The sequence below is a fragment of the Ostrea edulis genome, chromosome 1 (assembly GCF_947568905.1).
Source record: "Ostrea edulis chromosome 1, xbOstEdul1.1, whole genome shotgun sequence".
NCBI lineage: Eukaryota > Metazoa > Mollusca > Bivalvia > Ostreida > Ostreidae > Ostrea > Ostrea edulis.
In genome coordinates this window covers 34,593,634-34,839,662 of record NC_079164.1, presented here as the reverse complement: position 1 = coordinate 34,839,662, position 246,029 = coordinate 34,593,634, and the positions used below count along the sequence as shown (strand labels likewise).

General features: G+C 36.2%; 11 protein-coding genes and 1 long non-coding RNA gene across 27 annotated transcripts in view; 4 read left to right on the top strand and 8 right to left on the bottom strand.

Moving 5' to 3' along the window:
* Positions 1-4,427: 4,427 nt before the first annotated feature.
* Positions 4,428-29,960, bottom strand: LOC125658532 (DNA replication factor Cdt1-like). Its single transcript, XM_048889813.2, has 10 exons — positions 23,852-29,960; positions 22,833-23,006; positions 21,847-22,076; positions 16,637-16,834; positions 15,804-15,943; positions 15,400-15,518; positions 12,165-12,353; positions 10,059-10,184; positions 7,494-7,695; positions 4,428-5,019 (listed from the first exon to the last, which is right to left on the bottom strand). The coding sequence occupies exons 1-10, from the start codon at positions 24,629-24,631 to the stop codon at positions 4,868-4,870; spliced, it is 2,310 nt and encodes a 769-aa protein (XP_048745770.2). The 5' UTR covers positions 24,632-29,960; the 3' UTR covers positions 4,428-4,867.
* A 2,167-nt stretch (positions 29,961-32,127) lies between these two features.
* On the bottom strand, positions 32,128-39,644 carry LOC125658540 (uncharacterized). 2 transcript variants are annotated; one of them, XM_048889823.2, is made up of 4 exons: positions 39,458-39,644; positions 33,949-34,735; positions 33,091-33,814; positions 32,128-33,007 (listed from the first exon to the last, which is right to left on the bottom strand). In XM_048889823.2, the coding sequence occupies exons 2-4, from the start codon at positions 34,718-34,720 to the stop codon at positions 32,290-32,292; spliced, it is 2,214 nt and encodes a 737-aa protein (XP_048745780.2). In that variant the 5' UTR covers positions 34,721-34,735; positions 39,458-39,644; the 3' UTR covers positions 32,128-32,289. The 2 variants fall into 2 exon arrangements, with proteins under 2 accessions (XP_048745780.2, XP_056002801.1); XM_056146826.1 differs by having other exon boundaries at positions 39,350-39,468.
* Positions 39,645-40,047: 403 nt separating this feature from the next.
* On the top strand, positions 40,048-43,873 carry LOC125658712 (uncharacterized). 2 transcript variants are annotated; one of them, XM_048890109.2, is made up of 5 exons: positions 40,131-40,309; positions 40,770-40,859; positions 41,324-42,109; positions 42,218-42,947; positions 43,061-43,873. In XM_048890109.2, exons 3-5 carry the CDS (start codon positions 41,335-41,337, stop codon positions 43,758-43,760), a joined length of 2,205 nt encoding a protein of 734 aa, XP_048746066.1. In that variant the 5' UTR covers positions 40,131-40,309; positions 40,770-40,859; positions 41,324-41,334; the 3' UTR covers positions 43,761-43,873. The 2 variants fall into 2 exon arrangements, with proteins under 2 accessions (XP_048746060.1, XP_048746066.1); XM_048890103.2 differs by lacking the exon at positions 40,770-40,859 and having other exon boundaries at positions 40,048-40,309.
* A 2,192-nt stretch (positions 43,874-46,065) lies between these two features.
* On the bottom strand, positions 46,066-110,648 carry LOC125658551 (uncharacterized). Of its 7 annotated transcripts, XM_056146788.1 has the most exons (31): positions 110,543-110,632; positions 105,110-105,236; positions 100,044-100,234; positions 94,434-94,543; positions 93,943-93,987; positions 93,701-93,814; positions 92,893-93,015; positions 89,526-92,301; positions 87,157-87,711; positions 80,977-85,125; positions 78,971-79,036; positions 77,253-78,786; positions 74,361-74,444; positions 73,532-73,757; positions 72,996-73,208; positions 72,711-72,905; positions 71,931-72,112; positions 70,025-70,229; positions 63,298-63,522; positions 62,727-62,903; positions 59,231-59,392; positions 58,692-58,892; positions 58,301-58,470; positions 56,260-56,419; positions 55,994-56,077; positions 54,109-54,267; positions 53,073-53,196; positions 51,780-51,922; positions 50,797-50,950; positions 48,700-49,575; positions 46,066-47,149 (listed from the first exon to the last, which is right to left on the bottom strand). In XM_056146788.1, coding segments are annotated over exons 1-31 (13,602 nt in total). In that variant the 5' UTR covers positions 110,613-110,632; the 3' UTR covers positions 46,066-47,147. The 7 variants fall into 7 exon arrangements, with proteins under 7 accessions (XP_056002763.1, XP_048745791.2, XP_048745853.2 ...); XM_048889834.2 differs by having other exon boundaries at positions 89,526-93,015; positions 110,543-110,648; XM_048889896.2 differs by having other exon boundaries at positions 89,526-93,015; positions 110,551-110,620.
* On the top strand, positions 65,019-67,627 carry LOC125677540 (uncharacterized). The gene is made up of 4 exons (XM_048915652.2): positions 65,019-66,492; positions 66,586-66,702; positions 66,810-66,912; positions 67,006-67,627. The coding sequence occupies exons 1-4, from the start codon at positions 65,451-65,453 to the stop codon at positions 67,451-67,453; spliced, it is 1,710 nt and encodes a 569-aa protein (XP_048771609.1). The 5' UTR covers positions 65,019-65,450; the 3' UTR covers positions 67,454-67,627.
* Positions 110,602-112,357, top strand: LOC125658728 (non-homologous end-joining factor 1-like). Its single transcript, XM_048890121.2, has one exon. The coding sequence runs from the start codon at positions 110,888-110,890 to the stop codon at positions 111,866-111,868; it is 981 nt and encodes a 326-aa protein (XP_048746078.1). The 5' UTR covers positions 110,602-110,887; the 3' UTR covers positions 111,869-112,357.
* A 5,257-nt stretch (positions 112,358-117,614) lies between these two features.
* Positions 117,615-132,401, bottom strand: LOC130049344 (uncharacterized). Its single transcript, XM_056146777.1, has 5 exons — positions 132,136-132,401; positions 130,319-130,377; positions 119,880-120,020; positions 119,683-119,748; positions 117,615-119,571 (listed from the first exon to the last, which is right to left on the bottom strand). Exons 1-5 carry the CDS (start codon positions 132,231-132,233, stop codon positions 119,450-119,452), a joined length of 486 nt encoding a protein of 161 aa, XP_056002752.1. The 5' UTR covers positions 132,234-132,401; the 3' UTR covers positions 117,615-119,449.
* An 11,148-nt stretch (positions 132,402-143,549) lies between these two features.
* Positions 143,550-149,514, bottom strand: LOC125658776 (uncharacterized). Of its 2 annotated transcripts, XM_056146773.1 has the most exons (5): positions 149,393-149,514; positions 146,560-146,618; positions 144,521-144,661; positions 144,255-144,320; positions 143,550-144,146 (listed from the first exon to the last, which is right to left on the bottom strand). In XM_056146773.1, exons 1-5 carry the CDS (start codon positions 149,485-149,487, stop codon positions 144,076-144,078), a joined length of 432 nt encoding a protein of 143 aa, XP_056002748.1. In that variant the 5' UTR covers positions 149,488-149,514; the 3' UTR covers positions 143,550-144,075. The 2 variants fall into 2 exon arrangements, with proteins under 2 accessions (XP_056002748.1, XP_056002747.1); XM_056146772.1 differs by having other exon boundaries at positions 143,550-144,320.
* A 3,953-nt stretch (positions 149,515-153,467) lies between these two features.
* LOC125658781 (uncharacterized) lies at positions 153,468-175,186 on the bottom strand. Of its 2 annotated transcripts, XM_056146766.1 has the most exons (7): positions 175,083-175,179; positions 167,501-167,559; positions 159,097-159,237; positions 158,901-158,966; positions 158,756-158,806; positions 156,316-156,389; positions 153,468-154,488 (listed from the first exon to the last, which is right to left on the bottom strand). In XM_056146766.1, the coding sequence occupies exons 1-6, from the start codon at positions 175,142-175,144 to the stop codon at positions 156,355-156,357; spliced, it is 414 nt and encodes a 137-aa protein (XP_056002741.1). In that variant the 5' UTR covers positions 175,145-175,179; the 3' UTR covers positions 153,468-154,488; positions 156,316-156,354. The 2 variants fall into 2 exon arrangements, with proteins under 2 accessions (XP_056002741.1, XP_056002732.1); XM_056146757.1 differs by lacking the exons at positions 153,468-154,488; positions 156,316-156,389 and having other exon boundaries at positions 156,933-158,806; positions 175,083-175,186.
* Positions 170,092-174,598, bottom strand: LOC130049331 (uncharacterized). The gene is made up of 3 exons (XR_008797827.1): positions 173,664-174,598; positions 172,731-172,797; positions 170,092-170,461 (listed from the first exon to the last, which is right to left on the bottom strand). It is a non-coding gene; the product is annotated as an uncharacterized LOC130049331 (long non-coding RNA).
* A 10,000-nt stretch (positions 175,187-185,186) lies between the features above and the next one.
* Positions 185,187-221,577, top strand: LOC125658806 (serine/arginine repetitive matrix protein 1-like). Of its 6 annotated transcripts, XM_056146712.1 has the most exons (15): positions 185,187-185,548; positions 196,479-196,534; positions 203,311-203,520; positions 208,801-208,992; positions 209,791-209,949; positions 210,229-210,315; positions 212,606-212,720; positions 212,960-213,066; positions 213,422-213,518; positions 213,934-216,017; positions 216,767-216,811; positions 218,117-218,251; positions 218,429-218,530; positions 219,289-219,389; positions 219,616-221,577. In XM_056146712.1, the coding sequence occupies exons 1-15, from the start codon at positions 185,284-185,286 to the stop codon at positions 219,953-219,955; spliced, it is 4,095 nt and encodes a 1,364-aa protein (XP_056002687.1). In that variant the 5' UTR covers positions 185,187-185,283; the 3' UTR covers positions 219,956-221,577. The 6 variants fall into 6 exon arrangements, with proteins under 6 accessions (XP_056002687.1, XP_056002702.1, XP_056002706.1 ...); XM_056146727.1 differs by lacking the exon at positions 210,229-210,315; XM_056146731.1 differs by lacking the exon at positions 216,767-216,811 and having other exon boundaries at positions 213,934-215,939.
* Positions 221,578-223,281: 1,704 nt separating this feature from the next.
* LOC125658797 (protein VAC14 homolog) overlaps positions 223,282-246,029 on the bottom strand; it is a 23,248-nt gene continuing 500 nt past the window's right edge. The window contains exons 2-16 of the mRNA XM_048890221.2: positions 242,202-242,352; positions 240,029-240,196; positions 238,781-238,843; positions 236,129-236,236; positions 235,862-235,971; positions 235,485-235,591; positions 233,685-233,823; positions 233,318-233,455; positions 232,442-232,634; positions 228,997-229,253; positions 228,532-228,706; positions 226,943-227,061; positions 226,224-226,303; positions 225,762-225,918; positions 223,282-224,449 (exon numbers count right to left, since the gene is read on the bottom strand). Of these exons, the coding sequence (XP_048746178.1) occupies positions 224,314-224,449; positions 225,762-225,918; positions 226,224-226,303; positions 226,943-227,061; positions 228,532-228,706; positions 228,997-229,253; positions 232,442-232,634; positions 233,318-233,455; positions 233,685-233,823; positions 235,485-235,591; positions 235,862-235,971; positions 236,129-236,236; positions 238,781-238,843; positions 240,029-240,196; positions 242,202-242,352 (2,101 nt within the window). The 3' untranslated portion in view covers positions 223,282-224,313. The remainder of the gene's footprint in view (positions 224,450-225,761; positions 225,919-226,223; positions 226,304-226,942; positions 227,062-228,531; positions 228,707-228,996; positions 229,254-232,441; positions 232,635-233,317; positions 233,456-233,684; positions 233,824-235,484; positions 235,592-235,861; positions 235,972-236,128; positions 236,237-238,780; positions 238,844-240,028; positions 240,197-242,201; positions 242,353-246,029) is intronic.

The window sequence follows — 246,029 nt, the reverse complement described above, 5'->3', positions numbered from 1 at the left end:
GAAGGTGTAGCTCTCATGTTAACATCAGAAGCATATAAAGCAATGGTGGAATGGAATGCGATGAATGAAAGAATACTAAAAGCAAGATTCTTCTAAAAATTCATGAATATCTCTATCGTCCAATTATATGCTCCCACCAACTAAATAACAGAAGAAATAAGAGGTCCAGGGGCCACATCGCTCACCTGAGTTACCTTGGCCCATATTACTTCCGGGGGCCATGATTTTTACAAATTAGAATTTGCACACTTGTTAGGAACCTTTCATGTAAATGAGAAGATTTGTAAAGATTTTCCCTATATAATTGCATGTAAAACTTTGATCCCCTATTGTGGACCTATCCTACTCTCGGGGGCCATAACTCTAACAAACTTGAATCTGCACTATGCCAGGAACTTTCATGTAAATATGTACTTTCCTGGCCTAGTGGTTCTTCAAAAGAATATTTTCAAAGATTTTACCAATATATTCGCATGTAAAACTTTGATCCTCTTTTGTGGCATTAACTTACCCCCAGGGATCATGATTTTACCAAATTTGAATCTGCATCATGTGAAAAAGCGTTCATGTTAATTTCAGCTCTTCTGGTCCATTTCAGTGGTTCTCGAAAAGAAGATTTTTAAATGGCTCCATCCTATTTTTGCGATTATCTTCTATTTGTAGGGGGCATGGCCGGGCCCGGATTTCATTTGAACAAACTTGAATCCTTTTCACCGAACGATGTTTTGTGCCAAGTTTGGTTGAAATTCGCAATGTGGTTCTGAAGAAGATTTTTAAAGAAGTTGTTAATGTATTTCACTATTTTGATAGTATCTCCCATTGGACAATCTCATATAAGCAATACAAAATATAGAGTTGGGCAAACACGGACCCCTGGATATACCAGAGGTGAGATCAGGTGCCTAAGATGAGTAAGCATCCCCTGTCGACCGGTCACACACGCAGTGAGCCCTACCTTTTGATCAGGTAAACGGAGTCATCCGTAGTTCAAATTAGTTTGCCAAGAATGGTCTAACAATTGGTATGAAACATGATAGGTTGCATTGGCAAACTAGATCGTTATAACGACCATAGATTTGCGAAATGCTGACTTTAAATGAGGCTGTTTGAACCCCTGTACCACCAACTTATTTTTTATCAGTAGTAGCTTGCTTCGATTTAAAATGTGATGAAACTTTTTCCAAATATTCAAAGAAGAGACAGTCATGGACATCGTTCATATAAAAGACAAAGTATAAATGATGTCACGTTTGATTCACCTCTGGTGTGACCAGGGGTCCGTGTTTGCCCAACTATCTATTTTGTATTGCTTATATGATTTATGAAATTGATCTTCACCTTTCATTCACGTTTAACTTGCGTCAAAGACAATTAGGTCCAAGTCATATTCCCAAACAAAATTTACTCTGTTCCATTGAGTTTTACATTTTATTTGAAGAAGCCACATTTAGTATTATACTTATATTTTTCAACATCTGAATATAGACTGAACTCTATGATTATGGATGTTTCCCCATCACAGATCATGGATGATATTCCTTCCAAATCATGCCGCCAGTTCCTTAAGCTCAAATTTAAAAACAAAAGAACATTCTTAGTCATAAAAGAGTTTGGCAGTCTTATAAGTCTACATCCTATATTTCCTACAAATATACTTCTACTATTGCTTTCAAACTTTTTAATCATAAACAAACTTTGTAGTGCTTAGATATAGACCATCTTATACGTAATCCACCAACGTGTTCTTGTTCTTCTTTCTACTATAGTCCAGCTGGGCATGTCAATACTGGTGATGTTGATATAGTTGAAAATGAGGACCTCAAATCACTTATTCTAAAAGGTCCTAAATACGGAGAACCTCGGTCTTTCAATTGGCGACTGAACATCTCTATTATGAATTCTGTCAAATATTACGTCAGACGATGGGCTAAATATGAAAAAGAACTTGATACATGGTCAGAATGGACTAAAAGTGTAAGAGGAATATTTGAATCCCACATACATGTAAGACACATCAAAACAAAAGTACGTACCATCTATCCTTCTGTGTTCAGTAAACCGGAAGTGATAAAAGAATTAGATAAGTTACATGAGGAAGATGTCTTGGTTCCAGCTAACAAATCTTGTAACAACATTGTCTTTATTTGTAAGGCTCATTATTACAACTGTATTTTAAAATAACTTGGCATTAATTCCACTTTTGGTTATCATACTTACACTCCAACTGCCCTTTCAAAAGATGGAATTCTTCAAAACTATGCTTCAGTCTATATAGACATATTCAATATCGCAGTCAATGGGTCCGGTGAATATGAGATACCGTACCTATACTGGATTTCTAAACTTTATTAAAAAACCTACAAAGATACATTGCTGGATCCAGTAAATGTTCTACCAAGCCCCTATCTTTCCTCCTCACAAAACTATTAACAGCTGTGATAGAGAAACTTCAAACGTAATGTGCTACTACATATGCCAGAAGTGGTGTAAATCAAATGTGGATTGTAAACAATTCTTAAGAGCTTTTAGTAAATTTGAAATCGCAAAGCTTTTATCAAATCGACATCAAAACGTATGGCATTTCAACACTCTACACGACCATTCCTCACGATAAATTAAAGACTAGACTTTTTGACAGTTGCTTCTTCAACAAAAATAGAAAAGGAAATATTCATAGCCAGTAATCAGTCATCTAAAAAATTACTTTGTTGAACTGAATTCCATGCACAGGCATTCTGAAGTTGAAATTAAAAATATGCTGGAGTCCCTCATTGACAATATCTCCGTGGTCTTCCAACAACCTATTGGAATTCCCATGGGCACGAATTGTGCTCTTTTGTTAGCTGGCCTGTTTAAATATTCTTATGAAGCAGAATTTATTCAAAAGCTTCTGCGTGAGAAGAAAAAATCTCTTGCTGTGGCCTTCAATGCGCGATTTAGATATATCGCTGACATTTTATCTACATGTATTAACTACAATAACTTTCGATATACAGATGTATCCCTGTGAACTCGAAATAAGACACTGTCCTCAGTCATCCACTTCTGCTTCATACTAAAATTCTTTATTGAAAATAGATATTAACGGCAAACTAACAACTTAACTTTATGATAAATGGGATTTCAGCCTCTCCATCGCCAACTTCCCATAATCACTTGCATATGGTGTTTATATCTCTCAACTGATTTGATACACAAGAGCTTGTTCTGCGTATGATCAGTTTTTAAATAGAGTCAGGCTACTGACAAACAAGTTGATAGTGCAGTCTCGTTTATAGTCAGCATTCCACAAATTCGTGTTATTCATCTTTTGAAAATTATCATCCAGTCAAAGTTTCGTTCTCGATTCACTTCCACTTATATCAATACGATAGTATGGTGCAACAATATGGCATTTGATACAGTGTTCAATATACTTTACATCTTGTACAGAATTTAGAAGGGTCACTTGGACGTCTAGTTTCACCAATACCCTTGACATCACAGATAAACCATAGAAATCAAGGCTAATCGTATTTGTCACCCTCTGGTGGACAATTTCCCACCTGGCCAGTCGGTTACTTTTAACACCTGGTCGACCTTGATCAACCCTCTGAGATAAAGGAAAATCATACAGGTTTTTCAACAAATGTTCTATAATAAGTGGCCAATGACCAGTTGTCTGAAAATTTCTTTGTAAGGAAATGTTAAGATTTCTGCCAGGACTTTAAAAATCAGCCGATATTCAGGGAGGATCAGTTTTCTGAGGGGCCGATTGGGAGAAGTTTTCACTGCATATCATGCAAAATACATACTAGTATCATATCACAGGCAGGGGTGTAATTTAAATGATGTATTAATTACCCAAACATGTTGGTATCTTTATCAAAATGACTTTAAAAATGACCTTGACCTAGTTTTGGAATACTTTAACCTTCGCCTTTACCTTTGAACAGTTAGTGTTTCAAGATTTATCTTTCTTCGCAAGTTTTCAACCTCGTTTGACTTACTTTTGAAAACCTTGGTCATTATCAACTTTGCTGTCATAAGGGGGCATCAGCGTTTCACATCGTTTTGTTTTCCCCCTTAAGTCAACATTCCCTCTTTTTACCAAAGGCAGAAAAATCAAAAATTTGTAAGGACTGCAAGGAGAGCCAAACAAAAATGCTAACAGACTGGCACATAAAAAAGAAATGCTGTTGAGGTCGATCAACTTCTGCATAACATCACATAGAATCATATCGATATCACATGCTAAACGATATAATCCCAATGTCAGTACTGCAATAAATTATAATATTGATCATCAATCATAGAATAGTCATGGAGGCTTTCATATAAGTAATTGCCCCACTCAGTTCTAAAATGGCTTGCTTCATTATCAGAAGCTTCTACAAAATGCTGTAGTTCATGTCAAACACAAATCAGTTATGCACAGAACACAATGAAAGAATTCAAATTGCAATATTTATTTAATATCAGTTAGATCTTCCAACAAAAATCCCAACCAACATACCTTGAGGTGCACAAAAAATAAATCTAAGCCATTATTCACTAGCAATACAAAAATCATCACCACGTATGATAATATTTGCTTTCACAATCAGAACCATCATTGTCAAGTTAATTAAAAATCAAGAATAAAACTTCGTATATAACCATGCAAATCATAAACCACAATCTCAAATCAAAACTATCAATTAAATACATGATATATAATTAAAAATTCCCTAAAATTCACTTCGATAAAACATATATTGAGGGTGAAAATAAGACACATGGTTAAAAAATCCTAAACATTAGAAACCTCCCTGTACAATAATAAAAAAAAAATATAAACTCATGATAAAGCTTAAATCATGCAATGCCCATGTACAAGAAAATGAGGTTAGGACTTAACCATGTTCAAAACTTTGGCCTGAAGCACTGCCATCTCTATGTTCCTGTCCATCTTCAGATATTTCCCCTTCTTAATCTCCACCACTGTTAGCCATTCTGGGACGAGATCTATTAGGAGTTTAACATGGACCTCCACATCATCTGAAACAGGGGAAATTTTATTATATATATATATATACACATTATATCTATATCTGAAACAAAAGAAATATATATCTAGCTACTGTACATGTATCTGAAACAGGAGAAGTTTTAATGTGCGAGTATACATACACACACATACATGTATGTTTATATCTATTTTTATGAAGTGGGGTTAAACACATGATAAATGGCATTCCTTCCAGGTTTACTTAATCCCACCTTAGCTAAAGGTTATGTGGAAATACTTTCGACTTGGTGTAATATAACTAAACAAGAGTACCGCAAACGGTACATAATACGCCCATGAAATGCTTACATGGGTGTTTTTCTTGTGCTATAATTTGTATAACTTTGCTTCAGGTATTATCAGCCATCATGAGGCTGTGACAAACTCTCATATGAACAAAGGGTCTTAGCTTAAAAATAGAGATTTCCTCAAAATGGACAAATTTTAACAACCTGTAATATTTTCAAAAATGGAAGAAAATCAAAATCCTTTCCAAATGCACATCTTTAATACCCATACAAACACTCCACATAATAAGATGGTCCTCACTTGAAAACTGTGGGAGGAGTTGGGCGGACAAATTATGTACCCTCCATAGAATATTAATTTCCAAATAGTTCAACAACCTGTAATTTTCTCAAAAATTGTAGAAAATCAAAATCCATCCTACATGCACATCTTCAATACCCATACAAACACTCCACAAAACAAGAGATGTTTGTAAAACACATATGCCCCCCATAGTGCAAAATTGAAAAGGGTTATACACACACATCATTTAATTGATAGTAGTATCATCAATTCAAAATATTGAGCAGACAATATCTTCCTATGTCAAGAGTGAAATGACCATGTGACCTAAAAATCAATAGGGGTCATCTACTCCTTATGCTGTATCAGTGTACCAAGTTTGGTGTCAATCAAGCAAATGATTCTTAAATTATAGGAGACAATATATTACTATGTCCAGTTCAACAATTGACTTTTGACCTCAAAATCAATATGGGTCATCTTCTCCTGAAGATGTACCAGTGTACTAAGTTTGATGTCTGTTAAGCAAAAGGGTTATCAAGATATTGAGTGGACAGTATATTACTATGTCCAGTTTGACCTTTGACCATGTGATCTCAAAATCAATAGGAGTCATCTCCTCCTGAATATACACCACTGTACTAAGTTTGATGTCTGTCTAGCAAAGGGTTCTCAAGATATTGAGCAGACAGTATATTTCCATGTCCAGTTTGACCCTTGACCTTTAAACATGTGACCTCAAAATCAATAGGGGTCATTTTCTCCTGAAGATGTACCAGTGTACCAAGATTGATGTCTGTCAAGAAAAGGGTTCTCAAGATAATGAGCAGACAGTATATTTCCATGTCTAGTTTGACCCTTGACCTTTGATCATGTGACCTCAAAATCAATAGGGGTCATCTCCTGAAGATGTACCCGTGTACTAAGTTTGATGTCTGTCAAGCAAAGGGTTCTCAAGATATTGAACGGACAGTATATTCTAATGTCCTGTTTGACCCTTGACCTTTGACCTCAAAATCAATAGGGGTCATCTTCTCCTGAAGATGTACCCGTGTACCAAGTTTCATGTCTATTAAGCAAAGGGTTCTCAAGATATTGAACGGACAGTATATTCCTGTCCAGTTTGACCCTTGACCTTGTGACCTCAAAATCAATAGGGGTCATCTTCTTCCGAAGATGTACTGGTGTACCAAGTTTGATGTCTGTCAAGCAAAGGGTTCTCTAGACATTGAATGGTCAGTATATTCCTATGCCCAGTTTGACCCTTACCTTTGACCATATGACCTCAAAATCAATAGGGGTCATCTACTCCTCAGGATGTACCAGTGTGCTAAGTTTGATGTTTTTCAAGCAAAGGGTTCTCAAGATATTGAGCGGACATATTCCTATGTCCAGAGTAGATTGATCCTTGACCTTTGACCCGAAAAACAATAGGGGTCCTCTTCTACTCATAACCAACCCACATATGAAATATCATTATCATCAAGTGAATGGTTCTCAAGATATTGAGCGGACATGTGGTCTACCGACTGACCGACAGGTGCAAACCAATATGCCCCTCTTCTTTGAAGGGGGGCATAATAAGAAGGCTCTCACTTGAAAACTGTGGGAGGAGTAGGGCAGACAAATTATGTACCCTCCATATAATAATTATTTCCAAATAAAGGCGCAAAACTCCTGGAAAAAAGGTCGAAATGGATCAAAATTGCAGTGTGATCTAGAGTGACCCACAAAGAAGCTACACAGCAAGTTTCAGCATGATATGTGAAAGGGAAATGAAATTATAAAGAGAAAACCCCGAACGGACGGACGTACAGACGTCGCTGTACCATAATATACAAAAATATATTATAAAAATACAAGGAGAGTTGATATTTCCCACTTTGTAATTTGTAGCAGATTGACTTCCACTATATCAAGACAAATAACTCACCAGATCGTATAGTAGTTTTATAGCTATCAGTCAGTTTGCGTACAACATTTTCCATTAGAAGGGCAGGTTTCTTTTCTGTCACAAAATGAGTACGGAGTATTCTCATCATTTCTGGAAGACGATGAATCATAAGTGACCTCTTATCTTCCACAGGGTCACGCATCATGGCCAGTTCCTGCTTCTGTGCTTCTTTAGCTCGAATCTAAAAGTCATTTGATTATTATAATTACATTTCTCTACATCATAACATGTACTGTAAATATACATTTACTGTACCAACTTGTACAGGAAGGTCTCAGTGACACAAGAGAGACATTCAATTGCCATTCAAACCCTTATTTGTCCTAATGTGACAAATATACTGTACTCAGTTCATCTTCATTGACAGCAAAGTATATGGACCCCATTTCCATTTTAAAACCATTAAACTTACTAAAACTTATTTTAAGTTAATGTCTCGTTACAACTATCTGTGTAATCATCCATAATTACAGTGAAACATACACTGTAGCTATAGTTAATTTAGTTTTCATAAAAACAGAGTTTGATGTGCATATGTAGGTGACTTTTAATGGTTTGAACTTCGATCTTTCAAAGTGAGGTCTTAGTCCAGATCTTTACCTCTACATGTACAAGTATCTACTCACATTTACTCTTTATCTCTTAAACTTTTGGTCTTTTGGGGACCTTAAAAAATCGAACTAACTTGCATGTGCAGCGAGTATTGTTAATTGGGTGTTTATACATGATTTATGCATCTGTGATATCCAACCTGGTTACTGATTATGTAAGGGTATGGATGTTAATTTGGAGGCTATAACTTAAAGTAGGGGTCTAGTAGCGTGAAATCACAAGTAGGTCCAGGACTAGGAACCTACCCTAAAGACGGGAAAGACAGGTGATAATTAAGAGGGTTAATTTCAGCCTTCATAAAATATGAATGGAATCTGGTCTTGTCACAAGAACCTGAGTAGCTACATTGAATAATCCATTAGTACCAAATTTCCAGAATTAGCCAACTCTTTATAAACTCGAATTCTTGAAATCAATAAGGGCTATTCCAGCAAAAAAAATATGGGGAGGGGGAGGCACTTTATTTTTAAGACAGCCACCCATACAATTAAATTTTCCTCTGCTACCACCACCCATACAAATAGATTCTCCCCTGCCACCACCACCCATACAAATAGAATTAATAATTCAATACTGAAATCACCTGTATATTAAGATTTTCCTTTAAAAGTAGAGTTCAGTTTCAACAAGTTCATATTGGTCTTAATCATATGTGCATGCAACTATTTTTTAGATAAGCCAAACGTTGATATTGTAATTTGTGATCCATTCTCTAGCCAAACTCAAGTCGTAATGTCATCCTAAGCATGTTGAATTTAATAGTTAACAGAGAAGGTTCACTCATACCAAAATTATTACACTATATAAACGTAGTGGCCTAATGTGTAGCATTTGGTCTTCTAGCAGTGTTGTAGGTTCGAACCTTACCCTTGACATTGACCTATGTGTTAAAACAACAGCTTGTACATGTTGGTGTTTTAGACACATGTGGCATATCACAAAGTTCTGAGAAAATTCGGGCATTCTAAATTTTTTTTACATGAATGCGGGTACAATTATTACCTTGAAAGACCTGACAATAACTGCCTAAGCCATTGGATGATAAAAATGTGGAATCACGTTTCAGTGGGCTTATGGCTGCAACTTCTTTGTTAACTCGTGCATAATTTTCTTCTCGTTCCCTTCTGAGTTCGCTAAACATATCCCTTAACAGATCATATCTGGAGAAAGTGTTACTTCTAATCATGTCACTCCAACAGAAAACATTTCATTTTCATTTATTATTGTTGTCATTTCTACACAAACTGAAACATTTACTTTGAATAGAGTTATCTGCCCTTTTATCAATCTTTTTTGTACATAATTGTAGGATGGCTCTGCTTTTCTTCTTCCTCTTCTTTTATAATAAAAGAAATTTCGGAACATGATGCAGGTTCTGTAATGTCTTCATTTTTATCATAATTCACTAGCACCCCCCCCCCCTTTTTTTTTAAACCTAGAAGACAACCACCACTACAAATACATTTTCCCAACTCACCACTACAAATACATTTTCCCAAATCACCCCCACCCATCCAAAAAAATATCAACTGCGCCCCCCCCCCCCCCCCCCCTGCTGGAATAGCCTTAAGTTTTTCTGCAGTCACATGGGCTTATCAAGTGTTATCTGTATTCGACCATTCTCCTATATTCTAATTTCCGGGCTCATCAAGTGTCATCTGTATTCGACCATCCTTCTATATTCTAATTTCCAAGTTGGATGAAAATCATCTGGAATTCATTTTGTGCATGTGTGTACTATGTAGATAAGAAGTTTATGACTTAACATACATGAGTACAAACTCCTTTGTTTTGTTCTGTGCTATGCAGACAACAAGTTGACACTGAAAATACATACAGTATGTACAAGAGTATCTTACATATGCCTGTCTAAGGATAAAACTCCATTGTTTCCTTCATTGCAGGAAATTCTGGTAGTCCTCCATTACTCACTTTTTCTAACAAGGACTTGGGCACCCCTTGCAACTGTGCAGAAGTCTTGGATGTTGACGACTCTACATGGCTGGGGGATTCCTTTTTGGCGTTTTCCATAGCTACTGAGTGAAGTGCTTTTTTCAACTACAAAACAAAACATGAAATTAATACTGATGATGCTTATAACACTGTTAAAATGTGTGTTCTACTAACACACACATTGCCAATATCAACTACAACTTTCACATAATCACAAGCCTGATTTTTAAAAGCAATCTTAAATTCATGGGTACCCAAATTATCTAACAGAAAGTTAAGTTTTATCTTCACCTTCATCAGTATGAAAATATCTACTGGAAGGCAATTTCAAATCAACTGACTTCTGCTCCACGCCAACACATTGTTCTTAGAGAATATTTATTAAAAATGGATTTTTCTCCAACATTTTTTATATGATGTACTTTTATAAATGTCCAGTATTGTAAATTGTAGTTCTCCTTTTTTGATGTTTTATGATCTGCATTACTGGTGGCAGAAAATTTATCAGACTCATTAGAACATGCACATTTTAACAATGTAGTTAAACAAGATTGCTGAGCATAGCTGTATGTCCCTGCTGCCGCAATAAAAAAAAGTTGAAGCAAATAAGTCCCATAACTCCTGTAAAATTTGTAGAATCATTGTGGTGGAATATGATCAACTACATATTGTGACTAATAATCCTGCCAAATTTGAACCAAATCTGTATTGTGGTATCTGAGGAGTTGCATCCACAAAATGTTCCTATTGTGTAGCATGTACAAATTCAACAAAGTCCCATAACTCCTGTAAAAATTGTTGAATCAAAATGGCATAATCGGAATGTGATCAACTACATATGGTGATTGACAATCCTACAAATACTGAACAAAATCCATTAAGCAGTTTCTGAGGAGTTGCGTCCACAAGTTTTCCTATAGTGTAGCATGTACAAATTCAACAAAGTCTCATAAATCTTGTAAAATTTGTCGAATCAAAATGGCGGCGCAATATGATCAACTGCATATGGTGACTAACAATACCACAATATTTAAACAAGAGGCCCATGGGCCACATCGCTCACCTGAGTCACTTTGGCTCATGTTTAAAAATATTCGCATGTAAAACTTTTATCCCTATTGTGGCCCCATCCAACCCCCGGGGGCCATGATTTTAACAAACTTGAATCTGCATTATGTCAGGAAGCTTTCATGTAAATTTCAACTTTCCTGGCCCAGTAGTTTTTGAGAAGAAGACTTTTAAAGATTTTCCCTATATATTTCTATGTAAAACTTTGATCCCCTCTTGTGGCCCCATCCAGCCCACTGGGGGCCATGATTTGAACAAACTTGAATCTGCACTATGTTAGGAAGCTTTCATGTAAATTTCCACTTTCCTGGCCTGGTAGTTTTTGAGAAGAAGACTTTTAAAGATTTTCCCTATATATTTGTATGCAAAACTTTGATCCCCTATTGTGGTCCCATCCAACCCTTCGGGGCCATGATTTTAACAAACTTGGATCTGCACTATGTCAGGAAGCTTTCATATAAATCTCAGCTTTTCTGGCTCAGTGGTTCTTGAGAAGAAGATTTTTAAATGACCCCACCCTATTTTTGCATTTTTGTAATTATCTCCCCTTTGAAAGGGACATGGCCCTTCATTAGAACAAAGTTGAAAGCCCTTCACCCAAGGATGCTTTTGGCCAAGTTTGATTGAAATTGGCCCAGCGGTTCTGGAGAAGAAGTCGAAAATGTAAAAAGTTTACAAACAGACGGACAACAGGCGATCAGAAAAGCTCACTTGTGCTTTCAGCTCAGGTGGGCTAAAAATAATATGATGAGTGGTTTCGAAGGAGTTTCATCCACAGTCAAATGGGTCAGACAGATTATGTCTCCTACTTTTCTCAATAAACAGAAAAAGTTTGAAAGGTACAAAAAGACAATTTTTATAGATGGCTTTATTTTTCATACTACTACAGATTTTCCTAATTATGAACCATCTTTCCTATAAAACTCATATTTCTGGCTGTATCATTCGAAATCCAGATTAACATCATAGGATAGCCATATTTTCTACAATAGATTTCCTAAATTGTTTCCCTCTTACCCTCTCTGGAAGCTTAGATTTATTGTCTTCTAGTACGTCTCTAGCTGACTGATACTTCTTTACAAACGGTGCCTCGGGGAGACAGTCTACCGAGATGTCTGGGACCTCATCAAGAGAAAATCTGGGATGCCACCTGGTAATTTTATCATCGGGAACAGAGAGAGGCCGAGATAGAGATGACAGGAATTTCTGTAAATGATACACAACTAAACTATAAAACACAAGTTGTCAGAAGACACCATAGCTTGCCAGGAAGCATGACTCTACTTAACCTATTCCCTTTAGTTCAAAAGGTTAAAGTTTTAAAAAAAAATTCAAAGTCCAAGGTTACTAGGTCAAAAGTTTTGATACCACATCAAAGGCTTATGAAACATTGTCCTTTGTATCAAGTTCACTGTACAAGCCTCTAAGCAAGACCTAAAAATACTTAATCACTTGGTTCTCACACTTGCCCACATCTGTTCAAACAATGCATATTAACCATTTTTATACTTGAATGAATAAAACAAGCCTCAAAATAGCAACTAAAATGGTTGAAATTTCGACTTCAGTTATCTCTGGCGACCAAAATAAAGGGACGATTGCCATTTGGAGACCTGGATTTTTCTCTTTCAATTCATGTAAATGAACGAATTCTTTGAAGTATGAGCTAATACTTGTACAGTCGGAATCGTGAGAGAGTTTGACAAAAGTATTTGGTTATAACATCTTATTCGGTTTACTTGAAGTGCTTAAATGATTCAGATTAAATAGATTTACGATGGCCGTGAAAAAAAAAAACTTCTTTGGTAAACCAAGGGCTACTGACGAATTGGAAAGGGAATATGATGATTCCGAAACACAGCATGAGGAATTGGTGAAGGAACACGAAGAACATGCATTCAAAGATTCGTGGTTGAAATTAAATTCATGGCTTTGATTTGAAAAGGAAACGATGTATGCATTATAAGGCATATCATATGATTGCAGGCAGGATGGAATTGAAATTGGGGTCCAGAAATAATAAAAACTATGAGATACTCTCGTCAAAAAAACAACTGACAAAATCTGGGTGTTCCCGACATTTGTGTTTCAATAACAGTTTCAATTTCTGCATTTGGCCAGTGAGGTTATTAGATCCAAACACGTTTTCATCAAGATTGATACAATAAAAGTACCTCCCGTGGGGATCAGGGTTAGAATAGGTTCTCAGTACCCCTTGCTTGTCGTAAGAGGCGACAAAATGGGGCGGTCCTTCAGATGAGACTGCAAAAGCCAAAGACACACATCACAGAAAGTGTGGCACGATATAATGTTGGATTTAGATATTCTAAACGTCTTATTTGCTTAAATTTACCATCAAAATAAAAAAAATAGCACATAAAGTAAGTGTTTGGACATCGTGGTTTGTTTATTTCGTAAAAAACGATAACTATAATTGTAATTGTCAAGATAACTTGTACGTTGATCGCGTGAATATTAAATGAACTTGTTGAAACAACAAAAATAGCCGCGTTCTGTATCGCACCGCACACCGAAAATTGCTGCTTTATTGCATGGTCCAATTATAATGAACTTCGTCAATTGCAGTTATCTCTGATTTTATGCAATTTCTATAGTTTGTAGAATTAATCAATCGTTTACATTTCATGTTGGTAGAGAAGGCTACTTCCTAAGGTGCACTCGGGCTGTTTGTGAAAAATACGTGAATTTGTAGTCTCTTGTTGTTTGCGGGCGAAGAGAGAGAAAATACCGTGTACGATGTTGTTTTTCTGTTATCGACAGAAAGGATGTCTTAGGGTGGATATGAATACGAGTAATAACCATAGTTCCAGTAAATTAATTGTACAATTTGACAATGCATTCCATAATGTATGTGATAAACATATGAAAATTTAGGGGGCCAGTAAATTTCACTGTGGGCCAGTAAATTCAGACAGTTCACTGGTCCGACTGGCCAGCAAGTTTTTAATGTTTTCGTGAAGACTGATACATGTACAGATACAAAAAGGCACAATGGTGATTCTGTTGTACACTGTGGGAAGTTTTCCAGTACAGTTGCACACTGTGGGAAGTTTTGTGCTGGAAATATCTGTTTATCTATTAGGGCTGTTCCAGAAATGATCAAATGGGGGGGTCGGGCGGCAAATGATATTTTTTTGTGTGGGTGGTCGTATTTTTTCATATTTTAATTGGTCCGTGGTTGGACTGTTAAAAAAATATTTATTATGGGTAGTGGGTAGTTTCTATTGTTTTATTTTGTACCACGTGGGTGTTGAGTTTTCAGAATATTTTTATTGTCGCTCTTGTCGTGTTGGTTACAAAACGTCGGAGGGAAAATTGAAAACGTGCTTTCGAAATGTTGCTTTCGAAATCGGAAGTAACATAGAACTATTCGAGTTGTCGCTCTTTGCAGCGCATAACTTTCCATTACGGCACTCTTCAAATTAGAGGCGCGTTTAGTAGGGTCCCTTTGGACGTGATGGCGGCGAACTCTGTTCTGTAGATTATTACAGTTTACAGTGCATCGATTTTGGGAATATTTTGAAACCAATAGGTATTCCGTTTTCTAATAAAAATAGGCAAACCTTAGTTGATTTATACGAGGGTACCGATGCGTTATATTTATCAGTCAGTGTGATGGTGATATAGAGGCCTCTGGGCACGGGCTCCATTAGAAGACAAACGATTCGTGGAAAAACATATCCATACCCATTTCATGATAATAGCATCGTTTGGACTCCCAATCTTTCCAACATTCCCGCCATAGATGCCTTTGATTGTTGATGTGACATCGTTTCTTCAGAACTACTGTGATACAATGTCGCACAGGCATTACCGCGTCATTGACTAGAATGTTTGTCCCGAAAACCTCGCGAGATTTGTACCGTTTTCATTTTTAAAAATATTTTTGTGGTGGGTCTGGTTAGTTTTTTTTTTTTATTAGATGGGTCATTGTAAAATGAGTTTATTAATTTGATGGGTCATGGGGTAATTTTTTTTTTTTTTTTTATGGGTGCTTGGTATATACAAAAGGTGCCTCCCGACCCCCCCATGTATTTATTTCTGGAATAGCCCTTAGATAAAAAGCCTCCCTCCATATCTATTTTTGACAAAATTAGACTGAGAACTATATAATTGAGTTTTTTGGCCTCAAGTGTACATATTTCATTCAATTTCCATAAAGACAAATGGGTTATCACAAAGCATACTAGCATGACAATTTCAATCATTTTAAATCTTACAACAAATTTACCTTGTGATGATTTTTCACAATAGAAATCAACTTGCTGTGAAAAGTAGTTTTCCTCTGAAGGACATCTTTCACTGTAAAACACCTCCTTCCTGCCTTGGTGGTTACCTCATTCTCAGATTCTGTAGTAACACCAGATACTGAGTGATTCATATTGCTATTGATATACATGTAATCATGTGATAACAAAACACTAATTCTTTGGAATTTTTCTTAAAAAGTTATAAATATCAATCCATCTGTATTAACTCTTAGGAAATGTAAATAGCTCGCACATCTCAGTAAATGATATTTCTTTACCATATAGTAAGTGAAAGTAATTGTTACAAATAGGCATTCTGACTTTTTCTCTTTGAGCAAATGATCCTGTATAGTGGTGCATGTCAAGACTGAGATAAAGTATGTACCGTCACCAAGCTTAGGTTCTACAGTCAGCTGATAGTTATGTAACTTCTGTCCAAAAGCAGGGAGGCCTTTCTCCTGTCTGAAGGTGTACGCCTCTGGATACACAGTCTTAATCTGGCCTACATTCTTTTGCTCAAAGTTCCTGTAAATCACTCAAACTTATTCATCAAAATATCAACAAAAGTTCATCTTAATGACAACACAGCTATTCCTGAAATACCAACTATTGCATATCACCGAGTTCCTGATATACAATGTACATGAGTATAGATATATAGATAGATAAATATATGGAGAGAGAGAGAGAGAGAGAGAGAGAGAGAGAGAGAGAGAGAGAGAGAGATTCCACTGACTGTAGATCGAACTGTATTGCACTTTACACGTGTGCATCTGTCTCAAAAAAGTTACCATAAAATTCTCCAATTACCTAAACAGACATGTATTGATAGCCAGCTGCTAAAAACTGTTTATTCATTTATATAGCCTGGTTACCAAACATTCCTGTTTCATTCTTGATTGTTTAAAGGAATTTTTGTAACATCGAGACTTACAATTTATTTACTATACATGTATTTAACTGTACACAATAAATTTAAGATTAGAACAAAATAGGTTTGAAAGTTCTGTAATATTTAAATGGTTACAGTTTTCTGAACATTGGGCATTTGGAGAACTTCAAGATTTGTATCTGCAGATCATATTTGTGCAAAACTTCTCTCAAAAACTGTGCATTGTTTAAACAATCCCCAAGCCCCTTCCTGGAGTATGTTCAAATAATACCCTTCCCTTGAGTATCTTTACAGTCTCTCCATCCCTCACATCCTCCCAGGAGTACCTTTTTGTCATTTCCTGGACAGCTGACTTAAGTTTGGAGAAGGTGCAGATTTCTGATCGGTTGTGCAACATGCTGACTACTGTATCCATGCCCCTGAACATGTCCTCCAGTAACTTATACTTGTAGGGGAGGGATAGTGAAGGAGGGGCAGGCGTGGCCAAGTGATGGAACCTCTCAAAAGCAGGAACTTTCTTGTCACTGGAAATATAAATTACAAAATCTCAAAGAACTTACAATCTGGCATCATAAATACTAGAATTAAGTGAAACTAATAGTTAGTGAAAATACAGTATGCATACATAAATTGATTTATATCTTTAAATACCTTTGCTTTCACATTGTGGGGTGAAATGTTCGTGTAAATACATGCATGGAACAATGTTATTGTTTTTGTTTGTTTGTTTTACGTTCCGTCAAGAATTTTTCACTCATATTGTGACCTCACCACCTGTAGGTAATTACCACAAATTTATTATTGGGGGGGGGGGGGGGGGGGGGGGGGCATGATTTTTACCAATTTGAATTTGCAGTATGTCAGAAAGCTTTCATGTAAATGTAAATTTTTCTGGCTAAGTGGTTCTTGAGAAGATTTTTAAAGATTTTCACCATATATTTCTATGTAAAACTCTGATCCCCTATTGTGGTACCTCCCTACGCCTGGGGGCAATGATTTTTACAAACTTAAATCTGTACTTTGTCAGGAAGTTTTCATGTACATAATATGTAAATATAAACTTTTCTTATCCAGTGGTTCTTGAGAAGAAGATTTTTAAAGATTTTCCCTATATAAAGTATGTAAAACTTTGATCCCCTATAGTGGCCCCACTCTACAGTAGGGGGCAATGGTTTTAACAAACTTGAATCTGCATTATATCAGGAAGTTTTCATGTAAATGTAAACTTTTCTGACCCATTAGTTCTTGAGAAGATTTTTCATGATTTTCCTTATATATTCCCATGTAAAAAAAATTTCATCTGCACTATGTCAGGAAGCTTTCATGTAAATATAAACTTTTCTGGCCCAGTGGTTCTTGAGAACATTTTAAAAGATTTTCCCTATATATTCATATTTAAAACTTTAATCCCCTATTGTGGCCCCATACTAGTCCCCGAGGCCATGATTTTAACAAACTTGAATCTGCAATATGTCTGAAAGCTTTTATGTAAATTTCTAATTTCTTGACCCAGTGGTTCTTGAGAAGATTGCATAAGATTTTCCCCCAATATATTTGCTTGTAAATCTTTGATCCCCTATTGTGGCCCAATCCTACCCCCGGGGATTATGGTTTTAACAAAGTTGAATCTGCAGTATGTCAGGAAGCTTTCATATGAATTTCAGCTTTTCTGGTTGAGTGGTTCTTAAGAAGATTTATAAATGACCCCACCTTATTTTTGCATTTATGTGATTATCTCCCCTTCGAAGGAGACAAAGTCCTTCATTTGAACAATCTTGAATCCCCTTCACCCAAGGATGCTTTGTGTCAAGTTTGGTTAAAATTGGCCAATTGGTTCTGGACAAGAAGATGAAAATGTGAAAAAATTACAATGATGTCGACGAACAAATTTCGATCAGAAAGGCTCACTTGAGTCTTCGTCTCAGGTGAACTAATGAGTCCCTTGTGTTCAATATGCAATGTAAATGCAAGGAGATTGTGATGAGATTGTTTCTTTTTTGGAGTAAAATTTGAACAAGAGGCCAATGGGCCACATCGCTCACCTGAGTCACCTTGGTCCATATCAGAAGATTTTCCATATCTATTTGCATGTAAAACCGTAGTCCCAATTATGGCCCCAAACCTTCCCCTGGAGGCCATGGTTTTTGCAAATTTGAATCTACACTATGTCAGAAAGCTTTCATGTAAATGTGAACTTCTTTGGCCCAATGGTTCTTGAGAAGAAGATTTTTAAAGATTTTCCCTATATATTTGTATGTAAAACTTTGATCCCCTATTGTGGCCCCATCCTACCCCAGGGGGGCATGATTTTAACAAACCTGAATCTGCACTATATCAGAAAGCTTTCATATAAATCTCAGCTTTTCTGGCTTAGTGGTTCTGGGAAGAAGATTTTTAAAGATTTTTCCTATATATTTGTATCAGTGCTCCCACTGGACCAGAATTCCCTTTCGCCACTTTTTCGGGGAGTGGCGCGACACAAATAATCACATGCTTTACAATTATTTCCATCATATTATTTATTATTTTATTCATTACACTTATTTTAGCATTTTGAATCAGTTACATTACTTAATCATATCCAGCTACCATACCTAAACATTTCTTTCAGAAATGATAAGTTGATTTGTTTGATAAATTCTATTATGGAAATCAAAATTCAGATAATAAATCATATAAATATAAACTTCATGATGCTACACCCCTCAGTGAAAAAATTGTGTACATTGCCCGAAATGCAGATGTCACAAAACATCAAGCCCAATTTAGAGTCTTTTCTCAACCATTCCCTATTAAATTTCCGTTTTTGTATGGAAGATTTTGTAATTTGGACACAATCAGATGTTTGAGCAGGTGGGGTTGACTGTAAAACCAATCAGATATTTTTTTTAATTTTAGACTGACTAGGGTCAGAAGCTACAAGTTTAGTGTCAAAATAGAATGGGGTGCATAGTCTTATGAGATTAGCATTTTTATACTGTTGCGCACCGAACTTTAATGAAAATTATTTATTAAAACTGCTATGTCCATATCAATGGTGACCGACCGCATTGTTTATGAAATATTCGAACTAAAATCAAACACATAAAAATCAAAATCTTGTAATCAACGAGCTTGGCCGCAAAAACAAACAATTGATGTATTCATATATACATTATACACAATAATACGGCTAATTTAATTAGCGGTCGGTTCTCTGGTTAAGAATTGACATTAATGTGGAGATGATAACACAATAATGAATAAGACTTTAAATGTTAAACAATTGACCACAGCGGGGTAAACAGCTGTCCGATGTACTTTATTACATAATCACCCACTTTTTTGCAGCCATAAATTACCTGAGGCTGTGACCAGCTCTGTGTGCACTGGAGCGACGCGAGATTTCCGGTCGCACGCGTTGACTGAAGAAACAGATTTTGACTGCATAAACAAACAGGCGATAATGTGTCACTGACAAAGGATTAAAAATACAATTTATTGCAAAAGGGGATTTTCGCCACTTTCAATTTTTTTTCGCCATTGTTGAAAAAAATTCGCCATTGGCGAAAATGGCGAAGCCCAGCTCGAGCACTGATTTGTATGTAAAACTTTGATCCCCTATTGTGGCCCCATCCTACCCCAGGGGGGCATGATTTCAACAAACCTGAATCTGCACTATATCAGAAAGCTTTCATATAAATCTCAGCTTTTGTGGCTCAGTGGTTCTTGAGAAGAAGATTTTTCAAGATTTTTCCTATATATTTGTATGTAAAACTTTGATCCCCTATTGTGGCCCCATCCGACCCCCGGGGGCCATGATTTTAACAATTTAGAATCTGCATTATATAAGGAAGCTTTCATATAAATTTCATCTTTTCTCGCCCAGTGGTTCTTGAGAAGAAGATTTTTTAATGACCCTACCCTATTTTTACCTTTTCATGATTATCTCCCCTTGGAAGGTGGCCTGGCCCTTTATTTTAACAATTTAGAATTCCCTTTACCTAAGGATGTTTTGTGCCAACTTTGGTTGAAATTGGCCCAGTGGTTGTTGAGAAGAAGTTGAAAATGTGAAAAGTTTACAGACGGACGCCGGAATACGGGTGATCAGAAAAGCTCACTTGAGCTTTCAGCTCAGGTGAGCTAAAAAACAAATCGATCGAATTCATAACTATCTATCTTGGATATTAGTGTAAACACAATAATCATCATTTTTGGCCTTAAAGAATTACTAAATATTTTGAATTATTTTGTCTTGTCCAAGTTACTTTGTTTCCTAAAGAGAAAGTCTTTTGGTTTGTTTCTTTCTTTTATCCCTTTGACAATTTTTCAAGCATACTGAAATGTCACCAGCTAGCTAGCAGTAGGTGAAGTACCACAATATAGAACTATGATCAGGGTCATAGCAGTGAGGATTCTGTATTATGTCAGTGCCTACCACTAAATGGTACTTCAGTTTCCAATATCATCTCTGAAAGAACCTGAACTTTCTCACTTCTAAATGTTGAGTGTTTGGCAAAGAAGCAATCATAACCTATATGTTTACATCTTAGGTTTGACGTTTTCCCTGTACATCGAAGTAATGTGTCATTAATTAACGATGATCCAGCATAATCAAAATTCAGCAAAGAAAAATTTGGAAAGAAATCCATTCTAATAGAAAAAATAAAAACGAATCTATTGTCACCTACTGGAAATATGATATGGATGTGCAGAGTATATGTAACATTGGCCTTTGAAAGTGGTTTTTGTAGAGAGATCTACATAATTCACACATGGCTTTGCTGGTATCAAGATTGATGGATGGTCTTTCGTGCATATGTCTGAATCCAAAGTATGTCTATCCGACCATGAGAACATGGTTTATTCCACAGGCATGGATATAGATCTCTGTCTTTAGCTTTCATGTGCGCCACCATTACCATAAACAAAACTTTTAGGTTATTAGATAGGTCACAACTGGAATATTCTTCAAGAACTACAGAAAATCTAAAACCAATTAATTGGAATAAAATTTTCATAATCGAGCACTTAGAATCTGCTGACAATCAACTTATTTTTTATTGTAATCGATGAGTGGAACACCACTACAAGCAAGACTAAAACGTACAACCTCTCAGTTACGAAGCGAATGCTCTACCCACTAAAGAACCATGACCAGTAAATCCTGTAGCAAACATTCCCTCTATGTAACAGTGTTCAAAATTAACCATACACGGAGTCTATGTCAAATGACGTCGGTCTATGCCAATTGTAATTGGGATAGACCAAATTGTCTATGCCGATTTTCTAGGTTTAAAGTCATAGAGTTATCCCAAAAGTCAACGTCTGATAAACTTTATGAGGAAAGGGAGACATCGTTATGGAAATGGACAGAAAATATGCTTTCTATGTACATTAGAAGTAAATAACAATGTTTTAAATTAGTGTTTTTTTTTTTCAATGTTGTGGTCTATGCCTATAACAAATATTCCTTCCATTTCTTGTTCTTTGGTTTGGACAGAAAGTTGTGCATACATGAAGCTCTTTTTAAAACTTTACAATAATGGTGACATACCCGACAGGTTCCGATTTCTCTGGAACTTCTACCTTCACTTCTATTGCCTCAAATTTATCAAGTTCAGGGGCCTTTTGTTGGGTGTCCGGAATTTCTACTTTGGGTCTCCTCTTTGACTCTCTAATTTTCTTCATCTCCTTCTTTGCCTCATTTAACTGCAAAAGCTGGGCTTTCAAATCCTCTAGTTTTCCACATTTTTTCAGCTTTTCTTCCACATCAACTTTAGAAACCTAAACAAAATCAAATTGCAATTCAAACTTTCAGTAATTAATCAACTTTCTGCCAATTAGCTTTAGACATCATAAAATTAATAGAAGAAATCCATTCAGAAACTCTGTATCAACTGATAAATTTACAACACAAGCACTGATTTTTTCATGATTTACTTCAGTGCCCAGTGAGTATGTTTTTGAACTGCAGGTATCATTGTCACTGCAAAAAGATCAGTATTAAATGCAGATCATTGTTGATGTTTTGATCTATTAAAAGAAAAAAATGCAAATAATGCTGTTTAATATTTTTTGATGATTTTAATAATCCTATTCTGCAATTTCCAATACCCTACAGATATTCCTCATTTTCTTTTAAATCACATCTACATCTTAATTCTTTGATATAGGCTTTATCAGGCACACATGTATGGGGGTTGGAGAGTCTGAATCCACTACCCATGGGCTAAGTAATAAATATCTTTGACTATTTGTACGCACTTCAGCTATAAAATGTGACATAGTCCATAATTCCAATTGGACCCCTAAAAAATGCATGGAGTCACGAGTGGAATCCACTTGCACAGAGAAAATTTCTGGATCTACTCATATACATGTGCCTGCACTTGCTCTAATGGTAACTGTCAACATATCAAGTTTCTTACTTATCAAACATCCAACAGAACGTCATTCAAATTGAACATTTAAGAAGTATACTAAATGAAAAACATCGAATTCTGAAAATAATTTAGTAGGAAGATAGGTGATCTCTATTGCCTTTTCCAAAGTACAGCCGTCCTTGTTAAGCTCTTTCAGTTTCTCCATTGCTGACTGAACTTTAGAGGATGTTGGGACATGGGGACCTTTTTTCATTTGCTGCCTCACAACCTCAGGAGTGTCTGGGAGTGGCGAGATAGGGAGAGGTGTAGTAGGAGGAAGATCTAGAGCTTCCTGTAAAATATGAACATGATATCATATCAACATGATCAAAGTAATCAATTCTGTTGATCTCACATTACATAATAGAAAACTGATTCACCAATCAATCAGTGTATCTTATGATCCATATCAAAAAATATTTTTTTAACCTCACCCATCCACCCCCCAAAGTATTGTAATACATGGTGTGAACACGTTACCAATTATCTTAATGTAATTCAATAAAAATATACATTACGACCTTTCATAAGATGTATAAATACCTTAAAGGGACTGGTTCACGATTTTTGATAAAAATATTTTTCATTTTTGATGTTAAACATTACAAATATAGCTCATTTAATGTTGACAGCCAAAATTTTTACCTTCTGAATGCAAGAATAAAAGTAATATTTTAGCCTTAAATATGTGTTATGTAAACAAAGACTCGAGTCTTTTTATGTAAACAAACACACAAGTGAACTATTGATTTTGTAATATAATGCATCTTAATTTTGCATAGTCACAAATTTTAACTTTTAGATGACACATTTCACCCCAAAAATGCTTGAAATGTGAAAGACATAATAATACTTAGAACGATATCCATTTCTTTTGAAAATTTCGTAAGCAATAGCATACTGCAATCTTTGTTTACAAAACAAATAATAAACTCTCTAAAATGAGCTTCTGTGATGATATATCACCTTAATTTTCATGTGAAATCTTTCAAACACATTAGACAGTAGATTTTGATCATTAAAAGTGAAAAACAAAATTTTGGTTAAAATCGTGAATCAGTCCCTTTAAATAAAAACTTTATACAAATACATTTATCATCATATGTTGTCCCAAACACACAATTCTAAATATTTCACCTCATTTTCTGAGCTTTCACTTGATGCAATAACATTGGCACGCAGCTGCAACTTCTTCCTAGACCTTGGTGCCCGAACTGTTTCCTCATTTCTTGTTTTCTGGGGCGTCTTCTCGCCATCTTTAAATTCGCAGCGTCTACTGCGCTTTCTAGATGCTTTATTATTTTCATTTGTGTCGTTGTTCTGTTTAGTTTTCTTTGATGGCGTTAATGGACCGTCGTGTTCATCCCAGGCAAATGTAACCTCCTCCTCACTGGCTGAGCTTTCAGTTATTGAAGGTGACGCTGATCGTGCCACTAACACGTCAGAAATTGTTTGTTGCCCTTTAATTTGTTTGATTTTTCTTATTCTCTGTTTTGAATCTTTAGCTGTGGTTGACTTGGTGCCTGTACCTGAATGAGGGAATGTAAACAAAACATTTTCTAGCTCCGAGTTTACAGTTGTGGGAATACTCTTTTCTGTCTTAGACGATTGCATCAATCTTGTATTTAAACGACTGTCCTGGATAGCTTCTGAAACATCTGAAGAAGTTTGCAGCTTTCGTCGTTTAGATGGCTGTGTATCACCTTTTCTTTTCTTCGTTGTATAAAACTCTGTCACTCGTGCTTGCGCCATTGTTGTTGTTTTTCCCGCTTGTGCGTAAGTCATGTGATCAACTATAGATGCTAGAGAAACACAGTCAACATCATGAATTCCGGATTGAGGATGAGAATTTCTTGTCTGTTCGACCCTTCCATGACGCCCAGTTGGGACATTCGGATCTTCTGACAGTTCCTTCATTAACTAGATCTAGTTCAGACGCAAGCTCCGGTCAGCTCAGTATATTCCGTTTCGCGACAACTCCAATATCATTATTCTCGTAGGGGAAATTGACACTGTACGGAGTTTGGTTTAGACGAAGAATTCGTTTTTCCTCTGGATCCATATTCCAATCATTATACGCAAGAAACTCATCTAGAACCAATAAGTTGAGAGTCAGGCCTTCTCGAGGGGAAATAACGCTTACAAAAACTGAGTGTAAACAAGATTTCAATGACGTGTTTACTTATAATTAATTTTTACTTCATAAACATTAGGGATATATATAATATTACACGTTTCCATCGAGGGTCGGTATTCTCTGTTATACGCCTATATGAAGCAAAATCAATGCCCGAGTAAATTCCTTTTCTTAAGCATATATAACCTTCTATAATCTATTATAATAATTAATTGATGTAATTGCAAAATTTACATCTATTATTGTGTCTCCACATGAAAAAGCCAAACTTTTCCTATCAAAACCTAGGTTTCTGGATTACGCGGAAAACTTTGCATCAAAAGACTGCACGAGGTATACAAGAGGACTAGTGACTAAATATCAATCAATTTCTAGTATCCAATTTGAAGCTTAATTTCACCCGATTGACAAGAGTTAACAGGCTTGGCAGATTTGGAGGCGGTGCTTATTTTCTTGGTCTTTAAGGAAGTAGTTAAAATCCACAAAAAGCAAAGGAAAGTTATTTCTTTTCAATTTGACTCTGACACTTAATGTATTTAGTTGTTTGCGTTTGAGACCGGCTCAAATTCAATCAATTTGTACTTGCAGTATGGAGGATATTTAGTTTATGTTGAAGTTCTGATTCGGAAATGGATAACAAAGCAAGATCATTTGCATACATTAGACATGAAATATTTTGACCATCTTAAGTGACCGAGGCAGAGTTTGTTTATTTCTACTTCCTCTAGAATATTTGAGGGGTCATTGATAAAAAGTTTACATAAACTTGGACTAAGGACGTCACCTTTTCTAACTCCTCCAGGTTTGAAAAAAATCTGCCATTTTCTCGTTTACGTTCACATTTAATGTATCATTTTTATACATAGATTTTAAAATTCTAGATCTGTAAAAATACCCATTGATATCATATACATGTAGTTGTAATTTATACATAATGCCAGCATGTGAATTACTTATCCAAATGTCGTGCGAAAAAAATAACAAAAAAAACAACACAAAAAACTTTAGATATATTTGTAGATTTAAAAATTTCAGTCCAAACATATGATCTGAAGTAGGAGATTTCTTGGAATTTGTGAATGACGTTAGTTTGAAGCAGAGATTTGTCAAGTATGTTATACAATATTAGGTTTAAATAATTTTCCAATACTAAATTCATTATTAGTTATTCCTCTACAGTTCTCGGACTTATCTGGATCCTCCGATTTAGATAGAAGGCAAATAAAGCTTTCTGTCCATTTTTGCCCTGTTGTTCGGACCCTTTCGTGGGTCAGTCTTTCACTGCCAAGACTTTGCATACAAAGATGTGTTGATCGAGTGAAGATGGGCTTTCAGTGATAATGGGGCCTTCTCCTTATTCAGTATATACCATTCTCGTTCTTCAAGAAGCCACATGCCGCCGAAAAGCGTGCAACATCATTTATTTTATTTTCGGCAATTTATAATTGGGTACCAAGATGAGCTTCTCGTGAATAGATTAATACCAAATTTGTCAGGCGCGTAGCTGCCTTAGCCTGGTTCCCGAGGCTTTCCGATGTGCAAGCTTGCAAGACTTAGTAGCTGCCTATACGCAAGTACGAAACTGAGTACACATCATTTGAGAGGGGGGTGGGGGTGCCAGTAAAACGTGTAAAGTGAGGACAAATTTCAACCAATGGAGAGAAGTTGTGAGGACAAAATTGCACTTTGAGGACACAAAAAAGGTCCTCACAATTACGTCCTCATAAATGTGACCTACAGCATGTGGAAGATGTAGATACAAAATATAAGCTTAGTGAGGACAAGTGATGTGGGGACATGTCCTTACTATCAATATTCTCTCTCAAAAACCTTTTTTTCATAATTCGAAAAAGAATATTAGATATTTTTATAGGTATCCATATAGCTATACCTAACATAGTACTTTTTTGCCTTTAGAATGTTATGTTTGTGTATATTCTCTTCAGTCTACACATTGTGAGGACGTCCTCACTTAGTAGGTTTGGTCGGCTAGAGAGAGAGAGAGAGAGAGAGAGAGAGAGAGAGAGAGAGAGAGAGAGAGAGAATTAGAGAATTTCCACAAGGGTAATCTCAACCAAACTTGGTACAAAGCATCATTAGGGGAAGGGCTTTCAAGTTTATTCAAATGATGGGTCATGTCCCTTTCAAAGGGGAGATAATAAAAAAAATAGGATGGGGTCATTTAAAAATCTTCTTAAGAACACTGGGCCAAAAAAGCTGAGATTTACATGAAAGCTTCTTGACATAGTGTAGATTCAAGTTTGTTAAAATCATAGCCCCCGGTGGTAGGCTGGGGCCACAATAGGGTATCAAAGTTTTACATGCAAATATATAGGGAACATCTTTAAAGATCTTCTTATCAAGAACCACTGGGCCAGGAAAGTACAAATTTACACGAAAGCTTCCTGACATAGTGCAGATTCAAGTTTTTGTTTAAATCATGGCCCCTGGGGTAGGACGGATCAATAGGGGATCAAAGTTTTACATACAAATATATAGGGAAAATCTTTTAAAATCTTCTTAAGAACCACTGGGCTAGGAAAGTACAAATTCACACGAAAGCTTCCAAACATAGTGCAGACTCAGGTTTGTTAAAGTCATGACCCCCCTGGGATAGAATGGGACCACAGTAGGGGATCAAAGTTTTACATATAAATATATAGGGAAAATCTTTTTCTCAAGAACCATTGGGCAAAAGAAGTTCACATTTACAAATTCAAGTTTGTAACAAGAGTAACGCTAACGGTACAATATTCGCCCGTTGGACAGTGAAATCTAACCTGGAAGCATATTGTGTATTCTGAATTGATACAACACACATTCTGAATAGAAAAGCCTTAAAGTGAGTCATGGTGTACCAATCCATCTGACATGTGACCTGATTATGTATTTCTCCGAGAGTGAGTTTGTGACAAAATGTCGATGCAATATCTATCTTTGATGATAAAAAGTCCAGGAAACCATTTGATTTACGTTTAGCCCTGCAGTAAGTCATGGTGTACCAATTAAGTTGAAATGTTTGAAAGGTGAACTGATTATGTATTTCTCTCAAAGGGAGGTTGTGACTAAATTTCAGAGCAATACCTGTGACCATACCAAAACAAATCTGGAAAACTGCATGTTTTACCTACTTCTACCCCTAAAGTGCTGTAGGTCATAGTGTGCCAATCCAGCTGAAATGTTAACTGCACTTGTCTTCCTCTGATATGAAGCCTTTGACTAAATATCAGGGGGATATCTGTATCCGTGATGGAAAAAAAGCCCGGAAAACTGTTTGACCTACTTCTAGTCCTAATGTAGGTCACAGACGGACGGACCAATCCAGCTGAAATGCAAACTGAACTTGTATTTCTCTGAAAGGAAGCTTATGTGTAAATTTCAGGGCAATATCTGTATCTGTAATGAAAAGGGTCCGGAAAACTGTTTGACCTACATATCGCCCTAAAGTAGGTTAAGGATAGACCAATCCAGCTAAAATGCAAACTCGCTCTTACAATTCTTGAGGGAGATATTGTGACCAAATTTCAAAGTTGTACATGCATCCGTTAAAAAGGGTCCGAAAAACATGACCCAGGACAAACGGACAGCAGGTGTAAAGGCAAATTTTGACCCCCATAGAATAATGACCGGGGGTCATTTTTCGACATCGAAAAGTGACCCCCTAGCCGTAGAAAAATTTGATAATTTTGTAGAAAGAAGACCCAGGAGTCATTATTTTGCGTGTCATACCTGAAAAATAATGACCCCCGTAGAAAAATGACCCCCCTCCCTTTCTTAGCAGATTGAATGATTGATTTTAAAGGAGTTGATACGGATTTTCAGGTCATTATTTATCCAGAGTTATCGTTCCTGCTGCTCCTCTTATCAAATTTATTCCATGTGTAAATTTTTTTTTCACGGTTAATAAAATAAAAGTAAGAACTAGTTCATTAAATTTGAGGAAAACCCACTGTAGGTTCCATGACCAATTACAACTGGAAAAAACCCCGCATATTTCGGGGACGGATCCAGGGAATTTTCAAAAAGGGGTTCTACCATAAATTTTAGTTCTCAAAAGGGGAGTTCCATTCTCAAAATGTGTTCTATTTACATGTATAGATCTTGTGTAATCAAACACACACACATAAAAGAGCTGCGTCTAAATACAATACTTCTTGTGTCACAGAGAGGCGTGGAATCTTCTTAAAACCGACGAATTTACATACATTTTTTGCAACTGAAGTCAATAGCTTATTTCATTTACACATCATTATCGTTTTTCAAGAATTTTGAAAAATGAGTAAGTGTTGATAGAGGTATTATTGAGTATGCGAACGATAACTTTGGGAAGACTATAGCATTTCACTGGATACTTTATGCCTATCAAGGGTGTAGGACAAGGGGACGGGCACAAGTGGGTTTGTGCCCCCTCACCTTTTTAACACAAAATTAACATAGATTGATCAGATGAGAATATGCCACGGTTAAAAAAAATACTCAATTCTAATATGCAGGTTCTCAGCACTCAAAGCATTATTTCTCGCATGTACATAACCTATTCTCTCTGTACTACATTTTTTTTGGACCGAGTTACGTTTTAAACCGTCATAAAATTGTTAGTTACAAGAAAAATGTTCTCACGGTGAAAATAGTTATATCTCATTTATATTAGAAGAGGATCACCCCATTGCAATGTTCATAAGTGCAGTATGTCGTACACAGTACAGGGGATTAGGGGAAGATACAGCCGGGGCACATGTCCCCACACTTTTCAAAGGGGTAAGAAGTATGGTTGTGCCCCCCCCCCCCTTAAGTTAGGCTTTTTTTACAATCTGACTAGAATAAGATCCCCGATCCGCTCCTTTGTTTTCATATTGTCTCTACACTATAAATACAAAGGAGCAGATGGAGGATCTCATTTTTATCAGATTGGGATTGTTAGTTAGTACTCACAAATAAAACAATTTTGAGTCATTACAGTCGGAAGACCCTCCAGAGGCCATGAATCTTAAATTCTTCAAAATTTTCTTCGGGAGACACGAAAATACATGAAACTTAATTAATGAAGTCAGTAGGAAATGGCATACAAGCAAAGTATCTAAAGTGTAAAAAAAAAAAAAAAAAAAGTGAGAAGGGAAGTGTAAAGTCGCCTCCCCCCCCCCCCCCCCCCACGCCCATGAAATAGGATTTTGGAGTGTCAGAAGGATATCCTACGTGGGTTTTTTTATTGATTTTTTTTTCTTTGCTTGTCAAGTCAAAATGTGTTTAAGGTGGATTTCTTTGGTGTCCCTAATTATTTTTAGCCCAGCTACGCCACTGCCTATTGTGTTAAATTATCAAAACACCCTAAATAAAACGCCGCACTGTCATATCACAGTAAATGCAGTACACCTGCTATCACCGTGTAGAAACGCACTAGAGTAAAGTGTATCACCTACTCTCTCTCTCTCTCTGTGTGTGTGTGTGTATGTGTGTGACGAATGTAGAGGAAGCAAATTTACAAAAAGATGTGATTAATTAAGATTAATTCCAGGTTTAGCACCCTATAAAAATGGCTGATGGGGGGGGGGGGGGCAATTTGTCTCCCCCCTTTCGAAATTCCTTGGATATCCGTATGAGTACACAATTCCCGCCGCTGATCAGAATTAGAGGACTTCCAAGACATAGTAACCCCCCAGCATGTCCATCCAGGTCTGCAGAGGTTGGGCTTATCGACAGAAAAATTACGAGTCACTCTTTTGTTAAAACAAGTAAATTCTTATTTTTGAAACAAAATTACAATTCCTAATATGTTTTAATCTGGTTACGTTTCATATGAATGATAGATTTACTTATAATATGACAATGTTGGACTGCCTCCCTTAGGCATTACCAGAGAAATAATCCTTAATAAAATTTACAAGGGGGTCATTTATTCTACGGGGGTCATTTTTCTAAACGTGAAATGGACTGATTTTTTGAAAAAGACATTTTTTCTACGGGCAAAAGGGGTAATTATTCTACGTCGAATAATGACCCCTGGTCATTATTCTATGTGAGTCAAAATTTGCCTTTACACCGGCCGGCCGGACGCACCATAACATAATATGTCCCGTCTAATGACGGGCGTATAAAAATCATGCCCCCGGGGGTAGGTTGGGATCAAAGTTTTACAGGCAAATATGTATGAAAAATCTTTAGATATGGACCAATGACTCAGGTGAGTGATGTCGCCCTTGGGCCTCTTCTTTCACTATCATATGGTTTGATGTTAATTTTATTTATCATTATACGATTTTAATTTAATTTTTTCATTATCATAAGGTTTGAAGTTAATCTTATTTATCGTTGTACGACTTGAAGTTGATTCTGTTTATCATTACACGGTTTGAAGTTGATTTTATTTATCATTATACGGTTTGAAGTTTGTTTTTTCATTTTACGGTTTGACCCCCCCCCCCCCCATTATTATACGGTTTGAAGTTTTTTCTTCTTCATTTTTTTCCCTTCATTTTACGGTTCGATGCCCCCCCCCCCCCCCATTATTATACGGTTTGAAGTAGATTTTCTTATCATTATACGGTTTGAAGTTTATTTGTTTTTTTTTTCATTTTACGATTTGATGTTTTTCCCCATTATTATACAGCTTGAGGTTGATTTTCTTATCATTACGCGATCTGAAGTTGATTTTTATATCATTATACGGTTTGAAGTTGACTGTTTATCATTATACGGTTTGAAGTTGTTTTTTTTATGTCATTATACGGGTTGAAGTTGATTTTTTATACCATAATAAAGTTTGAAATTTATTTTTAAAATCATTATTGAAGTTTATTTTTATCATTATACAGTTTGAAGTTGATATTTTCTAAAACAAGGATCTACAAGGATTTAATCAAAGACGCATCTAACAATATCTCCCGCGTGCGAGTCCGAGAGTACATTCATCTGCTTGTGTGCTCAGAGAAATCATTAGTTTTGTACCTGCCATTTATTGCGAGATATGTTTTTCTCCACCCAAAGAAGCCACTGTTTATGACTATAAGAAATGTTATGATCACTGTTCGTTATCTTTGCCTTTCATGAATGTTATTAATTTCTTTGAAATATATCATGAATATGGTGTTAAATTAGCATTTGTACAATTGAGTGTGTGTATATATATATATATATAGATAGATAGATAGATAGATAGATAGATAGATAGATAGATAGATATATTCTAACTCCGTGAAATACACCACAAGTATGGTGTAAACTTAGCGTTGCCTCAAGTTTACGACAGAAAGTGAGGTATCCCTGTTACATCCACATTACGTTTGTTATGATATTTACATTATTTATTGATTCAGTATTTCCCCAACAGAGCAAGTAATTTAACGTTTTTGTAATATAAATAATTATTAAGTAGTGTATCTCATATCGACTTGAAGAAGATTCTAGTCATGTATTCTGAAAGGACAGGTCCATTGCAAACTGTTTATTCCACCGATTCCTGGTTAGTAGTGATTGATTTTAAGTGCGTTTTTCTGCAGATCTTTTTATGTCCCCTACGCCATGCCGACTTCTGGCAGGGGACGGAGCAATACCAAGCCCTGTGACACTGACCACAGGCGGGAAATGGCGTTCTGTTGTCTGCCCTTTTTTTGCACTCCGTGCATGATTCTGGCCCATCTCCTTCAAATTCGCAACGCTTACAGTGGCACCAAAAGTTAAATGACCGGAAAAGCCACGCCCGTCGCAATCTCCTCGGCATGGTGGTATCAATGTATGTCGTAAAAAGTTCATCCCCTTCCTTGACATCAGTTTTAGCAATCACCTTGACCCCACCGTAACCTTCAATCTCAGCATCTCTAACTTCTACGTTGTTGTGACAGGAGTGGTTGAGGCAGGACTGCAGTTGAAACAAGCCACAGTAAGTGTTAAGATGTGGCGCCACCTGCAGGTATTTCAACATTCGTAACCCTCTCGTGTCCTCCGCGTTTAGTTTAGCCACCTGTGTCATGAAGCGGTGGTATGGCGTAATGGGTGAAGAGAATGTCTGGAGGTTACACACAGCTTGGTAGTATCGGCCATTGAATTCGTTGTCGGTGATCTTGTACTGAACGCCGTTACCACAATCTTTGAAGACCTCACGCATGAGGTTCAAAATGGTCGGCATACTCTCAGCCGCGGAAGAGTTACCAAAGGCCATGAATCTAAAGACAAGAAGAAGTCCGATTAATTGTGAAAATCTATTATGTGGGGATTGACTCTGGGAAAAAAGAAGAGGGACACTTACTTTCTGAACGGTCCCCTGGCTTTTGCCCAATGTTCTGCTGTTGGTGTTGTATCGCCATTTTCCTCCATCATGTGTTTTGCTGCCAATATAATGCTGGACCATATTCTTGCAAGAAACAAAGGACTGAAATGAGCATCCCACAAGTTTTTCTTAACGCCATCTTGAGCGAGGCCGTGTCCTAGATTCTGCGATATTTCGTGAAGTGTTTTCGTGGCTTCATTTCTAGAAGGACAAATGAGCTCGTGGTGACTGACCCATGCTTGCTTTCGGCATTCTTCACTGCAATATTTGACTTTCTGACACTTATCACAAGTGACAGATGGAATATCAGGCCAACACTCATTAATCAATTCCTTCAAGTCAAGCTCTAAACTTTCTAAGTTGCTTCCAAAATAGTCGTCTGCTGTGAGGATTGAGGCAGCACAATTGTCACACGACAACATAAAATCATTGCTCTTGTCCATTACCTGACCCATAATCAGCGGCTTTTCCGTGAACAGCTCATCACCTTCTTTGATGGGTTTTACCGTCACGACACACTTCCCAAAGTCTGAAAACTCCACACCGACAGACAGTTCCCTACAGATTGGAGCATATAACCTCTGGACACGTGTTCGCTGGAACAGGACTCTGACACCCTCGTCTTTACTACTCGTAAGTCTTGTAGCTGTCTTGAACCAAAGTTCAGCATGTATTGGCAAGTTTAGATCCTGCATGATTTGGCCTGTAAAATATAAAAGTTGAGGAATCGAAAATTTTCGTTTACACAGATTTGTATCAAATAAAGCCAACTGTATTAAATGATGGAACAAAATATTATTTTCGAAAAAGATAAAGATAGATGATCGCAGAACTTACCACCTAGTCGCCATACTTCCAACCGCCTTTGATTTTTGGGGATTACCCACAAGTCCCTAAGAGCATTGATTTTGTCATCCATAAGGTAGTAGGCCTCAGATCTCAGACGTCTCAATATGGCGTTGCATGGTTCCGTCTCTATGGCGAAGGTAAACTTCTGCGCGGCCTCTTCCAGTTTTCCAGCTACCATCAGATTGTGTGCCTCTATGGCGGCCTCCGCGGCCTGGTCCTTGAATTCGCCGCCATCCTCGTAATCCTTCCACGGAATGGTGTCCTGGATGCTGTACTTGATGTCTAGAATTCCCTGCTCTATCTGTATCAGCTTGTCGTCTCCTGGATACGGATCCTGGGAGCAGAAGTCCACGGCGGAGTAACCCTTGTCCTCATCTTCCCCGCCCTCCAGTTCGTACTCGTCCAGTATGGCACTTTGGAGGTTCCTCAGCCCCTCTATCAAATGCTGGTCAGTGTTGTCCAACTCTACACCGATTTTGTAAAATGCGTATGCGTCGTCAAACATCTGGAGTTGGGTGGCGGCCTTTCCCCCCAGCATGGCGAGCTCCATGCTCCTCTCCTCCATCGATAGAACCTGTTTTGCATCTTGTAGCGCCTCTTCAAACTTTTTACTGTTGAGGTAACATTGCCCTCTTTTAAGGTAGTATTTGGAACACTCGGAATCCCCGGCGATCAGAGATGAATACTTCTCTAAAGCATTGGTGTATTTTCTCGCTTCAAATTCCGAGTTCGCCGATTGCTCTAAGGAATCTTCCGTCATTTTTGCGGAAATTCTCTAAAATAGATAAGATTATTATAATAAGTAAATTTTGAAAATTCACTAACGCTAATCTAAACAAATATGATATAAATTAAAAAAACAAGAGGCACAAGGGCCTAGAATCGCTCTTCTGATAAATTGTACAACCCCACCATTTCTATTCTTAGCCTCTTAGTATTCTAAATCTTTAGTTGAATCCTAAGAATTCAAAAAAAGTAGGTCAATGTGACCTACTTTTTGGTTTACACATTTTGAGAACCCAAGAAATATCAACTGACAAAGTTTGATGATTTTAAGCCAATTAGTATCTGAATATTGAAATATAGCTGTCAAATTCCAATCGTAGGTCATGGCGACCTACTTTTTGGTCAGCGAACTCCGAACATGCAAGACCCATCAACTGACAAAGTTTGATGACTGTAGGTAAAATAGTATCTGAAATATATAAATATAGCCGTCCAATTCCAAAAGTAGGTCAAGTTGACCTACTTTTTGGTCGAAACCCTTCGAACATGCAAGACCCAACAACTGACAAAGTTTGATGACTGTAGGTCAAATAGTATCTGAAATATAGAAATATAGCCGTCAAATTCCAAAAGTAGGTCAAGGTGACCTACTTTTTGGTCGACACACTCCGTAGATTCAAGATGCATCAACTGTCAAAGTTTGATGATTGTAGGTCAATTAGTGACTGAAATATATAAATATAACTGTCAAATGCCAAAAGTAGGTCACAGTGACCTACTTTTTGGTCGATACACTCTGAAGACTCAAGATGCATCAACTGACAAAGTTTGATGATTGTAGGTCAAATAGTGTCTGAAATATAGTAATTTAGCTGTCAAATACCAAAAGTAGGTCACGGTGACCTACTTTTTGGTCGACACAAACCGAAGACTGAAGACGCATCAACTGACAAAGTTTGATGATCCTAGGTTTTACAGTGCCCAAAATATGCATCTAAAATTAAAAATGTGAAATTTGAATATCTGCAAAATTCAAAAAGTAGGTCACTGTGACCTACTTTTTTTTATAAATATGTTTCAAGGCCTCATGATGCATCAACTTACAAGATTTGATGATTCTAAACCTCTCGGTATTTGAAATAACAACTTAAAATATATCTATAAATGATAAGCATAAAATTCAGAAAGTAGGTCACGGTGACCTATTTTTCAGTTGACGCATTTCAAGGTCCCATGATCCACCAACTGACAAGTTTTGATGATCATAGGCTTCAAAGTGTCCAAGATATGCATCAAAATTAATTTTAAAATAAATACCTGCAAAATTCAAAAAGTAGGTCACCGTGACCTACTTTTGAGACATCTTGACACAAGGTCCTAAGATGCATCAACTGTCAAAATTTGATGATCCTAGTCCTTATAATGACTAAAATATCAAAGATTTAAGGAAATATCAATTTAGGTCAACTTTGAAGTGACCTTGAGACCACGCCCTTTGCCCCAGGGTAATGCCTTGAACAATTTTTAATCTACAACATATCCTCATCCTTATGTGTAAGTTTGGTGATAATCTGCCCTGTGGTTCTTGAGAAGAAGATTTTTTTAGCAACCACTACTTTTGTTTGTATTTTCCTGATTATCTCCCCTTGTTAAAGGGTCACATCCCTCTATTCAGTATGTATGAAAGCCCTTGGGCCAATGATACCCTGTAACAAATTTGAAAAAAATTGGCCAAGGGGTTCTTGAGTTATAGCCCTTTTTCTAAAAAGTTTACGCACACCGCACAAATGGCCATAGCATTAGCTCTTTGAGCCTTCGGCTCAGAAGAGCTAAAAACCCACCTAAACATGGCAAGAAAACAAAAAGGTGTGAACGAGACACAAAAAGAATAGATGTGTTACATATAGTAATGATTGATTGACTGATGTTTTCCGCCACACTCAACAATTTTTCAGTTACCTGGTGGCGCTCAGTTTTTATTGGTGGAAGAGAGAACCCAGATACAATGTACCTGGTCTCCACCGATCTTCCGAAAGTAAACTGGGAAACTTTCTCACTTACCGGCGCGAGCGGGATTCGTAGGGTACCTGTAAAGTGCGAAACGAAACGAAATCTACCGAAACGAAACGAAATCTACTGAAACGAAACGAAACCTACCGAAACGAAACAGATTGTATAATCGAACTCTTTAATTATAATAATTAAAAATGGTATCTTAGGCCCCTGTGAAATTTACCACATATAAATAAAATTCGCCTCCTCTTTGATGTAGGCTTTTGGCTTGACTGATACAAAGTTTTAAAAGTTGGAAAGGGGGGAGTGGGGGTAGTAGGCACAAAGTACAATTCCCAAGGAGGCCACCTCAGTGTAGTCATGCTCTGTAATAAATGGTCCAGTATCTTGGAAATTATTGACATGTCCAATCTTATAACATGATGAGTTTAATGGTATATCACAATAAGGGGAAAAAGACGCCCCCAGTTCATCAGCCCTTTCATAAATTATCAGATAGTTGGTGAATTGTTGAAAATCACTCGTGTGAGCATTATATCCTTTGGACCTCTTCTTACAATAGAAATAAAAGCAATCCAAGTAAAACTTTATCAAGTTTGCTGTAAAACTATTTCATATCTAGTTTCTTCGTTACTTACAGTCGTTGTATGGCGAAGAGACATCAAAACCTTTACTAACCATCGTACTAACGGTCAAACAAGAGGCCAATGGGCCACATCGCTCACCTGAGTCACCTTGGTCCATATCAGAAGACTTTCCATATATATTTGCATGTAAAACCGTAGTCCCTATTATGACCCCAAACCTACCCCTGGAGACCATGGTTTTTTGCAAACTTGAATCTACACTATGTCAGAAAGCTTTCATGTAAATGTGAACTTCTTTGGCCTAATGGTTCTTGAGAAGAAGATTTTAAAGATTTTCCCTAAAAATTTGTGTGTAAAACTTTGATCCCCTATTGTGGCCCCATCCTACCCCAGGGGCCATGATTTTAACAAACCTGAATCTGCACTATATCAGAAAGCTTTCATAAAAATCTCACCTTTTCTGGCTCAGTGGTTCTTGGGAAGAAGATTTTTAAAGATTTTTCCTATATATTTGTATGTAAAACTTTGATCCCCTATTGTGGCCCCATCCGACCCCCGGGGGCCATGCTTTTAACAATTTATAATCTGCACTATATCAGGAAGCTTTCATATAAATCTCAATTTTTCTGGCTCAGTGGTTCTTGAGAAGATTTTTAAAGATTTTTCCTATATATTTGTATGTAAAACTATGATCCCCTATTGTGGCCCCATTCAACCCCTGGGGGTCATGATTTTAACAATTTAGAATCTGTACTACCTAATAAAGCTTATCTATAAATTTCATCTTTTCTGGCCCAGAGGTTCTTGAGAAGATTTTTTAATGACCCTACTCTATTTTTACCTTTTCTTGATTATCTCCCCTTGGAAGGTGGCCTGGGCCTTTATTTTAACAATTTAGAATTCCCTTTACCTAAGGATGTTTTGTGCCAACTTTAGTTGAAATTGGCCCATTGGTTTTTGAGAAGTCAAAAATGTTAAAAGTTTACAGACGGACGGACGCCGGAATACGGGTGATCAGAATAGCTCACTTGAGCTTTTAGCTCAGTCAGGTGAGCTAAAAACTATTGTAGAAAATGTTAACTTCCTGTGAGCTAAATCTGGCACTCTAATTTCACAAAGTTAACCATCATTTTTCAGTGAAATATATACAATATGTACATGTAGTTTTTATGATATATTCTGCATGTGTACTTATTTTTGCGTATCTAACATTCAGCACAACCGAAGTTGATGTGTCTACATGTATTTGGCGTTATCATGATTACGCACTTCTACCATGAATGATAATGAGAATTTTCACATTTTGACGCAAGTATGAATTAACACTCTGGTTTCACAATTACAGGCGCTAGAATACGACCCCTACTAAAATAAGTACATATATTTGTCTCAAGATCACAGGTGTTTGAGGACAGGACACAGCACCTCCCCCCCTCCCCCTCCCCCCCCCCCCCCCCCCGAGAATGTTGACCCTGAGCCTCTTGTGACTTTTTTTTTAGTCAATCCTTCGTTTATGACATTTTTTGGTTCAGGGGACAACATTCTCGGGGGGTTAGAGGTACGTGTCAAGCACCTGTGCTCAAGGTAGATAAAAATGTTCCTAACAATCCAAAACTATAATTCACTAGCAATGTGTTGTATAAAATCAACAAAAGTTAGCACTACCGTTATTCTGTCTGTGACTAAAGAGTATATCTCTCGTCTTCATTGACCATAAACTCAGGTGTTAAATATAATTTCACAGAAGAAAGCTTCGTAAACCGTAGTTTACAATTACGAATCTATAGTTTATGAAATGCAAAAATTTGATACCATAACAAATTGCACTTTACTTCAATGAGTGGTGTACGCTTGAGATACTGCCTAAGATAAGCGCCATCTTATTTCTTCAACAAGATAGAAAATTCTGAAAGTGTACGCCCCAAAAGCAAGAAATTCTTACTTTGTGAGGAGTAATCTGTCTACTGTAAACACTAAACTCTCCATAGTCACCATTTTTGTATCATAAATGAATGCACATGTTAAGGAAAACAGGTTAAAACATTAGATAAGTTATATCTTACTGTCGAAAACTGAATTCCTAGGAAACTAGATTCAAGTTGCCTGGTCTATTCACATAATTTTAATTTACTAGTACTCATTTTGTGAACAAAATACAAGTCTATAAATACCTGAAAAACACGTTCTGTTTCCTCCAGTTCAGAAATTACGGAGCAATAACCCCTTGCCTAGATATTCTGATACTATTTATGGCTTGTACGGCCGTAGATGCTCGTCACGCAGCTGCCGAAACATCTGGTAATGGGTACGCTAACTCGCGCGTGCTCCCTCCGCGCGCCAGACAGATGGTCGCATGCCGTGGCCAGAGTATATCGCACAGCAGATACAGTCTGTGATTAATTACGACATTGTAGAAATTCCTTTGACTGACCATTTTAGAAGTAACGTCTGAGTGACCATTGTTTTCACTTGATCACGCTTGTTAATTCTTGAAGTGGAAGACTATATTTAAATACCTGATAGTTAATCATGGCAAATATATACACACACACACACACACACACACACACACACACACACACATATATATATATATATATATATATATATATATATGCTCATTGCTCGGTCTTTACACATCGAAATTTAAAATAAAAGGTTTTTTTAAAAAAGGGCAACATGAAAGTAAAATTTGCGACCTATTTTTAAGTGTTGTAGTTTTTCCGTTTAATTGAATAGTAGTTGCGATTTTTGCATCCCTACTACTAAAGCCGAAGCGACATTCTGGTGATGCGTTATGTTTTCTAGCGGCAGGGGGTGGGGTGGGTGCCATTGATCAGACAGAAGAGTAATTAAACACATGCCGTGGATTATAGTATACGCTAAGACGGAGAGTTTCTCTGTTCCAAAATTAGACATCCACAGCTCAGGCACTCAGCTTACGCTCTCGCACGTGCATCGATAACCCGCGCTCACTGACCAGGAATAGATGTCCAAGGATTCTGTCTAATACCAAAATTCAGGTAATTTAAATTTTTTTTCATTATTAATTATAGGTTTGTTTTTGAAAATTCAAGACAGAAAACTTGTACTAAAGTCTTTTCTTTCGTCCTCTACGCAAACTGTTCTCATTTCCACGACCTTCAGGTGATAAATGAATAAATTACACGGAGTTTCCGTTTACAGAATAACTACCACATTTACAATATATAATTGTTAGCGAAATTTATAATATGTTTGTTTTTGTTTTTGTTTTTTTATAAAATATATGTAGCAATTACCATAAAGATGTGTTCTAGGAAATATTACATTGTAACATACAATGTAGATATGTTTTGTATATATTTTATCATCATGTAGTTTTTGTCGCCGTAAAAAAAAAAAAACATCCAAAAACAATTTAAACAAAACGAAAGGATTGTTTTTTGACGTCAAATATTGCAAGGGTAAACAATGTTATTAGATATAGCTATTTTTATATAGAGTCTGTGTGAAGAACTCCCGTGGAAAGATTCCGACACACGTGTGAATCACAGTGCAGCAGCGCACACGCTACACCATGTAGAATATCTGGTACTAAAGGAATCCAAAGTATCGCTATACATTATTTATGACATCAATTGAGTAACATCCTTAGTGCAAGAGTATGCGACGTTACACTTTTACAAAATACACGTATCATTATGAAATACACGCATGCATGTACAATTACACGAATTTCGTATAGTGCATATAAATGGAATGGAAACGGTCTATCAAGTATCTACATTGAATTATAACGATATCTATATATATATATATATAGAGAGAGAGAGAGAGAGAGAGAGAGAGAGAGAGCACTAAAAACTAACAACACTCAAAGTGACATCCTGAATAAAGGTTAAGTAGATAAGGCTCGTCCCAAAAATTTGACAATTTCATATTGTACGTGTTGTTGGTCATTTTAGTGATCTCTCTCTCTTTCTCTCTCTTTGTACATGTATATATCCAATAATAAAATTCAAGAAACACAAATCTACGAAAACACCTTTATTTAGACTTCAGGTATATGATGGAGTCCACGGACGATGCACACATTGCTTTCCAGAAGTTCTCGTCCGGAGACTACGAGAGCGCTGAATCTGTGTACGCTAAACTGCTGGAAGCGGACAGTCAAAACACGGAATACCTCGCACACAGAGCAGAATGCAATTTCAAACTTTCAAATTTTCAAAATTGTCTAGATGACGTTAAATGTTTGATGTCACTGGATCCAACCAATCATCTGAACATATTCATAACAGGCGGGAGAGCGGCAACAAAACTAGGAAAATATGAAGAGGCGTATCACTGCTACAAGGCTGGGCTGAAAATCGACTCTAAAAACTCGGAAATCACGGAGGACCTCAAAGAACTGCAGAAAATAATAATCAAAGATGTAGAGAAAAAGGCAGCCTCATACGAGGAGAAGGGTTACAAAGCCGTGGACTTTTGTGCACAAGACCCATATCCCGGTGATGTGGACTTATTCAAAATGGAGGTGGAAATTTTGGAAAAGAAGTTTAAAATCAAAAGTGAAGCATTCCCCCAGAAACCATTTAATGATCTCATTCAACAAAAGGTGGCAAGCGCTGCAATGGCGGGGCACAACTGTATGTTGGATCAGAAATGGAAAGAGGCACAGAAATGCTTTACTGTGGCCCTGGAATTGGACCCTAGCAATCACGTGATTCGGCGACTCCGCGCAGAAGCGAGTAACAACCGGGAGGAACTGGCGGCTACACTCCAGGATCTCTGGCTGATTCCGAAAATAAAACGAACACCGGACACATGGAAACTCGGAGGTAGAGATAAACTTTTAGTTCTGTTTTCGTACATAAAATTACTTTGAATTCGGGTGTATATAGATTACACGAGAATAACGATCAGTAACGTATTAACATATATTTCAGGTAAAATTCTGATGAAGTTAGATTTGATAGTTCTTGCTGAATTCTGGTTCCGAAAAGCAACACAAGCAACATCGGGAAAGGACGAAGAGACGAAAATTCTGTTCCAAAAATGTCGAGTCAAGCGATTGTACGGTCCACTGGCAGCTGACTTCCCCATTAAAGTGGACTTTACCGAGTATGGACGGGCGATATACGCCACGGAAGACATCTCGGCGGGCGACATCGTCTTTACTGACGCGCCAATCGTCTTGGGCCAGGTATTCGACACCGTGCATTACAAAACCAGTATTCAGTCATGTGATCACTGCGCCCAGTCACTGCTTTCACCGCAAGAGTATTTCAAGGAGACCTTTTCTACCATGGACACCGAATTGCGAGACATTGTATTCAAATATTGGCCGAACACAACTCCAATTTACTGCAAAAAGTGCAAAGCGGTAAAATACTGCAGCAAGGAATGTAAAGAACAGGCGTGGAATACATACCACGAAATCATATGTCCCTCCAGGTCAAACGCTACAGCGAGACTGCTCAAGATATCACAAAACCTCGGCAAAGAAACAGACGAACACGGCGACACTGTTGAGGTCTGGGATGGGCACTTCAGCCCATTGATCCTTGCTCGGATATGGGCGAGTATTGCTACAGCAGCGAAGTCCATGGCTCGGGAAAGCGGAAATATCATCCCAACCAAAGAACAGTGGGCTGTTGCAAAGAGTCCCTACAGAAAGTAAGGCGACAAATAATGACCAAGTTCATTAATTTTGATATTTGTTTAAAACATTATTTTGTTTAAAGGAATTGTATTGAGGGGGAAATAATTGCGAGAAATTATCGTTTCAGATTTATCGCCTATGGGAATATTTCTGTAGAAAAGGAGCAGAAAGTCATGAAATCTTTATTCAAAGAAATCTTCGCTGATTGTGGAGATGGAGTCAGCTATGAAATTACTGATTCTGAATTCAATGGACGTTATTATCAAGCCGTCTGCAACCTGCAGGTCTTCTCATCACCGTGGACACCATACCATAAATTCCTCGAGGAGCTAGGCTCAACCGAGCAGGAGGAAGACCGCACGCTTAGACTTTTAAAATACTTGAAAGACAAGCCACTTCCATCCAATGTTTGTGGGATGTTTCCTTTACACGCATGCCTGAACCATTCCTGTCTCAACAATGTTGAGGTATCCGACGGTTTGGTTCACGGAAAAGGGGGCGTAACTGTTAGAGCGAAGAGGGATATCCAAAAAGGAGAAGAGATATTCACTACCTACATTGACACGGCCATGCCGCGAAAACTCCGGAGAGCGTGGCTTTACAAGTCCTTCAATTTCTGGTGCAGATGTCTCCGATGTCACGTGGAAGGGGATGACCCAGAAGTCTGTACAAAATGCGGCAAGAAGGCACCAGAAGGAAAGAAGTTCCCCGGATGTGGAAAGTGCATGAAGGCGTGGTACTGCTCCGTGGCTTGTCAGAAGAGTGCGTGGAAATTAGGTCACAAGACGGCATGTACAACAGAACACTCTAAAACCTCATACGGGTGAAATTCAATTTCGTGTACCAGATTGGAAAAAAGATATTATTTTCGATTGATTTTGTTTTTAAAAACTGCTACAGAAATGCGCTGGCAAAAATAAAAGGATATATATAATTCCAACCCAACATTAATGCTCTCCCTCCCCTTAAAACCTTGAAACTAAATAAATACCCTCGAGTTGCTTCGGTATTCCTGCACAAAAACACACACTAGATTTTCGAACAAATGCATATTTTTATGGGAAGTTACAGCCCTCCTCATACATGGTCTCTGATCGATAAGATTTGATTTACATGTACATTAAAAAGGTAAATGGAAGAAATCACATTATATATACGACAAAGAGGTGAATCCCATAGCTATGCATCTTCCCCAACAGCTACAAACAGTACACCAGAATCATATCCTTCAGTCTGGGAATAAAACGCCTTAGTACGAGACATCCATCAGTCATGGTGGCTCAGTGGTAGAGCGTACTTTCCATTATCGGGAGGTCGAGGGTTCCGATTCCACCTCGTACTTGTCCGTGGCAAACCCACTCCGCTTTAGAAGAGACTAGGTTGCTGCGTCAGGGCGGGCGTGACACGATAAAGAACCGTCACTGCTATACAGAACGTCACGCTTAGGTATAAATGTGGCACTCCATTTACATTTGGTGACATCTCAAAATGAGTGAAAAATTGTCGGAGAGAGGTAAAACGTACAAAAACCAAAATTCAACACCAAAATCGAATTGAGCCGAATTCAACATTGAAGTGGGTGCATAGTTTTAACCAAAGAGCAGCCTGGTTACTGTAGAAAGAGGCACAAGTTTTATAAAGTTTATCCTGTTACTATTTATAGGATATCTGATGAATTTAAATATATACAAAAAATTGTACATATATTTCCCCAATAACTATTATTTGGGAAATATCAAAATTCGATGGATTGGCCCCTTCATTTATCTGCATGTAGATCTCACTACTTTAGACACAGACTGATCTTGTCACACATGTTCAATGGCAAGCTAGTGATAAAGAGCTCACTCCCTACACTAGTGTGTACATGGAAGTGTCACAGTATAGACTGGATCAAGTATTAGATCCCCCCCCCCCCAAAAAAAAAAGCACTGCCCTTTCAAAGTTTTAGTTCTCAGTGATTTGAGCCTTTTGCATGACTAACTAATCACGGCAGCTTTGGGACATAGAAGTTTCCCCGACTGTCTATAGAATGTGAAGGAAGTCATCATTATGACAGCAGTCCAAACTGACCAATGCCATCTCCAGCTTTCAGGGATTATTGAATTGAATATTGTTTAACGTCCCTCTCGAGAATATTTCACTCATATGGAGACGTCACCACTGCCTGTGAAGGGCTGCAAAATTTAGGCCTATGCTCGGCGCTTATGGCCTTTGAGCAGGAAGGGGTCTTTATCGTGCCACACCTGCTGTGACACGGGACCTCAGTTTTTGCGGTCTCATCTGAAGGACCGTCCCATTTAGTCGCCTCTTACGACAAGCAAGGGGATACCGAGGACCTATTCTAACCCGGATCCCCACGGGGATGAAAAAGTTCTCGACTGACCGATACCATCTCCAAGCTTTCAGGGATGAAAAAGTCCTCAACTGACGAATGCAATCTCCCAAGCTTTCAGGGATGACTAAGTCCTCAACACAAATGTTTTATATTCAATGGTTTATTGAGTAACTTTAAAAAATATAAAAGCTTTAGGAAATTAGAAATTGCAAAACACACACACAGAGAGAGAGAGAGAGAGAGAGAGAGAGAGAGAGAGAACTAAGTACAAAACATAAATATACAACTTTGTATCAGAACAATGACTAGATAATCTGTAAGAATATACTAATGCTTAAAGTTAACAACTGCTAAAAACCTCAGATTGTTCTCAAATCTGGCAGTGATCATTCTATCTTATCAAATGTAACATCACATGCACTGCAATCACAACCTTTACCATATACATGTATGAACATCATAAGAAATGCAGCAGTTGTTTTTTTGTCACCAGTAATTTGATTTTCTAACAAATACATGTAATTACATCATTTGTTTGAGAGGAATTATTTTTTTTTTAAAAAGTAAAAATTCATAAAAAAAACAAACCAATAAACTATCTAAAACAAGAGGTACTGTGAGCAATGCTCACTAAGAATACCCCCCCCCCCCCCCCCCCCCCCCGCTTACCCCAATCTCCCAAAGGGTGTAGGTAATAGGTAAAACTTCAGTATTATGATCCAAAAGGTATCTAGGAAAACAGCATCTCCATGCGATGAAAAAAGCCATTAAAGAATTTAAATGGAAACCATATTGCTACTTCGATGTCCAGTGCGCATGACCTTTGGACCCCAAAATTGATAGGGAACATCTTCATCCCATGGGTAGTCCATATGTATGATATGGTGACTGTAGGTGGAAAGGATAACGCTTTAGACCCCGGAAACCATATTGCTACTTCGATGTCCAGTGCGCTTGACCTTTGGACCCCAAAATCAATAGGGAACATCTTCATCCCATGGGTAGTCCATATGTATGATATGGTGACTGTAGGTGGAAAGGATAACGCTTTAGAGCCCGGAAACCATATTGCTACTTCGATGTCCAGTGCGATTGACCTTTGACCTTTTGACCCCAAAATCGATAGGGAACATCTTCATCCCATGGGTAGTCCATATGTATGATATGGTTAATGTAGGTGGAAAGGATAACCCTTTAGAGCCCGGAAACCATATTACTACTTCGATGTCCAGTGCGCTTGACCTTTGACCTTTTGACCCCAAAATCAATAGGGAACATCTTCATCCCATGGGTAGTCCATATATATGATATGGTGACGGTAGGTGGAAAGGATAATGCTTTAGAGTCCGGAAACCATTGCGTCTACAGATGGACGGACGGACGGACAGACAGACGGACAACCCGATTCCAGTATACCCCCCCCCACAACTTGTTGCGGGGGGTATAATAATATTTGTTACCCAACATCGGATCTTGGATGTTCTAGCTAATATACCAAAATCAGAATATCAAATGCCAAAAAACTAAAAAACCATAAAAACATTCAGCCATTAAATTCGGGATAATGCTAGTTAGCTGATTCTTTAGTTAAATATACATTTCTTAGTCGGTGGTAAATCTAATTCCTTTCACTTCTCAATCATGATTAGTAATTTAAAAAAAAGCACAAGGAGTCCTCCATAAAACACCCCTTAATCACTTGCTATTACCAGTACTCTAATATCCTTTTCTGTGCTGTTACATGTAGCACAAACTACACTACAAATATACATCTGAAGAAGTTTCATCCTATCCCATCATACTGGTTCCAACCAGTATCTGCTGGTTTTAGTGAACACCGGTATTCCCTTTTGGATTTTTCCTCTATATCCGTAAATCCTACAAAACAAGAGATGTGATGCATCAGTGCCTCTACATGCATGAAGTACCAGAATCATACACCTTTAGGTTACTGTAAATGTGCATTTTTACATGCTGTACTTATTTCTGAAAAGTCTACAGTCACATAAAACTTGTGTATTTTCATACCAGCAAACTTTATCTATGTAAGCTATTTTCATGAAAGTTATTTGCAACCCAGTGGAATTTCAAACCCGCAGAGAAAAACAAATATGGTAAACCGCGAACTTATGACTCTGTGGAATTAAATAAGTCTACAGTAATTGTTGTCTTACAGAGTACATACATGTAAACAATGTAACAGGTCACATGACCCTCAATGGTCACCTGACTACCACACAACAAGTTAAGCATAAAACAGTTCTCTGTTCAACTGTTGCTTGTTGCCTAGTGATCCACATAGTCTTACCCCAGGGCTTGAACCCCCACCCTGGGGCTTGAATCCCTGTCCCAGGACCAATGAATTAACAATTTTGGTTGACTTCTCCATGCTCATTACAAATAAGTATCCAATTCATGTTTGAGAAGTTCAGGAGTAAAGAGGATTTCTTAAAATTGCAGTGGATTAGATTCTTTGGAGGTTTCAGCCCCACATACAAAACCTTGAAGAAACAGGGACCTTGAAATTCTCATTCTGTGTCACCCTATAGAAAAAGATGCTATTAAAATAAAATTAGTTCAGGAGTTGCGGAGAATAAGAAAATGTTTAAAAGCTGATGTGTTGATGTAGACAAGAAAGAGGGATATTAAATAGGCCACCTGATTGACTTGTACGACCTTATATAAGTGAATATCGGTATCTCAAACACCCCTCTTACATATGTATGTGAAAGTCAATGACCATCAGGCTGCATTCTCTATACATGATTTAAAGTACTCCTGATATTTTGAATACTGTAATCTCGAATATTATACCCTGCTTAGGTCAAAGTGTCTGCAATGTTCCAACACATATCCTCACACACGGCCATTCACAACTACTGTCAATTAACCCTCATCTTATCTGATGTATCCAAGTCGGAAAAATACATGGTGCGAAAAGAAAACCTGTACGCATTTTTCCGTATAAGGTCACTAACTGTGTAACTAAAAATATGGCTTACATAAAATTAGCTTACATAGTTTAGGTCTGCTACTATGAAATTACACAAAATTCCTATGACAGTGCACTTAGCATGAACATTAAAGTACTGTGCATAAAAAAGTATGTTTACTGTAGACTGTAGTGAAAATCGGTGATAAGGAAACTTTTCATGGTCCATGGACTTTCACTTCACAATGTACCATATATTAAGTGGAATTTACAACAAGACACAAATTTAGCGATTTTCCCATAAAAATAGGTATATCTATTTAGCGAGGGTGAATTTTAGCTACTTTATAATTCCAGAAAAGATAACTATTACCTCCGATAAGTAATAAATTCTTAGAGATATTCAATTTTAGCGATCTTAACAACCTCGCTAATAATGCCGAAGTTAAATTCTTGCTTTAAATTCTGCTTATACAGTATTGAGGTAAGCACTCACATTTTTTAGGCTTTTTGTCTGCAGTTTTAAGGACACCCTTTCTCCCTGCTGTAAGCTGGCTGCTACTGTAGGGTGTGCTATTCTGCCCCCTGAACTGTGGGGTAAGGTTGTACAGTGTGTTACCCTGCCTCCTGGCTTGTGGGGCAAGGCTGTTTTGTTGGGGCGTCTGCCCTCTGGAATGAGGATTTGTGCTGCTGCAGTGAGGAACTGGCTGAGAGGCAGACAACTGACGTTCAGGCGAACTCACTTTATCAGCTAAACTCTTTAACTTTTTCATGAATGCAGAGTGCTTCATGCTTTTTGCTGAAGCAGTTTGCTGGCTGTGAGACGATCCACTTGAAAATTGACAAGCATTTGGTGGAAGTATGGAAGATGACCCTGTGCGAGCTGTTCCATTTGGTGGAAGTATGGAAGATGACTCTGTGCAAGCTGTTCTATTTGGTGGAAGTATGGAAGATGACTCTGTGCGAGCTGTTCTATTTGGTGGAAGTATAGAAGATGACTCTGTGTGAGCTGTTCTATTTGGTGGAGGTATGAAAGATGATGCTGTGAAAGCTGTTTTATTTGGTGGAAGTGTGGAAGATAACATTGTGAGAGCTATTCTATTTGGTTGACATGTGGAAGATGCAATGGTGCATGCTGTTCCAGTACCGACTATGATGAACTTCTTGGGGGCAATTGGTAGACGTGTGGGGGATGCAGCACTATGAGGTGAACCACCATTATTGTCAGAGATGGCCTGAGGAGATAGATTTGATGGCAATATGGAAACAAGCCCTCTATGAGTTGATCCATAAATGCCTGCGGAAGTCAACTGCTCTAAACTTGATGGATGTGTGGTGCTGGGCATCAATCTTTGAATGGCTATCCTTGGAGCTGAATCAAAAAGAAATTATGTTAATAGAGCATTTGTATACAACTGGTAGCTTTTGACAGCCAAGAACTCTAAAATGGAAAGAAGGCAAATGACAATTTCACTCAATACATAGGAATTTAAGGCCACATCAAATCGATTCTCAGACACACCCCCCCCTCCCCCCAAATCGGCCGCTGACACGAGTTTATTACCGCGCTGGAAAAAAATAGCCGCCGCCCATATTTGATCCGTCAAAATAAAATTAGTGTTTTGGCGCCAAAATCATAAAGTGCCTTGCTGAATAAGACGTGCTGCTTAGTTGATGTAAACAATATGGCGACAGAAACAGTTCTTGTCAGCATCGAGATTATTTTTAACTCAAAACAGATTGTTCCATGGACAATTATACCGGTAGACTCGTCCTTGACAGTTGATACACTTTGCAAGAAACTTCTGGGCGGTGAATTTACAGAAATTGAAACCGTGAAGGAACAAATTGATAAAAGCAAGGCCGAGTTGAAGTACGACATTTTCGTAGGTCGAAACAAAACAGCTGACAGCGATAAGGTTTTTTCAGCAGTTTATACATTTTATTTACAAATGACCATGCCAAACATTTACAGGAAGTAGTTTTTGGTATACTTGAATAAAATGATAAAAAACATACTATTTTGTATTCACTTTATTTGCATAAGATCTACAATATAAAAGCATGACATACATATAAAACAAGACAAGAAACAGAATGAGAAGAAGCTATACGGTGTTGAATACCATTTGTAAAACTCTAACTTTATTCACAACACAAAAAAACCACAGACAAAAAATCCCTACACCTTTGTGACATGGAGATAAACTGAAAAACTAAACCCCCTACCTACCTATTTTTTGAAAAACAATTGTCTGAGAACCAGAGAATTGATTTGATGTGGCCTAATCATACCCTTCTGAAATCTGGGTTTGTAAACATACATACATAAATACCAAGGATAACCCAAGAAAGCTCGAAAGCTTATTTCCAATGGGGTCCTTTGATGCACCGATGTTGGCGCTAAGGGGTCAGTTATGTGGGAGGAAACTGGAGTACCCAGAGGAAACCCATGTCCGAGCGGGCGACCGCCATACCCTCTCACATACAACCACTGCCGATCACGGGGATCGAATTCGGGTCACAGCGGTGAGATGCAAGAGCGCTACCTCTGCGCTACTCGGACACCATTTTAATGATTCATGTTATTTACCTGTCCTTTCTTGCTTGACCGCTGGCACAGTAAATGGCTGCCCCACACTTGGCTCTGACTTAATGCTGGACAGTAAATCGGAGACCTGAGGTAAACCCACTTCCTCCAGAACAAAATTTTGTGGTAATGCTGATGAGCCAATTCTCTGGGTGACCTATTAAAGGAAATGCTTTAAAAACCTTTACACCATAGAGAATATCAGAAAAACTACAATTGTAGCATTCTATTTTCAAATATTTTCCTGTTTTGGAAACACTTCAATAAAACAAACCCCAACATCATATTCAAGAATTTACTTATCACTAACAGAGACCAAGGAAAATTTTTCACTTTACTTCAAAAGCTGAAATTCAATACAACTGGAAATAATTGGGATTATCTTTATGGTTGAAAGATTTTCTCTATTTCCTGGGGATGTACACTTACACACAGATCAGTGATTCTAAATCTCAAACTACGACTAGATGATTTTCTATCAGGGTTATCATACAGATCAGTGATTCTAAATCTCAAACTACGACTAGATGATTTTCTATCATACAGATCAATGATTCTAAATCTCAAACTACGGCTAGATGATTTTCTATCATACAGATCAGTGATTCTAAATCTCAAACTACGGCTAGATGATCTTCTATCAGGGTTATCAATTTGTGGGATCATTTTATTCCTAAAATCCACAATATTGGATCCAAAGAGAAAAATAAGAATTTCACATTTTATTCGTGAGAACCTCAAATTCACGAGAATGTATTGACGTGACAGTCTAAATTAATAAAATATAAATATATTTTTATAATAATTAAAAAATTTTTTTGGCATTATAAGCAAGGGTGTTGAGATCGCTAAAATTGAATATTGCCCACAATTTATTTTGTATTGAAGTAACAGTTATCTTTCTTGGAATCATAACTTGTGCTTGAAATAAAGTTGTTTTACAGTGCTGGTAGAGAGGTTTACAATACTAGTATAAGAGTCTGAACCTGTTGCCCTTGGCCCTGCGTTGTGTTGCTGGAAGGTTGGTCTGTACCACTGGCACTAGACGTGGCCGGAATCTCGGTAACAGGTGCCCTCACATTGGCCTCCTCCAGTATGGTACTCACTTCCTGTGACAGCTCTCTAACGCCTACAACAAAATATCCATTTCTGAGTGGCTTCTGAATGAGATGTGTTTGTGTGACGTAATGTCCCAAAGTTGTTGCCACATTTTCTGACATCGGAACATGATATTGACTTTTTATCATAATCTTTGTAACCTTTGACCTTGACTTTTAAAATAATCTTTGTAACCTTTGACCCTGTCTTTTCAGTTCACAAAACATGAGGTAAACTGAACAAGAGTTGTAGGAAGACAATATCAGCAAGTGTAATTCTACTTTTTCTAATCCCCTTGGTTAAAAAATTATAGCCAAGGAGAAGTTTTTTTAAAACTAGGTCAAAGTCCCAAGATCATTAGGTCAAAAGTCTTGGTGCCAAATGAAAGGCCTGGTCATGAGGAATCTATATGTGAAATATTACCAGTAAAGCCCTACCCCTTTGGTTCAAAACATGTAGTCAAGTATACATTTTTAAAATTTACATCAGTCCAAGGTCAAGATCACTTAGCCAAGAGTCTTGGTACCAAAAGTGAGAAATCTATATCTATATACTGCAGATTGATGAGTTTATTAATAATCCAAATGCTGCAACCTTTTCTGTTTCTTTCTCTCCCCCCTTTCTCTCTCTCTCTCTTCTATCCTTTGAAGAGATACCCCTTCTATGTTCAAAACACACAGCCAAGGTTTTAAGTTTTTAAAAAATAGGTCAAAGTCCAAGGTCACTATGTCACAAGTCTTGGCATCAAATGAAAAGCCTGGTCTTGAGGCATATATGTAAATTATAAAAGTCCTGTCCCCCTTGGTTGAAAAAATAAACCAAGATTAAAAGTTTTTGAAAACTAGGTCAAAGTCCAAGGTCAATACATAAAAACTCTTGGTACCAAATAAAAGGCCTGGTCATGAAGCATCTATATATGAAATATCAAAGCCCTACCCTTCTTGATTGATAAGATATTGTCAAGGTTAATTTTTTCCCTTTTAAAGCGTGACACTGACGGTGCCAACACCAGGGTTGTGATATCAGCTCTCCAGACAGTTGTCCCGGTGAGCCAATAAAAACAAAGTGTTCACAATCATCAGGACATAGCATTCAAGATGGAGAATTATCATACAGGTGTTGGATAAAAGTAACAGAGTGTGAATGTATATACAGATAATGGTAATGCCAAGACCACTTACAAGGCAGGAGCTGATCTCTGAGCTGAAGACATGTTCCAGGGGCTTCCCACAGGGGCTCAAACGCCAACTGCACAGTACTGCTTAGACTGTAGCACACTCGCTGTACAACTGTCATCACATCCACCTACATATACAACACAGTACTGCTTAGACTGTAGCTCACTCGCTGTACAACTGTCATTACATCCACCTACATATACAACACAGTACTGCTTAGACTGTAGCTCACTCGCTGTACAACTGTCATTACATCCACCTACATATACAACACAGTACTACTTTGACTGTAGCACACTCGCTGTACATCTGTCATCACATCCACCTACATATACAACATAGTTTTATATCTGTGGGGAGCTTAAAAAAGATTGATTGAATATTGTTTAACCACACGCAATCGACATATCAAGCAGAGGTGCTTCTAAATGGTAGGGGTCTAATTATCATATCAAACTTTTTGCCGAAAATTGCAAGCTGGTAAAAAAAAAAACCCTGATGGCGGCATGATATATCTTGTGAATAATTTGTTTCTAGGAAGACAATTTTTCTATTATAGGTATTCAAAACGTAAAGTGCCTATGTGTTTAACATCCCGCTCGAGAATATTTCACCCGTATTATTCACTGCTGGTGAAGGGCTGTACAATTTAGGCCTATGCTCGGCGCTTATGGCCTTTGAGCAGGGAGGGATCTTTATCGTGCCACACCTGCTGTGACACGGGACCTCGGTTTTTGCGGTCTCATCCGAAAGACCGCCCCATTTAGTCTCTTCTTATGACAAGCAAGGGGTACTGAGGACCTACTCTTACCCAGATCCTCATGGGATGAAAAAATAGACTGTTTTCCAGTAAATAACTAATGTGACAAAGAATATGACCAAGCATGCAAAATCATCTGCATTAACTATCATAATATAACTTTACAGAGGCATAAATCAAGTGAAAAATACCAGATAAATCTTCAGTTAAAGTCTGCTCCAACACCGATAAAAATAAGTTGAAATACATATTTTACATAAAGTTCAGTATACAGCATACTTTGATTTGCTCCAATGCCTGTAATAGTGCGCGTGAGGCATCATCAAACATGTAAAATCTTCCCGTGTCAATGCCAGCAGCTAATCCTGTCTTCATTCGATCGTACATCCCTGGCCCTGTTTCAGCAGCACAAGCGTTGTAGGTTGGAGCAAGATTTTCCTGAAATAAAACACACAGTACAAGTTTATCGTGTATATATATTATAAATGCTGGGGTACTATTTACACACAGTACAAGTTTATCGTGTATATAGATTATGAATGCTGTGGTACTATTTACATGCAGTACAAATTTATTGTGTATATAGATTATGAATGATGGGGTACTATTTACACACAGTACAAGTTTATCGTGTATATAGATTATGAGTGCTGGGGTACTATTTACATGCAGTACAAATTTATCGTGTATATAGATTATGAATGCTGGGGTACTATTTACATACAGTACAAATTTATCGTGTATATAGATTATGAATGCTGGGGTACTATTTACATACAGTACAAATTTATCGTGTATATAGATTATGAATGCTGTGGTACTATTTACAAATTGAGTATTGCATAAATATCAATAGTAGTTGATGATCCCCCATTCTATCATTACTAGGGATGTTGATGAGTACCTTTTATGAACTTATAATGCTGTGGAATCATCATTATGGGGCTTGGAGTCAATGTTTGAGGGTAAACAAAGTTTTTTACTGGTTTGTGGGGACATGATTTTGTGGGAAACCAAAGTTTTACTTTGTGAGGGATGTAATTTTGTGCGTAACCAAAGTTTTACTGGTTTGCAGGAACATAACTTTGGACATAATGGGGACAGAATTTTAACTTCAACTTGAAAACGAATCTATGCAAACTGGTCATTTGACACTTAGAGGGAAATTGCCGAGAAATCTTTTGCAGTTAAAGCGCTCTTTGTCATGCTGGACTGAAGCTTGATAATAGTTGTAACTGTGCAATTATGATGTTACACTGCATATATTATATTGTATATATGTTATAATAATAATCAATAACAAGGAATTAATCACCCCCCTCCAAATAATAGTGTGACCAAAAAAATAGCATTGTCTACACAGATACACTGCACCTAATGTGATGGGGATGAACATTTTTCAAGCTTTGAATAAGGAACTTTACATTGTGTCAATAGATGTAAATTTGTGGGTAAGGGCTACCCAGAAAATCCACTGACCAACCCCCCACAAACACTGATAATTCAACAGTATCCAAAGTTTATTTAGTCCCTAGACAAAATATGTTATTTTACTGATTTAGTAACTTATATGTAATATACAATAATTATTAATGTTCTCATCACAGTGCCTGGTATTTGATTACACAATACGACAGTAAGGAGATTACGGCCTCTAATCTCTAAATACTTTACATTGTAGTAACGTAATTATGACATTCAATCTCATTGTTATTAGTCATATGCAGAAGCGAAATTAGATAGTGGAAGTAGATGATAGGGAAGCATGAAAGTCACTCATCTTTGTTTACCTGTACTATAACAGACTTCAGAACTCTGTTGGCAGTGTACCTGTATTACAGATGTCAGAACTCTGTGGGAAGTTTACCTGTATTACAGGTGTCAGAACTCTGTGGGCAGTTTAAATGTATTACAGGTGTCAGAACTCTGTTGGCAGTTTACCTGGACTATAAGTGTCAAAATTCTGTGGGCAGTTTACCTGTATTACAGACGTCAGAACTCTGTTGGCAGTTTACCTGTATTACAGACGTCAGAACTCTGTGGGCAGTTTACCGGTACTACAGATGTCAGAACTCTGTTGGCAGTTTACCTGGACTATAGGTGTCAGAACTCTGTTGGCAGTTTACCTGGACTATAGGTGTCAGAACTCTGTGGGCAGTTTTACCTGGACTATAGGTGTTAGAACTCGATTGGCATCCCTCTGTCTCTCTGTAACAAATTCCTTCAGTCCAGCCACCATTTCTGACAACTAAAATAAAAATCAGGAAATGCTAATTTAGTTAATGTTTAAGGTGTCCATTTCAATTTGTTGCAACTTCAGCGATGGACAGAATTAATTAAAATGTCCAATCAAAGTGAAACATATCTTATTCTTGAGCAAAATATGTTCAGCATAAATCTGGCTGTTATTGTAAAGTGTTGGCTGTTAACCTGGTGAGCAGCATTGTCCAGTATGTAGGTGAGAAGTCTCTGGGTGCTGCTGGGCTGGATTCCGTGGACGTGGAGCTCCTGACTAAGGTCAAGGACAAACTGCTTCAGCACACTAAGCACTGCTGCCTTAAACTTATCAAAGTATGCCCAGAGAAGTCCACTAAAACATAACCATATATCATTTAATCTCATATAAATAGTCCACTAAAACATAACCACATATCATTTAATCTCATATAAACAGTCCACTAAAACATAACCACATATCATTTAATCTCATATAAATAGTCCACATAACCACATATCATTTAATCTCATATAAATAGTCCACTAAAACATAACCACATATCATTTAATCTCATATACATAGTCCACTAAAACATAACCACATATCATTTAATCTCATATACATAGTCCACTAAAACATAACCACATATCATTTAATCTCATATACATAGTCCACTAAAACATAACCTAATATCATTTAATCTCATATAAATAGTCCACTAAAACATAACCACATATCATTTAATCTCATATACATAGTCCACTAAAACATAACCTAATATCATTTAATCTCATATACATAGTCCACTAAAACATAACCTAATATCATTTAATCTCATATACATAGTCCACTAAAACATAACCACATATCATTTAATCTCATATAAATAGTCCACTAAAACATAACCTAATATCATTTAATCTCATATAAATAGTCCACTAAAACATAACCACATATCATTTAATCTCATATACATAGTCCACTAAAACATAACCATATATCATTTAATCTCATATACATAGTCCACTAAAACATAACCACATATCATTTAATCTCATATACATAGTCCACTAAAACATAACCACATATCATTTAATCTCATATAAATAGTCCACTAAAACATAACCACATATCATTTAATCTCATATAAATGTACATTTATGTAGGTCAGGAAGTTCTAGAAAATTACAAAAGATAGGTATTCCTTGAGGAGTCACATTTGTGAGACAGAAGACTTTGCCATTCAGAGTTTAAATCGCTTTGTTTAAAATTTATTACATCCAATGAAGTCACTGCATTTGTGTCATCAGGTGAAAAGTGGTGTAGATTCATTTTTTATACGAGTATGGCAATATGACTCGTGTACGTCAAATTGTGTGAACATGAATTTGTGTGTGGTCTGTTAATCAAGAGTTCTTACATGTATTTTAACAACAGAACAAGAGGTACTGTGAGCAATGCTCACTAAGAATACCCCCACTTACCCTAATCTCCCAAAGGGTGTTGTTAATAGGTATAAATTACCTCTTTCCCGAGTGTAAAGATATGGCATGCCTTTGTAGAAGAAAGTGGAAGATATAGTCCAAACACAAATCCATGGCATAAACCTATAATTTTGACTTTGAGATCAAAGGTCATGAATGTACATGACACATAGTCTCATGGTGATACACCCATGTCTTATGGTATGACTATGTCAAAACCTATAATAAATTTTGACCTTGAGGTAGTCGACACATCGTCTCATGGTGATACACTCATGTGTCAAATATGATATGCCTATGTCAAAGAACAAAGAAGTCATGGCCCTGACACGAATCCATTGTAAAAACCTGTAATTTTGACCTTGAGGTCAAGTTCATATGGAGGTCATGAAGGTACATGACACATCGTCTCATAGTGATACACTCATGTGTCAAATATGGTAGGCCTATGTCAAAGAACAAAGAAGTTATGGCCCGGACACAAATCCATTGTAAAAAACCTTTAATTTTGACCTTGAGGTCAAGGTCATATAGAGGTCATGAAGGTACTTGACAACATTGTCTCATGGTGATCTACCTGTGTGCCAAATATGGTATGCCTAAGTCAAAGAACAAAGAAGTTATGGCCAGGACACAAATCTGCACAGACAGATGGACGGACGGACAGACAGACGGACAGACAGAGTGATTTCTATATACCCCCCCCCCCCCCCCCCCAGAACTTCGTTCGGAGGGTATAACTAGTTAAATGAATAACATCTTTCCTTACCTGAAGACTTTGTCCCAGACGATGCTAATGCTGGTGTACATTGGTTCCGTCAGGTCCTGGTTGAAATTGACATTTCCATATGATGGCGACGTGAACACCCCCTGTCTCCGTACAGTGGCACGGTATGTACACCAGTGCAAGCCTCCAGCCTGCTTGTTTTCTTTATTCACCTGAATCATTTTTGTGAATTTTTTTCTCTCTTACAAATCATTGTACAAGTTTCAAATATCATGAAATCTGCCAAGAATAATACCATGTACAAAAGTTTTTGATTTTTCCTTACATAAAATCCCTTCAATTCTGTGATTATCAAGCATATTTTCAAGATAATTCACAATCTCTCAAATAAGTAGACATGCAATATTTCTTCAAATGTTAAATGACTCGTTACCGAAGCACTCCATTTGGCTGCCTGTTCGTTGGCTCTTGCTGTTGCTGTGGTGATGCCCTCTCCTAGTTTAGGCCTGATTTGATTGGATAATGCACTTTCCATATCTGACATCAATCGTTCAATCATTGAATCAAACTTTTGCAGCAGTGATTGCAATCTTTGCTTTATGGCACTTCGAGACTTGATTTGGTCACCCTTTGTCTAATGTTAAACAGGCAACAAGATTCAGATCTAAATACTGTAGTTTGTAATTTTCATCAACATAATTCGTAATATCCAATCATTTTTGGTTTATTTTGTGAAATGTACATGATCATCATTGATGTGTTGACTGTAACAATATTTTATTCACTGTTCATATATATATAGTGTGTATCTTTTTATTTCAGGTATTTTCTTCTTTTTCCTTTGTTTTATCAATGATATTTTTAAAAAAAACAGTGTGTCACTTCAAAAAAAAAAAAAAAAAGAAAGAAAAAAAAAGAAAAAAGAAAAAAAGTGAAATAAATATGGCCAAAAGCTTTTTTGGGTTTGCTGACCTGGACAGTTTCATCCTCTGTCAGATAATTCTGTATGTCGAATACAAACTGTGCCACCCTCTGTAGAATTCTTTCTAGGCTTTTCTGGTGTCGGACACTGGTCATCTGGTGGATGTATGACCTCAGGGCTGGGATCTGTGTATCCTCCTCTGTACCAAACACCTGAAATGTACAGGAACAGTGAAAACTGACTAACCCAACACCTGTACCGAACACCTGACATGTACATGTGAAAACTGACTAACCCAACACCTGTACCGAACACCTGACATGTACATGTGAAAACTGCCTAACCCAACATCTGTACTGAACACCTGACATGTACAGTGAAAACTGACTAACCCAACACCTGTACCGAACACCTGACATGTACAGTGAAAACTGACTAACCCAAAACCTGTGCAATCCATGTCCCATGGCAATTTTTTTCACACTTTCATTGTTTTTTTTTTTACACTGTTTCTTCTGACCCAGAGCATGTCACATTAGGCAGGTTGCACTGTACATGCATTTCATAATTCACAGTTTCTATAAGCACCATTTTATATACAGTGGAGCCTCGGTAATCCGGACGCCATTAATCTGGACACTTCACCTTCCGGACGATTTTTCTTGGGAACGGAATTTTTATACGTTATTTTGCATCATTAATCTGGAAATTCGCGTTCTGGATCCGGACGGTCATTTTTTACTACAAAACATTAATATGCATTGAAAATTGTACCGTTAATGCGGACGGTAATTTTTTTTTTAGGTAAGGTCTGTGTTGGACATTTTTAGCAAGGCGTAAATTGTAAAGAAAACGAGACAAACTGTCTAATTGAAGCAATTACCCGTACTCGGTCAACACCTCCATTTAATTAGGTGGTGTGTAATATGTCAGTTAGATAGCTAGCAAGTGCCGATCGAAACATGGCATTGCCAATTTTTGCACATAAGAAATGTATTGTTTGTAGTGTTGAATTTTGTAAATAAACCTGTAGTTTATAATCTTGATCAATAGCCTAATAGTATTAATAAATTAAACATCATGCCACAATGACATTTTTTATTGAACTGCTAAACATATCAGTTGTACTGATTCGTAAATTGATATCGGCTTATTCAAATTTAAAGACTGTAGATCGTACTTCTAGATTCTGGATTTTATACTGTAGATTGGCATGAAATATACATGTTTGTTCATGCACATGTACATGTAGTAAGTTTTTAATGTTTAGAATGTCATGCATGTAGAATGTACCTGTCTACGATTGATTTTTGTTACGATGTTGTAGAGCTTTATTACTTTCGAATTTTTAAACTTTCGGTAGAAGTGAGAAAATTACCATTTTCAGGAAAATGACAATTAAATTTTGTATATACCGGTAATGTTGGTTTCACCCGTGTTTTGTTCCGTTATTATCGCATCATGAAAATAATAGGTGCGCGTGGCTAGATCAAAGCAGTAGTAGGTCTTAATATTACGATTTTGTTCTCCCGATATTGGCTTGGATAATTATAGAACAAGAAATATAAACTCTGGCAGATGGAATTCTGGTTAAAGAATGTTGTCAATTGACATGATAACCACGAAATTCTTAAATCAACTTTGTACGATGAAGATTGTTTTAATAGACCACCGAACTCGTGAATCGTGACAGATGGAAATGACCGCCTTCCTTACGAAGTAAAAGTGTGATGAAAAGTTTGAATTGTAAAAGATTATGTTAGTTACTACACTGTAATTATTTATTTATTTATAGTTACATATATAATAGTGCTGCATTCGTATATTTCAATTTTAGTGCTTTGAAATGCATGTAAATGTTAACATTATCATAATTTATTTACTAATGCAAATGGTCAAATCCAATGATAGAATGTGGTTAATTCACTACGTATCAATAAAGTAAGCATATTGGTCACTTATGTAAAGATAGAAATATGCGATTCAGTTATCCAGACGTTTCTTTTATCCGGACGATTTTGCTGGGAACCAAAGTGTCCGGATTAACGAGGCTCCACTGTAGCTTACTAACACCTACCCTACATCTCATTTTGATGAGGTATATAGAGGATAATCAATGCTTTGTAGTTGGATTTAGAACTTCTTTTACGAGTAATGCAGAATTTAAAAAAATATATTTAATATATTTTCACAAGTGCAAAGCACGAGTGAAAATATAACAAGAGGTCCTTGGGCCACACTGCTCACCTGAGTCACTTTGCCTCATATTTAAACATTTTCTCTGTATATTGGCATGTAAAACTTTGATCCCTATTGTGGCCCCATCCTACCCTTTGGGGCCATGAATTTTACAAACTTGAATCTGAACCATGTCAGGAAGCTTTCGTGTAAATGTAAACTTTTCTGGCCCAGTAGTTCTTGAGAAGATGATTTTTACAGATTTTCTTTATATATTAGTATGTAAAACTTTGATCCCATTTTGTGGGCCCATCCTACTCCCGGGGGTCATGGTTTTAACAAACTTTAATCTTCACTATGTCAGGAGCTTTCATGTACATTTCAGCTCTTCTGGCCCAGTGGTTCTTCAGAGGATTTTAAAATGACCCCACTCTACTTCGGCATTTTTGTGATTATCTCCCCTCTGAAGGGGGTGTGGCCCTTCCTTTGAACAAACTTGAAAGCCCTTTACCCAAAGATGCTTTTGGCCAAGTTTAGTTTAAATTGGCCTGGTGGTTCTGGAGAAGAAGTTGAAAATGTAAAAAGTTTACAGATGGACATACAGCTAGACGGACAGATGACGAACAGGTGATCAGAAAAGCTCACTTGAGCTTTCAGCTCATGAGTGAAATAAATTCCATATCCAACTACACAGCATTAAATTTTCTGTTTATATTTCCTTTAGTGTTAGAACATGCTTATTTCAAATCTTAAAGGTTGTATAGTAATACACAAACGTCACAATCCGTTGTTATATTCACATAGTGAAAATCATTTTAATTCAATGGATAAATCATAGTATTTCACTGTTGAAAATGTAATAACAACATCTTATAGCTTACTAACACCGAGGTATAAACATCCTGTTTAATACTGCATGTTTATTGTCAGGAGGTGACTTTTTCACAGCTTACCATGGAAAGTCCGTCATTAATGAATGACGACACAGTTCCTCATTCTTCGGTAATCATGAAGTTGTGCTGCTTACATTATCTTATTCGGTAATCATGAAGTCGTGCTGATTACATTATCCTACTGTAGAATCATTTAAATTCATGGGGGTCAATGTTCGTGGATTGCTGAATTTTTACGGGTTCGTGGGGACGTAATTTTGTGGATTTATATATTTGTAAGAAAGATGACTGGAATGTCTTTATTCGTTGAGGATGTAAATTCGTGGGTGAGGGGTACCCACGTATTCCACGAAAATTGAGCCACCACGAATTCTAATGATTCCACAGTATTTAGGAACTGTGAAGTCGTGTTGATTACATTATCTTATTTGGTAATTGTCAATTCATGCTGATTACATTATCCTATATTACATACTGTGGGAGGTCCATCGTCGATGATGATGTTCCTCATTTTCTGGTACTCCGTTGCACTGACACAGAACACTCTCAGATTCTCAGCAGAGTTTCCGATGTCATCGTCGTCGTTATCACTGTCGTACAAATCATCGTCCATCTCTTCCACATCACACATTCCAGCCTTCTTCTTCATTTCCTGACAAGTTAGAAAAAGCAGCATTATAGAATCTCAAAATATATGCAAATTTGATTAAGGACTAAGGTTCCATTTTGGAGTATGAAAACCCACACCATGAAAATTTTGATATTGGTATATTAATCTCTGTGAAGTACAAATATGCGTACGTCATTGCTTTTTCCCCCTTTCTCTTCCTATGTTTTATAATACCTTAAAAGTGTCTGAAGTCTCTTTTCAAATACAAATTAACTACAAAATTTCTTTGATTTTTAACAGAATCCCTTTTGTTTTGAAAAATCAAGACATGTTTAGCACAAAACCTGTACTTCATATATCAAACCAATCTTTCTTTTGAATACAACAATATAATTCATTATACATGGACACATGTTAGTATGTATGAGCACCATACCCTTAGCCCAGCCTTGAAATCCCTTTTAATTTCTTTTTTGGAGTAGTCATTTCTGGCTTTGGCACATAGACTGGACAGCTCTTTCCTCTTCTTACCGATGGTCACCTCGTGCTGCAGACAGGTGTTTTCAGCCTCTCTGACTGCCTTACGGTAGGCCTCAATCTGCTCGCTATTCTTTTTTAATGCATCTTGTTTCTCTTGGAGTACATCCTTAATTTCTTGAAGCTGGAATAAACAAAAAGTTACCTCTGCTGTTTATATATGATTGCGCCCATGACAAAAGGTCCTTATGGCATATTCAGTAGAACAGAGAAATAACGTCACAAAGATTTGACGTTACGTAGCGCCGTGCCGTAAAGATTCGTGCACCAATAATTCAGAGATCCACGTGTTAAATTTATTAATGTATGTATGCATATGATATAGAGCTCTACACTTTAAACCAAAACGAGAAAGACAATTTGAAAACAATATGTTTGAATGAAACATTTATATATCCAATGATTTTCATGATAAACATATTCTTTCTTTTTTAAAAAAAAAAAAAAGTCGGAATGTTCCGCGTCGGTTTTTTTTTCTACATATGCAGCGGACCGAAATAAACTTTTAGCAAATAGGGCCTAGATATAACAACTCCACGAAGATTCATCAAAGATTATGTCATTTCATTGAACAACTAATCATGGATGAGTTTGAGGTAAAAACAATTCATAATTATCAATACAAAAGTTGAACCCACTTTCAAAATAAGCAAGATCCGCCTCGTTATTTGCAATGTTTACAGTTGTCAACGGGATCGACGCAATGTCAAACAGACGATTGTTGTACGCCACTATATATAAAGCTATATATTATTAAAATTCATTATATAGTCAATATAAAATTTACAACGTAGTCATGAAAAAATTCGATAAATTTGGGGATAGTACTTAGACATCTACACTTTGTATGAAAAGTCTGTGCGTCTGGTAGTCCTATTTATAAATCCAAGAGAGATAACTCTTTGACATTAACTTAATTGTTGGGGTACCCCAAAGGAAAATCTTATGTGTGAATTTAACAAAATTACGATTTCATGCATAGTCGATAGATGTTAATATACTGGTATTGATAAACCGGTGAAACTTTAAAATTTTTAAATATCTTCATGAAAAAAGAAGAATTATTTAATAAAACTTTATCGTCCTCATTAAAAAAAACATATAGTCTATAGGCTAAATGATGTAGAACAATATTTTGACATCCGTAACTTATATATATATATATATATATATATATAGAGAGAGAGAGAGAGAGAGAGAGAGAGAGAGCATGATTAACATATAGATGTTTTTAGAATGAACCTGGTTATACGAAAAGAATATTGTCAGTCGAAAGTGAATAGAGGGAAAATTCTCCCGGGAAATAACTTATAACTTGGTTAGTATACATGCAAGTGCAGGGACGTAGCTTGGGGAAGATAAATATGGAAGCAGAAAGGGCAGGGGGTTTGGGGGCTGCCCTATGGCCCCAAATGGGTCCAGGGCAAAGGCCTGGTTGGGCCTAGGAGGCGAAGCCCCCGAAAGCTGGTGCATTTTAGACAATTAAAAAAGGTATTTTCAAAGTCTCCAATACACATATTCTTTAATTTTACACACAGGCACATAGGGTAAGGACATCGTAACTTCCTTCAATTAAAAAAAAAAAAGATTATCCATTCATTTTAACTTGACTAAATTACTTCATTTTTTACGCAACAATGTGGAAGCACATACTTCCGTGTTTCATAGGAAGCTACGCCCCTGAAGTGGTCTACCTTCTGCAATCTACATGTATTTTGTGACTTTCCATTTATGAAGCCCGACTCTGAGATGCCTTTACTGTCCTGTTTCATTTCTACAGTGTATTGAAATAAGATATGCTAAATTAATTGAATAGATATTGTTAAATTGAGGGGGGTGGGGGTTAAAGTTTTTATTACTAGTAATATCCTTGTGATGTTTAAATCGTTTTTTCTCTTCTCATGTTTCATTAAAATACAAGACATCAATTTTATTTAGGAACTTGATGACCTGTTTCGGGAACATTTTGGGCTCCATCAGGGTGAACGTGATAGCTATACATGTAGTGAGGATGAAGGTTCAGCAAATGAATGCGATCAGCAGGAGCTAATTATGTCTAGAATTTCACAGTATTCAGAGATTGAGAATAGTGTTGTACATGACAGTAATGACGAAAATACTGAAGTGGAAGATGAATTTGTGTGCAATTGTTCTAGTAACTGCTTGGATAATTTTTTGAAATCAGAAATTACAGACCACATTTACAGACTGAGGGAAATGACAAAAGAGGAAAAAGAAATGTATATAATGGGTTCGATAAAAAAGGTTGGGAACAAGAAAGTAACATCCAAACGAAAGGAACGCAAACGTGCGAGATATGAGTATAGTTTTGAAAGTCAGGCAATCTGTAGAAAAGCATTTCTCATCGTATATGATACAACAGAAAAAGTTTTCAAAAATATTGCAAAACATCTTGATGATCATGGAGCTGTTCCACGAGAGCACGGAAATAAAGGAAAAAAACCGGTTCATGCTCTACAATTCGAGGAAATACAACGTGCCATACTGTTCATAACTAATTATGCTGCTGAAGTGGGGATGCCACAACCAGAAGCCCCCAGAGGAAGTGACGGTATTCCTCCTATTTATCTACCCTCTTCTGACACCAAAAAAGCAATTCACCAGCGATACAACACTTCATGTCAAGAGACAGGAGTTCGTGCTCTGCGAATATCATCTTTTGAGGATGCATGGTTGAAATGTGTTCCACACATAAAGATCAGCAAACCCAGGGATGACGTTTGCCAGAGATGTGAGTGTTTGCGCAAACAAATTATTGATGCCGTAACTGAAGAAGAGAAGCTAGCAGCTGTTGAAAATTTTCAAAAACATATAGCAGACGCAAAGAAGGAAAGATTGCATTATAGGAGCTGCATAGAAACTGCAACAAATGAGATGGCGAGGTGGGAGGGAGGAGAACTAAATAATGTGCACTACACATTCGACTTCGCTCAGCACTTCCAATTACCACATCACTCTCGCCAGATGGGTCCTACTTACTTTGCACAGCTCCGCCGGGTCCAAGTATTTGGTGTGAGAGTCGATAGTGTGTCAAAACAGTTGAACTACATCATAGATGAAGATCAAACAATAGGTACATTCTATATTCATTAATAGATGTATGAAATGGTATGATGTATATTGTTACAAATATAATGATTTTTCAATATCCACTTTTATTTTAAAGGAGCGGATGGAACACTGACAAATGGGCCAAATGCAGTGATCAGCATGTTAGACCACGCCCTTAGTGAGCATGGATTTGGAGAGATGACCTGTTCACTTCACGCAGACAACTGTTCTGGTGAGATGTTTGTAAATTACGAAAGATAAATATACTTGGAAGCTCTGTTCAAGATTTTGATTCTAGTAATGATAGTAAGAACAGTAAATATATACTTATTCCAACAGGACAAAACAAAAACCAGTACGTACTAGGTTATTTATGTTGGCGAGTTATGACTGGTCGTCACAGTGACATCAATTACAGTATGCAGATTCCAGGACACACCCGGTAAACAAATGGGAGTTTCAAAAATAATTTGTGAAAAGAATAAATAATGAAAATGTATGTTAATAGTAAAAGATTGTCGTTTTTGTATTACAGGTGTCTTGTAGACAGTGGTTTTGCCCACATTCGTAAGCTCTTCCGAAGGTCAGACGTTGATTCCCTAGGCCAGTTCCAGACGCTAGTCAATAAATCTTCAGTTTCCAATGAAGCAGTGCCTTATGGAGATGCATGGAATTGGAGAGACTGGAAAACCTTTCTCTCCACTTATTACCGAGCGGTTAAAGGCATAAGGAAATACCACCATTTCCGTTTTACATCAGAGGAACCATGGAATGTTTACGTCAAGGAGCGTGTCGACTCTGACGAGAAAATGGTTTTCTTGAAAAAGAATGGATCACCTTCATTTGATGCCGCAGCACTACCAGAAATTCTTCTTCCTGTCGGATTGACGAGGGAAAGGCAGCAGTATTTATACAGAAATGTACGGCCTTATGTACGACCTGCACACCAAGATAGTCTGTGCCCTACACCGTCGGAAGAATAGTCACTTGAAACATGCTCTGTATCAATCGGCAGTCATTTTGTATTTTTATTTGAAATTTTGATTAATCAAGTGTATGTGTGTGCGTGCGTGTGTGTGGTGCGTGCGTGTGCTAGTAAACTCGTACAGTGTATTTTAATTCGGAATTTTTATGAATTAAAATGCAATTTTCATGTTTTCATCAAATTGACTGTCTTATGTTCGACTAAAAATGTGAAAATCTAATGTTCCTTTAATTTAAGCCATGAATATCAAATTTAAGTGATTTGATTTATTTGTATTGGAAAAAAAATTTAAGTGCCTAAAATTTGAGTGTCTTTTTTCTCTATCAAATAATACACACACACAAGCATTTAAAGAATTGAAATTAAACTTAAAAGATATATCCAGCACCTTTTCTCTTTCAGATTAAATAAATTGTTGTTCTCCGTAATGACGCCAATAACGTCATGACGTTGCGCTGATGTTATAGAATATATCAGTGCATCAAACGCAAAAAATTACGTCTTAGAAGTGAAGGAAGACCATAAAATTACATATTTTTAATCCTCTACCTATTATCTATCTAAATCTGCTAAAAAGTGGAAATGGGTAAAAATTGCCATAAGGGCCCTTTTGTCATGGGCGCAATCATATATGTATCTAGCCTTGGTTATCAACTTTATCAAAAACTCGATTTAAAAAAAAAAAGGGAAAGAAAAAACAAAACAAAAAACAAACCACATGCATTTGTAAAAATTTAGCAGGATTTGTAACATCAACTATGTTACTTTTATATTTTCATATAGTGCAATGAATACATTTCCTAAATTCACACATCTTTTTAAATGAATTGAAACTTTGATTTTTAAACATTGTTCTAATTGTAACTGTAAACACAGGGTTTGACACTAAGGCACGTCTGACCGACCGAGTCTACTAAATGATAGGTTCGGTCGGGTAAAATGTCGATTTACTAGTCCGACTGGTCGTGTTAACTAATAAACAAGAAACTACCAATCTTGAACCGTGTGGTGGAATAATCTCTATTTTTAGTTCTAATAAATAAGTCGCGGTCGGTAGTGATGTTTTACGACATCTACTCGATGTTAATTTTAAACAGTTTATTTGAATTGACTATAATAAAGTGATTATCAAGTTAATAAAGTACGTCGTAAAAGTTTGTCATTTACATGAAGTATTTAAATATGGAGAAACTATCAGAGTTTTTTTCTGGAAAGTTGGTCAGGGCTACTGGATATAAAGTCAGGTCTAGTAAAAATCATTTGAAGTAGCCCGACTGGTCTAGTGCTCAAAAAAGTAAATGTCAAACCCTGAAACAATTTTCCAATTTTTTTTAGTGTGTATTCTAAGAAACAACAGCATTTTTATTTTTGACTTGAAAAAATTTGTTTTCAACACAAGGGTACCCCAGATAGGGATTGCAAAGAATATAAAAGTACACATCACACATATGTAATACAAGAAACACATCAGGTCTTCAAGTACACATCACACATATGTAATACAAGAAACACATCAGGTCTTCAAGTACACATCACACATATGTAATACAAGAAACACATCAGGTCTTCAAGTACACATCACACGTATGTAATACAAGAAACACATCAGGTCTTCAAGTACACATCACACATATGTAATACAAGAAACACATCAGGTCTTCAAGTACACATCACACATATGTAATACAAGAAACACATCAGGTCTTCAAGTACACATCACACATATGTAATACAAGAAACACATCAGGTCTTCAAGTACACATCTCACATATGTAATACAAGAAACACATCAGGTCTTCAAGTACACATCACACATATGTAATACAAGAAACACATCAGGTCTTCAAGTACACATCACACATATGTAATACAAGAAACACATCAGGTCTTCAAGTACACATCACACATATGTAATACAAGAAACACATCAGGTCTTCAAGTACACATCACACATATGTAATACAAGAAACACATCAGGTCTTCCATGTTTTGTGTGATTATCTGTAGCTCTTGTTTTATCTTAGATGTTGTGTGTTTTATATCTCAATGCCTTGTCAAGATAAGATGTGATAAGGATGAAAATCGCATCCAACCACAAATGCATGGGGGATTCTATTAATCACATGGTTTTATTCTTGTTATCCGGTTTTCTATACCCATTCCGTTTCCTTTACCCTATATTACAATATGTAAAAACTACCAAAATTTTATATAGAACAAGATGTGTTTGTGAACACTATACCCAAAAGCACAGCTCACACATTCAGTTGTGGCTCATTGCAGCCATGATGAATGGCCCTGACCAAGTTTTATGGCCAAAGTTAAAGTTTTTCAAAAGTAGGTCAAATCTGGAGGTCAAGGTCACAAGGTTGAATATTTAAGTACCAAAAGAAAGGTTCTTCTCACAAGAAATACACTATGCAGGCCCTAGCTCTAAGCATTCAAAAGTTTAGGCCAAGGTTAAAACAGACCAAAAACTATATGCCTCCAAAATTTCCAATTATTGGGGCATAAGAAAATTGCTCCAGTCAAATAAAATCCAGCACTTTCTACCAATAATAATCCTCACCTCCTCTGATTCTGCCTCCTGGTCCTCCATCCTCAGACACTCCTCAATCTCCTCAATGTTCTTCTTCAGCTCACGGTTCGTCCTCTTCATCTGTACTATACAGCCAGCGTTGTCCCTTTTGCTGATCTCCAGCTCGCTCTTCTCCATCTCCAGACGATTTATTTCATTCTCCAGAGGTTGAACTTTCTCCTCAAGGTGTAATCCTCTGTAAATTAACATACTACTAGATACTATCCTCTGTAAAATTAACATACTACTAGATACTATCCTCAGTAAATTAACATACTACTAGATACTATCCTCAGTAAATTAACATACTACTAGATACTATCCTCTGTAAAATTAACATACATACTAGATACTATCCTCTGTAAATTAACATACTATTAGATACTATCCTCTGTAAAATTAACATACTACTAGATACTATCCTCTGTAAATTAACATACATACTAGATACTATCCTCTGTAAATTAACATACTATTAGATTCTATCCTCTGTAAAATTAACATACTACTAGATACTATCCTCTGTAAAATTAACATACATACTAGATACTATCCTCTGTAAATTAACATACTACTAGATACTATCCTCTGTAAATTAACATACTATTAGATACTATCCTCTGTAAAATTAACATACTACTAGATACTATCCTCTGTAAATTAACATACTATTAGATACTATCCTCTGTAAAATTAACATACATACTAGATACTATCCTCTGTAAATTAACATACTATTAGATACTATCCTCTGTAAAATTAACATACTACTAGATACTATCCTCTGTAAATTAACATACTATTAGATACTATCCTCTGTAAAATTAACATACATACTAGATACTATCCTCTGTAAAAATTAACATACTACTAGATACTATCCTCTGTAAATTAACATACTATTAGATACTATCCTCTGTAAAATTAACATACATACTAGATACTATCCTCTGTAAATTAACATACTATTAGATACTATCCTCTGTAAAATTAACATACATACTAGATACTATCCTCTGTAAATTAACATACTATTAGATACTATCCTCTGTAAAATTAACATACTACTAGATACTATCCTCTGTAAATTAACATACATACTAGATACTATCCTCTGTAAATTAACATACTATTAGATACTATCCTCTGTAAAATTAACATACATACTAGATACTATCCTCTGTAAATTAACATACTATTAGATACTATCCTCTGTAAAATTAACATACTACTAGATACTATCCTCTGTAAATTAACATACATACTAGATACTATACTTTCAACTTCATCTCTTCTTTTTTCTTTAAAAGTTTGCGGGCATATATCACATGATATATGCCCGGAAACATTCCGGCCCGCAAACATTACATCACAATCAAATTTCTACGCTGCTAATTTTCAAATTTTTCGTGTTTTTCATCTTATACTCAGTTAAACTGATAAAGTTATTGTTAGTTTCTAAATGAAATTGAAAGTATATAATAAAAAGGTTATAGACTTTGTATGGGAAATATGACGACCTCGTTTTTTGTCGCGGACGGACCTCGCAAGCTCGGTCCGTCTACGCGCCAAAAAAACTTGGTCATCATATTTTCCCATACAAAGTCTATAACCTATAAATATTACAGTAATGAACTCCCTAACAATACAATGTAATATTGCAGTAATGAACTCCCTAACAATACAATGTAATATTACAGTAATGAACTCCCTAACAATACAATGTAATATTACAGTAATGAACTCCCTAACAATACAATGTAATATTATGGTAATGAACTCCCTAACAATACAATGTAATATTACGGTAATGAACTCCCTAACAATACAATGTAATATTACAGTAATGAACTCCCTAACAATACAATGTGATACAAAGATGAATAGTAGCACAGACCTGATGATTTCCGAGTTTTTTATGTCATCAGTCTTTGTACAGATAAATGCGATGTTTCCATATTGGCCATCCATCAACAGCTGTCTTCGGAAGTTCTCCCCTAATAGATCTTTGGCTGTTTTGTCATCAATAGCACGATGAATGGAGGAAATGACCCACACTGCTGTACAATTCTTAAGATGCTGAAAAATACCCCCAACAAAAGCATATAAACACAGTCAAGGATAGTTATAACCAACGTCTAGGGCCATATTATAATCAAACTTTGTTATATCCAACAAAATTTTCGTTATTTTCCAATCATAGTGGAATAAATATCACTTCACAATAAGCATGAATTCATAATAAGTTTGAATTGTTATAAGCAGGTATTCATTGTAAGCATTCATTATATATAAGGATGTTTAAGTGTATTTATAGTATGACATAACATTGTCTAAAGAGTTTCCTCTACATGAGAAACTTCTCATTTCAAAACAAGAGAACCATAGGCCATTTCTCTCACCTGAGCACAAGAGGTCTTAAGTGAACAAATGCCAGGCTAGGCTTCATGAGATGCATATCAATTTAACATTTTTAAGTATATTTGTATATGTTAATAAAATTTTAATTTAAAAATATATAACAGATGTTTTAAACTTTAAACCCATTGAGGCTCTCCCTTTCCCCAAGGGGGTCACAACAGGAACAAATCTTATCTTAGTCTTTCAAAATCTTACAAATTTATTGACTAAATACCTCAAACAATACAGCTTTGTGTGCTGGCTATGAATAACTTACATCTCGGGCTATTTTGTCTCGGGCAGCGTTTGAGTCTCTGACTCCTGGCAAATCCACAAGCACAGCCCCACTACTGCAGGCATCACAGTGAGGCAGACGAATCGTGACCTTTTTTACGATTGGCCAGAATTGACCACCAATTCCAGGGTCAGCTGTTTCTATGTATTTATCAATGGCATTCCGGAAGTGTGCAGGCTGGAAATATACATTTAAAACCACTTTTATTCATTTTCAACATAACTTCAATGTAATGTTGACTTGATAGGACAGTTGTTCCATCCGTACCTCTGAGTGACTAATGGTTTTGACCCTGTCCAGCCACTTGGTAACATTGGTGTGGTGTCTAAGTACCTCAAACTTATCAATCTTTCCATACACAGCCTTAATTTTAAGGAAAGCCACACCAGCCTCCGATTTTGGATCTGGAGCGCCCTTCTTGAGCTTTCCATTCACATCAGTAAGATCTCTCAACAGCAGACGTAACTCCTCATGCCAGTCCTACAGAATCAGAAAAACAATGACCAAATACACAGAATATTCAGCAACTGACAACACAGCATGTTTCCTGAAGAATTTGAAAGCGAAGTATTTCTTTGTATTACTATCAAGAATAACATAAAAAATTCTGATCCTTTTTCTCTAAAATTTCATGACAACATTACAACCCATTTCAGCGTTATATCAAATTAAACCTTCCTTTATGTTACTAGTGGGTTTTTTAACCTAAACATATATACACAAGAGATACGGTGTATCGTATAACACATGAGGAAAATGGTGCACGAAAATGTCTTTATTGGACAGTTACAAAAACCAGATACCTCTTTAGACAGGAAGGTAATGTCGGCCTCATACTTGTGGTTGTCCATGTTACTGACCACTTCCACCACCACAGCGGTGCAGGCCCGTAGTCCGGACGTGGGCAGGATGTCCAGCTGGTCCAGTAATGCGTTCATCAGTGAGGACTTTCCCGCCCCTGTGTCACCGACCACGGCGATCACCGTCTTAGACAGGGCAAACTTGGTTTCTAGCTCCTCCAGATCCTTCCTGTGATGTACCAAAGTTTAACATATGTACTGCGTTGTAGAGCTTGTAATTCCCCGAGACTTTATATTTGCAAATTCAGCAATGTAAATTTAAGGAGGAATAATACATTGTCTTCCTTTTGAAAAATATCAGTAATACATGTATATTCCTTTTATATCTAGTCGCTTAGTTGTGTAGCTCAGTCATTTATCCTGTCGACTGCTGATCTGTTAGACTGTAGATCATGGGTTTGAGTCTAGCTGGGTTTTAAATTTTTTTTGATTACTTTCTACTAAAACTGCATTTATCAAAAACTAGATATTAAAGGTAAATTTGAAACTTTTCAATTTAGAAATATCATTGTACATATCCTTCACTTTTCATTCATATCAGATTCCTCTGGTGTGTTATTCCTCCTTAAATTTTTTGCAATTGATATTGTACTAATATATGCAATAATTACAAAAACATACTTTTGCAAACTTTTAAATGGCTCATAAATAAAACAGGATCAAATTTACTTATTTCTGATGTTTTAAATATGTATGGCATCAGTAACAATTACAAAATACAGATTGCTATTAGCAAGTTTCTTATGAAGTGATTTCAATGAGAGTCACTAACTGCCACTGTGATATTCTAGGATTTCCTCTCAAACTCGCAGACTGAGTGAATTCCGCCTTCAGTTTCTGCAGCAGGTCTTTACATCTAGAAGTACATCATGTATGAAATATATGAATAGAAGACATTATCATTAAAAAAATAGCTGTGGTTTCATTAATTTGTTGAATGCCAACTTCTGGTAGTGCCAGAGAACGGCATTTAATGATGACAGAGGTATAACTTAAATATAGAGGATCTGTCCATTGTCAGACTTCATATCTAACCTATTTCAGTTTATTTCACTTAGGCTCTCGTAAGTTTCATTGTACAAGAAAATCGTAGCAGAGACTATGATATATTATTAGTGTTGAATAATCGGGAAAAAAAATAAATATCAATAATTGGACATAATCGCAAGAATTGTATCAATCAAAGATCGATATAATCGGTATTTACATTTTGGGGTTATTTCTCTTTAGTTTCATGCTCATATATATATATATATATTATATATATGCAACATTATATTGAACATACACATGTTATATCATATTAGCCTATTCCGTCTAACGAGGAATGAAATGTGTTTTCTCTAGCCACAAATCAAGATTTGCTATACTTTTAAGGGGAAAAAATCCAGATGTCTGACTTGGGTTTCCCTGGGTTAGGATATATATATATATATATATCATATATATATATATATGAAAGTAAACCCGCGAGATAAAGCTATAAAAGGTAGGCACAGCAACGACAATAGCTGGTGTCACTGAATTCCCACTTTTCAAAGAAGTCCACTCTGACTCGGCCCCGCACATTTCACCATGTAAAATCGGGGTTGAAAGTCAGATGAATCTCGGATTAGTTATCAACTAGTGTACAGGCGACAAGCGATTATGAAAAATAAAATTGATAATCGGAATCAAAGAGCCAAAAACGATTGACAATCAATTGTCGGCGACAATCGTTTCATCACTACTGGGTATACTGCGGAATCATTAGAATTCGTGGTGGCTCAATTTTCGGGGACTTCGTGGGTACCCCTCACCCACGAATTTACATCCTCAACGAATAAAGACAACTAGTATACAAGAATCTTACAAATATATAAATCCACGAAATTACGCCCCCACAAACCCTTAAAAATTTATCAATCCACGAAAATTGACCCCCACGAATTTAAATGATTCTGCAGTACACTAAGATAGATGCATTTGATGTGGTAGTATTATGAAGATTTAACTTCTTCACAAACCTAAGAGATGGCCTCAAGACCATAATCTGAGAATAGACTTACGTCTAACTTTCGATATCCAACTAACTTTTGAAATAATTCTAATAAAAAAATAAAATTTTCAGAATTAGGCCAATTCAACTTAATTGATAGATTATCATCCCCGCCCGCCCCTCAAAAATCGCCCCGCCTGGAATTTTTTTTATTTTGCTGAACTTGTGATTTCCGGAAAAATTTTCCATGTCCGACTCCGGTATTTACACATCTTGTTTACATTTCCAGTATAGCAATGTGAAAAGCCCCGTATAGAAAATATATCATATAGTTTACTTAATTTCTTACGGGCGTAAATTAAAGGAAAGGATTAATGTTCTTAATATCTTGAAGAAGTTTGGTATCTTTCTGTGTTTGAAATTAACGTTTAACCTGGAATTCATCTGTGAAATAAGCATAGATTGACATCTGTCTGGCATTAAATGATGCACTTCTTTGACAAAAAATCATTTGTCATTATTATTTTTCTCAGGATCCTCCCACCCACCCTATACTTTCTGGTGACCCTGGATGATAATCTACTAATAAAGTTGAATTGGCCTTCGTGTTTAAATTTTTTTTTTTTATAAACAAGCTTTTTTAAAACATTTGTGCTATATAAATTTTATATAGTAGTAATAAAACTCTTGTCCTAAGCCTCTCAGTTTATGGTCTTGGAATTAAGCAGATTAGATATATTTGTTGGGATCATTTCCCATAGGCGCCTGAAAAAATGTATAAAGAGACACCATAGATCAGAGAGAAATATTTATTCGTGGTTCGAATTTCCTCCATTGTTTACATATAGGTCATAGTGCAATATCCTTGACCCAGGCGCCTATGTCATTTCCATTTAGACTACAAAAAGGATTGTTTCACTTTTCAAAATGTAATTTTTAAACATACTTCTCCATTGCAAAAGTAGTATTTACGGAAGGTAAATCAATCTTTAACAAGATGTACTGTGAGCAATGCTCACTTAGAATACCCCCCGCTTACCCCAATCTTCCAAAGGGTGTTGTTAATAGGTATAAATTACCTCTTTCCTGAGTGTAAAAATATGGTATGCCTTTGTAGAAGAAAATGGAAGATATAGTCCGAACACAAATCCATGGCATAAACCTATAATTTTGACCTTGAGATCAAAGGTCAAGGTCATAAAGAGGTAATGAATGTACATAACACATATTCTCATGGTGATACATCCATGTCTTATGGTATGACTGTCAAACCCTATAATCAATTTTGACCATGAGGTCAAAGTTCAAGGTCATATTGAGGTCATGAAGGTACTCGACACATCGTCTCATGGTGATACACTCATGTGTCAGATATGATATGCCTATGTCAAAGAACAAAGAAGTTATGGCCCGGACACGAATCCATTGTAAAAACTTTTAATTTGGACCTTGAGATCAAGGGTCAAGGTCATATAGAGGTCATGAAGGTACTTGACACATCTTCTCATGGTGATCTACTTGTGTGCCAAATATGGTATGCCTAAGTCAAAGAACAAAGAAGTTATGGCCCGGACATGAATCTGCACAGACAGACGGATGGACCGACAGACAGTGATTCCTATATACCCCCCCCCCCCCCCCCCCCCCCCGAACTTCGGGGGGTATAATAAAAATATAATCACTGACCTCTGTATGTGTGCTTTGGCACTTTGGTACATATTGAGAGCTGGTAGAAGCCTCCTCTGGACTCGACTGGTGCTCGGGACGTCCCCAGGCGTATCCTGACTGTCCGTCAGTGTGGAACTTGTCAGATTCGGGCTCTCCTCCATTGACTTCCCCGCTGATTTCTTCCCTTTTAATTTCTGCATCAGTTGTCTCACTTTTGACATCTTGGGTGAATGTTCTTCTTTATCTTCTATTTCACTCTGTGTGCTACAACAGTCTGAAGTAGCTTGTGTACAAATCTTCATTTCTTCAGTTTCTTTATCAACAATCTTATCCTCCTTCATTCTTGGTCTTTTTGATTCACCATTTTTCTCTTGTGATTTCCTCTTCCTGCTAAGGCTAGGTAAAACATCATCCATCACATGGTCCTCTGATTCATTCACTCCATCTCCTCCAAATCCCTCTGTATTAGTTTTATCCTTGGAATCAGTGCATGTCCTTTGATCCTCTTCCATTTCAAAAACATTTCCATCTTCACCCACATTTTCATCAATATCATTCTTATTCCTAATGTTTGCTTCCGGTGAATTCAGTACCTCAAAATTAAACTCTGGTCCAGAAAATTCACTGTCACTATCAAATTCCATTGTAAGAGAGGGTTTCTTGTGTGTCTTTTCATTTTTTTCTGTTGAGCTGGATTTGCTGGTACCCTCCCCAAGTTCTGTGCTGGTCTCTGGCCCTACATTTTCTGACCCTGCCTCTGGTATGAGAGGAGACAGTGCCTGGGAGCAGTCTGGGGATAGAGGAGGTACAGTTCTCCATGTCTCCTCCCATTCATTATCCTCTGGAGAAGTGCTGGCTACAAAATCATCATTTGCCAGATCAAAATCACAGCAGCCATCTCTAACCTCCATCATTTTTATCTGAACATCTGGATGCACATCTTCATGATATACTAGTTCTTGATTAAGTTCACCATTTGCTGTTTGAACATTTCCTTTCTTTTCATCTGCAGTTTCTCTCTGATGTCTGTGACCTGTTCCTTTCTTTTCTGGAAATCCACCTTCCTCAACACATGTTCCAGTGAACTCCTCTTGGGTACCTGTTGTGCTGGACCTTTCAGGGGTACCTGTTGTGCTGGACCTTTCAGGGATACCTGTTGTGCTGGACCTTTCAGGGGTACCTGTTGTGCTGGACCTTTCAGGGGTACCTGTTGTGCTGGACCTTTCAGGGACACCTGTTGTGCTCGGCCTTTCAGGGGTACATGTTGTGCTCGACCGTTCAGGGGTACCTGTTGTGTTGGATCTTTCAGGGATACCTGACACATTCTCAGATTCTTCTTCCTTCATTTCATTGTCTTTAGTCTCTGTTGTGTTGTGTGGAGCCTCTGTTGTAGAGAGTGGAACCTCTGTTGTGTTGTGTGGAGCCTTTGTTGTGGAGAGTGGAGCCTCTGTTGTGTTGTGTGGAGCCTTTGTTGTAGAGAGTGGAGCCTCTGTTGTGTTGTGTGGAGCTTCTGTTGTGTTGTGTGGAGCCTCTGTTGTGTTGTGTGGAGCCTCTGTTGTGGAGATTGGAATGACAGAAAATGTTAAACAACCATATGGCAAAATTGAATTTATGGCAAAAATTAATCAAACTTCCTTGCAATAAGTGCACAGCAAAAAAGATGTTGATTCAACTACACAACTGCTTTAATACATCAATCAATCAGTGTAGAGGATTTTAAAACAGATGGTCCATACCGGATTCGATAAGTTCATTGTCTTTGGATTCCTCAGATTGGAAGATGTCTGACAGAGATCCAGCTTCTACAATTAGAATTTGAGGTTGTGTTAATTTGAAAAGTATGTGTATTGATTTCAGGCATTCTGTGAACTGTGAAGGCATAAACACAATTTCTCTGTCATAGTAAGTAAAATGACATAATTGATTTTCATTTGTTTACAGAAGTTTTGGTCTGGTCTCCTTCTACCCTCAACTTGTGCTTGGTAGAAAATATTTCCATTTGTTATGCATTTCCAGTTGTACAAGATGTGTTTGAGAAACACAAATGCCCCCAATAATGGCCAATTGCAAAGATGGCCAAGGTCACATGGACAAATGTCTTGGTACCAGTAGAAAGATCTTGTCACAAGAAATGTTCATGAGCAATATGAAAGCTCTAATATTTACCATTTAGAAGATATGACCAGTCTTGTCACAAGGATTACTCATGTGAAATATCAAAGCTCTAGTACTTACTGTTTAAAAGTTATTAGCAAGGTTTAAGTTTTTAAAAAGTAGGTCAAACTCCAAGGTCAAGGTCACAAATGTTGGTATCCACGGAAGGATCTTATTACAAGGAATACTCATGTGAAATATCAAAGCTCTAGCACTTGCTCATGAGTTATTAGCAAGGTTAAAGTTTCAGACAGAAATACAAAATGACAAGACAGGACAAAAACAATATCATAGTATTGGTTGTGAAATATAAGTTTTAGTCCCTAGTATTGGTTGCCACAAAAATAATTACACATGACTTTTTTCTTTTAATTTCAAAGCAAGTATTTTGTATTTACTAGAAACAAGTTCTTGTTTTATATTTGCTTTATCAAATTGAGTCTGTTCATCCTTTTGTATGTAAGATAATCAATACAGTAAACCATGCTTATAATGAACACACTTATAATGAATTCACACTTATTGTAAAGTGAAATCTATTCCCCTGAGAGAGAAAAATAATGAATTGGATATAATGAAATTTAGTTATAGCAAGCTGATTTTTGTTGGTCGAAGAGGTTTGCTATAACCATGTTTTACTGTATTTAGTTTTAATCCCACTGCATCATTAGATTTGCTCACATCTGGAAGTTATTTATTTTAATTTCACATATCTTGTTCTCTTTCATATCTATTTATATTGTCAGAACATCTGAACAATTAAAGTATCACAGGGAGCAGCAAGTCAATACTTGTTTTAACAACTTAACTTAGAGACCTGAGGCCTGTTCAGCAGAGAGGGTGCTCACAACTTAACATAGAGATGTGAGGCCTGCTCAGCAGAGAGGGCGCTCACAACTTAACATAGAGACCTGAGGCCTGTTCAGCAGAGAGGGCACTCACGAGTGCTCGCCTCTAGCACCAAAGGATTACATAGGGAATGTTAACGGGCACCCGTTCTGCTGAACAGGCCTCTGAGCAAGTCTAATGGAGCAATTAGCAATGAAACTTCACATGACCTCTTGTTAAGATTAAGAGGTGAAGGTCAACAGGTAACAAAATGGTGTCTGAATGATATCTCTAATATTGTGATTGCAATGAAAGTTTGCAAGGTGAGTCTTCAAAAATGTTTGCCCATTTTAATATATCAATAAATTCTGTTTTGGCTTATTCAACATTCAGGGATGTGACTGAATTCCTCATAAATCGGAGGAAAACTGGTCAAAAAGGGAGGAAAACACCTCACCCTACCTGGAAAAATATCATTTTCTGCCACTTTAGATCAATTCCAGAGTGTTTCATTTTTTCGAAAATTGAGCAAATCAGAGGATTTCCTCTGAAAAGAGGAAAAATTCACACCCCTGAACACTACACTAGTGTAGTTCCAGATCAAAGAAAATCTAAATGCAGACTCAGGAAAACCAAAAGAAACAAAAACAAACTGAGAAAGAAAAAAAATCATTTCCTTTCATTAGCCAGCAAGAAAATTACTAACATCTACATGTAATCCTTATACCTGATCCCAATGAAAGAAAGAAAAAATGAATACCTTGACTCTCTCCCGAGGACTGCTCTAGTAATGGGAATACTCTCTTTATCTCACCCTCTCTCTGGCTGCTCAACCCGTCCTTTTGGTCAGACTTTGGGATACTGTTTTCTCCACATCCAGGTAAGTTTCCTCTGATATTCATCCTTCTAACATCATCATGATCGCTATCATTTCCACTAAAAGCTTCCTGTTTTACTTGCTTTAACCTTGAAGGAGTAAAGTCCTCTTCACTGTCTGATCCAGAAATAATCTCTATATCACTGTCATTGCACACTCTCTTTGACGTCTGCTTCAGAGTCGCCTTCTTCCTTGGACTTCGTAGATTTTTCCGTTGTGGTGGTGGACTTGTTTTGCTTTCTCTCTGCTTCTTTGCTGGTGTCCTCTTCAAAGACAGTCGCTTTCTAAGCACTTTCCTTGGAGCCGATTCCTCTGGGAGTTTGATTGGTGTCTTCTCCAACGTCTGAAGAGCTTTACGTACAAAAGGAGTTTTAATAGGGGTGGGGGTCTCCTCCTTGATTGTCAGAAATCCATTGTAAGACACAGATCTATTAGGGTCTGCCTTCTCCTCTCTCAGAAATTGGACTTCGGGTAACTCGTCACTGCTGGATTCAGAAAGGGTAATGTGGATATCCTCAAAAGACTTCACAGGAAAGGAAGTTTTCACCCCTGTGATTTCCACATCACTGTCACTTTCAAACTTAGGCAGGCGACTTCTAATGTACATGTTACTATCTGAGCTCTCTTCTTTGATAACATCATTAATAGGTGTAATGAAGAAATTTTCTTTCCCTCCTTCAACATTTGATCTGTCTTGTTCAAATGAAGTGTGCACCCTAGTATCTGTGCTAGAGTCTTCCCTGATCACTTCAACATTTGATCTGTCTTGCTGTTTTAACATCTCCTGATACATTTGGCTGATTTCCAACTTTGGGACCTTTACAATGACATCTTTTAACATCACAGGATCCTTTTTACTTTGTGTTGTGTCATTATGATCTAAGTTTGAAAAACTGCTCTTTGATTTGCTAAGCTGATCAGGAGATTGCCCATAGAGCAGTTCTAACTCACTTTCACTCGTGGACTTTGTGCTGAGAATTTCTATAGCCTCCGAGTCAAACTCGCTGCTCTGGGACAACTGTCCGGTAACACTCTCAGAATTGGTTTCACTCATTTCAACACTATCTTCAAACTTCTGCCCCTCTCCATTTACCTCATTCTTATTCTTGTTTTCACTCTGAACTTTCCGATTCTGATTTTCTGTAACGTCCTCTACAGATCCTATTTCATCGTCTATCACAGTTTCTTCTGTGTCAGCTTGTTTCTCGGTGTCTTCACAGTCATGATTTAGTACGTCATTCGATGAATCCACAACTCCAGCAGAATAATCAATACTACTAGTGGACTGTAGACTACGCGGAGAACCTTCAGTGTTGACTGCTTCAAACCCTTCCTCTACTGGCGCCACATTGTCCTGTTGGAAATTTTCCTTTCCAAGAAAGAAATTCTTCCCATTGTCAGTTTCCATTTCCGAGAGGGTTTCGTCTCGTGAGCTATCACAACTTTCCTCATCATCTACTCCTACATCTGGAAAAGACACTTTCTCCAAAAGTAATTCACTCTTCTCACTAGCATCGGACTCTGTTGAGTCTGATCTTCCTCTGTCAATTTTGTTGTCCATGCATGCCTCCAGTGGATCATTATGATTATTGTTTTCATTCATGCACACTTGACTTAAGTCTCCATTTTCTTGTTCCAGAGATAGGTCATCTAATAAGTGACCCTGACCCCCCACATTGGTAGTTTCAAGGTCAATTTCCAGACTATTTGCCTGAGTCTGTGCATCACAACCTGTTGTGCTAGGCTGAGATTCACTTTTCTCAGCAGCTGGTTTGGGTTTGTTAATTTCCACTGCTATACCACAACCTGGGTCAATAGATGCTTGATAAATGGGAAAGGTTTCAGATTGATAACTGGTTAATGTTGCAGTAGATTCCTGTGACAGACCCAACATTTCCACAATTTCTTCTGAAGCCTCGCTCTTACCACTCTGCCTACTCTCATTATTAGTGCTACAGTCTCTATCATCAACTACACAAATAGTGTCAGCAACATCAATTTCTCCAAACTCAACATCTTTAATAGATGTGGAGTAACTCTTCTCTGCTTTAATTTGCTTCTTTGAGTCTTGAGACTGCTGTGTCAGAAAGAAATGTTTGACAAGATTCCCCACTAAATTTTTTCGTCTGACTTTCTTTTCAGTATCCTTCTCCTTTTCCCAGTATTCTTGAATTCTGAAGTAGTTGGATATGATTGTCTTTACTGGTTTTAGCTCTTCATCTGAGAGTCTCCTTTTTTTCCCTGGAACACTCTCTCCATGTGAAGGGAAGTTGCCTTCTCCCATCTTTCTTTTCCGTCTGCTTGTTTTTTCCAAATTCTGCTGCAGTTCCTCAGCAGAATATTCCAGCAATTCAACTGACACACCTGAGTGAACTGTTTCTGGAGTAGTATTGATTTGATTTTTACTCTCAGCCAAGTTGAATGCTTCTGCTTCTTCTGTCTGAGAAAAATAGAGATCCTCACCACTACAAGCTAACTCATCTTCAAACATGTCAGAGACAGTAGCTTTCCCATCAGAGTTGTGTTTCACATTTAAGTTCCTTTCAGGAGGTATAACTTCAGTTGTTTCTTCAGAAACTTGTTTCTCTTCTGACTTCAAACACACTTGGTGAGGAATATCACTGAACTCCTGATCGTTCTGGTCTACCCCGGTATCACATGTCTGCACATCGTTATCTTCACGTTCAGGTTTCGTGTTGACCTCATCTAAACTATCCTCACTGACATTATTGAGATTACCTAAAGCATGTGAATCCAATGACTTCTCCAAACTGTTGCCTGCTGAACCAGGTTCCTCAGTGGAAAAGCTCAACTGATCTGGATCGATGTCAAAGGTATATACAAGATCACTCTGAGAAAAGCTGGACATTGAAGACAGTGTCGAGATTGGACATGATTCGGTCACTGCATTCTCCTTACTGGATGCTTCGTCCTCCAATACCTCCGTGTTCAATTCCATCACTCCTTTTTCCGTGTCATTTTTCGTGGGTGGTACAATATTTCCCATCCCTTGGACAGGTTTGTTACTTTTTTCACTATGTACTTCATCTTTCTGTGTATCCATTAAATGTACCACATCTGCTTTCCTCTCCTCAACTTGTTCTACTTGTATATCTTTCTGTATAATCTGACTTTCATCATCATTATTTTGTAAATCTATATCTTGGATATTTATAATCTGAACTCCATTTTTCTGTGCATCCATAAATTTGTCCATTGGTATATCCCGATTTTGTTCATCTTCCTGTATATCAGAAATTTGTCCTTCATTTCTCTGTATATCAGAAATTTGTTCTTCATCTTTCTGTATATCAGAAATTTGTCCTTCATTTTTCTGTTTATCAGGAATTTGTTCATCTTTCTGTATATGAGGAATTTGTCCTTCATCTTTCTGTATATGAGGAATTTGTCCTTCATCTGTCTGTATATCAGAAAGTTGTCCCCCCTCTTTAGATACATCCAAGACTTGGATATTCATAATTTCTATTTCATTTTTCTGCATATCCACGACTTCTTCCTTATTTTCAAATATATCCATTACGAGCACTTTTTCTTTCGCTATATCCTGCAGTCCATCTTTCTGTATAAGTGTATCATCAAAAACATTGCTTTCCTTCTCTTCCAATCTTTCATTCATGACCATATCTTCAGATTCAGATCCCTGACATAGAAAAATGGACTGATTCTCAGCAGGCAGTGTTTCATTAATATCCACATTCAAATTTCCCTCTACTGGCTCACTCTGGTTTTGGTTACGAAACTTCTGGTCTTCTGCTTGAAATTCCAGTTTCTTCATTGGTTTCCTATTAATATCTTCAACACCTTTCTCCTTCGCTTGATCCTCATCTTCATTAACCACACCATTACTCGATCCCACTTTGGAAAAAGAAACTTCCTGTGTGCCAAAGTCTGGAATCTGAGAAGGTTTTTCACAGCTGTCTTGTTGTGAATGTGGAGATGAGGACTGTAGCCTGAATTCAGCCTTCTCCTCCACAGCCTCTTCTACATCCCTATCTTCACAGCTCACATTTCCTTAAAGAAAACCATCGATTCCATGAAGTCCATTATCTTACAGCTTTCAAAAACTTTTGTTGCCAGTCAAATTTTGCTATCAAGGAATAATGCAAATAAGGAAAGTAACTATGTACTACCATAAAAAAAGGGGGGAAAAAACCCCAGAGCAAGACATGAGAAAATGTATCAAAGTAAGACATGAGAGCAAGCTAAACTAGAAGGATTGCACTTACATTCATGCAATAATTGCATCTTTCAAAGTCTGCAAAACAGATCACCTTAGTTTTTTTTTGGTCTTGATAATCAGTTGTGATGAGGATTATAAGACTCTCTTATGAGTAGCCATAAAATATAAGGTGTTTCCACCTGAGGGTTCCCAAAAAGCTGTGAAACCCGAGGCTTTGCCAAGGGTTTTACCGCTTTTTTGCAAACCCGAGGGTGGAATCACCATAATATTTCATGGCAACTCATAAGAGAGTATTTTTCTCTCATATTTCTAAAGTTTTTCGTTTTCCTTGTGCCTAGCAACGCCATTTTGAGAATTTTCCAATTAATTAATTTTTCGCTGTACATTAAAAATAACACTAGAATCGAATTCTACGACCTTCATTTTGGCAACTATGTTGCCGACAAAAAATCGGCCGACGAGTGTATAAGTGAATTGTATTAGAGTTATTCCTCTTTGAATAAATCAATAATCAGGGTGATGCGTGACGTAACTCGAGTCATCAGCGCGAAACATTTTGACAGACCTAATCAGAATATGAATCCACAACTGCACGTTTTTTTTCTTAGAGGAGCATTGATATTGATATTAATTGAGCAGTTATTTAACGACGAGTGTGTGAAGAGGAATTCCAAGTGGTTTTTGTTGGTGAATATGGGCATGGCTAGACTTTCGTTTTTCAAGCGTACAAGGACTCGAGTCTCATGGACATTGAAGGTACTTATTTCACCTGAGAAACGGACAGTAGACATTGACAGAGTGAATGTGGAGTGAATGTGGAGGTAGGCCTAGAAGTAATAGACCGTGTGGGCTGGGTTTCTGTGAACTGGCATAATGCACCGGATGACATAGGTGTATGAGGAATTTGTGACTGTTGTTGAGTGTGCAGTAATTGTTCAAGGAATGTGTATTTTTGTGTCCGGTCACATACACCTGGAGATTATCAGGGACATTACAATCTGTCATTTTTTGTACAAGAGCTTTGCAGACGCTAGTGTTCGTCAATCGAAGCGAGGTAAGTTGCAAGCTAGTTGTGTATTGATTATGACGTCACGGGATATGTAAGATAAATGTCACGTGATATGAAAGATAGAAATATCTTACATACCTTTCTTTCATAGAATATCTGTATCTTACATACGTAGATATGAGAGAAAAAGATTTGTTTCTCTGTTACAAACTAATGGTACTGTCAACAAATTATGTACCCTCCATATAATAATTATTTCTAAATAAAGGGGCAAAACTCCAGGAAAAAAGGTTGAAATGGATCAAAATTGCAGTATGATCTAGAGTGATCCACAAAGAAGCTACACAGCAAGTTTCAGCATGATATGTGAAAGGGAAATGAAATTATAAAGAGAAAACCCCGAACGGACGGACGGACAAAAATTGGCCAGAGAACCAGATAATCAATTTTCTCTAGTCTTATTTGTTTTCGTCTTGGTGTGCTAGTGAAAGTGCACATGGTGGGGAAGTGAGGGGTTGGCACAAAATAATATAAACTTGTAAGTTAATTAGAAATAACCTGTTTGAGTTATCAATGAGGAAACGAGTAATATTGGTGAAGGACAGGGGGTGAGGGGCTTTACTTGCATGCAGTACTTTTATAATGTGTTTGCACTATGCCCCTGACAATTGACAATGCAAATATCTAAGCAAATGCGAGTGCAATAATTATACAATGCTACATTATTGCAGTTATTAAAGCCTACTGGCGTTTTAACTATTACTTAAGTATGTAGAAAACATGCATCATATATTAGAGATTATTGATAACACACGTCTTGTTTATTCCCTGTCTGTCATTAAGAACATTTTACCTGCACCAGCATTCCGTGACAAATCATCAGTGTCCTTGGTTTGTGGGGTCTCATCATTTATCATCTCCTCTGCTATGCTGCTTTCTTCGGTATTGTTCTCTTTCTCTCCTCGAGTCTCTTCAACAGTCATTTTGTCTCCACCTCTCTCACTTTCTATTTCTTCACTCTGTCTACATTCCTTGTCATTCATCACTTCATCATTCATGTCCTCTATTTGATTTCCACTGAGAATTGTTATATCTTCATCAGCTTTATTTTCCTTCTTCACGTTTTCATCATCCACTTCTTCAGCAACCAAAACTCCACAATCCTGATCTAGGTCATTTCTACATTTCCCACTTCGCTCTTCTTCTTCACCTCCACACTCTTCCTTTGCCTCATCAGTTTGTTCACTTCCCTGCACATTTAAATCTTCCTCATCCTCTTCCCATTCATCCATGGTGTAGTCTACTGAGTCTGTCAATCTAAAGGTGGACCTTGTCACTTTCCTTGGAGATACTGTTGTAACTAGTCCACTCTCAGACTTTCTGCTGTCAGGCTGTTCTTCAGCTGCTTCTGAAGTAGTAAAGCAATGTAAAATTATCACACTCTTTATGTGTAGACAAAATTTTCAAAAATAAGATCGGGCAGTTAATATGCTTCATTGAACACTGGTTTGTGGTTCTCATTCTTTTTCATAGAATACAAACTTTTGTTGTTATTGTGGATGTGCCACACAATCAGTCTATTGTATCAGAAAAATGATGGTTTGATGTCAACAAAATTATGTTTTAGGGGTCATCCATTATTGTCAACCATTTTCCAAAGTGTGCAAAAAGCACACTTTTTGAGACCCCCCACCCCCCCTCAAAAAGTGTACATCAACCATTTTTAAATTCCCAACAAGAAGGTCGACAATCGAGTTTATGAGCAATTTAGTTCAAACAATGAGTTCTTTAATATTGGTACCCCCTATTTCTTGTTATATATGAATGATATGTTTTATAAATGTGCAAATCTTGTGTACATAATAGATTTTTATAGAAAAAAATGAAGATGTTTCTGTCTTATCTTGTCGTCTTTTTTATAGGCATTACACTTTTGTAACATGACTAATACTTTTATGAAATAAATCCGGAAGAGAAAAAAAGAGCGTACGGTAAAATTGTCGATTTTTTACCCCCTCCCCCCGAGCGTGCCTTTTGCACGCTTTGGAAAATGGTTGACAATTATGGATGACCCCTTATGACTTTTTGAAGAAAACCTTGAAATTTGATGCCCAAGAAAATTAATGAACCCACAGAATTTAATATCACAGGAACATGAGTTTGTAATCCACATTACATTTACCTGTAGTATTACCTAAGGGCTGTTCCAGAAATGATCAAATGGGGGGGTCGGGTGGCAAACGATATTTTTTTGTGTGGGTGGTCGTATTTTTTCATAATTTATTTGGTCCGTGGTTGGACTGTTCAAATTTTTTTCATTATGGGTAGTGGGTAGTTTCTATTGTTTTTTAATTTTGTGTCACGTGGGTGTTAAGTTTTCAGAATATTTTTATTGTTGCTCTTGTCGTGTTGGTTACAAAACGTCAGAGGGAAAATTGAAAACGTGTTTTTGAAATGCTGCTTTCGAAATCAGAAATCGGAAGTAACATAGAATTATTCGAGTTGTCGCTCTTTGTAGCGCATAACTTTCTATTTCCATTACAGCACTCTTCAAATTAGAGGCGCGTTTAGTAGGGTCCCTTGGGACGTGATGGCAGCGAACTTTGTAGATTATTACAGTTTACATTGCATCGATCTTGGGGATATTTTGAAATCAATAGGTATTCCGTTTTCTAATAAAAATAGGCAAACCTTGGTTGATTTATGCGAGGGTACCGATGCGTTATATTTATCAGTCAGTGTGATGGTGATATAGAGGCCTCCATTAGAAGATGAACGATTCGTGGAAAAACATATCCATACCCATTTCATGATAATAGCATCGCTTGGACTCCCAATCTTTCCAACATTCCCGCCATAGATGCCTTTGATTGTTGATGTGACATCGTTTCTTCAGAACTACTGTGATACAATGTCGCACAGGCATTACCGCGTCATTCACTACTAGAATGTTTGTCCCGAAAACCTCGCGAGATTTGTACCGTTTTCATTTTTAAAAATATTTTTGTGGTGGGTCTGGTTAGGTTTTTTTTTAATTAGATGGGTCATTGTAAAATGAGTTTTATCAATTTGATGGGTCATGGGGCAATTTTTTTTTTTTTTATATGGGTGCTTGGTATATACAAAAGGTGCCTCCTGACCCCCCCCCCCCCCCCCCCCCCCCCCCCCCATGTATTTATGTCTGGAATAGCCCTAAGAGTTTGTCATACACATTTAACTTACCTGTTTTATCACCTACAAGAGTGTCATGCTTTCCAGGTAAAAGTGCCTTCTGTTCATACTCTTCTTCAGTTTTATCCTCCTGATACAAAGTCAGCTTCTGTGGAGGATTACATAAAACAACCTCCGTCACAGATTTCTCTGATGTTTGGGAATCTTCCACTAAACTGTCTGTCACAGATTTCTCCTGTGTTTGGATGACATCTTCTGTCAACTTGTCTGTCACAGATTTCTCTGATGTTTGGACAACTTCCACTAAACTGTCTGTCACAGATTTCTCCTGTGTTTGGATGACATCTTCCAATCTGTCTGTCACAGATTTCTCAGATGGTTGGATATCTTCCGTCAACTTGACTGTAACAGATTTCTCTGATGTTTGGATATCTTCCACCAACCTTTCAGTCACATGTCTCTCTGACGTTTGGATATCTTCCATCATCCTGTCTGTCACAGATTTCCCTGATGCTTGGACATCTTCCACTAAACTGTCTGTCACTGAATTCTCAGATGTTTGGATGACATTTTCCTCCAACCTGTCCGTCACAGATTTCTCTGATGTTTGGACGTCTTCCACTAACCTGTCTGTCACGGATTTCTCCGATAGTTGGACATCTTCCATCAACTTGTCTGTGACAGATTTCTCTGATGTTTGAATATCTTCCATCAACCTTTCAGTCACAGATTTCCCTGATGTTTGATCAATATCTTCCTCGAACCTGGCCGTCATAGATTTCTCAGTTGTTTGGACATCTTCCACCAATCTGTGTGTCTTAGATTTCTCCGTTGTTTGGACGACATCTTCCACCAACCTGTTTGTCTTAGAATTCTCCAATGGTTGGGCATCTTCCATCAACTTGTCTGTTAGATCTCTATCAGATGTTTGGATGTCTTCCACTAAACTGTCTGCCACAGATTTCTCTGATGTTTGGATGACATCCTCCAACCTGTCTGTCACAGATTTCTCTGATGTTTGGATGACATCCTCCAACCTGTCTGTCACAGATTTCTCTGATGTTTGGATGACATCCTCCTCCAACCTGTCTGTCACAGATTTCTCTGATGTTTGGATGACATCCTCCAACCTGTCTGTCACAGATTTCTCTGATGTTTGGATGACATCCTCCTCCAACCTGTCTGTCACAGATTTCTCTGATGTTTGGACGACATCTTCCTCCAACCTGTCTGTCACAGATTTCTCTGATATTTGGATGACATCTTCCTCCAACCTGTCTGTCACAGATTTCTCTGATGTTTGGATGACATCTTCCTCCAACCTGTCTGTCACAGATGTCTCTGATGTTTGGATGACATCTTCCTCCAACCTGTCTGTCACAGATTTCTCTGATGTTTGGATGACATCTTCCTCCAACCTGTCTGTCACAGATTTCTCTGATATTTGGATGACATCTTCCTCCAACCTGTCTGTCACAGATTTCTCTGATGTTTGGACGACATCTTCCTCCAACCTGTCTGTCACAGATTTCTCTGATGTTTGGATGACATCTTCCTCCAACCTGTCTGTCACAGATTTCTCTGATGTTTGGACGACATCTTCCACCAACCTGTCACACATACTTCTCTCCAATTCCACAGCATCCTCACTTTCCTTATAATTTCCATCTTCAACAACAACCTCCTGATCTTCCATTTCAGTACTTTCATCATCATAATCACCATCATGAAATAAAGCCTCATTGTTAGTCTCCTGTATATCATATGAATAATTTATGGAATCTGACAAAATGAATCTGGACCTTTCTGAACTATTTTCAGAAGAGGGAGTCGCACCCTCACCCCATGATGAAGTTGTGATTTTTGTATTGTTCTCTTCACCACTGTATTCAGAAACCACCACTTGAATGTCTGAATTGTTTTCCAGACTGCCTTCACTAGCCGATTGACATAGTGGCTGTGTATGGTTCATCACTGATCCCCTACTGTCTCCTGAAACATCACAACTTCTAATTCTCTCTCTCACTTCATTCTCAGGAGAATCTGAACAACACTTGGACAAAGTTTCTATAGAAATCATTCCACTCACACCTTCCAATTTGTCTGTTTGACTGTCGGTTGCAGACTCAGTTTGGGAACAGATTTGTGCCACATTCAAGTTCTCCTGGTCCTCAGTCTGAAGATTACAAAAGTTCTCCGGTACATTGCTCAATTCAGCATGTGTTGATGCGACGTGTTGATTTGTATTTACACTGCTTGTACGATGTGCAGCAAAAGATTCAGCTGAAATTTTGTTCTTAGGTTTCAGAAAAATCTCAGTAATCAATGATTCTGCTCTTGCTACAGACTGAAAACTCTCCAGACAAGAAACATTAGGCAATTCCAAATCTCTGTCAGGTGATGTTTCCACATTAGGACTCAATGGAACTGATTGTCTGTCAACAGGATGTGGTTCTCCATTAGACGGTGAGGTTTCACCTTCACAATTAGATGGAACAAGTTGTTTGTAATTGGGCTGCTGGTCTGCGTTACATAATGTGGTTTCTACACTGTTACTCGACAAAGTGAGCTCTCCGTCGTTTGTTTGAGGCCCTGCGGTAGATATTACTGCTTCTTCTCCTGTAGCAGATGCTTCATGGTGAGTTTTATCCTCACTTCTTACACTCGAGCTCTGATGACATGCTTTCTCTTCCACTGGCTGCTCTATGCCAGACACCTCCCTTCTTACACTCTGATGACATGCTTTCTCTTCCACTGGCTGCTCTATGCCGGACACCTCCCTTCTTACACTCTGATGACATGCTTTCTCTTCCACTGGCCGCTCCACCTCCCTTCTTACACTCTGATGACATGCTTTCTCTTCCACTGGCTGCTTCACGCTGGACATCTCCATTCTTACACTCTGATCACATGCTTTCTCTTCCACTGGCCGCTCCACGCCGGACACCTCCATTCTTACACTCTGATGACATGCTTTCTCTTCCACTGGCCACTCCACACTGGAGACCTCCATTCTTACACTCTGATGACATGCTTTCTCTTCCACTGGCCACTCCACACTGGAGACCTCCATTCTTACACTCTGATGACATGCTTTCTCTTCCACTGGCCGCTCCACGCCAGACACCTCCATTATTACACTCTGATGACATGTTTTCTCTTCCACTGGCCACTCCACGCCGGACACCTCCATTCTTACACTCTGATGACATGCTTTCTCTTCCACTGGCCGCTCCACGCCAGACACCTCCATTCTTACACTCTGATGACATGCTTTCTCTTCCACTGGCCACTCCACACTGGACACCTCCATTCTTACACTCTGATGACATGCTTTCTCTTCCACTGGCCGCTCCACGCCAGACACCTCCATTATTACACTCTGATGACATGCTTTCTCTTCCACTGGCTGCTCCACGCCGGACACCTCCATTCTCCTGGAGGTTGTAGCTTTGTAAGTTTCTGTGTCTTCTGTCTTTGTTGATGTCAGAGAATTGTCTTCTTCAGGTCCTGCTGCAGCCATGGCTTCACTTTCTTTCTTCTGAAAAAAAAACCACACAAATTTTCCAAAATTTTGAGCCCTTTACAATGAGCTAGTCTATCACATAGTTCCCACGCCAGAACGATGCATGCAATACAAAGACAAACAGAAATCAGAGAAATTTTTTGAAAGGAATCAGTCTAAACAACTAAACTGTAATGTTTAAATAGAAATTGGCTGAAAAACAATATTCAATAGAATGGAATCGAAAAGCACATCAACTCCATTTTAGATTAAAATCAGATGATCAAGAAGCAATAAAATACACAATTTTTGTACGATTTTGTTAACTGAAAATTTGACACATAATTAACATTACGTCAACTATGAATTTTTTGGAAAGTATTTATGAAATGGTGTGGACTTAAAGTCATGGAGAGGGTTAATAGAGACTGTTTGTTATTGAACCATTTTCTTTTGAATAAAATATCATTTCCGAATTTGGATTCACTCCATATATGATTGGCTATGGATCCTAATTTTCAAAGCTTTTACTTTGCTTTAAAATTACATTTTAGCAATTCGTCTTTTTCTTCTTCTAAAAGCAAAAATTAGAACTAAAATTTTCAGATTTCATTTGCAAATAACATTGTTTCTGATAATTGTTGAAAAACATGCCAATGAATTGATTTTCAAGTATAATCCATGATTAAAAGGTCACTAGCACTATCCACAATTCACTTACCAGAGTTTGAACATCAGCTTTAGTAAAGGTCCTGGTTTGATTTCTCTCTCTCTTGTTTGCCAGCTTCCTGAAATTGGGTTTCTTTGGAACAGCAAACTGACCTTTCCTTGGACTCTGTGAGAAAATATTGTTCCTTTAATTTCCAATTTTGTTCACTCCAACTGCAAGATTTTCTACTTTTCACATACTAGCCATTAAGATAAATACACTTTAAAGCTGACTGCACAACTTGATAAACTCACTTTCTTTTTACTGGTATACTTTGGTCCACAACAGCACTTCTCAAACTGAAAATAGGTCTTAAATACATATCATACTGGTATAAAATATCTCTATTTCATTTTCAAAGACTATCTAAATATCTGTATGGAGTTATGTGAGAGGTTTTCAACTAACTGTTGTCAATCTTACTCCCACTCCAGTTGGTATTCTATCCATAACATGACAATATGTAACTTTTACTCAGTGCAGCTTAAAATTGCTTGAACTGAACCTTGAATGAATGAAACTAATAATAATACAGTAAAACACACTTCTAACGAACACATTTAGAACAAATTCATACTGGTTGCGAAGTGATATTCAATCCCCTGTGAAAAGAAAATAACAAAAAATGTTCTTAGATAAAAATGAAGTTTGGCTATAACGAACTATTTTTTGCTGGCCATGGACGGTTCGCTGAACCGTGTTTTACTGTATATCAGCATGTTGATCACTTCCTGTTGTAACTTACGATAAACTGGTGATGGTTGTTGACCTGTCTCTCCATCGTCCCATATGGAATGTCCCTCCCCACAGGGTGACCAAATGTTACTCTGTCCCCCTCACATAACGTGATATTGCCTACAACAAAATTCTAAAATATACCTCTCTTTACATTTGTCTACATTGTTTTTGAAACACAAACAATTTTACGTACCTTCCTTTTTCCAATAATATGCATTTGCCCATATAATTAGTGATACAAAACGAAGATCTTCTAAATGTTAAATTCTAGTCTGCTTATTTCATTTTACAGTCAAATAGTGATTTTATGGTATAGTACATTCAAACATCCAATAATGCACACTGAAAATTGATACTTTAAGCAGCCTGTGGAAATGCACACTGGTAAGAAATGTTTTTAAAACATAATGCCCCCAGCCTCCTTCTGATGCTATATTGAAAACAATCAACTTTACATTTAAAATATCTGTAGTGATAGTGAAAAATATGGATATTCGCTAGTCAGGAGCAACCATTATGATATAATGTAATAAATTCTTGTGAATAAATTTTTAAAAGGAGTTTGGAAATGGGGATCCTTCATTGTTGTATATTACCTCTTCTAATACTCCTATATGAATGCCAGTTACGTCATCAATGAATTTTAAAAACAGGTACAGTCAAAACTGCCATAGCGACCCACTGTATTAAGCGACTCACTGTCGTATGTGACCATAAAAAGTTCCCCCCAAGACTTTACTCTATATATTGTACCTGTATTAAACGACCACCTGTCTGACGCGACCAACGACCATGATTTTTACAACCTTTTCGTGTATTTTCACGAAATTTTACCTCTATTTAACGACTGTTCATTTTTCAATTACACCGTGATTACTACTTTCGATTTTGGTTGAGCCGAATATTCTGGGAATTATTGCCCCTAACATTTTCGTTTTCAAATGCACGGCTATTCTGGGAATTATCGCCCCTAACCACTTTCGTTTTATAACGCATAGTTTGGCGGTGATCTTGTTTAGTAGGCCCTCTGAATTAATTATTATACCTAATCTGTCAACATGCAGGGTCGTGTGTGGTTAATTAATAAAACCAAGTTGTTGTTTATTTAACAAAATCATGGATCAGGGAATCAAGGCCGGTGTATTTGAAGGCCTGAATTTCGACAAACTTTAAGAAGTGCCGGGTACGCTAGATCGGAAATGAAAATCTACCACTTGTTATACCATAATGTGAAAAAATTGCCCGATTGCGATATAAATCAAGTAAATATTGTGCTTAAGGACTGAAATTTTAAACGGATTATTCGCAGTTTTCCTGCATGAGATACTCGAGGTTTCCAGAATAATGACCGGAACTAGCAGCTCACTTCGACATGTCCCGAGTATTTGACACGTCCGAGTTCAAGAAAGTTGTCTGCATTAGTTCAAAGCTTAAAAGATTTGCTGTGCATGTATAAGGGATATTGTGATTTATTTAATGTTTCTCAAATTGAATAACATATTTCCAGCATGTATTGTACAAAAGGAGACACAACACTTCATCATTTGCTTTCTTACCAAAGCTTTGCATTTTTTAGTTACACTGTACAAGTAGGCTATACATAAATACTCTTTACAACAAAGTGTTTATAAGTTTTAGAAAATTTACATGCAGTTCATCAATGAGATTTAAATCTCATGTAAATGTGTAATATGAAATGCATGTTTATCATTCTTAAACAGATTAAATGTATTTTTTTTTATGAATAATAAATTATGATACAACACAGCCTAGATTTTTAACTACAGTGTATTTTTAATTTTATTTTACAACTATTTAAACCGTACTTGATATTCTTAATGATAAATTCCAAATACATGTAGTAATTTTCTCCATTCTACAAATTATTTGCGAAATGTTATCAATTAACTGCGGAAATTAGGCAACCTGTATTAAGAGACCACCTGTCTTATGTGACCTTTTTTCCATTCTCCGTTGGACGGTCTCTTAATACAGGTTTGACTGTAAATGAATTGGTGTTGTATCTCCTGGAGTTTAAAATCCTCTTGATTTGAAAACAATAGGAACTGTTTCAGAGGAAAAATTTATAACTGCTAATTAAAGCTGAGAACTCATACACATTGATTAGAATACAATAGGAATTGTTTGAAGTTCTATTTATGAATACAAATTTTCAGTTTTAATCAGTGGTGTTGGAATTTCCTTTGAAGCAGTTCCTATTTATTTGGTTATCAAGAGGATTTAAATCTCCTGGAAAGTCAACATCAAATCATTTACCTGTTCACAAAATTCATTGATGAGTTGGCATTCATATTATGAAAATAGAAAAGATAATGCACAATAATGATTTCCTGATTTTATTTCATTTATTTCCTATAATGAAACAGCGAAGTGATTTTTGTATTGTAGTACAGTAAAACTCTGATATAGCGAATTTCTGTGGACACTTTATAAAAATTCGCTATAAGCGTAATTCGCTATACGTTTATAGCGAATTCATAATTCAGATATAACGAATTTGTTATAAAACTTATTTATTCTATATGTATATCAGTTATAATAGAAAGCAACAATTGATATACTTGCGTTTGCATTGTCTCTAAGAGAAACTAAGCCTAGATATTTCCAAGAAGGAATATTTTTAAAAGAGATATGTACACACTGATTTATATATGATAATTTATATTGATGGATTATTTAATCACACAAGCACATGTTAAAAGAAAAATGTCAACAAAATTATGTGTAATACATACAAACAGTCTATGTCTTTTTAAAGTACCGGTCAATTGTTGACTGTGTTGTGTTTTTTCTTCTTGTTTTTTTCCCCTTTTTGTTAATAAATTTCTAAATAAACATATTTGTAAGCATTGTTATGTGTTAACATCCCCTTTTGAAAAAATACAACAGAAATTTTGTAATAAGTGTGGATCCTTTATGTCAAGCATCATGTCAAGATTGTTAAAAATCACACCGAGGTTCAAACGAAAAATTCGTTATAAAAGGTGATTTTTACGTTCATTTTTAATTCAAGGGGAATAGGCCAATCCGAAAACATGAGTTATCTTTCCTTGATCCGGAACGTAGTGCGCTTGCGTAACAGTAGGTTAAGACTTCCGGGTAGTATATTCGAGAAGCGTCATTATCAACAGTGCAGAAGGCTACGAATATATTGCTGTATAATTTTACAGTAATCACGCCAACAAATATGTTAACGTTAATAAAAAATCTCAATGCATAGGTTTACTTCATACACGTGAAAATAACCAACTTTGCATGTAAAAATAATAGAAAATTAATGTTGTATAAGTAGAGGAGGACACCCCCCTCCCCGATAGGATGTTCTATCGTTAAACTGAGGTAATTTCCTACGACAGGCCTGTCCCGAGACCGAGACGCAGTTAGATTATTCTAACTACACCCCTCCCCATTTTCCAGGATTTCACGTGTTTTATAACTGAAATTAGTATATATCATATTTTGCTTACATTTTCTCAGGATCTTTAGCCCGTGTTTTAATACAGTTAGATTTATAATTAAATATCAGAAGTTCAATATCAATGTAGTACATTCAGCGATGAAAGTTCTGCCACGATGTACGTCTAGGTATGTCGGACTGACATCTCTAGATTCTGAAAATGTCCATCTCCTTCGATTGATGAGTAAAATTTAAAAAAAAAAGGGGGGGGGGGGGGTGTGTGTTATGCAAGATCTTTGCACCACACGCACTCGACGTTTTAAATATCTATAATAATAAAAAATTGCCTACAAAATAATTATGTCAGTCGTTATTGGAGACATATGTAAACAAATGAATGTCTGGGTGATTTCCAATTTAATTTTTAAAATCCCCCTCCCCCGAAAATCACATCTGACTCGATCAAGAAATTCTTTTTTTGTTTTTTTTTGTTTCCATTAACATTTTCTTACTCTCTCGTACAAATTATTTCAACTGTTCTCGATTTTGAACAGCGCCCATACTTTAACTATATATATAATATATGCACAGTCTGACTGTGTTACTACCCGGAAGTTGTCATATTCACACTAAATGTAAGAATACAAAGAGAGATAACTCACGTTTTCGGAAAGGCCTATAGAAATTTACTTCGTTATATCCGTAAATTCGCTATATCCTTGTTCGTTATAGACGCAGAATTTTTATATAGAATATATAGAGAATTTGCCGGGGAAATCAATTTCACTTCGCTATAGCCTAATTTCGCTATATCCGTGTTCGCTATATTCGAGTTTTACTGTAGTTGAATTGCTATACCTCAGGAGATAGTAATAGTAGAGAGGGGGAAGTCAAGTTGTAAACACATAAAGGAAGAGAAAAAAAAATTCTGTCAAATAATAATTAGCTAGGTTTTATTGTGCATGTTTCAATGAAAGGAAATTGTGCAAAGCATGCAAAGAATTGCTACAGTAAATAAAATTACCTGATTTATAAATGTCCATCATTATATATATGTACATAACACTTCTTTCTAAATTGGGTAGATTCCTTCACAAAAGTAATAGACTGGATTTAATCCATTATGTCATCCAAATTCTGAAGTAACATACTAGTACACAATTTCTTTTTCTTTTATTCTCGGTTGACATTTCGGCTGATTTCCCGAAAATCAATAGTCTTCCTTACCTAGTATCAACAATCTAGTTTGACCTTTTATCTATTTTCTCCAAAATCTATAGTGGCCTTCCTTACCTGATACCTTACCCACCCAACAATACCTCTAAATTTCAATTGATTCGGATTTAAACTTTTAGAGTTATCATGCAGATTCAGATATTTCTAAAGTTTTTAATCTTTTTCCAGGACTGTGACCTTGACCTTTTTCTCCAAAATCAATAGGGGGTCTTCCTAACCTGCTATCCAACAATATAACCAAGTTTCATTTGATTCAGTTTTAAACTTTTCGAGTTACTGTCCAAAAACCATATTTGTCTGAAGTTTTCAATCTATTTTCGGTCACTGTGACCTTGACCTTTTACCCTTTTCTCTCCAAAATCAATAGGGCCTTGCTTTGCTGGTATCCAGCAATATATCCAAGTTTCATTTGATTCAAATTAAAATTTTTCGAGTTATCATCCAGAAACCAATTTTTTTTTTTAAATTTTAAATCTTTTTTCGGTCACTGACCTTGACCTATTTTCTCCAAAATCAATAGGGGTCTTCCTTACCTGGTATATAACAATATCTTTAAGTATCATTTGATTCGGATTTAAACTTTCTGAGTTATCATCCGGAAAACAAATTTTTCTGAAATTTTCATTCTATTTTCGGTCACTGTGACCTTGACCTTTGACCATTTTTCTCCAAAATTAATAGGTGTCTTCCTTACCTGGTACCCAACAATATATCAAAGTTTCATTTGATTATATTGTAAACTTTTCGAGTTATCATCCGGAAACCAATTGTTGACGCCCAACCGCCCACCCACATCACCAAACCAATAGCCGAGTTCAACTTCGTTGCAACTCGGCTAAAAATTATTACCTTAATCAGCCTGAAAATTGATAATTTAATCAACCTTTAGATAAAAACACTGTTACAACAATTAGCCAGTGTGTAAAACACTGCAGATTGTGATGACAAAGGATATGGCAATACCTCGAATTTTAATATGGTTCACAAAGATTCCATTCAAGCTATCATCAAACATTTTGTGGTCATTGTTTGGCTGCCGAACAACTCGAGCGTGACATCGTGAGATCATCTGAGACTGTATTTTGTCATCCGAGTCTATGTAAAAATCCACTTGGAGGCCATTTCGTCCAATCATACTGGTAACCTTATAAAAACTGCAAACAGAAATATTTCCATATCATTCAAAATCTTTAAGAGCAAAACACTTGGTCATGAATCTTCTATCCAATTATGAATCATATAGAGTCAATTGTTTCTACTGAGTTTGATTGATTGTATATTGTGTAACGTCCCTCTTGAGAACTTTCAACTCTAAGGAGACATCGCCATTGCTGGTGAAGGGCTGCAAAACATAGGCCTATGCTCGGTGCATAGGGCCTTTGAGCAGGGAGGGATCTTTAACATGCCACACCTGTTGTGACTCTGGGCCTCGGTTTTGCGGTCTCATCAGAACGCCCCATTTAGTTGCCTCCTATGACAAGCAAGGGGTACTGAGGACTACAGGTGCACCGTGATTCATACCACTCCACTCGATGCACCAATTACAAATTCCAGATTTTGGTTGGGTTTAGATTTTATATACACCAAAAACAAGAAATATAGCATCCGAGTGATGTGAAGAACATGTGGATTTTTATGCAACACAATTTAATACGCAATTTCCAAGTTGCCCAATAGTTCTTTCCCTTTGTGGAACTCTTACGCACAGCGAGACGCAAAACATACTATCGTCCACACGCGGTGGGTACAAATGCTTATCGCTGCCTTCATATATTGCCTAAAGGATGATTATTAGACATCATGCAACCACCCAAACTGGTGGGGCACACAATTTTAGTAAGTTTGATTATTTGATAATAAGATAGCTCAAACAATAATCGATAATCACCATCTTCCTAGATCAAAGTATCACTCGTGCAGAAGAGGAAATAAAAAAAAATTGAATATTTAATTTAATGGCCTAATTCAAACAAATATTATTCTTCATAAGGTCAGTTTAATGTATACCAATGGCCGATATAACAAAATTTACGCTTTCAGAACTTTTATTCTTTAATATTTACACAGCTAGTCTATAATATATATATACATCTTGTACCCACAATCTGAATTCCTCGTATGTCTTGTACACGCGACATAGATCTTGGATGTAATACGATGGCATCCAAGAGTAAATTTAACGTACTGCTAGCTATGACATACCTAACATAGTGCAGTAGGGTGTGACATCATAGTTGACGTACCTAACATAGTGCAGTAGGGTGTGGCGTCATAGTTGACGTACCTAACAGTGCAGTAGGGTGTGACGTCATAGTTGGCGATGCATCAAATTCACTCATGGATGCCACCATATTACATCCGAGATCTATGTTGAGTGCACGAGACATTCGAGGAGTTCCAAATGCTTGTACCCTACCAAGCATTTAACAGTATACTGAACGTACCTCACAGAAGAGCTGATATCTCAGACCTTGCATATAAAAATTAGATGTTAGATCCGCTAACATACTCGTTACACAAACATCTCTTTGTGTAGCAAAGATGTGGGCCGATCTAACATCTAATTTTAATTAGACTGTATGCAACAGAGATCCAAATCGTCAATGTGTTGAGATTTAGCATTTTCACCACTCAGATACCATCAGAATGTGGTCTGTAAGATCACTGCAGTTTATCTTTACAAGCTGTTAGTGCTGGAGTGAAACCAACATCGTAGATAATGACACAGATTAAATATATTGACAGTTAACATGGTTAATATAAGAGAGAAGTAAATCAATAAAAGAGAGATTTTCAAAGACTCTCAATTGATAATTTTTTTGAATTTTGACATGTATAGATGAAAACAAAATCATATAAATTTTTAATTGACGATAGATTTGTTTAAAAATCCAAAAATTATGCTGAACATTAATATAACAAATTTTAATAGACTGTCAATGTTTTCTTTTTTCTAACAAAGTTATAATATGCAGTTATAGATATACAGTACACGACACAAGTTTTATACACCCCACCGTGGAAAGACCAAGGTGGAAAATCCACGGAGATACATCATGTTCTCTGTGTTCCAGGGTGTGTGTTATTTGTGAATACACACAGCTTCTAGGAGCTTTGTTCTGGCCACGGGGCGCCTTACAGGAGATGTGAAAATGTGCCGCAGGCTAAATAATCAAGATATTTTTTAAGAAAAGAAAAAAATGTCAATACCCCCCACCCTCCTGATACTTATATTGTTTTCCAGCATTTTGAGCCAATTCCAATGATACCAAACACTATATATCATGTTTTTGAGAAAACCTGGTTTTGAAATCTTTCTTTTAATCTTCTTTCTTCATTAAAATATTCTTAAATTCTATGTTTAAATAATGCGTACTTGCAAACAATTCCTGTTTTGAATGCGAATTAGAAAAGCATACATGTACAACATGTAATAGGGATATTCAATAATTACGATATGCTCTCTTTCTCTCTCTCTCTGACCAATGTGCTGTTACGGTTAGTTAGTTTGGGTTTTGACTTATTATGAAAAGTGTGAAATATATTGGGTCAGGCGTGATATCAGATCTAGTCTAAGATTACAGGTATCCTGCACGGACCCAATATATTTCACACTAGTTCATGAAAAAAAGACTAATATCAATATAAACAGAAATGACTTAACGATTTTTGCTTTTATCCATATACGCTATCGATTATTAAAATCTTTAATTGCTATATGAAATCATTTTAAAATTTAGATGCATTAGATAATGAAAGCAACAGAGAGAGAGAGAGACAGACACACACACAGAGAGAGAGAGAGAGAGAGAGAGAGAGAGCATTGGTAAACATATAATATTCATGAATGTATGCAGATACGGGAAGTTTAATTATCCATCCCCTTTCATTTTGATATTTTTTTATTGCTTAGCTGTCTATCTCCCTCTCAGTCAAAAATAAACTAAATACAAGCTATACTACAACATCATTGGATTTACTGGATAATTCTTCGATTTAACCTTCATAATACATGTTTATGCAAGCGGACTATCTTTTTCCATTTTCACTAGCCAAAATTATTCGTCCACGAAGGCACAGTTGACCCAAAACCCATTGCTAGCAGAGATGAGATGAATTTTACCCCCGTATTATGTTATAACTGACCAAAACCTAGTACGTTTGTTTTACAACTTTCATTAAGAAGACGCGCAAGTTTGTGAGTCACTGAATAAATGAAAAAACGTCTGCATTTTTATTTCAATCGTTGTCAACTGAATACTTTGTGATATATTTCAAGACTACATGTACTCAATTCAATTTATTGGATCTCATCACCATTATGCAATGGTATAGAAAGATATTTATCAAGTTAGAGAAAAGCCGTGTTATTATTAATGTAAAGTATGGGCATTCTAGGTAGGGGAGCACATTTTATTTTATTATTTTCTTAATGAAAGTACAGAGTTTTCTAAAGGTTTGTTTAAAAGTAAAGATATCTTTAATTTTTATTTGTTTAGGTGATAAAAATTGGATTCTTTGCTCACATTGCATCACAGTTGAATACATAATGAAATTCATCTCCAATGTAAACATGTATATAGCAGACCTTAATCACCTATTCCTAATTACAATGGAAACCTTACGTTAAAAATAAACCACTGTTTATGGTACACATTTCTTTGAGCTGCTATTTATCAAATTGAAATTACTGGCATGTGATTGTCATTGTTCATAGCCCTTCTTTTATTTGGTGAAAATGTGCTGCACGTGCCGTGAAACAATGTACCGATGAGTGGTGGGAATAACGCAGGTGTTTATATACAGGATGTCGAGAATTTGGACGTTTCATAAAAAGGTGTGAAGGTCTGCAGGGCAATCTACATACGGATATATACTGAAAACACCAACGTATCATTAAACAACAATTACAAGAATTGAATGATTTAAAGCTAATTTCTAAATAATGAATGGGGTAGGGGCATGCATGCTGGCCAAGCGAAAATGTTTTTTTGGGTGAATCATTTCGGAAATTATTTCTTTGTTTTATCACATGGAGGTACAAGGTGGCATCTACGGAGGTACAGGTGACATCCACCGAGATCCTCCGTGGACAACAATGTCTAGCTTGCGCGGAAAAAGTAGGACTTCAACAGTGCCGACAATTTCAAAGGTCCACTGTGTTTGAGGCAAATTTGTTCCACCGTGTTGCGTGGAACACGCATAAAACTTGTGTTGTGTACTGTAATGTGCCAGACAGTAAAATGTTTACAAATGACGACATAGTTATACAAAACTTGAATAAAATTAAATAAGTATGCTACTCATTAAAATTGTTAATTTTTTGGTGCTGACTGTCATTTAGATCAAATGAATTGGACCTAACATGAACCGAATAAAAAATAACCCAGAATCATGCTGTTCTGAATCGAAACTGAACCGAACTAACCCCGAATCGTCCCAGCCCTACTGAGGGCCTATTCTAACCAGGACCCCCACGGGAGTCTATCGAGTCCCAGCCCTACTGAGGATCTGTTCTAACCCAGACCCCCATGGGAATCTATTGAGTTTGAATAACTTAGGGGTTTCTTGGAATTATTTCACAAAGCTGCTTTCTCCACCAGCTCTCTGTATAGTAGTCCTGGTCAGCTAAAATTTTCTTTGATTGAAATGCATATGGGAAAAAATGCTAAAAGTCTTCGAGATTGACATATGTAATGTAATTATACATGTCTTAAAATGGGATTAATGGTGAAGCATTGAAAAATTTACAGAACCTTGACGTATGACAGAAAATCCTTTTGCATAGTATCATCCCCTAATTGGCAACTCCTTCAAAGGTCTTAAATGGTACTCTTAATATGAAGTCCAAAACAATTCTGGATGAACATATGCAAACTAACAGATACGTGTAGGAAGAGCTAGGTTACTATTACTGTGAGATATATACACTTTTAGCTCAGTCTGTTGAGAATTCAAATTTGTGTTAGAAATCCATTGCCTTATCAGAGTTTGATCTAGATTTCTAATCAGTAATAAGAATTACTTACTCCATGATGTTAACCACCCTGGGTCTGTTGGGGGTGGGACCAATCCTCTTCAAATGAAACTGAGGCTGGTCTGAGCAGTTCCACATCTCCATGGTGACTGGTCTGAGGTCAGCTGAGCAGCAAATATCTAAGATAAGATTAAGGCGTTAATAAAAATTGTCACATGCTGAAAATGATTATTGACTACAGGTGTTTAAACTTTACATGTGCCCACTTACAAATCATTAAGCAGTTTCAAAAGTACTCTTTTAAATTTGGATGGACAGGAATGCCCCCACCAGTAACCCAGTAAATACAAAGCTATTAGTCCATTACAATCACGGTAGGTCAGTGGTGTGTTCACTTCATAATCTTGAAGTCGTGAGTTCGAGCCCCACTAGTGCCATGGCCAAGTCAAATTATGAAATCTACGACATGAACACAGGTAGGGATTGCTCCTTTGCCAAACGTTTGGCATTTAGATGTGAGAATCACTGGTCTTTTGATTATATGACATTACAAATGAAGGTCCCAAGTCGCAGCAGGTGTTGGCATATTAAAGAACCCTCACTGCTATGGCCCTGAGCACTAAGCATAACATTTGTGGTACTTCAACTACAACTAGTGATGTCTCCATATCAGACGTATAACAAACAACCAATCATTACAATATTTAGTATATTTAGAAATGCCGTATCCTTGATAAAAAGTGTTAAGGTAATTCCACCCCTCTAGAATTATAGGTTCAATCTTATATTTGATTCTTGATCATGTTGATTCTTCAAATTAATAATATATCTTTGTAACAAATAAAAATTATAAAATAAGTATGCTGCGGTATTCATAAATTTGATATCAATTAGCACACATATACCTGTTATCAATGTCAGAAATTGCAATTTTCCATAAATATGATAAACAGCATTATCAAAATTTGATAAAAAAAAAAAAATGGTTAAAACAATATAATAGTATTCATAACAATTTTATGAAACTCTGTCTCTTGAAAAAATATATGAAATGTTTGTGAAAAATAAAGGAAGTCTATTGCATAATGGAATTGATGAATAATTTAATGAAAATAGGGTTGTTGCCCTTGGATTCAATATTTTGAAACATATAATTGATTATTTATCTATATTATAACTCTGACTTTTAAAATATTTTATGGTTAACAAGATTTTTTACAATAACTGTTGAAAAAGACCCCAACAAAATTCATGATCCTGTCATGCATAAATCTTATCAAATCATTAACTTTGTGAAATCTTATGATGTCACAGGAGGGTGGTACTACATTAAGGTTGGTAATTAAATGTTGGAAAATAAAGTCCAGTTCCATATTTTTAGTTATCTTTAAAGAATCCACGACTTTATATTCCCCTTTATACCAGATCGTAACTTAAATATCAGTAAGCCGTCCGTTCCTAAATAACAAATATCCAATGGACAACCTAATTTAGTCAGGATTGTGAGAAAATGGCAGCTTTATAACTGTCTCTCGAAGTAACATTCAGAAAGACAATGATTTCAAAAAGAAAGGCAATGTGGAGAATAAATATTAATTTCAATTAAAAACAAAATGTGAGTTTTCGGCAGCGTGACAATCCTAATTTACGGGTTTAATTGGTGCTGACAGCAGAATGGTATTTACCTCATGTCAGAAATTCAGTGCTATCACCAGTACTTTGTATTTCCTTATCCATAATACAATTCACAGTATTGATAGCATCTATGCAATTTTTTTTTATTGACTAAAATCTAATTTGTTACACTTTTGAAACGTTTTATTTTTAATCATTAGGGCTGTGCGGTGCACCGAAAATTTCGGTGCACCGCGATTCATACCATTCGATTCGATGCACCGATTACAAATTCCGGATTTCGGTTCGGTTTAGATTTTACTTACACCAAAACAACAAATATGGCGTCCGAGTGATGTTGAAAACATGTGGTTTTTTATGCAACGGAGATTTAAATCACTACTGTGTTAAGAGTTAGCATTTTCACCACTCAGATACCAACAGAATATGGTCCGTAAGATCATTGCAGTTTATCTTTACATAACATATAGCATTTCTGTCAGTGGTGGAGTGAAATCAACATCGTAAGTAATGACACAGATTTGACAGTTAACATGAGAGAAGTAAATCAATAAAGGAGAGATTTTCAAAGACTCTCAATTGATAGAATTGTTGAATTTTTGCATATCAATGAAAACAATATCATATACATTTTAGATTCACTATAGATTTGTTTAATAATCCAAAACTTATGCAGCACATTAATATAACAAATTTTGATAGACTGTCAGTGTTTTCTTTTTTCTATCAAAGTTATAAAATGCCATTATGAATAGATATGATATTTACAAATGACAACATATAGTTATATAACTTGAATTAAATCAAATCAAATATGCTACTCATTAAAATTGTTAATTTTTGTGGTGTCATTAGATAAATTGGATCTAACATGAACCGAATCGAAAATAACCGAACCGTGCTGTTCTGAATCGAAACCGAACCGAATCGAGCTAACCCTGAATCGTCCCAGCCCTATTAATCATATACACTTATATTGCACATCATACCGATATACCTTTCTTGCCACACTGATTAGGAATACGGATTACTCTGTTTACCTGATCAAGATATAGGGCTCACAGTGGGTGTGACCGGTCAACAAGATGTTTACTCCAATGATTTTTCAACACTTTTCAAAAGGGTCCTGTGGCTTTCGAATTGGGAAAAATTGTCAACATTTTGATCAAATTGGGAAAACTTGGACATTATTGTAAACATGCTATATCATATCAAACAAGAAATCAAACACAAATTGATGTCATTCTTCTTTTATTTTACATATTTAACTTTCTTTTCTTTAAGCTTTTAAAGTTTTCGACTATTCAATCTAAGTCATCTAGAATTGATGCGTCATTGTCATGTCGTACATAAACTATTCACATTAGTGATGGGCAATCGGACCTAATACCACAATCGATTATCGGCAATAATCGGACACATGTAATCGATTAATAATCGATTATAATCGGAATTGGCATTTAAGTGTTTCCCCCTCAAATTAGATGTAACAGAACCATTAAATGTATGGAAACAACATTTGAATTCTTCTTTGTTTCATTTATTCACTGGTATATAAATCAAAATTCCAATATATCAAGTAATGGAATTTATCTATAATCTCGATGTATCAAAGATATCAGAGATAGGCTCCTTTATTTGACTGTTGAATGTCATTGTTGTTACCGTCCTTCATATCTCCCGCCATTTTCTTTGCTTATTTTTTATCGGGTTTGACATACAGAAAATAAAATTTGAACAAAGTTGAAGTGATTTCCGGATTTGATTTGGTCAACGATGTCGGCGACTTTTATTTTGTAATCGATTAGTAGCATCGTAGGTCTCTGAACGACCGACAATCGATCATCGGCGACAATTGTTTCATCACTAATTCACATTGAACTTATTTTTTAATAAATATGGATTTCGCCACGCAGTATTGATTATTGGGAAAAATGCAAGTTATATTGGGAAAAAATTGGAAATTTTTGAGAGGGGAAAGGGCTGATATTCGGACCTAAAATGGGTCTTTGAAAATCACTGTACTCCTCTTTTGCACCTGATCCAACCTCTGGTATATCCAAGGGTCTGTTTTTGCCCAACTCTCTATTTTGTATTCTTCATAGGAGTTATGAGATTGATCACTGTTTGTTATCTTCACCTTTCACCTATGAATAATTATCTCCACAAGTTTATGCCCCTTGTCCGCTTTTTTGCAATGAAGAATTTTAATTCCCTACCTTTGCCTTTGTAATTTTCTTATCTATAACTTTGACATTTGGTGGGTTTTTCTGTTGTTGTTGTTTTGTTTTTTATTATTATTCCCATCAATAGCATTCAACTATAACAATAATGCCCAATTAGGGTTAGGGTAATCTCGGTTGAGATTCAGCTCGGCTGAATATTTGGACTGACGCCTTCACCGAATCTCGGAGCAGTCCTTCATAATTCATGTCTGAAAATTTACTTTCAGCTTTGACCAGTTCTAGCAATTAATGTGCACTTAGGTGACACTGCTGTTCGCTTCAAATCAGTTGGTTGACTATCAAACCAAATCTGTATCACTATTAATGCTGTATTACTTACCGTCTAAGTATGTAAATTCCATAAAATAAACCATCACTTATTTTCCCGTTCAAATGAAGACTTCTATGGCACAAAATTTTATCTCCCAAAATTTTAAAGTTCCTATAGTTTGTTTTTTAAATTAGCGAAATGCAAGTAGGTATGTAGAGAAACAATGAATCAGTAACTAGATAAAGCAGATTGTAGGAACTCTTCAATTCCAAGAGATCAAATATTGTGCCATGGAAGTCTCAGTGTTAAATCTAAAGCAAACTAGCATGGCGCCGCACCATGCCCTTTTTAATTGCACCATGCCCTTTTTTCTCTTTAGAATTTAAAAAAAAAAATTAAATAATTGTTCTTTACTTCACAAGGTTGATTGAAAAGTTTAAAATCAAGGCAGCAGGTATTAACTTCTAAAGAGGCTAAATGATTATTCTATTACTATCATAGTATGATACAATGAAAGTGCCACGAAATTGTCTTGCTGCGACGAAAAGTGCCCTTATGAACATTTGACATGTGTGCCCTCTTTAGATCCTATATAATATTTAACACTAAGTCTTCATTTAAACGGAAAATTTAGTGCCTATTTTCATTTTGGGATTTTTATACATATACAGTTAGCAATACAAAATTAATAGTGATAGAGAGTTAGTTTGATAGTCAAATCACTTATCTGAAGCGAACAGCAGTGTCAAATAAGTGCACATGAATTGCTAGAACTGGCCGAAGCTGAGAGTAAATTTCCAGACATGAATTATGAAGGACTGCTCCGAGATTCGGTGAAGGCGTCGGTCCAAATATTCAGTCGAGCCAAATCTCAACCGAGATTAGTTTTATAGGCAACAAATAAACTTGTATGAAATCATTATCAAATGGCTATGTATAATTCACAGTTGTAACCTAGCTCTTACATTTGGTAACACAAAGAGCGAAAAGAGTAGATCTATTAGAATAAAAATATTTCGGACAACAAAGTTTCTCATTCCGACAAGTGAAAGTTTTGAGTTTACTTGCCCGAGGGCAAGTTCAAGATAAAATGTTAATGTCCATTCCTGCAACTAAATAAATTTATACCTGATTTAGACAATTCATAACACCAAGTACCAGTATTGAACAAATCTAAAGAGTCGTTACATTGTTATCTTAACAATATACACTTACTCCATATTTCCCCCCCCAACTTTCTACTTTCGCTTTTAATTCTTATTCCTCGAAACCAGTCCTGAAAACCAAACATGACTCACATGATAATGTTTGCTTGGTGTTTTGTATTAAATGACATATGTATATAATGACCTACTTTTATACCTGTCAAAGTAATCTATATACAGCACATCACTCTTGCCTTCAGGCGCTTTTCCATCTTTCATTCTCTCCCGCCATTATGCAAAATTTTAGCTATGACTAATGTCAGTATTGTAAAACATTATATGGAAAAAATGTTTTGAAATATTTTACTTAAATATCATCTAATAATATTTTATGCCTGTATTTCACTGAATGTATATTGAGTAATGCTTTTGGAATACAATTATCTAATAAATAAATGAAGTATTTTGTTCATTCCGGAAAATAGGCCACCCTTATTTACGAGACTATCGATGCTAGCTTTATATAATAGTTAAACGAAAGTAAATTTGCAAAGATGTCAGAAGTGGAGTGGAGAAGAAAATGGAAACCAGATTTAAAAGCATGTCCGTGGCAACCTATTACCATTGTCCATCAACTGTACTTATTCAAATGCAAATATACACACTCATCTTATGAACTGCTGATCACAGACAACGTGAACTTTTGGTTTGAGCAACTTGAGGGAGAGGATTTGGAAGAAAGAACTGTAGCTCTTAATCCTAGTGTAAAGGCAACACCAACGAGAATATTGGATGAAATACAAATCTGTCTGGAGAATCAATCAAATAAAACAAGGCTATCGGTGTCGCCGAAAAAAAGTAAGCTTGTTATAAACGTCGATTCAGAAATGGCTGGGATGGCTTTTGTCTGGCAGTTTCAATGCGAGACAGCTGATCATGAAATGATTTCCGATAACTTCAATGTACCATTGTTGGGTATGGTAGGAGAATTAACTCGTCGAAATAAAGAATTGGTAAAAGTTATTGAAGCAAAAGATAAAGAAATTGATGACTACAAATCGCAGGGGGCTAAAACATCTCGAAAGCATATTGAAACTGCCGTGTTTGTGAGCACTGCCTTCGAGAACAACATGATTATGTCAAAAGAATTTGAACAGGAAGTAAAGCAGCTCGGATCATCGGGGTTTTCTGAAGATAATCAGGATCTGTACAGACAAATAATGACTCGCTACGCATATTTAATGAGACCGGAGGCAGCAGATAGCACAGAAGAGTCCATGGAGGATAAAAAGACCACACCCTCTGTAAACTCGTGGGAAACCAACAGATTCCCAGCATCACTCACGGGTAGAAGTCCTGTTAAATCAGCAAACAATTCTCCACAGAAAAGTCCCACTAAAGGCAGCAGCTCCACTGAATCTTCTCCAGCCAAGGACTCAGAACTACTAAGAAGACAGGCACTGGAAAGAAAACTAGAGGATGAAGAAAGAAAGAAGAGTGAACCAAAGAAAAAGAAGAAAAAATTGGCATTTTAAAAAACACACTAAGTATACACAGTGCTATGGACATTTTCAAAAAAGATTTGAAGTGTTACTCATTAAAGTGTATGTACAATGGATTTATGAAGTGACTGGGATTCAAATATGTTGTATATACATGTACATATGTTTTTATACTTCTAGATTTGAAATCATAATAGAACAAGTAAACATTTTGTATCAAGTTTGAATATAGAAAATATCATTTTAATGGAACAGAGTAAAATTTAGTCATACATTTGGAGATTGTTCAAACAAAATACATCATGTGCATATTTTGATGCCATACAGTGTTTTACATTAGAATAGCCTAGATATTCTTGAAGGGTTGTGTGATGAGCAACAGAGTGGATTGAACATGTTGCACACTGATATATTATTACCATGTATAAACACTGATACAGTAATTTAATGTGCTATTTTATAGGTAGTGTAGTCTTATTTTGTAATTTTATGATGCAATTATAATTTATGAGAAAATGATAATAGTGTGAGTCTTCTATTCCACAGTATCAGAGTGTGTATGACTTGACCAAACCACACTGTTAACAGGTTTTAAGGCCAGTTAAGGAGGAATATCGCACCCAAAAAAATTATATCTGGGCAATAAGATTTAAAAGGAATAGACAAATATTGCTGATATTTATATTTTCATTCATACATGTATTTTAAAAGGAAGTCAGCCATTATGATGATGAAGTATACCTCTTTAATATACTGGTACTACTTACTATGGAAATTTGATTGTATGTTTAGTATGTGAAATCAATGCCTTCAAACTGACAGATGTTGTTAGGTCTTATTTCCTCCACCTGTCAGTAAATGAGCACACAATATATGGTCCACTTACAGCAAGTCTTGACTTATTCACATGAACTCAAATCTGTGAATATATATTAAAACTGTTACATCTTATATATAAGAAGGTTTTTATCTTTCTTTTGGATTCCACTGCAGATTTTGTAGATTTCCTGTAATGAACTTCATTAATCTTTGATTACAGATCATTAAGTGAACTGGGAGTATCAATCTTGACAAAATCCATTTAGTATTTTTCAGTATTATGCCTGATAACATGTCTTTCAGTCACTTGGAGTATTAATCTCTGACAATGGGTCATTTACTAAATTGGAGTAGTAACCCCTGACAATTGATCATTTAGTGAATTAGGATATTGATTTATGAAACAATAACTCGGAATTTTATTCTCTGGGAAAAGGTCATTTAATAAATCAAAGTAGTAATATAGCAATAAAATATTACTGTTTTTCGTGGGCTTAGAGTATAAAGAAATATGTTTGAGGAAGAATAATTGTCTTGCAAGACAATAATTATTTAATCACCAAAATTACACATTCATGTACCTGCTTTGAGGTTAAAAGTGTTTGAAATAATTAAATACTGGTATTATTACTGAAATATATAATATAGAGCAATTTCATTGAATTCAATTTTTGGTGACAAAATGATAGCAGATGCCACTTTAAATAGCTTAAATTCACTGCATTCAGAGATTATTTTTATCTCAAATGTATATCTCCTTTCTAAGACCACAACTAGAATATGCAGTTTGGATGCATGAAGTCCAATACTGAAAAAAATAGAAAAGGTTCAGTTATATGCAGCGAGGCCTTTCAATAGCTTCCAGACACTCATTACACAGTATAACTGTAAACAGGATGGGATTTCCTTTGGAATGACGAAGAGTCCACTCTAAGTTTTTAACAATGTACAAAGCTTATAATTATCTTGTTCCATCCTATCTCAAAGGTCCCCATGGGGATCAGGATTAGGATAGGTCCTCAGTACCCCTTGCTTGTCGTAAGAGGCAACTAAATGGGGTGGTCCTTTGGATGAGACCGCAAAAACCAATGTGCTTGTCACAGCAGGTGTGGCACGTTAAAGATATCTCCCTGCTCAAAGGCTGTAAGCGTAGAATTTAGGTCTAAATTTTGCAGCCCTTCACTGGCAATGTTGACGTCTCTATATGAGTGAAAAATTCTTGAGAGGGGCATAAAACAATATTCAATCAATCAATTAATCCTATCTTGAAGACATAGTTTCATGCATCAGAAATACTGTTTCAAATTATAACAATCAAAATTGCTCACACTTCTCTCTGCCAACATGTAGATTTGAAGTTTTTAACAAATCAATCATTCCAGATTCCGTGTATATAAATCATATAATTATCCCAGTGGTCATATATGTAGCGGTCAGCCGGGTTAGATCACTGGTTGCCAGATAGCTCAGTTACTAGAGCACCTGACTAGAGAATTCAGAAAACCTGGTTTGGTTCGTTGCATTTCCTCCCTACCTGTAACATTTGGTGCCGTGACCAGGATTTTCATTAAAATCTATCTTTCCTGTTTTATTTGGTGCCGTAGACCAGCCCCTGGAACTGACAGGTGAAAAGGCCTGCCAGAGGATTAAAATCCTGGATGATGTCTTTAAGGTGTGAAGACATTTAAGGAGAGAGGAGTGTAGCGATCAGCCGGATTTGATCGCCTGTGACCAGGTAGCTCAGATGGTAGAGCATCTGACTTGATAATTCAGGGGGCCCGGGTTCGAATCCCGATGTGGTCCGTTGCATTTTCTCCCTTCCTGTTACACATATAAGGGAGGCAACCGCTAAGTGATTTAAAACAGACTCTCTTCAGAGTGATGTTAAACTAGTTTTCAGAGTGATGTTAAGGTCGATCGATCCTCATGTGACTTATCAATAATAATGGTTAAAAGTGCAAAAACTCTATTAATTTCCATTCAATATAGTTAAATTTAAACAATAACCATAGAAAATGTGTATGTTGCCACATTTTTAAAGATGTCAGACATAAAAAAAAAACCGGAAGTATATGTTAACATCAGAAAATCACACATTTTCGTTGTACAGAATAATTAAAATAGATAAAATCTTGTTGAAATGAAAAATTTTAAATGTCAAAAGTTTAAGAAAACTGTTAATTCATAAATATGTATAAATTAATTGTGTATATTAGGGAAATCATGCATAATAGACATGCAGTAGAAGAAATATCAGCATAGGATTTATTGCCCTTGACAACATTTTTTTTAATTATAAAGAATTGATTATCTATAGAAAATATACACTTTTCAATATCAATAGTTTACCAAATTTTTTATTTTATGTAAATAAAATTCCTCTGAAGATATATATTTCTTTCATGCGCAAAGTTTAATTTGATAAAGATTTTTGCAAAAACCTATGACATCACACGAGGATCGATCAACCTTAAAGTAGAGATCATCAAATCATTTAATACCGAGCTACAAATTAAATTTTGCGAGTAATGATTCCACTATATTGATGTGCGAATCAATTTAATTCCTGAGAACTATAATTGGATTTATGCATGTTGCTCTCATGAATTGAATATGAAGCTGGTGTATTCATCGTGATCGGTATGGAGTTGATCACCTTTCAGAAGATATTAAATTTTGATAAGCATTTAAACATCTTGTAGTAAGCATTACAAAGTTGAAGAAAATTCACGCATTTGCTTTATTTTGTTGATATTTTCGAGAACATTTACAATTAAATGAGACAAGACAAATACCGCTCTTTCCTCGAAACGAATTCTGTAATGAATTTTATCTCGTCAGTGTATAATTGATCTTTAGATTTTTTTTTCAATTTTTAAATTTCATATTTTGTTATTTGTTCATTTTGCAAATAAATGCATGCAAGCCGAAACATTATACGCCCTTGACATTGCTTTTAATTATTAACTGTAGAACAGCAAATTTAAAACATAAAACAGACTCTGCTTACTCAAATATTGTCAAATTTTAAGCACTGCCCATAAAGATAAAATCCACACTGAAAAAAATCGAATTGTCATATAAATTTGAATTATCTGGATCTAAGTTTCTTTGAGTTATATAATGCTACAATGGAAAACATGTTATCTTATGATGAGAGAGAGAGAGAGAGAGAGAGAGAGAGAGAGATGTAAAACTGGAATTTTCCATAACCAGAGTACGCAGGCGTATAACTTTTATGGTTGGGAGATGAGATTTTCAAAAGCAATTTATCATAGGTAGATGTATACTAATTATACCGGTATATGAAACGGAGGACCCTTTTCTGCAGGTTTTCAATTTTCATAGTATTCTTTTCAGAGCAAATTCGCCAGGTAAGAGGACAATAACTAAACGTTTATAAAACGAAGCAATCGGCTAAATCCGTGTCCTATTCTTTTTGAAACATTCAGTTGCTTACAAATTTCAGCGATGTAGGAATTAAAGAAAAAGATTATTGAAAGTCAATAGTTACCCCTAACAATCTAAGTTCAGATTCACTACTTTATGAAAAGTTAAGTCTAGATCTTTATTTTTCTGTCCTCCTGAAACTGCCTGAAACGTGGTAGGATTTGCCTTCATTCTGTTGAGATGGAACCAATTTAAAACGGATAGGCTTTCATTTTCGAAGAAAAGAGGACTTTTAAAAAATCATATACATTATCATTGGAATAAGAAATAGTGTTGTCGTTGGCACAATCACAGATGGAAGGGTTAGAAACAAAGACATAAATATCATTTAAACATATCATTCAACAAAAACGGAAAACGGAAATATCCATATCTAGTGATCAGTCATTCAAAAACTTACTTTGTTAAACACCACGCTGATTCCACGCACAAGTACTCTGAAGTTGAAATAAAAAATATGCTAGAGTTCCTCATTGACAATATCTTCGTGGTCTTTGGTGTTGGAATTCCCATGGGCACGAATTGTGCTCCTTTGTTAGCTGACCTGTTTTTATATTCATATGAAGAAAAATTTATTCAAAAACTTCTACGTGAGAAGAAAAAATCTCTCGCTGTGACCTTCAATTCGACTTTTAGATATATCGATGACGTTTTGTTTATTAACAATGATATCTTTCATTCATATGTCGATTTGATATATCCCTGTGAGCTCGAAATAAAGGACACCACAGAGTCGTCCACTTCTGCTTCATACTTAGATATTTTATTGAAAGTAGACATTAACGGCAAACTGACAACTCAACTGTATGACAAACGGGATGATTTCAGCTTCTCCATCGTCAACTTCCCATATTTGTGTAGCAATATTCCATTATCACCTGCATATGGCGTTTATATATCTCAACTGATTCGATATGCAAGAGCTTGTTCTGGGTATAGTCAGTTTTTAAATCGAGGTAAGCTACTGACAAACAAGTTGATGGTACAGGGATTTCAACAGTCTCGATTGAAGTCAGCATTTCGCAAATTCTATGGTCGTTATAACGATCTAGTTCGTCAATACAACCTCGCATTTGGTCAAATGCTGTCTGACGTGTTTCATACCGGTTGTTAAGCCGTTCTTGGCACACTGATTTTGACTGCGGATAACTCCGTTTACCTGATCAGGATATAGGGCTCACGGCGGGTGTGACCGGTCAACAGGGGATGCTTACTCCTCCTAGGCACCTGATCCCACCTCTGCTGTGTCCGGGGGTCCGTGTTTGCCCAACTATCTATTTTGTATTGCTTGTGGGAGTTATGAGATTGATCACTGTTCGTTATCTTCACCTTGCATAGTATCGGTCCAAGTATCGATCCCTGGGGGACACCTTAAAATAGGTTGAAAGGAGTAGGAAAACTTCCCAACTTTCACACATTGAGATCTATCACTAGAATAACTATCCAGAACCATATTTATTTTAAAGCTTTAAAAAAGCTAATCATGGATGAGATAGCAATAGACCTTGTTGAGATCCATAAGGATGATCCCTACATACTTGTTCCAATCTAATGTCCTCTTCCAATTTTCCTAAGCAAGATGGATTCCATACCCATATCTGCAATCTAAAATGAAAGTGTGTAGAATGAATTTGAAATATTCAAAAAGTTGTATGTGAATGGCTCGTTAAAAAGTTTAGAGATTACTGGCAAAACACCGACAAGTCTATTTGATATATACACTTTCTATTATCTTCAAGATTATTTTCACCATCGAAATAGTGATCAGTACAATCTCTCATTTATTTTACATAATTTTTTGTGGGTTTTTTGTTGTTGTTTTTCAATAATAAAATACTGTTTTTCGTTTGATAATAAGAGATTTTAGAGGAATAATTATGAGAACAAAGTCAATGAATGTTGATAGTATACAACTTACCTACATGCTGGTCAACACCAGCATAGAAGAAAGTACAGCACAACATGGAACCATCAAATCTTGAAATGGCGGGCTGTTAATGTGATGGTAGTCCCCCTATCCGAATTCTCACATTCATGGTGTAGACAGAATGATCCAGAGAATTGTAATATAGTAGCTACTTACCTCCATTTTTAATTTTGAAATGTATGCCCCGATATGCTGTTTACGTGATGCATGCCATTAACGCGCTCGCGAATTCTTCAAATGTAAATAATTTTCTTTATTATCTAAAATGATTTCTGATAATCCAGAAAACAGTATACACTTAGGGAAATAAATACTTTGATATATAGATAATTCTACAGGGGTAAAATTGTTGTCTGGATATTCATCAAAGTCTTCCCTACTGGCATATGCCGTATACGTGTATCTACGTTTTGGGAATATAAAAATATTTCATTGATATATCTGACCGAGTCTTAGATATATTAGTAAAACAACGCAAGTAGTGATCGTTTTCCATAACAAAGGGTTCGATGCGAGTGTGACCCATCAACAGGGATATTTACTCCTCCCAGGCACCTGATCCTACCTCTGGTGTGTCCAGGGGTCCGTGTTTGCCCATCTCTCTATTTTGTATTCTTTATAGGATTTCTGAGATGGATTACTGTTCGTTATCATTACTTTTGTTTTATCCATAACAATATTGTATATTCGACACAGTTTAAAAATAGGAGCCGAAATTACAATATCTATTTTGCTGTGTCCTCTCCTTGAAATCTCACGACTGTAGGAACTCAATTTTGCCAATGTAGATAAAATCACCAACAGTATATGGGCGTTAAGCCAATATATCATATACGCCAGCCAGATATAAGATCTGTCCTTCCTCTCTGCGTATTGTAGCTGAGGAATTTGGTCCAAAGCATGTCTGATGTATTATAACATTAAATGTGGTTTTGAAAGGAACTGAGTTGAAATTTTGAATCAGGAATAACAACTCAGTGGTATCTAAATCAATACACACTTGATATAGGATTTAATATATTGACACATGTATTGATAGAATAAGAATAATCATGTGCCTGTGGATTTTCAGATATGGCCAAATGATCCATATATTTGGTAGCAGCCATTTTCATTTTCGCTCTAAATGGAAGTCTATTAAATCTAGTTCTACATGCCTGATTTGGCGTTCTGCAAATGACGTCGACGCTACACATTCATTCGATAAAATTGTATGCCTAATGCATGATTCATACGAATAAAAAATCTCTTAAACTTAACGTTGGCCCCAATTCCAAAAACAAACAATGTGGTAAAATATGTGATTTAAATAACTTTTCCAGATTTTGACGAGAGTTAATATCAATAATCATAAGATGGATCATTAACGTTTAAAGATATCATAATGAAAAACCACATAGACAATCATCCTAGATTGATTATATCAACCCTTCATTTGTGTCAAAGAGAGAAGAATAGACTATGGAACATTTATACATCGGGTACTTACATGTACTACAGAGCGTGGCTTCTATTGTAGTTACTAGACTCGCTGTGGTACCTTTAGATAGAATATTGTGTAAAAAGCCTTATATTCAAGCAATGGCATGTTTACATACAAATCATCATCATCACCAAAAAGGAATATGAAAATAGCAAGATACACATTCACCTGAAATAGTTCCAATTGCACTGAAGAGCGTGGTTTCTGTTGTAGTTACAAGACTCGCTGTGGTACCTTTAGGTAGAATATGAAAATATACAAATACCGGTATACATTTTAATATGGAATTATCAAGCACCGATAATGATATCCATAAGTATAGGTGTACGGTAAATATAACTCAGATTTATTTGCTTCTGTATTACCTAACACAGAGCACCCGTTGACGTGATGACAATTTTCTTGAGAACAATTACAAGTACTTTGACAGTAGGCACCATAATCAGGAAAATCACAAGGCTCCGTACAGGTGTTTCTTTTATCTGTTTTATACCCCGCTAGGCACTCTGTTCAACATAAAATTATAGCATATGGGTGTCAACATATGAACACGAGTGTATTGTTATAGATACATTAATGTCCAGGACATAAATAAAATAGAAATAACTAGACTTTGAATCATTTAAAGAGACACTGCAGCTCATTTTCCACATCTTAATCAAGTGGTTTTTAAAACACGCATTGATAAAGTGATAAAAATCATATAGATACTGACAATTTTGAACAATTTGACTGCATCAATGTGCCCTCAACTGTGTTTTGAAGATCATCCAGAATTCAAAGGTATCCTCATATTGACTCGAACTTTTAAAAGCATACCTGCATCACGTGATTTTGAATGACAGCAAAGGTGTTGTGTAGAAAATTGTTTAAATACTCCTTAGGGGGTCTACACCCACCTTTCAAGTATGAGATTATTCCCTGCTTCTTATAATCAATTAATCATAAATCATTATTTCAACAGAAACCCTTCCATGTTCTTATTGACCAATGTTTTTGAACTAACACCAGACGTGTTTAGATAAAAGTAGCACTTACTTTTAAAGCAGTGGGTATCTTTGCTAATCCCAATGGCAGATTTAGAGGAGGCACAATTTGCGATGTAAAACTTAAGATTTTTTGAAACCCAAAATCGCTGAGTACTTGGAAATCCTCGATCCGCCACTGATTCCTGCGTGCGTTTCTTCTAGCTCTTGGTTTTCCAACAGTCATACTGATCACAAAGTAAGTTTTGGTTTACGTATGAGTTTTATCTCATTCTATCTTTACCCCTTTTCTCGTCAAAATTCTAGGTCTATCCACTACACTTTCTCTCACTGGACGTGCTGAAACTCCAGTTAGGCCTAAACCCAAATAAGGCGACTGGTCCTAATGAGATCGCTACAAAGTTCATGAAAGAGATGGCTCACTGAGTTACACCAGCACTCACTAAGATCTTCCAGGCATTCATCAACGAAGGTCAAACCTCAGAGGACTGGAAGTCAGCAAATGTCTCACCGATATTCATGAAGGGTAACAAGAGCAAGCATTCAAGTTATCGACCTGTGTCCTTGACATCTGTGTTCTGTAAGGTGGTAGAGCACATCATCCAAAGCCACCTTATGAACTTCTTTGAACAGTACAACATTCTAACCGACTTTCAACATGGATTTAGGAAGAAGCGATCCTGTGAGTCACATCTGATAACAAAAATCCAGGACCTTGCAATGGACATCGAAAACAACACCCAGATCGATGCAATGCTGTTAGATTTCTCGAAAGCATTTGACAAGTTCCCACACGAGAGGTTTCTCACCAAACTAGACCAACGGTGTACGAGGATGCCTCCTCAAATGGATCCGGAGTTTCTTGTCTGGCCGAATGCAACGAGTACATTGGTGGAAGGCCATTTCTCATCAGTAGCACCTGTTACATCTAGAGTGCCTCAAGGAACGGACCTTGGCCCACTACTATTATTGGCATACATTAATGACCTACCTTTCAAAGTGAGCTCCAAGGCCAGATTATTTGCGGACGACTGCCTCCTGTACAGGACCATCAGTTCAGAGGCCGACACCAGACAATTCCAAAGGGATTTAGAAAACTTCCAGAGATTTATCACCCCATACTACATCCATATGTCAGAAGGAGCTGACTGTTACCACCAAGGCCAGGTACCTAGGGGTCAACATCTCCAACAAATCACATTGATAGTGTTTTTAAGAAAACAAACAACACCACTGCCTTCTTACAGAGAAATCTCTCATCTTGTCCAACGAACATCAAGGACAAATTTTACAAGACGCTGGTCAAACCCTAGTTGGAATATGCATTCACTATTTGGGACCCTCACACAAGAACATCGAGAAAATAGAGGCGGTGCAAAGAAGGGCAGCTAGTTTCGTCAAAAACAACTACAAACAACTACAACAACACCAGTATTGTCACAGTGATGATTGACGGGCTAGAGTGGAAGAGCTTACACCAACGAAGAGTCTGAGCAAAGGCCACCATGGCCTAACGGGTTGTCCATTCCCTTGTTGCCATGAAACCACCTCCCCAATTCAGCCAAACAGGAGCAGCCACAGGCGACACCAACACCGATACAGGATCCCATTCTGCCGTACTAACATTTTCAAGGAATCATTCTATCTTACTACCATCAGGATATGGAACCAGTTGTCACACGTACCGTCATGGCCACGACCCTACAGTCCTTTAATACCAGGATTCAGGGATTAGAAACAACATAAGTAGCAGTGCATGATTTTACCAGATTTTGAATTTGTAAATAGTGGCATAGACTCCCTCTAGCGCACATGATTTTTAACTAAAGTGAGACAATACCGTAGTAGCGGCCTTCACTTCAGAAGAAGGAGAAATGACGTTTCACTGTTTACCGTCTATGCGCATGCGTCTGAAGACCGAAAGGAAGAAGCGCAATGATTTTTGTATAGGCCATCAAAAAGTATAAATTTTTGCGTTAAAACGAGGATGTTCAACTTTAGATAGATGTTATTTTCGCAAAGTTCATACATTAAACTATGCAACAAAATTTGAGAAAGCTCTGTGAAAATTGTCATTGCGCAAAATAAGCTGTAGTGTCTCTTTGAATCATGAGTTGTTTTGTCTGTAACGTGTAACCATAACGAAAGATGATATTGATATTTTATCATATTTGAAGACTTTACGCGTGTTTTATGTGCACCATACTTGCAAATTTGTATCATTGTCAATTTGATGTCATTTGGAATTGTATATTGTTCAAAAATAATTGACATAACATCTAACAAGGTTTACGGGTAGCGTAAACGTAACGCTCTTCATTCTCGCCGCTGCAACCCGAATTAGATGCACGTGATCGACAGTGGTTGATTGCGACAGGGTATAGTTGTCGCCCACTCGGACACGTGGTTTTCTCCGCGTACTCCGGTTTCCTCCCCCTAGCGCCAACATCCGTGCATCAAAGGACCCCATTGAAAATAAGCTCTCCAGTTCTCATAGGTTATTATTGGTATGTACATATATCTGTATGCATATACAGGGAATTACTGCATGTCCTCTCTTCCCGTCATCTTTCCTATAAGACCCGTGGCAGGTTGTACAGTACATATGTGCTTAGCGCGATGCTGTATGTAAGTGAGACGTGGTCCTTGCCAAAACCAGACCTCCTTCGCCTACGACGAAATGAGAGCCATGGTAAGACAGTTTTGCAGGGTAAAGCCAGAAGACATGGCTAGTGTCAGATCAAGCGAGCTACTGGTACGACTTGGGATCGATGACCTCGACGCTATTCTGCGGGAGAAGAGTCTACGCTGGTTTGGGCATGTTGCTAGATCCAGTGGGGCAATCTATAATGTCGTTAATATGAAAAAAGAGGGAGGACGACAACCAGGGAGACCAAAGATGACCTGGAAAGCACAGTTAGAAAAAGACCAATGTGTGTGGGGACTTTGTGATGTCAACTCATTGGACAGAGATGCCTGGAAGTCAAATGTTAGGTCTGCCATGTGTGCAGCAAGCCAATTACTTGGAAGGGAGTCCACTGCTGTGGAAGATGCACCTAATCCTGCACGTTAATCAAAATGCCGATGATGATGATGATACTGAATAAACATTTCTTTTTTTCTAATTTTTATTTTGAAGCACTTTGGATTGAGTGTAGCCTTATGTGTCTGATGTATCCTTATACGAGTATTTATCACCGATGCAGAGTAACTAGAAAAAGTCTACTGTCACAGATATACTTTAATCACTCAGGTCAATATCAAAATGATAATTTTTATTCGCAGGTATAATCTGTGCAATAGTATACTTACATGTATTAAGAATAGACCATGCTTTCAAAACTTAACTTGGTCATTCAACCAAGGTATGCAAGTCACCCTCTTACGCACATTTTGTGTTAGACGATCTAAAATGCATAACTCTTCAAGAACAGATTGTTATTTATAGGTTATTGACTGAATACCAAAAAATAGACCCACCTGGGGTTTGGCACAGTAAACGAGACTGAGTTTGCAAGTTCCGTTTCCGTGCACTGTTTGAGAACGGACATGAAAGGTGAAGATAACGAACAGTGATCAATCTCATAACTCCTATAAGCAATACAAATTAGAGAGTTGGGCAAACACTGGATACAACAGAGGTAGGATTAGGTGCCTAGGAGGAAGAAGCATCCCCTGTCGACCGGTCACACCAGCCGTGAACCCGATATCTTGATCAAGTAAACGGAGTAATCCGTAGTCAAAATCAATGTGCCAAGAACGGCCTAACAATCGGTATGAAACAAGTCAGACAGCATTTGACCCAATGATAGGTTGTATTCGTAAACTAGATTGTTATAGCGACCATAGAATTTGCGAAATACTTACTTTAAACGAGACTGTTGAAACACCTGCACCATCAATTTGTTTGTCAGTAGCTTGCCTCAATTTAAAAACTGATCATACTCAGAACAAGCTCTTGCGTATTGAATCGGTTGAGAGAACAAACACAATATCCAGGTGATAGTGGAATATTGCTACATAGATATGGGAAGTTGACGATTGAGAAGCTGAAATCATCCCGTTTATTATAAAGTTGAGTTGTTAGTTTGCCGTGAATATATATTTTCAATAAAATATCTAAGTATGAGGCAGAGTTGGACGACTCTGTGGTGTCTTTTTGTTAATAGATATAACGTCGTCGATATTATACAGTTATTGACTGGGTTCGAGGACAACAGGTGTTTTGTTTGACCCGAGGACGGATCTGTTGCCCGAAGCCGTAAGCTTAGATTGTTTTTACTAACACATGCTTTGTGGATTATGTACGTTTACCAGCGTATCTACTGGTTTAAAAGAAAACATGCCAAATATCATTACCGAAGTATAGTTTTAACGTGAATAAAAATTACAGAAGCTGATTCTATTCTGGGGGTTGAAATTTCAGGGTGTGTTTGTAATCATTAGTTATTGAACTTTTAGGTTTTTCCCACCACAATCATTAATAACAACTGAATAGTTATTAAAACTGTATTTTGGACAAACATTTTTTTTCGAAACACACGTCGTGATTTGGTTACTGACGGCGCTAGGCTCAGGAATGGTAGACTGTGCAGCGGTTGAATTCTGTTCAAGCACAGAGATCATCATATTGTTTAATTCCTGACTATCTATTTTTAGAAAGTCAACATTTTCTAAATTCACATTATCAGAGCTTGTGGCAGTGATCACTTCTGGAGCTGGTGCTGTCTGTGGGATTACTTGTTCTGCCAATGCATTAGACATTTCGCGTTTCTTTTTCTCCCGTGCTTTTGAGACGTAATGTTTTAAACTTGTTTCCGATTTATGTTTTGAGGCAGTCATAATATGTCTCCCTCCATAGCCACTTTCATCCAGAAGAGTTATGAAGGTTGCCCGAATGCAGTAATCACTGTACACGTAAAGGACACATCTCATGTTTTCAAAGTTTACAACATTACATGCATTTCGTCTTCTTTATGCTTATAGTAATTAATTCTAATAGTTCGTTCGTCGAAATTTTGCGATAATTAACCACAATACAGACTTAAATCTAAGCCCCGATTTCAAAAAGTCTAGTTAATTAGGTAGGTAGTCACGTGGTACAGTGACATCACATGAGCCCTTCGGATTGTGAAAGTAGTGCGAGATATTATTAAAAACTCAAATTTTAGGGGCCTAATTTATTTACCATGGGCAACATTTAAATCGATGTTGACAAATTTTCCGAGTTTTATATGTGTTCGCCACCAGCGTACACATAAAACGATGTAAATACCCAAATGTAGCGAGTAAAGCGTGTATGAAATGGGCAATATTGTGAGTAAATAATGTTTATATGGGTCGCTGTCTACAAACTGTTTGGTGATGTTATTCCTTTATTCATCTGTAATTGGCGCTGTTTTTCTAAAATAAACAGTGCAATCATTATTTATTTTTGGATTAGACAAATTATGATACATCAAATTGTTGACAACTAGGCCCTATGTCAAGCTATTGTCACGAGTGCATTTCGGAAAGAAAGAAAAAGACAACACACACACACACACACACACAAATCAATGAAAATGTTCAAATTTAAAGTGGTAATCACATTATTTTATTTTGATAAAGCAATCTTATTACTATTTTTTGAATTGTGATCTGCACGTCTTTAGGAAGTACGAAGTGGGAGCACAGCGTTATAGCCTACTGACGCACTCAAGATGCTACGAGTTCAATAAGGAAATAATTTTATAATTTAATTTAAAGTTACGAAATACAATATTCTATTATTTGTATAATTAAAAGTTCAATTATTTTATATCTTTAATTTTGTTGTTGTAAATCTACCAGTTGGTAGACGTTACATTGTATCGTCAATATATGTTGCTACAAGGTGAAGGTCAGTTGATCCGAGTGTGTATTGAATTTGAAGACCAAAACAGAATGTATGCTATAGGCCTACCAGTGCTTATAGCTTCGATATATCTATTTTCTCGCAATTTATCAGGGTCTCTGTCCAAACGGTTTTGGAAAAGGTGACTGGGTGTGTTTTTTTAGGTAAAGTTCTTGCTCCAACAAAAAAATTATCCACGTCTTTTTTTCTCGTACCTTCCTTCGAAAAATTGAAAAATACTCAGTCTAATTCCTTTCTACCAACAACTAGTACACCCGAGCACGGCACAAAACATCTTAATGTATCATTATTTACAAGCCGTTAACGTGAAAATTGGTTTTTTGTCGATTAAATCTAATCTGTTTTCAAACCCGAGGGCGCTTATGACGTCACACATAATGGCGCGTAAACTAGCAAAAGAAAATATGCATATCGCTAGTCTGGCGCATGCCTGACCCAATTTCCGCTACACTACCTAATGTAGCGTAGCAGAAATTGGGTCAGGCATGCGCCAGACTAGCATATCGCAAGATTTCAAACTCGAAAACTACCCAAAATATTTCATTTAAAACACATTCAAAGTAGTTTTAGGAATAAAAAGAGTTAAATTTTGCTGTAAAAATGATTTTTTTTTTTAGAAACATGCGTTGTGTCCTTTAAGAAAGACTTGCTTGTTTACTTATATTCTGCATCATTTGGCCGAGGGAGTTCTTGCCCAGAACCTTGTTGTCAAAGCAAATCGATGGATCCTCACTTTCAGCTTTAAAACTCTTGAGCCGTTGCCATAAGAAATTACAACCTGGATTTAATTTCGTCAGGTATTTCTCGAAGCTTAGAACAGGGCAGCGTGGGTTTCCTGGAATCAAATTGATATTGGTTTCAAGTGTAAAATATACATGCCGCAATATATAATCTGGAAAATGTTGTTAATTTCTATTTTATGGCTGACAGTAGAATAGGTATGCCAACATCAAATCCCTGTGAAACGTGTTAAAATGACATTGATTCATATCAATTTTTATTAGTTTCTTACCTTGTTTTTCGTACATCCTACCGCCACCATTATCCACATCATCTGTTCCACCCTGGTGATTTTAGTGAGGCTTGGTTTTACGTTTACTACATGTCTCCTCTCACTAGCATCTGTGTTGTTTTTTTAAATACTACAAAATTTTCTTTGGTCATATTGCAAAGGTTTTCTCTTCCGCGGGTATACAAAAACATCATCAGTTCAAATCCACCTTAAATTGCAGAGCTTTAGGGTCTTTAGTCGGTAAAGTATCGGTTGAATACGATTTTTTATATCTTCCTCGGAAATAATTTCCTGATGTTTGTTTTCGCCACCACCCTCCATTTTCGTTTTCTTCGCATAAGTCTCTCCATTGTGATGTCTGACGGTGCAATAAAAAAATTTCAGAACTTGGATCTATGTCTTGTATATCATTGTAATTGCGTCGAAGTATTTTGTTAATATATTGTTCGAAAATATTCCTCGCAACGTTGATAACATTTTTCGTATTCCTGCTTCCCGTTTGATCTAGGGATGCTTACTCCTCCTAGGCACCTGATCCCATCTCTGGTGTGTCCAGGGGTCCGTGTTTGCCCAACTATCTATTTTGTATTGCTTGTAGGAGTTATGAGATTGATCACTGTTCGTTATCTTCACCTTGCATCTAATGGAGTCTGTATTTCATCATCACTAAAATTTGTAAACCTCGCCATTATGTAAAAGCAGCAGATCGAGAATCACGTGACTTGCGTAGCCAATAGAAATAGAGCAGAATATTCCCCGGTCAACAGTCAATGAGTATAACAAATCTAACTGATGCATTGAAGTCCACAGCAAGAGATTTTTCTTCTCGCGTAGAAGTTTTTGAATAAATTCTGCTTCATGTGAATATAGAAACAGCTCAGCTAGCAAAAGAACATAATTCGTGTCCATGGAAATTCACACAGACTGTTGGAAGACCTGATTACCAAAGACTACGAAGAAATTGTCAATGAGGAACTCAAGCATATTTTTAATTTCAACTTTATAGTACTTGTGCGTGGAATCAGAGTGGTGTTTAACAAAGTAATTTTTTGGATGACTTGATTTTCAACTATATCAACACCAGTAATGAAATGTCCAGCTAGACTATAGTTGAAAGAAGACGAAGAACACGATCACATAGATGGATTAATTAAGTATAAGGTGGTCTATATCTAGGCACTGCAAAGTTTGGATGCAATAGTAGAAGTATATTTATAGGAAATACAGGATGTAGATTTGAACTTGAAATAAGTTAGAATGCAAGATTGAACTCTTTTATGACGAAGAATGTTGCTTATGATAACGGTATCTTTTCCTTTGTTTGTAAATTTGAGCTTAATCTACTGGCGGCATGATTCGGAAGGAAATCATCCATGATCCGCAGTGCTTTAAAGAGCCTGTGTTTGGCAACATCCATAATCATGGAGTTCAGTCTATACTTTGGTGTTGAAAAATCCAGGCTAGCTGTGGCTTCTTCAAAAACTCTTAAAGGAACAGAGTAAAGTTTAGTGCGAATATGATGTGGACGTATGATGTGTCTGTTGACGTAAGGTAAAAGTGAATCAAACGTGACATCATTTATACTTAGTCTTTTATATGAACGATGTCCATGACTCCGTCTTTGAGTATTTGGAAAAGACTACCATCGCATTCACATTATTTCCTTGTGGACTACTTCTCGATTTTCAGTCAACAACTTTTTTTCATTTTATATTTTTAATATTCTATGCGCTTGTAATTGACTTTCAAGGTTAAACTGTTTAAACCTTATGGGATAGAAGAGTGTGATTGACCTTTCACCTTGACCCAATTTTAAGGTCACCGAGTCTGAGGAAAGTGTCATATTGTCCACAATCAACGATGTAAAAGTTATAAGACTGAACAAAGAATACTTTTAGGAGCAATAACTGCTCTAAGGAGACCTTGAATCCAATCGATTAAGATTTACCTTACGCAAGTTCATGATGAAAGGTTTCTTGCTTCCATGACTCACGGCTTAGTGACAGTTTCGATAACAAGGTGTTTATGCAAGAAGGGCCAGAGTCGTATAGTGATGCATAGAAACTATTTAGAAAGTCAATACATGTGCATATCTTATGGGTATTTTATACAGTAAAGAGAGTGTAAAAATACTCGACCTTAACTTAATTTGAAAGGTCAAAGGTGAACTATTCTAATCCGCTTGATCCCGGTTTTTCTGCGAATAAGAGGTCTAAAGTTTTGATGTTTTAAGGAAAAGTTCTAAACTTTCATTCACTCTCATCAAGGACTTTTCGAGATTAATGCTTTCTCTATAAAACTCATTATGCGTCATATTTTAGTAAATGTTTCGAGTCACTCGCGTTTACGGTTTACGAGGAATATTGATAACTTAATTCTTAATTGCTTTCTATCCAATAACTTCGAAGAAATAAAGGTTCAAGTACAAATGGTAATATCATGTCATATAAAATATGATGGACCTAATTGGTGTTTTTAATAAGTTGTGCAGCGTACTTTTTTCTTGGGGGTGGAAAAAAGGAAACAATGAAGAGAGCAATATCAAAAGGTCTCGCACAAGAAGGTGGAAAGCCCTGAATATCGAGATAGATAATAATTGGGAATGAACCTAATATTTAACTTTGTTGCTCATTCAGAAAATGTAGTTGATTTCAGCATCCGGATTCTTACCGCACCTCTCCATGCAAAACACAGACATTCCAGCACAAAGTTAGAACTCTTAATCACACCTTTAGAAAGAGTTCCAATTACAGACATTATTAGGAAATTACCTTACACCCTTATTGTCCCATAATTCAGCCATTCTGTCCACACTTATCAGTTAGAAAGATAAAATCTGCTGGACACTACCGTGTGTTTGTCGATAATTAAGGGAACACAGTCAATGAATGTTGATAGTAAACATCTTACCTACACACTGGTCACCATCAATATAGAAGAAAGGACAGCAGAACGGTGATCCGTCAAATCTTCAAAACACGTGCAAAAACATGATAAAACAATTTACTTTCAAACAGATAATTTTAATTGATATATGAAAATAACTTTCTGCGCATAAAAAAGCATGCCAGCGTTGATGTTCATAACCCATGTATTTTTCAAAAATGTAATTTATTTCTTATATTTCCGTTATATTTTCTTTCCGGTAGGAGAATTTCCAGCCGTAAAATAGTCGTGCTATAGTTTTCAAGATTCTAACGCACATTGTTTACATTCATGAGGAAAATTGGTAAAGATATCAAAGGCAAAAACATTGGAAATGTATGTTTTTATATAACCACTGGCCCCCTATTTATTTGAGGGTTGTCATTATATGCAAACAATGTATACTTGGACGAGTGGGAGGATATTTAAAAGTCGAGTGGGAGGATATTTTTTTAATACCATGAAATACGAGCACAATTTCTAATTCAATCTATCCTAAATGGATACAGCAAGTCTGATGGACTCATAGATCTCACACAATACAAATTGCAGAGAACTCGATAAAGTATAATAATATTAAATTCAGTCAACCATGATATTAAGTGTTACAATTCTTGTTAGAATAATGATAGTGAAAATAATGTGCATCTACTATTTAAATAATCACATAAAAATAACAAACAAGAAATCCATTTGAGACAATCGTCAAAGTTACCAGGCCGCAGAAAGTGAAAGAAATCTTTTTTTTTCACAAAGCCCCCCCCCCCCCCCCCCCCCCCAACTTTCATAAAAATCACTCATCTGTGACGAGAATAAAAATTGATCTGTAAACATATAGTGTAGTAAAACATATAATAAATTTCAGCTTCCTCAATTAAAGCATGATCAAAATTTGCATTCTATCAAACTACGATAAATGACTTCTATTTTGCAAGGTCTTAATTTCGCGAAGATATAATGCTATATTAATTCATGATGTAAGACTTTCGCGACTCGTTACGTTTTTATTTGCGAGAACTAAATTTTCGCGAATGACTAGTCACGCAAAATTAATGAAACATAAATTTCTCACGAATAAAATGTCATTTACAGAATAAAGAACAAAGATGGAATGCAGTATTCACCACTGTGTGTAGTGAATTTTCACTCCCGCTATGTATTGACGGGTTCTACAAAACGGAGAACCACAGAGAACACTAAAGAACCATGGAAATGTTTGATTATTAAATGTAAAAGTATGTAAATTCTTTGACTACATTGATGATAGTGCATATATCTTAAAAATCAAACTAACAAACTTTCATCCATCTATAACCCGTTTTGTTCATTTTATTCAAGAATACTTAATCATCTCCCTATAAATATACTGCCTATGTTATAACAATATCAGAAGACCATATGAATTACCAAGTCATTTTAAAGAAAGTTTGGCGTATTTTCTAGCACAATCAAAGACGATATATACTATGCATTCATGCAGTCATTAGGTTAATACGGAAATCAAATAGCAAGTGTCAATAGGAGTATATATCAATAGGACTATATAAAAAGAAATCAAATGATATCATGTTGTTGACGAGATAACCCCCCCCCCCCCCAAAAAAAACTATTAAGAAAGAAGAAAAAGAAGTAACAACAAACAAAATATCGACGTCTAAGAAGATATCAACATTAGTGGAGAGAATCATCGCCAGTGCTGAAATCCTGGGTTGTTTTTTTTTAATGAAATACAGATCATGCAACATAAAGGTATAAAATATGTGTTTCAAAATGTTGGTAAATGTGATACAATTATATCTTACCGTGGTGGCCCACACATTCCTCTGTTGGTTTTACAGTTACTTTGGAAAAAGAGTGCAAGCATTCCAAACACCAACAAGTTTACATCTAACCCAGCCATCACTTTGTACTCAACAAACAGGAAGTTTTACGTTTATATATAACCATGTAATGGATTCCGTTACAATGATATTTAAAAATCAAATTTCATTTTAAAAATACATGAAGGTGTGACCCGCGACGCGTCACATCAGATTAATTCATGAAAAGTATGCCAGTGTAACATCACATAGTGACACTGTTAAAAAACGACCCCAGAGGTCATTTTTTAACGTTAAAAGTTGACCCCGATAAAAATTTAACGTTAAATGGGATCACTTTTAACAGCTGCTTAGTTGTTAGTAACATAATATAAAGAAACATTTTGTACAGAAAAGCTTCTGTACATTAGGAACTTTTTCAATGTTGAAATATGACTACCTGACTGAGATATGGATTGCACAGAAACAATTTGTAAATTTGGGGTCATTTTTCAATGTTAAAATTTGGCCCCATTAGAAATTATCTCTAAATGTAATTTTTCAGAAGGGACAAACTTTCAAGCTTGGGAGGGTTAACTTTCAACGTTAAAAATTGATCAAACATCCGTTCAAAAAATGACCCCGGAGTCGTTTCTCAACCAGGTCACTATTTAATGTTACACCGGCGTGACGCGTTGTAGTTGATACCCTCATGTATTTTTACTTTCATTTCTGTCGGAATTTCCAGCCGTTAGAATAGACGGACTTCATACGCGTCTTATTTACAGTTGCAATGCATTCATAAGGAAACAGTGTAACACTAGATAGGCACCTCAGGGATCGTAGATTAACGTTAAAAGTTGACCCTGAGAGGCGCGGGGGATCATTATTACCCAGGCAAACAAATTCTACTCCATAAAAAGAATATACTCTGCCTTTCCCTTCGTCTCTCTTCATTTGGAGTGTAATCCCCTCTGGGCTATACATTTGTCAAAGGGCATTACACTGTCAATGTTAAGAAAATCAAATTCATAGGTACATGTGTACATGTATGAAATGGTAAAACATCTTTGCTCAAAGGAGAAACGGGAATATTCAAAAGAGGTGGAGAGGTTGCGATTTAAGCAAATATAATTGCTCTCAAACGTGGTTATAATAGAAGTTATCTTCTAAAGGTTGACACCACAGTTGTCACCCTGCACATGAGGGAGACATCACGAATCGTCTCCCTTCACGTGACCAGCCCTCGACCGATGAAATTAACTGTATTATTGTGAAGGATAATAATCGACATTAATTTTGATAATCATTTATATATTAAGGATCAATATTCATCTCGTAAATCACTTAATACATTATGTACAAGCAGAATGAGGAACTACAGGAAATTATAATTTTGTTTCATGAATTTTAGCGTTTAAATTCATTTATTTACTAATATTAGCCAAAATATTGGATATTGGCAGCCCCCCCCCTCCCCTAGCTCCTTCACCCATAATCTTCCTTGAAATGTTGCCCTTAACATGTTAAAATGAATCCCACGTAAACAAAGATTTTGTTAATTTTCTTTATAATACGAATAGTGATCACGATTTAATCTTAAGGTAGGTAAATACTATTAGAAATTTCTGTTAATCAAATGTTTTTTTCATTTAAATAACTTTAACAACTCATAAACTAACTAAAATACCCATATTAGACATACCTTTGCGGGTTTATTTTTATACTATGTGCTACAGAGTACATATACCCCCAAATGCAAAAGCCAAATTTTAACACAAGAATGCATAATCTCATGTTTTATTAAAAATATGCACCAAAGCACATCATATTATGCTATAATATATAAAAACCAATAGCTATTCATTTACTGAGAGAATTTTTAAACATATTCAATTGAAAACATACACAATTGCTGTTTAATCTGCTCACATCCTTCAGAAAAAAATCACAGAATATCGCAATTTTGAAAAATTCTCAAAATCTAAATTGTTTACATGCCAGTTTTTCTTTAAAAATATTTAGAATTATATCTAAGGTTAACAAAAAAACAACAACATATTTTACCATAGCTGACCAGAGGTATTTTGCAAAATGGTCTCTTGAATACGTAAACCCCCATTTTTAAATTTAAGTTTTACAATTATTCTTTGCACACTTTGAAAATAGTATATTGTAACAGCAAATACAGTCTTAAAATCAAGATTAACAGCATATGACAATATATATATATATATGTAAAACATACTGAAAATTTTGTCCTATCAGACAATTAGAACACAAGGAATGGGGGGGGGGGGGGGGGGGGGCACCCCCACCCTTTCCTTTTTCTCACAATTTCTTTTGGTGTGTGTGTTATTCTTTTTTTGTTCGGCTATCAATCATATCATACATAACAATACCTACATGCTATCTCATACTTATAGAAAAAATAAATATAGTGTAACATGTACAGCTCATGTACAAGTAATTTTGTTTCTTGAAAATACTTGTGAAGAAGAGTTCAAATATTCAACAACTTTACTGATGATTTTCTGAGGATTTATAATTCTGGGTTTCTTTGAACCAAACACAAACTCACTAAAAACAGTTTGAATTCCACTGTGAGGGTCACGCCTATGTATGATTTTTAACTTGTTCAGGCTTAGATTGCAATCTATGAGCCTTTTAGAGATCAGTGTAGATATTACATTGCTTTGTACCATTGGAGCTAGTGAGGACTTGACACTATAATAATTCATAGTAAATATATCTAAGATTCACATCTGAATGCTAAATTTGACTCGTACAGTTCTCGTAAACTACAAACATCAGACAAAGAAGTTATAACTGGAACTTTCTAGTCGGTGTTTAAAATTTAAAACCGGATACGTAAAAGCACGGACTTTCCTTAAACAGACCGGATATCTGGATTTTTACGAATGTTGAATTTTAATTTTATGTTGTTTTCATTGACAATTTTTTCAAAAGTTACCCACCATCGGACGTAAAACAAAATATTTCTGATTTACTATGGCCTTATAGTCTCACCCCTCTCTTCTATGAATGGCATATCAAAGATGCTGCGAAGAGAACTTTCGATGTGACGGTTTTCTTTTACTGAAAAGGGCGCAAAAAACTCCTCATTTTCAGTTTGGGGATCATACATTAAGCACCATCGAAGAAATAAAACAGTATATAAGCACCAGAAAATATCCAAGTCGTATAAGCAGTGTATATCAGAAAAGAAACTCCAGGAGGCAATGCAAAGGATTTGCGGTTGACGAGTCAAGCGTTTTGTTAAAAAACGGCAAGCTGGTGTTGGGCGATTCAGAGCTAGTAGAAGTACTGAACAGCATACACAATTAGTCGTATCGTGGGTACTTGGGAGTAGACAAAACTTAATTAAGTGGGAAAGAAAAAAGAAGAGAGGGTACAAATAACATTAGTTTTAAAAGGGAAGTTTGTAGTGGACACACTCTAAGTTGTACTTGGTTGTGTTTTACTTAAAGAGTTCCTAAGAGGAAGGCGATTTGATTTTGGAGGGGGGGGGGAGGGGGGAGGCGGAATTTGGAAATTCCTTGTTGTGGTATGATATTCAAAATATCAAAATCCTCCGAAAGTGTCTTATCGTTGCATCATTTTTAACGTCATTTCTCAATAATTTCTTGTGGGAAGGACCCCATGGCCCCGGCAACTTATTACTTTAGACTGTAATAAAATACTGTATGTAAATCCCCCCTCCAGACTCCCCATTCTAATTCTTGATTTGCTTCCAACAGAGTCTTCTAATAATTATACAATACAATGCGTGAAAATCAAAGGATATTCATAATCCACATCCCCTTACTATTTCTTTATTTTACTTGATAACGTTAATAGCTAAGCCGCTGTTTAAAATGGAAAATTAGTCTGACCTAGACCATGCTGAAAATGAATAATTCGTCCCGTCAAAATTCACCCCCCTCCCCGGGATCAAAGATGCATTGTGTATATGTTTGGGGTCATTTTTCAATGCTGAAATATAACCTACCACTTGTCTGAGATATTGACTGTACAGAAAACATTTGTACACTTTAGGGTCATATTTCAGTGTTGAAATTTCACCCCGTCAGAAACGTTCTCTAAGGGTCATTTTTAACAATGGTCAAAATTTCACGTTTGGGGGGGGGTAGTTAATTAACGGTCTGGATCAATTTTGAACGTTGAAAATTGTTCAAACCTCTGTTGTAAAATGACCCCTAGGGTCGTTTTTCAACGAGGTCACTATTTAATGTTACAACAGCAAAAGGCAAAGGCATTGGAAAAATGTATATATCAAAAATACGAAAAATTGAAAATGAATGCAACACATGAACAACCCTCGCCTAGTGAACATATACGAGGGCGAGTCAATAAGTAACCAGCCTATCCCAATTCCGATTTGGCCGAGACGGTAATGATTTTCATGCCTTGTTTCAATACATGTTTTATACCTGGGTACAAAATTGTACGCGTATCGAGGCACTTCTTTAATGATATATTGAATGTCAAACATGGCTGGTAATGCAATGGTATGCTTTTCATTTAAAGTTGAGTACCGTGCTATAATTTGGTATTTGTATTTAAAAGGTAAAACAGGCAAGGAAATACACGGCAAGTTAGCCGATGTTTATGGGTCATCTGCACCATCTTATGCTCAGGTTAAATTCTGAGTAGGGGAATTCAATCGCGGTAGAACGTTTTTAGAAGATGAAGCCAGGTGTGGACGCCCACTGGATGCCACCGACGAAGAAATGTGTAAGAAAGTTCAGGATCTGGTATACTCTGAGAGGCTGATTCAGTTGAAAGAGATAGCGCAGGCATTAGGCATTTCACATGGTAGTGTTTCAACAATCTTACATGATTGTTTAGGTATGCGTAAGCTAACAGCCCGTTGGGTCCCCAAATCCCTTAGCGATGAGCAAATGGCAACCAGAGCATCAGTATACAGCGCCTCGTTGAAGCGTTGTAGATCAAAAGATTATTTTCTTTTGCGTCTGGTGACTGTAGTTGAGACTTGGATTCATTATTATGAGCCAGAGAATAAAGCTCAGAGTCGTCAGTGGGTAGGGCCTGGGTCCCCGAGGCTAAATAAGTTCAAGACACAACTATCTGCTGGCAAGGTGATGGCCACAGTATTTTGGGACGCAAAAGGCGTTATTATGTTGGACTTTTTACCCAAGAGAAGTACAATAACTGGAGTGTACTATGCAAACTTGCTAGACCAGCTGAGAACCGCCATCCGTGAAAAACGCCAAGGTAAACTCTCTAACGGGGTTTTGCTGCAACAGGACAACGCGAGAGTCCACACTTGCAAAGCTGCAATGGATGCTGTAGAGCGAAACGGGTATGAATTAAAACCACACTCTGCCTATTCGCCTGACCTACCTCCTAGCGATTTCTTCCTGTTTCCAAACTTGAAAAAGGATATTCGTGGACTTCATTTCCGGTCTGACGAAGAAGTCGTGACGGCAGTTGAGGAGTGGGTCAATGGAAAGGACCCTGATTTTTTCAGTTCTGGGCTCATGGCACTTGAACACCGTTGGTCTATGTGCAACCACACTAGAGGGCAATTACATCGAAAAAGAAGAGGTGGATCTCAACCGGAAATAAGTCAGGCTGGTTACTTATTGAATCGCCCTCGTATTGTAAGAGTCCCCATTCCCACACATCCCCTACACACCCATATATTTACTACGTTAAATGAAAGATATTATACACCATCTTAATTTGTGATAAGAGGAAGAATTTAAAACCCTCTTTAGCCACAGTATGAAATCTTTTTAATTCTAAGGAGAAATACTACACCTGAAATTTGAAGTTGATGTTTCCCATAAATCATTTTTCCTTCAAAATGTTTCGAGATTACCGGTGTTGTAGAGTGATCCTTCGCCCATAATGAGACTTCCTCCCGGAAGCCTGGCTCTAGAGTGAGCCTTCCCCCGGAAGCCTGGCTCTAGAGTGAGCCTTCCCCCGGAAGCCTGGCTCTAGAGCGAGCCTTCCCCCTGGGGGAAGGCTCACTCTATAGCAGGAGAACCCCCGGAGAAGTCTCACTCTAGAGCCAGACGTCCCCGTGGAAAGACCTACTCCATCACTAGTTGTAGAGTCAGACTTCCCCCATAGCAGGACTTCCCCCTTCATTTAATCCTGGTAAACTACTATCACTTTATGGAGATTGTTTAGATGCTAAGACCTTTTTCAGCAGGGCATTCAATGATTTTGCTTAAGTCGTTCATTAAACTCACTAGAAGAAAACGGTGAATAAAACACATTGGAATTAATAAGTCATTTTGTTTGACCCATAGACCTTGAACTTTGTCCCACACAATACCTATGCCTTGGTTAGTTTTAGAAGATTGAAGAATGAAATGAGGAAAATTCGAATTTATGTTTTCTTCTCATCTGCGTACAAATATCGGTTATGCTTTTAAACTTGCACAACTTCAGATAGGTAGGTAAGTAGAGAGGTAGGTAGGTAATTAGGTAGGTATAGATAGGTAGGTAGAAAGGTAGGTAGGTAGATAGGTATAGGTAGTTAGGTATAGGTAGGTAGGTTTGTAGGTAGGTAGGTAGAGAGGTAGATAGGTAGGTAAGTAGGTAGGTAGGTAGGTAGAGAGAGAGATAAATGTAGGTAGGTAGAGAGAAAGGTAGGTAGGTAAATAGGAAAGTAGGTAGGTATAGGTAGGTAGGTAAGTAATTCCCTATCCGATAAACTATAAAATTTATTTCATAGTTTGCGCAGGAGGGGATGAAAGCGGTGGTGTGCCTCTAGAGCGAGACTTCAAGAGGGTTTTATGGGTCTAGAATGAGTCTTCCCCCTGGGGGTAAGGTTTATTCTAGAGTAAGTCTGCTGGGGGAAGGCTCACTCTAGAGCAAAACTACCGGGGGAAGGCTCACTCTAGAGCCAGACATCCGCGGGGGGAAGGCTGGCTCAAGAGTGAGCCTTCCCCCTGGGGGAAGTCTCACTATGGGGGAAGTCTGGCTCTATAACACCGGCATGTCTATTAATATGATTTCTATTATCTAGAATATTGTTTTGACAATCGAAATAATGATATAAACTAAATTATTTTATGTTAATATTTTGTAGGTTTTTTGCTTTTGTTTCATGAAAATAGTAAAAGTGGTGTTTGTTTGAGTAATAATCATGGGAAGGAAGTCAATCACTGTTGCTAGTATACAACTTACCGACACGCTGGTCAACATCAGCAGAGAAGAAAGCACAGGGGAATGTGAAACCGCCAGATCTTGAAATGTTGGCCTGTTGGTGTGATGGTAATTTTTTCCGGAATTCTGACGCTCATGGTGTAGAGGGAATGATCCAGATAATTGTGATATAATAGTTCACTACTTCCATTATTAGTTTGAAATGTATGTCCGAATACTTCAGTATGCTGTTTTACGAATATCAGCGTGATGCATGCCATTAACGATTAATGCTCTCGCGAATCCTTCAGATGAAAGGTGAAGAAAACGAACAGTGATCAATCTCATATCACAGATGTAAATGATTGTTTATTTTATTTATTTGGCGTTCATACCTGGGGAATTCTACCCCCAAGTCTATGTTTGATTTTGCTTATTATTACGGCATATACTACAGTTTTATCATCATATATAACTTACTGTACATTGGTAGTTTGTTAATTTTTTAATAGATTTTGACCACTATATAGTGTTTTCTTAGACTAACAGAAGTTTTATGCCTGCTGGGATCAGTCCCAAGAATACGTTATTGCTCCTGAGTTCAGCTCAGAGTACTCGTTCCGTTTCGATGCCTACTGGGATCAGCCCCGGGCATGGTCCACTCGTTCTTTGATGCCTGCTGGGATCAGCCCCGGGCATGGTTCACTTGTTTTGTGATGCCTACTGGGATCAGTCCCGGGCATACTCCTGGGATCATCCCAGAGTGCAGTCTGTGTATATATTGACCCTAGGCAGGGTAGTTTACTCTTTTACTTGGGACAGTTTTGATGATAGGATCAAGCTAGATATTGTTAATAGTAAGGAGATTGTTAAGAAAGGAATGAGTAGCCCACAAGTCGTCATTTCATTGAAGATAACGAAGAGTGGTCAATCTCATAAATATTACAAGGAATACAAAATTAAGAGTTACGCAAACACGATCCCTCGATATATCCAGAGATGGGAAAAGCTGCCTAGGAGGCATGGAAAACCCCTGCTGACCGGTCACATCCGCCGTGAACCCCCTGTCTCGATTAGGTACACAGAGTAATCTGTAGTCAAAATCAGAGTAAAAAGAAAGGCCTAACAATTGGTATAAACATGCTAGACAGTATTTGACTCAATACCAGGTTGTTTGCCAAACTACATCGTTATAACGACCATAGAATTTGGGAAATGCTGACTTTAAGCAAGACTGTTGAAACCCCTGTAACATCAACTTGTTTGTCAGTAGCATGCCTCGATTTAAAAACTGATCATACACAGAGTAATCTCTCGCGTATCGAATCAGTTGAGAGACATAGACACCATACATAGGTAATAATCGCATAATCACATAAATATGTGAAATTAGCGATGGAAAAGCTGAAGTAATCACGTTTGTGATAAAGTTGAATTGTTAGTTTGTCGTTAAAATAGATGTTCTATAAAATATCTCAGTACGAAGCAGATGTGGATGACTGAGATGTGTCTTTTATTTCGAGGTCAGTTCGATATATCGAATTATTCAAAATGATTTCTGATACAACAATACATACTCAGGGAAATGAATACTTTAATAATATAGACACGTCTACAAAGGTACAATTATCTTTCAGATAATCATCAAGGTTTTTTCTAGTAATATATTTACATTTTGGAAGTATAAGAATATTTCATTGATATATTTGACTGAATCATAGAAATGCATGTATTAATTTTGTAAAACAACTTATTATATCGTTTCAAGAAATAGATATAAAATAGTAATCGCTTTGCATAATATAGGGCCATTATCGCAAACCACGGGTTATTGTTTCATTCTATTTCACACAAAAATGAAACAATAACCTGTGATTTACGACGATGAATATAGGGCGCACGGCAGGTGTGACCGGTCAACAGGAATTCTTACCCCTCCTAGGTACCTAATCCCACCTCTAGTATGCCCAAGAGTCCGTGTTTGCCCTTCTATAAATTTTGTATTCTTTATTGAATTAATATGCGAATGATCACTGTTCGCTATCTTCACTTTATCCATATAAATATTGTATATTCGACACATTTTTAAAATAGGAATTACTCTGATAGTTTAGATATCTAACTGTTCTTCTTTCAACTGCTGGACATGTCATTACTGGTGATGTTGATATAGTTGAAAATGAGGACCTCAAATCACTTATTTTAAAAGGTCCTAAATACAGAGAACCTCGATCATTCAATTGGCGACAGAACTTCATCTCTATTATGAATTCCGTCGAAGATTATGCCAGGCGATGGGCAAAATATGAAAAAGAAGAACTTGATACATTATCAGGATGGATTAAAAGTGTGAGAGGAATATTAAAATCCCGCATTAGACACATCAAAACAAAAGTACATACCATCTATTCATCTGTGTTTTGTAAACCAGAAGTGATAAAAGAATTAGATAGGTTACATGAGAAATATGTTTTGGTTCCAACTGACAAAGTTTATATGAACATCGTTTTTGTTTGTAAGGCTCATTATTACAACTGTATTTCAAACGAACATTAATTCTAATTTTGGTAATCGTACTTATACTCCAACTGCCCTCTCCAAAGATGAAATTCTTCAAAACCATGCTTCAGTTTTAGACACATTTAATATCTCAGTCATAGGGGTCGATTGAATATGAGTTACCATACCTATACTGAATTGCTAAACTTTACTAAAATCCCCTTAAAAACAAAGATACATTACTGGATACAGTAAATGTTTTACCAAGCCCCTATCTTTCCTCCTCACAAAAATATTAACAGCTGTGAAGGAGAAACTTCAAACGTACTGTGCAACTACATAAGCCAGAAGTGGAGTATATCAAATGTGGATTCTAAAACATTCTAAAGAACTTTTAGTAAATTTCAAATCGCAAAACGTTTCTCAAATGAAATCAAAACACATCACAGAGTCGTCCACTTCTGTTTCATACTTAGATATTTTATTGAAAATAGATAATAACGGAAGACTAACAACATAACTTTATGAGAAAGGGCATAATTTCAGCTTCTGCATCGTCAACTTCCCATATTTATGTAGAAATATTCCATTACCGTCTGAATAGGGTGTGTACATATCTCAACTGATTCGATACGCAAGAGCTTGTTCTGCGTATGTTTTTTAATCGATGCAGGCTACTGACAAACAGTCTCGTTTAAAATAAGCATTTCGTACATTCTATGGTCATTATATCGATCTAGTTTGCCAATACAACCTATCATTGGGTCAAATGCTATCTAAAGTGTTTCATAACGATTATTAGGCCGTTCTTGGCTAACAGATTTTGACTACGGATAACTCTGTTTACCTGATCAAGATATTGAGACCATGGCGGGTGTGAACGGTCGACAGGGGATGCTTACTCCTCCTAGGCACCTGATCCCTCCTCTTATATATCCAGGGATCCGTGTTTGCCCAACGCTCTATTTTATAACTTTTTTGGCACGCTGTTTTTGGCTATATTTAGCTCTAAAACTTCATAGTTATTTCGGATTTCAAACATTTCGGTTGAGCATCACTGAAAAGACATTATTTGTCGAAATGCGCATCTGGTGCATCAAAATTGGTACCGTATAAGTTTTACATTATGACCCCTGGGTCGAGGCCTCTGCTGGTGGACTGTTAGTCCCCGAGGGTCTCTACAGCCCACTAGCTAAGTACTTCGTTACTAGCTTGAAAATACGGATGTATATTTAATTGCTGTTATAAAATTTAGAAATTCATTTCCAAATTAAGGATTATCTCCCTCATGCATAGCTCTTATCCTTGGACAAATTTGGCTCCACTTTTTGGCACGCTGTGTTTGACTATATTTAGCTCCAAAACTTCATAGTTATTTCGGATTTCAAACATTTCGGTTGAGCATCACTGAAGAGACATTATTTGTCGAAATGCGCATCTGGTGCATCAAAATTGGTACTGTATAAGTTTTACATTATAGGAGTTATGCGATTGATCACTCTTCGTTATCTTCATCTCTGATGCCATACCTTTGCAATTAATATTACTTGGGCTGAAATTTAACTATCTATTTTGTTGTTTCCTCTTCTTTAACTATCAAGGCTGTGAGAACTTGGTAACAACTTTTCATAATAGATAAAATTATCAACAGTATATCGTTGAGTCATACTGTATACACAAACAGGTATGAGATTTCTCCTTCCTTTCTGGGTATTGTGGTTGCTGATTCTGATCCAAAAGCACGTTATACAATTTATGTATTACAACAAATGTGGGTATGAAAGAATTTGAGTCAACATTTTGAAACGGGAATTATCCAATCAATATACGATTTAATATATTAACACCTGTATTGTTCGAATAAGAATAATCATGATCCTATGAATTTTCAGATGTGATCAAATGGCCTATAGATTTGATAGCAGCATTTTCATTTTCGCTCTGGATAAAAGTCTATCAGATCCAGTTCTACATGCCTTATTTGATATTTTGCAATTGACGCTACAAATTGCATGGATAAAATGTGTGTCTAGTGCATGATTCATACCGAGAGAAAAAACCCATCTTAAACTTAATACTAGCTCTAATTCCAAACTTTCATATCAATAAAACGAACAAACTGGTAAAACCAGTGATTTCTAGAAGTTGATGATATTTAATATTAGCAATCACAAGATGGATCATTAACGTTTAAAGATATCAAAATGTAAAATATAACCATACAAAAACCAATTATGATTGTTTTGTCATCCTAGATTGATTATAACAACCCTTCATTTGTGTCAAAGAGAGAAGAAACTATAAAACATACATCGAGTACTTACTACAGAGCGGTGTATTTGTTGCAGTTACTAGACTCACTGTGGTACCTTTAGGTAGAATATTGTGAAAAAAGCCTCATCTTCAAGCATTGACATTTTTACTTACACAAATTATGATCATCATTAGAAGGAAAATATGAAAAGATACACATTCACCTGAAATAGTTCCAACGACACTGAAGAGCGTGGTTTCTAATGTAGTTACTAGACTCGCTGTGGTACCTTTAGGTATAATATTATGGGAGAAAACGTTATCTTCAAGCAATAATCTTTTTACATACACAAATTACTATCATCATTAAAAGGGAAATATGAAAATAAAAAAAGATACACTTTAAAATTGAATTACCAAGCAGTGAGAATGATATCCATAGATATTTGTATCTTAACTATTAAGTAAGATTTATTTGCTTCTTCATTACCTAACACAGGGCATCCATTGACGTGATGACAATCCTCTTGAGAACAATTACAAGTACTTTGACAGTGTGTACCATAGGAAGGGAAATCACAAGGCTCTGTGCAGTTTTTCCCTTTGTTGGTTTTATATCCCGCAAGGCACTCTGTTCAATATAAAGTTATAGCACATGGGTGTCAAGATATGAGCATATATATGTGTTGTTATAGATATATTAATGTTCGTGAAATAGAATTATAATAGAAAAAAAAAAGATTTTGAAAATTGATTATGTATTCATTTAATTCATTAATGGAGTTTGACCTGTAACCATAAGGAAAGAGGATAATCAGCTTTTATCACATCTGAAGATTTCACGCATTCTTATGCAAGGTTGCATCGTTGTAAAAGTTTGGCATTATACAATATCATCATCGGGAACCCACACTCTGTCTCGTGTCCATCTTGCTACCTAACGCGAGACAGACCGTGGGTTTCTGATATATTTATATAACAACATCTAAAATACTTTGAATTGAGTGCTCATTACGTAAGGATTTAGGGGCTGAGATAGTTATACTGTCACAAGCAAATAACTTGATCACTCACATGGAAAATGACATGTATAATTCAATTGCAAAATGTGGAATTTTTTTTCACAGGTATAATCTGTGCAATAATATACTTATTAGGTCTTGAACCTGCTTCCTAAACTCAACTTGTTCATTCCCACCAAAATATGGAAGTCAACCTTTGATGCACATTTCCTGTTAGATGATCTAAAAGGTATAACTTTTCAACAGGTTATTATTCATAGGTTATTGACTGAATATCGAGAGGAAAGCTTACATGGGGTTTTTGCGCGGTAAAGTAGACCGAGCGTGCAAGTTCCGTTTCTGCGCGATGATTGAGGGCGGATATATTTCTCGATTTTCACAACATTTCTAATGTTCAATGCACTTCTAATTGAATTTCAAGGTTAACCTCCTTAAATCTTATGGGAGAGAAGAGCGACATTGGCCTTTGATCTTGACCTACTTTCATTCAAGGTCACCAAGTCTAAGGAAATTTTCACAAGTCGTAAGCTTGAACAAAGAATCAAAGTACCTTTAGGAGCAATAACTGCTCTAAGGATACCTCGATTCGATTCAGTTAAAATTTACACGTACCTTGCGCAAGTTGATGCTTGGAGGGTTCTTGTCTCCATGACACACAGCTTAGTGTCAATAAGAGTTTTTGTGCAAGAAGGGGCAAAGTTCCGAGTGGTAGTGATGCATTGAAATTATTTAGGGAGCCTTGTACAATAAAGAAACTATAAAAACACTTGACCTTCGCTTAATTTCAATGTTCAAAGGTGAACCATTCCATTTCAGTTGATCCTGTATTAGAGTTTTGATGCTTTACGTAAAAGTCCTAAATTTTCTTACACTCTCATCAAAGATCTTTAGATTTTCACGATCTCTTTATGAAAATCCTTATGCATCGTGTTTTAGTAAATGTTTGATGTCTCCAGCGTTTATTCTTTATAAAGAACATTGATAACTTGCTTTAGATCCAATAATACTGCTATAGACGTCAAGGTTCAAGTACAAATGGTAATCTCTGATCATGTTATACAAAATATGATGGACCTAATTGTTTTTTATAAGTCTTGAGGCGTAATGTTTTCTTGGAGTGGAAAGAAGGAAACAATAAAGAGAACATTATCAAAAGGTCTTTCACAGGAAGGTGAAAAGCCGTAAATATCGAGATGAGTAGTAATTGAGAATGATTTAACAATGTCACTCGTCCAGAAACTGTAGTTTAATTTCAGCATCCGGATTCGTATCTCACTTTAACTTGCAAAACACAGGCATTCCAGCACAAAGTTAGAACCCTAAATCATTACTTTAGAAAGAATTCTAATTACAGACATTGAGAGGAAAATAACCTTAAACCTTAAATGTTCCATATTCAGCTATTCCGACCCAACGTATCAGTTACACAGATAAGTTGTATCCGATAAGTCTGCTGTTCACGACCAATTGTCAATAATTAAGGGAACAAAGATAGTAAACATCTTACCTACACACTGGTCACCATCAGCATAGAAGTAAGGACAGCAGACCGGTGATCTGTCAGATCTTGAAACACGTGCAGAAACGTGATAAAACAATTAAGTTTCAAACAGATAAATTTAATTGATATATTCATAGAAATTGCCTGTACCGCTTCAAAAACAGTATACCGACATTGATGTTCATACCCCATGCAGTTTCAAAAATGAAATTTATTTCTTATATTTACATTCTAATTATATTTCGGTCGGAGAATTTCCAGTCGTATATATATACTTTATCGTAAATTAGTATATTGAAATTCATTCGCACATCGTTCACATTTATTAGGAAATGGCTATCATTTCAATGGTAAAGCTATCAAAGGCAAAAAGTTTGAAAATGTATGTTATATGCAGACCATTTATATTTGGGTGAGAATGCGAATTTATCACAACTGCGCAGGATGTTACAACTAAGTACAGTGTATTTACTGGTTCAATACTGATCCCTTTGGTGCTACATATTAAACATCTATTTCTGAACCCTATCCAGTTGAATTTTGTTTAAAAATTAAGTATTTTCGCCAATAATTTAAATATTTGGTCTCCAACCCCCACTTTTTAATTTCGAAAACATCACATAATTTAAGATCTTGTCTTGGAATTTAAAATGAAACTTTAAAACATTTAATACTAGTAATGGAAATAAATAATTGACCTTTGTGCACTTGCGATACCCAAAAATTCTGACATCAAATTTGAGAGTTTGAAAGGACATATTAGGAGTAATGTTAATTTCTAAAACTTCACATAATTCAAGATCTTCTCTTAAAATTTAAAAAAGAAACTTTAAAAATGTGTGTCAATTCTAATTTTGAAAGGGTCTGGCAGGGACTACATTTTGTTGGGAGGATTGATTAATCAAAAATTTATAAATCTGCGTGATATTACAGTTTCTGTTTCATCCAATATATCTTCTATTTTTAAACTCCTATACATGTATTTCAGTTTTATAATTTATGATACAAATAGTTGAGACTTGGAACTGGTTCAAATAAAAGTAATTTGATAATTTGGTTTATACAGTTTTCCAAACAGAACACAGTTTCTTATAAAAGTTGAAATAATTCCGACGAATTTTGTTTAAAAATTCAGTATTTTCGGCAATAATTTTTTTTATCTGTAGTGTTAGAAGACATGATTATGTATCTATTTTATGTAATTATTGATTTGTGAAGCGTATGTTAAGTTGACACCAACGGATAAATCAAATTTAATTGAATAAATTTTATGTGCAAAAAGGTCATGTTTAGACTGCTGTAGCTCAATAACAAGTATTGTGGCCCCAGTTTTTTCTTTCTTTTTAATTGCCTAATTCTCCTTCAATGTAGAAGTCAAAAATACACTTCCAGAAAATTGACATTACTCCAACGTACATGTAAACTCACTGTGACGCTTGCATGAAATTGATTTCTTGTTTGCTATTTTTATGTGGTTATTGAATGAGTAGATACTTTCGAAAATGAAACTTGATCGGTAAACACAGTATGAACCATATAATAAATCTCAGCTTCCTGAATGAAAGCATGATGAAAAAAGTGAGTTCTTTGAAACTATCATAGATGACTTTTGTTTCGCAAGGCCTTAATTTCGCGAGGATACGATGATATATTAATTCACGAGATAAAACTTTCGTGACTCGTTACATTTTTCTTAAGTCTTGCATATCTAAGAGTTTATTCGCGAGAACTAAATGTTTTCGAATGACTATATAATCATGCAAAATTGATCAAATAAAATTCTCACGAATAAAATGTGATTTACAGAGTAAAGAACAAAGGTGGAATACAGTATTCACCACTGTGTGTTGTGAATTTTCACTCCCGCTACGTATGGACGGGTTCTACAAAACGGAGAATCGCAGAGAACACTATAGAACCTTGAAAATATTCAATTATTACATGTACAAGTATGTAAATTGTTGGAGAATGTTTGCTCATCTCCCTTTAAATATAATATCTATGTTTAATTTAACAATTTCTGAAAAACACGAGTCATTTTAAAGAAAGTTTGACGTGTTTTTTGTAGCATAATCACAATTTTATGTACTCTTACAGTCCTTAGGTTAATGCAAAAATAAAATGACAAAAAGCCATCGATAGGTATTTATAAAAAGAAATAAATAAACTAATGTTGCTGACAAGTTAATCCCCTCCCCAATTGAAAAACAAAGAAGAAAAATTAGCAAAATCTCGTCATTTAGGAAGAAATCAATACCAATTCCCAGAATCATCGCCCGTGTTGAAGTAATGCAAAATGATGCAACTCAACTTTGTGACAAACGGGACGATTTCAGCTTCTCCATCGTCAACTTTTCATATTTATGTAGCAATATTCCACTGTCATCTGCATACGGTGTTTCCATCTCTCAACTGATTCAATACGCAAGAGCTTGTTCTGTGTATGGTCAGTTTTTAAATCGTAGCGAGCTACTGACGAAGAAGTTGATGGTACAAGGGTTTCAACAGTCTTGTTTAAAGTCAGCATTTCGCAAATTCTATGGTCGATATAATGATCTAATTTGCCAATATTACCTATGATTGGATCAAATGCTGTCTGACGTGTTTCATACCGATTGTTAGACCGTTCTTGGCACTGATTTTGACTACGGATAACTCCGTTTACCTGATCAGGATATAGGGCTCATAGTGGTGTGTCCAGGGGTCGATCAGTGTTTGCCCAGCTATCTATTTTGTATTGCTTATAGGAGTTATGAGATTGATCACTGTTCGTTATCTTCACTTTTCATAAAGGTAAAATATCAGTTTCAAAACACCGGTACATGGAATTATATCTTACCGTGGTGTCCCACATATTCTTCTGCTGGTTTTACAGTTAGTTTGGGAAAAGAGTGCAAGCATTCCAAACACAAACTTTACATCTAACCCAGCCATCACTTCGTAGTCAACAAACAGGAAGTTTTACATTTATTTATAACCATATAATGGTTTCCGTTCCATTGATATTTTAAAATCAAGATTCATTTTTAAAATATATTAGGGTATGACCTGTGACGCGTCATACGGGCCGGCTTTACTTCAAGAAGCGCCTCATGAAAAGTATGCCGGAGTGAAACGCTGTTGTTCATATGCTCATTTATTTACAAAAATGAAAATTTGGTATATTTGCATTCTACTTTCATTTCTGTCGGACTTTTGTAGACACACTATATTCATAACAACATTATTCAGACAGGCATTTATGGGGAAACGGCTATCAGTACAATTTGCAAATATATCAAAGGAAAAAGCATTGGAATTGTGAAATTGAAAAAGAATGCAATCAACATGAACAACCCTCACCTGGTGCACATGGCTTGCTGTTTATCTAGTGTTGTAACCCCACCCCCACCCCAAACACACACAATCTACACGCAGGATTATTTTTACTACACACAATGAAAGTCATCTTAATTTTTCTAATTTCACATAAAATGTTTAAGACAATTCATTGAAAGGTACACTGATAGATGTATTTGAAATAGAAACAGGGGATGCTTACTCCTCCTAGGCACCTGATCCCACCTCTGGTGTGTCCAGGGGTCCGTGTTTGCCCAACTATCTATTTTGTATTGCTTGTAGGAGTTATGAGATTGATCACTGTTCGTTATCTTCATCTTGCATACTCATCAATCTCATAACTCCTATAAGCAATTAATACAAAATGGAGAGTTGGGCAAACACGGACTCCTGGATACACCAGAGGGGATCAGGTGCCTAGGAGGAATAAGCATCTCCTGTCGACCGGTCACACCTGCGATGAGCCCTATACATTGATCAAGTAAACGTAGAACTGGTTTTGATGCCAGTTAAGGAGGAATAACACACCAGAAAAAATCATATGGATGAAGAGTGGAGAATATGTACAATAATGTTTTTAAAGTGAAAACTTTAAAATTCTCTTTATTTAGTGAAAAAATGCAATTTTAGTAGAAAGTAATCTTTAAAAAATGCCCAACTCTAGTCAGATTCGAACCCATGATCTACAGGTCAGCAGTCAACTAAGGTAGGCAATAAGATTGGAAAGTGATTATATTCAATATTCAAATATTGCTGGTATTTTTAGTTTTACTCATGTTTTAAAAGGAAATCAGTCATTATGATGATGAAGTATACCTCCTTGATATACTGGTATTACATGTGGAGTTGCTTGTATGTTTAGTAATGTGAAATCGATGGCTGTTCAAACTAACAGATGTTGGGTCTTATTTCCTCCACCTGTCAGTAAATGAGCACATAGTATATCGCCCATTTACAGCAAGTCTTGACTTATTCACATGAACTCAAATCTGTGAATATATATTAAAACTTGCACATCTTATATATAAGAAGGTTTTTATCTTTCTTTTGGATTCCACTGCAGATTTTGTAGATTTCTTTTAATGAACTTCATTAATCTTTGATTACAGATCATTAAGTGAACTGGGAGTATCAATCTTGACGGAATTCATTTAGTATTTTTCAGTATTATAACTTGGAGACTTGGAGTATTAATCTCTGACAATGGGTCATTTACTAAATTGGAATACTAACTCTTGACAATTGATCATTTAGTGAATTAGAGTATTGATTTATGAAACAATAACTCGGAATTTCATTCTCTGAGAAAAGGTCATTTAATAAATCAAAGTAGTAATATAGTAATAAAATGTTACTGTTTTTCGTAGGTTTAGAGTATAAAGAAATATATTTAAGGAAGAATAATTGTCTTGCAAGACAATACTTATTCAATCACCAAAATTACACATTCATGTGCCTGCTTTGATTGATTGATTGATTGAATATTGTTTAACGTTCCTCTCGAGATTATTTCACTCATATGGAGACGTCACCACTGCCGGTGAAGGGCTGCAAAATTTAGGCCTATGCTCGGGGCTTATGGCCTTTGAGCAGGGAGGGGTCTTTATCGTGCCACACCTGCTGTGACACGGGACGTCGGTTTTTGCGGTCTCATCCGAAGGACCGCCCCATTTAATCGCCTCTTACGACAAGCAAGGGGGTACTGAGGACCTATTCTAACCCGGATCCCCACGAGACTGCCTGCTTTGAGATGAAAAAGTGTTTGAAATAACTAAATACTGGTGTTGTTACTGAAATATGTAATATAGAGCAATTTTCATTGAATTAAATTTTTGGTGACAAAATAACAGCTAATGCCACTTTAAATAGCATAAATTCACTGCATTTAGAGATTATTTTATCTTAAATATATATCTTGTTTGTAAAAATGTCACTAGAATATGCAGTTTGGGTGCATAAAGTCCGATATTGAAAAATTAGAAAAGGTTCAGTTATATGCAGCGAGACCTTTCAATAGCTTCCAGACACTCATTACACTGTGTAACTGTAAACAGAATGGAATTTCCTTTGGAATGATGAAGAGTCCACTCTAAGTTTTTAACAATGTCCAAAGCTTATAATTATCTTGTTCCAACCTCTCTCAAAGGTTCCCATAGCGATCAGGATTAGGATAGGTCCTCAGTACCCCTCGCTTGTCGTAAGAGGCAACTAAATGGGGCGGTTCTTCGGATGAGACTGCAAAAACCCAAGTCCTGTGTCACAGCAGGCGTTGCACGATAAAAATTCCTCCCTGCTTTAAGGCCGTAAGTGGCTAAGCACAGAGTGTAGGTCTAAAATGAGTGAAAACTTCTCGAGAGAGACGTTAAGCAATATTCAATCAATCAATCCTATCTTAAAGCCTTGCATCAAAAATACTGTTTCTATAACACTCAAAATTCCTCGCATTTCTCTTTACCCAAATGTAGATTAGAAGTTTTTAAGAAATCAATCATTCCAGATATTGTGTATATAAATCATAAAATTCGCTCAGTGGTAATATTTGTTGCTGTTAGCCGGGTTCGATCACCGTTGGCCAGATAGCTAAGTTGGTAGAGCATCTGACTACAGAATTCAGGGGGCCTGGGTTCGAATCCTGGTCTGGGCCGTTGCATTACAAATCTCCTTTCCTGTAATATTTGGTGTCGTGACCAGGATTTTCATTAAAATCTGTCCTTCCTGTTACATTTAGTGCTGTAGAATAGCTCCTGGAACTATCAGGTGAAAATGCCTACCAAAGTATTGCGATCCTGGATGATGTCTTAAAGGTGTGAAGACGGAAGGAGGAAGGAGTGTAACGGTCAGCCGGGTTTGATCGCCGGTGGTCAGATAGCTCAGATGGTAGAGCACTTGAGTAGATAATTCAGGGGGCCCGGGTTCTAATCCTGGTGTGGTCCGTTGCATTTTCTCACTTTCTGTTGCACATATAAGGGAAGCAACCGCTAAGCGATTTAAAAAAAATGTCTTCAGAGTAATGTTAAACTAGTCTTCAGAGTGATGTTAAACTAGAGATCATCAAATCATTTAATACCGTGCTACAAATTAAATTTTGCTAGCAATAATTCCACTACATTGATGCGCGAATCAATTTAATTCACAAGAACTGTAATTGGATTTATGCGTGTACCAAATCAATTATTGCTCTCATGAATTGAATATATTCAATTAATTAAAATGCTCACATCAAATCAATTATTGCTCTCATTAATTGAATTGATGCGAGTAATAATTAAGTAAAGAGAGAGGTCGTAAGATTAAGCCCCGCGCGTGCGGTTAAAATAGGCAGTGATTTCTCCTTTGCAAAACGCTTGTCATTTAGAAGTGAAAGTTACGGTTCTTTCGGATATGGCCTTAAAAGCTGAGGGTCCGAGTCGCGAAATGCGTTAGCACGTTAAAGAAATCTCACTGCTATGGTTCTGGGCGCAAACCATAAGTCTGAGGTATTTCAACTATGTGCATGTACAGCTGGTGACGTCTCAATAAGGGGGGATCTCAACCGGACGTACAGCATACACTCCATTATTTGAGTTTATGTTAAATTTTTCGAATAAAATCTCATTATCTAACCCAGGAAAACTTTATTTCTAGAGTAAAATCTTAAGATTACTTAAAGTTTCCTTTGAAAAAGTGTGGAAGATCACAGCTAAGAAAATTAGGAATACTTGCACATTCACCATTTATTGAAACAGGAAGATAAATCCCGAAGGAAAAACGTATAGTATATGCTATGCTTGTAAATTATTTGTTGAAAACGAAAAACATTTTGTACTTTACTGTCCTGTGTACGACAAACTTCGATTTCAATATTATGATATTTTTAGTGATAAATTATACTGTGGTACTGATCCCATTGAAGAAATTGTTCACCCATGTGATTATGATATTACGAAATATTTGTGTAATTATTTAGATAGATGCTTTTTGCAGTGAAAACAAATTCATGGACTTTAAAGAACCATATGAATATGTGTTATATGCTATAGTACATGTTTTACCTGTCATTATTTTTTTCTCTTCTCTTCTTTTCTTTTTGTTATCTATCAATCGTTTTGTTATTTTGACTGTATGTCAATTAATAAATTGAAATTGAATTATCAGTTGTTTTGAATCGGATAGTATATTTTTTCTCTTCATTATGAAACATTTCCGAAGTTTATGCATAACAATATAACTTAATACACCTCTGATTTGTTTCAGCACAGCAAAAGTGGGATCTTTAAACAATATTAAAACATATAGAATTCCTTCCTTTAATTTTTTAAATGCATATGCTGCAGCATAAACTGAGAATTGTCTGTAAATATCGAGTTCTTTCACTGCATGAAAAGCAATTCACAGTTTAGAGGTAAAACATACCACTGTAATCAAAGCATGTCATCTTCACAAGCCTAGCTAGGGTTTCCGGTCTTCTCCGCTCCCCAACAACCATTGGTTTGTGGGAAGCGGAGTAGCGTTCACATCTGGGGAGCCACAATACGTCCACAGGAAAGGTCCGGAGGAAGGTGAAGCCCCCTGAAGCTGGTGTATTCTTGACATCGTGATCGATATGGAGTTTATCACCTTTCAAAATACGTTAAATTTTGCTAAGCATGCTAATGCCATTCAATATATATTGTAGTAAGCATACAATGTTGAAGAAAATAGACACATTTTTGCTTTATGTTGTTGATATTTTCGAGAACACTGACAATCAAATGAGACAAGACAAATGCTGTTCTTCCCTCGAAACAAACCCTGTAATGATTTTTATCTCGTCCATGTATGATTGATCCTTAGATTTTTCTTATTTATTTAATTTTCATATCTTATTATTTGTTCATTTTGCAAATAAATGTATGCAAGCCTAAATATCATACGCCCTTGACACTTTAGAACAGCAAATTTTAAACACAAAACAAGCACTGCTTACTCAAATATTGTCAAATTTTAAGCACTGTCCATAAAAATAAAATCCACACAGGAAAACATGGAATTGTCATTTAAATCTGCATTTTCTGGATCTAAGTTTCTTTGATTGAGTGATATAATGCTACAATATAGTACATGTTTTACTACAATGTGTATGTGTGTGTGTGTGTGTGTGTGTGTGTGTGTGAGAGAGAGAGAGAGAGAGAGAGAGAGAGAGAGAGAGAGAGAATATGTGTAAAAATGGAAGTTTCCATAGCCAGAGTACACAGGCGTATAACTTTTATGGTTGGGAGAAGCGATTTTCAAAGCAATTTATTATAGGTAGATGTATAATTATTATACCGGTTTTTGAAACGGAGGACCCTTTTCTGCAGGTTCTCCATTTTCATAGTATTCTTTACCGAGCAAATTTACCAGGTAAGAGGACAATAACTAAACGTTTATGAAATGAAGCAATCGGCTAAAACCGTGTCCTATTCTTTTCGAAACATTCAGTTGCTTACAAATTTTAGCGATATAGGAATTGAAAATAATGATAATAATTGAAAGTGAACAGTTACCCCTAACAATTTAACTTCAGATTCACTACTTTATGTTCCTGTGGGGATCCGGGTTAGAATAGGTCCTCAGTACCCCCTTGCTTGTCGTAGAAGGCGACTAAATGGGGCGGTCCTTCAGATGATACCGCAAAAACCGAGGTCCCATGTCACAGTAGCTGTGGCACGATAAAGCTCTGTCCCTGCTCAAAGGCCATAAGCGCCGAGCATAGGCATACATTTTGCAGCCCTTCACCGGCAGTGGTGACGTCCCCATATGAGTGAAAGATTCTCTAGAGGGACGTTAAACAATATCCAATCAATCAATCAATCATTACTTTATGAAAAGTTAAGTCTAGATCTTTACTTTTCTCTCCTATTGAAATGTTAGGAGTTGCCTGTATTCTATTGAGATGGGACCAATTTATAACGGATAGGTTTTCATTTTCGAAAAAAAGGGGACTTTTAAAAAATCACATTTATTATCATCGGAATAAGAAATAGTGTTGTCATCGGCACAATCACAGATGGAAGGGATAGAAACAAAGACAAAAATATCATCGTTCAACAGGGGATGCTTACTCCTCTTAGGCACCTGATCCCACCTCTGGTGTGTCCAGGGGTCCGTGTTTGCTCAACTATCTATTTTCTATAGCTTATAGGAGTTATGAGATTGATCACTGTTCATTATCTTCACCTTGCATTAAATAGTATCGGTCCAAGTATCGATCCTTGGGGGACACCTTAGAAATAGGTTGAAAGGAGCGGGAAAACTTTCAAACTTTCACACACTGAGATCTATCACTAGAATAATTATCCAGAAGACTTACAGCTTCATTTCCGAAACTATATTTTTTAAGCTTTAAGAAAGCTAATCATGGATGAGATAGCCATAGACCATAGGCCTTGTTGCTCAAGATCCATAAGGATGGTCCCTACATACTTGTTCCCATTCAATGCCCTCTTCCAATTTTCCAAAATCCTAAGCAAGGTGGATTCCATACCCAGATCTGAAAGCTAAAAGGAATGCGTGTAAAATGAATCTGAAATATTCAAAAAGTTGTTTGTGAATGGCTCGTTAAAAAGTTTAGAGATTGCTGGCAAAACACCGACAAGTCAATTCAATATATACTTTCTATTCTCTTGAAGATTATTTTCACCATCAAAATAGTGATACAATCTATTTTATATGATTTTTGTGGTTTAAAAAAATGATTAAATACTGTTTTTCGTTTGATAATAAGATATTTCAGATGAATAATTATGAGAACAAAGTCAATCAATGTTGATAGTATACACCTTACCTACATACTGGTCATCACCAGCATAGAAGAAATCACAGCACAACGTGGAGCGGTCAAATCTTGAAAAAGTGGGCTGTTAATGTGATGGTAATTCCCATACCCGAATTCTCACATTCATGGTGTAGACAGAATGATCCACAGAATTGTGATATAGTAGGTAATTAGCTCCATTATTAATTTAGAAATGTATGCCCCGATATGCTGTTTACGTGATGCACGCCATTAACGCGCTCGAGAATTCTTCAAATGTAAATGATTTTCTTTATTATCTAAAATGATTTCTGATAATCCAGACAACAGTATGCACTTAGGGAAATAAATATTTTGATATATAGATAATACTACAGGGGTAAAATTGTTGCCTGGATATTCATCAAAGTCTTTCCTACTGGCATATGCCGTATACGTGTATCTACGTTTTGGGAATATAAAAATATTCCATTGATATATTTGACTGAGTCTTATAGATATATTAGTAAAACAACGCAAGTAGTGATCGCTTTCCATAACACGGAGAACGATGCGAGTGTGACCGGTCAACAGGGATACTTACTCCTCCCAGGCACCTGATCCTACCTCTGATGTGTCCAAGGGTCCGTGTTTGCCCAACTCTCTATTTTGTTTTCTTTATAGGATTTGTGAGATTGATTACTGTTCGTTATCATTACTTTATTTTACCATAAAAAATATTGTATATTCGACACATTTTAAAAATAGCTGTTACTCTGATCTGATTACATATACTGTAGACGCCATACTCTTTCATTTAACTTTATTTGAGCCGAAATTACAATATCTATTTTGCTGTGTCCTCTCCATTAAATCTCATCACCATAGGAACTCAATTTTGCCAATGTAGATAAAATCACCAACAGTATATCGGTGTTAAAGGGACTGGTTCACGATTTTGAAAAACGAAATGATGTTAAACATTGAAAATATAACTCGTTTAATGTCAACAGCCAAAATTTCGGCCTTCTGAATGCAAGAATAAAAGCAATATTTTAGCCTTAAATCTGTGTTATGTAAACAAAGACTCGAGTCTTTTCGTGTATACAAACAAACAGTGAAACATCAATTTTGTGATATAAAGCATCTTAAATCTCCATAGTTACAAATAGTTACAAATTTTAACTTTTTGATGACACATTCTCCCTCAAAGAATGCTTGAAATGTTAAAGATATAATAAATTTAGATCGATATCCATTTCTTTTGAAAATTTCGTAAACAATAACATACCACAATCTTTGTTTACAAAACAAATAACAAACTTTTTCAAATGAGCTTCTGTGATAATGTATAACCTTAACTTTTATGCGAAATCTTTTAAACACATTAGACAGTAGGTTTTGATCATTAAAAGGGAAAAACAAAATTTTGGGGGAAATCGTGAATCAGTCCCTTTAAGCCAATATATCATATACGAGAGACAGATATAAGATCTGTCCTTCCTCTCTGCGTATTGTAGCTGATGAATTTGGTCCAAAGCACGTCTGATGTATTATAACATTAAATGTGGTTTTGAAAGGAACTGAGTTGAAATTTTGAATCAGGAATAACAACCCAATAGTATCTAAATCAATATACACACTTGATATAGGATTTAATATATTGACACCTGTATTGATAGAATAAGAATAATAATGCGCCTGTGGATTTTCAGATATGGCCAAATGATCCATAGATTTGGTAGCAGCTACTTTCATTCTAAATGGAAGTCTATTAAATCTAGTTCTACATGCCTGATTTGGCGTTTTACAAGTGAAGTCGACGCTACACAACTATTCGATAAAATTTTATACCTAATGGATGATTCACACGAATAAAAAATCTCTTAAACTTAATGCTGGCTCCAATTCCAAAAACAAACAATGTGGTAAAATCTGTGATTTAAATAGATTTTCCAAAATTTGACGAGAGTTAATATCAATAATCATAAGATGGATCATTAACGTTTAAAGATATCAAAATGTAAAACCATATAGACACGAAATATTTATCATCTAGATTGATTATATCAACCCTTCATTTGTGTCAAAGAGAAGAGACTATGGAACATTTATACATCGGTTACTTACATGTACTACAGAGCATGGTTTCTATTGTAGTTACTAGACTCGCTGTGGTACCTTTAAGTAGAATATTGTGATCAAAGCCATGACTTTTTACATACACAAATCATTATCATCATATGAAAATAAAATTAGAAAGAAACACATTAACCTGAAATAGTTCCAGTGTCACTAAAGAGTGTGGTTTCTGTTGTAGTTACTAGACTCGCTGTGGTACCTTTAGGTAGAATATGAAAATAGACAGATACCGGTATACATTTTAATATGGAATTACCAAGCAGTGAGAATGATATTCATAGATATTTGTAACTTAATTATTAAGTAAGATTTATTTGCTTCCTCATTACCTAACACAGGGCATCCGTTGACGTGGTGACAATCCTCTTGAGAACAATGACAAGTACTATGACATTGTGTACCATAATCAGGAAAATCACAAGGCTCTGTACAGTTTTTTCCTTTGTTGGTTTTATATCCAACTGGACACTCTGTTCAACATGAAATTATAGCATTTGGGTGTCAACATCTGAACACGAGTATATTGTTATAGATACATTAATGTCCAGGAAATAAATAAAATAGAAATTACTAGACTTTGAATCATTTAAGGTATTCCATGTATAATGAAAGGATAATGAACAATTTTCAAGGATTTAGATCAACATAAATGTTTATTGTTAAATAATGATGAAAGTGAAGCAGATGAAATTCACATGACCGGTGAATGATTAGAAGCTGACCTTTTTGCACATAACACTTTTTGGAAGAGTTGTCTGCCCTTTGTAAAAATAAGAAAAATCTAATTTTCTAAAAATATGTGTGGTCAATGATTAATTTTATTTCATATTTTCATTAAGAGAAAGTGGATGTAACTTTCTACCAAAAGATTTGTATGAAAATGTAATTTAAAATATTGTAATAAAACATGTTTTTCCCATATACTTCAATGTTAAATTCTAGGTGAAATAAATCAAGCAGTAAACAAAATTTTGAAAATTCCTATGATGGATTATTTTTATTTGATGAACCCTTCAAAATGATATCATGATTACAAAAATTCCACCATCCATTTATTAGATATGAAATATGGTCATTATACATTGAATACCTTAAAGAGACACTGCAGCTCATTTTCCACATCTTAATCAAGTGGTTTTTAAAACACGCATTGATAAAGTGATAAAAATCATATCGATACTGGCAATTTTGAACAATTTGATTGCATCAATTTGCCCTCAACTGTGCTTTGTAGATCATCCAGAATTCCAAGGTTTCCTCATATTGACTCGGACTTTTAAATGCATATCTACATCACGTGATTTTGAATGACAGCAAAGTTGTTGTGTAGAAAATTATTTAAATACCCCTTAGGGGGTCCATACTCACCTTTCAAGCATGAGAATATTCTCTGCTTTTTATAATCAATTAATTATAAATCATTAATTTTTAACAGAAACCCTTCCATGTTCCTATTGACCAATGTTTTCGAACTAACACGAGACGTGTTTAGATAAAAGTAGCATTTGCGTTTAAAGCAGTGAATATCTTCGCTAGTCCCTGTCGCTAGTCCCCTTCTCTGCCACAAATTGCGAGTAAAACTTAAGACTTTTTGACACCCAAAATCGCTGAGTGCTTTGGCTAATACTTGATTTTCACATGCTTCCTTTCGAAATCCTGGATCCGTCACTGAGTCCTACGTGCGTTTCTACTAGCTCTTGGTATTCCAACGGTCATTTGATAGCAAAGTAAAATTTGGTTTACGTATGAGTTTTATCTCTATTTATTTTCACTTCTTTTCTCGTAGAATCTGTGAATATTCTGGCTCTATCCACTACACTTTCTCTCAATAGACGTGCTGAAACTCCAGTTAGGCCTCAACCCAAATAAGGTGACTGGTCCTGATGAGATCGCTACCAAGTTCCTGAAAGAGATGGCTCACTCAGTCACATGAACACTTACCAAGATCTTTCAGGCATCCATCAACCAAGGTCAAACACCAGAGGACTAGAAGTCAGCAAATGTCTCATCGATATTCACGAAGGGTAACAAGAGCAAGTCTGCAAATTATCGACCGGTGTCCTTGACATCTGTGTGCTGTACGGTGGTAGAGGACATCATCCACAGCCATCCTATGAACTTCTTTGAACAGCACAACATCCTAACCGACTTCCAACATGGTTTTAGGAAGAAGCTATCCTGTGAGTCCCAACTGATAACAACCATCCAGGACCTCGCTATGGGTATCGTAAACAACTCCCAGATCGGTGCAGTGCTGTAAAATTTCTCGAAAGCACTTGACAAGGTCCCACATGAGAGGTTGATCACCAAGCTAGACCATTACTGTGTACGAGGATGCCTGCTCAATTGGATCCGGAGTTTCTTGTCCAACCGAATGCAACGAGTATTTTTAAAGGGCCATTTCTCATCAACCGCACCTGTTACATCCAGAGTGCCCCAAGGAACGGTCCTCGACCCACTACTATTTTTGGCATACATTAATGACCTACCTCTCAAAGTGAGCTCCAAGGCCAGATTATTTGCAGACGACTGCCTCCTGTACAGGACCATCAGTTCAGAGGCGGACGCCAGACAATTCAAAAGGGATTTAGAAAACCTCCAGAAATTTATCACCCCACACTACATGTACATTCATAGGAAGGCGCTGACTGTTACCGCCAAGGCCAAGTACCTAGGAGGTCAACATCTCCAACAACCTACTGTGGAACCATCAATGTTTTTAAGAAAGCAAACAACACCACTGCTTTCTTACGGAAAAATCTCTCATCTTGTCCAACCAACATTAAGGGAAAATGTTACAAGACGCTGATCAGACCCCAGTTGGAATATGCATCCACTGTTTGGGACCCTCACACTAAGAAAAACATCGAGAAAATAGAGGCGGTGGAAAGGAGAGCAGCTAGGTTCGTGACAAACAACTACAACACCAGTAGTGTCACAGTGAGGAATGACGGGCTAGAGTGGAAGAGCTTACTAACGGAGATTTCGAGCAAAGGTCACCATGATGTACCGGGTTGTCCATTCCCTTGTTGCCATGAAACTGCCTCCCTGATTCAGGTACAATCTGTGCACGTGCATAATATAATTATTATGAATTGACCATGGCTCCAAAACTTAACTTGCCCATTCAATCAAGATGTGCAAGTCAGCCTCTTATGCACATTTTGTGTTAGACGATCTAAAATGCATAACTCTTCAAGAACAGGTTGTTATTTATAGGTTATTGACTGAATGTCAGAAAATAGGCCCACCTGCGGGTTTGGCGCAGTACAGGAGACCGAGCTTGCAAGTTCCGTTTCCGTACACTGTTTGAGGACGGACATGAAAGGTGAAGCTATCGAACAGTGATCAATTTCATAACTCCTATAAGTAATACAAATTAGAGAGTTGGGCAAACACGGACTCCTGGATACACCAGAGGTGGGATCAGGTGCCTAGGAGGGTAAGCATCCCCTGTCGACCGGTCACACCCGCAGTGAGCCCTATATCTTTATAAAGTAAACGGAGGAATCAGTAGTCAAAATCAGTATACCACAAACGGCCTAACAATCGGTATGAAACAAATCAGACAGCATTTCATCTAATGATAGTATTGGCAAGCTAGATTGTTATATAATAACGACCATAGAATTTGCAAAATGCTGACTTTAAGGTTGATCGATCCTCGTTGATGTCAGATGTTTTTGCAAAAATCTTAATGAATTAAACTTTGCGCATGATAGAAATATCTCTCTCTCTGAGAAATTATATTCACTGGATATAATAAAAATTCTGGTAGACTATTGATACTGAAAAGTTTATATTTTCCATAGATAATCAATTATTTATGATTTAAAAAATGTTGTCAAGGACAATAACTCCTATTCTGGAATTTCCTCTACTGGATGTCTATTACACATTGGTTTCGCTAATATCCACAATTAATCTATAAATATTTATAAATTAGCGGGTTTTTTGTTTTAAAAAGTGTTGATATTTAAATTTTGTCATTTCAACAAGTTTTTATCTATTTTTATTACTCTGTTTAACGAAAATGTGTGATTTTCTTATGTTGATGTATACTTCTGTTTTTGTATGTCTGACATCTTTAAAAAGGTGGCAACATATATATTTTCTTTGGTTATTAATTAAATTAAACTATATTGAGTGGAAATTAATAAAGTTTTTCCACTTTTAACCATTAATATTGATAAGTCATATGAGGATAGAGCTACCTTAATGGAGACTGTTAAATCCTCTGCACCATCAACTTGTTTGTCAGTTGCCCACCTCGATTTTAAACCTGATCATACTCAGAACAAGCTCTTGCGTATCGAATCAATTGAGAGAAAAACACCATATGCAGGTGATAGAGAGCGAAGCTCCAATGATTACACATATGAGTCACGTGATTTGCTCTTCATCAGCTGAAAAAAGATGAGTATCACCCATAATGCTTCCGAAAAAATGTCGCCGTCACTGCGGTATACTTCATTGACAAACCCGTAATTAAAATAATTAGATAGCTTAGAAAGTACCATATAAAGGTTTTTAAATTCCAGACAAGCTTTCTCACAGCTTCAAACATTTTGGTTTTGCTTGGTTTGAGAGAAGAAGAAAAAAAAATGCAGCTAATATGACGTCACAATTTGTAACTGCATTATGTTTCCCGCGTTAAATGAAGAGACGGATAAAAGTCGTGTTGCAACAAGTTAATGGGCTTCGCTCGTCTCAACGGTCACACCGTACAACATATTAGTGGAATATTGTTACATAAATATGGGAAGTTCACGATAGAGAAGCTGAACTCATCCCGTTTATCATAAAGTTGAGTTCTTAGTTTGCCGTTAATATCTATTTCAATGAAATAGCTAAGTATGAAGCAGCAGTGAACGACTCTGTGGTGTATTTTTTTCGAGTTCACAGGGATATATCGAATCGACATATGAATGAAAATTATTATTCTTAATACATGTAGATCAAACGTCGATATATCTAAATGTCGCATTGAAAGCCACAGTAAGAGATTTTTTCTTCTCACGTAGAAGTGTTTGAGTAAATTATGCTTCATAAGAATATTAAAACAAGTCAGCTAACAAAGGAGCACAATTCGGGACCATGGGAATTCCAACATATTGTTGGAAGACCTGACCACCAAAGACTAGGAAGAAATTGTCAATGAGGAACTCCAGCATATTCTTTATTTCAACTTTAGAGTACTTGTGCGTGGAATCAGAGTGGTGTCTAACAAAGTAATTTTTGGATGACTTGATTTTCAATTATATCAACATCACCAGCAATGAAATGTCCAAATGGATTATAGTTGAAAGAAAACGAAGAACAAGAACACGTAGGTGGATTAAGTATAAGATGGTCTATATTCCGGCACTGCAAAGTTTGTTTATAACGTGGAAAAAAATTGATGCAATAGTAGAGGTATATTTGTAGGAAATACAGGATATAAACTTGAACTTGAAATAAGATAGAATGCAAGACTGAACTCTTTTATAACGAAAGTTGTTTATGATGACGGCATTCTATTCCTTTGTTTGTAAATTTAAGCTTAATGGAAGTGCATGAAATAACTATATGCATTTTCTACCTTTCAAGAAACTAGCGGCATAATTCAGACGGAAAATCGTCCATGATCCGCGGTGGTTTAAAGAGCCTGTGTTTGGGAACATCCATAATCATAGAGTTCAGTCTATATTCAGGTGTTGAGAAATCCAAGTATAGACTAGCTGTGGCTTCTTCAAATAACTTATGTAAAACTCTCAAAGAAACAAAGTAAAGTTTTGTGCGAATAATGACGTGGACCTAATTGTCTGTTGACGTAAGGTAAAAGTGAATCAAACGTGACATCATTTATACTTGGTCTTTTATATGAACGAAGTCCATGACTGCGTTTCCGTCTTTGAGTATTCAGAAAGAGTCCCATCACATTCACGTTATTTCCTTGTGGACAACTTCTCGATTTTCCGTCAACAACTTTTTTCATTTTATATTTTTAATATTCTACGCGCTTCTAATTGACTTTTAAGGTTAAACTGTTTAAACCTTATGGGATAGAAGAGTGTGATTGACCTTTCACCTTGACCCAATTTTAAGGTCTGCGGAAAGTGTCCCCATATCCACGACCAACGATGTAAAAGTTATAAGACTGAACAAAGAATACTTTTAGGAGCAATAACTGCTCTAAGGAGACCTTGAATCCCATCGATTAAGATTTGCCTTAAGCAAGTTCATGATGAAAGGTTTCTTGCTGCTATGACCCACGGCTTAGTGACAGTTTCGATCACAAGGTTTTTATGCAAGAAGGTCAGAGTCGTATAGTGATGCATAGAAACTATCCAGAAAGTCAATAATTATATATATCTTATGGGTATTTTATACAGTAAAGAGAGTGTAAAAATGCTCGACCTTAAAGGACACATCTCATGTTTTCAAAGTATACAATATTACATGCATTTTGTCTTCTTTATGCTTATAGTAATTAATTCTAATAGTTCGTTCGCCGAAATTTTGCGATATTTAACCACAATACAGACTTAAATCTAAGCCCCGATTTCAAAAAGCCAAGTTAATTAGGTAGGTAGTCACGTGGTACAGTGACGTCACATGCGCCCTTCGGATTGTGAAAGTACTGCGAGATATTATTAAAAACTCAACTTTTAGGGGCCTAATTAATTTACCATGGGCAACATTTAAATCGATGTTGATAAATTGTCCGAGTTTTATATGTGTTCGCCACCAGTGCACATATATAACGATGTAAATACCCAAATATAGCGAGTAAAGCGTGTATGAAATCGGCAAAATTGTGAGTAAATAATGTTTATATGGGCCGTTGTCTACAATCTGTTTGGGGATGTTATTCCTTTATACATCTGTAATTGGCGCTGTTTTTCTAAAATAAACAGTGCAATCATTATTTATTTTTGAATTAGACAAATTATGATACGTTAAATTGTTGACAACTAGGCCCTATGCCAAGCTATTGTCACGGGTGCAGTTCGGAAAGAAAGAAAAAGACAATACACACACAAATCAATAAAAATATTCAAATTTAAAGTGGTAATCACATTATCTTATTTTGATAAAGCAATCTTATTAATATTTTTGAATTGTGATTTGCACGTCTTTAGGAACTACGAAGTGGGAGCTCAGCGTTATAGCCTACTGACGCACTCAAGATGCTACGAGTTCAATAAAGAAATAATTTTATAATTCAATTTAAAGTTAGGAAATACAATATTCTATTATTTGTATAATTAAAAGTTCAATTATTTTGTATCTTTATTTTTTGTTGTTGTAAATCTACCAGTTGGTAGAAGTTACATTGTATCGTCGATATATGTTGTTTACAAGGTGAAGGTCAGTTGATCCGAGTGTGTATTGAATTTGAAGAGCAAAACAGAATGTATGCTATAGGCCTACCAGTGCTTATAGCTTCGATATATCCATTTTCTCGCAGTTTATCAGGGTCTCTGTCCAAGCGATGTTTTAAAAGGTGACTGGGTGTGGGTTTTTTTTAAGGTAAAGTTCTTGCTCCAACAAAAAAATTATCCACGTCTTTTTTCTCGTACCTTCCTTCGAAAAATAGAAAAATACTCAGTCTAAATCCTTTTTACCGACAACTAGTACACCCGAACACGGCACAAAACATCATAATGTATTATTATTTACAGGCCGTTAACGTGACAATTGGATTTTTGTCGATTAAATCTAATCTGTTTATGAAATGGCTAATAGCTGTTTTCAAACCCGAGGGCGCATATGACGTCACACAAAATGGCGCGTAAACTAGCGAAAGAAAATATGCATATCGCAAGATTTGAATTTCATCGCTTTCAAACTCGAAAACTACGCAAAATATTTCATTTAAAACACATTTAAAGTAGTTTTAGGCATAAAAAGAGTTAATTTTGCTGAAAAAATGAAAAAGTTTAGAAACATGCGTTGTGTCCTTTAACTTAATTTGAAAGGTCAAAGGTGAACTATTCTAATCCGCTTGATCCCGGTTTTTCTGCAAATAAGAGGTCTACATTTTTTATGTTTTAAGGAAAAGTTCTAAACTTTCTTTCACTCTCATCAAGGAACTTATAATTTTCGAGATCAATGCTTTCTCTATAAAACTCATTATGCGTCATATTTTAGTAAATGTTTCAAGTCACTCGCGTTTACGGTTTACGAGGAATATTGATAACTTAATTCTTAATTGCTTTCTATCCAATAACTTTGAAGAAATAAAGGTTCAAGTACAAATGTTAATATCATGTCATATCAAATACATGTATGATGGACCTAATTGTTTTTTTAATCAGTTGTGCGGCGTACTTTTTTCTTGGGGTGGAAAGAAGGAAACAATGAAGAGAGGAATATCAAAAGGTCTTCCGCAAGAAGGTGGAAAGCCCTGAATATCGAGATAGATAATAATTGGGAATGAACCTAATATTTAACTTTGTTACTCATCCAGAAAATGTAGTTTGATTTCAGCATCCGGATTCTTACTGCACCTCTCCATGCAAAACACAGACATTCCAGCACAAAGTTAGAACTCTTAATCACACCTTTAGAAAGAGTTCCAATTACAGACATTAATAGGAAATTTACCTTACACCCTAATTGTCCCATAATTCAGCCATTCTGTCCACACTTATCAGTTACAAAGATAAAATCTGCTGGACACTACTGTGCGTTTGACAATATAATTAAGGGAACAAAGTCAATAATTGTTGATAGTAAACATCTTACCTACACACTGGTCACCATCAATATAGAAGTAAGGACAGCAGGCCGGTGATCCGTCAGATCTTCAAAACACGTGCAAAAACATGATAGAACAATTGAGTTTCAAACAGATAATTTTAATTGATATATGAAAATAACCTTCTGCGCATATAAAGCATGCCAGCGTTGATGTTCATAACCCATGTATTTTTCAAAAATGTAATTTATTTCTTATATTTCCGATATATTTTCTTTCCGGTAGGAGAATTTCCAGCCGTAAAATAGTCGTACTATAGTTTTCAAGATTCAAACGCACATTGTTTACATTCATGAGGAAAATTGGTAAAGATATCAAAGGCAAAAAACATTGGAAATGTATGTATTTATATAACCACTGCCCCCCCTCTATTTATTTGAGGGTTGTCATTATATGCAAACAATGTATATTTAGACGAGTGGGAGGATATTTAAGATCAATTCTATGTAAAAATCAAAGAAATCAGATAGGGTCTGGCCACTCAATGTCACAGATTTCTTTGATTTTCACAGTATTAACTTTACTTGCACCATCTTACATAATTTCAACCCCACCACCGAATTTCTACCATCCGTTGCCATGGAAACCGACAGCAGTCTATGAGGGCTAATTGAACTGCAAAATTCAGCCCGTTTTGCCCATGTTTTGTCCTTGTGGTATATAAAAAATTGAAAAAGACAACTAATTTTCTCCATAAATCTCGATTCCCCATAAAATTCCCTCCTTATTTATGATATCTATATCCATCTATGGTAAAGAGTGTGTTACTGACCGCTGTACCAATGTATTATAATTTGGCACTTTGCCAAAAAGTGATTTTTTGTTGGATTTCATTGATGAATTTAGATAATTTGGAAAATACATACAGCATAATCAACTGCCATCAAAGGATGTCCATATCAAAGACTCTTAATATATATAAAAAGATTAATGGTGAAACATAGTGCAATTGATCTGTAGTAGCATGAAAACTGTAGATTTGGGCATTTTGCCAAAACGGGATTTTTTGTTGGATTTCGTTGATGGATTTAGATAATTTGGAAAATACATACAGTATAATCAACTGTCATCAAAGGATGTCCATATCAAAGACTCTTAATATATATAAAAATATTAATGGTGAAACGTAGTGCAATAGATCTATTGTAGCATGAAAACTGTAGATTTGGGCATTTTGCCAAAACGGGATTTTTTGTTGGATTTCGTTGATGAATTTAGATAATTTGGAAAATACATACAGCATAATCAACTGTCATCAAAGGATGTCCATATCAAAGACTCTTAATGTATATAAAAAGATTAATGGTGAAACGTAGTGCAATAGATCTATTGTAGCACGAAAACTGTAGATTTGGGCATTTTGCCAAAACGGGATTTTTTGTTGGATTTCGTTGATGAATTTAGATAATTTGGAAAATACATACAGCATAATCAACTGTCATCAAAGGGTGTCCATATCAAAGACTCCTAATTTATAAAAAAAAAAAAGATTAATGGTGAAAGGTAGTACAATTGATCTATTGTAGTGCGAAAACTGTAGATTTGGGCATCTTGCCAAAAATTCATACTAATGACAAATAATACAACCTACACCATTTTCAGTTAAAATGAACAATATGAGCAATTGATATTTCAAAAATAAACATGGAGAAGTTTAACATATTAATAAAAATTAGTTAGTGATTAAAAAAAAACATGTAAACATAAACTGTAATCCAGTAGGACCCCCCCCCCCCTCCCCAAACACCAAGTAGATTTTGCAATCATTTCCATAAACGAGCTATATTACATGTACTGTATTGTCATGTAAACTATTATCAATAACTATAAAAAGTCTTCTCAAGATATTGGGTAGATACCAATAAATTGTTCATTGTACTGCCTTGTATTTGTTGACCTTTGACCTGGAAATCATTAGGGTCATCTACTATTCATAACCAACCAACATATGAAATATCATAATTGAACAACAGGCCCAAGATATTGGGGGGACACCATTGCATAGAGTACTAGCTACATTGCACCTAGTCATTTTTAATTGATTGATATTTTCCGCCACACTCAACAATTTTTCAGTTTTCTGATGGTGCCCAGTGTTTATTGGTGAAAGTGAGAACCCAGATACAATGTACCTGGGAAGAGACCACCAACCTTCCGAAAGTAAATTGGGAAACTTTCTCACTTAATACCAGCGCGAGCGGGATTCGAACCCGCGCCGACTGAGGCAGTGTCATTTTGAACGCTATGCTCCAACCACTCGGCCACGGAGGCCCCTGCCATTTTTAATCTTTTGACCTGAAAATCAATGGGGGTCATATACTACCAGTGACCAACCCCTGTATGAAATATCACTATCAATCAAAGGGTTCTGAAGAAACTGGTCAGACATCAATTGTACAGAGTATTGTATTGCACCTGGTGACCTTTGGACCAGAAGATCAATAGGTGTCATTTTCTACTGCAGAAACTGCATGAAACTTTAAAATTTATTAAAGTTTGTTCAGTGTTACTGTAATCTATGTTGACATACCAGTAATTAGTAAATTTATAATATTAACACAGAACAACTCATTTTTGCAAAGTTGTTTATTCAAAAAACATGGATCACAATGTTATCCAAACAACACAATCATCTTTTTTTAAAATCATTATAGTAGTGATTTTCCTTCAACTGTTCAGTAATGAATCCTTATTCAGTAGGCTCACATAAGACACTTCCAGGTTAATTTTGCAATGTTTTAGTTACATTAGTCTTCTGACACCAAAACTTGATCTTAACTAAGTCATGGTGTTTCCTTAGAAGAACAGTTTACTGAATCAGGATGGACTTGTGTTGTGAGGTGTGTTCATTGACTGTAAAACTCGCAGTTTTTTTCCATTCTCAAGAGCTCTTCTTTGTCCTCTATATCACATAAGAGTCATGGAATGCATCTTCTGCTCTTCAAGTTCTAAAAAATGTGTTGAACAAATATTGAAAAGTTCATCTTATTTTTCACATTTTCATACAGTACACACCTAATTCAATTTGATTAAACTAAATTTACATGTACAAGATCATTCATGATGCTAGAATAGTAATTTTACCACTTAATTAATTACTTAGTTGATAGATTATCATGCCCGCCCACCCGCCCCTCAAAAATCATCTGTGAAATAACATAGATTTATATATCTGGCATTAAATTATGCACTTCTGTTGACAAAAACTTGTTTGTCATCAATATATTTCTCAGAAAATAAAAATTAAAAAATAAAATCTTCCCACAGTCTGCCCCATACTTTTTGGTGACCCAGGATGATAATCTTACTAATTAAGTTGAATTGGCCTAAAGGATGTTATGTTTTGATACAGTTTGTATACATGTGTTTATGCTGTATTGAAGAGCTATTGATAGTGTTAATACTCATAAATTAACAAGATGTCCACAAACCTTATTGGTTACCTGAGTATTAATCAAATTTAAAAAAATTCAAAGTATCACTATAGCTCTAAGGGCTACAAAATCCATGTTATACACTATATGACTCTTTTGGACCCACATTCACAACCCTGTGTTTTCGAAATTCGCAATTTTGGTACCCCTTTCTGTTTTTCCTTCATAAGCATTCAGCTTCATTTAAGGTATTTCCACCCTCCTGTGATGTCATAATATTTTGCGGAGTCAATGATTTAATAAGATTTATGCATAACATGAACATAAATTGTGTTCGAGTCTTTTTCAATAGTTATTGTAAAAAATCTTGTATAACCATAAAATATTTCAAACGTATATGAATATAATCAATGAGCTACATTTTTCACAATGCTATACGAGTTATTTCCCCCTGATTACAGGGAGCGCGCATCATATTACTGTCATTCGATGGTGTCAAGTAAGGAATAAATAGAAAATTTGCAATTTCTGATTGCAATCAATTGCCAGTTAAGGAATTTTTCTAAGAATTAAGTGTAATGGCTTGAAAACAGTATAACTGAACAAAATGTCTTAGTCACTGATTGTGTTTTTCTTGCAAGCAATGTATGGTCATGATGTAACAAAGTATGTAAATATTAACTAGTCCTCAATTTCTTTAGATCAGAATCATGATGTCCTTAGTATATCAGCAATTCTTCATTATTAATTTCTATCAATATTTTCAACAACCAAACACAACAAAACATGCAATAAGATATGCCTAAAACACATGTACAACCAACGCATACATGTACATTATCAATTTATCGTTTCACAATGAACAACACTACTTGTTGCTAAATGTACACCAGATGCCAATAAACAAAGCATGTTAATTATCTTGAATTGGCATCTCTAGTGTAAAATTTTTGTTAAAATTTAATTGTTAAGAATTTTCAGGCATTGTTATGAAGTCACCCCCCCCCCCCCCCCCCCCCCCCTCCTTATCACATGTATGCTTTCATTGTGCTCTTAATTCTAGGTGTCTGTTGTTTTAAAAACAGACTACTACTGAGATCCTCAGTATTAAGTACATAATTTGGACACAAATAAATGTCAAATACACTTATACCCCCCCCCCCCCTTCCCCAACTCTACAATTTAACGAAGTGTATATCTGAAAAAGTTTTCTCCATAAAATTGAAGAAATCAAACCCTGGTTCTAAAACAAAATTCTCAATTTTGGTATAGAGCATTTTTAAAAGTACCGTCAATCCAGAGTCCTTAGATTTACAATCTATGTTAATTCCCCTTGTCCCAAAGATGCTTAAAAGAAATTTGAAAAGAATTGGAAGGGTGGTTATCAAGAAAAAATATTAATGTTCAATTAACGTCTTATGATGACTGACGCACACAAATAGCAACATGTAGGTCACTTGAGTGATTCTCAACATTGACCTAATTAGAATTAATCATTTTTACAATTGATACTGAGCTCATACACATGTGTACATATATATGTGCGTCATTGACAACAAAACAACTAGTCTTTTTGAGTATGCTAATTAAGTGAAGTAATAAACATTTTTTAGGAAGTTGTGATGAAAACGTTTCAAGTCATCATGTCGCATAAAAAATGGATGGTCTCCTGTGATTATTCTAGAGAATTCAGTTTCCATGCAGGCTCCATAACCAAGAAACTAAACCCAATGTACCACATTCCCCACATCTATTAATTTGTTTTAGGATTTATAATACTGGGATTCAAATTTGAATTTCAAATTATGTATTCAATGTGTATGTATTAATGCTGAATATTTACCTCCTCAAAGTCAGCAACTTGGTCAACTCCATCTTTAGGTGATTTGCACAGTATGATGCTCATACAGCTGAAACACAGAAAAGCACACATTAATTACATAAAATAGTGGTCATGTACTTTGGCCAAAATATGTGATTATTGGATGAAAAAGTAAGAATTCAAAAGTATTTGAATATTTACAATTTACATTTAATATTTTTTGATTTACTTCAGTTGACAGGACCTACATGTATTAAAATTTGAGGGCCCAGTTACAGGACCCAATTCAAAATCATCAATTTTTCATAAATTAATTTTTCCAAATCAAGTGTCCTAAAGTTCATAATTACAGATATGAGAAAACTTTAAATCATAATAGTATTTGTGTGATTTCTTCTGTAGATTAGAACTATCACATATTAGTGGGGGTTACCACAGGTAAACAAACTTGAAAGTAGCCTGGCTCACCAATATATATGATTTTAACAATCTTTATCTAGAATGCACACAGGCATTCACATGTTTGTTTTTATTGTAAACTTGACAGTCAGAGAGAGAGAGAGAGAGAGAGAGGGAGAGGGGGGGGGGGTCATCACTTAGTATTACATAAATTAAGCCTAGTCCTTTTGAAAATTTCCACATGAAACATGATTTTATAAGTATTCCCCAATTTTTACAGATCCTGAACTCTGTGTAAATGTGATAGGAAACTCCCTGAGTGAATGTTAGGTTGGGGACATACTTAACTAGTATTCTATATTGTACACCCATGCAGTAAATGGCAGGACTACTTACAATGTTCAGTCTACATGTATACCACTATAGCTGACTAGCCTGGCTGGCAGTATAAAATAAATTGGGGTTCTCATATGTTTACTAAAAGCCAAATTTTCTGATACATTTTATTCAGCTTTTACTTTAGAATTTGAATTCTAAATCAAATAGAATACTTACGTCAATACAAGTTCCAACACGGCAACAGGCAGGGCTTTTTCATATTTTCTATGAATATGTCTGTAAGCCTTCTGTTTCCCTGGTCATTTTTTTAGTCGGATGTGATGCAATAAAGCGTTAAATTCCACAACATTTACTTTTTCTACGAATACGTAGACGATTGGATGCTAGAGTCCGGTGACTATGGCAAAGATCAAACGGATTTGTATTCCATGAAATAAACCGGAATCCTTTAGCACAATTGAAGATAAAGATCGTGGTAGTGAATTAAGTGAACAAAGAGCATCTGATATTGATAAACATCTGAAGAACAAATTGAATAAAAACTCAATTTCCACCTCCTGCCATACTGAAAACAAATGAAGGCTGTTCATATCTCCAATACAAGAGAGTGTTACAAAGGGCAATAACTCTTTCTGGTGTATTTTGGTTTGTGCACCAGAGGAAACTACTGGTTTATGTGTTTACCTTTGGTTTCTCCACAAATGTGTTTCTGTACTTTTTTAAAGTAAGATTCAATACATTTTACTAGCATGTGAGTTTACACCAAATGACTGGGCAAATATATTTTATCCCTCTCTAAAAATTACATATATCAAACCCTTATACATCATAAAAATAATTATTTCTATTGTTTCCAAGGATTAAATAAATACAAAAAATTTCTAAAAGCTAGAACCTAGCTCAAAATAATTTTTACAATTGTTGTTTTTATAAACAATAGCGTTTAATTTTTGATTATTCAAAATATAACATACATGTGCATATCTTGTCCAGCTGTTGTGAGAGGATCGGTTTCCATGGCAACCGTTGCTAAGTCAAACCTTTGCATGTCCTTTTTGTTTTATATCTATCATAATATTGTTACACACAAAGTTTCATAAAAATCTGTGACATACCGTGGCCACTGAATTTTGATAGTTACATAGAATCAGTCTTAAAAGGCGAGTGGGAGGCTATCTTTTTAATACCATGAAATTTCCATCTCTCAACTGATTCGATACGCAAGAGCTTGTTCTGTGTATGGTCAGTTTTTAAATCGTAGCAAGCTACTGACAAAGAAGTTGATGGTATAGGGGTATCAACAGTCTCGTTTAAAGTCAGCATTTCGCAAATTCTATGGTCGATATAACGATCTAGTTTGCCAATATTACCTATGATTGGGTCAAATGCTGTCTGACGTGTTTCATACCGATTGTTAGACCGTTCTTGGCACTGATTTTGACTACGGATAACTACGTTTACCTGATCAGGATATAGGACTCATAGTGGTGTGTCCAGGGGTCGATCAGTGTTTGCCCAGCTATCTATTTTGTATTGCTTATAGGAGTTATGAGATTGATCACTGTTCGTTATCTTCACTTTTCATAAAGGTAAAATATCAGTTTCAAAACACCGGTACATGGAATTATATCTTACCGTGGTGACCCACATATTCCTCTGTTGGTTTTACAATTACTTTGGGGAAAGAGTACAAGCATTCCAAACACCAACAAGTTTACATCTAATCCAGCCATCACTTCGTACTCAACAAACAGGAAGTTTTACATTTATATATAACCATATAATGGTTTCCGTTCCAACGATATTTTAAAATCAAGATTCATTTTTAATATACATTAGGGTATGACCTGTGACACATCATACGGACCGGCTTTACTTCAAGAAGCGCCACATGAAAAGTATGCCGGAGTGAAGCGTTGTTGTTCAAATGCCCATGTATTCACAAAAATGAAAATTTGGTATATTTACATTCTTCTTTCATTTCTGTCGGACTTTTCAGCCGTTGGTATAGACATACTATATTCATATCCACATTATTCAAACCGGCATTCATGGGGAAACGGCTATCAGTACAATGTGCCAAGATATCAAAGGGAAAAGCATTGGAAATGTGAAATTGAATGCAACCAACACGTCAACAACCCTCACCTAGTACACATGGCTTGCTGTTTATCTAGTGTTTTATACCACCACACCCAACACACACACACACACACACACACACACACACACACACACACACACAATCTACACCCAGGATTTTTTTTACTATACACAATAAAAGACATCATAGGCCATCTTAATTTTTCTAATTTTACATAAAATGTTTAAGACAATTCATTGAAAGATACATTGATAAATGTATTTGAAATAGATATTCATCAATCTCAAAACTCCTATAAGCAATACAAAAAGGAGAGTTGGGCAAACACCGACCCCTGGATACACCAGAGATGATCGAGTGCCTAGAAGGAGTAAGCATCCCCTGTCGACCGATCACATCCGTCGTGAGCCCTATACCTTGATCAAGGAAACGTAGTTATCCGTAGTCAAAATCAGTGTGCCAAGGACGGTCTAACAATCGGTGTGAAGCATGTCAGGCAGCATTTGATAAAACGATAGGTTGTATCTGCGAATTAGATCGTTATATCGATCATAGAATTTGCGAAATGCTGATTTACAACGAGATTGTTGAAACTCCTTGTTTGTCAGTAGCCTGCCTCGATTTAAAAGCTGATCAACAAGCTCTTGCATATAGAATCAGTTGAAAGATATAAACATCATATGCAGGTAATAATGGAATATTGCTACATAAGTATCGGAAACTGACGATGGAGAAGCTAAAATCATCCCGTTTATCATAATTTTGAGTTGTTAGATTGCCGTTAGTATCTATTTTCAATACAATATCTAAGTATGAAGTAGACGACTCTGTGGTGTCTTTTATTTCGAGTTCATAGGGATACATCGAATCAACATATGAATAAAAATTATTACTGTTAATAGATAAAACGTCGTCGATAGATCTAAATGTCATATTGTAGGTCATATCAAGAGATTCTTTTTCTTCTCACTTAGAAGTTTTTGAATAAAAATTCTGCTTTATAAGAATATAAAAACAGGTTATCTAACAATGGAGCACAATTTGTGCCCATGGGAATACCACGTGTTACGATATAGTTATTTACAAGAAAGGCTCGAGAGTTACGTCAAACCAGATATTTCATATTATTTAAGGACTATCGCGGGTTAAATCATTAAGTCACCTGCACTGGGAACGGTTCCGCTTAGAGCAATGTGACTTATATTCCACTTTTGGTAATCGTACTTACTACAACTGCCCTTTCAAAAGATGAAATTCTTCAAAATCATGCTTCAGTTTTAGACACATTTGATAACCTAGTCAATGGGTCGGATGAATATGAGTTACCGTACCTATACTGAATTCTTAAACTTCATAAAAACCCTTACAAACAAAGATACATTGCTGGATCCTGTAAGTGCTCTGTCAAGCCCCTATCTTTGCTCCTCACGAAAATATTAACAGCTGTGAAGGAGAAACTTCAAACTTACTGTGTTACTACATATGACAGAAGTGGTGTAAATCAAATGTGGATTCTAAAAAATTCTAAAGAACTTTTAGTAAATTTGAAATCGCAAAACTTGTCTCAAATCAACAACATCAAAACGTATGACTTTTCTACACTTTACACGATCATTCCTCACGATGAATTAAAGACTAGACTTTTTGACATCATAGACAGTTGCTTCGTCAACAAAAATGGATTAGTCATCCAAAAAATTATTTTGTTAAACACCACTCTGATTCCACGCACAAGTACTCTGAAGTTGAAATAAAAAATATGTTAGGTTCCTCATTGACAATATCTTCGTGGTCTTTCATGATCAGGTCTCCCCACAGTCTGTTGGAATTCCCATGGCCACGGATTGTGCTCCTTTGTTAGCTGACCTGTTTTTATATTCATATGAAGCAGAATTTATTCAATAACTTCTACGTGAGAAGAAAAATGTCTTGCTGTGACCTTCAATTCGACATTTAGATATATCGACGACGTTTTTATCGATTAACAATAATAACTTTCATTCATATCTCGATTCGATATATCCCCGTGAACTCGAAATAAAAGACACCACAGAGTCTTACACTTCTGCTTCATACTTAGATATTTTATTGAAAGCAGACATTAACGGCACACTGATAACTCAACTGTATGACAAACGGGATATTGTAAGCTTCTCCATCGTCAACTTCCCATATTTATGTAGCAATATTTCATTATCACCTGCATATGGTGTTTATATCTCTCAACTGATTCGATACGCAAGAGCTTGTTCTGTGTATGGTCAGGTTTTAAATCGAGACAAGCTACTGACAAAGAAGTTGATGGTAAAGGGGTTTCAACAGTCTTGTTTAAAGTCAGTCTTTCGCAAATTCTATGGTCGTTACAACGATCTAGTTTGCCAATACAACCTATCATTGGGTTAACTGCTGTCCAAAGTGTTTCATACCGATTGTTAAACCGTTCGTGACACACGGATAACCCCGTTTACCTGATCAAGATATCGGGCTCACGGCGGGTGTGACCGATCAACAGGGGATGCTTACTCCTCCTAGGCACCTGATCCCATCTCTGGTGTGCCCAGGGGTCAGTGTTTGTCCAACTATCTATTTTGTATTACTTATAGGAGTTATGGGATTGATCATTGTTTGTTATCTTCACCTTTCCTTATAAGAGTCATTGCGTCATGAAAGGTGAAGATAAGGAACAGTGATCCTACGTCACATTAGATCTTGGTTGCAATCTTACTTAAGCAAAGATAATTCCTGATACCTCCCGAATAGATCACCCTTACACAGTAGAAATGGTGCTGTGCAAGAGAATTTTACAACAGTAGATATATCACTATTTCATGCTACCTTCACACTCACGGATTTTTCTTACGGATCCTTACGTATTCCACAAATCCGTAAAAGTACACGGATTGTTACGATTTAGACACTTTAAAGAGCTGTTTAAGAACGTTTTAAGAGTATTTACGGGCCATTTACGGTTTATTACGATTCTTGCGATGCTTTTACGGCACACATGTACGATTTGTTCCGAGTGAACACGGATAAATACGAGCAATTTACATCATTGTACGAGCTTTTTAGGGATTGTTACGAGTATATTACGGAAATTTACGATTTAGCTTAGTTTTTACGTGTAAATCACGACCTGTTAACGTGTTGATAACGTGCTGTTACGAATAGTTAGGAGTTAGTTACGATTGTTTACGTTTTTAACTCAAGAGTGTTCGCAATTGGCTTTGTATCATCATTCGACAAATGACATTACTTGTAACAGCATGTATGTATATTGTATGCAAGATGTGTAACTTCTTTGATGTCTTGATAACAACAGAAAGAAACTGTCAGATTTTGCGTATTTTATACCTTTCCTTAATCGTAAAGTTTAAGTAGTACTCGTAAAGTAATCGTGTCTATACGTAAAGTGCTCGTAATGACTCTGAACAATCCGTAAAGCGATTGTAACCCGACGCGAATGAAATCGTAAATATCACTTAGGCATTCGTAATAATCCGTAAACAACTCGTAAACTATCCGTAACATATCGTAAACTAACCGCAAAGATTCGTAAAAAAAACTTTTTACGAGTGTTTTACGGATTCTTACGAGCAGTTTACGTGTTCTTGCGCCCAGTTTACGATACTTACGGATTGTTACAAGTTATTTACAGGTTATTTACGGGAAATGAAATCCGTGAACAATCGTGAATTTTTTTTTGACATGTCAAAAAATTTGCCCCTACTTTCACGGATCCTTACGAGTGTGTGCGAGTTGTGACGAGTTATTAACGGATACCGACGAGTGATTTACGAATGCTTGCGATTGACTACGAGTTGGAGATCCGTAAGGACTCGTAAGAAAAATTCGTGAGTGTGAAGGTGGTATCAAGGAGCGTGGACACAATCTGAGGTGAAAATTTTTAAATTGTATTTTTCCATTTTTAATGCTTATATCGCTTTCTCTTTGAGAGATACCTCTCAAAGAGAAAGCGATATCTCTCTAGCGTAAAGATATATCTTTCTATCAATGTAAAAAGAGATATCTTTCTAAATTTTCAAAAAGAGACATCTCTTTAAGTTAAAGAGATATCTCTTTAAGTTAAAGAGATATCTCTTTAAGTTAAAGAGATATCTCTTTAAGTTAAAGAGATATCTCTTTAAATATTGCCCCGTTGATCATAATGACTTCTCCCTGTTGCATCGCCATTAATATGATGTAACCCTATCTTTTAACCAATCAAAATACTTCTAGTGTAAAAATTGGGGAAAAGGTTGAAGAAGTGGTTGGGGTAACATTAGGTTACCGAGAGGTTAAATCCAATCTAGCTCACAGTTTTATCAATTTATTGTATTTGTTTTTATTACCTGTATACACTGTACACTTCACATGCAGTAAACGCAAAATCTTCTCGCGGGATTGAAAGAGATATCTCTCAAAGTATGAGAGACATCTCTCTAAGTGAAAGAGATATCTCTCAAAATGAAAGATATCTCTCTATGTGAAAGATATATCTCTAAAAGTAAAAGATATATCTCAAAGTGAAAGAAATATCCCTCTAAGTGAGAGATAAATCTCTCTAAGTGAAAGAGATATCTCTTTTTTTTTTTTTTTTTTTTTTTTTTTTTTAGAGAAATTAAGATATCTCTCTCATTTTAAAGAGATATCTCTTTAAGCTAAAGAGATAGCTCTTTAATCTAAAGAAATATCTTATTTTTCGAATAAATACTAAAAGGGCTTGCCACAGAGAATACTACTACATACGCATTTAAGAACTGAATTCCTCATTGTATGTAATTAACATTGCGCAATGAAACGGCAAAACTTCACATTGAAAGAAGGATACAAGTTTTTGTTTCTATTTTTCAATCGAAAATGGCAGAACCATCAAATAACATGCATAAATAAACATAGACAGCTACTTCGTCAATAAAAATTGAACTCGGAAATATTTTGTAAAGTCATCCAAAAATACTTTGTTGAATATATTCTGATTGTACACACAAATATTCTGACATTGATATAAAAATATGCTGGAATTCCTCATTGTAGGCTACTGACAAACAAATTCAAGTTACAGAGGTTTCAACAGTCTCGTTTAAAGTCAGCATTTCGCAAATTCTATGGTCGTGATAATGATCTAGTTTGTCGATACAACCTATCATTGGGTCAAATGCTGTCTGACGTGTTTCAAACCAATTGTTGGGCTGTTCTTCATACACTGATTAATCAATTGTACTACAAATTACTCAATTTACCTGACTAAGATATGGCTCACGGTGGGCGTGACCGGTTGACATGTAATGCTTACTCCTCTTAGGCACCTGATGCCATATCTGGTATATCCAGGGGTCCGTGTTTTCCCAACTCTTAATTTTGCATTCCTTATAAGAGTTATGAGAGTGATCACTGTTCGTTATCTTCACCTTCTCATTGACAATATCTACATACGGATAGTCTTTGGTGACCAGGTCTTCCAACAGTGTAACTCTGTTGGATTTCATGAACATAGATATTGCTACTTTATTAGTTACTAACCTACATGTATCATGCATTCTTTTAGGGCAGATTTTATTCAAAGACTTCTACATGAGAAGAAGAAATATCTTGCTGTGACATTCAAGTATACATTTAGATATATCTTCAAATGTGGATTGTCATTCTTTTTTTTCTTTTTTTTTTTTTTTTTGCTAAACACCACTCTGATTCTATGCACAAATACTTTGAAGTTGATATTTAAAAAGATCCTTGGAGTTCCCTACTGACAATATCTTCAATACCGTACCTATACTGGATTCCTGAACTACATAAAACCCCTTACAAAGATTCAAAAAAGGACTTTGTTAAACACCACTCTGATTCCATGCAAAAGTACTGTGAGGTTGAAATGAAAATATGCTGAAGTTCCTCATTGACAATATCTTCGTGGCTTTGGTGATCGTCTTCTAACAATATGTTGGAATTCCCATGGGCACGAATTGTGCCCTTTCAATAGCTTACCTGTTATAATCGTATGAGACAGAATTTATTCAAAAGCTTTTACATGAGAAGAACAATCTCCTACTGTGGCTTTCTATTGTACATTTAGATATATTGACGACGTTTTATCTATAAAACAAAAATCATTTTCATTGATATGTCGATTCTTTATATCCCAGTGAACTCGAAATAAAATCACCCAAATCTGATTCATACTTTAGTATTGATCATAGACGTTAACGGCAAACTAACAACTCAACCTTACATGTATGATCAGCGGGATGACTTATCCATCATCAACACCCCATATTTATAATTATATAACAATTCCTTTATCACCTGCATACATTGTATATGGTGCTTATGTACTGATTCGATACGCAAGAGTTTGTTCTGCGTATGATCAGCTTTTAAATCGAGTCGAGGCAGGCTACTGACAAACAGGTTGATGTTACAAGTTTTCCAAAACCCCTAAAAATTTGCGTCATTTTATTATTTTCAGCTTATTAAAAATGACAGAAAATAGTAAAAATGACTACATAGGAGACATATTTAAAGCCCTATATATATAAGATCTGTAAAATCCAGGAGCTTCCAAGTTTCGCCCCTGGACCCCTACCAGGGATTCGCCCTGAATCCACTGGGGGCCTCAAGGCGGTCCACAGACCCCAAATGTGAAAAGTCTATGAACTGATGGACAGACAGACCATAGGCGTAGCTTGGGTTCGAATATTACCAAGGCAGGGGGTATGGTGGGCGCAGCCCCCCAGAAGCTATCGACATTTTAACAACGTAAAAGGTGTTGTTGTTTTTTTTTTACCGAGGCAGCTGCCTCGGTTGCCTCAATGGAAGCTACGCCAAGTGCTGCAAACAAAGGGTGATTGAAAGCTCATTTTAGCTTTCAGGTCAGGTGAGCTTTAACAATAGGGCTAAAGTGACTCGGTGAGCATTGTGGTCCATGGGCCTCTTCTATTTCTTGTCAGTTTCGGTGAACTATCAAATATACAATGGAACCAAGGAATGCATTTAATTATTAATATCAACTTTCAGTAAAGAATGTTCATCACTCGCCTAACCGTGTAAGATACAAACCAAGAGAGTTAACTCTAACTTATAGCGTCTGACAAACTTGCTAATGTTAAACAGTTTATTCCTGTTTGTTATATTGAAAAGCTTGATGTAACAGAAACACTTCCTACGTTTCTGAACCGAAAGTTTGGATATTCTGTTTAGTAGTACAAAGGGCATTAGAAAACATTGCTACAACAGTGAAATGATATAGGATAAAAAATAATAATAATAATAAAACAATTATTTTTTAATTCTCACAATATTGAAACAAATCCATTCTTGGACTATAGAACACTGAGAGTGGACTTTATCTGATGGATGGAAAGTGGAGGATATGTACAATATTTAGAAATTAAAATGTTTCAAATTTACTTAATTATAGTATCTGAAAAATTAAAATCCCTGCTAGATTGGAACGTGCGACAGCAGTCAATCAATCAATCAATCAATGTTTTATTTACTTGCCATATAAAGTAAAACATTCAAAATGATGTTAGTACAGATATTACCAAATAAAAGCAAACATGCGTGGAAAAGTTAATTACCAAAAAAGAATGTCTAACTTTCTCTATGTTATTATTATATATATATATATATATATATTTTTTTTATTAATTTACATATTCTGATTAATGTGTTTCTGTTAGTTACATAAAATAGTTTCAGCGTGCAGCAGTCGACACGTTATCGTACTGAGCTACTCAGCTAGGCAATCGGATTTAAGGAATCTACATGGATTAATTGCTGATGATTATATATATAGATAGATAGATAGATAGATAGATAGATCGATAGTTAGATAGATATATATTCATAATATTCATTCAAGGTTAAAAAGGAAGTCGGTAATTATAAAGATGTACTATTCTTCCTTCCGTGGTAGTATTGAATGGTAGTGACAATATAAACTTGAATGCCCCCCTGATTGTGAGGTTCAGTGTGAAGGAATACCCTTTTAGGTGCTTGTTAAAAAATCATTCATTAAGTTTTTCATTTTGCTTTTATGCATTCCCTTCAGTAAAGAACGCGCTAGTACATGTTACAGAAGAGGGGGTTGACCTCCCTCGTCTTTCCCTTTACAGTCATTACACAGGGGCTCATCACGATTGACCCTCATCTATATGGAGCGCCAAATTAACATAAACTCAAATAATTGAAGATATCTTCAATTATTTGAAGATATCATCAATTCATTTGATGCGCGCAACAATTGAATTAAAGATCTCTTCAAATAATTAATGATATCTTCAATTCTGAATTATTGCGCGCATTAATTGAATTGATGATAGCATTAATTCTTCAACTGAATTGATGCGCGCTTCAATTGAATTAATGATCTCTTCAAATGAATTAATGATATCAACAATTGAATTGATGCGCGCTACAATTCAATTGAAGAGAGCAATAATTGATATAATGCGCGCATTAAATCAATTGATGAGAGCAATAATTGAATTGATGCGCGCATTAATTCATTTGATGAGAGCAATAATTGATTTAATGCGCGCATTAATTCAATTATTGCTCTCTTCAATTGAATTAATGATATCTTTAATTCATTTGAAGAGAGCAATAATTCTTTTAGAGAGAGCAACTATATAATTAAAGATATCTTCAATTCAACATATCCACAATTGAATTAATGATATCTTTAATTGAATTGTTGCTCTCTTTAAAAGAATTGATGCGCGCATTAATTCCTTATACAAAAGCATTGTAAATGATTTAAAGATATCTTCAATTGAATTAAAGAGATCATCAAATTATTTAAACCGAGCTCTAAATTAATTATTGCGAGCAATATTTCTACTAAATTGATGCTCTCATCAAATGAATTGAAGAGAGCAATAATTGAATTAATGCGCGCATCAAATCTATTATTGTTCTCATTAATTGAATTAATGCGCGCATCAATTGAATTGAAGAGAGCAATAATTGAATTAATGCGCGCATTAAATCAATTATTGCTCTCATTAATTCAATTGATGCGCGCATTAATTCAATTGATGAGAGCAATAATTGAATTGAAGCGCGCATTAATTCATTTGATGAGAGCAATAATTGATTTAATGCGCGCATTAATTCAATTAAAGAGAGCAATAATTGAATTGATGATATCTTCAAATAATTGAAGATATCTTCAATTATTTGAGTTTATGTTAATTTGGCGCTCCATACATCTATTCTAAGACAAAACCCCAGTGGACGCGCGCCACATCCTCACTGAATCCCACAATTGCTATTCAAGTTGAGGAAGGGTGGGTGTTACTATATGATGGAGAAATATCAATGCTTTATGACATTTAAGTTCAAATCCCAAACTCCAGGATGCACATACTGTGATTGAAAATATATCTATGGATCTCATATCTATACCCAAGACATTCTGTATAGCATGGGGACAGTTTAATAACTTTTCCAGTTTTTCATTTTATTTATTTATTTTCAAGTTTTACAATTCATCAGAAATTGGATATTGTAAAAGAATTTTGATACCATATAAAATAAGAAAATAATGAATTTAAGCCAAGAAAGACAAATCTTGGTATTCCTTAATATAATCCGTAGGATTGTTCAGTCTAGCGAATCGAGTTAGAGTTATTTCCCTTGCCTATTCTTTTTACCTGTCCACACTTGGAACTTGCTAACCGCTCATGTTACTTGAAAGCAAAGCGTAGCCATGACTTGCTCAGGATCATGGCCCAAATTCCACCACCTGATTCTAGGAATATATCGGATGATCCATTGAGTTTAGAGGAAATTTTAACAGTGTTTAACAACCCCATTAATGAGGAGCAAGCTTGGGCCGTTTGCCATCAGTGTGCAAATTATTTTTTATTGGAAACAGCCCGGCGCACTTTTCGTGATTTATACACACATGGAATAAGATCAGTTAGAATTAAAAAGGATGGGGACGTCGTCATTGAAGCCTCGGAGCTGGTCCAGGCCAAGGGACACCAAGGTCAGTTTATTTTATGCCCAAGAAAGTAAGACTACCCCCTCCCTACCACATTTTTTCGTTGTTTCATTTCCCTGTACTTATTTATTTAAAGCGCATTGGCAATATCACCCTATACCCAATGAAAGCATTGGTTTTGAATAAAAATACAATATTTAATATAGGCCCTATATATATAAGAAGTTTTTATATTTATGCACACTTTTCAAAGATCATTATAAATATACAGGTCTGCATTATTTGATTTAGAAGGCAGAGTTGTCACCAAGCAGTTCTACGTTTATGACTTGGTGTTAATTGTCAAGGAATGACAGTATAATGACCAAGATAATGACTGCAAAGGTGGCAAAGTCTCCTGAAGGTTTTTACATAATCATAGTTAAAACGTGGAGATTACTACTTGTCATTGATAATTATTGTATTCATCATCTAATTTACTGCACTCAATTATGGGTGTGTTTCTTTGAATTATATATTTTTGAAAGTCATTCTGCTGATCATTTTTAAGCATTATGACAATCCTTTTTACAATTGATTTGATTGGAAACGATCCAATTTACATGCACTTGAAATTGATTTAAGATATTAGCATTGTGGAATAAAATTCTTTTGATGCCATTAGTGAATAAATTCCACTTGTTCTTCAGAATTTATAACACACCCCCCCCCTTTCTTTATGATGCCTAAAGACTAAAGTACTAGTGAATCATTCACTAGTCATGTACTGCCAGATTGCTGCATATCATAAACCATTGTAGGTGGTTATAAGACATCTTCTGATCACTGTCAGAGTAACGTAGCCTCGCACATATATAACACTCGTTCTAAAACTTAACATCAGTATTGATATTGTCTCTAAAACTTATCAAGATAAATATTTTAATTTGCTAATTTTGACTCTTACGATTGTCATAATTAGTGTGTTTCCATAATGTGGCCTTCGTTATATAGGTGTGATTATTGGTGTGCTAATATTAGCACATATTGAGAGTTTTAATATTATCTTAAGCAGCTTATCTTTTTTTTTTATCCTTCAGAATAAAAGCTGTACATCTGCACAATGGCAGTTTGTTTAACTTAGGTTTTGTAATAGTGAATGAGAAGAAATGCGTTTGAAGTTTTGTAAAGATTTCTGGTATAAATGAGTGCATTGCCATTTTGGTTATGGGAAAAATTACCCTCGACACAAATTGCTTTTCACGGATGTGTGAGCAATTGCCTCAGTGAATCTGTTTTACAACTAGAATATATTGAATATGCATAGACTTGCATTTTTTAAAATCAATATGGTAGCTGATACAATTAGGACATTTAAAACATTATAAATGATCAAGTTAGGAGAACCTGATCACATTGATTATAAACAATCTAATTCATGCAATATTCACATGAGTAAGGTTCACTCTCCCTCTTTCCCCCTTGTGTTGCCTTTCTGAGGCCACTGGTGTAGGATGTTAGAGACTAATGTTTACACCCAGGGTCACAGTTTGTGGATTATATCTTCTATTTTGTCCTTTTTGTACCTTATTGAACAGAAGAACTGGGATGTCGGATGAATGGCATAAATGGTCACAGAAATATTTACCTATATGGTGAAGAATTTAAAGTTCTTCTCTCAGTATTGTTAATACTTGTCATCTTTAGAAATTCCCAATGATTCATTTCTAGTGGGCTTAGAGCATTTGTGTGTTTTGGCAGGCAGAAATAATTAATGCAGGTAGATTCTTTTGTTGTGGAACGAGTCAAGCATTGATAATGTAACGGGTAACGTCCCCCGTTGCAATGAGCGATTTTGGATTCTCCGACATGCTTAGGGGTGGGTAGATAGGAATGCAGAGGGTTTCTTATCTTCCGAGCTTATCTGTAAAATGGCTGATTAAATATGAAAAAACAGATTGCCAGACTTAGGGCTAACTGATTAACATGTTCCATATCCTTTTGACATTTATGGTCATTATTATCCAAATTTCTGATTATAATTGACAGATAAATGGGGTCCAATTGATCTGACCTTCAAGGTTAAAATTTCATCTCCCTCATAATGGGATGCAAGCTGTCCAAATGCTTAGTTTACATGTAATACTCTCGTGTGCTTACATGAGTGTAGTCAATGCTTCTCAGAATTACATTCTGGTGTATAAATAAATATTGTCATATGAATGTCATCATATATTATGTAATTATGATTGTATATGTCACATGGAAACTTTTTATAATGTCCCTATAAGAATGCTGCTTTTGGTCCCGGTTTTCATAGAAAAATCGTGATGGAATGTAGATTAGAGGAATAAAAAAGAGGAATTCAATAACACTAATTGGTCTTAATGACTGACTTCCTTTCAACATGTTCAAAACACAAAATATGGAAAAATGAATCCGCAAGATATTCCTTTGTAAGTTTATATTATTGCCTTGCTATAATACCTCGATGGTTATAATATGTTACCGGCTGCCATCTATATATCATAGGTTCAAATCTAACAGGAAGAGTTTTTAATTGTCTTCAAACTGCATTTTTTCACTATATATACAATGAAAGTTCATTAAGTTAAGTTATCAATTTCAACATGCAGTGATTTTTCAACATTTTTCAAAAGGGTCCTGTGGCTTTCAAATTGGGAAAACTTGGATGTTATATTCAATATGCTAAATATATCATATCAAACACAAAATCAAACACAAATTGATGTCATTCTCCTTTTATTTTACATATTTAACTTTCTTTTCTCTAAGCTCTTAAAATTTTTGACTATTCTTTCTAATCATCCAGAATTGATTGAGCGTCTTGGTCATGTTGTACATAGACTATTCATTTTGATCTTATTTTTTAACAACACGCTATTCGCCAGTTTTTATTAAATTGGGAAAAAATTGGCAATTTTTGGGAGGGAAAAGGGCCGATATTTGGACCGAAAATGGGTCTTAAAAAATCACTGACATGTTCAATATTAGGCCAAAATAAAATATATGTGTGTTTCCTACATGTATTTCATCCCCCCCCCCAAATTAGCCAGGGTAGGTAGGTAAGACATTTTATTTTATTGAAACATTTTATTCACAATCTTATTAAGTTTTAATGATCCACTTTGAATAATGAATACATGTCTATATACGTTACAGAGGTGTAGAAGGAAGGTTATTGATGGAAGTAAAGTTTGGGAGATGGGGGTGTTAATGATAGAAGTAAAGATAGGGGAGTAGGGGTGTTAATGATAGAAGTAAAGATTTGGGGGGTGTTGGTGTTAATGATAGAAGTAAAGATTCGAGGGGTGAGTGGGTGTTAAGTTTCTTAAGTTTTATCCTACATTGCCCCTTCTGTTGAATCCAATATTGTTAATCTGGAAGAAAAAAAAGTTAGGCTAAAAATAAAAATATGTTTGTTTCCCCTCCCCCGGCCGAGTCAAAAAAAAGGGCCCGGGTCAATTTTTTTTTTTACCAAAAAATCGCGCGTTTTTTAATTTTTTATTTCTGGAACAAAAATCGTGTCTGTTCCAAATTTTACTTTTGCTATTTTTGGAAGTCACCCGGATTTATCTCTCGAAGTTTCAATGTTGTCGGAAGATTTCAAAGATGGGCGAAAAGAAGATCGCTTTGTCATCTACTTTGTCGTCAATCGGAACGATTGTGGTAAATTGACTTTAGAGTACGTTACTCTAAAAGTTGTACCTGGAACGACGTGCTGAATGATTTAACCGCAGATGATGATCACAACATAGATAAGTTAGACGAGGTCTCTGTCACTGTGTCGGACAAGCTAACAAACGGTGTGACTTTCGAGCCAGGTTTTCATGAACAAATAAGTTATTTTTTAATAAGTACATTTCTGATAATATGTTATTAAGTACATCTGTTTCTACTAAGTCAAGAATAAATGTTTTTGTTTTCAATGTTTTCTTTGAAAAGATGTAATGTTTCTATGTAGGTATTCATAAAGTAAACCAAAATATTGCATCCACCGAGTGCATTCACACTAACATGTCCAAGAATATGAATTATAAATGCCAGCAGACATGTCAATCCAGTGACCAACATAAAAATAAGCTTGACCAATACATGGCATACTCTTCTTCTGATGTACAGTATTGAAAATGACTATTGGTGCTCTGGGCTGCTTTTTCATAGGTGTTTCCAATGAAAATTTTCAAAAAAAAGAAAAAAAGAAGCACACCTGCCTGCCTGGTCTGTTTCAAAAGTCAGACCCGGGGGAGGGGAAACAAACATTCTTTTAAATATGGCCTTAGAAAATAGGTTTTAATACTGAAAAAGTTTTTTTCAGCAACTAAGTCAGCCATGCTTAGCTTTGATTGATTGTTACACACTATATTACAAGCAGCAGACCATATAGCCTAGGTTAGCTATAGATGGAATACTAATTAGATATCAGATTATACACTGTTGTAGGATGCAGTTATGATGGTCATATATTTATACTATTACATGTACATGTTCTTTGGAAACATCAATAATTGATACATTCGTCGGGTGTGACCGGTCGACAGGGGATGCTTACTCCTCCTAGGCACCTGTTCCCACCTCTGGTGTGTCCAGCGGTCTGTGTTTGCCCAACTATCTATTTTGTATTGCTTATAGCTAGCGTTATGAGATTTATCACTGTTCGTAACATCTTCACCTTTCACATGTATGTAACTGATACTGTTAGGAAATTGATATTGCAAGTTTTATTATCATATACTTAGGTGTAATTGTTAAGGACCAATTCTAAATTTCTGATTACTTTTAGGGATGAAATTGGTATTGATAAATTTAATTTTCAATGTTTTCACTTGGCAGTAAAAGTTTTTATCTGAAATAAAAAATGACATCAATATTTTCCTCAGTAAAAGTGATCTACCTGCCATTTTATGGGATGTCCATATTCAATATGACACTGCTGATTGTGTACATACCTGTGCTTGTAACTTTATGAGAGGGTGTAAACTATTGTTTAATCAGCTGTAAATGTAGTTTTATAGTATTTTTGATGTTAAAGTTCAGGTGGGACTTTTAAAGCACATGTAAACTTGTAAAAGTAGATCAAGTCTAAATTTTTGGTCGCTTTTAAAATTGAATCTGATAGATGTGTTCAAGGTCATAAAGAAATGATTAAGTCAAACTTTAAAACATCAATACCGCCTTGTCAATGTTGTCATCCTTGAGAGTTGTCAAATCAAGGTGTAATGATTTCACATTCCTATGCTAAAAAGCTGGTTTTCTAGGTCTGTACAGATCAGAAAGCTTATTACTAGGGCTGACATCATGTCTACACACCATAAATCACCAACAGCCTTGTCTTCAGTTGTCAGTTAGCTATTGACACATTGTATTACATGGACCTTGTGTTTCAAACCTTTAATTTGACTGTTAGATGGGTATACGGCTTAGAATGGTTGAGAGACAACATCACAAGGTTTTGAAAAGTGCAAAGAGGAATTGTATTCTTTTTGGAGTGGACAGGTCAGATGTAGACCTGTTCACACTTCTCTAAAGAGAATAGGAGGAGCTATAGAATGCACCAAGATATTAGAGAGGAGAGAGAGAAAGAGAGAGAGAAAGAGACAGATAGAAAGACAGAGAGACAGATAGAGAGAGACAGAGACAGAGAGAGAGAGAGAGAGAGAGAGAAAGACAGTCTTAGAGAGAGACAAAGAGTCTCAAGAGAAAGAGAGAGAGATGCTCTGGATCCCACAGCTTAAGGAGGTACTACACACTAGAGAACATTGTTATGGAAGTAAACTTGGGAGAATTTAGACATATAATTTTTGGAAATTGTAAACTTTAAAATATTTATAATATTTAATTGTGAATTTTTTTTTTTTTAGTGGAAAGTCACCTGGAATAAAAATTGAAACCCACACAACATTATAGATTCAAACTCATGATCTACTAATATAAAAATCCATGGAATGACTAAATTTATCAACCTCACATCTTAATCAGAGCTCAAAATAATTATGGATTTCACAAATCATCAACCTCACGCCTGAATCCACCGAACTCATCAGCCATTTTAGTGATAAGATTCAAAAGGACAAAGATTATATATTACAGATATTTTCCCATTAAAGGAAGTCAACCATTATGAGTGACTATGTCATTCCTCTTTAAGCAAACTTTCACACCTACATTAATCAACAGAAACAGGTGCTGCAATATTCATTAAAAGTCTGTAATATTGATTCAAACACGTCAGGTGACAGCTCCGCAGACCATAGCCCGGGGATGCTGATGGGCGAAATGGGAATATTTCAGTCTTGATGAATTAAATAATTCATTGATTACTATTTTCCATGTTAATTGGACTTTTGTGGATTTAGGGTTATATGATACGTAATTGAGTGCCTAACCTGTGATGACTCCAGAACAAATTTATACCATGAATACCTCATTTTATTCCTGAATTGTCATTGTGATTTCCATTGGTGACAGTGATGATCATGATGATAAATAACTGCAAATTAAAAGTACACCAAAGTTTATTTTCTTACACCCTCACCTGTTTATTGTGCATGGAACAAGAAAACAAATAAAAAGCCTGAATAAGAAAACAAATAAAAACCCCACTGGTCAAAGTTTGTGTAAATTATACATGGGAATATTTTGACAGCCATCTCTTGTAGTTGGGTGATCCCACTCTTAATCATGCAGACAAGATAATTCATGCTGAACTGAGCAGGGAATCTTATTTTATGATAAATATCAATCAGTATTCAGATATATGGCACCAGGAGGTGACTCAAAGCATGAGAACACCAAATCTGCTGTGCTGGTCCTCCATCCCCTGTTAAAGTCCGGTCATCATCTGATATTATCCCTGCTCAATAGTAATTTCAGGGAACATTGTGATTTGCTTGTATTTATGTCTGAATGCATACAATTTTGTGTGTTTTTGGGATCATTGAGTAGTTCCAGATTCCTATCTCATGCACAGATGCATTGTAATTCTGACATGTTCACTCTTAACATGCTACAGAGATTGTAGGCATGTGGGACATATGTAGTTATAAAGTTATTCGTTCAGTAGACAGTAATGATTCTGGGATCACTGATTGTTCTGTAGACAATAATGATTCTGGGATCACTAATTGTTCTGTATACAGTAATAGAATGATTCTGGGATCACTGATTGTTCTGTTCCTGTAGACAGTAATGATTCTAGGATCACTGATTGTTCTGTATACAGTAATGATTCCGGGATCACTGATTGTGCTGTTACTCACGGTATACATGCAGTAATGATTTCGGGATCACTGATTGTTCTGTTCCTGTATACAGTAATGATTCTGGGATCACTGTTTGTTCTGTATACAGTAATGATTCCGGGATCACTGTTTGTTCTGTAGACAGTAATGATTCTAGGATCACTGATTGTTCTGTATACAGTAATGATTCCGGGATCACTGTTTGTTCTGTATACAGTAATGATTCCGGGATCACTGTTCTGTATACAGTAATGATTCCGGGATCACTGATTGTTCTATTCCTGTATACAGTAATGATTCTGGGATCATTGATTGTTCTGTATACAGTAATGATTCCGGGATCACTGATTGTGCTGTTACTCACGGTATACAGTAATGATTCCGGGATCACTGATTGTTCTGTAGGCAGTAATAGAATGATTCTGGGTCACTGTGATTGCATGCTTCAAACTTTTGTCACACTGAATTTTACACCTTTTTTTGGTGATAACTGACACATCAATCATTTAATTAAAAGAAAGATATTGTCTTAAATTCAGACAGACTAGTATATTCCTACACTGTCTGCTGCAGTTGACTATGACATGTCGACCTGCCATATAGTGATTGTTTTTTGTCTGGCATGAAACTCTGCATATCACTGGTTCATAGTGATCGCATTGATGCAGGACTCGATCATTCTAGTACTCAGTCACATATGTATCATGCTTGTGTACTAACATCATAAACATGTAAAATTTACATGTACTTGATTAATAGAATTGATTTGTTCTGAGATCATTATGGTGCTCTCTCTCTGTCTGTCTGTCTGTCTGTTTGTCTCTCTCTCTCTCTCTCTCTCTCTCTCTCTCTCTCTCTCTCTCTCTCTCTCTATATATATATATATATATATATGCATTACAATCTAGTGTATATGAACTATTTCTGTCTTGTTTTCACTTTGCGTTTAATTTTCCACTTGATTTTAATTGCTTGAAATGGCTGTCTCAGTACATTCTGGTCTACGACAGACACTCCAAAGAACCAACACTCTCCTTCTTGTCAGCCCTGTTTAAACATTTGTACATTCCATTAGACTTGTTTAGGTTTTTGCTTTACTTGGGATTAAATAAGAAGTCAACGTGTATTGAAAACTTGGTCTGAAATTTATCTCCACATGTGTTTTATTGGAATTCTTTGGAAAAATTCCAAGAGATTTCAACATATCAATTTACTGTTGACAGTTGGTCCTTCTGAAAATGCATGAATATGGACAATATCTGTTGAATTTCTTTACAAGTTCTACATCATGTATTTGGGGTTTATATACACTAATATATCAACAAGCATGAATTAATAGCAATTGCTGTATTTACATTCTATTTCTGGAAGGGCAGTATTCAGGAAGGAAATTATTACTAGGTAGATGGTGACAGAGTGTTTCAGCTTGGAAGCCTGAATTGCAAATCACGTTCTGAGCAACATTAGTCCTGAATACTGTTTTATTTATTCACTTAAATACTGTTTTATTTATTGACTTATAATGTACATGTACATTGTATACAGTGTGCAAAACTTACTTTTCTGTACTATTTAGACAATTGGTCTACCACAATTTTAAAATCCATATGAACTACTTAACAGACCTGCAACTATATCTAAGAAATATCCTTAATTTTTACTGTACTCAATTATTTGTATTTCATATTTCTTTCTTAACTTGAAACAGATCTAGAACTGATTTTGAATATATATGCATACCATTTACCTTACAATTTATTCTTTGGTGATATTTTCTTAAGTCTAATTCGTAGAACTGCAAAATGTCAAAAAATGTATACCTGTCTTATTAAATGAAGACTGCATTAATTTACTATTATAGACAAATTCATCTCATTACAGATTGGACAAATTTTCTATATTATTTTGAACACTGCATGTGTATTAGTGATGAAACGATTGTCGATCATTTTTGGCTCTTCAATTCCGATTATCGATTCTATTTTTCATAATTGATTGTTGCCTAATTAATATCTAACGCGAGATTCATCTGACTGCATGTTCATCCTGCTTTTATATCGAGACATGTGCGGGGGAGAGTCAGAGTGGACTCCACATTGAATAGTGGGAATTCAGTGACACCAGCTAGTGTGTATACTGCACATATCCATAAAACTAAATAGAAAAAATAATAAACATTTATTAACTGCATGTAAATACCAATTACATGTATATCGATCATTACAGTTCTTCCGATTATGACTGATTATTGAATATGAAATTTTTCCGATTTTTCAACACTACTGTGTATATAGTTTGAATTGGAAATCAGTTACTAGCAAGTCCTAGGTACTATTATATATGTACATTGTTACATGCTTAGTGTTCTTTAGAATCTTCTAAAAAAAAAAAACCATTATAAAATGCCTGACAGATTAGGTGCTGTTGGTGTTGACTGAGATTTTAATATGCTAGCTATTCATTGACAGGCAACAATGTGATTTCCTGCTGATAACTGATGTGAAATTGACTTTATTCTGCTATAACAGGTCATATAGGTCAAAGATGTCAAATTCATAAATTTCTGGATCATCAGTGCAGAACTAGACTTTTCTTGAAGCATTAAGATGATTCTTTCTGAAATGAACACATGGACTTCATGACTTTGGGCAGATCCCTATTAGTTGTAAGGATATACCTGAAAAGGTCAAGGTCACTTTTGCAGATTAGAAGTGGTATAAAATATAAAGTTTCACAAAGTGTAGATAGCTAGCTTAAAATGACAGTTGATTTGAAATTTGATTTTGAGAACTGTAGTGTGAGACATTGTATGCTAGCTGGTATTAACAATCATCTTTACGTAATGAGCAGTGATAAGGACATTTAATCTTGAGGAAAGGCACAATCTTCAAAGCAAACTTTGACCCGGGATTCACTCTTCAGTGTGCTGCAGTTTAGAGTGCTCTCGGTTACATTTAGCACCTTACATGGGGGCCAGGGGATCAAAGGAAGGCCCATAATTATTAACACTACCATGGTACCAATAGTGAATACTTGCACTGAATTTCAAAGCTTTTATTGAGTGTGACAGCATACAAGTGTATTTCTGTTGGTCTCATTACTTAGTACACACACACACACATTGCTTGCAATTGGTATGTTGTCGCCTAGGAGATAATTTATTTAATGCTTAAATAACTACTTTTCCATTTAGAGGCTAGCCAAAGTCCAAAAATATTCATAAAAGTCTTCCATTAATATACCACCTGGAAATGAAAATATAAAGTATGAAATATGTATGAGTATATATATGTGAAAAATGGGTTACTTAAGCTTTTTGTCACTTTAATGGTGTACAAGATGTGTTCGAGAGATGGGATTAAAATTCCCTCAGAATATGATAATAATTATTCTTAAAAACTCTAAATTTCTTAGAACTTCTCTGATGAAATATGACATCTGCCTTAATATTTTTGAATTAATAATATTATCTTTGTCTACAAATTATACAATTACTGAAATTATGCATCTAGAGTATTATTTATCTTAATGCATGTAACATATATCAGATGAAACAGTTAGATTGGATTTTAAGAAGTTTACTTGGAAACTGTTACTTATTATGCATTTCTTAATGGATGTATATAAATCAAAAAGCTTGCTTGCTATATTTAAAAACTTTCTGTCCAATTAATCAACTTGTTGTATTTGAATAGCTTTCTTCAATGTAAAATCTGTTTTAATATGTATTTCAGTACGAAGACGAAACTCGGTGACAGGAAAAGACATTAAGGTTGTGACAGAGAGTGATGTAAGTACAAGTACCGACGGAGACCTGAAAATCGTAGAAAGATATTCTAGTACTCCACATGCCTCACAAAACTTGCATACTGAAACCATATGCTTTATAAGCTCCACCTCTGATAGTCTCCTATGACAATTAAGACTCTCCCCATTTTGGTGGCTCTATAGAGTCAGCATTTTACACCCAGCCTTGCAAAACTTGGGCATTTAACCTTATAAAACTTGCATTCTCCACATGTCTCACAAAACTCGCATACTCCACACATCACACAAAACTCACACACTCCACACAAAACTCACATACTCCACATGTCTCACAAAACTAGTGCACACTCCACATGTCTCACAAAACTCACATACTCCACACAAAACTCACATACTCCACATGTCTCACAAAACTCACATACTCCACATGCCTCACAAAACTCACATACTCCACACGTCACACAAAACTCACACACTCCACACATCACACAAAACTCACACACTCCACACGTCTCACAAAACTCACATACTCCACATGTCTCACAAACTCACATACTCCACATGTCTCACAAAACTAGTGCACACTCCACATGCCTCACAAAACTCACATACTCCACACGTCACACAAAACTCACACACTCCACACGTCTCACAAAACTCACATACTCCACATGTCTCACAAAACTCACATACTCCACATGTCTCACAAAACTAGTGCACACTCCACATGCCTCACAAAACTCGCATACTCCACACATCACACAAAACTCACATACTCCACACGTCTCACAAAACTCACATACTCCACATGTCTCACAAAACTAGTGCACACTCCACATGCCTCACAAAATTTGCATACTCCACACGTCACATAAAACTCACACACTCCACACGTCACACAAAACTCACACACTCCACATGTCTCACAAAACTAGTGCACACTCCACATGCCTCACAAAATTTGCATACTCCACACGTCACATAAAACTCACACACTCCACACGTCACACAAAACTCACACACTCCACATGTCTCACAAAACTAGTGCACACTCCACATGTCTCACAAAACTCACACACTCCACATGTCTCACAAAACTAGTGCACACTCCACACATCACTCAAAACTTACACACTCCACATGTCTCACTAAACTAGTGCACACTCCACACGCCTCACAAAACTAGTGCACACTCCACATGTCTCACAAAACTCACACACTCCACATGTCTCACAAAACTAGTGTACACTCCACACATTACTCAAAACTTACACACTCCACATGTCTCACTAAACTCACACACTCCACATGTCTCACAAAACTTACACACTCCACATGTCTCACAAAACTCACACACTACACACGTCTCACTAAACTAGTGCACACTCCACACACAAAACTTGCATTCTCCACATGTCTCACAAAACTCGCATACTCCACACACCTCACAAAACATACATTCTCCACATGCCTCATAAAGCTCACATACTCCACACATGTCACAAAACTATAGTGCATACTTAACATATTTCACATTGAACTCAAGTATATGAGGATAAAACTTAATATGTTATTGTGTTGGCAAATCATACTCAAAACTGCATAATACATAATACTCATTGTTTTGTGATTTTGTTTACTATCAGTCAGGCAGCATGCTTTTAACTTGCTTGTAGAAATTGTTTAGAAATTTTGTCATGTGGCCGATATAAGATTTGTTTTTTAGGCTTCTGTATTCTATGTAAGGCACTCTCAGAATAAATTACGAAAACCTCATAATTGTCTAAATTTTTGGGTGGCTCTGGAGAGTGAATTAGTGTGTTTACATTTCATTCATCCATGCTCACCATTGCTAGCTTTATCAGAGTTTCCGGGGATAAATTCTACATTGATGGTGTTGATTGCTGGTTGATTTGTTGACATTGTTCTGGCCTGATAACATGGATATGGTGACAGACTAACAGAATCTGTAGCTCCTTATTGATTCTGAGAATTACCCTTCCAAGACGGGTTCTGATGATGGCCGCCTGAGGTCGAAACCAGTCAGGATTAAATTAACTATGTGATTTAAAATTTCACCAGGCCTCGGTACAGCATTCTATAGTAATTCAGAGATCTGTAGATTGTCAAGAAGTTTGTTTTCTCGTGACACTTTGGGCCAAAAAGTGTGAAGGGTGCATTTACACAGTGTATGCTTTTCTGATATATTTGAATGTCTCTACCACAACATGATTAATGATAACTTAATGTATACACATCTAAGAGGAAAGGTGACTTATTAGAAAAGAAACAAAAACAAAACGTGTCAACTGTTTATGTTGCTCGTTTTCAAGCATCTCTGATCCATACAAAAACTGCTACTCAATTTAAGAGATTCCCTATTTAGAAAATTTTAATTTGGTTTCAAAACTTGATATTGATCAATCCAATATCCCAGATTTAGAGTCTACAGGTTTCAGTTTTATGTCATTATAAATCCTTTTGTAATTGTGTGTCGTTCATTGTTTGCTGTGGGAAATTTCAATATTGGACATCAAACCGTGCATCAAGGTGTGTAATTAAAAGCCCAGTCTGAATGAGATCACAACTCCACAATGGACGACCTGACCGTATTTTCAGCTATAAAGCAGATAAAAATCTCTCCCACCATCTTTCATGTTACCTGGAGGTTGTGTTTCAGGACAATTTCATCTGCTAAACTCTTTCTCCTCAAAGGAAATTTCAGATATTGAGTAACTGAGTTTCAGCCTGGTGCATGCAGTGGAGTTCTGTAGTCATTGTACATGTTTGATCAACAATAAACATGACTGTGAATTTCTATTGTGTGGTGTATCATAACACTGTATATCAGACACAGGGAGTGCTTTCTTGTAAATTAAGTTCTTGTGGTATTGACTATAGGAGGGGTGGGGGTGGGGGTGATGGCTACAGTGTAATTAATCAGGAAGAGACACAGGCAGATGTGATTGGGTAGTGGAACTTAAAGGTCACAAAGGTCAGAGTCTGGATCTATTATATGAGACTTCAAATACAGTGTTTAGTGTCGTCCAAAGTTCACAGCAGACAATGGCTACAGCATGCCAGAACAGGCAGCTAACACTCTGGCAATGTTATTATTGCTAGGATGAATATCATATTAATTAAAAAACAACGCCAGTCCGTTAGATTTCTAAAACAACATTTCCATTAGATTTCCCAGCCTGCTTGTGTCAAAAATGTTGGTTAATTTGTGTTAATTATGCAAATCATTATAGGTCAAATTTGAACTAGAAATCCTAAAAATCTGTTGGAATATTTTAAAAGAAAATCTATTAACTTCTGAAAATTTATATACATTGTATGTATTTTGTCCTGATCACTGTCAAGCAGTGTTTGGGAGTTTAATGTCTTTATGAGGTATATCAGGTACATAATATCACCTGGCATATGTACTGTGAGTATTTTATGATCATGCAGGGCCCTTAAACTTGTCAAAGGAGCCCCAAGTTGTGAAGTGATTATCTCTGGCCATATGGAGTGGACCACTCTCTGTAAACTATACAGTGCATCTCAGTGTATAAAGAACTGCATTCTGCAGGAGTTCAGAAAGTCTTTGTGATGTGGTCAGATCCACTATAAAACCACAGTAACTGTTTTACTGGTCCATTAGACTTTGATTCTATGGTCAGTTGTCACCCCTGCTGTGTGCTTCAGTCTGACCAATCATTAAGGGTTTATTCTCACCAGCTGTGTGACCAGCTTGACCCTGGCACACAGGCCTTGTCTTCCACATGATGGCAGTCTTCTTGCCCTGGTACCTAACACCCAGGAGTATAACCATAAAAATAATGTCAGGTATATCTCATGGTTTATTGCCATGAAAAATAGGCAGCTTATATACTTTAAATCACTGGACAACAAGCTAATTCTGTGAATTTATGTCCTCCACTTCAAGTTATATGGATTTGATTTGTATACTTTTCATGAAGAAACATTTTGCAAAGACTCTTCTTGTGAAGTGTGGTTGCTAAATCACAGTATTGGCGATTTTATCCAGAGACAATGGCAGTACCAATGTAAACATCACCATCCTAGTGATAGTCTGACTGAGACACTTCACATGAAAATTTCATGGCTACATGTTAATTAGTGTTTTAGATAACACCTGTAAAGGCTTACTTATTAAATACCAGTGACTTTGACCTTTTGACCTAAAACAGTAGGGTCCTGGAGATTCTTCACTAGAGGTTTCAGATTGCAAAAGTTCAAATTGTATCTTGATCATGATGTGATTATATTATATATTTGTAATTTCTTCGCCTCCTATCTTCTCCTGTCCACTCACCCATTGTTACCTTATACAGTTAGATATATTGTGTGTATACATGTACATGTACTAGATGTATTCAGATGAGTTGTATAACTCAAGGACAAATGAAAAATCTTTCTTTACCTTTTGTGACTCTTGACCTTTAACCTTGAAATCCTATAGCGGTCATCTATAATACGTTATAGGAACTCTTCATATAAAGCTGCATTGCTAAGGCTTGTAAAATAGTATTTGTATGATCTAGAAAAATTTCTGAACCATATACTATCCAGTTACCTTGACCTTGGGCATTCTGACCTCAAGAGCAATAGGGGTCACTGCATAGTCAATAGAAATTCTTTCATGTGAAGTTTCCTAGCTTAAAGGTTCAAAATATATGACATGTACAGTAGTGTAATTCTTAAAATATGGAGGTCCCTCACATGAAATTTCGAAACTCAAAAAGTATTTGAGATATTCTTAAAATATGTGACCAGGTGATCTTGATCTTGGATGTTCTTACTTTCAAAAAAATGTTATGGGTCATGTGTTAGTCAGAGGTTTCTCATGTGAAGTTTGATCTTTTTTGAACTGGAATAGTATTTAATTGAGATATCATCTGGAAACTGACAGGTTACAGATAGACAGAAAGATCCAAATTTGATATCCCTGGCTTTCGCTTAAAAGGAGGTGAAATTAATGGAATGAGTTTTTTCCCCTGGTTTCTTATTGATTACTTTTTGGGTGTCACTTGCTACCTGGTTTCCAATAAAGATTTATGTGGATTTTTATAGAGAAATACAGGTGAGGATGCATTGTGGCTGAAACATTGACATCAATTTAGAGTTATTATTTTTCCATTAATTTAAATGCTTCGAGAAGGAACTTGTCAATAAACAAGGTTGGAAATACTCATAAAAGAAATATGTAGATCCTATCACATGCTGGATATAGTAAAGATTTATATTAGTTTAGTAACTGTGGAAATTAACTTTAAATGAACAAGAAGCTGGAGGCAATCATGTCTCAATTTAGAAAGCAAACATGTTTTGTGGAAACACAAAGGTTCGCAGAAGGCCTGTTGGTGTATGCTTTATGTTTGTGCTAATAATTTCACTTTTCCAAGACATTTGACAAGTTTGAATGTCCCAGGATTTGAGGACAAATGTTTTTAAAAAAGCTAATAGGATTGCACTTCTGCTTTTGTTGGTCTGTGAATTTAAGCCTCTTTTGTGTGTACCGAGAGGTTACTGTCACCTCGAGTAGAAATTGTAAGCCTTAATTTCTTGACAAAATTGTACAATTCCGCCATGTTCTATTAGTCATGGCATGTATTTATGTCATTCCCTCCTTAAAGCCATTTGTAGACTGTTCCTGAAAACTATGGAATTAATCTATAATTTATGGGCGATGTAAACACCAGCTGTTTTTATCCATTTTATCTCTCTTATGTATATTACCTGTCATGTATAGGAGATCTGTTACATGTTGTAACGGTGTGTACACATAAAAATCTAATACTGCATTATCACGACCCAAGAATGTACAGTGTGTATGTACGCAAAAATTTTATAGAGAAAATGTTTGTCCATTTAAGCTTTGGCTTATTGTTCTATACCCCAATTTGTTTAGTTTCCATTTCCTTAAGGGACTAAATTTGTATGCCTAATTTCTTGAACACATATTGATTACATCATGGTAATATAGACCATGTTTGTGTGACCAGCTCCCCTCCCAAGTTTGGTGCCAATCCATTGAGAGAAAAAAATCCATAGATGTATTTAAAACTGTTTAAACAGAACTGAGTTCCATAATGGCAAATCAATTAACATGTCAACTGTCCTATGTACCATACGCCATTGGGACAAACAAACTCTTTAGCTGTTTTATTATAACAAATTTATCTCAATTTGACAAACAGGTGAAGTTATATAATTGCAATCAAAAGTGGTTGCTTTCAACATTGGTGCCTGCATGTAAACATGGTATGATGTTGATTTTTCAATTTTCTATTCTAACGACGGAAGTGAAATTGTAAAGAATTCTGAGATTATGCAATTCAGAATGTTTACTGTGTGAAATATTTTAAATTGTTATGAAATAGTTTTGCGTTCTGTATTGTGATTGTGTATATGTTTCCCATCAGTACAGACCATTCACTATTGTGGGAGCTATAGGTTTAGATCATTCAGAAATTCTAACTTAAAAACTCCTCCCATTCAGTAAAACAGTTGTTGCGCACTATACATTGTGTATGATACAGAGGTTGAATAGAAGTGTTCGATGTGTCGGTCTGGAGTCGTGATATCACTATAATCTCTTGAATACAAGTGTACATACATAGGGTACTTTATTGCCAATAGCCTTGCAATGAGTGCACTGTTCTAGAAATGTGATATTTGAAGTTTTAAATAATTAATATAAATTTGTGTGAAGTATAGCACCTGTCTTTTAATTACTTGATGATATACCAAAAGAACCCATTCTGATTGTTCCTCTGTGTTTTTCAGGCTATTCAGGCCTTGGGAGTAGTCATTTACCATGCTCTGGACTATGGACTCCAAGAGTCTGAGGAGCGACACCTTAGTCGTAACCTTGAACATTTGCTGGAGGTCATGATAAATCCTGATGAGGAAGACGATGAGGAGCTACAGAATGCGTGTGACGAGGGCATCGAGAAAGATGCCAAAGAAGGATACAGCTTTTCGGATATTATCGTGGTACGCAAATCTAAACAGTTTTTGTGTTAATTGTTTTATTTTGCAGAATTACACAATAGAGTGGTCTATTTGTAAATCACTATTTTACTGGGACTATACAACATGTTCTTTTTGTGTGTAGGAGAAGGGGGGGGGGGGGGGGGGGGGGGGGGTTTGACTCAATGATATTATAATTAAACAATGAAATAGAAAATCCCTTGTCAGTTCTTCAATGATGGTAAAGAATGTATCAGACAAAGACATTTTCAGTTATTTGTTCGGGTTTTAACATGATTTTTATCATTGTGTTACTTTGTTGGCCATCATGGTCAAATGATGGGGACATAGATAACATGTGAAGGAGACAGCCTTCCTTGTTGTTTGAGTAGAGTCTTCCATTAGATACTGCTCATGCAAAGACAAACATCCTCTTTGGTGTCAATATTTGGAGATCATCACCAATTCAACACACCTGTACAAACACAACTCAAGACTAAACATATCAAATAAAAAAACATCTCTTCAGGTCTAAATACGTCTCAGTGTGAGGTCATTTATTTTTTCGTTGGTTTCTTTGGTGGTCCAAGTGTTTTGTTTATTATGTATTGTACATATATACAAAGTATATATGCATGCAACACATATATAGAAAATTTGTAGAAAGGAATTTGGGTAGAAGATTTTATCAGATAAAGAGTTGATGTGAACAAGTTCACTGTGGAGATATCTGGGCTCTAGGTTCATGTACACATAGGAGACAGTTCCTGTAGATTTTAGTAGACCTGACTCAGGAAATTTATTTACTGAAAATGGAAATAACATAACTTTGAATGTCAGGAATTGATGACAAGGTTTTATGTTCAAGGGGAAGGGTCCTGTTAACAGTAGATAAATTGAATTAAAATTCCAGACTTAGGATATATGATAGTTATCTGAATTTGGCAACACTGACCAAAACTGATCAGGTAGAAGCACTGCATTGATCGATCATTAATCAAGGTGTACCCCTTCATGGCGAAATGGGAATCCAATTCTGACATGCAATAGCAATATACCCAGACATTTTATCGATCACTACCAAAAAAAGCAAGTTAATTTTCTACCTGTAGAGAAAGGAGAAAGCTGTGCCATAGGATGTTGATGGTACAAAAATGGCTGTAGATGAAACAGCTGATAATCAGTGCAAGGATAAAAGCCCACACAAATTCCATACATATTTCCACACAATAGTTTTAATTTGTATGTGTATATATATGGTACATTAAGAGAGAAGAAATTAGAAAGGTGGTATCCATCACGATGATGAATGGGAATCAAACAAGTGACTTAAGATCTGATGGGGGAAAGTTAATGTTTCCTTTCTAAGATTTTTCATTCAGACAAAATTGTTCTCTGCCTTGTAGAGCAGAAAATGTAGCTAATGCTAATTAGATAGTTGCTCATCAATCAGATCTGTAAATATAGGTATAACTTAAAATGTAAAACTGGAACAGGTCAAATACTATTAGAGGGAGACCCATTCAAAATAGGGGCCCTTTTATATAAATGTTCCTCTCTCAATCACAGGAAATTTTTTTTTATTTGGGTGTCTGTATGAATGGTTTGTTTAGCGGGAGGAAATTTACATTTATAGACAGGGTGGAGAGCTCTATAAGGAAGTTGTAAGGGATTGATGTGCAGCACCCCAGTTCTGATTTCAAATTCGTACATTTCTCACTGCCTCATTGTGGGACAACCTTAGAATGACATTGACTGTTCATAGAGGATATAAAAAAAATTCACCAGAGGCATCATATTGCCAAATACTCGGGGTTTTATATTCAAGCGATTCTTCCATGTCCTAGCTATCCACTTTTTCCCCCATTAAATTATTTGTTAAACAGTATTACTCATAGCAAATTTTTCTCTGCATAGTAAACAGATGAATGTTGTAAATCTGCTATACATGTACATTTCACTCCAATTTTCCTATTAGAGCCTTAATTCTATATAAGTAAGTTGATATTGTTAGAAGTGTGCAGTACGTTATTTATGTACATTAAGATTGCATGCTAAACTGACAAAGTCTAACAATATTATAATAGTTGTGTATTAAAGTTACATTACTAGAAAGACGATAAATAGTTAAACTTTTGATCTTATTCCAAAAAGCAATAGAAAAGTTTTTGAAGTGTTAAAAAATGTGTAATTTGAAAGCAATTTTGAAGGTTAATTACACCCCCTTGGATTGTTGTGGAGTTCCTCTAGAGTTCTGACAAGGATTTGTGTATCGGGCTGGATTATACTGAGTCACGCAAAGCCATTATTCACAATTACAATACATAATAACACAAAAAAATGACGGAAAAATTAAATTTCTGACTGTTTAAATATAGAGCATATGAATAAACAGCAGTCAAGCATATAAATATTTTAGTTATGGAATGTGATCAAGACTTTGTTACATTATCATAAACATTATGAATTATTATGAGAGGGTAACCAGTTAGAATTAATCATTTAATCTCTTTCCAGAATAACTTCACACACAGATACTGAAACTGAAAGTATAAACTGTATGAAGTCAGTTGTGTAAATGCAAAAACTTGCATGTAATTTTTTTTTTTTGGGAAAGTTGTGTCGAGAAACTGAAAGTACATCAGAAAAGGTGTACACTCGGCAAGATTTTCGGATGCCATTTCAATACTTATCCCATCTAGCATTGTCTAGTGTTTTCTAAGTATAGATTTTAATCCTTTTTTTTATTTTTTGCTTTGATCAGTTTCTACACCCAGATCATGTGTATAATCTTGGATCTATTAATAATATGGGTGATCATGATGATTGAGGGCCAAATTTAGGCTACAGAGTCGTACATGGACCTATAGCCAATATACAGGTCTTGATTTAGTGAAATACATTGCAAATATTGAAAACATACAAAGGGGGATTTTACATCAATAACCTAATACTTGTGTAATGTGACTTATACAAGTAAACATTTATTGCATAAATACCGGTACTCAATAATTACAATTGTGCAAAATTAATTCCATTAAAAATGTTCACTCCAGGAACCATGGCGCCTGACCGAGGGGGAGGTAAAGAAATGTTTATTCGGTATATACAAACATCCATAAATACCATGGATAACCCATGAAAGCTCGAAAGCTTATTTCCAATGGGGTCCATTTGATGCATTGATATTTGCGCTAGGGGGGTCATTGGTGTGTATGAATGTACTATAAATTTGATTCTTTGAAAACCTTTCCTCTTTTGTTTCTTGTCTAAATGTGATACAAACTGTAGGTTTTCAATATAAACTTCCAAATACATAGGAACTGTATGATGCTCTCCCCACTCTTAGGGTGGTTGCACCATGGCCCCTTGCCTCAGTGTGTCTTAATTTCCCCTGAACTTCAAATCCAGGATCCTCATCTTAGGCTTGCATGTTTTTTTCCACTCCAAATCACCTGCCTTATCTGTTCTTATGGGGTATCATCTTATGTTCACTGGAAGGAGATAAATGATCCGGGAGGGTGGTCATGTTTAATCCTGTTCTTCCCCCTAATCTTACTGTTAGGGGTTTTGTCACCAATCTTCTCTATCAGAGCACTTGTTGTTTGCACTTAATGAGAAATTGGATCCCAGGAGGGTTTACATCCTACTGTCCCCCTCAACAATGAAGTAATTTGATTGTTTGATGTATTGTTCAGATTTGTTATGTGGTAGGGGGATATCTGATTATTGGGGGGCGGGGTCAGGATAGAGGTCTTGTCTTTGAGGATCAATAAGTTTTATCAGATAATTTGAAGAATAAACAAAAATTGCTGACAGTAAATATGTATATATATAAAAAAAAATTTGCAAGGTCATCTGGTAATTAGTTTTGACCATATTTATTCAGAAATATAGTGATCAATCATGTTTTTAAACTATGTATTATAAAAGATTGAGAAACATCAATCTCGCTCTGGTAATTAAATGAATATATCTCCCAACTAGGCTCATTCACAGTGCTTTGGAGCTCAGTATGTAAAATGGTATTTGATGGAAAGAGGTTTTAATGTTCCAGAGGAAATATGGCTCCAGGGAATTGATTATTTGAGAACAGTACATTAATTTCTCAGAAAGAATTGATTTCTTGTTGTATAAGATGTTTTGTTAAAGGTTTGTATGCCTTGGATTAATACTGAAGGGAATCAATGATTATATAGACACAATCAGATACAGTCAAACCTCACTGTCATGAACTCGATGGAACCAAGAAAAAACTTATATGCAAGGATTCAAGATATTGAGGGTAAAATACTGAAAGAATAAGTGGTTGGGACTTCTGGATCACTTCGAAATATCCATGGTACATAAAATACATCACAGAAATGATCACCCACTCACTGATTACTGTTGTGGAAAAGTGTAATTTTATTGCCAGTTAATATATGAGTTTGGACATATTGGAATGAATATGCAAATTCATTGTTGCTATGGATATCTGAAGAATGAAGAACACGCATCTTTTAATTACTGATTTCCTTTCAATTATATAAATGGAAAAATAAGTATCAGCACCATATTTCTTGTAATTCTAAATTTCTTTGCCAAGCTGGTTAGCTTAGTAGTTTAGTGTGTGACCATGAATTTGTTGATTATCAGCTCAAATCTTGTAGGGTTTTTATTTTTCCCCTGATTACTTTCTACCAAAGAAGCATTTTTTTCATTAAATCAAGTAAAATTCATTCAAAATAATTACGGTACACCCATCCTCCACTTTCCATTTATAATAGTTATTTCTGGTGTGTTGTTCCTGCTTAACAATTACGTTCAATTACATTCATATTGCCATACTAAGAGAGCTAGAGGTCGCTCCCCCCAACCCCCAACCCCAAGACATGTTCTGTCTCGTATGATATTGAAGATAGCCCTGGTTTCTCCTCGCCTCAGACATGTTTTATATCGTATGGTATTGATGATAGCCCTGGTTTCTCCTCGCCTCAGACATGTTTTATATCGTATGGTATTGATGATAGCCCTGGTTTCTCCTCGCCTCAGACATGTTTTATATCGTATGGTATTGATGATAGCCCTGGTTTCTCCTCGCCTCAGACATGTTTTATATCGTATGATATTGATGATAGCCCTGGTTTCTCCTCGCCTCAGACATGTTTTATATCGTATGATATTGAAGATAGCCCTGGTTTCTCCTCGCCTCAGACATGTTTTATATCGTATGATATTGATGATAGCCCTGGTTTCTCCTCGCCTCAGACATGTTTTATATCGTATGGTATTGATGATAGCCCTGGTTTCTGTGACTTACAGCTCTGTGCCCAGCACCTGTCCAATGAACAGAGTGTGGGCCAACACTACAAGGCAGTTTGCAAGGCCCTGGTGGCAGAGGCTGAAGAACTCCTCACATTCCTCAACAGAATCTCCTCAGGCAAGAGACAGCTGAAAAAGGTGGTACAAGATGAAGACCAGACAAAACTTGATGAACTACAGAGATCTGATTGGGTAGGTATAGCATTGAAATAAACAACAGATATCTGATTGGGTAGGTATAGCATTGAAATAAACAACAGAGATCTGATTGGGTAGGTATAGCTTTGAAATAAATGACAGAGGTCTGATTGGTTTGGTATAGCATTGAAATAGACAGGATGAACTACAGAGGTCTGATTGTGATAGAGATGAAATGTCTGTTTATGACAAAGAATACATGAAAGATATCTGTAGGCTAAGAATAATTCCCTCTTGTCCATGATATTTGTGTTGATGCCAACTGTGCATAACATTACAATGTACTTAGCTTTCAATCGATTCTGTGGATTACATCCCCAGCATTGTATTATAGTCTCATCATGGTTCTTCCTCTTCTGTCCGCGGATCACAGAGCAGTAATTACCCATTTTAAGCTCTGGGTTACGAGGGAGGGGGGATTATTCAGCAAAGCCTTGATAATAACAATATTGATCTCTACATAAAACAGTGGAATTCATTAACTACAAATATCCTGTAAATTGCTGGACTATTAATTCTGTAATATGGAAGACCTCGATGAAGACTAACGATATGAATAGCATGAAGTCATAAAATTATGGGCAATTGTTAAGACTCCCCATTACATGTATTGGTTGAAATTAAAGAGAGTTTTGCCACACTTTGTTCAATGTCTGTTGAGGACCATTGCTTACTGGTAAAAGTAAACTAATTGGATGGGAAATTTTGTTAAACATTGCAATTTTCTTAATGAATGGTAAACCATTTGAAATTTTCGTAATAAACCAAGATTTGAAATCGTCTCGTTTTCAGGCTCGACTATGGGTACAGATTATGAAGGAACTCCGGCGGGGTGTTCGGTTAAAAGCCGTGGAACATACCACCGTGACACCGACAGAGTATGAGTTAACTCCCTTTGAAATCATTCTGGAGGACATTCGATCTAGACGATACACCCTCAACAAAGTCATGGTATGCCATTCATTGTCTGCCACAAAAATTGTCCATGTTTTCCATAGCATGAACGCATGATACAGATTCGGGGGAAATATTTCTGTATGCCAAATATAAGATACACATGTTATCCCCCTAAATGCACAACAGTGTGTTAACTTGCATTATTTATGTATTCAATTTTGAATGCCCATGCATTTTGTTTTTCTTCTTCCATGTGATGTGTAATGTCCATTAATGTTCAATAACTAACACTTGGTTTGCATTTCTGAGCATGGTGTGGCTGACCATTTTCAGGTGAATGGAGACATACCCACCAAGGTGAAAAAGGATGCCCACGCTGTGATACTAGACTTCATCCGCTCCCGCCCCCCTCTGCATCCTGTAAGTCTCATGAAAAGAACGTATTATTCACACTTTGTCTAAGTGTAGTATCTATTGTAATATTTATCAAAGAAATGATGCTTTACTTTGAAATGCATGAGAATGTTGTGTATAGAATTCTCACAATTTTTTTAAGTGTGTGTATGTATATACTTATGTATGACTTAAGATGGAAATTTTAGATTTTTAATTCTGTTAAATTAACAAAATGGTAAGAGAATGTAAATTTTCATATTCTTCACAGAAAAACATTGAGAAGTACATAGATATCATAAAACTTCAGCATCACATCACAGCTATACAAACATTGTACTTTAAAAGAGTTTCATCACAGTTCTGTAAGAGAGTTTATCATTGGCTTGTAATTAGTTCATGAGAAATCTGCAGTCCTACAGACCGTATGTTACGTTAACATAACACGGTGATAATGTATGGTTGTATAACTCCTCATTACAATAAATCATTTACACACATAATCGCATTAACGGCAGTGTGTTCCTCTGGTATCAATGTGACATAGAGATCCTGAGGACAATATCCTGACAATTAAAGTAGATCAGATGGTTTGACCAGTACTGACCACTGACTACTACAAAACATCTGACTGACCACAAGAATTGACCACCAGTTGTTTTCTTCTTCCAGTAGTGTGATCTTAGTCATCCCGGTGTTTGATGTGGGCTGTAATATATTAGAGAGGAAATTAATTGCTGATTCTAATTTGATTGGATGATTATGTATTGCAAATATCTCAAATTTTGTTGTGTAAGTCAATTGTTTAAAAGAGACTCCCATCCCCAAGTTAGATTATCAGAATATCAACTGAATATATATCTGATATCAAAAGGAACAATATTGTACTGCAACTGCATTGACATCAAAATATTTAATTTCACTAAATCATTGAAAAGTATTAAAGTCATGACCAGTTCTTGTATATACTGGACAGAATCATACAACTAAGGAGCAGGGTATTCCTTGTACATCTGTTTAGTAAAAGACTAGAACATCTGTCTTATCTTAGGAGATCAGACCTTAGACACAGAAACTTCGAGTCTCTACAATGTGTGTAATTGTCAGGGTCAGGGAGGGTGTTTAATAACAGCAGAATCGTCTGTAGAGTTTGGGAATGTCGACTTCTTCACCAGGGCCTGGTTTATTACTAGAGAATCATGGCATGTCCCTTGATCAGGTAAAAGCATGATGCGGGTAGTTACAACAGTGGTAGGATGTGCATGTTTGTGCTGTCATTGGTTGAGTGTTTTCTGCATTGTGCAGTTGCATGAGGAAGTTTGCACAGCTATCTACATGTTTAAAGTCTCCTGCTGAAAGTTTTTGTTAATGGCAAGGTAAATTGTTCATTAATCAAGGTGACATCTTCAGGTAACTTGGAACCATATTCATCCTTGGGCTTGAGTACACGATATTTCAGGGAAGTTTTAAGTGTGATCTGTCATGTATTCACGTGGATAGACACCAGTAAAACAGCGATATTTCACCTTATTAACAAATTTGTCATTGGTGTCAAAGGCAGTATCATGCATTGAATCTTGAAATAGAATTATTGTGTTAAATCTGATTGATGTCTGAATTGTAAAAAGTGCATTGTCAGTGTGGTGTGCAATGCATTCCCTTTTAATGCATCTTTGTCGGCTTTTTTTTTTGTTAATAGTTTCTGTACGTCGACTTTTCGACTTTTTCGCTGTAAGAGATTAATTTGAGTGTGAGAAATGTAGGAAATGTAAAACACAGTGTGGAAATAAACTGTTCCTTTTCATGCCGGTAATTGAGTCGACCCAAGACTTTTCTTACAAAGATCAATTTGTTTACAATGAAATGCTCTGCAGAGCTTCTTCATCAAAAACAGCAGTATATTGGTACAGTTTAATGGTGGCACTTAGGGGTACAGGTGAAAGGGTTGTTGTTGCAGTAGTAGACAGTGGAGTGTGAATTAAACATCTTTAAAAAAAAGAAATTGTGGTATCATTCTAAATGGTGGAGACAGAATTGCTTGTTTCTCAATGGGTCATATATTTATGGCTTGAGAAAATACACCATGGGAATTGTGGTGGAAAAGTGGCTGGTCTATTTAACTTCATCTGTTTGTGATGAATTTGAAGTTTTGGGCATGTATTCTCCATGAAAATAACAAAAGTCAAACCGATCAAAAATGAGTTATTTCTAGGTAAATACTATTGTGTAATGGGTATAGTGTAAACTAAAAGCTCCTAGATATTGTGGAGTTTTATGAGACAATGATGACATTAAGGAATGTTGTGTCTGTCCTCAGGTCAAGAAGAGAGTGCTGAATTCCCCACCCAAGATTGAACTACAGCCCCGTGAACAAATTCTACAGGAGATCAGGTCACAGCCCAAACTGAGGCCAGTCAGGGAGAGGAAGATAGGTAGGGGAGGGCAGAGTAGTATTAATGTGTTTGTGGAGATTAAACTTTTAATGCAGTTAATGAATGAGGTAGTATGATATAGAAATGCATGAAAGAAATTTAAGCCATCTGTAAACATGTTTGAAATTAAATGCTTCTACATATACACATACTTTAGTGCATAAAAAGGGTTGGGGGTGGGGATGGGGGTTACAATAACTGCAGTGTTGAAAGGAAGATAACTCTTGCAATATTTTCAGTGGAAACATCACGAACAAAGTTGAACAACGAAGATGAAGAGGAGAGTCCTCAGCCAATCAGAAAAGTCATCAAGCCAGACTTCACACTCTTCCTGGACAGTTTTGATGTAAGTTAGAGATGTCTGGGGTAAGCCGTGAAGCAGGGACTGGACGTCTCTGTGTAACTTTTATTGTGAGAGGATGCAGGAAATGTTGCAAACAAAGATAAGCAGCATGATGTTGATCTACATTTTCGTCCATTTTATCTGTTCCATTTTGTGTCTTAACCATGAAGCTCATTCTTGACGAAAGTTGCCTATTACTAGAAAGGGTGGGGGTGTCTGACCTTGATTCAGCATTATGTTACCAAGGTTATTATCACCAATTATTGTGTAGAGGTCAGCAGGGTCACGCTGTATTAGTCCCACTAAAACAGCTCCAGTAATGTGTAGTTTTCTGATTTTTTCCCCCTTTGTGTTCCAGGAATCAGAGAATGACAACTCTTCCAGCATGGGGTCCTCACATTCTAGCATCACCTCACCCTCACCAGAGAAGGATAACATCAGATGGCGAAGGGCCGGTAAAATTCACATCAAGTTCATTTCTCTAATCTTTAATGTTACTGTATATGATATTTGTGATGCATAAATTGATTACTTATATGACTTCAGTAGCTGTTGTACAGTGGGTATTTTTCTACCATTTTGCACAAATCCTACACAAAATATCTTGCTGCTTTTCCTGATTGTTACATATGAGTGTTTCACAATATCTGGAGCAATCACATTTCCTGTGATCATGATAGGGTAAAATGCAAAACTGTGATAAATTAATTCATTACCACAAACTAGTTATGAATAGTTTGGAGTGAATATAGAATGAGATAAAATCATTGTAAAATGCATGTAGATGAAAATAACACATGACGAAATTTTCCCAGTATACGATTTATATGTATTAAGTGCTTGATTATGATGAAATGGTCTTTCTTTCAGTTGTGCGGGATGTGGCTACTTCTGAACGCCATGGGACAAACCTGGAGCGTCGTCACACCATCATGGTCTGTGAGTCCCCCCAGGTATTCCCTCCCGCCCCCAGTGGCACCGTCCCGCTGCAATTAGATGCTACGGATAATAAATCGCATGAGTCTCGTGGCAAGCTGAGGCGATCAGCCCCTGTTTCTAAGTCACGTGCATGTGTGAATGATGCTCGACAGAAAAGACTGTCTCTTCCCTTGCATGGTATTCATGAAGAAGAATGTGTTGATGGTAAATCCTTGCATGATCCTGCATGTGGTTTTAATTCTGTTTCTGAGGAAAGTGAAATTTTTGAGGAGTATGTGTTTGATAGATCTAAAGGTTTACGCATGCCTATAACGCGATCACATTATCAGAGTCTGAGTAGATCAGCCACGATTACAGAAGTAGTGAGCAGTTCAAAGACAGTTTCAAACTCAAAAAGTTCATCGGATGTGAAAGAGAAACCTCGCCCCATGGCGAGGTCTAGGAGCAGTTCAGACATGAAACCCTCAGTACTTGTGAGAGCACGTACTATTCCAAGATCTCAGAGTTCTGATGAAGGGCATGTAACAGACAGCAAAGAACAAAGACCTGATACTACGGAGATAGGGGGCGCTTCCTCCAGGCCGAGGCCAAAACCAGCCCCACGAACATCCATCTCAAGGAATAGTCCGGTGTTAACACGGCAGCAAGTAGAATCTGAAACCAAAGAAGTAAGGAGCAATTCTTCTGTGTCTCATGTGATTTCTGACAGTGATAGGAGTAAACATGTCTCCAAAAGACACTCAAGTGCAAGTGAAATAAAAGTCAGAAGGACATCTTCAGAGTCTCTGTCATTAGTGGAGGGAGAGAATTCAGGTCATAGAGTTCGAAGGTCATCTCAACATAGTGATAAATCTCCAAGACAACAAGTGTCAGACGGGCCAGGAGAAGAGGAGACTGTAAGCAAACAACAGCGTGAATCTTCTCCATCGAGCAGACGACACAGAGATTCTTCTTCTCCGAGCAGACGACACAGAGATTCTTCTTCTCCGAGCAGACGACACAGGGATTCTTCTTCTCCGAGCAGACGACACAGAGATTCTTCTTCTCCAAGCAGACAACACAGGGAATCTCATCACAGCGAGGGCTCATCTCGACGACACAGAAGAGAAGGACGGGATGAGAGTGGTCATAGTGAGGTTGTTAAACATGACGAACGGTCGCATCACATTCACCGGCACAGACTGAGTTCTCATGAGGAAGAAAAATCAGAGAAAGAAAGTGAGAAATTCCTCAGGCAATCAAAAGACAGAGTTCCACTCAAACGTTCCACACGTATGAGTGAAGAGGAAAGTGATAGATTTGTAACACTCAACAGGAAATCCAGCTTTGATGATAAACATTGTAGTGACTCAGAGTCTCCAAAGCTTGAACTAAAATCAAGCTCGTCTCCAAAGCTTGAACTAAAATCAAGCTCGTCTCCAAAGCCTGAAGTGAAATCAAGCTCGTCTCCAAAGCTTCAACTAAAATCAAGCTCGTCTCCAAAGCCTGAAGTGAAATCAAGACAGTCTCTTCAGTTAAGTAAGAGTGGTGGGGATGACAGTCCTGTTCAGAAGTTTGTGGCATCACCTAAAAGTGGGGATGGTGACATTTCTGTTCAGAAATCTATGGCATCACCAGTGTTGTCTTCTGCTGAGCCAGTTCAGAGACGTTACAGGCCGCAAGCTGTCAGCAGGTCCCAGAGTCACAAAAACTTTTATCGTCACTCCACCGATTTCAGTGGCAGCTGTGCAATAGTTCCCGAGGTCAGCACGTCTTCTTCACCAGCTGGTCATGGGATAATGCTAGGGAGATATCGCAAAGAAGCAGAGGAATTACTGAAGCCCGTCCACCAGGAAGAGGACATGAACTCGCGGATTCCAGAAAGAACAGAAGATAGCGAGAGTCCGGAACGCTTGCCGTCAAAGTTGTCGGAGTTAAATGTGTCTGAGTTGCTTCATGTAAGTGGCAGCCCTGAGTTCGGGGCTGTGTCTACTAATGGTGTTCCTTCCTCATCTTCTCCAGATTCTGACTCGGCTGTGAGTATCTAATGCTTGCTATTGACATCCACTCTCCTGGAAACACCAACTCATCTCTATAGGTCTAAAAATAGAAGAAAAAAAATCTTTTGGGTATTGTTACTGTATAGGGTGAAGAAATCTTCTCTACATTTTGCATTTTTTTTTTTTTAAGTATTTACAAATATATTATGAAATTGATAATGTAGAGGTAAAAGCACCATGCTGATTGTGAAGTCATCTTTCAGAATGATAAAATGCAAACTTAAACAACCATTTATATTTTGTATTTTATTCCTTATGCAGTAACAATTTGTGGAATTCCTTTAAACTGTAGTCAAAGTAAACTGTTGAACAGAGAGTTTCAAAATAAAAACAGAAAATGATGTGAGTGTTTCTAGGAAGTTTTCCAATCAACAAATTATATTTTAAAAATTGACATGTGATAATATGGTTTCTGTCTGGTAGTATTGGGAATTTCAGATTTATTCATATTATAATGATAAGAGTCCTCTTTTGAAAAAGAGAATAAAAAATTCAAAAGAGAAATATCATCAAAGAAATGTTAATTGTTGATTGGAGTAAAACAATGTCTGGAAAATAAGTTTCAATTTCTTGAAAAATTGTTCTAAACGATGACATGAAGAAGAAATTTTTTACGTTTGATGCATATTAACTGGTCAGTTCTGAGTTATTATTTTCCAGAAGTACTTGTAAATAAAACAGCTGGTTTGTTAAGGGTCAATGAAACGTTTGTATTTTATTTTCAGTTAAAAAATCATCTACATGTTGTCAAATACTTGCAATTCATATTGGTAATTTAATTTTTCCAAATTATATATATATATATATATATATTTTCCAAATATTAGATGTTGTTTTGAATGTTGTTTATTAAACAAATATCTTTGGTATATCATAGATTAAACAAATTTTGTATTCCAAAATAAATGGAGTTTCATGTAGAAAATAAAGGGAATAACAAGCAGTTTCTAACATTAGTTTTAATTCCTCGACTCGTGTAGAGTACAAGGGGTAGCGTTTTATCCTGTTCATTGGCCCTTTACCCATATGTTTAATAGGTTAGAGGCAAACTCTAGGCAGTCTTTCAATCTCTGTAGAATAGGCTTGTTCACAAGTTGTTTTAAAACAAGTAGAATTATAGTTATTCAGTCTGTGCACCCATGTATTAGATTTTTTAAAGTTTGAAAATAAATGCGTAATCTATCAGATATATTTACGATCTAATATTTATGCAATGTAGCATGTTCGTAATATACTGATTAATGCTATTATACCGATACATTTTTTTCTTTCATTTTATGATTTTAATTCTTGTGCATTAGTTTTCTTCAGTAAAATTGTCATATATAGAAATATACAGTAACATTTATCTTTTTAAAAGTTAGTTTTGTATGTAGCAACTTTTTTTCCCCTTTTATCTAATTTTTCAGTTGACATTTCTTATGATATTTTACCATCTAAGTTTTTAGTACAGTACCTTTTAATTTTCATTTTCGTTAATGATCATGGCATGGCTTTGGTGTGCACAACTTTTGGTTAACGTGAACTAAAACGGGTGTGTTTGTGAGTTTGGTAAATATTGTAATTCTGTTGTTCTCAATTAATGACTTTTTAAAATTCTTCATTAACATAAACTTGATCAAAATAACATAAAGTAATTTTACAACACTGTATGCTACTGGCTGAAAACTTTTCAAAGTTTATAAAGCGTTATTTGTTCACATGAATTATGATTAAATGACTTTATGAATGGCCTTTGTTTCCTAATTTTGCAAATGAGTGAGGTTAAATTGTGGTTGTGCTTGTCTGAAACTTGAGTTGCTCTTTAGAATTGAGAGATCCAACCTGGCATCTGCTGATAATACTTTTACTTGGCCTGTAATTTAAAAAATCAGATTGAAATTGATTTGATGCAAGTCTGCTGAAATTTTGTTGGAGCAAGTATACTCAAGTTTTAGATTGTTTTTGAAGGGTTCAAGCAATGGAAAATTCTAACAGCACAAATCATCTGTCATTCAAGAAATGTTCATTTTTTGCATCAAAAATTCAAACTGAAGTTGTGTTTTATGTGATTTCGTCTTTGATCTTTCACATAGAAGTGGACTCATCCCATTGAGTGTCTGTCCTTGACCTTAGAGGAGGTCACTCACATCAGACAGGTGTTAACAAAAGCGGAGTTGGAGACGTTAATTACCAACCATGAAATATACAACCTTGTGTCCAAAGGAAAGGTATGGATAGAAATTTTCTCTCTCATCCTCTCAAACTCTATCTCGCCTACTTATGTTGGTGTGTTCTTTTGATTTTGCACCAATAACAGAAAATCAAACCACATTGATGACTGGAAAAACTCCATTGATTTAATTTGGTCATATTCTGTGACTGGATTATCTCTCTTTGTTTGACAGGTGTGCTTCACGTGCAAGTTGGTAAAGTTCTCCATGTTTGGTCAGTGGGGAACGCGATGCAAGATCTGCAAGCGGAACGTGTGCAACAACTGTCTCAGAAAGGTGAGTGTGTAACACCTGTCTCAGAAAGGTGAGTGTGTAACGAGTGTCTCAGAAAGGTGAGTGTGTAACACCTGTCTCAGAAACGTGAGTGTGTAACAAGTGTCTCAGAAAGGTGAATGTGTAACAAGTGTCTCAGAAAGGTGAGTGTGTAACACCTGTCTCAGAAAGGTGAGTGTGTAACACCTGTCTCAGAAAGGTGAGTGTGTAACAAGTGTCTCAGAAAGGTGAGTGTGTAACAAGTGTCTCAGAAAGGTGAGTGTGTAACACCCATCTCAGAAAGGTGCATGAGTGTGTAACACCTGTCTCAGAAAGGTGAGTGTGTAACAAGTGTCTCAGAAAGGTGAGTGTGTAACAAGTGTCTCAGAAAGGTGAGTGTGTAACACCTGTCTCAGAAAGGTGAGTGTGTAACGAGTGTCTCAGAAAGGTGAGTGTGTAACACCTGTCTCAGAAAGGTGAGTGTGTAACAAGTGTCTCAGAAAGGTGAGTGTGTAACAAGTGTCTCAGAAAGGTGAGTGTGTAACACCCATCTCAGAAAGGTGCATGAGTGTGTAACACCTGTCTCAGAAAGGTGAGTGTGTAACGAGTGTCTCAGAAAGGTGAGTTTTCAATATGTGTGTGTGATAAGGAAGTATATGTCACAGAAATGTAAAATTTAATGAGTTCTGTTTATTCCAAAACCCTGCAAGAGAATGAAGGTTTACTTAACATAAATTTTTATTTAGTAATAAGTTTCTAACAGATTTCTTTATACATTGCAGATGAACATTCCCACAGAACACTTCCAGAAAATTCCGGTACACACTCTTAGTCCGATTCCACTCAGTCAGGAGACCCTGGACATTATTAAAGTGTATGAAAGGTAACACAGCCATTGTACCTCCAAGTGTCCTGAGAAATTAGAAAACAAAGACTGAATTTTTACTCCATGTTTTATTTAATTTTGTTTTAACATTTGATCTTGAGAACTCTATCTCTCAAAGTTTTATCAAGGTCCCTTTGAATTTCGAGTTATTGAAAGTTGCCCATCTCTTTTTTTGCATTGAGTAATAATTTAATATTAATTACAATTATTTTGTTAATTATAGTACTGGATCTGTCCCCCACACTCCTTCCTCAGAACGGAAAACCCAGCAAACTCTAGAGGATGTGTCCCCAAGGCGGAAATCCCTCCAACGATCAAACACAATAGGGGCGGGATCAGCCCCCACCCTACCCAACAAGAACCTGCTGAAGGGTCCCCAGATGAGTGTTTGTTGTGACTGTAAATCCATGATCATGGAAATTATTCGCACCAGTCGAACTTCCATTGCTCTCATTAATAAGGGGCAGGGAGCCATGCCTAGCCCCAGTAAGGAGGAGGAAAAGGGAGAAGGGCTAAATTTGTCGACACTGTCTCTCAACATCAAACAGTTCTTCAACAAGTGAAAGAAAAACTAGGGGTTTTAAGGGCAGTGTGAACTGTCTTCTAGGTCTGTGCAATCCATTATAAAGTTTGTACTATGTACATATTTTTATTTTTCAAAATTTTGATTGTCATGATGGACAAAAATTCAATTTATATCAAAACCAAATACAGATTGTCTTCCTGGGTGTTTTCCTTAATTTGACATCAGTTGTAAATGTTAATTACACCATGAGCATTTGAAAACTTTTGTTTACATTAATATTTTTTAAGTTTTGAAATTGATTTTGTTTACTTTAGTTCCGAAAATATCTCCTGTATCATAATGATTCTTGAGACAGATTGTAATAAAAAAAAAGAAGGTGATTCTGTTCAGTTAGAATGAAGTATGATATTATGTGTACTCTCGATGATATTATAATTGGAGTCTGAACTAATAATAGATTATCGTGATTAACATTTTCAGTTTCTGATGCTTTAGTCATGTTGACATGTGCCATTGGTGTGGTATTTCTTGTCTATTTTTAGCTCTGATCTACCTCTGTCCCCTTTCTTGTTTATCATTGGACAAATTTTGTCCATCATGTATACATTACAGAAAAATAACATGATGCTGCTGTTCAAAGCACGGCATCAACTAATGAAGAAATAATTGAATAACTCATCATGTGGTAATTAGGAGTAACTGTGATGTAATGAGTCGAATCGCAGTTGTTAAACTGAAACTAAAAAATCCAACCTTTTGACAGTAGTAATCACTTGTTGTCTCGCAGATTTCACTGAATTTGTTCATATAGAGATGTGAATGTATTTATTTTTAACTGGAAGGAATGTCTGGAGTGTAGAGAATTTTTATAGAAATGTAAATATTGTTTTTTAACAAGACTATGTGCCAAGGACGTGAATTGGAGCTACTGATGAGCTCTGGTGTTTTGATTTATAGTCAGAGTTGTCTGCATTTAAACTCTTCATTGTTCTGCTGGTTAAGATTGGTTTTTGTTAGTCTCAATATTCTGCTGTAAGCCTGTACACAACCTGAGTAAATACATAGCAATAATAGCAGTCTGAAATGAAATAGTCGTCACAATGAAATGGTGTTGAAACGTTTTACAGTCCCGTAACTTATTTGATCATCTTGGCCTGAAATAGTTTTGTTTTTACTGATTTCAATATCAAAACTTGCAATAAATACACCATTTGTACAATGCTTTCTTCGTCAGTTTAGACTTTGTCTCATTTATATAACACCCAATGTTTATGAAGGAAAGCTTTAAGATTTGATTCCATCCACATTCTCAAGTTTAGCTTTATAGTATATTCGAATTCACCTGTACACGTATATTAGCTTTAATCCTGCAGGCCTGTTAACTTCTCACTGGAGGGATGTTTGAATTAAAGGGGAAAAAATCTTAACATAGTGGATATCATTGACACTCACTGTTACACATTTCCTATTCTTCCATTGGCTTTAGCAATAGAGGGGTCACACGGGATTATGAGATTCCACGTGATCGAGGGGTCACATGGGATCAAAGGTCAGCTCTTAATCATGTTCTGAATACTGTGTAATGAATTTAGCAAAAATTGAACAAATGTATGCATCTTGTTTTAAATCTTTGTATATTAAACTGTTTTAAAACTTTGAGAGTGTGTTTGTCTTTAATTGAAATATTCTGTCAGTAATCCTACTGTCCTCTGTTAAAATCAGCAATTCTAATAACATCCAGATATTGTAAATATTAATAGCCTGGGTTCAATTTTGAAATAGCATGATGCAGCATTGAAACAAGATACATGTAGATCAAAATAGTTGGCACTGCTAGCATTCATTTCAGGGAACATTACGATAATTCATTTTCACAAGCATTGATTACAAGGATTCATTTTCATCAAGCACTATCAGGATTCATTTTTAGAAGTATTGTGAGGATTCATTTTCATCAAGCATTACGATTCATTTTCACAAGTAAATATGATAATTCATTTTCACAATTGTCACGAGGATTCATTTCAACAAGCATCTAATACTTTAGTGTAATATAGTATGTTATCATTGCTATAAATGTAAACAGTGTATGGTGAAAAACGGCAAAATAAGAGACAATATTTTCTTAATGAAGAGAAAATAATTAATGGCTTGATTGCCTGTGACTGGGTAGTTCAATTTGTGGAGTATCTGAATGGGAATTCAGTGGTCCCCAATTTGAACCCCATCTATGGCGTGTGGCAGTTTTACATTTTGCACCTTGACCTGATGTGCAATTCCTACCAGGAGGAACCCGGGTCCCCCAGAGACATTTATGTAGAGGGAATGCAGTTTCACACCTGACCAGGGTCCTGGGTTTGATTGGTGACGACCTGATAATGTCTAGCCTTGGGAGTCTGAAGGTTTCTTATTTAAATTGAAATAAAAATCTGGAAAAAACAAGAGGTACTGTGAGCAATGCTCACTAAGAATACCCCCCGCCTACCCCAATCTCCCAAAGGGTGTTGGTAATAGGTATAAACTACCTCTTTTCTGAGTGTAAAAAACAAATGGCATGACAAACCGAACCATATTGCTACTTCGATGTCCAGTGCGCGTGACTTTTGACCCCAAAATCGATAGGGAACATCTTAATCCCATGGGTAGTCCATATGTATGATATGGTGACTGTAGGTGGAAAGGATAACGCTTTAGAGCCCGGAAACCATATTGCTACTTCGATGTCCAGTGCGCTTGACCTTTGGACCCCAAAATCGATAGGGAACATCTTCATCCCATAGGTAGTCCATATATATGATATGGTGACGGTAGGTGGAAAGGATAATGCTTTAGAGCCCGGAAACCATTGCGTCTACAGATAGACAACCCGATTCCAGTATACCACCCCCACAACTTGTTGCGGGGGGTATAATTATCCATTGTCTTCTATAAACATGTTTTTTTTAAAAATAGAATACGATAGGTAATTTTTTTCCTGGATTTTTATTTCAATCTTAATACATATTAAACCTCAGACTCCTGTGGTCTAGCTCAGTAGGAATATAACACCAAACCAGGGTCTTGGGTTTGATTGCCGATGATCAGATAACGACCACCTTGGTAGGTAGAAACACCTGACCATAGACTCCAGGGTTCTGGGTTCAAATCTCGGATTTTCTTTTTTCCTGTTATAACTACATGTATGTGGTTCATGCAGTGCATTTTTTATACATGTTAATTTTAAGGAGACATGTTACAATGAAACTGATCATTCAAATCAGTCATTTAGAATATTAAACCACGTAATCAAATGAAAAAATTGATGCACCACATAAAGCAATTTTTTTTTGCAGTATAACGGACAAAAAAAAAAGATTATAAATGTTATGTTGAAATAAGTTTAATTTCTAGATCGAAGATAAAATGGAGAAAACTTCATAACAAAAGTATATGTAACAAATGTGATTTTAGACAGTTTATGTCGGAGAGAAAGCTCCATCTCTCGTGTCGGAATGACTTCAAACAAATCAGTTTCATATCAAAAAGGACTCCCTCTGACCATCCAAAACAAAACTGACAAAACCAATATAAATGTACATGTATAACATGCAAATAATACTAATATCACAAGAAATTAGAAAAGCTTAATTTATTCGACCTTTTGTGAAATCATACAGAACTTCTTAATTTCTTATTATTTATGAGTGTTTGAAGTACCCTTTAGAAATAAAGCATAAAGTTCATTGAAACAAAGCAAAAAATTGAAACTACATGTAATCTACACATTGAGAATTGACGGTGGTGCTTGATATAAATTTAACGTCCACTATAGATATCTGCATAACATGCAGCACACTCTCGACGTCAAACTCCTTCACAATAAAATATTGCACAGTTTCATTTTTTATCTCTCAACAAATGCACATTTTTACACACTGATTTTAGACATTTGTACACACTGACTTTATACATTTGTACACACTGATTTTAAACATTTGTACACACTGATTTTATACATTTGTACACACTGATTTTATACATTTGTACACACTGACTTTGCACATTTACTGATTTTGCACATTCTTACATAACACTAGTCTTGTGTTACCTCTCAACAATTTCATTTAATAAACAAAATCCAAAATTTTAATTGCATGCAATGAATTCCCAACTGGTATCTAATGCATGTGCACCATATAGATATCGATATCATCCATAAAGATGTTGGTGTGAACAGAGCACAATTTCCATCCAACATCAGTTTTGAAACTGATACCAACTACATGCAACAATACTTTTGTATACATGTAAGAGGTCAGATAAATAGACAGAAGCCCTCTTGGAATTCATGACAGTTGTTTCCTATCAGCCCCGGCCCCTACTGTGCTGTTTTAGAGCTTTTTTCACATTTTCATGTTATGCCCTGATAGATGCTTTGACTTTCTGGCTGCGGGCTGCTCTGTGTCTAGCTTGGACCTGCAGGAAATGCTGATGAAGTTCCTTGAAGTTGATCTTTGATACTAGTGGTCTTGGATCCTTTGAGGACTGGGACCTGCAAAATGTAATACACGTACATACAATGTAAATATACTGCCAATACTAAACAAGAGGTACTGTGAGCAATGCTCACTAAGAATACCCCCCACTTACCCCAATCTCCCAAAGGGTGGGTGTTAATACGTATAAACTACTTCTTTCCTGAGTGTAAAAAAGAAAGGGCATGACAAAACCTTGGGTAGTCTCTTCTCTAGGAGTGTGCTTAACCTTTGACCCCAAAATCAATAGGGTACATCTTTGTCCCATGGGTAGTCCATATGTATGATATGGTGACTTTGGGTGGAAAGAATAACGCTTTAGAGCCTGGAAACCATATTGCTACTTCGATGTCCAGTGTGCTTGATCTTTAACCTTTTGACCCAAAAATCGATAGGGAAGATCTTCATCCCATGGGTAGTCCATATGTAAGATATGGTGACTGTAGGTGGAAAGGGTAACGCTTTAGAGCCCGGAAACCATTGTGTCTACAGACGGACGGACGGACAACCCAATCCAGTACCCCCCCCCCCCCCCCACAACTTTGTTGCGGGGGTTATAATTGTGTTAGTACTGCAGCACAATATGTACATGTACTTCTACCAAGGAAACACAGACACATACCGGTATGCATACCATTTTAGTCTCCATTTCCTTTGATTCACAGTCTACAATGGAATCATCATTGTTCGTGGGGGATTGATGTTCATGGATTTCGTGGATCACTCTTACCCACGAATTCATGTCTCCTTAGACATTTTTTAAACCAAGTAGAGTTATCTCTCCTAGTGACATCGTATCGCTTACCCATGAAACTACGTCCCCACGAACCAGCAAAATTTTGCTTACCCATGAACAATGGCTCCCACGAATTAAAATGAATCCACAGTAATTCTCATCAACAAAGTTAGCAGGTCTAAAAATCTAAAGCAGCAAAATTCAATGCTGGACAGAATTATTTTTCAATGCATCTGGATAAACAATTTCCCAAGCTACAGTACTTTTAAAAAAAATCAATCATGATAAACATGTCTGCTAAAATGTCAATTGTTTCTAACCCCCCCCCCCCCCCCCCCCCCCTCTTCCAAATCAAATCATTGTCATCCATTTTAAGTGTACTGATTCTGACACCAGAATTGTTTTGATGAAGTTACTTTGACCATATTCTTGTGCACATGAAAATAAATCCAATGACAATTCAATCACATGATTATCACATCAGCTCTGCACAAATCAAAACCATGCAAATTCTTTGATTATTACAAAAAGTAACACATAATTTACATGTTAAGTTTCATATCTTAAACACGATGACGTGTATCAGTACATACTTTTCCTTCATGGTCATCAGCTGGTACTGTGGAATACAGTCCAGTCGGTATCGGAGGAGTTTGAACGCCTCGGACTGGGGGAGGAGCATCAGAAGGCCATACAGACTGCGGATCAGGTCCTGATTTTGCTGGACATCCAGTAACTGTAGGCGTAAATCTGGAAAATGGACAGAAGTTAAAAGTCACTAAACCTCATGTATTCAGCAACATATATCCAAAAGCTAGGTAGAATGAACAAAATAAATACGGTACAAATATACGAGTACACTGAAACTTGTAAACACAACACTTTGGTATCAAAGATTATTTTTAAAAATCACCTTCAGGAGTATAGCATACACTTTGTACTAATAATACATGTATTCATATTCATACATACAAAATCTATGTGAAGACAATCGTGCAAAATTTTGGATTACACAACATCTGATTTAGACAAGTTAGACTGTACTTCTTACTCACAAGCAAAGATGGGAGATTCAATCAGCTGTACAAGTTTGTCTATTTCCTTCAGGAAGTCTACAGTGATTTCTAAGTCCCCGCTGTATTAATGTTAAGAATATTAGGGTAAAACATATACTGTCCACTTGTTGGATATCAATAGTGAGGTCATTTTTCTTCTTCAGATTTTACAATAAGAAACATGTAAATAACAAATTCCTTACAGTAGGTATGGAAACTGTTGTTTGTAAGACTTTCTTGTTTTGAATTTTGTATTTTTTAAACAATAATTTATATAATTTTGAAGCATATAATTGAAACTGTCCATAAAATATTGTTTTCTTTTTTATAAAAATGGCAAAAGATGCTATTTCAACTAAGTTACAGTACGGCCAACGCGGATCCCGTATTAGACCGTATCATATCACAATTCCAAAATTGACTGATATAAGAAATTATTGAGTGAAAAGTCTGCAATAAAAATGAAAGTGTTTGTGTATTGTTTATAAAAATTTTGAATGCTACTTGTAGCAAATAATTACACATTGTATTTGAAAATACTCAGTAATTTTCCCACTTCTATAAATGTTTTCATCTTCCCAAAATGACCCCTCCCCTTCATGAAAGAAGCCTTGAGTAACCATCTTTGTAACCTTGCAAGGGTTGCAATAAATTCCTCCCCGAGGTTTGAGAAGTGTGTATAGTTGCTTCATATCTCTATAACAGATTGCCAAGGATACAAGGTCAGCAGAAGGTCGCTGGCATGGTGATAGTTTTGGGTCAGATAACACAGTGATATGGTTGCTATTGGACTGTGGCACCAGGACTTATACAGGCAACAAAACAGAGCACAGCTTCCCTGTAATGACAATTAAAATATTTACAGCTCCCCTGTGATGACAATCAAAATATTTACAGCTCCCCTGTAACAACAATTAAAATATTTACAGCTTAACTATAATGACAATTAAAATATTTACACTCCCCTGTAATGACACTTAAAATAGTTACAGCTCCCCTGTAATGACAATTAAAATATTTACAGCATAAATATAATGACAATGAAAATATCTAATGATTAACTGTAATGACAATTACAATATTTACATGGGAACTATAAACACAAATTTAAATTATTACACCTCAGTGTATTTTCCTCTGTGTAAAAAGATGACGATGAGCCGACTATTTTTGTCAAAATTACCTCTGCTGTGTTATAGTTTCTGTGTAAGGCTGTCACGGTTCCAAATATTTTTGGGATTTTTAAAATTCAGGTTCGGGTATTTCAGTTCGGTTTTATACAGCTATTTTCAAAATCAAATATACAAGTTAAAATCAAAAACATTTATTTGTATTTTGTTACATTAGTGAATAGTCGACACTAAATTTGGTTGTTGTATTGAAGAAAAGCGATGAGACACAGACCTCCAATTTCCTGCTTCATTGGTTTGAGTTTCTAAACATTATATGATGTCATTTCCTGCTTCATTGATTTCAATTTCTAAACATTATGATGCCATTTCCTGCTAATCATTGGTTGAAGTTTCTAAATTTTATACGACATCATTTCCTGCTTCATTGGTTTGAGTTTCTAAACATTATATGATGTCATTTCCTGCTTCATTGATTTCAATTTCTAAACATTATATGATGTCATTTCCTGCTAATCATTGGTTGAAGTTTCTAAATTTTATATGACATCATTTCCTGCTTCATTGGTTTGAGTTTCTAAACATTATATGATGTCATTTCCTGCTTCATTGATTTCAATTTCTAAACATTATATGATGTCATTTCCTGCTAATCATTGGTTGAAGTTTCTAAATTTTATACGACATCATTTCCTGCTTCATTGGTTTGAGTTTCTAAACATTATATGATGTCATTTCCTGCTTCATTGATTTCAATTTCTAAACATTATATGATGTCATTTCCTGCTAATCATTGGTTGAAGTTTCTAAATTTTATACGACATCATTTCCTGCTTCATTGGTTTGAGTTTCTAAACATTATATGATGTCATTTCCTGCTTCATTGGTTTAACTTAAATTGCTACATGTTATATGACATCATAATAACGCAAAAATGTATAAAAAGTATCAAGAAAATTTTTGAGATGATCGATTAATTGTTGAATGAAAGTAACAGAACATCACTGAGGAATAAACACCGTGAATGAGAGCTACTATAGTCCTTATATAAAGAGTACCTCATTCATCATATACATGTAGCTAAAAAGTTCTGAGAATGAGAGCAAAAATTTGATAAAGAATTTCATAGCATATACAGTTTGTACTTACTGTACTACAATGTACTTAAATACACAAACCTGAGTGTCAAGGTTTTTAAGCTGTGTTCGAAGTTCAAACAGCTCAGTGGAGGTCAACAGAATGGTGTTCAGAGTCTGAACAATCTTACAGGCAAACCACACATCAGGTTCATTCACAATAATGTGAGAGAGCGACTTAAAGATGTCCTCTGCGGTCAGGAGCTGGCACAACTGTCTGAGGACAAGAGGAGAATTCACTGAATGACATCTAACAACATATCAGGCTTCAGATTTTCCTTCCATGAAAAAGATGTGTACTAAGATATATATCAGTTAAGATCCAATTATGAATTTATCCAGAATACTTATCTACGGTAAACTTCAGTAAAAAGCAGAAAATGGATAAATTATAATTCGTTACACATATTAATTATTCACCACTGATTGAAATACAATCATCATGCTGAATTACAGAGAAATGTTCACTACAATATTTTACAAGCATTCAGATCCCTCAGAGTTTACCTGATAATAAAGTAGCCACGCTCATCAGGCTCCAACAACTGCTGGTCTTTCTTAAACAGTTCCACCAGACAAGCCATGAACTTGGAGAAATATTCATTCAGTCCGGTACAGTTCTCGGGGTGATCGGCGGGCTTGGACTTACTGGGACTGGAGGAGGAACCAGATTTGTTGGGACTGGGGGCAGAGGCCGGCTTGTTATGGTGTCCAGCAGGATTGGAGGATATTTCAGCCAAAGCCTCAAGATCCAGGAGCACAACCTGTAAACAGGTGGAATTTGTGTTCATTGTCTGTGTCTGCTGTGTGTAATCTCCACAGGCAGAGAAATGAATGATGAGTACACACCGTACAGGCCTGAATAACTCAGGTTCATTTACTGAATAACTCAGGATCAGGTGTGTGTGTGCAGATTTTGAATATATGCATACAAATGGTACGATGTCAAGTAATTATGTCGCAGAATTTGATTAGACATATTTCAGTCCTGAATATTTGGTTGATTCCAATATAACATATTTTCAAATAAGATGTGTTTGTGAAACACAAATGCCCCCGATAATGGTCAATTCTGAAGATGGCCAAGGTCACAAGAACATATATCTTGGTACCAGTAGAAAGATCTTGTCACAAGAAATGCTCATGTACAATATGAAAGCTCTAATAATTACCATTTAGAAGTTATGACCAATGTAAAAAAAAAAAAGTAGGTCAAATGTCAAGGTCAAAAGGTTTAGTACCAACGGAAAGGTCTTGTCACAAGGAATACTCATGTGAAACATCAAAGCTCTATCACTTACTGTTCAAACGTTATAAGCAAGGTTAAAATTTTCAAAAAGTAGGTCAAACTCCAAGATCACTGGGTCAAAAATGTTGGTACCCACAGAAAGGTCATGTCATAAGGAACACTCATGTGAAATATCAAAGCTCTATCACTTACTGTTCAAACGTTATTGCAAAGGTTAAAGTTTTCAAAAAATAGGTAAAACTCCAAGGTCAAGGTTACAGGGTCAAACATGTTGGTACCCACGAAAAGGTCTTGTCACAAGGAATACTCATGTGAAATATCAAAGCTCTATTACTGTTCAAAAGTTATTAGCAAGGTTAAAGTTTCAGATATGATTACAGAATGACAGACAGGACAAAAACAATATCCCCCCCCCCCCCCCCCCCCTGATCTTCAATCACGGGGGTATAAAAAGTCAATTAAAGTATTAATTTGAATGAAATTAAAATCAACATGTATTAATTTCTGGGAGGCTCGGGTAAATCCACCAGGAGAGAGAGAGAGAGGTCTGCATGTTTGCAAAGGGACTCTCTTCAAAACTGTGATAGTATGTCAAGACTCGGACACACAGGTAATCAAGAAGTAGTATTACGCAAGCTCAAGATCACACTGCACAACAGATTAGCGAGACAAATAAAGTCAGTCACAGACACAGTTAAAATCTAACATTCTATTAGGTTACATTTACATGTACCAGTGAGATGTACAATTTCCAAAGAATGAAATGATATGCAAAATGAAAGTAAATTGAATATTTGGTTTTTTTTGCAGGTGAATTAATTGATTTATCAAATATTGTCGTAAACTTAATATTTTGCATAAATAAAAGAAAAAGCTATGTATTTCTCATTTCTAACAAATAAAAGGATATGTAACAAGAATGTGTCAAGCTTAACTTTCAATATTCTTACAATGATAATGAAAGGGGGTGTCTCCAACCTTAATCTGACAACATTTTGGGTGATGTTCGCAGAGAAGCCATACTGCTTCAAAGGGACTTTTCCTTGTAAAACCCATGCACGAGTATTTCAAAACTCGGATCCTCAGGTAGACAGGAAGTATTACGCAACCATAGATCCACGCTATTTACAACATAACAATATGACTATGAAAATTCTAACATTAAATTTATCACTCATACGTACATCTTCCAACATATAATCCGATATGCAAGATGAATGTTCTAAACAAAAACGAGAAGATTCAAGTAGAATTTAGATTTACGTTTCATTTTACTAACGACTTTCTCAAATACATGTACACATGTATTATTGAAGACCGAGATTTTGTTAAGATCAATTGTCTTATTTTAAAATTTCAATACTCAATAAAAAGAAATATATGTATCAAACAAAGACACATGCCCCATCAATTTTAGTCCCAATTTAATGTATTCCCCATGGTTTCGCTTTCCAACGAATAAAACATTATCATACATGCATTTCAATGCCGAAGTATTATTTTACAAATAGAAGTATTTTTATTTCATCTTATGACTTTTCGCACGATGATCATCAAGGAAATATCTAAGTTTCAGAATTGGGTTTTAGATTTATTTTAATAATTAACACATTCATTAAATACTGTAATATGAGATACTGATTTTCTTCAAATCGATGCAATTATTTTTTGTATTTTTTTTAATTTTGAAATTCAATTAAATGAAACGTATGCAGAAGAAAGATACTTGTCCATGCACGTGCAATTTGAATGTTTAATTTCAGCTGATTAGAAAACTACACTGTAAGCCATGATCTGACAGGAAAGACAGATACTAAAAGATAGATCTCTTCGACATGTTATCTAATATTTTCTAAAGTCTAGTTTCAAATTTATTTCTATTAAAAAGATGTTTACAAATACCGATTAACTTTCCCGTGATCATCACTGACAATACGAAACCAAAATCTCTGAAGTAAATTATGTTTTACATCGTCGATTATACGGATAATGCACGTATATATTCATTCTGAAATACTGCAAAAATTTTAATTCACTAACATACATGTATAAGATTTAAATTGTACTTTTCAATTGATTCTATCCATTGGAAGTAACTGTCATTGGAGACAAGATACAGTATTCAGACCTGTTATCAACTGTGCAAATACAGGTAGTTTACTCCGCCGCGGTATAAACGTGATCCCGCGAAGCCCCGCTATGAAAAACTGCGACAGTGTAATGCGGAAAGGATTAAGTTTCCGTCACAGTGACACGGTAAATAAGGGATCCACGTTGGCTGTACTGTACTGAATAACTCATATTCATCTACTGAATAACTCGGGTTCATTTACTGAATAACTCAGGATCATCTACTATATAAATCAGGTTCATTTACTGAATAACTCAAGTTCAGGTTCATCTACTGAATAACTCAGGTTCATCTACTGAATAACTCAGGTTCATCAAACATTAAAACTAAAGAATGAGAGCTTTATGGAAAAAGTCAGTTTTAAATGAAATGAATTTTGATATATAGAAAATAACATGATAGATAATTTGGAGCAACAAATACACTGCAATATCACACAAAACAATAAAATATGCTGTGTTACATCACAAAACACAACACATGGTATGTTGCCATCACACAACACAACAGACACATCATGTTGCTATCACACAACACAATGGGCACATGCTATGTTATACCATCATAATTACCTCTTCTGACTCATCAGACAGTGTCTGTAACAGTACCGGGAAGAATGTGTCCACATATTGAAATGTCCGCTTGGGGACTTTAGTCAGCATGTGACTTAACCACTCCAGTGCTGCGATCTTCGTCCCGAAGTTTCCACCCTCCAGGATCTGACAGAGAACAGATATCACTCCCTTCACATCCAGCTGGCTGGAACTGAAAAATAGGTTCAAATAATCATCCATGTTGAGAGTTTCTTCTTCACAAACTAAAGCCATTCCAGTGCACCTAGTCATCTAGAACTTTTGTCTTTAAATATTTTGTTATGAGGATAAAATCATATGATATGATGTGCATTTAGTTTAGAGGAAATTTCCGACTGTATAAAATTCAATAACACTTTGTAAAGTTTGGTTGTATAATATTCACAAACACTTTGTAAAATTTAAAGGAAAGTCTTGATTGCATGATATTCACTAATACTTTGTGAAGTTTGGAGGAAAGTCTTGATTGCATGATATTCACTATTGGAGGAAAGTCTTGACTGTATAATATTTACTAACATTTTGTGAAGTTAATACATTAAAACAAAATGTGTTTGTGAAACACTGATGCCACTGTATGGTAGTAAAGTAATTCTGGTATCATAAGAAAGATCTTGTCACATCAAATACACATGTGAAATATAAAAGCACTAGCTCTAAGTTTTTCAAAATTAGGTCAAACTCCATGGTGAAGGTCATGAAATCAAAAAATTTGGTACCAGAAGGTCTTGTACCAAGGAATATACATGTGAAATATGAAAGTCCTAGCACTCAGTTTTCAAAAGTTATGGTCAAGGTTAAAGTTTCTGCTGACAAACCAACTCTCCAATTACGGGGGCTTAAAAGTGGTGTAACCTTGCGAGGTTGTTAATTGTTCCCTCCCTTAGTTCTCCTGACACTTGATCTTTGACCTCTTCTGATGAGGGCATGTCATCGATGTCCGAGACGAGATCCTTCAGGGCATCATTAAGGACTTTAGCTGCCTCCGCAACACTGCACTCAGTCAAGGACTTTATTCTCAATCATTGAAAAGCTTATTATGTAATAAAGTGAAATCATTACTTCTGTAGGATATAATTCTTGTGAATTAACTTCAGAGTAACAAATATATATCATGCCTCCAACCAATTCCGAACTTATCCGAGATCAAACTGAGTTCATCCAAGAAAAGAATTGGTATCTGTTAGGAATGTTTCCTTTGTTTACTTTCAGAAAAGGATATTTTCTCTGTTTGTCTGATGCACTCTGTAGATTGGGCAGGACAGCGTTAATAATTCCCGGTGTGTATTGAATCATGGTGCGACCGGCTTGACCTATGAACTCCCGTAACCAGGTCATAGCTGTAAACTGAATCAGATCATCTGGAAAAGAGGCAACGGTTACAGATAGAATTAATGATACAGCTCCACTCCAGTAGGGAACCAGAATAACAGTTGAACCCAGGTGCTCTTACTTCTAGGCAGGTAGGCTAAATTCTAGACTCCACTAACTGATGTAACAGATTGAACCCCTCTGACTGCCAGATTTTGAGCCCCATTGATCACCAGATATTGAACCCCTCTGACTGCTGGTTGTTGAACCCCCTTGACCACCAGAAATTGAACTCCTCTGACTGCCAGCTATTGAACCCCTCCGACAGCCAGCTGTTGAACCCCTCTGACAGCCAGAGATTGAGCCAGTTGTTGAACCCTTTCAATGCCAGAGATTGAACCCCTTTGACCACAAGAGATTAAATCCCCTGACCACCAGCTATTGAACCCCCCTGACAGCCAGAGATTGAGCCAGCTGTTGAACACATTTGACCGCCAGAGATTGAACACCTTTGACCACAAGAAATTGAGCCCCTCTGACCGCCAGAAATTGAATCCCTCTGACTGCCAGCTGTTAACCCCTCTGACAGCCAGACACTGAGCCAGTTGTTGAACCCTTTGAACGCCAGAGATTGAACCCCTTTGACCACAAGAGATTAAATCCCCTGACCACCAGCTATTGAACCCCTCTGACAGTCAGCTGTTGAACCCCTCTGACAGCCAGTTGTTGAACCCCTCTGACAGCCAGACATTGAGCCAGTTGTTGAACCCTTTGAACGCCACAGATTGAACCCCTTTGACCACAAGAGATTAAATCCCTGACCACCAGCTATTGAACCCCTCTGATAGTCAGCTGTTGAACCCCTCTGACAGCCAGAGACTGAGCCAGTTGTTGAACCCTTTCAATGCCAGAGATTGAACCCCTTTGACCACAAGAGATTAAATCCCCTGACCACCAGCTATTGAACCCCTCTGACAGCCAGACATTGAGCCAGCTATTGAACCCTTTGACTGCCAGAGATTGAACCCCTTTGACCACCAGCTGTTGAAACCCTCTGACTGCCAGAGATTGAGCCAGCTGTTGAACACATTAGATCGCCAGAGATTGAACACCTTTGACCACAAGAAATTGAGCCCCTCTGACCGCCAGAAATTGAATCACTCTGACTACCAGCTGTTGAACCTCTCTGACAGTCAGAGATTGAGCCAGCTGTTGAACCCTTTGACCGCCAGAGATTGAACCCCTTTGACCACAAGAGATTAAATCCCCTGACCACCAGCTACTGAACCTCTCTGACAGCCAGCTGTTGAACTCCTTTGACCACCAGATATTGAACACCTGTGACTATACTATAAATTACACATTCTATTGAGAAAATGTATATAGGCTCAGCCTGCTGCCTTATCCTTATCATGCATTCATTTTACATAATAAAACACGGTTTATATAAATTAACTATGTGTGGAAATCTGATTAAAGATGATGTAGGAAGTACTTTGAATAATTATGTAACGAATAGTAAATGGCAAAGTTACTTTCAAAATAAAATAGTTAATGATGTTCCATCTTTTAATATTCAAAACATGAATGTTCCCTCCTAAAAGTGACTACATAATCCTGTCTGTCTAGAGTATACAGTCATTAGCAATACCCTGAATATTTGGCCTTGAATGTGGTACTTCATGGAATATTTAGTGTAATCAGCACTTACCATCGCTGTTGCAGTGCACAATAAGGATATTGGCCATGCCTTCAAATTTAACCCCAGCATTACTGTTTTTTATTCCAGCCAGAAATTCTGCTAGGAGATCCTGACACCTTGTAGACAAACCAAAATAAAACTGAATGTCAACATAGCTTAAAACTTTATCAACAGGAAATTTAAAGGTGATCATGTGTACAGTTTCTGAGTATTTATGACTACAGGAAGTAAATCGTAAAGTTGCTCTGATATGAAACTTTCATTCCAAATGCTCTGTTTAAATGAGACAAGGCACATTGAATCTCCTTGTAATATAATCTCCAGATGATGGTACATGTTCAATGAGAGATGATGACCACTCTGTTGTGACTTATTGTTTAACTTACATTTTGCGAATCTCAGGACTGGAATCCCCCAGTACATTAAATAATCCATCCAGGAATTCTGGCAGCAGCACCGTCATATTAATATCTGGTACTGCATCAAGTATTGCTATCTGTCTTAGACAAACAAAATCAATCAGACTATTCTCAATATCAAAGAAGAAAAATTGAGAGCATACATTTGAAGCATGTCTAAAATCCTAACAGATGGCAAGGAGAAAAATCTTTAATATCTCATTATTTCACAATTAAATCAGAAAAGCTTCTTACCCATGAGACGATGAACTGTCGCGCCTCATGATTTTTTGCATAGATTCTGTCCCTGAGGAGGGGCATAAAAGCCATCAAATCAAAGGAGGGACTCTCTGTCACAATATCCTACAAAATATCAACCTGCATATCACACCACTTAATTACTCTGTCACAATGTCCTACAAAATATTGACCTGCATATCACACCACTTAATTACTGTGTCACAATGTCTTACAAAATATTGACCTGCATATCACACTGCTTAATTACTCTGTCACAATGTCCTACAAAATATTGACCGGCATATCACACTGCTTAATTACTCTGTCACAATGTCCTACAAAATATTGACCTGCATATCACACTGCTTAATTACTCTGTCACAATGTCCTACAAAATATTGACCTGCATATCACACTGCTTAATTACTGTGTCACAGTGTCCTACAAATATTGACCTGCATATCACACTGCTTAATTACTCTGTCACAATGTCCTACAAAATATTGACCTGCATATCACACTGCTTAATTACTGTGTCACAGTGTCCTACAAATATTGACCTGCATATCACACTGCTTAATTACTGTTTCAAAATGTCGACTCACCCTATATCACAATGAACTAAATATCATACTGCTTTTGAAATTACTTTGTCACAATGTCTTATAATACAATGAACTGCATATTACATAGCAACATAAGAGTAACTAGAGATTATTTTTATGAAAAACAAGTCTCCCCAGCTCCCCAAATTGGAAATGCTCCAAATGATACCCTTCCCCCCCCCCCCCCCCCCCCCTTTTACTGCATGGTATGGAGAAGAAAGCATAAGCAGGAACATATACATTATGAACTCCGATAAACCACATAAGAGAAGTGTTCGCAAACTATTTCACACCCTCCACCCCTCAGATCCACTATAACTTTAAGGAAAACAATTGGATCCTCCTGTACCTACATGTACAATATGTACATTTGCAAATGGCATTGAAGTATTGTACAAAATTTCAACTGTATCGGACAAGCCATATAGGAGGAGAAGTATTCACAAGCTATTTTAACATCCCTCACTCCTCTTAAATACCGGTACACAATACATGTAACTTTTAGGAAAATATTTGTATCCTCCTGTCCTGACAATATGCACATCTACAAATGGCAAAGAAGCAATGAGCAAAGTTTCAAATCTATCCAATCAGTCATATAGGAGAAGTGTTCACAAGCTATTTTATACCTCAAACCCTCTTAGAGCCACTATAATTTTAGAAAAATGTCCCACAAATATGCACATCTACATTGTACAAAGTTTCAAATCTATCAGATAAGCCATAATAAGAGGAGAAGTGTTCACAAGCTATTTTACATCCTCCATCCCTCTAAGATCCACTATAACGTTTCGGAAAACAAGCATTCTGAGAGTATTGCAAAGCAATACATACATGTAGTCCCCTACTGGAGGCAAAAATTATTGGACCGCAACAATATTTGAAGTTCATTATCAGACTAAGGTTATAATAAAAGGGAAGATTGGGAAACCAGGATAGGAATGGTTGGGAATCCAACTACTATTCAGGTACAAAGACTAGACCAAGAAAACTTCAAAATTGATCAGTAACTTGTTATGGCAAAGCAATCATCATGATGTACTGAATATCAAATGAATATCTGTAAGCACAACCAAAAAAAGTTAGGATAACTGACAATATTCATGCTATCTTCCTAAGTCCAAGGGCCATAACTTAGTGAAAAATCAATGGACCGAGACAAAATTTGAACTTGATCTGTAACTTGTTATCGCAAAGCAATTTACCAAATATCAAATATTAAATATCTGCAAGCACAAAAAAAAAGTCAAGAAACTTGATAATTCTTGTTGTTTTTCTAAGTCCAAGGGACATAACTTACTGAAAAATCAACGGACTGAGACGAAATTCAAGCTTGATCTGTAACTTGTTATGGCAAAGCAATGTACCAAATATAAAATGAATATCTGTAAGCACAACAAAACAAAAGTCCAGAAAACTGATAATTCATGTTATTTTTCTAAGTCCAAGGGCCATAACTTAATGAAGTATCAACAGACCGAGATGAAATTCAAACTTGATCTGCAACTTGTTATGGCAAAGCAATGTACCAAATATCAAATGAATATCTGCAAGCACATCAAAAGAAAAAGTCCAGAAAACAGATTTGCAGGACTGACGGACAGATAGATGGATGGAGCGCAAACCTAAAGTCCCCTTCGACTTCGTCGGTAGGGGACTAATAATTGGATCCTCCTTCCACGAATATGCACATCCACAAATGGCAATGAAGCATTGTACAAAGTTTCAAGTCTATCAGATTAGCCATATAGGAGGAGAACGGTTCACAAGATTTTGTGACAGACAGACGGAAAGACGGACGGACAGAAAGTACAAAAACAATGTCTCCTCCTGAAATAGGGGAGACATAATTACTACCAATATACCTTGATCAATCAATCTAGTAATTCTGTCCAATATACATTGCCAGAACCCACAAGTTTTCTCTCTGTTACATGCATTGTACTGCATCAGAGAGAAAATTAATCTGTGGGTTCCAACGTTGAATACATTTAATTACTACAAATTACCTAGATCAATCCTATAGTAATTTTGTTTGACTCATGTTACAACATACAGGTACCTTAATCAATCTGTCCAGTAATTCGGTTCCATTCTTCACATTCTGGTCAGTGTCGGATGTTAGCTGAAACATTAGGGACCTGGATTTATTTTACTATAAAGACCATTTTCGCCTTAATTTCAATTTTCTAATTTTCCAAGTCTTGTCATGTGTCTTAATAGAATTTAAAAGAATAAAAAATCAGGAGTTTGGTCACTAGAATTATTGCAGTAGTTGAACAGTTATGTTTGGCCAAAAATGATTAATCAATAGTTTCTCTTGCTCGGTCACATCCATTGAAAAGGTACAGCATGAAAATTTTTCCAATCTATATTTGTTTATTTATGTAAATGAGGTAACTCTTGGGTCATAGATTTTTATGCAAAACTTTCAGAAGGTTTTAATAAAACTGTATGTACATTTTTTTTTATCAAATAATTATTGAAATCAATGCATACACATTTACATGTATGTGCAAGTGTTTAAGAATATTATAGGGCTGAAACGATACTTCCCCTTCACGATATGATACATATTGCAATACTTATGCCACGATTCAATACTTTCAATACAATACAATGTACAGAAGAAGCCAATAATAACATTGAAGAAAAATTGATTACTAACATTCACAATCATAATTCTAAAAGCAAATGTTTCCAAACTGCCAAACGATAAGATGCCTGTTGGCTCTGTACTCTGCAGTTTAAACTAATAAAGTTCATTATTGTTTTCATCAAACTCAAGGCAAACAACAATCTCAATGTCATTGGACTCTATTTTGTCCTGCATGTAGGTATGTTAGATAATATTAAAGTACAGACCTGTCAAGCCTGATGCATTTTAATGAACCTGTCTGTAATAAACGTATCGAATCGAAAATCAAGGCAATGAATCAAACATTGAATTGAGCATTTATATTGAACAGTATCAATATTTCGGTGAATCGTTTCAGCCCTAAAGAATAATAGTATACACTTAATAGTAAGTTATTTTTTCATAAAACTTCCACTGCTTGTTCTATATAAACATGAGAAAGAATATGTAACTCATGCTAGAGTCAACATACGGAAACAAGGGAAAGATAACTCATGCTACAGCCAAGTCAAAACAAAAATCTGCTTGCCTAATCAAAATTTGAAATGTTTTGTCCGAGAAACTATTAATTAATTTTTGTTGGCCTTTTGAGTCACAAACAGTGCTTGTTGTGATACTATAGTAATGAATTTTAGTGACGTGTTGTAACAAGAAAAGCTCTTCTCTTCCTACCTTACTGATTCCATCAAAGATCTCATTGAAGTATGGCAGCACAAACCCTCGACAGACTTTGACAATGTTGTAGAGCGCTTCACATGCGTAGTAACGAACTCGACTGTCAGCATCATGGAATGAGGCCAGTACAGGATGGACAAGTTCTTTCACATAATGCTGAGACTCCTACAGATCAATAGTATGTGTTCATTCAATAAACTTTAAGATTTTCTGATGATTTTCAAATAAATACAACTCTGCATTTATATAAATTTTAAATTTACTGGGGATACTGTACTTTATGTGTATTTTGTTAAGGAGGAATAAAACATTGACATTTTGACTGACTTCCTTTTAAAACATGAATGAAGCCTAATACTTCATTCCCAAACATTTCTTTTTAATACTTGTACAAAAAGTACAATCCAACCACAGTACATTCTGTATTCAAGCACTACTTTGTCAACACAACCTGCTAATTACAATGTAACTTCACCTGAGTAATCTGACATATTTACACAATGTTGTGTATCTCCAAGTAGGTGTACCATAATCAGCCACTGGCTAGATAACCAGTGCTGTTTGTTCAAGACTTCTGTCAGTGTGATGCATACTAAAGTTAGTAGATAATTAAATATGCTTATGTACACAATAGATAATCTATTGATATTGAAATCAGACCATATACATGTATAAAAATCAAACAATTAAAACCAATAACCATTGAATATTTTTTCTAGACATTAGAATCTACTACTTTGTATATTGTACATATGAAGGCATAATAAAAAATATTGAGCAGAATTGAACTGAAGCCTTTTCACTATTTGTATCCATATGCAAGCTGAAGAGAAAATATTAAACATGGTATGATGACCTAGGAATGTGTTGGCTCTTAAGTAATCTGACATTAAATGTAGCAAAAAATATTTAACACTGAGTAATCCGACACACTATCTAACTGACCTTGACATTATCTCCCACGGCATGTCGGGTTAGACAGGTTTCACTGTAAAGTTCTTTTACATCTACATGTAATTGCTTAGCTGGGTAGCTCAGTAGGTTAACATGTAAACTGCTGATCTGTAGATCGTGGGTTCGAGTCTAAGAGGGGTTATAATTTTTTTTTCAAATTACTTTCTTTTAAAACTTTATTTTTTAACTAAATAACGTTTTGAAACTTTTCAATTTCAATATATCATTGTACATGGGGTCAAATGCTGGTGTGGGTCTCGAGGGATGCCACTAATTGTCAATAGGTGTCATCAATAAAAACCTGGAGTTAATGCACACTGTCTCAAATAGGTTCCGCCAGAAAGTCACATGTCGCACCTCCATGTCTTGGTGACCCTGGTAATGCTTCGGCAGCTGAGTGACAGTGGTGAAAGACGAGCCTCCGGTGCCTTTAAATAACCCGAACCAGTGACTAAGGGAAGGAAAATCCCAACAGAAAACCACCGGTCCTCCGGGTCAAGGGGGTTGGGTGTGGGGCTAGCAAGTCCACCCCATAAAAAAGCCCAGTGCTACAGAAACCGCAACAACATCACAACAAGTACGAGACCTAGATCCGGAAGATGGCTCTCAAGTGGAGCTCATAATATGCACAGGTCAAAGCCATCAGGAAGTCAGTTCACCGACAAATTTTCTGTCAATTAAGGCTAGCTAACACCAGGATAGGGTTCTGGAAAATCTGCCCAGGTAGCAGTAGAAATGAAAACAACCATAGAAGCAGAGGCCTGAGAGGCAGGTTTTACTTGGGCCCAGCTGAAAAATGCAGCCCAAAACAAAGTACGTTGGAGAGGTGTGGTTGCGGCCCTATGCTCCCCACGGAGCGAACAGGAATTCCGAATAAGTCAGGTAAGTTAATATCATTGTACATATCCTCCACTATCTATCCATATCAGATTTCTTAGGTGTGCCTCCCTATACTCAACACCATGAAAAAATACATGAATACTAACAAAAAATGAAAATTGTGAGTGGGATTGTAAATTGAACCTATGATCTTCTGCAAATAGTGCAGTTGAACAACAATGCTAAGCTGTGAACACAGCTGACAACCTTGCACAGGCTCTTCAATTGCTACTCTTGCATTGTTTGATTGGTTGCAAGATTGTGCCAGGGATTTGAAGGGGTAAGACATGTGAACTGTTAGGCTACCCTAGAACTGACTTATGCGAGTCCTCCTTACCTTTCCCAGTCCTATTGCCGTGGCTGCCAGCCCAATGGATCCACCTTTCCTGGCATTGGAATGATTTGACAGAGCAAAATCCTCTCCAAGGATCTTCAGAATCCTTCTGATCTTGGCAGGGTCATCTGATATCACAAATTCTCTGACTAACCTAGAAAAACATTTTCCCCATTTCTTCAAATGCTTAAAATGCGATATGTTATACACAAAGACCAATGAAAGCAATGGGATTCACACAATCTGATTAAAATCAGATCCTTTGAAGTCATTATAAAAACCATTCCTAATGGATATCTTTTTTAAAAAATCTATTGGGGGTATGATGTTTATAAATGCTTGTTTTGGGTTATCTTTAGAATTTTTGTCTATAACCTATTGTTATACATGTATATGATTTTACAAAAAATAAAGTCAAACATCACAAGGAGAGTTACTGTGTATTAAAGACAAGACCAGATCTAAATTGTTTAAATACATTTCGTATTGATTACTTTCAGTAAATTTTGTTTTTGCTTCAAATTTAAAAGATTAATCCAAATGAAAGTGTCAACCAATATTCAATGTTTTTCTTTTCTTTTTAAACTGATATTCAATCATGTTTATTCCTGACAACTATAAGTGGTGGATTGAATTGTTGTGAACACATAAAGGAGTCCTGAGCTAGATCACGTGTGACAAAAATGTCAAGAAAGTATTCTATCTGAAACAAGAGGCCCATGGGCCACATCGCTTACCTGAGTCACCTTGGCTCATATTTAAAGATTTTTCCTGTATATTCGCATGTAAAACTTTGATTCCTATTGTGGCCCCAACCTACTCCCAGGGGTCATGATTTTTTCATAATTGAATCTGGACTATGTCAGGAAGCTTTCATGTAAATGTAAACTTTTCTGGCCCAATGATTTTTCATAAGAATATTTTTAATGATTTTCCCTATATATTTGTATGTAAAACTTTGATCCCCTATTGTCGCCTCATCTTACCCCCAGGGGCAATGATTTTAATAAACTTGAATCTGCACTATGTCAGGAAGCTTTCATGTAAATGTAAACTTTCCTGGCCCAGTAGTTTTTGAAAAGGAAATTTTTAAAGATTTTCCCTATATATTTGTATGTAAAACTTTCATCCCCTATTGTGGCCCCATCCTATCCTCGGGGGCCATGATTTTAATACATTTCAATCTGCACTATGTTAGGAAGCTTTCATGTAAATTTCAACTTTCCTGGCCCAGTAGGTTTTGAGAAGACGATTTTTAAAGATTTTCCCTATACATTTGTATGTAAAACTTTGATCCCCTATTGTGGCCCCATCATACCCCCGTGGGCCATGATTCTAACAAACTTGAATCTGCACTATGTCAGGAAGCTTTCATGTAAATTTCAGCTCTTTTGGCCCAGTGGTTCTTGAGAAGATTTTTAAATGACCCCACCCTATTTTTACATTTTTGTTATTATCCCCTGTTTGAAGGGGACAAGGCCCTTCATTTGAACAAACTTGAAAGCTCTACACCCAAGGATGCTTTTGGCCAAGTTTGGTTATAATTGTCCCAGTGGTTCTGGAGAAGTAGTTGAAAATGTAAAAAGTTTACAGACAGCCGGACACAGACGACAGACAACAGGCGATCAGAAAAGCTCACTTGAGCTTTCAGCTCAGGTGAGCTAAAAAGTAAGAAAAGTCGGAGGCAATGTCACGTACTTAGATTGATCTAATTTCTAAAGGAAGAAATACACAATCACAATGACTCGCTATTAATATGGAGCTTTAAACTGTCAAGGAGAAAATGAATTTCACCTGGGGGCTATGCCTAAGCAGCTCAAAAACTCCCAGCCTTTTTCTCTATAAGTGCTACCTAGATCAATCCCTGCCTTTTCTAAACCCCAAGAAAAACGTGTTGAAATGTAAATATACATAATAAATCTAAAATACATGTACCCATATTATACTCCGAAGTCATTAAAAGATGATAGCTTTTATGTATATACTATCAAAAACTCACAGGCCTTTGGGTCCCAGATTTTGTATGATACCTAATCAATAGAGGACAAAGCCCTTTCACAGCCCCTAAGAGCTGTGAAAGCAGAGCTCTCCCTATAGGTGACATGCATAATATATATATATATATGGAACTTGTTTACATTGTTTAAAAATCTACTGACAAAATGACAAAAGGGCAAAAGCGCTATAGATAAAAGTTTGAGTATTGGTTTTTATTTTTTGACTTTATATACATATATATTATATATATATATATATATATATATATATATATATATATATATATATAAAGCACTAAATAATCACAACTAGGTACTGAAAATTTTCGCCCCAGCCCGAGGTCGAACCAGCGATGTACGGCACCCACCGCCTAGCAAGATTGTCAAACCAGTGCGTAAGTCCACTCGGCCACAACGACTTTCCTAAAAAGGAAGTTTTGTTATGCTCCTAAAGCGCTACTTATACACACTGATGCAATCTCACACAGTCGCTGTGTCATTCAGTGTTTAAGATATTTTATAAGGAGAGTGGATCTCTCGATGCAATTGTATTAGAATATTTAATATAAAGCACAAACAAACAATTATAACACCCAACCTTACGTTTACCCTTAGGATCTAAACGATACACGTGATATTCAATTAATTAATATATAAAGCACTAAATAATCACAACTAGGTACTGAAAATTTTCGCCCCAGCCCGGGGTCAAACCAGCGACGTACGGCACCCACCGCCTAGCAAGATTGTCAAACCAGTGCGTAAGTCCACTCGGCCACGACTTCCCTAAAAAGGAAGTTTTGTTATGCTCCTAAAGCGCTACTTATACACACTGATGCAATATATATATATATATATATATATATATATATATATATATATATACACACATTTTTATTTATATATATATATATACACACATTTTTAAAAAAAGGAAACTATAGAAAACTAATGAAAAATTAAACCATACATTATTATGAAACTTGAAAATTTTGGTAAAAATGGTGTCAATTCGAATGCAAGCGCGAGAACATGTATTGCACCATTTTGAAACTTCTCTACTTAAGATCACATCATTCCGAGATGTTACAAAAAATCCATAATAGTATTTAAACTATTTTCTCATTCAATCATGTAATTACTCCTCTAGATATTCCATGTTTGTAAATTTGCTAAACACCAATGATAAATATGATGTCACAATGCACTTTGCACGTCAATTGTGTTATATTTCCCGTGTTCAATGAGTAGGCGGATCAAATATGTCTAAAGTCGTGTAATTTGATGGTTAAGATGCTTTGACAGCTGTTCATACACATCTGGATAACTTGGGATTTTTTAAATCCAGTTATGGATATAAATACTAATACCAATACTTTTTGCTTCATCCTCAAACACGGTCACACCGTTAGACATATATTAAGTAATTTATCATACAGGCATATGATAAACAATCAAAAGCCAGAACCCAAGTGCCAGTGAATAGGTTGGGAACACTTCCCCTATAGCGAGCTATTCTCGCTAAAATGCGATTAGCCTTCTTTAGCGAGAAAGTAAACATTACCATAAACAGTTGTTTTGGTGTCTTTATTGAAAATAATGACAAATTCTGTGCAATGCTGAATAGTACGATACACTCAACATGAAGAGAATTGTCTCCATAGAATTTACAACACAGTCAAGAAATTTCATATCAACGGTGCTGCATAAGAAGGATGGAGTTTGAAATTCAATGCACATCTTGAGTGTTTTTGTTTTGATCAATATATTTGCTGAAGTATCGGACATTTTAGCACTTTTTCTTCTTTTCACTTGAAACATAAATAGATGTACT

What these genes read in the sequence shown, in the direction of transcription:
- LOC125658712 (XM_048890103.2), top strand. Translation starts at nt 41,335, where the DNA reads ATGATGGAGTCCACGGACGATGCACACATTGCTTTCCAGAAGTTCTCG. An exon ending in GGACACATGGAAACTCGGAG is followed by an intron (nt 42,110 to 42,217) that starts GTAGAGATAAAC and finishes CATATATTTCAG; the next exon opens with GTAAAATTCTGATGAAGTTA. An exon ending in GCAAAGAGTCCCTACAGAAA is followed by an intron (nt 42,948 to 43,060) that starts GTAAGGCGACAA and finishes TTATCGTTTCAG; the next exon opens with ATTTATCGCCTATGGGAATA.
- LOC130049344 (XM_056146777.1), bottom strand. Translation starts at nt 132,233, where the DNA reads ATGGCTGGGTTAGATGTAAACTTGTTGGTGTTTGGAATGCTTGCACTC. An exon ending in TGATGGTGACCAGTGTGTAG is followed by an intron (nt 120,021 to 130,318) that starts GTAAGATGTTTA and finishes TATGTTGAACAG; the next exon opens with AGTGCCTAGCGGGGTATAAA. An exon ending in TGCAATTGGAACTATTTCAG is followed by an intron (nt 119,572 to 119,682) that starts GTGAATGTGTAT and finishes TTCTATCTAAAG; the next exon opens with GTACCACAGCGAGTCTAGTA.
- LOC125658776 (XM_056146772.1), bottom strand. Translation starts at nt 149,487, where the DNA reads ATGGCTGGGTTAGATGTAAAGTTTGTGTTTGGAATGCTTGCACTCTTT. An exon ending in AGAATATGTGGGACACCACG is followed by an intron (nt 146,619 to 149,392) that starts GTAAGATATAAT and finishes ACGTGTTTCAAG; the next exon opens with ATCTGACAGATCACCGGTCT. An exon ending in CAATGGATGCCCTGTGTTAG is followed by an intron (nt 144,321 to 144,520) that starts GTAATGAAGAAG and finishes TTATACCTAAAG; the next exon opens with GTACCACAGCGAGTCTAGTA.
- LOC125658532 (XM_048889813.2), bottom strand. Translation starts at nt 24,631, where the DNA reads ATGAAGGAACTGTCAGAAGATCCGAATGTCCCAACTGGGCGTCATGGA. An exon ending in AGAACCTAAGCTTGGTGACG is followed by an intron (nt 15,519 to 15,803) that starts GTACATACTTTA and finishes GTGTTACTACAG; the next exon opens with AATCTGAGAATGAGGTAACC. An exon ending in CCAAGTCCTTGTTAGAAAAA is followed by an intron (nt 7,696 to 10,058) that starts GTGAGTAATGGA and finishes AATGACTTTTAG; the next exon opens with ATTCGAGCTAAAGAAGCACA.
- LOC125658540 (XM_048889823.2), bottom strand. Translation starts at nt 34,720, where the DNA reads ATGACGGAAGATTCCTTAGAGCAATCGGCGAACTCGGAATTTGAAGCG. An exon ending in GGAAGTATGGCGACTAGGTG is followed by an intron (nt 33,815 to 33,948) that starts GTAAGTTCTGCG and finishes TATATTTTACAG; the next exon opens with GCCAAATCATGCAGGATCTA. An exon ending in GCCAGGGGACCGTTCAGAAA is followed by an intron (nt 33,008 to 33,090) that starts GTAAGTGTCCCT and finishes TCTTGTCTTTAG; the next exon opens with ATTCATGGCCTTTGGTAACT.
- LOC125658806 (XM_056146712.1), top strand. Translation starts at nt 185,284, where the DNA reads ATGGCCCAAATTCCACCACCTGATTCTAGGAATATATCGGATGATCCA. An exon ending in CATCAGATGGCGAAGGGCCG is followed by an intron (nt 213,519 to 213,933) that starts GTAAAATTCACA and finishes TCTTTCTTTCAG; the next exon opens with TTGTGCGGGATGTGGCTACT. An exon ending in GCAACAACTGTCTCAGAAAG is followed by an intron (nt 218,531 to 219,288) that starts GTGAGTGTGTAA and finishes TATACATTGCAG; the next exon opens with ATGAACATTCCCACAGAACA.
- LOC125677540 (XM_048915652.2), top strand. Translation starts at nt 65,451, where the DNA reads ATGTCTAGAATTTCACAGTATTCAGAGATTGAGAATAGTGTTGTACAT. An exon ending in AGATGAAGATCAAACAATAG is followed by an intron (nt 66,493 to 66,585) that starts GTACATTCTATA and finishes TTTATTTTAAAG; the next exon opens with GAGCGGATGGAACACTGACA. An exon ending in TCACGCAGACAACTGTTCTG is followed by an intron (nt 66,703 to 66,809) that starts GTGAGATGTTTG and finishes TTATTCCAACAG; the next exon opens with GACAAAACAAAAACCAGTAC.
- LOC125658781 (XM_056146757.1), bottom strand. Translation starts at nt 175,180, where the DNA reads ATGGCTGGATTAGATGTAAACTTGTTGGTGTTTGGAATGCTTGTACTC. An exon ending in CAACGGATGCCCTGTGTTAG is followed by an intron (nt 158,967 to 159,096) that starts GTAATGAGGAAG and finishes TTCTACCTAAAG; the next exon opens with GTACCACAGCGAGTCTAGTA. An exon ending in TGACACTGGAACTATTTCAG is followed by an intron (nt 158,807 to 158,900) that starts GTTAATGTGTTT and finishes TTCTACTTAAAG; the next exon opens with GTACCACAGCGAGTCTAGTA.
- LOC125658551 (XM_048889834.2), bottom strand. Translation starts at nt 110,612, where the DNA reads ATGAAAGATGGAAAAGCGCCTGAAGGCAAGAGTGATGTGCTGTATATA. An exon ending in TTACTTTGACAGGTATAAAA is followed by an intron (nt 105,237 to 110,542) that starts GTAGGTCATTAT and finishes ATCTTATCTTAG; the next exon opens with ATATTTGCTGCTCAGCTGAC. An exon ending in CAGAGATCAGCTCCTGCCTT is followed by an intron (nt 51,923 to 53,072) that starts GTAAGTGGTCTT and finishes ATTTTGTTGTAG; the next exon opens with GCGTTAGAGAGCTGTCACAG.
- LOC125658728 (XM_048890121.2), top strand. Translation starts at nt 110,888, where the DNA reads ATGTCAGAAGTGGAGTGGAGAAGAAAATGGAAACCAGATTTAAAAGCA.